This window comes from Pleurodeles waltl, chromosome 10 (assembly GCF_031143425.1).
Source record: "Pleurodeles waltl isolate 20211129_DDA chromosome 10, aPleWal1.hap1.20221129, whole genome shotgun sequence".
In the NCBI taxonomy this organism is placed as follows: domain Eukaryota; kingdom Metazoa; phylum Chordata; class Amphibia; order Caudata; family Salamandridae; genus Pleurodeles; species Pleurodeles waltl.
In genome coordinates, this window is record NC_090449.1 from 492,627,622 (window position 1) to 492,915,979 (window position 288,358).

The window sequence follows — 288,358 nt, forward strand, 5'->3', positions numbered from 1 at the left end:
CGCCAGCAGGCCAACGTAGTCCTGATCACTCCTATAAGGAGATCTCAAGTTTGGTTTTCAGTTCTTCTGGAACTTTCCTGGGATTTTCTAATCCAACTCCCCCTGTTTCCCTTGATCCTCACCAATCCGGATCATATGTCTCGCCAATTAGTTCTGCAGGGTTCTCTCTCTCTCCAAAGGCGTGGCGTCTTTCAGGGGACGATGGCTAATCCCCGGCCTTTCAGGCCAAGCTCAGGACCTCCTGTTCAAGGCGTGGGCTCCCAGCATTTCCAAACTATACAAATCGGCTTGGTCTTGCTGGTCTTGCTGGTGTTTGTGACGGAATCTTGATTCAATTGATGCTGATGTAGTACATATAGTACATTTTCTAGCCAGTCTGGCTTCAGAGGGCTTAGCCTATTGCTCTATTAATACTTTCAGATCCGCCATCTCGGGTGGACATTCTCATTTGAACGGGTCTCCATCGGGAGAACACCCTCTGGTGTTCTGCCTCCTTCGGGGCATTAGGCTTTCTCTTCCTCCTGAACCTCGTTATTTTTCCCTTTGGGATGTCAATCGTGTTTTGGACCTATTTTTTCTTGGAGCCATAACCGTTACTTATCCAGGAATGAGCTCACAGCGAAGCTGGCGATGCTCCTCTGTTTAAGTTCCTGTAGGCAGGTTTCTGATGTCCGTGGTTTGGATATATCTGTTAGAACGTTTTCTCTGTTGAGTGTTACTTTCATGGTAAGTAGAAGAACTAAATCTAATACAAGAGTGATTTCCATCCTTCGTTCCCAGATTCTCCTAAGCTTTGTGTTGTTAAATGTCTCAAAGCATATTTAGACATGTTTTCAGAACTTTGCCCTCCTGGTGAACGTCAGCTTCTCATTGCCCTTAGGAAACCTCATAAAGCTGTCTCTTCTACCATTGCACGTTGGGTTCAATGGATTATGCAGGAAGACGGAATTGATCTCTCTAGGTTTGGAGCACATTCCAATGGAGGAGCCATGGCCTCCAAAGCGTTCACTTTAGGTGCTCGCCTAGAGGATATCATGAATGCTACAGATTGGTCTTCAGACTATACTTTCAAAAGGTTTTATTTTAAACCAATTCTTGACATGGCTCACCTCGTAGTGGACAAGCTTTGAACTAGCATAATGCTCGCCTCCGGTCCTGATATAGAATGAAAAATTTCCTAGCTATCGTAACGGAAAGTTTCAATTCTATAAAGGACACGGAGGCGAGAAGTATCCCGCCCGATTTTACTTCTTTTTTTTTCACACATTCCCTTCCCTGTTGCTAGTAACATTATACTATTTTCATTTTTCAGTTTATATTATGGTTTGAATATCTTGTACCTGTTTCGTTATCTACAATCTTGTGTTTTCCTTTCAGGATATTGGTCTTTTCTACTCAATCACCTCTAACATGCCTTATTTTGCTATTCTCTTAGGATCAGACACAGTTAAACAAGATGTTTTAACGCCCTTCTCAGCCTTCTCGTGCTACGAAAGAGGATCTGCTAACACTGAAGACAGACTAACATTGGTACTCTCATGTGCCAATTGGTTGTTGCGGTGCTGTCCCTCATTATTGGACACTTTCGTTTTTTACTTCCTGATCCCTTCTGTTCTTGGGATCGTTAGTCTTGCTGAGTATATTCCTTGGCCTTTATTTAAATAAAGTAAAGAAAGTGTGGCATAATCCTTGCCTCTGTGTCCTTAATAGAATTGAAACTTTCCGTTACGATAGCTAGGAAATTCAGATGGTCGTTATTTTCATTTCCACATCTAAATTTATATTCTGTTCACTTATAGTAGACCACTAGAGACTCACACACCATACTGATAAAGTTTTGACCCTTTTTCCAATGCACATTCTACATACTCTCATATAGACTACCAATTATCTTTCTGAAATGTAACTAATTTAATTTCTAACTCCAAAACTGCACCTATCACTGTGTAAGAGCATAGCTTAATTTCCTTTTCTTTATTTTTAGATGACTGCTAGAAATTGGGTCCCTACCTGGCAGAGTTATACACCCTGTCCAAGTAGTGACCACAATCCTAGTCATGGCAAGTCAGATACATACCCTAAATTAACCCGCGCTCACCCTGTGGTACCTTGGCACAGAGCAGTCATGCTTAATTTAAGAGGCAATGTGTAAAGTATGTGCTCGACATTTAAATACAGCCAAAAATCTAATAAGTAGAAGTTGAGATAGAAATTGTTAAAGATTAAGGGCCTGATTTAGATCTTGGCAGAGGGGAATACTCCGTCACAAACATGACGGATATCCTCTCTACCTTATAATGATTCCATGATATCCTGTGGAGATTGTAATAGGGTGATGGGATATTCATCACGTCTGTGAGAGGAGTATTCCCTTCCCCAAGATCTAAATCAGGCCCTAAAATCAAAAACATTGCTTAGAAGTCAATAGCGGTCAAAAGGTCACTTGAGGCCACTAAGGACCAGCGCAAATCCAAAATCCAGGCTGACTGCAATGGAGGGTAGGCCGTCTACAGAACTCACACAGGGTCCACTGCAACAGCACCTTTGATAGAACAAAGCATCAATGTTGAGGTCTTGTTGTGTTGGTATTTCCCCAGGCAGTCGGGTCACTGTATTGCCATCAGGCTCCAATGAAGTGAATGCAATGTGTTGTCATCGAGCCGGTAGAACGTTGTCATTGGGCCATGCAGGCTGTGAATCTGCTGCATCAGTGTCAAAGGAGCAATGCAACTGAATTTCTTACATGCTTGAGGTGATGCATCACTTTGTGCAGGAATCAGATGCAGAACCTATCTCTGAGTCTCAGGACTGGAGAGGGACACCTCAGGCAAGGGTAGGACTCACAGATGGCAGATTCCAGCAGCACCAGGGGAGTTACAGGAGGCAAGCCAACAAGCCCTTGGAGAGTCTTGAGTGAAAGGATGTAGAGAACAGATCAAGTCCTTCTCACTTCAGGCAAGACGCAGCAGGCAGCAAGCCAACACAGCAGAGCAAGTAGCAAAGTGGTAGTCCCTCCTACAGCACAGTAAGCAGTAAGCCAACACAGCAATGCAGTTGCAGAATGGCAGTTCTTCCTGGCAGCACAGCAGTCCTTCTTCCTGGCAGAATGTCCTTGGTTATAGTAGAGTTGTGATTTGGTGGGGTTTGCGGTCTTGTACTTAACCCAAATGTGCCTTTGAAGTTGGGTAGACTCCACAGAGGCCTTTGAAGATCACAAGGTCCTTGCTTTTCCTTCCCTGGCACCAGACACTCTACAGGGGGTTATGTAGCCCTTTGTGTGAGGAGAGGCACAGCTCTATTCAGGTGTAAGTGTCAGCTCCTCCCTTCCATCTAGCCCAGGAAGACCCATCAACCTGGAGATAGGCCATCAGAATGCAAAAGTTACACCCCAGTTCCCTTAATGTGTGACTGCCTAGAGGGAATGCACAAAGCCCGGCTGTCATCCACCCCAGACGTGTATTCAGAGACAGGCAGCTTTCAGGTCTTGTATGAACTTGAAGGGGATAGCTAGTTCGGGTTGAATGTGTTCTGAGGAGTCTTCTATGTCAGAGAAACCCCGGGAGCCGCTAGGTCCCTTCAGAAAATTATTAAAGCTGTCCATCTTGGTCTGGGCCGGAGCGGGTGGCGGAACTCTGTCTTTTCCCATACTGAGTGGTAGAGGGTAAAGTTCAAGAGTCAGTACAGCTGAGAAGGCCAACTTATCGTTGGGTAGTACGAGCAGCCAGTGCGTGGTGTGCGGTGAGCCTGCGGGTAGGCGCAGCATGTAATCTGGGGTAGATAGATTATGAAGTCTCCTACTTACCGCAGCAGAGCAAGCAGCCAGGCTGCCTCCAGGAGTAGGGCAGTTTCAGGCCTGTCCAGTCATCTGAGACATCAGGTCAAGGAAAGCAGGATCCCAAGCTAGGAGGAGGACTCCACAATAGAGTGTAGGTTCTGGGGGAGCGAGGCACGCAACCACCCCTGTGCCCCCCACGAAAGCACAGAGAAGGCCACCTCTGAGTAGTGTGAGGCTGCTGAGTCCCAGTCCATCTGTGGGGTAGGTCTGTAGAAGTCACTGGCGTAACAGCACCCCAGAAGCACAAGTTGGTCCCGGCAGCTGCCTTGGGGGAGATTGCAACTGGTTGGCAGGAATAACATGCTGCCCAATTAGGCCCTAGGGCAGCAGCAAATTGAGCTCCCCATGGATCAGGGGAGCTCCAGCTGAGCTGGTCTTGTTACCAGGGGCTCATGGGCCGCATGCCCCAGTTTCCGGCCCCTGACTCATTGGTGCATCAGCAGCACATCCTTTGTTCGCGCTTTCAGCCACGACGTGCCAGTCATGGGCAGTATGGCACTCTTGCACTCTGGCGACCCTGGCTCTTCAGCACTGGTCGCAGGCTTGTTGAGGGTACGGGGGAGAGCTTCATGCCCTTGGTTGTGTCGTAAGACTGGTCAGGATCTCTGCGGATGGTGAAGGAGGTTGGGGGCAGCCTCAAGCTGCGAGCCCCATGTTGGCCACCGTGGCAATGCCCCTGAATATTTAATAGTATTAACAGATCAATAAAGTATACAGAAAAAAAGAAGCACAAAGTAAAATTAAAAACATTAAAACGCTCTCTAAATGTGAGGGAATTTGAAATTGGAGGCTAAACTTAAGTTAGTATGCTCTGATTGATTTGAGGGTGCAGTGGAAATGCATTGAACAGAATAAAGCATTGACAATGAGTGGCCTCAAGTGAATTTGGAATGGCTCTAACTTTCCTAATAAAGTAAAAAAAAGATTTTTTTTATGTCTGTGAATTAAATACATTATTTCAGCATTTTAGCATGTTTGATGAATGCTTATTTCTGTATTTTTATACATTGTTTTGCATTTCAAATAATCGAAAATGATCGGTAGGGTTCCTGCCTTCCAATAATGATTCAGTGGGGGGTCCTAGGAATCCAACAATTATTCAGTAGTGTTCCCCGGGTTCCAGTAATGATTAAATGGGGGTCCACAGAAGTAAAAAGGTAAATAACTACTTTTCTAGTGTTTTGAAGCCATGAAATGTCGATCCTAGCTCAAATACAGTTAATTGTGTCTCCAGATAAATAAAAAAATCAAGTACTGAAATGGAGTGATATACTGAGTTGCGGGAAATGTGTTAAACAACACAGATTTGGATAGTAGATGGAAATAATGCCCAGCCTGGGTAAAAAAAAAGGTAAACATTGTGGAAGATTGGGGCATTTTGGAAAGATGTTCATAATCAGTAGTATCATTTCACCTGATCAGGTTCTCCCTTCTTGACCATTAACCTACGTAGATCCATTGGTGTGCAGACCAGAACTGTGACTTAGTGTGGGCTGCAAATGAACATGAGTCTGCCCCTGAACTCTGGCTGCCTAGGGTTTTCTCATTGCCTTGTGTGGCCGACTTACATAGTTTGTTGAGAAACACAGGAGCAATGGCATATAGGTGGTCATTACAACCCTGGCGGTCGGTGTTAAAGCGTCAGTAAAACCGCCAACAGTCCGGCGGTAAAAAAAATGGAATCACGACCGTGGCGGAAACCGCCAACATAGACAGCCACTTTAACACTCCGACTGCCACAGCGGTACAAACAAACACTGCGGCGGTAACCGCCAACAGACAGGCGGAGGACAAAGTACCGCCCACAGTATTACAACAGTCCAATCCGCCACCTTTTATGGGGCAGATTCACTGCGAACAAAAACACAGCGGAAACAGGACTTGGAAGGGAAAACGCTCACCTCCACACACCCCATGAGGAACCAGAATGCCATGGAACCGGAACTCCACATACTCCCTGCCTTTGTCTTCGTGCTCCTCTAACAGGAGCACGAACGCCGGCAGCGAAGACCACGGTGAGTACTGCAACTACGACACAGGGGAGGGGAGAGGGAAAAGAGAGTGACACACACACACAACATGCAACACCCCCACCCTCACCCACGACAACACACACATTAATACATCACGATACATTACAGTTACACCCCCCAACCACCCCGGAAGAATGCAAAGACAAAAAGAAATGAGTTGAACGTTTGTAATCTATTAAAATTCAGTATTCAAAAATATATATACACTATTCACAAATATATACACCAATAATACAAGTCCAACGTATTCCACCATTAAAGTCCGTGGACCACTGGGCCCAAAATGCATGGGCGAGGCCCACACAAGATACCCGATCAAAACGGAGAGAACACTGCTGGGGCATCAGTTCAAAATACAACAGGCACCTCAGGGGGAAGGGAAGGGGGGACACATCAGCCGGATGAGTGCACAATGCCAGATCCACGAGGGGGCCATTGATGTATCCTGGGGAGTGCAAAGCCACAGTCTCTCAAGTCTTTCAAGTGGGTGGTTTGCCCACTGCTTTATCCTGGGGAGTGCAAAGCCACAGTCTCACAGGTCTCTCAAGTGGGTGGGTTGTCCACTGCTTTATCCTGGGGAGTGCAAAGCCACAGTGTCACAAGTCTCTAGAGTGGGTGGTTTGCCCACTGCTTTATCCTGGGGAGTGCAAAGCCACAGTGTCACAAGTCTTTACAGTGGGTGGTTTGCCCACTGCTTTATCCTGGGGACTGCTAAGCCACAGTCTCACAAGTCTCTCAAGTGGGTGGTTTGCCCACTGCTTTATCCTGGGGAGTGCAAAGGCACAGTCTCTCAAGTGGATAACAGTCTTCACTGGTTCTGGAGGGGGCTTTGTGCCCAGAGTGCTTCATCCTGCCAAGGACTGAGGTAGTGGATGCCTTTCTCCACTGGTTCTGGAGGGGGCTTTGTGCCCAGAGTGCTCCACTGGTTCTGGAGGGGGCTTGGTGCCCAGAGTGCTTCATCCTGCCAAGGACTGAGGTAGTGGATGCCTTTCTCCACTGGTTCTGGAGGGGGCTTTGTGCCCAGAGTGCTTCATCCTGCCAAGGACTGAGGTAGTGGATGGGATACTCCACTGGTTCTGGAGAGGGCCTGATGCCCAGAGTGCTTCATCCTGCCAAGGACTGAGGTAGTGGATGGAATACTCTACTGGTTCTGGAGGGGGATTGGTGCCCAGAGTGCTTTATCCTGCCAAGGACTGAAATAGTGGATGGGATACTCCACTGGTTCTGGAGGGGTCTTTGGGCCCAGAGTGCTTCATCCTGCCAAGGACTGAGGTAGTGGATACCTTTCTGTACTGGTTCTGGAGGGGGCTTTGTGCCCAGAGGGCTTCATCCTGCCAAGGACTGAGGTAGTGGATGGGATACTCCACTGGTTCTGGAGGGGGCTTCGTGCCCAGAGTGCTTCATCCTGCCAAGGACTGAGGTAGTGGATGGGATACTCCACTGGTTCTGGAGGGGGCTTTGTGCCCAGAGTGCATCATCCTGCCAAGGACTGAGGTAGTGGATTCCTTTCTCCACTGGTTCTGGAGGGGGCTTTGTGCCCAGAGTGCTTCATTCTGCCAAGGACTGAGGTAGTGAATAGGATACTCCACTGGTACTGGAGGGGGCTTTGTGCCCAGAGTGCTTCCTCCTGCCAAGGACTGAGGTAGTGGATGCCATACTCCACTGGTTCTGGAGGGGGCTTTGTGCCCAGAGGGCTTCATCCTGCCAAGGACTGAGGTAGTGGATGGGATACTCCACTGGTTCTGGAGGGGGCTTGGTGCCCAGAGTGCTTCATCCTGCCAAGGACTGAGGTAGTGGATGGGATACTCCACTGGTTCTGGAGGGGGCTTTGTGCCCAGAGTGCATCATCCTGCCAAGGACTGAGGTAGTGGATTCCTTTCTCCACTGGTTCTGGAGGGGGCTTTGTGCCCAGAGTGCTTCCTCCTGCCAAGGACTGAGGTAGTGGATGCCATACTCCACTGGTTCTGGAGGGGGCTTTGTGCCCAGAGTGCTTCATCCAGCCAAGGACTGAGGTAGTGGATGGGATACTCCACTGGTTCTGGAGGGGGCTTTGTGCCCAGAGTGCTTCCTCCTGCCAAGGACTGAGGTAGTAGATGCCATACTCCACTGGTTCTGAAGGGGGCTTTGTGCCCAGAGTGGTTCATCCAGCCAAGGACTGAGGTAGTGGATGGGATACTCCACTGGTTCTGGAGGGGGCTTGGTGCCCAGAGTGCTTCATCCTGCTTGTGGCGGCCCCAGTAGTGTTGGAGCTTTTGGCACTATTTGGCCTGCTGTGCTTGTGGCGGCAGGGTCCTTGGCAGCGGTGCTTGTGGCGGAGGAATCCATTGCAGCGGTGCTTGTGGTAGTGGTGTCCTCTGAAGTGGTGCTTGTGACGGCAGTGTCCTTGGCAGCGGTGCTGGTGGCGACGGTGTCCTTGGCAGCGGTGCTTGTGGCGGCGGTGTCCTTAGCAGCGGTGCTTGTGGTAGTGGTGTCTCTGAAGTGGTGCTTGTGGCGGCAGTGTCCTTGGCAGCGGTGCTGGTGGCGACGGTGTCCTTGGCAGCGGTGCTTGTGGCGGCGGTGTCCTTAGCAGCGGTGCTTGTGGCAGCGGTGTCGCTTGGCAGTGGTGCTTGTGACGGCGTGTCCTCTGAAGTGGTGCTTGTGGCCACGGTGTCCTTGGCAGCGGTGCTGTTGGCGGCAGTGTCCTCTGAAGTGGTGCTTGTGGCGGCGGTGTCCTCTGAAGTGGTGCTTCTGGCAGCGGTGTCCTTGACAGCGGTGCTGGTGGTGGTCTTGTCCGCCTTGCAGGTTTTCTGCCACTTGCCTGTCTTTCTGTGCCCCTTCCCCACCTTGGATGGTGGCGCAGCTGTCTTCCCACTCCCAACTGTAGTCCTGGGAGAGGCTTTGGTGGTAGATGTTTTGCCTTTCTCCTGCCGGGCACTGGCCAACTTTTTATGCTTTTGAGGTGGGGGACTGTCCGTGGTCTGGCTCCTTGGCACACTGAATGCCCTGCTGCTTGGCGCACTCCAGAAGCCGGTTACTGCTGGCACCACTGTGCCTGGTGATGTGGTGGCTGAGGTGCTGGGTTGGGACCTGGAAAGGTGGGCCCTAGGGGACTGAAGGGGTGGGGGAGGTGAGGGGAAGAGGTCAAGGTTGGACAGGAAACGTTTTTTGGACACACTGGGACGAGTAGATGGAGGGGGTTTGGGAGTGGAGGAAGAGGTGGTGGTTGTAGGAGGTGTACGTTTGCTGACTTTGGGTGAAGGTGCATGGGCTGGAGGCTTTTGTGAAGTGGATGACTGTTGGGTGGGTGTGTGGCTGTGCTTGTGTACCTTGGGAGGTGGGCTCACAGACACACTGGGAGAGGACACAGGGGATGTGTGAATGGTAGTGGGGGTGGTGAGTGCAAGTGAGCGGGGTGTGGTGGTGGGTGTGCTGGTGATGGAGGTAGTGGCTGAAGAGGTAGTGCATACAGGTGTGAGTGGAGACGAGACTGGGAGGGAGGAGGGAGACGTGGAGGAGGGGAACACAGTGGAGGCAGTGGATGTTGGTATGTATGCATGGGTATGATGCTTGTGTGAGTGCCTGTGGGATGTGTGGTGCTTATGTTTGCCAGAGCTTCCCTTATGTGTTGAGGTGGGTGCATGCTGGTCTGATGGTGTGCTTGGGATAGGCTGAGGTACAGGGGTTTGGGTCTGGGTAGAGGAAGTTGGAGGGGGGAGGCTGGACACAGGGACAATGGCTGCCATCAGTGCTGAGGCCAGAGTCTGAAAAGCTCGCTGTTGGGCTGCCTGCCCACAATGAATGCCCTCCAGGTATGCATTGGTCTGTTGCAACTGCCTCTCTACACCCTGGATGGCATTCAAAATGGTAGACTGCCCAACAGTGAGGGACCTGAGGAGGTCAATGGCCTCCTCACTGAGGGCAGCAGGGCTGACTGGGGCAGGGGCTGAGGTGCCTGGGGCGAAGGAGATGCCCACCCTCCTGGGTGAGCGGCCACGGGGCAGAGGCTGAGGGGCTGCTGGGAGGACGGGGCTGGTAGGGGGGGTGGCGGCTGTACCTGTAGATGCGGTGGGCACAGAGGGGCCCGCCACCGCAAGGGAGTTCCCATCAGGGGAGGAGTCTGTGTCGCTGGTCTCAGCTCCTGTCCCCGCCGTGGAGCTCCCCTCGCCCTCTGTCCCACTGGTGGCTTCAGACTCCGTTGTCTCGCCCTCCAGGGCCTTGTGGGATGCAGCTCCCTCCTGCTCCGGTGCCACTGCTCCCCGCCTGATGATGCTAATGCACACAAGAACAGGGAGACCACAAAAAGGGAGGGGAAGACAGAAGATAGACATGTTGAGTGCATGCAATACCACTACTGTTGGCGGACACTACAGACACAGAAGCCCCCTGCACTACGCTGCGCACTTTGAGTTCCCTAATTAATCACAGGGACATGGGTTACAAGGCCTATGCCTGATTGCTGCACACATTGAAGTCACAGGAGCCTGACTAGGTGTAGTTGGCTCTGAACACAGGTGGGGTGGGGTGCCACATGGCCTGCCTTACGACAGGACCTTGACTACTAAACTCGCCCTGGCCTAGGGGAACTCACTGCCTACCTCCCCCACCCAGACACCTCCGCTGCTAGCAGAATCAGCTGAATGTGACTGTACTTACCCCCTTTTGGCTGCTGTGATGCCCTCAAGCGCCTATCCAACTCCGGATACGCTACCACCAGGATCCGGAACATCACGGGGGTCATGGTGCGACGGGCACCCCTCCCACGTTGGGAGGCCACCCCCAGCTGGGCCTCTGCCGTCTTCTTGCTCTAGCGGCGAATGTCCTCCCATCTTTTACGGCAGCGGGTGATCCGTCTGTGGTGGACCCCCAGGGCCCGGACTTCCTTGGCGATGGCACACCAAATATCCTTCTGGTGTGTGCTGACCTAAAGCAATAATACAGGGGAAAAGGAGAAGATATAACCGTCCGCACCGTCACAGTCATTGGCGCGCATCCCTACCCTTGCCATGACGCACATGCACTCACCGTCGTTTCATGCACACCTCATTCTCCCACCCCTATTTTCCATCCACACCACTCCACATAGGCATTGCCCATTCAGCATGCTCACAGTGTACTTACCTGTTTGTCTGGAGGACTGTAGAGTAGCGTGTACTGGGGGAGGACCCCATCCACTCATTTCTCCAACTTCTCCGTGCTGAAGGCAGGGGCCCTTTCCTCAGACACATGAGCCATTATCTCTTCCAGACTGAGGTCACAGCAGCACTTGCAGTGTAGGTCCTCTCCTGTCGAAGATCAGGTATCAAGTGATTGAACAGAGAGAAAATGGCGGTCACGTCCGCGGCGGTGCGTACCGTCACCAGCGGCTTACATCGTCATTGGCTCCTCGGACCCATAGGGTCCAATGTTAACCAATGCAGGATTGCGCCGCGGTCTACGACCGCCTACTGCGACGGTGTACAATGCCAGCGGAGTTACCTCAAATCTTCTTGTCTCACATTACAGGTCAGGCAGCCGCCATTTCAGGGGGCCGCATGGCATTAATTTTAAATGCGTCACACATATCTAGGCCTTGCATACACACTAATACAGGCACATAGCGGTTTTAAAAAAATGAGGAATAAAGTTGTGTTAACATACCTCAATGTTGGTTGACTCTCTGCTCACTGTTCTCCTCCATAGATCACGTCCGCTGGGGCAGATGAGGAGGTGGCGGCATCCTCGGTGTACAGACCGCTGGTGGACCTGTTGACAATGGAGGAGCGACATGTAATTGTCACCTACAGACTTGATCGTGCCACAATCCTGGAACTGTGTGCCCAGTTGGAGCCAGACCTGATGTCAGCTATCCGCCATCCCACAGGAATCCCCCTTCTAGTGCAGGTCCTGTCAGTACTCCATTTCCTTGCAAGTGGGTCTTTTCAAACGGCAGTGGCCATAGCATCAGGGATGTCCCAGCCTATGTTTTCCAATGTGTTGTCCAGAGTGTTGTCTGCCCTGCTGAAACACATGCGCAGCTACATCGTTTTCCCTCAGGTGGAGGATTTGCCTACAGTGAAAGGTGACCTCTATGCCCTGGGACATATCCCCAACATCATAGGTGCCATTGATGGGACACATGTGGCCTTGGTCCCCCCGCAGGAGTGAACAGGTGTACAGAAACCGGAAGAGTTACCATTCAATGAATGTGCAGATAGTGTGTTTGGCCGACCAGTACATCTCCCATGTGAATGCCAAGTTTCCTGGATCAGTGCATGACGCTTACATTTTGAGGAATAGCAGCATCCCTTATGTGATGGGGCAACTCCAGAGAAACCGTATGTGGCTATTAGGTGAGGACATGGAGCCTATACAGTGTGACTAGGTGTCTGGGTCTGGGGATGTCCCTAAGAGTTAGTGTGTGTCTAACAGATTTCCCTTGACATTTGCAGGTGACTCTGGCTACCCCAACCTGTCATGGCTACTGACCCCAGTGAGGAATCCCAGGACAAGGGCAGAGGAACGTTACAATGAGGCCCATGGGCGAACTAGGAGGGTTATAGAGAGGACCTTCGGCCTCCTGAAGGCCAGGTTCAGGTGCCTCCATCTGACAGGTGGTTCCCTATTCTACTCACCAAAGAAGGTGTGCCAGATTATCGTGGCCTGCTGTATGCTTCACAACTTGTCTTTGTGACGACAGGTGCCTTTTCTGCAGGAGGATGGTCCAGATGGAGGTGTTGTGGCAGCTGTGGAGCCTATGGATAGTGAAGAAGAGGAAGCAGAAGAAGAGGACATGGACAACACAAACACGGTGATCCAACAATAATTCCAGTGAGACACAGGTAAGAAGACATCACTGCCTGCTACATCTGATATAATTGTTCGACCTTTCATTTGTCTGTCACCTTCACCCAGTGTATGGACCCTGAGTTGTCAATTTCCCTTTCAATTTCACAGATGTGGATCCCACTGTGTGACATCTGCTTTGTTTCCTCATGGACTAGAACTGTGTGACATAGGTATGTTGACAATACAATGGATATATCATTTTTACACAGTTATTGCAAATACACATTTTCGAAAGCACAGACTGACTCCAGATTGTTTTGTGCTTTAATGGTGTTTATTTAAGTGCTAAATATTGGAGGGGGTTGTAAAATGGTCAGGGGTGATGGTGGAGGAATGTCCATGGCAGAGTCCAGTCTATTAGTCTCACAGGTGCATTGTCCAAAGGGGCATAGGACGTGGAGCTAGGGCAGTTTAAGGATGGAGAGGGTGACAAAGTGGGACAGAAGGATGACAATCAGGGTGGTCTCATTTCTTGGCGGGGGTCTTGGCATTGTTCTCTGTCTTTGTCCTGGATCTCAGGGACCGCTTGTGGGGTGGTTTTCCATCTGCAGGGGGTGGGGTGCTGGTGTCGTGGTCCTGTGGCGGTGCCTCCTATCCACTAGCGCCAGCGGAGGTGATGGGCAGTTCATTGCCCAAGCTAGTGTCAGCGGCCCCTTGTTGTGCCACAGTGTCCCTCCTGGTGTTGACGAGTTCTTTCAGCACCCCTACAATGGTACCCAGGGTGGTGTTGATGGATTTGAGTTCCTCCCTGAACCCCAAATACTGTTCCTCCTGCAGCTGCTGGGTCTCCTGAAACTTGGCCAGTACCGTTGCCATGGTGTCTCCTGGGAATGGTGGTAGACTCCCATGATGTTGGAGAGGGCCTCGTGGAGAGTGGGTTCCCTGGGCCTGTCCTCCCCCTGTCGCACAGTAGCCCTCCCAGTTCCCCTGTGTTCCTGGGCCTCTGTCCCCTGAACCGTGTGCCCACTACCACTGCCCCCAGGTCCATGGTGTTGTTGGGGTTGTGGGTTAGCCTGGGTTCCATGTAGTGGTGGACACACTGCTGCTTGACTTGTCCTGGGGACAGAGGTATGGGCCCGCTGGGTGGGTGCTGTGCTGGTGTTTCCTGAGGGGGGAGGCTCTTTAGTGGCTTGTGCCAGTGTGAGGGGAACCGACTGTCCCGGGGTCCCAGATGGGCCGGGCTGGTCATCTAGATCCAGTTGGAGAGAGCTGCTGTCATCACTATGGGCCTTTTCTGTGGGTGGAGTGGACATGTCTGGACCCTCCTGTCCAGTGACGTTGGGTAGGGGTTCTGCAGGGGTGTAAAGGCATGATTATTGCATCTGTGTGTGGCATGGTGTGCAATGGGTGGGTGAACCTGTACCACAGTGCTTGCATTCTTGTGTGGGACCTTGTGTGATAATTGTTTAGGGGTGTGTGTGGGTATGTGCAGTGGCCATGCATTGGTGATGGGTGTCCATGCTTTGGTGTTGCATGCAGGGCTTGGTGTTGGGATGGGTGGTTTGTCATAGTGGGACATATGTGAGGAGTTCGAGTGATGGGGTAAGGGCGAGGGTGGGGGTATGTGATAGCATGCAGGTAGGGTGGGGGATGTAATAGTTAAGATTTGACTTACCAGAGACCATTCCTCCAGCTACTCCTGCGAGGCCCTCAGGATGCAGTATAGCCAAGACCTGCTCCTCCCATGTTGTTAGTTGTGGGGGAGGAGGTGGGGGTCCGCCGCCAGTCCTCTGAACTGCAATGTGGTGTCTGGATCCCACGGAACGTACCTTCCCCCATAGGTCGTTCCACCTCTTCCTGATGTCATCCCGTGTTCTTGGGTGCTGTCCCACTGCGTTGACCCTGTCCACGACTCTGCTCCATAGCTCCATCTTCCTAGCTATGGTGGTGTGCTGCACCTGTGATCCGAATAGCTGTGGCTCTACCCGGATAATTTCCTCCACCATGACCCTGAGCTCCTCCTCAGAGAACCTGGGGTGTCTTTGCGGTGCCATGGGGTGGTGTGGATGAAGAGTGGGGTGGTGTGTGTTGTGATGTGTGGGGTGATGTTTAGGGGTGTGTGGTGTTTTGTGCATGGATGTTGTGTGAGTGATGGTGTTGAGTGCCTGTGGATGCTAGTTTGTAGATGGTGGTGTCTCTATCTGGCCTTCAGTCGCAAATTGTGGTCGTAAGGGTTTGTGGGTGATGTGTGTGTGTGTTTTATATTGTATTGGATGTGTGGGAGTGGTGTGTGTATGTATATCAGGTGTGTGTATTTCGATTTCTCCAATGTGGTAGTGTTTTGTAAATGTGTGTGTATTTTGAGCATGGCGGTGTGTACCGCCAATGGGATAACGCGGTTGAAAGACCGCTGCGTGGATTCGTGGGTCGTGATAGTGTGGGCGTATTCCTGTTGGCGTGGCGGTGGAGGTTTTGATATCGCCAGTTTATCACTGACCTTTGGTGTGGCGGACTTGTGTGGGTGTCTGAATTTTGGCAGATTCCGAGCTATTGGTCATAATAGCTGTGGCGAAATTACGCGGCCGCGGCGGTGTGTTGGCGGTCTTCTGCATGGCGGTAAGCGGCATTTATCGCCAATGTTGTAATGACCCCATAATACCAAGATTTTTTTCTTGAATCTATTTTGGAGAGTTGAAGGAAGGTCGGCTGCACCCTAAAGCCTGATAATTCCAAAGCGAAAAATAGGTGATCATGGATCACAATAAACCTGCGAAGATCCCTACCCAGTCAAAAACAATATGTGATTTCAGCTGTACAATTTGAATATTTGAGATTCACCAGAATTAAGCCAGCAACACTGCACTGAAATAAGGGATGTCATCTGTATGGAGTCTGGGGGTATTGTGCTCTCCCCTCTAATTCTGAGTGGTAACTAAAGCCACTACTTTTCAGTTCAGTTGATCTCAGACACCAAATGGTGAAAGTAAAACTGAGCACCTTGACGACCCAATGTGTGCCAAAGAAACCACAAAGGTGCAAACAGATGCGGCAATGAAAGAAGAGCTCAATTACCAACCAATTTTAACACTCTGGTTAACTATACAAAGGTTTTGTGAAAAACCGAGGTTACTTCAGCCCTCTATGGAAGAATTGTTAGAATGCATGACTGACAGACACAGACACACCTCACCAAAAGTAGGGGGCCTCGGTTTCAGTAATCAATTCCTGGTCCCAGAGGGGTGTGAAGTGGTCGCACTGTAACCTAGGAGCCTGATTATGAAATCGTAAACCAAGCTCTGACTAGGAAAACCGGAAGATGAGCTGGTGAAGAGGACTGAATGGTTGAAACAGATGAACTGTGTCACTGACACTCCTTACATATGGTGCTCGTGATTATCTTATGCGTATTATTTACTAAGCGCACATGGGACCTACAATTACTCATAATGCAGTTTCCTTACTACAGGTAAAATAATGATTAAGGGAATTAGTTCTAAGTGTTCTGGAGCTCATTATTCTTTTACTAGCAACTTCTACAAGTATTTAAGAGCTCGTTTATGACCTGGGAGCCAACTTCCTATTATCATTTTGGCATAGGGATCACTTCGTGCTCGATTAATTTTGCTCCAAATAACACCCGAATGTGGACTCTTCTTTTGTAATTGTTCTCTCCAGGATGGCCACACGCTTTCACAATCTTTGCAAGTAGGCCATGTGTTTTGTTCCTCTTTTGGTGCTACACGAATTTAACAATTTATATGGGCTTTTGTTTTAAACAAATGAATAGTTTCCCTTTGTTTAGGGTGAGACTTATCAGGGTCTCATTACTGACTTATCTTGTGCTATCCGGACGTGTGTACTTGGAAGATGGTCCTTATGTAGGTGTTCTTAATTATGCACTTTAGCCTACTGGCTTCAATGCTTTTAAGATAGCTGAGTCTAATAAATAATAACATTGTTTTATGTATTACTTATATAGCTTGACCATCGTTCAACTTACTTAGACTATCCAATAACGCATGGAAACATCAATTATACAGACTAGGTCACAGACGATTTTGCCTTGACGAGTTTTACAAGTTTCCCTCCTAACTTCAGCTTGGTCCCACTAATGAGTTACTATTGACCTTCTTTTTCTTGCAGATTATTCATAATCTGTCACAACATTGATATGTCTTTTCTTCTCTTATAGACTTGGAACCTTTACTGTGAATCAACCTTTTGAAATCTGTTACTGCTATTTGCACTTTTGTATACTTCAAGGTCAGTACACAATGTATCTTTTAGTGACCCTCACACTTATGGGGCTTTCTGTAACTTTTGTGACTACAACACTTACGGGGTTTTCTTTGACTTTGGGCATTCTCACACACAACAATGACTTTTTTTCACTTTCTTATGTATACTTTTTTGTATTATGGTGTTTGGTTATCCAGCAACCCTTGTAACTGTTTGTTAAACATGGGTGTTGGAAATGCTCTGTGTGTTTCATTGTGCAATTTTTCCTTTTTGACAACCAAGGGTGGAGGCCCTATCCTCTTTCTTTTTCCTTTTTCTAAAAAATGTTGACCTTGTCGTTTTAAGACTTGAATTTACATTGGCATTATCCCTGTGTATGGTTTGTGATTATTATTTTATGTACATTTACAGCCTTGAATAAATCAAGAATGGTGACAAAACTCATGTCGGCTGTGGTTGTGATAACATATGCAATTTGGAGCACAGAATCTTCCAAGTTTAAATAAAACTCACTTGATTGGACTTATCATCTACAAATCCTTACTCTATGGACTTACTATGACTTTTGGAATGCAATTCGAGTGCTTGGGTATCTTTGTTTTTTCTAGTACACAGTGAACCTATTGAACCATTGTTGTTCATGCCTCAGTAGAAGGGTATGTGACACCTGTCAAGCATCACCCTAATCAGCTGTGTTCTTTGTTTCCATTATCCACATTTAAGTTTGGTCAGCAGGAGGTGTGATTTATAAACCACTACTAAGTTTCTGTATATGTATCTCAACAAGGATGTTTCAAATAATCTGAGAGTCATTATCTCCAGACAATCCATAGACAGCAAAGTAAGTATCTGTCCAGATATCGGTCCCAAGATGGTCAGGTTCATTTGTAAGTAAACAAAAACGATCTATTAATATAAGCATGTCAAAATAAATTGTTGGACTTAATAGGCTGTCTATTGAAAAATCTGGTGATGGCTTAGGTTGCTGGAGAGTCAGGAGTGAATTTGGAACCGGAGATCTCTCAACTTAGGACATAGAAACGGTTCAAGGTTTGTTATTTGAGAAGGACTTGGGGAAAGGATGTCAGTAATTCTAGCACTGTGGAAAACCCCCAGGCATCCATCAGGAATGTCTGCTCCTCAAAAGGTTTTGGAAAGACATTCCAAGGCTGGAGGCTCTTGACCAGTCATGCAGACAGCAGCATTTCTTAAAGCTCTGCCACAAGGGATGAATATGTCTTTTAATGCAATAGGAAGTCAAACCTGTTCTAACTAGATTGTGCTCATGTTCTGCCTTCCTACTTATCTCGTATCAGAGCTTACAGAACATCTCTGGAATGCACTTCTGAGTTCAAAGAAGACCTTTATTGTTGTTAATTCTTCCCCACCCACAATTTCTTGAGAGACGAATTAATAGCTTTCAAGCACACGTTCAAGTGAGTAAAAGTAGTTGCAGCAATGAAAACAAAATATATCACAGTACTTCTCAGTTGCAATGTACACAGCAGATTATTTATTTAATGCAAAGCGTATGAATCAAATACTTCACCGTTTGAGCAAGGCGGCAGGGCCTACATACCCAGCTTCATCTTTCTGGGGTCTGCAAGTTGATGACTCCGGTCAACTGCGAGAAAGAGATTATCTACCCAAACGGGAGACTGGCAACTGGCACCTAGTTCCAGCCTGAAGTCAAGCAGATTAGAATCTAAATCTCTGAAGCCCCGAGTCATCCTTACAAAAGCGTGCCCCCTCCTCTCAAACTCGGGAAAACTACGCAAGCCTTTGGAGACTGGCCAGATCTCCTAGACTTCTCCTCTTCCCAAGCCTGAGCAGAAAGGAAAACACCAAATGTACTCTCTCTTATCAGGTCTAGTCTGGTGTGAAGAAAACAGCTTGGTTCATCTTGTGGAAAAACATAGCTTGGAAAAATACAGCTTGGATTCTCAACTGCAATGTCTAACTCCACGTTAAAGGCAATAGGCAGCTAACCTAAATATCAAATGTAATGTCTAATGTCATGTCAAAGCCAATAGGCAGCTGAGCTGAATACAGAATGTAATGTCTAATATCATGTCAAAGCTAATAGGCAGCTGAACTGAATACAACATGTCAAAGCCAATAGTCAGAATACAGAATGTAATGGCTAATGCCATGTCAAAGCCAATAGGCAGCTAAACTGAATACAGCATGTCAAAGCCAATAGGCAGAATACAGAATGTAATGGCTAATGCAATGTCAAAGCCAATAGGCAGCTAAACTGAATAAAACATAAAGGGCCTCATTATGACCCTGGCGGGCGGCGGAGGCCGCCCGCCAGGATGCCGCCCTCCATAATACCGCTCCGCGGTCAGAAGACCGCGGAGGGTATTATGAGCTTTTCCCTGGGCTGGCGGGCGGTCTCCAAAAGACCGCCCGCCAGCCCAGGGAAAAACTCCCTTCCCACGAGGATGCCGGCTCGTAATCGAGCCGGCGGAGTGGGAAGGTGCGACGGGTGCTACTGCACCCGTCGCGTATTTCACTGTCTGCTACGCAGACAGTGAAATACTAGCGGGGCCCTCTTACGGGGGCCCCTGCAGTGCCCATGCCATTGGCATGGGCATTGCAGGGGCCCCCAGGGGCCCCATGACAATCCTTACTGCCATCCTGTTCCTGGCGGGCGAGCCGCCAGGAACAGGATGGCGGTAAGGATTGTCAGAATCCCCTCGGCGGCGCAGCGAGCTGCGCCGCCTTGGAGGATTCTTAGGGGCAGTGGAAAACCGGCGGGAGACCGCCGGTTTTCCCGTTCTGACCGCGGCCAAAGCGCCGCGGTCAGAATGCCCAAGGGAGCACCGCCGGCCTGTCGGCGGTGCTCCCGCCCCCATTGGCCCTGGCGGTTCTCTACCGCCAGGGTCATAATGAGGCCCATAATGTGCTACTGGTGAACATTGAGCAACTAATATGCGCAGTGATGAAACACAAAGTCATTGGTCAAACACAATTAATAGCATCACATTCCACCCTATGACCAATGAATGTTTGTTTCACATATCTCTTGTTTCAAACAAAAAAAAAAAAAAATATCAGCACAAAAAAAACAACATTATCGGCAAGTCAGATTTGAATGATCAAAGCAATCACTGTAAAGCAATGGAAGTGGATTAACATATAGATCTCATAACCTTTCACATCAGAAACATCTACACAGAAATGACTGAAACATTTATACTCTGAATGAGATGATAGTGTCTCTAAAATAGCAATTTGATGTAGCATGAGTTCTACTCATGTAGAGGTGCACGGTCCACCTGAAAGGTTTGCTGGAAGGTAAGTGAAAGTCAGAGTTCCACACGAAAAAACACAGACAGTTAACTGTTAAGGTTGCTTAGTTCCAGTGGAAGAATGCAATCAAACAAGTTGAACTTGAACTGAAGGTGCCATTTGCGCAAAATGGATCCATGATCCTTGCACTTTACTCAGTCAGGTTCAGGTTGGGGATTCGGTCCCTTCCCCGACCCCACACGCACACACCCGAAGGGGGACCACACAGCACACTCCGGGACAGTGGCGGATCGTGGTAGGATCTGCAAAAGAAAAAAGTATGACTTTTCTTGCAAATAACACTTGTCATCTGAAATGTACCCCTTCCTCTTCCTTTCCCTGTTTTATAATCAGCAGGACGTTTTTTGGGGCCCTTTGTTATAATTTCTGCAGGTTCTGGAGGGTCATTTGGGGATTCAACCCACACCTCAGCACTGAGGTTTTTATCTGCTGCACCACAGCTTCCCTTTTCTTGCACTGTCAGAAGGGCTGGGGCAGACTCCTTCTTTGCCAAACCTCCATTCACTGCACTTTTGACAAGTTGGGCCATTCTGTCTCCAATTTGTATGAATGAATCAGATTCTTTTCTATTTATCAGCATAATTTTGATTTCTCCTTGGTAATCTGCAGCAATCACTCCCCCTAAAACCTGATCAATTTGCCATATTTGTCCTGGTAACTTTCCTCTCCCCAACTGCTCTGTGACTGTTTGTGGGACAGATCTCTCTTGTGCGTGCTGCACAGTTGTTTTCGAATCTAGGGGAATGTGCATCTCTCTCATCTCTGCCCACCTGTAAGTGGCTTTTTCTCCCAGCGGTTCACATTTCTGGTGCACCCACTTAGCCAACCCCACTAAGTCAGAATTCTGGGTGAACACTTCTCTCTCTGAATTTTTCTCATTAACATCTGCAAGGGAATTGAACCAGTTAGGTACAAGCCATGTGGAAAACCAAACGGCTAAACCATTGGCAATGAACCAAGAGTCAGCGTAAAAATGACACATCTCAAGCAGCTCTTGCTTTAAAATCTGACACACATTGTACAACACTGTTCCTTCTCTTGTGCTAGAAAACAACATTTCAGTCAATGAATCATTAGTCAAACAAAAATGCTTTTTATCTTCAGTGGACACGAATTCAAATGGTGCACACAATTTCACTGGTGACTCTTTTATCTGTGGTACTCTTGCCCTGTCTTGCAGGTACCAGATCCAGTGTATGATCCTAGCTAGGGGCACTCTTTTCTTCCCCTGTTCCTGATTTACATGTAAATCAGTGTTTCCCTCTTGCACTGCGCAGAAACCTAAAGTCTGAATTATTTCATTTGCCAAATCACAAGCGCGCAGCTTCTTATATTTTTTCCTAGGGACCATATACCAAAGTGTTAGGATTTCACTCAGATTAGGGCTATTCTGTTTCCAAAAATCAAACAAGCTAATGAAACTCGGTGTCTCTTGCTTAGTGCAAACAGTAAGAAACTCTAAAATCTTTCGTTTTACTTCATTTTGCAAAGGTAACTCGTAAATCACATTCTGAGCTGTGTTATCAGTTAAGGAATGCACTTTGACTGCCAAAAAACCTGTCTCACACAGAGGCTCAGACTGGCCCACAGCTGTCTTAACCCCCTCATTACTGGAATGGGAAAAGGCAGATTCTTCTAAAACAGCATTTTTTATACATTTCAGCATTATCTTGCATTAATGTATTCTGGCTAATTTGCTCACGTAAATTCTTATTTTCATGTTCCAACTGCCTACATTTCTCCTGCATTTTTCTGTAAGCAGATAAAAGTATCCAAACCCTTCTGTCAAAAACAAAAGGATCATCATTGCTTCCAAAAGGCACATTTTCTAAATATGCTTTATAACAGAAAGAAAACATGTCTCTCACAGCACCATCAGGCAGTTTAACTACACATGCATTTTCAAACATGGTCTGCCCTGCTTCTGTAATTCTCCAAACAACAAAAAACAATTACACTTTTAAATTGTGCACATAGAAATCTATAATTCGGCCCTACCCCACTTCTGGTACCAAAATGTTCTGCCTTCCTACTTATCTCGTATCAGAGCTTACAGAACATCTCTGGAATGCACTTCTGAGTTCAAAGAAGACCTTTATTGTTAATTCTTCCCCACCCACAAGTTCTTGAGAGACAAATTAATAGCTTTCAAGCACACGTTCAAATGAGTAAAAGTAGTCGCAGCAATGAAAACAAAATATATCACAGTACTTCTCAGTTGCAATGTACACAGCAGATTATTTATTTAATGCAAAGCGTATGAATCAAATACTTCACCGTTTGAGCAAGGTGGCAGGGCCTACATACTCAGCTTCATCTTTCTGGGGTCTGCAAGTTGATGACTACGGTCAACTGCGAGAAAGAGATTATCTTCCCAAACAGGAGACTGGCAACTGGTGCCTAGTTCCAGCCTGAAGTCAAGCAGATTCGAATCTAAATCTCTGAAGCCCCGAGTCATCCTTACAAAAGCGTGCCCCCTCCTCTCAGACTCGGGAAAACTACGCAAGCCTTTGGAGACTGGCCAGATCTCCTAGACTTCTCGTCTTCCCAAGCCTGAGCAGAAAGGAAAACACCAAATGTACTCTCTCTTATCAGGTCCAGTCTGGTGTGAAGAAAACAGCTTGGTTCATCTTGTGGAAAAACATAGCTTGGAAAAATACAGCTTGGATTCTCAACTGCAATGTCTAACTCCACGTTAAAGGCAATAGGCAGCTAACCTAAATATCAAATGTAATGTCTAATGTCATGACAAAGCCAATAGGCAGCTGAGCTGAATATAGAATGTAATGTCTAATATCATGTCAAAGCTAATAGGCAGCTGAACTGAATACAACATGTCAAAGCCAATAGTCAGAATACAGAATGTAATGGCTAATGCCATGTCAAAGCCAATAGGCAGCTAAACTGAATACAGCATGTCAAAGCCAATAGGCAGAATACAGAATGTAATGGCTAATGCAATGTCAAAGCCAATAGGCAGCTAAACTGAATAAAACATATAGGCGGTCATTCCAACCCTGGCGGTCCGAGACCGCCAGGGTTGGGGACCGCGGGAGCACCGCCAACAGGCTGGCGGTGCTCCCATGGGCATTCTGACCGCGGCGGTACAGCCGCGGTCAGAAACGGAAAACCGGCGGTGTACCGCTAGTTTTCCGCTGCCCTGGGGAATCCTCCATGGCGGCGCAGCTTGCTGCGCCGCCATGGGGATTCCGACCCCCATACCGCCATCCTGTTCCTGGTGGTTTCGGCCGCCAGGAACAGGATGGCGGTATGGGGTGTCGTGGGGCCCCTGGGGGCCCCTGCAGTGCCCATGCTAATGGCATGGGCACTGCAGGGTCCCCCTAACAGGGCCCTACAAAGATTTTCAGTGTCTGCCATGCAGACACTGAAAATCGCGACGGGTGCAACTGCACCCGTCGCACCCCTTCCACTCCGCCGGCTCCATTCGGAGCCGGCATCCTCATGGAAGGGTGTTTCCCGCTGGGCTGGCGGGTGGCCTTCTGGCGGTCGCCCGCCAGCCCAGCGGGAAACCCAGAATAACCGCGGCGGTCTTCTGACCGCGCAGCGGTATTCTGGCGGCTCCCGCCGGCCCTGCGGTTACCGCGGCCGGCGGAGTCAGAATGACCCCCATAATGTGCTACTGGTGAACTTTGAGCAACTAATATGCGAAGTGGTGAAACACAAAGTCATTGGTCAAACACAATTAATAGCATCACAGCTCAATGGACAATTGTGCAATGAAAACTTCAATTGAAATGGCAAAACCAGCACATATAGACGGATTCCTTCCCTCAAAGCATAGTGGTGAGGATAACATACTTCATTCATAGTTGGGAACAAATGCTAAGATTTAAAAGCTGTACAAAGTTTGAAGGAAACGTTTTTCAAGAAAAAAGACATGGCTTAGGTTGAGAGGGAGACAGCACTGGAAAATTGCCCATTTTGTAGAGAAAATGCTTATTCTTCAGAAGAATATAATGGTTGAGGGACAGGTAGGTGAAAGAAATTCAGCCAATGTATTCTCTCAATTTAACATCTTTTCGAGAGATTAGTAGCTTTTCTATAATCAACAAACTCTTAAGCAGACCCTTGTGTCAGGTGGGACAGTGGAACTTGCTCAGAAGGGGTCTTTCTAAAAGTGAATCTTCATGTCACGCATTTTGCATACACTGTGATCTGGTTCAGAAAAAGGGAAAGGTCTGCGTAGTATTAAAACACAGTTGAACATCTAGCTGACTAAAGGCATTTTAGGATGGAGGGCATTCACCTTCTTTCAGAAGAAATCTGTTGACGAGACTGGACATCTAAGGTAGCTATCACTCTGTCTTCATCAAAGCACCCCACAGAAGGTTCCTTCAATTCCACAGGCAGGAGTAAATCTGGGAGCTCTCTAGCCTCCCATATGAATTAATATCAGCCCCTTGGTGTTACATCATGGTGCAGAAGCCAGTATTGTTTGTACGTTAGGTGCTGGAGGTAGGATGATAATCTACCTAGACGGAATGGTCAACATTTCAGAGGAAAAGCCAGTACTGGTAAGCCAGGTTCAAGTTGATACTATTATTTTGGTATGATTTGGGGTTGTCACCCATAAAGGCAAGTCGGGATATCATCCTGGAGTGGATAATGGATATCTTGGGACACATGATCAACAGAGAGGCAGTAACCATGAGTCTCCAATCAATATAGTTTGGGGCAATCAGTAAGGAAATCCATGGGTCCTTTCATAGAAAAACTCTCTCCTTGTTGGAATAAGCTAGCATTATGGCTTCATGAAGTGATGATTTCTGGGCTGCTCAATTACTGTCATCTCAGAAAAGGAATATAAAGCAAGACATCCCTTCCCAAAAACAAAAAAAGGAACTCCTGTTGTGACTGGATCATTCTGCTGCCCACAGTGGTAGGGCTGTTCTCTCCAAAGCCCTGTCATTGGTAATCAAATTTAATACACCCAAGTCTGTTCAAAGAACAAACATAAAATGCATTACAACTGCCTAAAACTCATAGATGGCTCCTTTGCATGCAAAGGTTAAGCTACGCAGAGAATGCAATACTGTGTCTTCTTCTGCATGGACAGTCTCCCAGTCGAAAACCACATCAATCAAATCAAGGGAACAAGGTCCAAGATGTTAGTTGATCTTTTGCAACATTTAGTTGCAAGAAGAGTACCTGCTTTGGCTCATTATTAAGTCATGAGTTGAATTCCAACTATCTCCAAGAAAGATGTGGCTAGATGTTGGACCACAAGGTTTCCTGGCCCAATAAGAGGGAAGAGAGTATGGCAGAGATAAGTGATGGGCTACAAGGTGGTGCAAAGCAGCTGTCATGAGATTTGCCACCCTCTAATAGATTTCAAAAGCCTTTAGGGGATAATGTGACCTCTGAAGTGAAAAAAGTTTTTTCTCAGCTCTTATGAGATAATTTCATGAATTAGATGGGTATTTGTAACCTGAAAGCCTGTTAGAAAATCTCTAGCAAGTGATGGATAGGGAAGCTCCACCCAAACCCACTCAATCAATGCACAAACAAACATTAGTCATTTAGAATGATTAGAATTGAATATGTGCCATTCTGCAAATCCTATGAATAACAATTATCATCATAATAAGGCGTACCTGTGCAATTGCAAAATGAGGTAATACAAAATATACCGTGAATATCTTTCATCACACATCCCTAATTTATTAACCTAAACTACCTAGATTTTTCGTGGCAGCATACAAGTAGTATCTATATCTAAAGGTCCTTCCAAGTGCATTGTGGTGGTGTTTGTACCCGCAATTCAAGGTGTTCACCATCTAATGTCAGTCCAGCAAGCACTGGATATCTGTGGACATGTTTCATGGTATCTGCCATTTACCTTTGGTTTGGAGGTGCTTAACATGTTGCTTTCAGTTCCTCATGTCAAGTGCAGCTGTAAGCCCTGGTGCATCCCAAATGGCTCATCAAGCAGCTCCCTCTGGGAGTTACTTAACAATTTCAGTTGGTGGGTTCACACTGCTGGTATGATAGCACCAGTCCTTCAAAGTGCAGTGAGGTATCTGCAGTTTACTGTAGCCTTTGTACTCACAACTCAAGGTGATCGACCATGCAATATCAGTACAACCACTGTTGAACATCCCTGTACACGTTTCACAGTATTTGACATTCACCTGCTAAGAGTATTCCTTTGTTTTGTGGATGCTTAATATGTTGCTTTCAGTTCATCTGGGCATCCTATACCAGCAGTGTTCTTCCATCCACTGAAGTAGTTAGGCTTGCCCCAGAGGTAGCTGTTTGTAGCTGATGAGCATTTAAAGTAACAATTCTAATCAACAAGGTCCACTGACCTGTGATAGAAAGCTCTCCACCCACTGTGTTGTTGGCTCATTACTTTGTGCGTAGACTTAGGCAGACAGTAGGTTTTTCAAGGAGAGTCGATGAAGACTATGATATATGTTTGCAGTCTATGGCCCTCATTATGACTTCGGCGGTCAAAGCAGTTGACCGCTGAAGTCACGCCCGCCAGGAGACCGCCAGTGGTGGCGGTCTTGAGACCACCATATTATGATTCCTGGCAGCTCTCCCCCATAAATTGGGCAGAGAGCTGCCAGTAGCCATACTGGCGGTCTAGTGGAGGTTGCTCCGCTGGCACCACCACGTTATCACAATACCGCCTGCAGTATTACAACTTTGTAATCGGTGTGGCGGTGTTGTGGTGACAGAACGGTGCCGACAGAGTAGACCACATGGACCCCGTTCCCTCCTGGATGACCACCAGGTAAGGTGATCAACCGACAGGGGAGGGTGGGTGTTGAGTGTTGTGTGCGTGAATGGGTGTGTGTATGTGAATGATGAGGGGTGGGGGTGTTGTGTGTGTTTGTGTGTGTGCAAGTGTCTGTGTGCTTCTGTGAATGCGCGTATGCAGGGGTGGGGGGAGTGTTGTGGCCGTGTGTGTATGTGTGTGTGAATGAGTGAGGGTGGATGTGTGCGTGTATGTATGTATGTGTGGATGTGTGCGTGTATATATGTGTGCGTGGATGTGTGTGTTTATGTCTGTATGTGTGGATGTGTGCGTGTATGTGTGGATGTGTGTGTGTGTCTGTATGTGTCGATGTGTGCATGTATGTGTGCGTGTAGGTCTGTATGTGTGGATGTGTATGTGTATGTCTGTATGTGTGGATGTGTGCTTGTATGTATGTGTGGATTTGTGCGTGTATGTCTGTAGGTGCATGTGTGGATCGGGGGTCGGTACGGGGATCGGGGGATGGGTTGGCTTCTGATGGGATCGGGGTGGGGGTGCTCCTACATAGAGGGGCGGGTGGGGAGTCTTGTAGTGGCGACAGGAATTAGTATTCTGTCGCCAGTATCCTTACCACCAGGGATTTCGTGGCTGGGCTGCCACCATAGAATCCCTGGCGGTAAGGATACTCAAATTGCAGGCGGTGTTAGGTGGACCGCCGGGCCTAAGACGGTCAACCTTCGGCCAGGCAGTCCTATCCCCCTGGCGGTACAGGTGGTGAACTGGCTGCAATGTAGCCAGTTCACTTCTCTTGTCATAATTTGGCTGTCCTGCACAGCCATGCTGTCGGCGGTCTGGCCGCCACCGCTGACGTGGCAGGGCAGGTCCGCCAGGGTCATTATGACCCCCTATATGTTTAAATTGTGTTAACAATAAAACAGAATACATTGGGAAGCCCAAAGTATAACTTGTGTTTATTACAAAATAACAATCAGCACAGCAAACAATCAAAAGAGAACTGTTATTTCAACTCAGCATATCTTTAGCTAGAAAAGGGTCACTAGGAGCATAATGTTAAAAGGCATACAATTTAACACAGCTTCTCTGGACACAAGCCTATGGAACCTAATTATGTGTCAGAAACAAGTTACTTTCAGCAAAAACATATCTAATGAGCAGGTGGCAGGATCTTCTTCAAAATCCAGGGGAAAGCATTCTTGAGCAGGTGTTATAATTCATGAATACAATATTGAGCTCATTATTATCTCAGAATCCTGTTTCCTGTTGCGTTGTCAGGGCTAAAAACGAGGTGATGCTCTGTCAAAATGTGCAAATGTACAACTTTGATTAACCTGGGAACCATGACATTTAGAAACCATATTTGGAGTTTAATTATACTCCAAACCAATAACAAACAATATCCATATTTGTCCATAAAATATATTGCTGCACTCTTATCATATATATATATATATATATAGTATGGGCAGCCAGAGCCAGCAGATAAGGAGAAAGGAAGGTCACAGAGCATAATTAAAACTGCACTTTAAAGAAACAAAAACAAAATGTGGCTTTTCGTTCGTTCGCTCTGTTTTCTAGATGTACAGTGATAAGCAGAAAGGAGATATTTGTGGCAACATGTTTATTTTTTTCATCTTAAGTTACTATAAGGCATACAGAATCTTTCTGCGTACTATTACACATTTGGAGCTACAGCGTTTTTCATAACCTGAATTGCATGATAGAGATTCTAATTTAATGTTGCAACATATATCTAACTGCTGTTTGGTGTGTTTAATTTTTCACTTGCAATTCTAATTTCATTTTTCAAGGTAACAAACATCCTATCTCTTTTGTATGAGAGAGCACCACACCAAGGATACTTTATCCCATATATAAAACTACACTAATGTAATATGTATATGTGTACCTGATTATGATTTCACAACTCTTTTTTTCTAAAAGGAAAAATTATTTACAGGAAGTCAATAAAAAGAGTCTCATCACCTCCTTCTTTACATCTTCTTTGTCACGATGGACGCTGCACAGTATTCATTTTATTGCTATGTAGACAACATCTACAATTACTATGATTGCAATAATTGATACAAATATTTTCATACCCCATGCCCCAAAACTTCCCATATCCACAACCAAATGTTATTGGGGCTTCGATCAGGCTCATTCTGTACTTTGTGTAGTTTTTTAATGTTCTCCTTAATGTTATCTATTGGCTCTTGAACACTAGGAGAAGTGCTGGGAAGAAGGGTGCAACATTTAGTACCTGCAATGGCACAGACCCCCTGTTTGGCTGCTAAAAGTTAGTTTAATGCCATCCTATTTGAATTCGCATCTTGGCTTGGCATCTAGGTGCTCTATTGCTAGTTTCAAAGCTATTGCAGTAGAATTAGCCAGTGGTTCTAACATCTCTGCATTGTTGTTATTTGATCTAAAGGAAACGTCATTGCATACATGAAAATTAAAGCAGAGCAGTACCTAATGGTAGGTGAAACAGCCAGCCTATTCCTTTTTTCAGGATGATCATCAAAGTGCAGGACGATGTATCCTGGACAACAAGTTCCAGCCTAATCTAAGGGCAACCAAAGGTAGACTGGTAACCCACAAATGAAAAATGCATGACCACTTGCGGATGGCTCTTATGAAATCTTACGAAATAACATTCCATGAGGAATACAGTACTCCAAAGGAGGGGATTTGAAAGGAATGTTGCCCATGCTTAAAGATTTACTATGACCAACAAAAACACGAGGTTATGGTTTGATTAATTTTCAAACATTTCAAGGCTTGGAAAGGAAGAAGAGAAGATGTCAGCACACTCTGGCAGTCTATGTCCGCAGTGAAAAAGATGAAGGCAAGTGTCATTATAAATGATAGGCACTCTGATCACAGAAATAGTCCGCCCCCTCACCATCACAGGCATGTGAGTGTAAATCTAGCAAGACAGAGAATTAATCATCTGTATGTATTTTTCCAACAGCACATAAGAGTTACCTTTCCATGCAGAGTTATTGCTCTGGGTAAGGGAAGGTTCAATACAGTTTTGTCTTGGTGTCAATCCCTCATTTCACTGCAAAAATGTATCCCACCATGAACCAGATGCTCAGAGCAGCATTGCAGATAGCAGGCCAGACCCACAAGGGATTCCAGTATCTAGAAGGAGGAGACCACTTACTTTAATAGAGGTAGTAGCGATGAGAGGCTGTAGGGGCAAAATCAGGTGGTGGTGAAACAAGCAAAGAAGAAGAACATGCAAAACTTGGCCTAGCAACAAACACTAGGGTCACAGCAGGAATGACTTTGTCAAAAGATCTGTGATGAGAGAGTTCTTAAAGCAGCAGCAAAAGCACTGTTGATGGAAAGAGGAGCCACTCGCTTACAATGGTATCTGTGTTTGTGATAAGAAGGATCTAATAGGGTTCACAACAGCAAGGCTGCTGCACAGTGTTCTGGGACACACATTTATGAATCCAATCATCAGGCTGGAGAGAATGACTGGCCTTAGTCTCACACTTTGGTAAGGTTGCTTGCATCTGAGAACAGAAACCGTTAAAACATTTTATATGTTTTCAGCAATACTATAAGACTGCACCATCACTTAACTGTAACTCCAACCTGACAATGGAAACCAGAGTATTTGAGGGGAGCACCATGGGTTGACCCATAGTAATTTCATGTAGGCCAAGTTTGTCTTCTGGTAAGAAATCTCTTCTCAGGGAACAAAATAACAATGGTAGAGCATGGGGCCATTGTAACTGTATTTATGGGCCATTTAAACAGTGTTTCTGAACATATCTTTGCTATCTTATTTTGTTCCTTTCTACTTTGCCTGAGGGCTCTGGGTGATAGGCCAAATGGAAATGCTGATCTACTACCGGGGACTTGCAAACTGCCTGCATTACTGGTGACACGAAATGTGTTCCACAAGCACTACTAATTTTGTTCAGTACCCTGAACCGAGGGTTAACGTCTATGAGTAACGCTGAACGGGTACAGGTGTCAGTTTCCACCCAACCTAAGAACAGGCACATGATGACAAGACAGAAAGGGCTGTTTTGCTGTAGCGGAAGCCGTCTTGATGGCTCCAGAGTCTTTTTGGGCAACATCTATGCTCCCAACACAGAACAAGAGGCCTTCTGGACCACTCTATCTCAAGTGCTTGCGCATAAAACAGGAACCCCATGGATTCTGGTGGGTGATTACACTAGCTTGCATTATTGATCCAGTAAATATATCTGAAAGGTCTCAGATCACTGAAACAGAATGCATTACAGTTCTGTCAGTTATTAAACATTGTAGCAAATTATATAGTGTAGAAAACATTCTCTTATTTAACTGGTATCCTACAGTTTCACCATTTTTTCCAGTTTTCCCATCTTAGCTCTGTCTGTGTTGTCCTTTTCTCCTGCTTTTTTACTTGATGGTCAGTAGACTGTTTGGTAATCTTCCGCTTTGGACATACTATTCATTTCTCATAAACAGGGTACTGGCCTAAATGAGGAGCGTATAGACTTCTTAACTGATTGTACTATCTTATAGAGCCTACATCAACACTAAATTTCTTCTCATCAAAGTCAATCAAAAATAAACCTGATAACGTTATAATTCATGACAATGATACATGTGAAATTCCTTCTTTGAATACAGAAGGTGCATCTACATTTAAAACTTGTGATTTATGGATGGTTACAGCACATGCTAAAGAGAGAGGAAATTGTTGCCATCGGATACATAAATCTTTCACAAGCAAAAACTGTACAATACATCGCTCAGTCTTCTTCACATCTGTCTAATCACATTTTATAACCAAATATTCTTGTCGCGTGGGCTCTCATTATCTTAAATGAGACTACTGGATTTCTAGGCAGCAGGATCGATAACGGTGTGGGGGACTGAGTCTGACCCACGTGTAAGGAACTCTGTCACCCTAAATCCGTTTTTTGCTCCGGCTAACTAGCAGCGCCTCATTTCTCCCACGGGGAAGAGATGATTGGGCAGCCGAGCGCATGACATCTTTGGAACTTCTCAGGGAAGTCGTGGTCACTCAGATCCAAACCAACTCTCTCATTTACAATATGATCTCATATACAAATGACAAAGACAGTATACGTTTTATATAATGATTTAATAAAACGACTGTATTTTAGATAATAAGGCATGAGCCGCAATAACCAGAACCATACAACACAGTAGGATTGAAATAGTTACCAGGAGAGTAAAACATAAGAACAAAGCGATCTTCGTGTATAATAGTTTCTACTCTCCCTCTGCTTGTTCTATTTCGAGCACAGTATGTTAAGCTTCTAGCTTGCCTGTCTGTATCACTGGGGAGACATCAGCCCTCATACCTGAGCAAAGGCCTGTGATCTTGGTTCAGCATCTGCAACGAGGCAGTCAGCGTCTAGTTGTGGTTCCCTGGTCGGAATCTCCCTCTTGCGTGTATTGGGACAAGGAAGTGATTTTATAAGTAACATGTCAGCGTGATCACAAAATGTCCCCACGCAGGAATGCCAAGTCTAAACTCCTACCACGTCTATCGGCAATGTACCAGACTGTATCCTTGACTGAAGCACAGAGTGAATGTGTTATGGAGAACTCCAGTGCTGAAGTAGGCAAAACAGTGTGATATGAATAAAAAACAAAACCGTAGAACTGGCTATTTGAAAAATAACAGTACGAAGCCTAATAAAAAGCATTTAGAGCAAAGTGCACAGAGGCTCTAAGCTGCCAGCAAAATGAATAAAATACATCCAGGGCAAAGTGCACAAAGGCCTAAAGCCTGAAGCTAACGCGCAAAGGATACGTAAAACCAACCACACTACACCCTCCCCTTGTCAGTAGCAAGTGGTTCCAATAATATAAAAATATGCCCCAGATATAAACAATACCTAAAATTATATACATATTTCGACAAGGTCAGAAGACAACAAAGTCATAAATTTAGAAAACATGTGACAATAAAGCCAAGTTCAATATAATGTCAATTTTGCAGGAGAGGAAAAAAATCCAATTGTTAAACAGAAGCAATAGAGAGTAGGAGCTCCTCCACTTCGATATATGTCAATATCGGAAGATCCACGCCACAAAGTACCATGGAGCAGGTGTGTTCCAAAGCCCCAAAACCATTCAGGGCGGCACCCCGTGCAGGGCCTATGAATGAGACAAAACCATCTTCCTCCAGGAAGGGAATCTCATAAACTGCCTCACAAAGCAAACGCAACCGTAGTGCACAAGTCTGGGAATGAGCCCTAATCGGGAACATCAACAGATCAGGATCGACCACTGGAGGGCACCGCAGTGAGAGACAGAGGGCTAGTGCATGTTCAAACGAGCACCAAAGGCACCAAAACACGGGTTGCACACAATCCAAAACCTGTCGGAATGACAGAGACCAGTCACACTCTAAATGGCCCAGGAGTGTTGCTCCAAAATGCTGCATCATGCGTTCACGACACAGCTGCGCTGACGGGAGCAGCAATATAGGATCTCGTCGTGGCGGGACAGCCATTGCGAAAAAATAGCAACAACAGCAAGACTCCAGCCAATAAAGCCAAAGTAATCGGGAAACCCCCAAAAATGCTTCCGAAAATAGAGTGTATAGCCGAAGGTATCAAACCGAATATGGAAGAGAAGGTGTGAGCAAAACCAACACCAACGGCTTTGAAAAAATGTGCAATACCAGCAGTGCTGGATGCATTAAATATACGTCCCACAAGTTCACCGAAGTGACTTGGAAAGTTAGTATTCAAAAGGGACTGTATTTCCGCCCATGACCTTGCCACCTGAAGTGCGTAGGTCTCGCTAGCAGATGTAAGGGCCACATGCTTTTGAAACAATAAAGCTTTTAGCTGACTCAACTTGTCGAAATTAACCTTGGAAGTAGCAATATGAGGCCAGATGTCCGCTACCTCCCTAATTTGAGTGGGGGGTAACAACACATTCCCGCAGCACATAACGGCCTTGTTGACAACGACAACGTAAACTATTCCGGCACGCATGCCACAGCAGCGTTCGCTGTTAAGAACAATGTAACTGCCGTTAGAAAGCACCTGGAAAGTGTTTTTAATAACCGGGACTGGAACTCCCTTCAGATAACAAGCTAAGTTAGCAATCGAAGCGTTACACGCTCGGTGCAAGGACAGCTGTTTACAAACCATAGAATGGCTGACAGAAGTTTCGCATTCACTACCGCTAAGAAAAACCTCCCTCAAACCATTAACACATCTGTATTGAAAGGGAAGCTCCCACACCTCGTGTATGTAACTGTCTCCCAATAGTTCATATCTACCCACCGGAATGTGCTTCAAACAAGAAGTAAATTGCAGAGTGGAGATAGGCAGATTAATAACCCCATGAATCAACCACTCAGCTGACGGAATCTCAGCCACCGTGAAAGGCAGTTTCTCCAATTTCTCAATATTCAACATAACATACGTCGCTTCCTTTTTAGCCATCAGCTGTTGTTGACGAGTCAAATTAAAGGAGACAAAGGGGGTGATTCTAACCCTGGCGGTCGGTGATAAAGCGGCGGCCAACCCGCCAACAGGCCGGCGGTCCAAAAAATGGAATTCTGACCCTGGCGGGAACCGCCAACACAGCCCGCCACATTAACACTCCGACCGCCACCGCGGTACAGACAAACAGCGTGGCGGTCACCGCCAACAGGCAGGCGGCAGACAATGTACCGCCCACAGTATCACAACTCACCAATCCGCCACCTTTTCCGGGTCGGGAGCCCCGCCGATAAAAACACGGCGGAAACAGACTACGGACGGGAAAACGCTCACCAAAACACACTCCACGAGTACGGAGGACAGCATGGAACCCGAATTAAACATCCTATCTGCACTCGTCTACCTGCTCATCTACCACGAGTACGAACTCCGGCGCAGACGACAACGGTGAGTACTGCACCTACGACACACGGGAGGGGGGAGGAGGAAAGGTTACGGGCACACACATATGCGACCCCCAGCCCCCCAAACTTTGTACACACCAATGCAGAGCAACAATGCACAGTGACACCACCCAAACCCCCCTGAAAAATGCAAAGACATAATTAAATTGTGAACCAAATTTTAATATAAAAAATAGACTCTGAGACGTATCGGCAACTATGCAAAATATCCATAACAAAATAATACTATACACACTGCCATGGCGAACCGAGGCAATTAGTCCGCTACATCCAAGTCAAATGGAACAGTCCGTGGGCTACAGTGTAGCGACACAAGGGCAAAGCCCACACAGGAGACCTGAGTCCTTTGGAGAGAACACTGCAGGGGCATCTGATGAAAATACTACAGGCACCTCAGGGGGAAGGGAAGGGGGGGGCACCACAGCCACATGAGTCCACGACGCAAGATCCACGAAGGGGCCACCATGCCCACTGTGCCATCCTGGGGAGTGCAAAGCCACAGTCTCTCAAGTCTCTACAGTGGGTGGCTTGCCCACTGTACCATCCTGGGGAGTGCAAAGCCACAGTCTCTCAAGTCTCTACAGTGGGTGGCTTGCCCACTCTGCCATCCTGGGGAGTGCAAAGCCACAGTCTCTCAAGTGGATAACAGTCTCCACTGGTCAAGGAGGAGGCATGGTGGGCACAGTGAACCATAAACAGTGCTTGAGATGAAGGGGCCCAGCGGAGCGGTGCTTGAGATGAAGGGGCCCAGCGGAGCGGTGCTTGAGATGGCGGGGCCCAGCGGAGCGGTGCTTGAGATGAAGGGGCCCAGCGGAGCGGTGCTTGAGACGGCGGGGCCCAGCGGAGCGGTGCTTGAGACGACGGGGCCCAGCGGAGCAGTGCTTGTGATGAAGGGGCCCAGCGGAGCGGTGCTTGAGACGGCGGGGCCCAGCGGAGCGGTGCTTGAGACGGCGGGGCCCAGCGGAGCGGTGCTTGAGATGAAGGGGCCCAGCGGAGCGGTGCTTGAGACGGCGGGGCCCAGCGGAGCGGTGCTTGAGATGAAGGGGCCCAGGGGAGCGGTGCTTGAGACGGTGGGGCCCAGCGGAGCGGTGCTTGAGACGGCGGGGCCCAGCGGAGCGGTGCTTGAGATGAAGGGGCCCAGCGGAGCGGTGCTTGAGACGGCGGGGCCCAGCGGAGCGGTGCTTGAGATGAAGGGGCCCAGCGGAGCGGTGCTTGAGACGGCGGGGCCCAGCGGAGCGGTGCTTGAGACGGCGGGGCCCAGCGGAGCGGTGCTTGAGATGAAGGGGCCCAGCGGAGCGGTGCTTGAGACGGCGGGGCCCAGCGGAGCGGTGCTTGAGATGAAGGGGCCCAGCGGAGCGGTGCTTGAGACGGCGGGGCCCAGCGGAGCGGTGCTTGAGATGAAGGGGCCCAGCGGAGCGGTGTTTGAGACGGCGGGGCCCAGCGGAGCGGTGCTTGAGACGGCGGGGCGGAGCGGTGCTTGAGACGGCGGGGCCCAGCGGAGCGGTGCTTGAGATGGCGGGGCCCAGCGGAGCGGTGCTTGAGATGAAGGGGCCCAGCGGAGCGGTGCTTGAGACGGCGGGGCCCAGCGGAGCGGTGCTTGAGACGGCGGGGCCCAGCGGAGCGGTGCTTGAGATGAAGGGGCCCAGCGGAGCGGTGCTTGAGACGGCGGGGCCCAGCGGAGCGGTGCTTGAGATGAAGGGGCCCAGCGGAGCGGTGCTTGAGACAGCGGGGCCCAGCGGAGCGGTGCTTGAGATGCAGGGGCCCAGCGGAGCGGTGCTTGAGACGGCGGGGCCCAGCAGAGCGGTGCTTGAGACGGCGGGGCCCAGCGGAGCGGTGCTTGAGATGAAGGGGCCCAGCGGAGCGGTGCTTGAGACGGCGGGGCCCAGCGGAGCGGTGCTTGAGACGGCAGGCCCTGTTCAGCGGTGCTCTTCTGCACGGCGGGCCCCTGTTCAGCAGTGCCTATCTTCACGGCGGGCCCTGTTCAGCGGTGCTCTTCTCCACGGCGGGCCCTGTTCAGCGGTGCTCTTCTGCACGGCGGGCCCCTGTTCAGCGGTGCCTATCTTCACGGCGGGCCCTGTTCAGCGGTGCTCTTCTCCACGGCGGGCCCTGTTCAGCGGTGCTCTTTTGCACGGCGGGCCCCTGTTCAGCGGTGCCTATCTTCACGGCGGGCCCTGTTCAGCGGTGCTCTTCTCCACGGCGGGCCCTGTTCAGCGGTGCTCTTCTCCACAGCGGGCCCTGTTCAGCGGTGCTCTTCTGCACGGCGGGCCCCTGTTCAGCGGTGCTCTTCTCCACGGCGGGCCCTGTTCAGCGGTGCTCTTCTCCACGGCGGGCCCTGTTCAGCGGTGCTCTTCTCCACGGCGGGCCCTGTTCAGCGGTGCACATCCAGTAGGTTCAAGGGAGCCAGACCTGGCCTGGACTCCGTGCTCAGACGCCCTCCGGCCGTGATGTTCCTGGGCCCTTCGGTGACGGGGTCCTGGGCCCTTTGGTGTCCTCCTTTCCAGCTGGGATGTGGCATGTGGGGCCCACCTGCTCCGCGCTCCTGCTGGCTGATGTCTCCGCCCTGCTGCCCTTACGCTCCTTAGATGGGGCTCTCGGGCCCTTGCCTTCCCTAGACGTTGTGGCTGGTGAAGTGGGCGAACTCTGCTCCTTGGGGGCAGCCGTGTCAGTCTTCGCACGGCGGCCCTTGTGTTTCCTGGTCCTCTTGCCGGGGGGGGGGCTGGATGTGTCCTTGCTGCTGATGGAGGTGTCACTGCTGGCAAAGGGTGGGCTCCAGAACCCATGCACAACAGTGACACCCGAAGTTGGGCTGGTGGTGGCTGTGGTGCTCTTGGGACTCTTTGCAGATGGAGGGGGTAGGTCATCGGAGGGGAAGAGGTCAAGATTAGCCAGGAAAAGTTTTTTAGGGCCAAGGTAAAAGGTAGGAGAAGTGGAGATGGAAGTGGAGGAAGAGGATGTGGTTGTAGGAGAGTCAGGTGTGCTGTCATTGGGTGAAGGTGCAGGTGCTGTAGGCTGTTGTGAGGTGGATGTCTGTTGGGTGGGTGTCTGCCTGCGTTTGTGTGTCTTGGAAGGGGTGGTGACAGACACAGTGGGAGAGGACACAGGGGACGTGTAAATGGCAGTGGGGGTGGTGCTGCACGCGTGCGGACTGTACAGGAGGGTGTGGTGGTGATGGAAGCACTGGCTGATGTTGGTGTGCATGCAGGTGTGAGTGGAGACGTCACAGGGAGGGAGGAGGGAGACGAGGAGGAGGGGGACACAGGGGTGGTAGTGACTGTTGGGATGTCTGCATCTGTGTGTTGCTTGGGTGAGTGTTTGTGGGATCTGTGGTGCTTGTGTCTGGATGAGCTGCCCTTGGGTGTTGAGGTGTGTGCAGGCTGGTCAGATGGTGTGGATGGGATAGGCTGAGGAACAGGAGACAGAGACAGGGTGGAGGCAGTCAGAAGAGGGAGGCTGGAAACAGGGACAATGGCTCTCGTCAGTGCTGAGGCCAGAGCATTGAACGATCGTTGATGGGCAGCCTGACCCGAATGAATGCCCTCCAGGTAGGCATTGCTCCGATGCACCTCCCTTTCTACCCCCTGGATGGCATTCAAAAGGGTAGTCTTCCCAACAATGAGTGTCCTGAGGAGATCAATGACCTCCTCACTGAGGGCAGCAGGGGTAACAGGGGCAGGGGCTGAGGTGCCTGGGGCGAAGGAGACGCCCGCCTTCCTGGGTGAGCGGGCACGGAGCGTAGGCTGAGGGGCTGCTGGGAGGGCGGGGCTGGTGCGCTGGGTGGCGGCTGTACCTGTAGAGGCGGGGGGCCCGGATGTTGCCGCCACCGCTAGGGAGCTCCCATCCGAGGACGTGTCGCTGTCGCTGCTCTCACCAGCGGTCCCCGTCGTGGTGCTCCCCTCGCCCTCCGGCTCACTTGGGCCCTCGGTGTCTGTTCCTGTGCCCACCGGGGCCTTGTGGCTTGCAGCTCCCTCGTGCTCCGATGCCAAATCTCCTCCGCCTGATGATGCTAATGCACACATGCACAAGAAGATGAAGAAGAAGGGTGGGGGGAGAAAGAGAAGACCTGGTTGAGTGCATGCAATGTCAACACCGTTGGCGGAGAGGACAGACACAGGAGCCGCATGCACTAAGCCGCGCATTTGGGGCACACTACTCAGTACTTCTGACTCGGACAACAGGTCAGGAGACGACAAGCGCGCACATGTGTGAGGCTGGACCATCAATAGCTGGACTTGTCACCCTACGGAGGTGGGGGCCGGGAGCACAGGGCCATGCCTAAGGGAGAGGACTACACTACAGAAAGCGCCCTGGCCTAATGTCACCCCCAACCCTCCTCCCCCACCCAGACGCCTCCACTGCGCAGAAAGATAGCTGAATGTGCTGATACTCACCCCCTTGTGTCTGCTGTGATGCTCTCAAGCGCCCATCCAACTCCGGGTAGGCCACCGCCAGGATCCGGGACATCAGGGGGGTCAGGGTACGACTGGCACCCCTCCTAGGTTGGGAGGCCATCCCCAGCAGTGACTCGGCGGTCTTCCTGGTTCCGCGGCGGATGTCCTCCCACCTCTTGCGGCAGTGGGTGCCCCGTCTGACGTGGACCCCCAGGGCCCGGACTTCCTTGGCGATGGCACGCCAAATCCCGACTTTCTGATGGGCGCTGACCTATGTGACATGTACAGGGTGGGAAGGAAACAATCATCAACTTACTGCATGTTAGATGTGATTGGCCCCCCCTCCCCAACCTTGCAATATAGCACATGCTCTCATCTGTCGTGCGTTGCACTCCTCATTCGCCCCCCACCAACTTACATCCACCCCACTCCACACAGGCATCGCCCATTCCATGTGCACCCGGTGTACTCACCTGTTGGTCTGGAGGACCGTAGAGTAACGCATACTGGGGGAGGACCCCATCCACGAGCTTCTCCAACTCTTCAGACGTGAAGGCAGGGGCCCTTTCCCCAGTCGCAGCAGCCATTGTCACTTCCAGACCGAGTTCACAGCAGCACTTGCAGTATAGGTCCTCTCCTGTGGATGATCAGGTCTCGAGTGATTAAGCAGATAGAAAATGGCGGTCACGCCCGCGGCGGTGTGTACCGCAGCGGTGCGTACCGCGACCGCCGGCGCACCTCGTCATTGGCTCCTGAAACCCATAGGCTTCAATGTTATCCAATGCGGCTCCGTATAGCGGTCTTCGACCGCCTACCGCCACGGTGTGCTCCGCCAGCGCAGTGACCTCACATCCCATTGTCCCACTTCACAGGTCAGGCAGCCGCCATTTCAAGGGCCCACATGGCATAATTTCTACTGCGACACACAGGCCTAGGCCTGGCATTGCCACACATACACGCCTTTCAATACCTAGATAACCGTGTGCCATACAAGCAGTGGTGAACGTACCAGTGATTATCTTGACTCTGTGCTCCATGTTGTCCTTCCTAGGCACCGTCCGCTGGGATTTGCGAGGAGAAGGATGAATCCTCGCGTGTACCGACTGCTGGTGGACCTGTCGACAATGGAAGAACGCCACATCATACTACGATACCGACTTGACCGTGCCACCATCCATGAACTGTGTGCCCAGCTGGAGCCAGCCCTGATGTCCCCCATCCGCCAACCCACAGGAATTCCCCCTCTGGTGCAGGTGCTGTCAGTCCTCCATTTTCTTGCAAGTGGCTCATTCCAGACAACAGTGGCCATGTCATCTGGAATGTCTCAGCCAATGTTTTCTAAGGTGTTGTCTAGAGTGTTGTCTGCCCTGACGAAACACATGCGGAGTTACATTATATTCCCAGAGGAGGTTGATTTGCCCTCTGTGAAGGGTGATTTTTATGCCCTTGGACATATTCCCAACATAATTGGTGCCATTGATGGGACCCATGTAGCCTTAGTCCCCCCAAAAGACGATGAGCAGGTGTACAGAAACAGGAAGAGTTACCATTCGATGAACGTCCAGGTGGTCTGTTTGGCTGACCAGTACATCTCCCATGTGAATGCCATGTTCCCTGGGTCAGTGCATGACGCGTATGTGATGCGTAATAGCAGCATCCCTTTTGTGATGGAACAGCTACAGAGACAACGTGTGTGGCTAATAGGTGACTCTGGTTACCCCAACCTGCCTTGGCTATTGACCCCAGTGAGGAATCCCCGGACCAGGGCTGAGGAACGGTACAATGAGGCCCATGGGCGAACTAGGAGGGTCATTGAAAGAACCTTTGGCCTCCTGAAGGCCAGGTTTAGGTGTCTGCATATGACAGGGGGATCCCTGATGTACTCACCAAAGAAGGTGTGCCAGATCATCGTGGCCTGCTGTATGCTTCACAATCTGGCATTGCGACGTCAGGTGCCTTTCCTGCAGGAGGATGGTCCAGATGGTGGTGTAGAAGCAGCTGTAGAGCCTGTGGAGAGTGAAGAGGAGGAAGACTCAGAGGACGACCCAGACAACAGGGACAGAGTTATCCAACAGTATTTTCAGTAGCACACAGGTAAGAATCACACACGCCATTTTAATTTTCCTGACTGCCTCGTTTTTCTCAACTTTGTCTATGACCCCCCAGTTATTTGAAACTGATGTTTGATTCTCCCTTCCCTTTTCAGTGCTGTATGACCCACTGCGTGACTTCTGCTTGGTTAGCCCATGGACTAATGCTTATTGATCTCGGTATGTGTTCAGCACAAAGTTTACAGAACATAATTGATCGGAATGTTTTTTACATTTGTAAATAATACAGCCTGACTCCAGCATGATTTCAGTGCATTGAGTGATTTATTTTTGGTGCTAGATTATGGTACATGATATAAACACGGTGATGGGTGGGGGTGGAGTAATGGCCATGGCAGAGTCCAGTTCTCAGTCTCACAGGTGCATTGTCCATATGCCTATGGAAGGATGGAGCAGGGGCAGTTCAAGGTTGGACAGAGTGGCAATGTGGGACAGTGGGATGACTTCAGGGGGTATCTCATGTTGGCGGGGGTCTTGACATCCTACTCTGTCGATTTTTTTGATCTCAGGCTCCTCTTGCGGGGTGGTTGTTCTTCAGCAGGAGGTGGGGTTCTGGTGGCCTGTCGTTGTGGTGGGGCCTCCTGTCCACTAGCGCCGGCGGAGGTGGTAGGCTGTTCCTGGTCCGGGCTAGTGACAGGGGCCCTGTGTGGTGCCACATGGTCCCGCAACGTGTCTTCTATCCGGTGGAGGGCCTGGACTAGGCTCCCCATGGCGGTAGAGATGGTGGTGAGATGATTGTTGAACCCCATGTAGCGTTCCTCCTGCTGTGCCTGGATCTCCTGGAACCTGGCCAGTACCGTCGCCATCGTCTCTTGTGAGCGGTGGTAGGCTGCCATGATGGTGGTGAGGGCCTCTTGGAGAGTCGGTTCCCTGGGCCTCTCCTCCCCCCCCTGTCGCACAGCAGCCCTCCGAGTTGCCCTGTTTCCCCCGGACTCTGTCCCCTGGACGGTGTGCCCACTACCACTGCCCCCAGGTCCCTGTTGTTGTTGGGGTGGTGGGTTAGCCTGGGGGCCCTGTAGTGGCAGACACACCGCTGATTGACCTGTCCTAGAGACAGAGCCATGGGCCCGCTGGGTGGGAGTTGTGCTGTTGTTCCCAGAGGGGGTTGGGTCTGCTGTGTCCTGTGTGTGGGGAACCGACTGTCCAGAGGTCCCCGATGGTCCGGGCTGGTCGTCAGGTTCCAGGTCGACAGAGCTGCTGTCATCACTGGGTGCCTCTTCCGGGGGGGGGATGGACATTTCTGGACCCTCCTGGCCGGTGTGTTGGCGTTCGGGTCCTGCATGGGGTAAGAGAGTATGGTTATTGTTTCTGTGTGTGCTATTGTGTGCGATTTATGGGTGCCCTTGTCCCCCAGTGCTGTCATTCCCTTGGGGGAGGTGTTGTGGGGGTTTTGGGGGGGGGTATGTGCAGTGGTCATGCTTAGGTGATGGGTGTCCATAGTTTGTGGTGGTATGCAGGGGTTGGTGTTGCCTGGGTTGTGCTGGGGAGACATTCTCAGGGAGGATGTGTGATGGGGGGTTGGGGGTGAGGGTGATGGTGGGGGTTGGCATGCTGGGGGGGGGTGAAGTAGTTGAGATTGTACTTACCAGAGTCCATTCCTCCGTGTACTCCAGCGAGGCCATCAGGATGCAGGATGTTTAGTACCTCTTGCTCCCATGCTGTGAATTCGGGTGGTGTGGGTGGGGGTCCCCCGCCAGTCTTCTGCACTGCGATGTTGTGTCGCGAGACCATCGAGCGCTCCTTTCCCCGTAAGTCGTTCCAACGTTTGCGGATGTCCTCTCGATTTCTGGGATGCGGTCCCACCGCGTTGACCCTGTCCACGATCCGCTGCCATAGCTCCGCCTTCCTGGCTATAGTGGTGTGCTGCACCTGTGAGCCGAAGAGCTGGGGTTCGACTCTTATGATCTCCTCCACCATGACCCGGAGTTCTTGGTCCGAAAAGCGTGGGTGCCTTTGGGGTGCCATGGGGTGGTGTGGATGAGGTGTGGGGTGGTGTATATGGTGAAGAGTGTGTTGGTGTGTGGTGCTTTGTGCTTCTATGTGGTGTGTGTGATGGTGTAGTGTGCCTCTGTGTGATGTAGCTCTCTATTCTGTGATGTGTCTCTCTCTCCTTCGTCTATGATCTTCGGTTGTAGGGGTTTGTGGGTGATGTGGGTGTGTGTTTTATAGTTGGTTGGATGTGTGGGAGTGTTGTTTGTATGTGTGTCAGGTGTGTGTATTTCGAATTGTCCAATGTGGCAGTGTTTTGGAGCTGTGTGTGTATTTTGACCGCGGCGGTGTGTCCCGCCAATGGAATACCGCGGTTGAAAGACCGCCGCGTGGATTCGTGGGTCAGAATGGCATGGGCGTGTTTGTGTTGTGGCGGTGGAGGTTTGGTCATCTCCAGTTTTCCGCGGCCCGCTGATGTGGCGGCCTTCCTTGGATGTCGGGATTTTGGAGGTTCCGCCGTTGTGGGTCAGAATGACCGTGGCGGTTTACCGCAGCCGCGGCGGTAGAATGGCGGACTTCTGACCGGCGGTAAGGGCCTTTTACCGCCGAGGTCAGAATGACCCCCAAAGATCTCTCTGGCACGAATGTGCTGCCATGGAACGCGACCTGCCTTCAAGGTCTGAAGAGTCCAACCCAGCTGCATGATGGACCGCGTCTGACTCTGCCCATGATATAAAGAAGACATGTCCGATTTAATAATGTCAATAGCAGAGGAAACAATGCTATCAATCGTGTAAACACGGTCAGAAAGGGTATGCATGCCATTATCAACAACAGACAAAGTCTGCATCAGGTTTTCCTGATCAATCTGCCTCAACCGGGCTGCAGCCTCCTGTTGTGAAAGCTTCCAAATCTCATTATAAACTTTGTATAAAAATCTTTTCTTCCGTGGTACCTTGGCAGTTGTTTAATTTGGAAGGGACACGTATACTAGGCAAATTCAACTCTCTAATTGTCGCCAAGCCCAAACAGCTAGTCTGTTGTACTGTGTCATTGAGGAAAATCATCTGCACAGGGATAATACATGCTCTAAATAATGTGTCCCTGCCTTGCATCTGCCAATTCTTCGTACCCCAATCACTTTTCAAGTCAACAGTCTTAAACCAGTATTCATACCCCTCGACCGAAAGTTTAGATACAAACAAATTGGAATACAGTAATTTAGTATCGGTCAATAACATTTGCTTATTAGAATACGGAGTAACTTTAAAATAGTAAGACTTAGCATATCGTTGATTATGCCCAGAAAAATATGCAAATTTATTATAATAAGTTTTCGAACTCCCTTGTGGAGGAGTCGAGCAATGTTCCCATTGCACATAATTAAATATGGACTTAGGGCTACTAGCTTTATGAATAAAGTGGTGTCCATAATAATTGTAGCAAAACATGTCACCATGATTATCTCTAAACTGGTAAGAATCTTCATCGTCATAGACAGTATAATATTGTAAATCTGTCAGCATAGAATCTACTGTCTTCACGTCCCAATCATCAGAAACAATGCCTGGTATAACAATATCATTCATTGATAACTTGAGGACATACGGTATTTGAATCAATTCAGTGGGACCATATATATCAAACATTACTTTATCCCACACAATCCCATCCGGAATCGGTATTGCAGAAATGTTTACATTTGACACGTCTCTCCGAACCATATGAGACGAAAAATGTGGTTTTAACACAGTCTCCACGTGCTCAATGTTAGATCGTTCAGGAAGAAAATGACCATGTATTACTAGAAAAAAAGTAACCACAAATCCCAACCACAAAAAAAGAGTCATTACAGCCATAAAAAGCCACAAATAGTTCCAAGGAAAAACAAAATATGTGCGTTTAAGCCAACACAGCAGCTTACGTGGACGTCGGACCGAAGACATCGAGGACGAGGAGCCGGACACTGCATCATCAGTGTCGTTGAAGCAGCCAGAGGCAGTTCTTGCAAAAGGTGCAACTGTGAACAAAGAAGCAGATGGAGGCTCTCGCCTAGGCACGCTATAAACCACATGTTCAGAAACATCAGTAGAACGTACAGCAATTTGATCAAAAGATTCCATATTAATCGTCGTCTGTGGAACAATCGCAAGATCATCATCCACCCTCCCCAAGCTCGGAGAGGAAACAGCGTCGGTGTAAATCACCTGCAGCGGGACTTCTTCCCCAGTAGTGAGAGGGATTCCGGAACTACTGGGTGTCCCTCTTGGTCTGCTGTGCAGAATCGGCCACATGTTGTAACTTGACATTATCAATGGAAACAAAGCGATTTCCTTTGGCCCCTTGCAGCGGCGGTAAAATCACAGTTCTTGTGCCGCTTACCCCTAACACAGGGACAGGTGCTCGATAAGAAGGACCAAATTCTTTCTTTTCTGCAACCTTTTCACGCACTAGATCCCCAATCCTGGGTATCCAACCAGTAGATGTTACTGGCTCATCCTTAATTCCTGAGGAGGCAGCACTTGCAGAAGAGTTATCTTCACGGAATTGTTGTAAAACCTGCAAAACAGTGACACAATCATTTATGTCAAAGGGCGTATCTGCCGCCTCCACACCAGGACCATCTAGATCAGGAACATACATTTGTGTTCCAAACAGGCACTCATATGAAGTACGACCCCCCAGTGACCGTCTAGGCAAGTTATTAAATGCTCTCTGTACTCCATATAGGTGGGCTAGCCAACTACGACCCGTACCTATAACCCTGGCCGTTAAGGATTGCTTTAAATCACAATTTAAACGCTCCACGACAGAATTTCCCTCGGGATGAAATGGAGACGAGATTTGGAGTTGGACCCCCAACGAAGCCATGGTGTCCCTGAATGCCCTAGAGGCAAAAGCAGGACCCTGGTCCCAATGAAAAGCCGCAACTGCAAATGTATCGACAAAGATGCGCAAATCTTTAATAACAGTCCGAGCGTCAGCCGAGCGTTGTGGCCAGACCCACACAAATCTTAGAGCACGAATCTACAGCAACCAAAATATATTTGTATGCACTATCTGGTGTCAGCGGACCACAATGATCCAAGTACACACACTGTAAAGGTTTATTTGAAATCAGAAGGGGCGTCTGCTACGGGCGTCTAGCCGACGAAGCTTTAATCTGTTGACAAACGTCACAACAAAGGACATATTGCTTTGTCTCTTTATAGAGACCAGGCCACCAGTAACGAGCCTGTAAAAGTGAAATCGTGGCAGCCACACCAGCATGTGCAGACGCCATCCCCTCATGTGCTGCAGAAATTAATCGAGGTCTCTCAATTTTATTGGGTAGTTCACGTACACCAATGCCTGGAATATTAACAACAGCACTTAGCGCACTCCTCAAGCAGTAACTATATTTAGAAGGAAATCCTTTAGGAAATGGCGTGCCATCAGCCGTAGCTTTTATGGCAGCGGAAATCTCTGTGTCTGGTTTGGAACTCGAACGAGTCACTGCGGCCACAGTGGCGACAGCCACTGCTGATTTCGCGGCTTCATCAGCCAAAGTATTCCCAGCAACGTGTATTCCAACGCACTGGTGTCCAAGTGTATGTACAACATGGACCTTAGGAAGCGTCTCCTTCAGATCCGCAACCTTACCCCACAACAATTTGTGTTTAATGGTGTTACCTTTAGAATCTCTGAACCCATTCATCTTCCAATAGTGTAGATATTCATTGAAAGACTGTACACAGTAGTAGGAGTCACAGACCAGCAAGGTTAAAATCGCCGGATCCATGTGCTCCAACGCTAACAATAGAGCTTTGAGCTCAGCCAGCTGCGCCGTGCAATCTCCCAAGGTTTTAGTATAAGTATGTCGGGGGCAGAACACTTCCCCCTCCATCGTGCCTCTCACCACCGCACATGCAGCAGAATACTGCTGTTTAGTCCCAACCGCTGGTTGCGCAGAGCCATCAGTATACATGACCACCTGATATTGGTCAATAGGCAATGTGCCAGCAGGGACTGGGTACTCTATTTCATATTGAAGAAATTCTTGAGTCTGCAGTTTAGGGTCAAATATGTAATCTACATCAGTGGCTGTCAAAACGTAGCCCATTGAATCCATTGCAGGTGTAAAGCTTTCGAATTAGGAACACTCGCTTTTGTAACAGCCTCTAAGGCCGGAATCGGGGAAACAACAACGATGCGTTGTCCCTGGGCAAGCGGTCTTTCTTTAATCACAGCCATCTGTACTGCAGTGAGTATTTTTTCAGCCTGTGCAAATCGTTGTTCTGCAGCAGAATACAAGTGGGACTTGTATGCAATCGGGACTGTCTCACCCTCATTAAAGGTGACATATGTAATCCCAACAGCCCCAGGTATCACCCTGATGACTAAATGTGTCTTATTGTCCCGTGTGTGTAAATGTTTAACTGCTAAGAGATCAGTTTGCAAATCTCGTAGTATATGTGTATGCTCAATCGTCCAAAATCTACTCCAATAATTCTGACGGATCAACTCGTATAAAGGTTTTATACGCGTAGCATAATCAGGAATGTAAGTTCTGCCAAAATTCAGAAACCCCAACAATGACTGGAGCTTCCTAACCGTACTAGGAGGCTGCAATAAAGCACATTTCTCCAAAAAATGTGGCGCTAAGCTCTTGCCCTCACTCAACAACTCATATCCCAGGAAAATGACGCTGAGGAAGGCAATCTTCGATTTCTTAAAATTAAACTTATAGCCAATATCAGCAAACCCCACAACAATGCGTGATACACGCCTTAGATGTTGCAGAATCTCATCGTCTGTCAGATATATGTCATCAACATATGATAACGCTTCAGGGTCCAACTCGTGCAGCATTTCAGTCACACAAGCCGAAAACAGTCCTGTGCTATTCTTATACCCCTGAGGCAAACGACAAAACTTTTTCTGAGAGCCAAACGCACTGAAACTGGTATAGTCCCAACTTTCGGGCGCTATATTTTGGCAGAAAAATCCATTCGAGATATCTAACGTTGTTTTGTATTTCTTACGCACTATATTATTCATATGCGCTATGTGAATTCTGTATTGCATATGTGCGTGTATGGCCATTTAAATGTCTGTAATCCACCACTATCCTATATGAATGGTCCGGTTTAGCAACTGGAAATAAGGGATTATTCATCGGCGAGACACAGGGCTCAATTACACCCTGGTACTCCAATTGTGTAAGAATCTTCCTAACCGATGCCCTTGCCTCAAATTTGATAGGATACTGCGGCTGTGGCTGAGGTTCGCCCTTTATTGGAATTACATGATAAGGTGATTGTCTATCCCACCCCACGTTATTTCTATATAGGGCGGGCGCCTGTGCTAGAGCCCATATTTTACTATAGGACTCCGAAAGTTCTCTCGGAACAAGTGGTGAGAAGGAAGGTGTAATAACCTCCTCCCCAACCGGACAGTCGCGAACAAAGTCAGGTGGCCAATCCTGTTCGGCCAGCAGAACATCATATGATTTTACCACATGGTCCCAAAATATGGTGTGTACAATGCGGTCAATGTCCCCTTCCAATCGCAGAGTCACTTTATATACTCTATCAGGATCAGAGACTCGCATGTCCGCTGTCTCGACTTGTATGAAGTCATCAGTTGCTTTCACCTCCAGATGCTCTTGAAGACTCCGGCGAACTATTGTGACCTCTGCCGCGCTGTCTAACAGTGCTAACGCCCATGTCTTGTTCATCAAGAGAACTCTCTTCTTGAGCGGCATGTCTAACTGAGACTGCTGCCACTTTCTTCTTTTTAAATTGCTGTTTTTGTTGCAGCGGTTTCTCTTCTTGTTTAATAGAAACCTCCGTTGAGCGTTGTGAATCCTGTCTTGGTTTCACGTACTCCGTTCTCCGCTCTGACCGCCCACCTCTCTCACTTCTCTTCTCTGAGGAGTCCTGAAAGGAACGAGATTGGCGTGTATCAGTATATTGATATCTATCAGGCATCTTCAAATTATCCCTATTCCTGAGATTATACCTATTCTGCGGGGTCTCCGGTTGCGGAGACTGTCCTCCATCTTTCTTAGGTGTTTGCTGTTTCTTTTCCCAGCGCTTCTTAGTACCCTCAGGTTGCTGTTGTTTAGCATTGTCTTTATTATTTTTACCCTGTAATTGGGGTTTTTGCGGTCTAGCCCCTAGGCTATCGCGACCAATACTGGAATATGTCTCTGCTATTATTCTCGGAAGTTCCCGCTCCTGATTAATCTGCGGAACGTCCCGAAGACGCATTCGCACTGCTAGTGCTACTGCCTCTCCCTTGAGATTACTCAAAATAATAGAAGAAACTGCGGCAAAATTGCCCATTAACTGCATGCCCAAATCTAAGGCAGGGGCAGCCCCATATTCATCTTGAATTTGTTTAAGCACTTCCGGTAAATAAGCTAATGTCGGTGTACCGTGTGCCGTAGTGTAGAGCGCGGCAAACACCGTGCCCCAGGTATTACAAAGGTCCACCGGAGGAACCATCCCATACGGCAAACACATCGTCAATATTCTATGTTTATCCTGAGGTCCCGTATGGGGAAATACTGCTTCCAGCGTATTAATTTTTTGCGCCAGCCAAAATGGAGTTTCCTCACGTTTAGCCGGTACCTTACCCATAACTGAGTGTACAGTGGCCGGATTGATACCTGGAACCACCGCCTGTGGGTGCGCCGGAGCAGCACGCGCTGCGTTTGTATTCAGTGTCTGCATCACAAACTGAACTAATCGTCTATATGTAGCCGTTAAGTCTGTATATAAACGACAAACTTCAACCACTGTCAATTGAGCAGCCGCAGGATGAGGTGTATATGTAGCCAATAACGGCCAGGTAGGACCATCATTACTCAGTGGACCAAACCTAACTTGTGCTACTGTGTGTGGGAGGGCGCCATCAAGCCAATTATGGTGTTCTTGATAAGATAAAGGTATCTCTAAGTATGCATAAGCCCTGTATTGTCCAGGGACATTCGCAACAGTGTATTCGTGAAAAGTGTTTGTACCCCCGTCAACTGCTGGAAATACGACCCAAGAATAAAAAAGTTCTGTTCTATAGGCTGCATGGGCGTCCACCACAAAAGTGACCGGACCCCCCTGGACCGTCAGTCCATGTGCTATCAGATGTCCTGTGAGCGGGTGTCGCATATGAACTGCTATATTCACTACAACAGGATTCGCCATTTGTAAAAACAGCACCAGGTCAGAGAAGGAACACCAATATCTGGGTTTTTCCCTTTCAAAGTTCAAGCTTGAACAACCAACCACTAAGTAACAGGATGTACCTATACCGTGGTGGCGGAAACCCTCAGTCCCACGGACATCTCCGCTTACGGAACCGAGGAGTCAAAATATATATGAGACTGAGAGAGTCAGTCGGACCTAAATATTAGAGCCAGACCAATCGTTGGCGGCGCCATGTCGCGTGGGCTCTCATTATCCTAAATGAGACTACTGGATTTCTAGGCAGCAGGATCGATAACGGTGTGGGGGACTGAGTCTGACCCACGTGTAAAGAACTCTGTCACCCTAAATCCGTTTTTTGCTCCGGCTAACTAGCAGTGCCTTATTTCTCCCACGGGGAAGAGATGATTGGGCAGCCGAGCGCATGACATCTTTGGAACTTCTCAGGGAAGTCGTGGTCACTCAGATCCAAACCAACTCTCTCTTTTACAATATGATCTCATATACAAATGACAAAGACAGTATAAGTTTTATATAATGATTTAATAAAACGACTGTATTTTAGATAATAAGGCATGAGCCGCAATAACCAGAACCATACAACACAGTAGGATTGAAATAGTCCAGCGAGTCATTGAAAGGCGAACTTTATCGAAGCAAAAGCCCTCACTCACCATCCGGTGACATGCTTCATCATAGGGCCAGCTCCTCGTCAGGCCGGCACTGCAATGCCTGACGGGCCCCACAGGGGGGCTCTTTGCCGGAGATCTTTTTTAGAAAACTCGTTTCTGGCCGGTTGAGAAAAGGAATAAAGTGAAGGATTGGTAAATAGGAAAAAAAAAAAATTAAAAATATCTAGAGGTAGAATCTAATAATTTTAATGCTCATGACTCAACCTCTGACAAGATTAAAATCAAATAAAGTTGGGAATTGGTGGAGTAATGACCACAATTACCATGAAAGCCAGGTAGGTATAAACCTCAAAAGACAGAGTACACAGGATCCCCTGTGTCACTCTATATGATTGGTCAACATGTTTCTCGCTTGTTATCAAGGAATTACCTTATGCGATTCGTCAGGACCCAATAATATACCTAATCCTTTGAATTGCGAAGTTTATCACATATAAAAGTCAAAAACCCTCCAAAAATTAATGGTAGGGCCACATCGGGGAAGTTCAGGCTAGAAAAGTCAATTCTGATTTTCAGTATGTATGGGCATTGCCAGTAAACCTGCGTCTGGATCTGCAACCCGGGATGTGATAAACTTCGCAATTCAAAGGATTAGGTATATTATTGGGTCCTGACGAATCGCATAAGGTAATTCCTTGATAACAAGCGAGAAACATGTTGACCAATCATATAGAGTGACACAGGGGATCCTGTGTACTCTGTCTTTTGAGGTTTATACCTACCTGGCTTTCATGGTAATTGTGGTCATTACTCCACCAATTCCCAACTTTATTTGATTTTAATCTTGTCAGAGGTTGAGTCATGAGCATTAAAATTATTAGATTCTACCTCTAGATATTTAAAAAATTTTTTTTTCCTATTTACCAATCCTTCACTTTATTCCTTTTCTCAACCGGCCAGAAACGAGTTTTCTAAAAAAGATCTCCGGCAAAGAGCCCCCCTGTGGGGCCCGTCAGGCATTGCAGTGCCAGCCTGACGAGGAGCTGGCCCTATGATGAAGCATGTCACCGGATGGTGAGTGAGGGCTTTTGCTTCGATAAAGTTCGCCTTTCAATGACTCGCTGAACTATTTCCTTGAAAGAAACCCTTTAGCATTAGGTGGAACCGTGTGTAACCTTTTTTGATTTCTTATCTATTGGGAACCTTACACACGGGACCAGGAGTTATTCTCCGAATATCCCATTTTTCTTGCCCCTCCTGTGTTGTTTTTTTTGAGGATTGAAATAGTCACCAGGAGAGTAAAACATAAGAACAAACGATCATCGTGTATAATAGTTTCTACTCTGCCTCTGCTTCTTCTATTTCGAGCACAGCATGTTAAGCTTCTAGCTTGCCTGTCTGTATCACTGGGGAGACATCAGCCCTCATACCTGAGCAAAGGCCTGTGATCTTGGTTCAGCATCTGCAACGAGGCAGTCAGCGTCTAGTTGTGGTTCCCAGGTCGGAATCTCCCTCTTTCGTGTATTGGGACAAGGAAGTGATTTTATAACTAACATGTCAGCGTGATCACAAAATGTCCCTACGTAGGAATGCCAAGTCTAAACTCCTACCACGTCTATCGGCAATGTACCTTGACTGTATCCTTGACTGAAGCACAGAGTGAATGTGTTATGGAGAACTCCAGTGCTGAAGTAGGCAAAACAGTGTGATATGAATAAAAAACAAAACCGTAGAACTGGCTATTTGTAAAATAACAGTACGAAGCCTAATAAAAAGCATTTAGAGCAAAGTGCACAGAGGCTCTAAGCTGCCAGCAAAATGAATAAAATACATCTAGGGCAAAGTGCACAAAGGCCTAAAGCCTGAAGCTAACGCGCAAAGGATACGTAAAACCAACCACACTACATTCTACTTCATCTCTGTTTGGAAAATTAATGAAATCAATAACTTTACACATTGCACCATTTACTAAGCCTTCTTCATAAGTTAAGTTACATTGCAAAGTAACTCAACATTTTTTGCAGATACGTAAACACATTTGTAACCCTTCTGTCTTGGATACTAATTTCTCCAATTAATCCAATTTTGCTTGTAGTTTATCTGTCAGTAGTATTGTTACTCCCTGATGTTCCATTTTATCAATAGCTGTTATACCCAAAATATCATTTTTCTCTAGTCATAGTAACTTTTCATTAAAGTTGGAGCATTCTTGAAGTGTTGGCATTAAACAAACTATAAACTTCTCTTCTTTAATTACATTGAAAATTATTTCTCGTGCTGTAATGCGAGATGAGAATGGACTGTTGATAATCAGAGTTTCCAAAATATGTTTCCCCTTTTTCGTCAGGACTCCCACTCTAATTGTCTCCATCTTCCACATCAGATGGTTGGCACATGTTTTTCACTAATTCCTTATATGCAAAGTTTAACCAAATGTTCACATTACCAATACTTCCCAGTGAATCTCTAGATTCTTCATGCAAAAGTGTTTTAAAAACAGGTTGTACTTTAAAGGAGTAATTTGGAGTAGGTCACCAAAGGCAATTAAATGCTTTCCTCCAAAGAGCACATCATAGTTGGTTCTTAAAATAAGCTGCATCCCTTGGTGCACGAAGGCAAACATTATATTTGATCCCATGCTCACTTCATCAATGATTAGTAGCTTCATTTTTTTCAATACTCTTGATACTTCATGGCAAGCATCACCAGATAATTTCTAATATTCTAATTTACTATCATGTTCAACAGGTGGCATTAGTAGTCGATGTAGAGTAATCCCTTTATTATTATGTGCAGCTAATCCTGTTGGTGCTGTGACTGCACATGACAAATTCAAATCTGTAGTCTTCTGTGGATAACTGGTGAGTACTTTAATTAGGAAGCTTTTCCCAGTACCAGCTTGTTCACTGATATATAGTAATAATGTTTTATAAGTAGAACATTTATATAGTTTATTCTTGTGGCGAAATCCATGCTCTATTTTACTTTTTACTTCATTAGAAATTTCTCTTTGTTCATTATTCAATTGTTCCACTAACTGTTGAAGTCCTCAGTTTCATATCTTGCATATTGCATTGCAATTTCTACCTCATTCATAGCTATTGCTGCTTCATTTTGAATTACTGCTTCTCCGAGAGGATCTTAACTTCCTGGTAGAGAACTTTGGCTGCTTTGTAAACTCTCCTAGGTTATCTCAGCAGCGATGGTTTCTTCCTATTCAATCTCTTCTTTCAACATTTGTAAGTACGTTGGCTACACAGAACACTGAATACTCATGACAATGATACTGTTAAATTAAATCTGATTCAGCACGTCAATGGTAGAAGTGTTATAAAAGTGCCAAATAGAAAAACTCTCTTCTCTCTGAAGATTGCAAGTAAGCTTTCCGTGGTTAATTTGATTTCCTTTGTTGTATCTCACCAAACAACCATAACATCCAATGACTGCAAGCTTTCCTTCTTCTATATTTTCAGTTGCATTACTTCTATATGTATAATGCTGAATTACTTCAGTGAGACACATGTTTTCAAGATTAGGACTCCTTCTTGGTAGTATATATCTAGCATATTAGATTTTAGAATGTCTGTGATCTCAGAAATAAATTTTGCAAGGTACTAAATTTCTGGGAAAGTCTTTAAAACTCTTTTACGACTGCTTACAAGTCCTAGGCTTACCCACACAATTCTTCAAGACTTGGAGAATAAACTTACCAAACTCAACCTATCTGCGCATTCATAAAATCCAATTTCTCTATGTGAAAGCATTTTCAAACCAAAACTGTACAATTTCTTGGTAAGACTCTTTTTTGCAGAAATGTCCTCCCAGACCTCTTTCATCTCTGTCTTCTCTGACTTTGTGATATAAGAAGTCACATAGGGGGTCATTCTGACCTCGGCGGTAAAAGGCTCTTACCGCCGGTCAGAAGTCCGCCATTCTACCGCCGTGACCGCGGCAAACCGCCACGGTCATTCTGACCCACAACTTCCAAACCGCCAAAAACCCGACATCCACGGAAGGCCGCCTCATCAGCGGTCAGCGATAAACTGGAGATGACCAAACCTCCACCGTCACGCCAACACGAACACGCCCATGCCATTACGACCCACGAATCCACGCAGCGGTCTTTCAACCGCGGTATTCCATTGGCGGTACACACCGCTGCGGTCAAAATACACACACCATTACAAAACACAGCCACATTGGGCAATTCCAAATACACACACCTGATACACATACACACACCACACCCACACATCCAATCAACTATAAAACACACACCCACATCACCCACAAACCCCCCACTACTAGAAATTCGGAGAGAAGGCGAGAGAGAGAGAGAGAGAGAGAGAGAGAGAGCACAGCTATCGCAAACCACAACACACAGAGGAACACAACATCATTACCCACACTACATCCACGCACAAAACACCACACACCACCACACACACCACACTCATCACCACAAACACCACCCCACACCACCCCATGGCACCCCAAAGACACCCCAGGTTCTCGGACCAAGAACTCAGGGTCATGGTGGAGGAAATAATCAGGGTAGAGCCCCAGCTATTCGGCACACAGGTGCAGCACACCACAATAGCCAGGAAGGCTGAGCTATGGCAAAGGATCTTCGACAGGGTCAACGCTGTGGGACAGCATCCCAGAAACCGGGAAGACATCCGAAAGCGCTGGAACGACCTACGGGGGAAGGTGCGGTCAATGGTGTCAAGACACAACATCGCTGTGCAGAAGACTGGCGGCGGACCCCCACCCACTCCACCCGAATTCACATCATGGGAGCAAGAGGTCTTGAACATCCTGCATCCTGCGGGCCTCGCTGGAGTAGGCGGAGGAATGGACTCTGGTAAGTCTAATCCCAAATACTTCACCCCCCCCAACCACCAGCATGCCAACCCGCACCCCCACCCTCACCCCCAACCCCCCAGCACACTTCCTCCCTGCCAATGTCTCACCAGCACAACCCACCCAACACAACACCAATCCCTGAATGCCAACACAAACCATGGACACCCATCACCCAAGCATGACCACTGCACAAACCCATACCCCCCCCCAAACCACCCTCACAACTCCTCCCACAAGGGAATGCCAGCACTGGGGGACAAGGGCACCCACAAATCGCACGCCATGGCATACACAGAAGCAATAACCATACTCTTTTACCCCTGCAGGGCCCGAACGCCAACACACCGGCCAGGAGGGTCCAGATTTGTCCATCCCGCCCCCAGAACAGGCCCACAGTGATGACAGCAGCTCTGTCGACCTGGAACCTGATGACCAGCCCGGACCATCGGGGACCTCTGGACAGTCGGTTCCCCACACACAGACATAGGCCGCAGCAGACCCAACCCCCTCTGGGAATACCAGCACAGCTCCCACCCAGCGGGCCCATGCTTCTGTCTCCAGGACAGGTCAAGCAGCGGTGTGTCCGCCACTACAGGGCACCCAGGCTGACCCACCACCCCAACAACAACAGGGACCTGGGGGCAGTGGTAGTGGGCACACCGTCCAGGGGACAGAGGCCCGGGGAAACAGGGCAACTGGGAGGGCTGCTGTGCGAGAGGGGGTTGACCGGCCCAGGGAACCCACTCTCCAAGAGGCCCTCACCACCATCATGGGAGCATACCACCGCTCCCAGGAGACGATGGCGACGGTACTGGCCAGGATCCAGGAGATCCAGGCACAGCAGGAGGAACGGTACATGGGGTTCAGAGACGAACTCCGACACATCGGTACCGCAATGGGGACCATCGTCCTTGCCCTCAACCAGATAGTCACCACATTGCGGGACCATGTGGCACCCCAAAGGGCCCCTGTCACCAGCCCGGACGACGAACAGCCTACCATCTCCGCCGGCGCAAGTGGACAGGAGGCCCCCACACCACGACAGGCCACCAGAACCCCACCTCCTGCTGAAGATCAACCGCCCCGCAAGCGGAACCTGAGATCACACAAGAAGACAGAGTAGGATGTCAAGACCCCCGCCAGCCTAAGATACCCCCTGATGTCATCCCACTGTCCCACATTGGCACCCTGTCCAACCTTGAACTGCCCCTGCTCCATCCTTCCACAGGCATATGGACATTGCACCTGTGCCACTGAGAACTGGACTCTGCCATGGACATTACTCCACCCCCTCCCATCACCGTTTTACTATCACGGACCTATACGCAGCACTTAAAATAAATCACCAATTGCACTTCAAATGTCAGGAGTCTGCTTGTATTCTTTACAAATGTATTACACATAACGGTGCAATAATGTTCATTTACATTATGATGACAACATACCAGTGTCAATAAGCATTAGTCCATGGGCAAACAAAGCAGAAGTCACGTTGTGGGTCATACAGCTCTGAAAAGGGAAGGGAAAGTCAAAAATCAGTGAAAAGGAACTGGGGGGAAACACAGAAAGTAGAGATGCAGGAGGCCAGAAGTAAATGTAAAATGGCGTGGGTGAATCTTACCTGGGTGCTACTGAAAATACTGTTGTATAACTGTGTCCCTGTTGTCCGTGTCGTCCCCGTCGTCTTCCTCCTCTTCACTCTCCACAGGCTCCACAGCTGCTACAACACCACCATCTGGACCATCCTCCTGCAGGAAAGGCACCTGGTGTCGCAAAGCCAGGTTGTGAAGCATACAGCAGGCCACGATGATATGACACACCTTCTTTGGTGAGTACATGAGGGATCCCCCTGTCATATGCAGGCACCTAAACCTGGCCTTCAGGACCCCGAGGGTCCGTTCTATAATCCTCCTGGTTCGCCCATGTGCCTCATTGTACCGTTCCTCTGCCCTGGTCTGGGGATTCCTCACTGGGGTCAATAGCCAAGGCAGGTTGGAGTAACCAGAGTCACCTATTAGCCACACACTGTGTCTCTGTAGCTGTTCCATCACATAAGGGATGCTGCTATTTCGCATGACATACGCGTCATGCACTGACCCAGGGAACTTGGCATTTAGATGGGAGATGTACTGGTCAGCCAAACAGACCACCTGGACATTCATCGAATGGTAACTTTTTCTATTTCTGTACACCTGCTCATTGTCTTTTGGGGGTACTAAAGCCACATGGGTCCCATCAATGGCACCAATGATGTTGGGGATATGTCCAAGGGCATAGAAATCACCCTTCACAGTGGCCAAATCATCCTCCTCAGGGAAAACAATGTATCTCTGCATGTATTTCATCAGGGCAGACAACACTCTGGACAAAACCTTAGAAAACATAGGCTGAGACATCCCTGATGACATGGCCACTGTTGTCTGAAAAGACCCACTTGCCAAAAAATGGAGTACTGACAGCACCTGCACCAGAGGGGGAATCCCTGTGGGTTGGCGGATGGGGGACATCAGGTCTGGCTCCAGCTGGGCACACAGTTCATGTATAGTGGCTCTGTCAAGTCGGTATCGAAGTATAATGTGTCGTTCTTCCATTGTCGACAGGTCCACCAGCGGTCGGTACACGGGAGGATTCATCCTTCTCCTCGCAAGTCCCAGCGGACGGTGCCTAGGAAGGACAACATAGAGCACAGAGTCAAGCAACCCTCAGGTTCGTTCCCACAGCTTGCACAGTACACGAATCGCTATGCATTGAAAGGCTTGTATGAGTGGCAATGCAAGGCCCAGGCCTGTGTGACGCAGTAGAAATCAGGCCATGTGGGCCCTTGAAATGGCGGCTGCCTGACCTGTGAAGTGTGACAGTGGGATGTGAGGTCACTGCGCTGGCGTGGCTCACCGTGGCGGTAGGCGGTTGAAGACCGCGGCGCAAAGCAGCATTGGTTAACATTGAACCTTATGGGTCTCAGGAGCCAATGACGATGTGCGCCGGCGGTCGCGGTACGCACCGCCGCGGTACGCACCGCCGCGGGCGTGACTGCCATTTTCTATCTGCTTAATCACTCGAGACCTGATCATCCACAGGAGAGGACCTATACTGCAAGTGCTGCTGTGACCTCGGTCTGGAAGAGACAATGGCTGCTGCAACTGGGGAAAGGGCCCCTGCCTTCACTTCAGAAGAGTTGGAGAAACTTGTGGATGGGGTCCTACCCCAGTATGCGCTACTCTACGGTCCTCCAGACCAACAGGTAAGTACACTGGGTGCACGTTGAATGGGCTATGCCTGGGTTGTGTATGGTGGAAGTAAGATGGTGGGGTGGGGAGCGAATGAGGAGTGCAAGGCACGACAGATGAGAGCATGTGCCACATGGCAGGGTTGGGGAGGGGGGGGCAATCACATCTAACATGCAGAAAAATGTTGAAATTTCCTTTCCCACCCTGTACATGTCAAATAGGTCAGCGCCCATCAGAAAGTCGACATTTGGCGTGCCATCGCCAAGGAAGTCCGGGCCCTGGGGGTCCACACAAGACGGGGCACCCACTGCCGAAAGAGGTGGGAGGACATCTGCTGCGGGACCAGGAAGACCGCCGAGTCACTGCTGGGGATGGCCTCCCAACGTAGGAGGGGTGCCAGTCGTACCTTGACCCCCCTGATGTCCCGGATCCTGGCGGTGGCCTACCCCGAATTGGATGGGCGCGTGAGGACATCACAGCAGACACAAGGGGGTGAGTACCAGCACATACTGCTATCTTTACGCGCAGTGGAGGGGCCTGGGTGGGGGAGGAGGGCTGTGGGTGACATTAGGCCAGGGCGCTTTCTGTAGTGTAGTCCCCTCCTTTAGGCATGGCCCTGTGCCCCCACCCCCCACCTCTGTAGGGTGCCAAGTACAGCAAGCCATGGCGCCAGCATCACCCATGTGCGCATATGTTGTCCATCGACCTGTTGGCCTAGTCACAAGTACTGAGTAGTGTACCCCGATTGCGCGGCGTAGTGCATGAGGCTCCTGTGTCTGTCCTCTCCGCCAACGGTGTTGACAATGCATGCACTCAACCTGTTTTTATTTCTCCCCCCACCCTTTTTCTTTGTCTTCTTGTGCATGTGTGCATTAGCATTATCAGGCGGAGGAGAATTGGCATCGGAGCACGAGGGAGCTGCAACTCACAAGGCCCCGGTGGGCCATGCTACAGACACCGAGGTCACCAGTGATACGGAGGGCGAGGGGAGCACCACAACGGGGACCCGTGGTGACACCAGCGACACCGACACGTCCTCGGAAGGGAGCTCCCTAGTGGTGGCGGCAACATCCGGGCCCCCCGCCTCTACAGGTACAGCCGCCACCCAGCGCACCAGCTCCGCCCTCCCAGCAGCCCCTCAGCCTTCGCTCCGTGCCCGCTCGCCCAAGAAGGCGGGCATCTCCTTCGCCCCAGGCACCTCAGGCCCTGGCCCTGTTACCCCTGCTGGCCTCAGTGCGGAGGTTATTGACCTCCTACAGACCATCATTGTTGGGCAGTCTACCCTTTTGAATGCCATCCAGGGGGTAGAGAGGGAGGTGCATCGGAGCAATGCATACCTGGAGGGCATTCATTCGGGTCAGGCTGCCCATCAACGATCGTTCAATGCTCTGGCCTCAGCACTGACGGCAGCCATTGTCCCTGTTTCCAGCCTCCCTCTTCTAACTGCCTCCACCCTGTCTCTGTCTCCTGTTCCTCAGCCTATCCCATCCACACCATCAGACCAGCCTGCACACACCTCAACACCCAAGGGCAGCTCATCCAGACATAAGCACCACAGATCACACAAGCATTCACCCAAGCAACACCCAGATGCAGACATGCCAACAGTCACTACCACCCCTGTGTCCCCCTCCTCCTCGTCTCCCTCCTCCCTCCCTGTGACGTCTCCACTCACACCTGCATGCACACCACCATCAGCCAGTACTTCCATCACCAGCACACCCTCCAGTACAGTCCGCACACGTGCAGTCACCACCCCCACTGCCATTTACACGTCCCCTGTGTCCTCTCCCACTGTGTCTGTCACCCCCTCTTCCAAGACACACAAACGCAGGCAGCCACCCACCCAACAGCCAACCACCTCACGACAGCCTACGTCACAAGCACCTGCACCCAAAGACAGCACACCTGACTCTCCTACAACCACATCCTCTTCCTCCACTCCCATACCCACTACACCTACCCTTTACATTGGTCCTAAAAAACTTTACCTCTCCAAACTTAACCTCTTTGCCCCACCTGACCCACCCCCTCCATCTGCTAAGAGTCCCAAGAGCACCTCAGCCACCACCAGCCCTGCTTCGAGTGTCAACATTGTGCAGGGGTTTTGGAGTCCACCCTTTCCCAGCACAGATACATCGGCCAGCAGCAAGGGAACAGCCAGCCCCCCCCCTGGGAAGAGGACCCGTAAAATCAGGGGCCGCCGCGAGAAGACTGACACGGCTGCCCCCAAGGAGCAAAGTCCTGGGCCCTCACCTGCCACAACATCCAGGGGAGGCAAGGGCCAGAGAGCCTCATTGAAGGAGGGCAAGGGCAGCAGGGCGGAGAAGTCAGCCAGCAGGGGCGCGGACCAGGAGGGCCGCACAAGCCCCATCCCGGGTGTGAGGGAGGACACCCACGGGCCCAGGACTCCGTCACAGAAGGGTCCAGCAACTGCACGGTCGGAGGGCGACTAAGCAGGGAGTCCTGGCCAGGTCTGGCTCCCTTGGATGACTGGACAAGCACTGCTGAAGAGGGCCCCGCCGTGCAGAAAGACACCGCTGAAGAGGGCCCTGCCGTGCAGAAAGACACCGCTGAAGAGGGCCCCGCCGTGCAGAAAGGCACCGCTGAAGAGGGCCCCGCCGTGCAGAAAGACACCGCTGAAGAGGGCCCCGCCGTGCAGAAAGACACCGCTGAAGAGGGCCCCGCCGTGCAGAAAGACACCGCTGAAGAGGGCCCCGCCGTGCAGAAAGGCACCACTGAAGAGGGCCCCGCCGTGCAGAAAGTCACAGCTGAAGAGGGCCCCGCCGTGCAGAAAGACACCGCTGAAGAGGGCCCCGCCGTGCAGAAAGACACCGCTGAAGAGGGCCCCGCCGTGCAGAAAGACACCGCTGAAGAGGGCCCCGCCGTGCAGAAAGACACCGCTGAAGAGGGCCCCGCCGTGCAGAAAGGCACCGCTGAAGAGGGCCCCGCCGTGCAGAAAGACACCGCTGAAGAGGGCCCCGCCGTGCAGAAAGACACCGCTGAAGAGGGCCCCGCCGTGCAGAAAGGCACCACTGAAGAGGGCCCCGCCGTGCAGAAAGTCACAGCTGAAGAGGGCCCGCCGTGCAGAAAGACACCGCTGAAGAGGGCCCCGCCGTGCAGAAAGGCACCGCTGAAGAGGGCCCCGCCGTGCAGAAAGACACCGCTGAAGAGGGCCCCGCCGTGCAGAAAGACACCGCTGAAGAGGGCCCCGCCGTGCAGAAAGACACCGCTGAAGAGGGCCCCGCCGTGCAGAAAGACACCGCTGAAGAGGGCCCCGCCGTGCAGAAAGACACCGCTGAAGAGGGCCCCGCCGTGCAGAAAGACACCGCTGAAGAGGGCCCCACCGTGCCGAAAGGCACCGCTGAAGAGGGCCCCGCCGTCTCAAGCACCACTCCGCTGGGCCCCGCCGTCTCAAGCACCGCTCCGCTGGGCCCCGCCGTCTCAAGCACCGCTCCGCTGGGCCCTTCCTGTCAAGCACCACTCCGCTGGGCCCCACCGTCTCAAGCACCGCTCCGCTGGGCCCTTCCTGTCAAGCACTGTGTGACCGGGCGTCCCCGGCAGCCGCGGCTCAACATGACGTATTGGACCAGGCCGATACGTCATGTCCGCGTCTCCCCGTTGCCGGGGCGACGCGATACGAGCGAGGCAGGGGGAGGGCCGTTGCCTGGGAAACCGGATGGGTTTCCCGGCGCGGCGTAAACAAAAGGGAAGACGGCACCGGAACAAGGGAGGAGGGGCAGGAGAGGAGAGCCGAGGAGAAGAGACAGGAGGAGCAGGAGAAGAGACCAGAGGAGCAGGAGAGGAGAGCCCAGGAGAAGGAGCAGGAGGGGAGAACCCAGGAGAAGGAGCAGGAGAGGAGAGCCCAGGAGAGGAGAGCCCAGGAGAAGGAGCAGGAGAGGAGAGCCCAGGAGAAGGAGCAAGAGAGGAGAGCCCAGGAGAAGGAGCAGGAGAGGAGAGCCCAGGAGAAGGAGCAGGAGAGGAGAGCCCAGGAGGGGAGACCGGAGGAGCAGGAGAGGAGAGCCCAGGAGAGGGAGACCTCAGAAAAGACCGCAGGAGAAGAAACCGCAGCAGAGGAACACCGCAACGCCAGCCACGACCCAGGAGGGTCGTGGCTCACCAAGGTACGGTCCTTGTGGACCAAAACAAAGGCCATATCAGACTAGGGAGGGGGGGGGAGGGAATATAGAGGAGGAAAGGGAGGGAACCGAAAGGGGCATGATAACGAGCACATATGAGCACCCCACAAATCTATAACTAGAGATTGAGAGCACTTATTCCCCAACTCCGCACAGACACCCACCCCTCCTTATCATTCCTACCCATACCCAGACAAGACTGCAGAGAAAGACTGAAATAACCTTGGTTAAACCCCATACTTACCCGGGTGTTGTTTTCCTTTGTTTTTCCGGTATCCGGGAATCCACCTGAGGGGACCCGCCAGAAGTCACCCTGAAAAAGAAACAAGAAACATTGAGACTAAATCCACAATACAGGAAACTGAACAACAACACCGAAAACCCTAAGGAAACCCCGCACGCCTGGTTATATACTTCAAGTTTTTTTTCTGTATTCGACCTTAATCTTAGAATAAATCCCACCATAAACTAAACGCATATCTCGTCATCATTTGTATATTGTTCGATCTGTCACAGTGGTGTCAGAAGTGGGATCAGATCCTCCTCGACAATCGAACAAGTATACACAATGAGTGACGCCCCCTCGCTGGAGGACATGATAAAACAGTTGGCCGAAGGCCAACGACACCTACAACTGGTGTGGGAGGCCCACCAGAGGGAGGCTAAGGAAGACCGGGAAGCCTTACAGTCGGCTTTGAAAAGTCAGGCAACCATACTGGCCAATAATCAACTGGTCCACGAGACGCCCATGAAGAAACTAACGGAGACTATTGCTACCACTAAGGTACACCCCAATGTCCCAAGTTCCGTCTTGCAAAAATATCAAGAAGGGGAGGATCCCGAATCCTTTTTTACTAATTTTGAAAGGGTGGCCTCAACCGCACAATGGCCGGAAGATAGATGGGGCCAGTATGTCGCCCCCCTGCTTACAGGAATCCTAAAAGCCGCATATCAAGCAGCGAACCCCGGGGGCACAACCCCATATTCCGAAATTAAGACCAGTATATTAGAGCGGGTGGGGCATGACACGGAATATTATAGAATCAAATTCAGGAAAATCAAATGGGGACCGAACGAGGATCCCCGAACCTTCTACTATCGGGTAAACGATTTGGCTTTAAAATGGTTGGGTCCATCAGGGAATAGCCGGGAAGACGTAATCCAAACAATTGTCCTCGAACAATATTTAGATGCCTTGCCTACGGCTACAAAACACTGGATCCGTCAACATCCCAAGGTGAATACGGAGATGGCAATTGACTTAGCATGTGCCTACCATCGTTCGGTGGATGTACGAAATATGCCAACCCGCCCCAGCATAAAACTGGGGCTCCCCAACCCGAAAAGCACTCCCAGAGTCCTTCCCGAAGACCCCATACCTCGCAGAACCTACGAGCATCCACCAGTACCAGGTCCTCAGTGTTATAACTGTGGGGAATGGGGGCACATTGCCCGTATGTGTCCAAGAAAACAAGACACTAGTGAACCCATGGAGGTTGGAGTTACCCGACGACGGGTGCTGTGTACAGGCCGGGGCAACCCCAAATTTAAACAGTCCTTAAACGTCAATGGTAGAGTGGTTTGCGCCCTTATAGATTCCGGATGCAGTCAATCCGTGATAAGAAAGGATCTCCTAGCCCTAGCAGACCAGGAAGTCGAACATTGGGTGACTATTTGCTGCATTCATGGGGATAAGGAGAGATACCCCTTACAGGCCCTGACAGTAGAGTGGAGGAATTACAGGGACATCCTTCCTATGGGTATAATGTCAGATCTGATAGAGGAATGTATTATTGGGACGGATTACGAACATTTTCAGGAGATCCTGGACCACGTTCGACAACCAACCCTGACCCATGATTGGTGGAGGGGTGCCCCTTTTTCTGACAGCGACCTAGAGCCCCCCTCTACCCGTAGGAAACTGTCACGTAGGGAGAAGCGTGTAGAAAAAGCAAACCACCGGGAGAAAGAGACACATAACACACCCTCAGGTCTGATTGCCGAGACACATGAGGTGCCTGTCGGGTTTCCCCAAAGACAGAGAGAAGATCCTTCTCTCGCCCAAGCTTGGAAGTCGGCAAAATCAGAAGAAACCGAAGAGGTGGGTCCCTACTTCTTAATTAGAAAAAACCTCTTATATTGCATAACCACTAATCGCTCCGGGGACCGTAAGCAACAGTTGTTAGTGCCCGAGCACTATAGAGAACATGTTCTAACCTTAGCCCACTGTCAACCCGGAGGAGGTCATTTCGGAAGGGAAAAAACAGAGGAGTATCTCCTCCGGCGGTTCTATTGGCCGGGGGTTTTCGCCCACATACGAAAATTTTGCTCCCAATGTTCCAGGTGCCAACTTACCGAACCCGGTAGACCTAGAAAAGCGCCTCTCATGCCATTACCCATCATAGACGTTCCATTTAGTAGGATGGGAATGGACTTGATAGGTCCCATAGTACCCTCCACGAAAGGACACACATATATCCTAGTCATGGTAGATTATGCCACCCGATACCCAGAGGCCATTCCTTTAAAAAGTATAACAACCAAAACAGTAGCCCAAGCAATGATTAATGTATTTTCTCGAGTAGGATTTCCCCATGAAATACTCACGGACCAGGGAACTCCTTTCATGTCTACACTCATGAAGCAGGTGTGCAAAACGGTAGGCATTTCCCAAATTCGCACCTCGGTGTACCATCCACAGACCGATGGACTGGTGGAACGGTACAACCGTACCATAAAAACCCTGCTAAGGAAAGTAGTAGAGGAGTCAGGTAGAGACTGGGATCAAAAATTACCCCTGATATTGTATGCTATACGTACACATGAACAGGCGTCCACCGGACACAGTCCTTTTGAACTCGTGTTCGGAAGACAGCCCCGATCCCTGCTGGACATGGCCATAGAAGCGTGGGAAGAGGAGGCGGAGGAAGGGGGGAATCCCCTGTTAGAATATGCCCACGACTTACGGTCTCAGTTGCAAGGGTTATGGGACACAGTCCGAGTAAATATGGAACATGCCCAACAGAACCAAAAACAGTATTACGATCGAGGGAGTAAATTAAGGGTTCTACTACCAGGAGATCAGGTACTTATAATGCGCCCCACGTCTGAACACAAATTGGTTGCAAAATGGCAGGGTCCACATAAAGTACTACGAGCCGTTTCCCCGGTCACTTACCTAATTGAAATCTCGACCACGCCGCAGAAAACCCAGATTTATCACATAAATCTCTTAAAGAAATGGGAAGAACCCGAGAGCTCTAACTCGACCGAAGCCATGGGCCGGTTCCTATGTCCCAATGGGAGGGTTCAAATTGAATTTTGCCCGACCGAGACCACTATCGAGGAGAGTCTGCCCACAGTGAACGCCTCCTTAACAAAATTAGAGAGGGAACAGGTATTCAGTTTACTGGAACATTTCACATCATTTTTTTCCATAGTGCCAGGCAAAACCTCTTTGATTGCCCATAAAATACGGACTGCACCAGGTACAATTGTCCGGTTACGACCATATCGTATCCCAGAAGCCAGGAAACAGATTATGGAGGACGAGGTCCAAAAGATGCTAGAATTAGGAGTAATAGAGCCTTCGACTAGTCCCTGGTGCTCCCCAGTTGTCCTGGTACCAAAACCTGATGGTACTATTAGGTTCTGCATCGACTTCAGGAAACTCAACGAACATTCCATGTTCGATACTTATCCGATACCCAGGGTGGATGATGTATTAGAAAAATTAGGAAAAGCAAAATACATGTCCACCCTAGATTTAACTAAAGGATATTGGCAGATTCCACTAGCCGCAGAAGATAAAGAGAAAACGGCCTTTGCCACGCAGTCCGGTCTGTACCACTTCACAGTGTTGCCGTTCGGACTGCATGGAGCCCCAGCGACATTTCAACGGTTAATGGACAGCCTCCTAAACCCCTTCCGACATTTTTCAGCTGCTTACTTAGATGACGTAGTTATTTTCAGTGAAACATGGAATGATCATCTATGGCATTTGCAACAGATATTCCATACTCTCAGACAGGCAGGGTTAACTGCCAATCCAAAAAAATGCGTTATCGGGCAGCCTGACATATTATACTTAGGATACAAAATCAGTCAAGGGAACCTCCAACCCCAATCTAAGAAGGTAGAAGCTATTCTCAATGCACCTAGACCTGCAACGAAGAAAGATTTGCGTTCCTTCCTAGGGTTTGTCGGCTACTATCGAAGATTCATTCCCAATTATTCCACCCTAGCTGCCCCCCTTACGGATCTCCTGGCTAAGTCTCGTCCTAATCAATTAGCCCCTTTTTCGGATCAACAGGAGACTAGTTTTGACCAGCTAAAATCCTTTCTGACTAGGGAGCCCATCCTACGGTGCCCAGATTTCTCGAAACCGTTCCACCTCTATACAGATGCCTCTGATGTCGGGCTAGGAGGGGTACTGACCCAGCCCGATGAGGACGGTAGGGATCACCCGATAGTGTATATTAGCAGGAAACTGTTTCCTCGGGAGCGCCATTATCCCACGATCGAAAAGGAATGTTTGGCCATCAAATGGGCTGTAGACACCTTGCAGTATTACCTTTTGGGTCGCCCTTTTATTCTCTATACAGATCATGCTCCCCTCACTTGGTTATCGGCTCATAAAGATACGAATTCACGGATCTTGAGGTGGTTCCTTGAACTCCAACCCTTTTCATTTCAGGTCCTTCACATCCCTGGTCCCCAGCAGGCCCCGGCTGATTATCTCTCCAGATACCCAGACTCTACCTCGGTCCTCGATCAGGACCTTTCTTGGGAAGGGGTGTGTGACCGGGCGTCCCCGGCAGCCGCGGCTCAACATGACGTATCGGACCAGGCCGATACGTCATGTCCGCGTCTCCCCATTGCCGGGGCGACGCGATACGAGCGAGGCAGGGGGAGGGCGGTTGCCTGGGAAACCGGATGGGTTTCCCGGCGCGGCGTAAACAAAAGGGAAGACTGCACCGGAACAAGGGAGGAGGGGCAGGAGAGGAGAGCCGAGGAGAAGAGACAAGAGGAGCAGGAGAAGAGACCAGAGGAGCAGGAGAGGAGAGCCCAGGAGAAGGAGCAGGAGGGGAGAACCCAGGAGAAGGAGCAGGAGAGGAGAGCCCAGGAGAGGAGAGCCCAGGAGAAGGAGCAGGAGAGGAGAGCCCAGGAGAAGGAGCAAGAGAGGAGAGCCCAGGAGAAGGAGCAGGAGAGGAGAGCCCAGGAGAAGGAGCAGGAGAGGAGAGCCCAGGAGGGGAGACCGGAGGAGCAGGAGAGGAGAGCCCAGGAGAGGGAGACCTCAGAAAAGACCGCAGGAGAAGAAACCGCAGCAGAGGAACGCCGCAACGCCAGCCACGACCCAGGAGGGTCGTGGCTCACCAAGGTACGGTCCTTGTGGACCAAAACAAAGGCCATATCAGACTAGGGGGGGGGGGGAGGGAATATAGAGGAGGAAAGGGAGGGAACCGAAAGGGGCATGATAACGAGCACATATGAGCACCCCACAAATCTATAACTAGAGATTGAGAGCACTTATTCCCCAACTCCGCACAGACACCCACCCCTCCTTATCATTCCTACCCATACCGAGACAAGACTGCAGAGAAAGACTGAAATAACCTTGGTTAAACCCCATACTTACCCGGGTGTTGTTTTCCTTTGTTTTTCCGGTATCCGGGAATCCACCTGAGGGGACCCGCCAGAAGTCACCCTGAAAAAGAAACAAGAAACATTGAGACTAAATCCACAATACAGGAAACTGAACAACAACACCGAAAACCCTAAGGAAACCCCGCACGCCTGGTTATATACTTCAAGTTTTTTTTCTGTATTCGACCTTAATCTTAGAATAAATCCCACCATAAACTAAACGCATATCTCGTCATCATTTGTATATTGTTCGATCTGTCACAGTGGTGTCAGAAGTGGGATCAGATCCTCCTCGACAATCGAACAAGTATACACAATGAGTGACGCCCCCTCGCTGGAGGACATGATAAAACAGTTGGCCGAAGGCCAACGACACCTACAACTGGTGTGGGAGGCCCACCAGAGGGAGGCTAAGGAAGACCGGGAAGCCTTACAGTCGGCTTTGAAAAGTCAGGCAACCATACTGGCCAATAATCAACTGGTCCACGAGACGGCCATGAAGAAACTAACGGAGACTATTGCTACCACTAAGGTACACCCCAATGTCCCAAGTTCCGTCTTGCAAAAATATCAAGAAGGGGAGGATCCCGAATCCTTTTTTACTAATTTTGAAAGGGTGGCCTCAACCGCACAATGGCCGGAAGATAGATGGGGCCAGTATGTCGCCCCCCTGCTTACAGGAATCCTACAAGCCGCATATCAAGCAGCGAACCCCGGGGGCACAACCCCATATTCCGAAATTAAGACCAATATATTAGAGCGGGTGGGGCATGACACGGAATATTATAGAATCAAATTCAGGAAAATCAAATGGGGACCGAACGAGGATCCCCGAACCTTCTACTATCGGGTAAACGATTTGGCTTTAAAATGGTTGGGTCCATCAGGGAATAGCCGGGAAGACGTAATCCAAACAATTGTCCTCGAACAATATTTAGATGCCTTGCCTACGGCTACAAAACACTGGATCCGTCAACATCCCAAGGTGAATACGGAGATGGCAATTGACTTAGCATGTGCCTACCATCGTTCGGTGGATGTACGAAATATGCCAACCCGCCCCAGCATAAAACCGGGGCTCCCCAACCCGAAAAGCACTCCCAGAGTCCTTCCCGAAGACCCCATACCTCGCAGAACCTACGAGCATCCACCAGTACCAGGTCCTCAGTGTTATAACTATGGGGAATGGGGGCACATTGCCCGTATGTGTCCAAGAAAACAAGACACTAGTGAACCCATGGAGGTTGGAGTTACCCAACGACGGGTGCTGTGTACAGGCCGGGGCAACCCCAAATTTAAACAGTCCTTAAACGTCAATGGTAGAGTGGTTTGCGCCCTTATAGATTCCGGATGCAGTCAATCCGTGATAAGAAAGGATCTCCTAGCCCTAGCAGACCAGGAAGTCGAACATTGGGTGACTATTTGCTGCATTCATGGGGATAAGGAGAGATACCCCTTACAGGCCCTGACAGTAGAGTGGAGGAATTACAGGGACATCCTTCCTATGGGTATAATGTCAGATCTCATAGAGGAATGTATTATTGGGACGGATTTCGAACATTTTCAGGAGATCCTGGACCACGTTCGACAACCAACCCTGACCCAGGATTGGTGGAGGGGTGCCCCTTTTTCTGACAGCGACCTAGAGCCCCCCTCTATCCGTAGGAAACTGTCACGTAGGGAGAAGCGTGTAGAAAAAGCAAACCACCGGGAGAAAGAGACACATAACACACCCTCAGGTCTGATTGCCGAGACACATGAGGTGCCTGTCGGGTTTCCCCAAAGACAGAGAGAAGATCCTTCTCTCGCCCAAGCTTGGAAGTTGGCAAAATCAGAAGAAACCGAAGAGGTGGGTCCCTACTTCTTAATTAGAAAAAACCTCTTATATCGCATAACCACTAATCGCTCCGGGGACCGTAAGCAACAGTTGTTAGTGCCCGAGCACTATAGAGAACATGTTCTAACCTTAGCCCACTGTCAACCCGGAGGAGGTCATTTTGGAAGGGAAAAAACAGAGGAGTATCTCCTCCGGCGGTTCTATTGGCCGGGGGTTTTCACCCACATATGAAAATTTTGCTCCCAATGTTCCAGGTGCCAACTTACCGAACCCGGTAGACCTAGAAAAGCGCCTCTCATGCCATTACCCATCATAGACGTTCCATTTAGTAGGATGGGAATGGACTTGATAGGTCCCATAGTACCCTCCACGAAAGGACACACATATATCCTAGTCATGGTAGATTATGCCACCCGATACCCAGAGGCCATTCCTTTAAAAAGTATAACAACCAAAACAGTAGCCCAAGCAATGATTAATGTATTTTCTCGAGTAGGATTTCCCCATGAAATACTCATGGACCAGGGAACTCCTTTCATGTCTACACTCATGAAGCAGGTGTGCAAAACGTTAGGCATTTCCCAAATTCGCACCTCGGTGTACCATCCACAGACCGATGGACTGGTGGAACGGTACAACCGTACCATAAAAACCCTGCTAAGGAAAGTAGTAGAGGAGTCAGGTAGAGACTGGGATCAAAAATTACCCCTGGCATTGTATGCTATACGTACACATGAACAGGCGTCCACCGGACACAGTCCTTTTGAACTCGTGTTCGGAAGACAGCCCCGATTCCTGCTGGACATGGCCATGGAAGCGTGGGAAGAGGAGGCGGAGGAAGGGGGGAAACCCCTGTTAGAATATGCCCATGACTTACGGTCTCAGTTGCAAGGGTTATGGGACACAGTCCGAGTAAATATGGAACATGCCCTACAGAACCAAAAACAGTATTACGATCGAGGGAGTAAATTAAGGGTTCTACTACCAGGAGATCAGGTACTTATAATGCGCCCCACGTCTGAACACAAATTGGTTGCAAAATGGCAGGGTCCACATAAAGTACTACGAGCCGTTTCCCCGGTCACTTACCTAATTGAAATCTCGACCACGCCGCAGAAAACCCAGATTTATCACATAAATCTCTTAAAGAAATGGGAAGAACCCGAGAGCTCTAACTCGACCGAAGCCATGGGCCGGTTCCTATGTCCCAATGGGAGGGTTCAAATTGAATTTTGCCTGACCGAGACCACTATCGAGGAGAGTCTGCCCACAGTGAACGCCTCCTTAACAAAATTAGAGAGGGAACAGGTATTCAGTTTACTGGAACATTTCAGATCATTTTTTTCCATAGTGCCAGGCAAAACCTCTTTGATTGCCCATAAAATACGGACTGCACCAGGTACAATTGTCCGGTTACGACCATATCGTATCCCAGAAGCCAGGAAACAGATTATGGAGGACGAGGTCCATAAGATGCTAGAATTAGGAGTAATAGAGCCTTCGACTAGTCCCTGGTGCTCCCCAGTTGTCCTGGTACCAAAACCTGATGGTACTATTAGGTTCTGCATCGACTTCAGGAAACTCAACGAACATTCCATGTTCGATACTTATCCGATACCCAGGATGGATGATGTATTAGAAAAATTAGGAAAAGCAAAATACATGTCCACCCTAGATTTAACTAAAGGATATTGGCAGATTCCACTAGCCGCAGAAGATAAAGAGAAAACGGCCTTTGCCACGCAGTCCGGTCTGTACCACTTCACAGTGTTGCCGTTCGGACTGCATGGAGCCCCAGCGACATTTCAACGGTTAATGGACAGCCTCCTAAACCCCTTCCGACATTTTTCAGCTGCTTACTTAGATGACGTAGTTATTTTCAGTGAAACATGGAATGATCATCTATGGCATTTGCAACAGATATTCCATACTCTCAGACAGGCAGGGTTAACTGCCAATCCAAAAAAATGAGTTATCGGGCAGCCTGACATATTATACTTAGGATACAAAATCAGTCAAGGGAACCTCCAACCCCAATCTAAGAAGGTAGAAGCTATTCTCAATGCACCTAGACCTGCAACGAAGAAAGATTTGCGTTCCTTCCTAGGGTTGGTCGGCTACTATCGAAGATTCATTCCCAATTATTCCACCCTAGCCGCCCCCCTTACAGATCTCCTGGCTAAGTCTCGTCCTAATCAATTAGCCCCTTTTTCGGATCAACAGGAGACTAGTTTTGACCAGCTAAAATCCTTTCTGACTAGGGAGCCCATCCTACGGTGCCCATATTTCTCGAAACCGTTCCACCTCTATACAGATGCCTCTGATGTCGGGCTAGGAGGGGTACTGACCCAGCCCGATGAGGACGGTAGGGATCACCCGATAGTGTATATTAGCAGGAAACTGTTTCCTCGGGAGCGCCATTATCCCACGATCGAAAAGGAATGTTTGGCCATCAAATGGGCTGTAGACACCTTGCAGTATTACCTTTTGGGTCGCCCTTTTATTCTCTATACAGATCATGCTCCCCTCACTTGGTTATCGGCTCATAAAGATACAAATTCACCGATCTTGAGGTGGTTCCTTGAACTCCAACCTTTTTCATTTCAGGTCCTTCACATCCCTGGTCCCCAGCAGGCCCCGGCTGATTATCTCTCCAGATACCCAGACTCTACCTCGGTCCTCGATCAGGACCGTTCTTGGGAAGGGGTGTGTGATCGGGCGTCCCCGGCAGCCGCGGCTCAACATGATGTATCGGACCAGGCCGATACGTCATGTCCGCGTCTCCCCATTGCCTGGGGCGACGCGATACGAGCGAGGCAGGGGGAGGGCCGTTGCCTAGGAAACCGGATGGGTTTCCCGGCGCGGCGTAAACAAAAGGGAAGACGGCACCGGAACAAGGGAGGAGGGGCAGGAGAGGAGAGCCGAGGAGAAGAGACAGGAGGAGCAGGAGAAGAGACCAGAGGAGCAGGAGAGGAGAGCCCAGGAGAAGGAGCAGGAGGGGAGAACCCAGGAGAAGGAGCAGGAGAGGAGAGCCCAGGAGAGGAGAGCCCAGGAGACGGAGCAGGAGAGGAGAGCCCAGGAGAAGGAGCAAGAGAGGAGAGCCCAGGAGAAGGAGCAGGAGAGGAGAGCCCAGGAGAAGGAGCAGGAGAGGAGAGCCCAGGAGGGGAGACCGGAGGAGCAGGAGAGGAGAGCCCAGGAGAGGGAGACCTCAGAAAAGACCGCAGGAGAAGAAACCGCAGCAGAGGAACGCCGCAACGCCAGCCACGACCCAGGAGGGTCGTGGCTCACCAAGGTACGGTCCTTGTGGACCAAAACAAAGGCCATATCAGACTAGGGAGGGGGGGAGGGAATATAGAGGAGGAAAGGGAGGGAACCGAAAGGGGCATGATAACAAGCACATATGAGCACCCCACAAATCTATAACTAGAGATTGAGAGCACTTATTCCCCAACTCCGCACAGACACCCACCCCTCCTTATCATTCCTACCCATACCCAGACAAGACTGCAGAGAAAGACTGAAATAACCTTGGTTAAACCCCATACTTACCCGGGTGTTGTTTTCCTTTGTTTTTCCGGTATTCGGGAATCCACCTGAGGGGACCCGCCAGAAGTCACCCTGAAAAAGAAACAAGAAACATTGAGACTAAATCCACAATACAGGAAACTGAACAACAACACCGAAAACCCTAAGGAAACCCTGCACGCCTGGTTATATACTTCAAGTTTTTTTTCTGTATTCGACCTTAATCTTAGAATAAATCCCACCATAAACTAAATGCATATCTCGTCATCATTTGTATATTGTTCGATCTGTCACACACTGCTCCGCTGGGCCCTTCATCTCAAGCACCGCTCCGCTGGGCCCTTCCTGTCAAGCACCGCTCTGCTGGGCCCCGCCGTCTCAAGCACCGCTCCGCTGGGCCCTTCCTGTCAAGCACCGCTCCGCTGGGCCCCGCCGTCTCAAGCACCGCTCCGCTGGGCCCCGCCGTCTCAAGCACCGCTCCGCTGGGCCCTTCATCTCAAGCACCGCTCCGCTGGGCCCTTCATCTCAAGCACCGCTCCGCTGGGCCCCGCCGTCTCAAGCACCGCTCCGCTGGCCACCGCCGTCTCAAGCACCGCTCCGCTGGGCCCTTCCTGTCAAGCACCGCTCCGCTGGGCCCTTCCTGTCAAGCACCGCTCCGCTGGGCCCTTCATCTCAAGCACCGCTCCGCTGGGCCCTTCCTGTCAAGCACCGCTCCGCTGGGCCCTTCCTGTCAAGCACCGCTGGCCCATTGGCAGTCCCGGTTCTGTGTCGGGCAGGCCTTCACGACGCACTCTGCCCACCATGCCTCCTCCATGACCAGTGGTCTCTGTAATCCACCTGATGGACTGTGGCTTTGCACTCCCCAGGATGTAACAGTGGGCAATCCAAACACTGTAGAGACTTGTGAGACTGTGGCTTTGCACTCCCCAGGATGGCACGGTGGGCAACCCTCCCACTGTAAAGACTTGCGAGACTGTGGCTTTGCACTCCCCAGGATGGTACGGTGGGCAAACCTCCCACTGTAAAGACTTGAGAGACTGTGGCTTTGCACTCCCCAGGATGGTACAGTGGGCAACCCACCCACTGTCGAGACTTGTGAGACTGTGGCTTTGCAATCCCCAGGATGGCACAGTGGGCATGGTGGACCCTTCGTGGATCTGGCGTCGTGGACTCATGTGGCTGAGGTGCCCCCCCTTCCCTTCCCCCTCAGGTGCCTGTAGTTTTGTCATCTGATGCCCCAGCAGTGTTCTCTCCAACGGACTCAGGTCTCCTGTGTGGGCTTTGCCCATGTGTTGATACACTTTGGCCCACGGACAGTGGAAATTTAGGTGACTGTGCAGGACTTATTGCCTATGTTTCTCGGTTTCGTAATTTTCTTACTTTATTTTTTATTATTCATATTTCTATTTTACCATGACGTCAAAGAACCTCTTATATACATAAATGTTGTTTCTCACTTTAATTATGTCTTTGCATTATTCCGGGGGGTTTGGGTGGTGTCACTGTGACTTGGTGCTCTGCATTGGTGTGTAGATAGTTGGTGGGGGGGTCGCATATGTGTGTGCCCGTAAGCTTTCCTCCTCCCCCCTCCCCTGTGTCGTAGGTGCAGTACTCACCGTTGTCGTCTGCGCCGGCGTTCGTACTCGTGGTAGATGAGCAGGTAGACAATAGCCGGTAGGATGTGTAATTCGGGCTCCATGCTGTCCTCCTTCCTCGTGGAGTGTGTCTAGGTGAGCGTTTTCCCGTTCGTAGTCTGTTTCCTCCGTTTTTTTATCGGCGGGGCTCCCGCCCCGGAAAAGGTGGCGGATTGGTGAGTTGTGATAGGGTGGGCGGTACATTGTCTGCCGCCTGGCTGTTGGCGGTGACCGCCGAGCTGTTTGTCTGTCCCGCCGTGGCGGTCGGAGTGTTAATGCGGCGGCCTGTGTTGGCGGTTCCCACCAGGGTCAGAATTCCATTTTTTGGACCGCCAGCCTGTTGGCGGATTGGCCGCCGCTTTAACACTGACCGCCAGGGTCAGAATGACCCCCATAATGAGCGACAGCATAAGGTAATCTGCTACAAATTGTAGATCTATATTTGGGTTCCACATCTTCAGAATAACAGGGTTGTAGTCATTTATATATTTTGAAACTTCAGGTCTTTTTAGATTGTAGGTATTCTGGGTGATTTCCATGTTACAGTGTGTCTCACAGCAGACAAAAAGCTGCTCACTCTCCCCTCTGAGATGACAGGTTGTGGGAATCCAAAACGGTATCTTGTGTAAAATGTTGCTTTTGGTCTATACTTTCAATGACAGTATTCACCACACCTATGATTTTGAAATTGTAGAACTTGTTGTCTCAATCCTTTGTCAGCAGTTTCTTTTGGTATGGTGCATGTTGCATACTGTTCTATGAAAGGCAAAACAGATTCATCAGTGTTTGTTCCAAACTTCGGGGCATCTTTTACCCATAACAGCATGTAAATATATGAAAGCACCTCTAGCTTGGTACTATTTTTGCGCCAAAAGAAATCAGTCATTTTCGCCAAGGGAAGGATTTGTTTTGATGCAGATGAAAGCCATCATTGCTTGAAACCTGTGGTTAAAATATCTGCAAACGTTTGCTGGATCCACTGAGCAGAGGTTTCCAGATGTCTTTAGACTGATGTCTTTTATATTTGAGTTTGCTTCTCTTTAGAAATCAAGGAGGTCATCCCACGCATACTAAGCACAACTGAGTGTCAGAAACCAAGTAGGTGTTCCTAGGTTTCTCAACATGCATTTAAGCTCTCCACGATAAGAATACCAATACTCATTGCTATTACGTTGACATGCCATCTAATTAATTAAGTTGTATTCTAGATTTTCATCTTTCCTGTTAACGGTTTCAACAAACTCCTTTGCTGACAGATTCTGCATATTTCCCCCTGTTTTCAAACTATGATTAACTGCATAAGATAAACCAGACAAGTCACTCTCAAATAGCTGATGAAATGTATAGGGAAGACACTGGTGAAATCTTGGGTCCTTTGAGTAAAGTCTGGTTGATCTGTACCCTGCTGCTGGTATTTGTATAGTCTGGTCATCATATCTACCACCTAGTCCAGTAGGAAACAGTTGTGTAAAAAAATGAGCTCCTAGGTTTTCTCCCACACACTTAAGGGAGCACATTTTGCTTTTTTCATATGAAAGAGATCAATAGCACCTCCAGTAATCTCTTTGGAATGTAGAGGGTGAATACTGTAGTGTTCATGAATTTCTTCTGATCGTATTCCATCTATCTTTTCAATTTGACCTCTTGGTGAACCTGTGGCATCCTCCATATGTGTAATATCTTGAAGATCATCTACATTTTAATAGTAAATATTATTTTGTACCAGATATGATGTGGCTTTCTTTACTTTACTGACATCTACTAACTCTTGCCATATCTTTTTACTCTTGGTTGGGACACCATTGATTAGAGTTACAAGTCCTTCTTCTGATTCGTTCTGCACCCCGACAGTTTCAATATTCTGCTTGAAATCTAACAGTAAGTTCACAATTCTACCTTCTCCTTTCTGGAGCTCAGTTTGAGGCAACTTTCCTGTCTTTGGCTCCATGCAGGCTAGAGCTTGACACAGATGTACACAATATAGAATCATAAACATTCAAATCTTGAAGCTCCTGTGGAATTGAAACCAGTTCTAAATTTTTATACACTGTGCTAGCTGGCATTTTATTGTCCTCTAACGTAGTATAACAATACTTACATGTAGTTTGATGTGTGAAATAATTAAGGCATTCTTCTGCAAACAAGCAACAAATTCTTGCCACTTATCTATATTCTTTTCTTCAGTTTCTGAAGACACAATGACATAACAACTTTGTTTCAAACTTCCTAATTTCTTCATTAAAGTTATCAGCAGTAATACCTGTCTCTTGTTCTGCTACACCTCGGGATTTCAAGTCCTCATTTTCGCTACACTCCCCTTCAGGACCAAAGAAATGAAACTGTACATCATCACGAACCCTTTCTACCTCTGCCACTGTACTTTTCAAAATAGCTCCATTCATTTGTTCTCAATATAATGCAGGAGTCTTCACATAGCAAAGCCATCAACTAAAGTTTGCATTTGAGACTGATGTACTACTAACATTCTAAAATGATGAAAGGTACTTTGGCACACTTTCTTTGATAGACATGCTAGTGAGTATCCCTGCAGGTTTGTATGTTTCCTTACTTTACAGGGATCAAAACCTTGAAAAATTGAAATCTTCTGTTTAAGACTTGTGCATGGAAAGATACGTTAACAATTCATTAGAATGACAATTGGTTGCTGTGGAACACTACTAATACTGCTACAGCTCCACTTATATACAGTGGCCTGTCTAGGCCTTCCCTGTATCTCTTCAGTTATAAGTTTCTCTACATGGCTAGGTCCCACTACCTCTTTTTCAATAGGAGAACCATCTTTTACCTCATTATATCATCCAGATTCATCAACTGCATGCACCAATGTGTTCTCTTGTATGTATCTCTCTTCATTAAAGAAAGGCTCAGTACTAGAAGTATGCCTCCATTCACCACTGAAAACATTGCAAAAGTTAGTTCTATTGACAAATTATTTTCTTTTGACTTTTTCTTCTCATACTCAAGACTATTTTATCTAGTGCTTTTATTCTGTATATAATCAGAATAAACAGCTTCATTTTCACAGTAAAGGCCTTATCAACCACACCCTCAACACGTTCCTTTTGAGCAACAGTGTCTCTCCTTCATGTATACTTCTTCATATTTCTCATTATGTTCTGAATTACTCTGCTATAAAACATTCTAACTCTAATTTCCTTGAACTGCCACTGCCTTCTTGTTGAAGTATGTGTTTCATTGTAGGACTTCTTACTTTTTTCTCCTTTCACGGTTGATGTCAAACTTTGTTTCTGATGTACTTCATTTTTCTGTCTTTCAAGTTGACCACATTCTATTTTAAGAATTGTCTTTGTTCTCTTACAGCAGTTCTTTTTTCCCTTACCTGATGTTTCTGCATTGTGTCTCTTTTGTTTCTCAGTTGTGAGGAGATAGTATTGTTGTCTCTCTTTCTTCACTCACTTTTTGACAGCATTATACCTCTGTACAGTTAAGGAGAAGATTCTATCTAAAAAGTAACAAAGTTGATTTATGTTTTAATTATTTAGTTTCACATCAAATATTTTAATTACTTATCGTGGTTTATAGAAAGGTCTCACAGTTATTTTGAATAAAACATGGATTTATGAGTTGACAAAGGGCTTTCAGAGACCAAATTGAGTGGGCAGATAGAGTAAACACAGCCTCTGCACTAGTAGGCCTCAGCCCTGACTAAAGCAGTACGTCTCTGCATCCATGACAAGATTGTGTTAGTACTTCCCTATATATATGAGTAAATGTAGGAGTCCACCTATAGAAGTGCCATTATAAGTTTTATTAAATGCACCAGCATGTGACTGTCTGTTTTTGTACCTCTGTGGCTCTCTAAATATGTATGTAAGTCACTAAAGAAATACATCAGTGTCTGCGCTAGGAAATAAAAAAGTATGTAGGTGTGTCTTGAACTGCCTTTGGTACTGCTGCATACATACCTACTTTCTGAGTATGCAAGTAAATGTAGTACTCTCTGTGTTACTCTCTGACTGGGTGAGACAGAGTATCTATGCTTTCTGAATATGTATGTCAGTTCATTTATAAGTGGTATACTCTATGTACTGATTGGTTTAGCAGCCTGCAAGTGCATCAGAAAGTTTCTAAAACTGAAAAGGGCATCTTAAGCACAAACCAGTATGCATGATGCTATACCTACAGCCTATGTCACAGGAGAGTTATTTCTGCTAAATCATGAGTTTAAGATTTCACAAAGGACTTTTAGAGTGCAACTTCAGTGGGTAGTGACAGTGCACATACATGCTCTGCAGTAGTAGGCCTCACCTGTGATTAAAGCAGTATTTGTCTGCATATATAACAAGATTTTTTGGGGAACCAAAACAACTGTTTGGGGGCACCAGAGTCTTCATGTCCCAGAAGCACTTGGGTCAGGAGGCGACCCCCAACACCAGCTGTCCTGCTTCCTACGCTCTTTAGCATGCTGAATGTCCCTGTGGTGAGAGGGCCAAAATAACTGTTTGGGGCCACCAGGGACTTTGTGTCCCAGAAGCACTTGGGCCAGGAGGTGGCCCCTACACCAGCTGTACTAGTGCCTGCGCTGTTTAGTGCACTGACTGTCCCCTTGGCGGGGGACACTCATGGCCCACACCCGGGTGAAGCCTGGGCAAAGGGTGGGCCTGTCCTTGCCCATCAGTGACCGGAAGAGGCCAGGCCGAACCACCTCTCTTGCCTCTGAGGTACCATTTTTTTCTTCTTCTCAAACTTGCGTTTTGCCCAAATTATTATCTGCCCAATCCACCTTTCAGTTCTGACTGGGTTGCCACTAATGTTTAGTATTCAAGGATGGGAAAGTGTAAAGCCCAAAGCTGCCCTGCGGGTGAGGCTGCACGATGCAAGATCTTAAAAGTCTCCCTCAAACCTACTCACAGGTCGTCAAATTGTGTTGCAAACGAAATTGACACTTCAATTGAGGAGGAGGAAACTACACTTAAAGGGAAAGAAATGGGCTTGTGGAAGATAAACAAGAGTGGTACCATGTCGGTCTTCTTTAAACCTAAGCTAACACACAAAGGGGCACTAGACAATGCTACTATTGTTCTTTTGCCCTGTGGGGCCCACACAAATGCTTGTGCAGTGGCAAGTGACCAGAGTTCTTCTCAGGATGTTGTTACTAGATCCTTTCCTGACAGTAATGTAGTTGTGCATGAGGTGCCCTGCTCCAACCGCTTTCATGTGCTAGAGAGCACCAAACTTCCAGTAACTAACGTTGCTGTTTCAGCTAGCTTCACAACTTCTAAATCCCAGGGTGTTAATGCCCTCTCCCTGAATGAAGGCTGTTGGCTTAATCATTGAGTTAAGAAATGAAGTCACTGTAATGAAAACTGTTATCAGAGGTGGTCTCTCTACTGCTGCATCGGCTAAGGCTTCATTTAAGAAAGATAACATAGCAAAATCTCCTGTTAGGGGAAACAGTCTTGTTTTGCGTAGCTCCCCAAAATTAATGCGCTTTCAGGTTGTGAGTTCACAACAATCTGCTAACGCTAAAACTGTGACATTGCAAAATCGGAGATTTGACACAAGGGAAGGTAGGCCCGGTGCTTACAGTAGCCATAGCGCTAACAACTGCCCTCTAGTGAATGTTCCAAATCGTTTGGAAGGATGGCAAACTGCTCCGGGGCATAGTAAAGGCCACTCAGTGTATATGTGTAAAGAGCCCAAATTACCTCCAAATTCCCTTGAAAGTAGTATGTCATTAAAGAACAAGGTCACACATTGGATAAGGCATGTAAGACAATGCCAGTCAATTGTCCATTCAGCTATACTATTTGTAAAATGCCACTCAGAGAGAGCTGGACATTGGGACAAGATAGAAATCAAGCCAGCTAGTCTGGATTTCGTGGAAGGTTTGTTATCTATGAATGTTCGTGGTCTTCCCCCAAATGGTTTGAACATTGTTTTTAAAAGACAATGGCCCAAATATTGGCTCTCAGATCAACGGGACAAAAGAATGACCAATTCAGGGAGGGATGGCACGGGAAGATGAGGGTAGAAGCTCATTACAGATGTCAAACACAAACAATAATAGGCTATTGGATGTAGATTGACTGTTTAAAGTGCCCATCCTACATAAGAGTGTGAATGTATCATTCCAATTTGTAAATGGTCGGGCTCAATCCACTAGGTTTCTATCAACTGTTTGTGATATTGAGTCTCACCATTTCATTGCTGTAGGTGATATAAAGAAAGCTGAATTAAGTAGGCCAGACATTCTATTTGATTCTGCATTTTCTAGTAATTGGGACGCCCCTGCATTGCTTATAGCAAAGCATTCTTTTCCTTATTCTTTAATCTCATGGAATATTGCAGGCATAAGGAGCAAGGATGATGATGTGGATTGGGGCTTGTACATTGATAACATTGATATATATTTATTCCAGGAGACTTGGGCCGCCACTAATGTGTTTAGGCAGGGTTTTAATACCTTCTGCAAAGAGGTTATTCCTTTTAAAGTGGGGAGGGTGGCGGGGGCCTTATATGGACAAAAATATATTTAGGCTGTATCATTAAGGAAGTATATTTTCACTCACCTGATATGTTGGCTCTTGGTATCAGGGTCCCCCGGTACTGCTTGTTCAAAAACTAAATACATGGTGTTTGGAGACATCAAACATAAAGTGAAAAAATCTAAATCTTTGGATGGAGAGGTCCTGGAAACAGTCCCTAAGTTTGATTCCTGGGGCATTCAAATAGAGGGCTCTCAAAGGTGGACAGGCCTATTAGTGAAGTACGCTATGTCCCTAAAACAGCGAGCAGGAGGCATTTTAAGGTTTGCTAGTAGTGCATGTACTTTTTCTATTTCTCCTGATTTGCAGATTTATGAAAGCCAAGCCCGTGGGGCAGCCCTTTATGGTGTAGAACTCTTGGGCACTGTAAACTAGATGCTGTGGAAGAAGCTGATAATTTATTTTTTTAAATGTTACTCAAGATTCCCCAGAGTTCACCAACTCTTCCCATTCGTTTAGATTTAAACATAATGTCCATAGCAGACATTGTTGCCCTTAGACCATTACAATATTGGATAAGGGTGTGGATCATAGATGAGCTAGAGTTCTATTAGTGTTGGCTTAGGGGCTTATGGGAAGGTCCATATGTTGATTAAATTCCCTAGTGCCTTTACGTAAATAACTACTTCTTGAAGCTAGGTTTGGGAACATATTGGTCAGATTCCCTAAATCTTCCCAGTGATGCGCTGCAGAAACTTAAAGATACCTAGTAGTTCAGTGTCCAAAGCGAGAAATTAGCAAATGTGGCCTCGAGCAGTTTGACTGACAGTTTTTTTGTCTTTCAAATGCTCTTTTGAATTCGAACATTATTCAGACACTGTTTTGCAGCCTTTCACACAAACACTTTGGGGGTTATTCCAACTTTGGAGGAGGTGTTAATCCGTCCTAAAAGTGACGGATATACCACCAGCCGTATTACGAGTTCCATAGGATATAATGGACTCGTAATACGGCTGGTGGTATATCCGTCACTTTACCGTCACTTTTAGGACGGATTAACACCTCCTCCAAAGTTGGAATAACCCCCTTTATGTTAGATTCAGGGTTAGAGTCTTGCGCACGTCTACCAGTAGATGGTAAGTGAATCCTGGAGTGTATGACACTTGTCCCATTGGATGTGCGACAAAAGAGAATCTTGAACATGTTTTGTTTTTCTGTGCAGCTTACAAGAAACAGCGGCAACGTTGGATTAGACCCCCTTCGCAAACTGATGGGTCTTAATGACCACAACTCTGCCCTGCGGATATGTAGAGTTAGTACCCATGGCCTTGTCGTGTGCGCTGTAGCTAGGTTTTTAACTGCCTCTTGGTTTACCAGGATGAATGAATTAATGTGGTCATTACAACCTTGGCGGTCTTTTTACAAGACCGCTAAGGGACCGCCGTGCGGAAGACCGCCAGTAGTGGCGGTTTGCCGCTCGGCGTATTATGACTGTTGGCTGCTCTCCATCCTTTTTCCGACGGAGAGCCGCCAGCAGCCATACTGGCGGGCGGCGGGGAAGTGGAGGTTGCTCCACCTCCACCGCCACGCCAACAGAACACCGCCCACCGAATCACATCCTGTGATTCAGCGTGGCAGTGTTCTGTTGGCGATGTGGTGTTGGCGGAGCAGCCCCCATGGCTCCTGTCCCCTCCCGGAGGATCGACGGAACAGGTAAGTCGATCGTCCGTTAGGGGAGGGGGGTGGGGGGTGTTGTGTGGGTGCATGGGGGTGTGCGTCTGTGTATGTAGAGGGGGTGTGTGAGTGCGTGTATGCTTGCGGGGGTGTTGCGTGTTTTGGGAATGAGTGCGTGTATGTCTGTGGGTATGTCTGCATGGATGTGTGCGTGTATATTTGTATGTGGGTGTGCGTGTCTGACTGTGTGTGTGGATGTAGGCATGTATGTCGGTGTGTGTGCGTGTGTGTGTTGATGGTGCCTGCGTGCGTGTCGTGTGTGTGTGAGTTCTGTGATGTTGGGGGTCGGGGTGGGGGGGGCCCTTCCACCTTTGGGGGGTGGCAGGGGTGGTGGGGGTTGTAGGGGAGGGAGTCGGGTGGGGGTGGGGGAGACCCCTATTAGTGCCAGGCAGCAAATCCACAGCGGTAAGCCAGGTCAAAATGCCGCCGGCATATATAGTGACGGCTACAGGGCTAGAGACCCAGGTCACCAGCCCGGCGGTCGTCTCCGCCCTGGCGGGCAGAACGGAGAACCGGCAGATTACCATGCCGGTAACCGCCGTGGTCATAATACAAAAATAAAGACCGCCAGCCTGTTGGCGGTCTTACCGCCGCATCTCCGCCTTCCGCCAGGGTAATAATGACCCCCTAAGTGTTACAAAGAATACCCTAATGAAGACTGTATTGATGTGAAAGCTTGAGTTTATATGCTTTAAAAAAAATTAAATGCTTTTTGAAAATCTACATAATCAACGTTTATTAGTTTTATTTGTTGATTAGTTTTGCATTTTTGTATTTGACTATGTGAAATGTTTATTTTTTATCCATCATGTTTGTATCTTTTATGATTCAAACAAATCAAATTAAGGAAATGATGATGAACAAGATCATGTCACTACTTGCCTATATTTCTCACTAAATGTAGGAGTCCACCGATAGAAGTGCCATGAGATTTTCCAGTATTTGGGCGGTATCTGACTCTCTCTTTTTTAGTACCTTTGTGGGTTTCTTAATGGGTATGTAAGTAGCTGAACGAATACCTCATTGCTTGTGTTAGGGAATCCAGAGATATTAGGCTGTTTCTCTATTTACATTTAATATTACCACGTAAATAAGTACAGACGAACTTCAGTGGGCAGTGACAGTGCACACACAGGCTCTGCATTAGTTGGGCTGACCTGTGATTAAAGCAGCATTTGTCTGCATATATAACAAGCTTATGGCCCTCATTACAACCCTGCAGTCGGTGTTAAAGCGGCGGTAATACCGCAAACAGGCCGGCAGAAAAGAAATGGGATTACGACCGTGGCGGAAACCGCCAACATAGACAGCCACTTTAACACTCAGACTGCCACTGCGGTAGAAACAAACACTGCGGCGGTAACCACCAACAGACAGGCGGAAGACAAAGTACCGCCCACTGTATTATGACAGGCCTATCCGCCACCTTTTCCGGGGCGGAACAAACGCTATCAGAAGCACAGCGTAAACAGTACACAGAAGGGAAAACACTCACCTCTCGACACCCAACGAGGAACCAGGACGCCATGGAGCCCGAACTTCAGGTGATACCTATGTTGCTTTACCTCCTCTTCTACCAGGAGTACGAACGGCAGCGGGCGCGACTATGGTGAGTACTGCACCTACAACACAGGGGAAGGGGGAGGAAAAGAGAGTGACACACACACGCAACACGCAACACACAACACCCCAACCCTCACCCTCACACACAACAACATACACACAAATACATGCATCAACATTACATATACACCCCCTCACTCCCTGGAAGAACGCAAGGACAAAAGGAAATGATTGTAACAATTGTAATCATGAAAAATCCATTAGTCAAAAGTCAAAATTCAGTATATACAAATATGTACACCAACTACACAAGTTCGGATAGTGTACCAATCATTGTCCATGGACCACTGGGCCCAAAATGCATGGGCGAAGCCCACACATGATACCTGACTCGAAACGGAGAGAACACTGCTGGGGCATCAGATCAAAAATACACAGGCACCTCAGGGGGAGGGGGGCACCTCAGCCTGATGAATGCACGAAGCCACTGCTGCACAAGGGGGCTCCATGCCCACTGCCGTATCCTGGGGAGTGCAAAGCCACAGTCTCTCAAGTCTCTCCAGTGGGTGGGTTGCACACTGCTTTATCCTGGGGAGTGCAAAGCCACAGTCTCTCAAGTCTCTCCAATGGGTGGTTTGCCCACTGATTTATCCTGGGGAGTGCAAAGCCACAGTCTCTCAAATCTCTCCAGTGGGTGGTTTGCCCACTGATTTATCCTGGGGCGTGCAAAGCCACAGTCTCTCAAGTCTCTCCAGTGGGTGGTTTGCCCACTGCTTTATCCTGGGGAGTACAAAGCCACAGTCTCTCAGGTCTCTCCAGTGGGTGGTTTGCCCACTGCTCTATCCTGGGGAGTGCAAGGCCACAGTCTCTCAAGTCTCTCAAGTAGGTGGGTTGCCCACTGCTCTATCCTGGGGAGTGCAAGGCCACAGTCTCTCTAGTGGATGTGATACTCCACTGGTTCTGGAGGGGGCCTGGTGCCCAGAGTGCTTCATCCTGCCAAGGACTGAGGTAGTGGTTGTGATACTCCACTGGTTCTGGAGGGAGACTGGTGCCCAGAGTGCTTCATCCTGTCAAGGACTGAGGTAGTGGATGTGATACTCCACTGGTTCTGGAGGGGGTCTGGTGCCCAGAGTGCTTCATCCTGCCAAGGACTGAGGTAGTGGATGTGATAATCCACTGGTTCTGGAGGGGGCCTGGTGCCCAGAGTGCTTCATCCTGCCAAGGACTGAGGTAGTGGATGTGATACTCTACTGGTTCTGGAGGGGGCCTGGTGCCCAGAGTGCTTCATCCTGCCAAGGACTGAGGTAGTGGATGTCATTCTCCACTGGTTCTGGAGGGGGCCTGGTGCCCAGAGTGCTTCATCCTGCCAAGGACTGAAGTAGTGGATGTGATACTCCACTGGTTCTGGAGGGAGAGTGGTGCCCAGAGTGCTTCATCCTGCAAAGGACTGAAGTAGTGGATGTGATACTCCACTGGTTCTGGAGGGAGAGTGGTGCCCAGAGTGCTTCATCCTGCAAGGACTGAGGTAGGGGATGTGATACTCCACTGGTTCTGGAGGGGGCCTGGTGCCCAGAGTGCTTCATCCTGCCAAGGACTGAGATAGTGGATGTATCTCTCCACTGGTTCTGGAGGGGGCATGGTGCCCAGAGTGCTCCACGTGCAGTGTGGCCGGTACAATTCCCTCACCTTAGTGTGCGTGCAACGAGATTGGCGAGGTTCAGGTAGCATGATACGCCATGGAGGCAGCGACATACCCCACACTGCTGCGGCTTCGCCTTCCACCTGCAGTTGCAAACAGTGATGGAAGTCATGCCTCATGGAAGCTGCCCAGGGTCCAGGAACTCTCCTCCAGCCTCAGACGACTGTCAGCGGTGGTGCCAGTGTCTGAGGACACTGTGGGGCCGGTGGCGGTGCTTGCAGCGGCGTCTGTGGTAGCGATGCTGGCGGCGGTGCATTGGTCAGCACCTGCTGAGGGACAAAGCAGGACGTCTCCTGCAGCCTCGGACGTCTGCCCACTGGGGAAGAGAATGGGGACTGTCGCTGAGGCTGTAGACACACCGGTGGCGGTGCAGGTGGCGGTTGTGGTGGGGGGGGCAGGTAGCGGTGTTTGCCACCGTACAGGTTTTTGTGGTCGTGGACAGAAGGTGTGACACTGGTCCCTCAGTCGGTGCCACCGTGCCCTCTCCTGACCTGCTCTTCTGCTTTTGTCCCTTCCCCACCTTTGATGGTGTCGCAGTTGTCTTGCCACTATCCCCTTTTGTTTTTGCTGAGCCCTTGGTGGCTGGTAGTTTCGGCTTCTCCCTCCGGGATGTGGGCACCTTTTTCACCTTGGCAGGTGGCGGAAAATCCTTGCCCCCACTACGTGGCACACTGGCAGCCCTGATGGGTGGCGCACTCGATGACCCCGCAGTTGCTGGCACCACTGTGCCTGGGCATTTGGTAGCTGAGGTGCTGGGCTGGGACCTGGAAAGCCTGGCCCTGGGGGAAGGACCGGGGGGAGGTGAAGGGAAGAGGTCAAGGGTTGCCAGGAAAAGTTTTTTAGACACACTGGGACAGGAAGATGGAGGGGGTTTGGGAGTGGAGGAAGAGGTAGTGGTTGTAGGAGGTGTACGTCTGCTGAATTTGGGTGAAGGTGCATGGGCCGGAGGCTGTTGTGAGGTGGATGGCTGTTGAGTGGGTGTGTGCCTGCGTTTGTGTACTTTGGGAGGAGGGCTCACAGACACACTGGGAGAGGACACAGGGGATGTGTGAATGGTAGTGGGGGTGGTGATTGCACGTGAGCGGTGTGGTGATGGGCATGCTGGTGATGGAGGTAGTGGCTGAGGATATAGTGCATGCAGGTGTGAGCTGAGACGAGACAGGAAGGGAAGAGGACGATGTAGAGGAGGGGGACACAGTGGAGGCAGTGGATGTTGTTGTGTCTGCATGGGGATGGTGCTTGTGTGAGTGCCTGTGGGATGTGTGGTGCCTATGTTTGCCATATCCACTCTTGTGTGTTGATGAGTGCGCATGCTGGTCTGATGGTGAGCTTAGGATAGGCTGAGGTACAGGGGATTGGGTCTGGGTGGAGGAAGTTGGAGGGGGAGGCTGGACACAGGGACAATGGCTGCCATCAGTGCTGAGGGCAGAGCCTGAAATGCTCTCTGTTGGGCTGCCTGCCCAGAATGAATGCCCTCCAGGTATCCATTTGTTTGTTGCAAATGCCTCTCTACACCCTGGATGGCATTCACAATGGTAGATTGCCCAACAGCGAGGGATCTCAGGAGGTCAATAGCCTCCTCACTGAGGGCAGCAGGGCTGACTGGGGCAGGGCCTGAGGCGCCTGGGGCGAAGAAGATGCCCACCCTCCTCGGTGAGGGGGCACGGGACACATGCTGAGGGGCCCCTGGGAAGGCGGTGCTGGTGGGGGGGTAGCGGCTGTACCTGTTGATGCAGTGGGCACAGAGGTGCCCGCCACCGCCAGGGAGCTCCTATCAGAGGAGGAGGTGCTGTCACTGCTGTCTGCTCCTGTCCCCGCCGCGGAACTCCCCTCACCCTCCATCCCACTGGTGTCTTCAGACTCCATAGCTTCACCCTCCAGGGCCAAGTGGTTTGCAGCTCCCTCTTGTTCCGGTTCCAATGCTCCTCCGCCTGATGATGCTATTGCACACAAGAACAGGGAGACCACAAAAATGGGGGGGAAGATAGAAGAAAGACATGTTCAGTGCATGCAACACCACCACAGTTGGCGGACACAACACAAATGGAGCAGCCCTCTGCACTACGCCATGCACTGACAGTTCCTAGAAATTTCAGCTGACCATGGTGTATGAGGCCTAAGCCCAATTGCTGCACACCTGGAAGTCACAGGAGCCTGACTAGGTGTAGATGGCTCTTACCACTGGTGGGGTTGGGGTGCCACATAGCCTGCCTCACAAGGGACCTTGCCTACCACGTTCGCCTTGGCCTAGGGGAACCCACTGCCCACCTCCCCAACCCAGACACCTCGTAATGCGCGCAAAGTCAGCTGAATGAGAGTGGACTCACCCCCTTGTGGCTGCTGTGATGCTCTCAAGGGCCCATCTAACTCCAGATAGGCCACCGCCAGGATCCGGAACATCAGGGGGGTCATGGTGCGAAGGGGCACCCCTCCCACGTTGGGAGGCCATCCCTAGCTGGGACTCCGTGGCACAGGTCCTCCCATCTTTTACGGCAGTGGATGCTCCGTCTGTGGTAGACCCCCAGGGTTCGGACGTCCTTGGCAATGGCACGCCAAATACCCTTCTTCTGGTGGGCGCTGACCTAGAGGAATGGTACAAGGGGAAAGGAAATTACTTACCCATTCGGACCGTCATACTCATTGCCCACCAGTTCCCACCCATACCCTGACGCACATACACTCACCATCCGCACATGCAGGCCTCAGCCCCCCCCATGTATCTTCCATTCACACCACTCAAAACAGGCATTGCCCATACAGCATGCTCACAGGTACTCACCTGTTTGTCTGGAGGACCGTACAGTTGCGTGTACTGGGGGAGGACCCCATCCACTAGTTTCTCCAACTCCTCCGAAGTGAAGGCAGGGGCCCTTTCCCCAGACACTGTAGCCATTGTTGCTTCCAGACACAGGTCACAACAGCACTTGCAGTGTAGGCCCTCTCCTGTTGAAGGTCAGGTATCAAGTGAGGGAACCGACAGAAAATGGTGGTCATGTCTGCGGCGGTGCGTACGGTCACCACCAGCGTACATCGTCATTGGCTCCTGGAACCCATAGGGCCCAATGTTAACCAATGCATAATTGCGCAGCGGTCTTCGACCGACCACCGCGACGGTGTACAACACCAGTGCAGTTACTTCATGTCCCCTTGTCCCACCTTAAGGTCAGGCAGCCGCCATTTCAGGAGGCCAAATGGGATGGATGTTAACTGCATCACACCTATCTAGGCCGTCAATATAGACAGATACTGGCACATTGTGGATTACTAACGTTTCTGAAAATAACATATTGTGATATCTCAGTGTTGGATGACTCTCTGCTCGCTGTTCTCCTCCATAGGGCACATCCGCTGGGGCAGATGATGAGATGGCTGCATCCCCCGGTGTACAGACCCCTGGTGGACCTGTCGACAATGGAAGAGAGACACATCCTAGTCACATACAGACTTGATCGTGCAACAATCCAGGAACGGTGTGCCCAGTTGGAGCCAGACCTGATGTCAGCTATCCGCCATCCCACAGGAATCCCCCCTCTAGTGCAGGATCTGTCTGTACTCCATTTCCTGGCCAGTGGGTCTTTTCAAACAACAGTGGCCATGGCATCATGGATGTCCCAGCCAATGTTCTCTAACGTGTTGTCCAGAGCGTTGTCTGCCCTGCTGAAACACATGCGCAGCTACATCGTGTTCCCTCAGGTGGAGGATTTGCCCACAGTGAAAGGTGATTTCTATGCCCTGGGACATATCCCCAACATCATTGGTGCCATTGATGGGACACATGTGGCATTAGTACCCCCCGCAGGAATGAACAGGTGTATAGAAACAATAAGAGCTACCATTCGATGAATGTGCAGATGGTGTGTTTGGCAGACCAGTACATCTCCCATGTCAATGCCAAGTATCCTGGCTCTGTGCATGACGCTTACATTTTGAGAAATAGCAGCATCCCTCATGTGATGGGGCAACTCCAGAGGCACTGTGTGTGGCTAATAGGTGAGGCCAAGGTCCAAATACAGTTGACATAGGTGTCTGGGTATGGGGCTGTCCCTAAGGGTTAGTGTGTGTCTAACAGTTGTCCCTCAACATTTGCAGGTGACTCTGGTTACCCCACCCTGTCATGGCTACTGACCCCAGTGAGGAATCCCAGGACAAGGGCAGAGGAATGCTACAATGTGGCACATGGGCGAACTAGGAGGGTGATCGAACGCACCTTTGGCCTCCTGAAGGCCAGATTCCGGTGCCTCCATCTGACAGGTGGCTCCCTATACTACTCACGAAGATGGTGTGCCAGATCATCGTGGCCTGCTGAATGCTGCACAACCTGGCTTTGCGACGCCAGGTGCCTTTTCTGCAGGAGGATGGGCCAGATGGTGGTCTTGTGGCAGCTGTGGAGCCTGTGGACAGTGAAGAAGAGGAGGCAGAAGAAGAGGCTTTCGACAACCGAAACAACATCATCATGGAATACTTCCAGTGAGACACAGGTAAGAAGATGTCACTGCTTCCCACATCTCATACTATTGTTTGAGCTAGCATAAGTCTGTCATTTTCATTCAGTGTTTGGACCCTGACATGTCACTTTGACTTTCCATTTCACAGATCTGGGCCCCACTTTGTGCCATCTGTTATGTTTACTGCTGGCCTACAGCTGTGTTACCTTGGTATGTGAACAAGTAAATTGACATTGCTATATTCCATAGGTATTGCAATTACACATTTGTGAAAGCACAGACTGACTCCAGATTGTTTTGTGACTTGAAGTGTGTTTATTCCTGTGGAAATAAGTGGAGGGGGTGGTAACATGGGCTGGGGTGATGGTGGAAGAATGACCATGTCAGAGTCCAGTCTATTTGTTTCACAGGTGCATTGTCCGAAGGGGCATAGGAAGTGAAGCAATGGCAGTTTAAGGATGGACAGGGTGACATAGTGGGACAGAAGGGTGACATTCGGGGGGGTCTCATATCCTGGCGGGGGTCTTGGCAATGTTCTCTGTCTTGTTCCTGGATCTCAGGGACCGTTTGTGGGGTGGTTCTCCATCTGCAGGGGGTGGGGTGCAGGTGTCCTGTTGTTCCTGTGGCGGTGCCTCCTGTCCACTAGCGCCAGCGGAGGTGGAGGGCTGTTCATTGTCCAGGCTAGAGTCAGTGGCCCCTTGTTGTGCCACTGTGTCCCTCCTGGTGTTGAGAAGGCCTGCCAGCACCCCTGAAGGGTGACTAGGGTGGTAGTTATGGACTTCATGTCCTCCCTGATCCCAAGGTAGTGTTCCTCCTGCAGCTGCTGGGTCTCCTGAAACTTGTCCAGTACCGTTGTCATGGTCTCCTGGGAATGATGGTAAGCTCCCATGATGTTGGACAGTGCCTCGTGGAGAGTGGGTTCCCTGGGACTGTCCTCCCCCTGTCACACAGCAGTCCTCCCAGCTTCCCTGTTATCCTGTGTCTCTGTCCCCTGAACCGTGTGCCCACTGCCCCCAGGTCTCTGATCCTCCTGTGTTAGTGGGGTTGCCTGGGTTCCCTGTAGTGATGGACACACTGCTGATTGACGTGTCCTGAGGACAGAGGGATGGGCCCGCTGTGTGGGTGCTGTGCTGGTGTTTCCTGAGGGAGGAGGCTCTGTAGTGACTTGTGACAGTGGCAGGAGAACCGACTGTCCCGAGGTCCCAGATGGGCCGGGCTGGTCATCTTGCTCCAGGCGTGCAGAGCTGCTGTCATCACTGTGTGCCTTTTCTGTGGGGGGACTGGATATGTCTGGCACCTCCTGTCCGGTGACGTTGGGTAGGGGTCCTGTTGGGGTGTAAATGCATAGTTATTGTATCTGTGTGTGCCATTGTATGCAATGGGTGAGTGACCCTCTACTTCAGTGCTTGCATTATTGGCTTGGTCCTTGTGCGATTGGTGATTTTGGGGCATGAGTGAGTCTCTGTACTGGACATGCTTGGGTGATGGGTGTCCATGCATTGGTGTTACATGCAGGGCTTGGTTTTGGGTGGTGTGGGTTGTGTTGGTGGGGTATCTGTGGGTTGTTGGGGTGATGGGTGTGAGGGTAAGGGTGGGAGTATGTGATGGCATGCAGGTGGGGTGGGGGGATAAAGTAGTAAATATTTGCCTTACCAGAGTCCAGTCCTCCTGCTACTCCTGTGAGGCCCTCAGGATGCAGTATTGCCAAGACCTGCTCCTCCCATGTTGTTAGTTGTGGGGGAGGAGGTGGGGGTCTACCGCCTGTCCTCTGTATGGCAATCTGGTGTCTGGATACCACGGAACGCACCTTTCCCCATAGGTCGTTCCACCTCTTCCTGATGTCATCCCGTGTTCTTGGATGCTGTCCCACTGCGTTGACCCCGTCGACAATTCTGCGCCATAGCTCCATCTTCCTTGCAATGGATGCCTGCTGCACCTGTGATCCGAATAGCTGTGGCTCTACCCGGACAATTTCCTCCACCATGGCCCTGAGCTCCTCCTCAGAGAACCTGGGGTGTCCTTGAGGAGCCATGATGTGGTGTGGGTGATGTGTGAGGTGGTGTCTGTTGTGATGTGTGAGGGGATGTGTTGGTGTGTGTTGTTTGAGGTGCATGGATGTTGTGTAAGTGACGGTGTTGTGTGTCTGTGGATGCTGGTGTTGTTTTAGGTAGTGTCTCTCTCTGGCCTGCTTTCAAATTTTGGTAGTAAGGGTTTGTGGGTAATGTGTGTGTGTGTGTGTGTCTTTTATATTGGATTGGGTGTGTGGGTGTGGTGTGTGTATGTGTATCAGGTGTGCGTATTTTGAATTGTCCAATGTGATTTTGAGCACGGCGGTGTGTACCGCCAATGGTTTACTGCGGTTGAAAGACCGCAGCGTAGATTCATGGGTCATGATAGTGTGGGCGTATTCTTGTTGGCGTGATGGTGTCGGTTTTGTTATCGCCAGTTTATCACTGACCTTTGGTGTGGCGGACTTGTGTGAGTGTCTGTATTATGGCAGATTCCGAGCTTTGGGTCATAATACCTGTAGCGGAATTCCGCGGCCGCAGCAGTATGTTGGCGGTCTTCTGCACGGCGGTAAGCAGGATTTTCCACCAGGGTTGTAATGAGGGCCTATGTCACTACTTGCCTATAGTTCTCACTAAATATAGGAGTCCACCAACAGATATGCCATGAGATGTTCCAGTGTATTTGCCGGTATGTGACTCTCTCTTTTAGTACCTCTATGGGTATGTAAGTAGCTGAACGAATACCTCACTGCCTGTGTTAGAGAATGCAGAGATATGTGGCTGTGTCTCTATTTGCATTTGATACTGCTCCATACACAAGTACAGACCGACTTCACTGGACAGTGACAGTGCACACACAGGCTCTACAGTAGTAGACCTCACCCGTGAATAAAGCAGTATTTGTCTGCATATATAACAAGTTTATGTCGCTACTTGCCTATATTTCTCATTAAATGTAGGGGTCCACTTGTAGAAGTGGCATGAGATGTTCCAGTATATGTGCCTTTATGCGACTCTCTCTTTTAGTGCCTTCATGGGTTTTTAAATGGGTATGTAACTAGCTGAATGAATACTTTACTGCCTGTGTTAGAGAATAGAAGGGTATGTGGCTGTGGCTGTAATTGCATGTGATACTGCTACATACACAAATACTTTCTGAGTATGTGAGTGAATGTAGAATTGTGTGTCTCGCTCTGTGACTGGGTGAGACAAAGGATGTATGCTTTGGAAACACGTATATCTGATCTGTTATAAGTGATATACACTATGTAGTGCTTAGCTTAGGGGTCCATAACTACATTAGGAAGTTATTCAATTGAAAAGGACCTCTTTCATGTTTTAAGCAGAAACCACTGTACTGTATAACCTACCTACACCATATCTCAGAGATGAGTAATGACTACTAAAACATGGGTTTGACACTTGAAAAAGAGCTTTACATGCCGTGAAAAGCTAGCAGTGTGAGAGCACAGACACAGTCTGCACTAGTAGACCTGACCCATGTTTAAACATTGCAAGTTTAACTATGCCTACCAGTCTCTTTCTACACATCTGACTCATTGTTAGGTTAAACAACATATCTTGTCATCTAAGCACATAAAACATGCCATATAATTAACCAACAACTAACCTAAATAGTAGCTAATACACAACTGTCAACTTTCGTAGATTCATGCTTTATAGACACCTACATTGCATGTTTTTCCCTTTCAATAATGACTCTTGCAGTCCTCTTTTAAAATGGAATAAATAGGAGTATAAGTCCCAGAATTCAAAGAAAAACATTCTTTTTTTTCGCAGTACATCTTGTATAGACATGTAAAACCTTTACATCTTCTAATTCTTCTAATACATTGCTAAGTAAGAGAGCATGCAGTAAAGCAACAGATGTGCAATATGTGGTTCCATGAAAACAGTGTGTGAACCAGATTCTTACATACCTAGTCTACCACTTACACAAACTGCATCTTAGTCATGTATTAATAAATATATAACAGAACTTACACTTCCAGTTATAGATTATCCCTGATACTTTCAATACTTTTCTATATATTTCATATTCTCTTTTAACAATGTCGCATAGAAATAAGCATTTTTAGTCAATTATTTTTCTCCGAAATAGATGAAACTAACATACCTGAAGATTGAGTTTGTTGGTAAAATAGTTTTTTTGCTCTTAATAGATACATTCAAAACTCTCAGGAATTGTGAAAAACAAGCATAAGAATGACACACCACTCTCATGCAAAGGAACCATGAATGGAAATCTTTTCAACTTTGCACTGTCTGATACTGTGGCAAATGGCGCATAAAAACATACCTGCCATATTTTACTTTTGTAAGTCCAGTTCTGAATGACTAGTATGTGTTAACCCTTTCATGCACTTTTATAAAGAAGACTAATGTAGTGGGCTTTTTCTCCATATTTGCGTCTTAATCACAATGATCGCAGTGAATTCGCAAAAATAAATGGTTGTCCAAAAATATATGTAGCTTCATATTCTTAAGAGTTTAGGAGTAAAGGACACATATTTAATAATCACCCACTAGGAAAGTAAAAACTTATTAAGTAATAATGTGTACAGACACCTTTAATTTTTACAAAGATAGAACTCACTCTTTAACACCCTTCCCCAATACACTCTTAACACACAGTCCATAGCAACCCACTACAACCAGTAGGTCACAAGCTCACAGAACATTTTAGAAGGGGCATAACGGGCATACTAGTTACAAAATGAGCTGCAGCAGGTGTGGTTTACTGTACTGATTGAAAAACATATCCAAGACTATATTAGATTTTTTTGTTTTTACCAGACCCAATCATAGACCAACTTAATATTTCTTTGAAGTCACAATCTAATTTTATTCACTAGCACATTCACAGCATCCAATCAATTTTGTTTTTAACTTGAAGAAGACATTCGTTTTAATTGTATTCCATTTTAAATATTACATTATTCACACCAGCCTTCTCCTCTATGCCACTGCTCCTTCACTTAAAAATGGTTAGAGTGTAGATTGTTGGACACTGCTATGTTTTTTGGGTTAGCGAGGCTGCTAGAAAGAGTGGCATTGACAGGGACATGGCTTTGGCTAATGTGTATATTGTTTAGATTGGCCAGAGAGGGTTAAAGTGGCATTAACTGCTGTCTTTGGTTAAAAGCATTAGAGATAGCCAACCCCCTCATGATTGTGTACTCCCGTGGTAATGACCTGGGCACTATGCTAGGGCTGGGAATCCGAATGAAGAATACCTTTGCAAAACTGATATCACGTTTCCCTCACACTGTCTTGGTGTGTTCTAACATATGCCAAAGGCAGAAATGGAAGTGGTCAAATCAGTTCTATTCACAGATTGACAAGGCCAGAAAACATGTGAGTAAAACTGTTTCTGCATTCCTCGGAGACCATAACATGGGATGTATCTACCACAACAACTTGTGCTCTACCATGGATGGTATCTATGGAAGTGAAGGTGTCCACTTCACAGAGGAGGACAACAGGGTGTTTCTTTCTAACCTGAAACTATGCATCCGGTCTTACAATTAGCAGTCGTATACTCACAATGAACACGGAGGCTCTTCTCAGGGCCACCTTATTGCCCAAAGATTTTGTGAATTTTGTTAATTAAAATAGAACTTTTTTTCAATTTTTAGAATATTCCTGACGACGTCGTGACTATGCAGAAAAAAGGCAGGCATTCAATAGACACCATCCCATTAAAAATTCATAACTATATCTATGACAATGTTTTTTACTTCACACTATCGACAATACTTTCTAAATACCTCTATAAACACATATATGACTCTCTGACTCTGTCTGTAACTGGGTATCGAAGAGTTGGCATGATTATAAGAGCAGGTGCATCAGTGTCTTACAGGGTCTGTGAGTGGGTTCAATAGTGTCTGATTTGGTCTGTCAGTGGGTGTATGAGTGTCTCTTTGGGTATGTCAGTGATTGCATCAGTGTTTGAGTGGGTCTGTGAGTGGGTGCCTGATGGTCTAAGTGGGTCTGTGAGTGGTTGCATGAGGGTCTGAATGGGTTTGTGACTTGGTGTATGAGGGCCTGAGTGGGTCTGTAACTTGGTGGCGTAGGATCTGAGTAGGTCTGTGAGAAGGTGTATATGTGTCTCATTGGGTCTTTGGGTGCATGAGGGTCTAAGTGAGTCTGTGAGTGTGTGCATCAGTGTCTGAGTGGGTCTGTGAGTGGGTGGATCATTGTCTGAGTGGGTTCGGTAGTATCTGAGTGGTTCTGTGAGTGGGTGTATGAGTGGTTCTGTGGGTTTGTGAGTGGGTACATCAGTGTCTTAGAGGGTCTGTAAGTCGATGCATCACTGTCTGAGTGGTTCTGTGAGTGGCTTTGACAATGTGTGACTGGGTGTGTGAGTAGGTGTGTGAGTGTCTCTATGAGTCTGTAAGTGGGTGAGTCAATGTCTGAGTGGGTCTGTGAGTGAGTTCAATAGTGTCTGAGTGGGTCTGTGAGTGGATGCATGAGGGTCTGAATGGGTCTGTGAGAGGATGCATTAGTGTCCTAGTGGGTTTGTGACTTGGTGCAGAAGGGTCTGACTGGGTCTGTGACTTGGTGTGTTTGGATCTAAGTGGGTCTGTGAAAAGGTGTATGAGTGTCTCTGGCTCTGTGACTGGGTGCATAACAGTCTGACAGGGTCTGTCACTTGGTGCATTAGGATCTGAGTAGGTCTGTGAGTAGGTGTATGAGTGTTTCAGTGGATCTGTGACTTGGTGTGTTAGGGTCTTAGTGGGTCTGTGAATGGATTCAGTAGAGTCTGAGTGGGTCTGTAAGTGGGTTTGTGAGTGTCTCTGTAGGTCTGTGAGTGCTTTCATCTGTGTCTGAGTGGATTTGTGAGTGGGTGAGTCAGTGTCTGAGTGGGTCTGTGAGTGGTTGCATCAGTGTCTGAGTGGGACTCTAACGGGGGCATAAGTGTGTGAGTGAGTGAAAGAATTAGTATGAATAACTCTGAATGTTTTTAGTTGTTGCTGATATTTGCGCATTTGTCGCAAAGTTACACAGGGGGCTACGATGAGCGTCGTGACGTAATCGTGAATATCACATGGCATGGAAAAGACATTTTAATGGCATAATTTGAGTCTTAAAGACCCCTATATCATATCCTTCGTGTCACAGTACCTCCACCCTGACCCCTTGAGCCACATCTCATTTTATTCTGCATCCCCTGGGACTGTGTCCCGTTACCTAAAATGGCAGACACAACTTTCTGGTCAGGTCGCAGCCAGCCAATTACAGCATTCCTGGTGGCGCGTGCATTTGTGAATATGCCACAATCCTCGTGATCTCACTATGTGACCTCACATATACAAATTGATTTCCCCTTTAATTTCTCCTAAACTACTGAATGGATTTACATCAAATATACAAAAGTGTCATCTGTGTACCATAACCTACTTATCTGCCACATTTTGTGTAATTCCGTCCAGCGGCTCAGGCTGCAGTCTTGTTTAAACATCCTATGGGAATTAACATGGGAAACACATGTTTTTTTATCCCCCACTTTTTTTCTTGACCCCTGCTTTACACAGAGTATCCCAAAACTTCCTGAGTGCAACAAGAATCACTGGCACAATTTCTATGGAAAATGTTGTGAAGATTCATCCTACGGTGCCAAAGATGTAGGCAAGTCAAAAAACGCTTTTTCTATGGAAGCATAGTCCTAACTGTAACTACCTGCCCCCTTTTATTTTTTTTATCTTTCTGTTTTGGACTCAGCTGAGTCCAAGTTCCAAAATGGTTCCTGTTTGAAGTGCTGGCAGCAACTCAGATCTCTGCACAAGACTGGGAGGATATGCGAAGAATTTTCACCACTAGATATATGTAGGAAGTTGGCTCTGTATGCACTATTTCAAAGTAAGGAATAGTATGCACAGAGTCCAAGGGTTCCCCTTAGAGGTAAGATAGTGGCAAAAAGAGATAATTCTAATGCTCTATTTTGTGGTAGGGTGGTCGAGCAGTAGGCTTATCAAAGGAGTAGTGTTAAGCATTTGTTGTACACACACAGGCAATAAATGAGGAACACACACTCAAAGACAATTCCAGGCCAATAGGTTTTTGTATAGAAAAATATATTTTCTTAGTTTATTTTAAGAACCACAGGTTCATAATTTACATGTAATACTTCAAATGAAAGGTATTGCATGTAAGTACTTTAGGAACTTTGAATTAGCAAAATAGCATATACAGTTTTCACATAAATCACATATAGCTATTTTAAAACTAGACACAGTGCAATTTTCAACAGTTCCTGGGGGGAGTAAGAGTTTGTTAGTTTTTGCAGGTAAGTAAACCACCTACAGGGTTCAAGTGTGGGTCCAAGGTAGCCCACCGTTGGGGGTTCAGAGCAACCCCAAAGTTACCACACCAGCAGCTCAGGGCCGGTCAGGTGCAGAGGTCAAAGTGGTGCCCAAAACGCCTAGGCTTCAATGGAGAAGGGGGTGCCCCGGTTCCAGTCTGCCAGCAGGTAAGTACACGCGCCTTCGGAGGGCAGACCAGGGGGGTTTTGTAGGGTACTGGGGGGGACACAAGTCCACACAGAAAGTACACCCTCAGCGGCACGGGGGCGGCCGGGTGCAGTGTGCAAACAAGCGTCGGGTTTTCAATTGAAATCAATGGGAGACCAAGGGGTCTCTTCAGCGATGCAGGCAGGCAAGGGGGGGGGCTCCTCGGGGTAGCCACCACCTGGGCAAGGGAGAAGGCCACCTGGGGGTCGCTCCTGCACTGGAGGTCGGATCCTTGAGGTCCTGGGGGCTGCGGGTGCAGAGTCTTTACCAGGTGTCTGGTCTTTGAAGCAGGCAGTCGCGGTCAGGGGGAGCCTCGGGATTCCCTCTGCAGGCGTGTCGCTGTGGGGGCTCAGGGGGGTCAACTCTGGCTACTCACGGTCTCGTAGTCGCCGGGGAGTCCTCCCTGAAGTGGTTGTTCTCCACAAGTCGAGCCGGGGGCGTCGGGTGCAGAGTGTCAAGTCTCACGCTTCCGGCGGGAAACGCAAGTTGTTTCAAAGTTGCTTCTTTGTTGCAAAGTTGCAGTCTTTGGTGAACAGAGCCGCTGTCCTCGGGAGTTCTTGGTCCTTCTAGATGCAGGGCAGTCCTCTGAGGCTTCAGAGGTCGCTGGTCCCTGCGGAAAGCGTCGCTGGAGCAGTGTCTTTAGAAGTGGGGAGACAGGCCGGTAGAGCTGGGGCCAAAGCAGTTGGTGTCTCCGTCTTCTCTGCAGGGTTTTTCAGCTCAGCAGTCCTCTTCTTCTTAGGTTGCAGGAATCTAGTTTCCTAGGTTCTGGGGAGCCCCTAAATACTGAATTTAGGGGTGTGTCTAGGTCTGGGAGGGCAGTAGCCAATGGCTACTGTCCTTGAGGGTGGCTACACCCTCTTTGTGCCTCCTCCCTGAGGGGAGGGGGGCACATCCCTAATCCTAATGGGGGAATCCTCCATCTGCAAGATGGAGGATTTCTAAAAGTCAGAGTCACCTCAGCTCAGGACATCTTAGGGGCTGTCCTGACTGGCCAGTGACTCCTCCTTGTTTTTCTCATTATCTCTCCTGGACTTGCCGCAAAAAGTGGGGCCGTGGCCGGAGGGGGCGGGCAACTCCACTAGCTGGAGGGCCCTGGGGTGGTGCAACAAAGGGGGTGAGCCTTTGAGGCTCATCGCCAGGTGTTACAGTTCCTGCAGGGGGAGGTGTGAAGCACCTCCACCCAGTACAGGCTTTGTTACTAGCCACAGAGTTACAAAGGCACTCTCCCCATGTGGCCAGCAACATGTCTGGAGTGTGGCAGGCTGCTAAAACCAGTCAGCCTACACGGGTAGTCGGTTAAGGTTTCAGGGGGCATCTCTAAGGTGCCCTCTGGGGTGTATGTTACAATAAAATGTACACTGGCATCAGTGTGCATTTATTGTGCTGAGAAGTTTGATACCAAACTTCCCAGTTTTCAGAGTAACCTTTATGGTGCTGTGGAGTTCGTGCATGACAGACTCCCAGACCATATACTCTTATGGCTACCCTGCACTTACAATGTCTAAGGTTTTGCTTAGACACTGTAGGGGCATAGTGCTCATGCACTTATGCCCTCACCTACGGTATAGTGCACACTGCCTTAGGGCTGTAAGGCCTGCTAGAGGGGTGACTTAGCTATACCTGTAGGCAGTGTGAGGTTGGCAATGCACCCTGAGGGGAGTGCCATGTCGACTTAGTCGTTTTATCCCCACTAGCACACACAAGCTGGCAAGCAGTGTGTCTGTGCTGAGTGAGGGGTCCCCAGGGTGGCATAAGATATGCTGCAACCCTTAGAGACCTTCCCTGGCATCAGGGCCCTTGGTACCAGGGGGTACCAGTTACAAGGGACTTACCTGGATGCCAGGGTGTGCCAATTGTGGAAACCAAAGTACAGGTTAGGGAAAGAACACTGGTGCTGGGGCCTGGTTAGCAGGCCTCAGCACACTTTCAAATCGAAACTCAGCAAAGGCAGAAAGTCAGGGGGTAACCATGCCAAGGAGGCATTTCCTTACAATATACAAATATGGTTTTCTTTTAATAACTCAATATCTACTGAACAGATTTACACCAAGTCAAAATAAAGGATGCTTTCTATGACCTAGAGCTATCATTCGGCCAAATTTGGTGTAATCAAACCCAGTTTGGCCAACCCTGCCGCACACATATATCTCCTGGGAGGGGGACCTCCTCCAAAGTTGTAATCAGGCCCACAGTATGGTTAGGAAATAGAATTAAAAAAAACATAGAAATTCACTTAAAAAAACAAAGACTACAGGGACGTTATAGTTAGGTTCACATTTTACTTGCACAAAACTATAGATATTCAGCAGTTACACTTATGGTTATCTCAAATAACTATAACCCTGGCCCTATGGTAGCTATAACTCATGCCCTCGCTATGCACTGCTAATTACCCCAGATATTACATCACTGATGACACCTTCTATGACATCATTGATTATATAATTGTAACATTTGCAGTAAAATTATTGAGGAGAAAACTGTGCATGGCAGGGGTGCGAGTTATACCTACCTTAAGACACAGAATTACTAATGAATGCAAACATTTATAACATGTTTAATACCTCTGCGCAGCTATGGTACATTAGAAGCACACACATTTTGTAAAAATTGACACCCATGAGCTACACCTAAACTGATCAAAATAATGTAGAATTAATATGCTAGTTACTTGCCACTATGTAAACTGTCAAACAAACTAGCCCACTCATTGGATGATGTCATCAGTGATGTCATCAATTATGTCATTTGAGATGTCATCAGCCATGTCATGAATGATGTCATAAAACATGTCATGGGTGATGTCATATGTTAGGTCATTAGCAGTGCATGGACAGGGGCGCAAGTTATGGCTAACGCTGCTAACTATAACTTGTGAAATTCTGTGTTTTTTTAAGTTCAAAAAGTTAACGTTGTCACTGATAAATTCATCAAACTATAACATTATTTTAACGTTGGATATTTTCAGCGAATTATATATATATATATGTATATATATACATGTATATATTCATTTAAAAAAACAAAGGTTACAGAGACATTATAGTTAGGCTCACATTTTAAACGTACAAAACCATATAAATTCAGCTCTTAGAGTTATTTGAAGTAACTATAACTCGCTCCCCCGCCATGCACATTTGTTTATGAATAATTTTACAATTAGTGTTAGAGTGATATTGTCCATGATGTTATAAAATATGTCATGAGTGCGGTAATATCCGGGGTAAATAGCAGTGCATGGGAAGGGCACGAGTTATGGTTATCTAACTACAACAGCTGAATTTCTATAGTTTTGTGTGTGTCAAATTTGAACCTAACTATAATATCTCCGTAGCCTTTGTTTCTTTCAGTGAGTTTCTAGTTTTTTAAATAATATTAAGTAAGATGCCCATGGCAATGCACGGTGGGTTGTTTGGATGCAGGGCCCGGCATGGCATTGTGCCCCCACCCAAGTTTGCTGCTCCTTCCTCCCCTCCTCCTTGCCATCCATTGTTCAAATCCATGCCCCTGCTCCCTCATCATAGCCCTGTGTGGCCGGTAGCCGCTGGTCTGCCACTGTCCTTCCCGGCTGCCCTGAAAAGTTAGCTCGCTGCCCCATCTACCTCCTCTCTACCCTCTGTTTTCTGAGTCCATGCACCAGTCCCCTCCCTCCTGACCTGCATAGTCCGATATACTGCCATTGCCCTCCATTTTCCACTCCAATTCTATGCCCCATCATTGCCCTCCTGCTTAGCATCTGTGATTAGCTTGCTGCTCCTGTTCTCCTTCCCCCTGCCCTCCAATCTCTATGTGCATTCCCCTGCTCACTCCATTTTGCCCACCATGTTCCATGGACCTGACACTGCCCATCCTATCTACTCTGAGTGTTCTGTTGAGCTGCCACTGCCCCTCCCACCTGCCCAGCATGGTCTGCCACCTCGACCTTGCCTGTCTGAGTTCTATGCCCCATCCCTTCCCTCCTGTCCTCTATGGTCCATTTTGCTGCCACGTCTTCTGCCCTCCATTCTCTGTTGTTCTGCAATTGCTCCTCCTGCCTGCCCTGTGTGGTCTGTTGTGAAGTGCCTTCATCAGCCCTCTCTTGCCTGTATTCCACCCTCACCCCTTCCTTCTGTCCTCCATTTCTGCCAATGGGCGGAAAATATGCAGCTTGTGCTGCAATTTTGTGCAGGCAGCGTGAGCAGTGCTGAAAACCAGGGCGAATGGCACCATGCTATGCACAATAGGGTACAGGTCGCCATTCAAGGTAATTTTGCTGCCGTTCAAGTAGAAAATCTACTAGAGTGGCAGCAAATCTAATGGAACAACAGCTGTCCTACTGCAACCGCTCGTGAACGCCGGTGAACGCCCACATTTTTTATGTATATTCTCTGTAACAGAGACCCTTAAGTGCCTGTTTCTATTTGTGCCCAATTTTCTCTATGTATTTCTTGTAGCATCAAGAGTAGGCCATCTGGTATTTCATAATTTCTCTGAGCTTTCCATTGTAGGCTACGGTCAACCATATAAAAAGCCAACTGAAAGTCAACAAAACAGCAATAAAGACCTTCTCTTTGCTTTATTGCTTTTTTAGTAATGGCCCACAAACTAAAGCAGTGATCTGCTGTAGAGTGCCCCTTCTTGAAAACACTTTGCTTTATAGGGATTATCGATTATGATTCTACCCACTTCTTAAGTATTCCCAGAAGAATTTTTGAAAAAACTTTCCCACCCATGTCTAACAAGTTTATTTGCTAGTACTTTTGAGGGGCTGAAGCATCTCATTTTACTTATATGGATTTAATCACTGCTCCCATCAAACTATGCGGGAAGATTCCCATCTTTAGAATTTTTGGCACAACAGATAAACCAAATTAGTCCACCAATAAATATTTGTTTTCACTATTACTGCCGGTAAATTATTTAGGCTGGCTACTCTTGTAGGTTTTAATGTGGATATTGTCCTCTTAATCATCCCTATGGAGGACTACACCCTTATGTTATTATTTATATTAAATTTGTAGCTCCCTTGTTATATAGTTTCTAGAAAAATAGGACCCATGCTTCTTCTCCTACCAAACATCTCAGCTTTTCCTCCTCCTTACCTAAACTATGTTGCACCAACTCCTACAATCCCTTAAAATGATTTGTCTCGATTACTTCAAGCGTGGTTTTTCATCATTTTTCTTGATAAAACCTTTTCTTACTACGTTTCAGCCCTTTGAACTGTCCTCTTAGTTTAAAAAGGCATCCTTTACCCTCCTTATTTTAGGAGAACCTTATATATTTTTCCAGATTTCTTGCCCGCTTTTTTAAACATTGACATTCATCATTAATATACTAATTCAATTTCGCTTGTCAAGCATTTTTCCATTAATGTTATTCTTTATTATCTTTATATTAACCTTTAAACATGCTCATACCTTCTTAGTTATGTCTTCATACCAACTGAAGAATTTTAAAGGTATCTGTTCTTCACAGGTAGCCTTAAACACTTGCTGAAGATTTTTTAACAGGTTTAAATGCTTGTTTGTGTACCTTCTTCTAAGGCATCTAGGGTAAACTATTTTTAGAGGGAGCACTTACTCTCTTTTTGGGTGAGTTCCCATATTTATCACTGTATGAAAGGGACAGTGATAACTACTTTTGATTTGTAGTACTTCAAACTGCTCAACATGATTATATGACCAGTCATGACAAAAACATAATCAATAGGACAATTCTGATATCCATAGGAAAAAAAGGTTTTCCTTGCTGGGATATCTGAGGGCACACTAATTAACTCATTTGAGAAAAGAACAGTTAAGTATCCCTCTGAGTCGCAGCACTTTCAGGATATATAGCAATGTGTACATTAAATGCAGACAACATTTCTTCATACATTAAATCAATCTTATGGGGGCTAGTGTATGGTTAAATTAAATTCACCTGACAATACAAGAAGGTGCTGCAGATACATTGAGGAGATTATAATCAGGTGATCCTTAAAGAGTCCCATTTACCTTTCGGTCTATCGACCTTGCTATGTCCATGGAGAGAGAGAGAGAGGGCGGATGTCTCTTAGCTGGAGATTTATACCCGGGAGTGGTCTTCCTCACTTTTCAGGAAGCACAAGACAGCTTTAATATAAAAGGAGGCCATTTCCTGCTGTTTGCCAAATTAGAAAGCACCACAAAGGAACTTTAGCGCACGTACCGGGCAGCCCTTTTCACCATCTCAGACACTGGGGGGTTGCTCAAATGAGGGGAAGGTAGACACCTTATCCCTCTGTTCTATAAAGCTCTCCAAAGGGACCTGATGGAAAACACGTACAAAACAAAAACCAGCATTGAAAAAAGTGCTGGGGGAAGCCATTGAGGACCCGAATTTGAGTTATGCATGCATCCTGATAAAGATGGTGTCCTGTAACAACCAATTTTAACTACTACACTTTAATTACTTACACTGCACATACATAACACAGGCCTGTATAAACAGTATTGGCCCTGAAAAGGTGACGAGGTGTGCACTTTGTAGGGAAGAGAGTGCAACATTCATATATCTGGCAAGTCAGTGCACAGGGGTACATAGCTTCTGTTAGGAGGCGGTGGGAATCCCTATCCCTATGACAGCCGGAGCATGCCTCTTGTGTATGGTGAAGCCCAAATGACACAGGGTCTCATATGAGCTTCTGTAGTTAGCTCTGGTTCATGCTAAGCGAAGAATAGCTTTTGGATTCAAGTGGGGCCTTATGGGTCACAGATGTTCTGGAGTGGAAAGCGCAAAGGTGCCACACCTGAGACTTTCTCGTACTGATGACATTGTCGCAGAGGAGTTGGCAGGCTGGGGGACAATGTTGGACTCTTTTAATGAGCATAGAGATTCAGATATTGATGTTATTCAGTCTGTGATGGTCCTGGCAATTAATCCATTATAACGCGTGATATGGTATTTGTACTTGTTAATATGAACTATGTATTGTGTTGGTTTCTAACATGTATTAAAATGGATAAATAAAGTTTTAAAAAAAAAATCCCATTCCAACTTCATAAACAGATAGGTGCCTCCTTTATAAATAAATAAATATTAACTATGATGATACGATATGGGCCCATCTTCACATTATACAGTTATACACCACATGCTAATATTCAGTAGCTCCTAGTACTAATTTCCCATATCTTAGAAGCAACGTTTGTGGAAATTAAATGTAGGATACCATTTGAGGGTCGGTCTGAGGTATTATTTATTTTTCTATGCAATACTTGAAAAAACAAAAATTCTGAAGGGGTTCTATGCACAGCAATGTTTCCTGGAAGCACAAGATCACATTCAAATCTGTTTTCTGTTTAAAGATCTGTTGTTTCATTAGATTTACAATTCCATGGATATTTCAAGATAACAAGGTAATTCTGTACTTTGAACCCCACCCCTAGTCTACCTCACTTAGGTCAAGTGTACACTCCTTATCAGTGATGTCATAAATTATGTCATTTAACATGTCATGAGTGATGTAACATGTGAGGTCATTTGCAGTTTATGACAGGGGCACAAGTTATAGCTATCTCAGTAAACTATCTCTGGTGAATTTCAGTGTGTTATTTTGTTTTTAAACATTAGTTTTTGTGTTAGTTCTGCACCTAGCTATAATGGCACTTTAACCTTTGATTTGTCAGTGAATTTGTAAGGTTTTTTTCAACATAAAATAACAATTTATATCAATACCTCTCACTTCACTTTAGCCTTTGATGTTTTCAGTGCATTTCTTTAGCTGTTTTGTTAAAAAATGGGAAGGCACTCTTCCTGTGTTGACTAATGCAGTACTAGCCAATCCCCTCTTTTCAGAGAATGCTTCGACCCAGATCCAGACCCATGACAGCAAAATGATTTAGAGGAAGCCCCACAACCTTTTGGGGAAACATTTTCTACAACACCAGAGAAAAGCCATCTGATAGAACACACTATCCTGACTAACCCAGGGGAAAATGTTAGGCTAAAGCCGTACAGAATTCCTGAAGCACATAGAACAGAAGTAGAACAAGAAATCCAAAATATGTTGCAAATGGGAGTAATAGAACCCTCCAGAGTGAACAGAATTCTCCTGTCGTATTGGTACCAAAACCTGATGGTTCCATCCATTTTTGTATTGATTTTAGAGAAATGAATAAACCATCGAAATTTGATACATATCACATCACATTCATAGATGAAATGATAGAGAAAAAGTGGGGGATGTTCAATATATTAGTACCTTAGATCTTTGTAAAGAATATTGGCAGGTCCCCCTCAAACACCAAGACAAAGAAAAAAATGCCTTCTCCACCCAGGGTCCTATACCACTTCACGGTCCTTTCCTTTGGCCTTCATGATGCTCCTGCTACCTTCCAACGCCTCATGAATATTATTTTACAACCTCACAAGACATACTCAGCTACATATATCGATGACATTGTGATATACACTCCTTCTTGGGAAGAACATTTCCTTCACTTAAAAGCAGTATTGACATCTCTGGATGCAGGCAAATTAAAAGTAAACCCAAAAAAGAGTCTGCTGGCGGCCCAAAAGGTTAAGTACCTGGGCTATGTATTAGGAAAAGGAATGATCCAACTGCAAAAATAGGAAATAGAGGCTATAATGCAAATACCCTTCCCTAAAACACGTAAATAACTCAGAGCCTTCTTGGGATTGGTTGGATACTATAGAAGATTAATTCCAAATTACTCCCATGTGGCAGCCCCCTCAACGCATTTGTTAATAGAAGGTAACGAGAAAGATCTAATGCTGAAACACCCGGAACCTAAGGTGCTTGATGTTTTCCAAACCTTACAATATAGCCTCACATCAGAACCTGTCCTCCACAGTCCAGACTTTTCACAACCCTATATACTCCAGACAGACGCTTCAGGAGTAGGTATAGGAGCTGTTCTTTCCCAGAAAGACCAATAAGGGGAAGAAAAACCCATATTATCTGAGTCAAAACTATATCCCCGAGAGTTGGGGTACCCGACTACACAAGAAAAGGAAGCTCTTGCTACCAAGTGGGCCATAAAAGCATTGTGATATTATCTGGTAGGTAAGGAGTTTGTGTTATATACGGATCTTTCCCCTCTAGAATGGATGACCAGAAACAAAGGTAATAATCTGAGAATACAGAGATGGTTCTTAGCTTTACAGCCATTCTGTTTCACTACCCTCCACAGAAAAGGAAAAGACCAAGGAAATGTTGACTGCCTATCCCGGTACTCCATGTTCTCTTTTCTTCCAAGGAAGAAAGTAGGGGAAGAGGTATGTGGTGTGACCCCAACCCATCCTGAACACTTACCTGAGACTTACGGGAGTGATCCATGGTGCCACATCTATAGAACAAAACGGACCAAAAATCAGAGAAAACATCAACCCTGACCCCGGATATTATTTCTCAGAACAAGGCCAGCTCTAAGAAAGATTGGGAAAAAGAAAAGAGAGGGTGAAAGAGAATAATAAATACAGGGTGGAGCGAAGGGGGTGGTGCCCAGAAGGTTTAGAAGAAGGAGAAGCCGAAGATGACATGAGAGAGGAGCAAGAAGAAAAAACTGGCAAGATTGAAGAAGGTAAAGGAGGAACCGGAAACCAAGGAAGGAAAGAGTGAGGATGAGAAGAAGTGAAGGAAGAGCAGAGTGAGGACAAGAAGCAGATGAGAGGAGAGTGACGCAGGGCAAGAAGCAGACAGTCAGGGCAGAGAGGAGAAAGAAGATGAGGAGCGAGAAGCGTGGTCCGAAGCAAAGTCCTGGGACTCCACCAGAGAAGCCAAGGTGCCCTCCACAGTTCTGGAGAACCATGGCACTCGTGGTGAGTGACCAGGCTGGAAAAGGGAAAAGGGGGGGGGGCATGAAAACAAGATAACACTATTTTGAAAAGGTCTTTTGTGCACAATACAGATAAAGAACAGGAAAAAAGAGATGCTGGCCTCAATTAAATTTGGTACATGTTTCCCTCCAAATGAGTGTGTAGACTGAAATCTCTCTAGTGAAGAGAAGCACTCTGCAAAGCTTACCCACTTTGAGAATATTTTGTTAAGGTGGACAGGTGAGGGAATTAATTTGTCAAGGTCTGAGGGATGTCACAAGCACCTCTTCTACTATGTGTTTTTTCCTACTCCCATCTGTTGTATGAGACTATAGGATCACTTCAACTCAATAAAGGTATTCACTTCTGGTGTCTTGGTGAAAGACGTGACGAGACTCCGGCGGTAGTCACCACTCCTGGCCTGCACCAGTAAGCCTAAAAGGGAAAAAGAAATAAGAGAAAGATTAGAAGTTCAAGGATCAAAACAACTCCAGAAGCTTACATCACTTTCACTACCAGAATCCCTGCAAAGACAATCCTGCAGTATACTTCTCCATTATTTTTGCACAACTTGAAAGAAATAAAAACAGCCAAAATTTCATACCATATCAAGCCTCCAAAACCTTATTTCTGGCCTGGTCTCCCACAGTCCCCCATGAGTGCTCTAGGGTCAAGGGATCCCTATCCTGTCCCCAGTAAGAATTTTTTTAGAACAATTTCAGGGCATAGGCCCCCATGTACTGTAATGGAGGCTGCAACATTTTGCTTCATGTTGCGGCCAGCCAATCAAGTTGCTTGGTACTGTAGGACCGGTAATGGTCCTGCATACTGAAAAGGCAAATAGGAAAGAAGCTCTCTTGGTGAATTAGATATCCTTGTTTATTAGATTTATGGAATCACAGTCTTTGTAAGTGTGTGTGTGTTTTGTGTGTGTGTATAGTTAGTTAGGTCTGCTTTTCCATAGAAAGAACATTTTTTGGTTTGCTAATAGTTTCGGCCTCATTTGATGCATCTTCACAAAACTTTCCCAAACAAAGTTCATTTATCTCACCTCCTTCCTGGAAAGATTTGGGGTGATCCATTAGACGGGGGCCAGAAAAAAGAGGGATCCCAAAACATAAAATCCCCATGCATTTAACATAGACTTCTTTAGACACATCTACAGCAAAAACTGCTGAACGAATTAAACCATATTCAGCAGGAAGCTAGATCTAGGTCCGCAGATTTTTTTGTGATTTGTTGTAAATCCATACAGTAGTTTTTGAGAAAATTAAGGTTGAAAAATAATTGTATATTTGGATGGTTGGGCTCATGAGAGAGCTCAAATTAAAAAATGGAATCATGGTGATTGAGAAGCCTGTTTTTCCTGTGAGTCTTCATGCTCTGGTGGGAGCTGTGAGTCCCAAAATTGCTTTAATTGGCTGGCTGTTGGAATGTTAGAAATGAAAGGGCTGCCATTGCTGCTTGCTGTGAAAAGTTGGCGGTGTGGAAATAAAATAAGAAAGCTATATCAGGAAGCAACAGAAAGGCATACTGCCCCCTATATTTAGAGAGCAGGTGTCTAAGGGATAACTACTGTGAAGAAAATAAATGTATATTGTTTTTAGATAATTTGTACGATCTTGCAGGGTCACAACTACTAAAAAGTAGATGAGTTCTCAGTACACTCCATTAGTAGGAATGCATATTGTGGTGCTTGTTTTTGAGAGAAAGTGTGTAGGAGATCAGTACTGTGATGAGTAAGTAGATGGTTATTTTTTATTGGGTTTGTTTAATCTCGAGATCATTCTGCCAGATTTGCAGGGGAAAGCCTGCTATGAGGTGTTTGCGATCCTTTGAGCCTCTTAGCAAGATATGCATGTAAATTACTAGACCTTCCACAGGGTATTTTACAATCTTCTGGGAGTCTAGCCAGATTGCATGGGGAGAGGTAAAATAAAGGGCCAAGGCTCCACCAATACAGTAGTTACCATTTGTATTACATGGTTGAGGAAATACTGTGATTGGGTGCAGAACCAGGGATAGCTCAGTTTGTCCTTGGTGCTTTGGAGAAGAAGGAAGCCTCTTTGAATTGTGCTCAGCAGAAGTTAATTTATCTGGAGTTGAAAGACACTGGTAAGATCATTTGCAATTAAGAAAGAAGTCCAAGTTCAGGTATTTAGTAATATCTTTCATAAACGTTGCTGTGAAGTGTCAGTAAGTGTACTAACGATGGTGACCTTATTCTACACTACGTTTACAGAGTGAAACCTTGTTTGGGGAGGCGCAGATGTGTTAATATAGCTTTTGGAAGGTGCAAATTAGAATGGAGAGAAATGTGAGCAAGGTGTGCAGATTTTGTTAAAAATAAAGTGTACAAACCTTGTGTAGTTGTAAGTCAAGGAAGCAGTGTTGTTCAAATATTAAACAAAGAATGTAACAAAACAAGGTGTACTGTTTTTATGAGTCTGATTGTCCATATACTTTAGCCCTGTGAAATGTTTGAGTGGTGATATTGATATTTGTAGAGTGAAAGGCTGTGGTGAGTGTTAGCAAAGGTGTCAAGAGAAATGTGTTACTTGAAAAGGTTTTATGAAATGAGGTTTGATGGCGTGAAAAAACTTATTGGTAAACCAGTGCACTGGGTAAGCCTGTGTGAAAATTTTAGGAGAAAATAATAACACATTACTGGTGCATTAGATGTCGATATGTGATTATGGGTGAAAAATATAGAAAGTTAAAAAAAATATACTGATGTATCACTGTGATCAATTATTGACCAGCATATAACTTTTATCTTTTTGTTTTTTTGTCTTCAGTAGGAGGAAAATGGAAACTGAGCAAATAATGATCTGCTTACATAAGCAGCAAGAAAGAGCCTTGTTAAGACCAGCAGGATTACTGTGCTGTTCAGCAGTAACTGCCTCTTCAGGTACAGTGTATTCAGGTTAGAGGGATGTGGAGGGGCTTGTACAGTTGAGTAGTTGAGGAGCACCAGCTAACTCTGCACGAACTAGGCTTTGTGACTTGTAATTTATCAATATGTTGCTTTGCTGAGACATTATTGTCACCTAAACTGACAGCACACACATTGAAATTGAAGACTCCTTGGAAGGCCAAGGTGGCTAAAAGACTGGAAAAGATGTGCTACCAAGATCAAAATCCAGTAGGCAAATAAAGCAAAAAAGGGGTGTGTCTATAGTAGTTGCTTATGAACTTAATAGAAAAATGCTTATTTTAATGATTTTGTTATCTTTGAATTATAGTTGCTCATATAGTTTGTTAGTAAAGTTGTTGTAGTTTGAATTGGTTTTAAATTGTTTTGTTGTATTTAAGAAAGTTTATAGTTACTTAGGATTACTTTCCTTAATACTTGTTCACCATTGCCAGCCGTGACAATACTTGTATGCATTAATTTCCGTACGGAAACTCCTTAGTGTGTCATCAGGCTAGAACTAAGTCTAAAATCATTATTATCACTTCATTACAGAAGCACAGTGAACTACTTCTGTAACTGTGCAAGATCTGATCCATCATCACTGAAATACATTTTTAATCGATCAGGAAACAAGGGAAACTACATACAAGGATTTAGAGTTGCATTCTCTATTCTCTATCCTCAGTTGTAGGAAGATACAATCTACCTGAATTAGAGTTGCTGGCACTGTCAAATTGAACATCCCAGAAATGTCTATTCAGTGGAACTTTTAATGTTAGCCAGAAGAACTCTTAGTCCATGCCCAACTATATAACCATGTTAACTTAGTCTTCAACATTTTTGTCTTGCCGAGCCAAGAGTATCTTGCATAAAACTTGCCTGGGTAAGTCAAAATGAAATTCCCAAGGTTCAGATTATTTTATATTCCGATCTATGAATTTGAGGGGAAATAGAACCCAGTATTTAAAGATAAAACTTTGTGGACTCACATTCAAATCCCTTCTTCACGTTTGATGCATTTGCTCCAAACTCCTATATTTCAGAAGGAAGTTCTTGCGACCCATGTTTAACAAGGCAAAAGAAAGATCTACTGCGGAGGCTGTTAGATACTGTTTTAGTCTAAAGAAACATAGTGCAATATTGATTCCAACAAAAGTTTTAGATCAAGCATATAATGCATTATCTTCTTGATTTTAGCACCTGATTCTATACTTTAATGCAATTTCTCACAGCATCTATATTTAAGTAAATTGCTTTCATAATTGATCTTAAATTAAGGGTTTTGCACACTTTGCGTTTTTTTCAATGAATTATTCTTGTGTTTATGAAAATAAGCTTCTATAGTTTCTTAGAATGTTAACTAAACAAGTTTCCAGAGAATGGGACAATGTTAGAGATATTCTGGTAGTAGTCAATTACTGGTTGTTTGATATTGTGATAGAGTCTGTGACATTAGTAATGAAACAATGCTAAAGAAGTTTTTAAACTAGGCTTATAAAGGACCAATTTTGTGACTCATATTTTTAATGAACTTATTTCTGAATATATCCAGGTCTACTGTTTTTTTTAATTTCGATTTTAATATGTTATGGTTCTATAACTTATTGTTGACACTTGATATTTGTGCTGATTAAGGTGTTTTATATTTGTCATTATTGTAATCTTTGATTAATACGCTAAATCTATTATTATTAATACTTATTATGAAAATGTAAATTCTTCCTCTCAAGTAATTTTACAATCTCTCAAGAATAGAACAGGATTGTATTAAAAAAACAAGCATTTGCAATGCAATAGGTCTCAAATTTGTGATAGTTAGAGCTATTGTTGTAAATGACAATGTATTTTGCTTGTGTATTTTGGTTTGAAGTGTAATGGATGTATTCCAGGTGCCACAGCAACTCTCCTTGGCCTGCCGCTGCAGGAGAGAGGACACAACAAGGCCGCCACCTTGGGAGTGTTTTTGCACCATTCGCACAGACTGGCTTTGATACCCTAGAGATGCAACCCTTTCTAGTGTGCTTACCTAAACTGTCGTAGTTTGACTCTTGCTCTAGGCAAGACTGCTGGTTTGAGGATGACAGTACTTATGTTTGTAGGCGACTATGCCAATCCTACAACAAGCCACAACTGTTGTCCCAACCCTCCCGGCTCACAAGCAGCACCTCACCAAAAACCCCAACAGTAAAAGGTGATTTGTGGCAGCTTTTACGCATCGACTCAAGAGTGTGACATCTCAGGGAGTGTTGTGGTTAAACAGAGATTACCCCTTTCTCACATGAACAACATGTCTCGTTCAAACAAAGGCAATGAAGAAGATGCAGTAAGGTTTCAATAGGTTTTATTTTAAAAGAACTGCAATCTGCAATAGGTTGCATTGTCTGCAATGATTAGGATAATGAATAATGCAAGAAACAGAATGGTAAAGGTAAGAGTCATTAATACAAAGACCCCCACCATCCTGCAATGACATGAAATGACATGAGATGTGAAATATGTCCTAATACCCCAATAATGTAAACATGGATCTCTAACCTAGAAGAGAGCTAGGTGTGTTAAACCTAATCTGCCGATACCATGTCCATGAGAAGAGCCCCACAACCCTCGTTAACTTGGAATGAGGTCTCTAGCTCAGACTCTGTAGGGACACGAAGGCTGGGTCAGTGTAAAGGCAACATGCAGCATCGATAGCAGCAATAGCATCTGGTCAGAATCCCTCTGACTATCTGTCCAAATGAGGTGTGTTTATATAAATCTGCCCGGACCCCTGATGTGGGTCTGTTCCCAAACTATAGATAACAAGACATGCTTGGGGCGGTAATTTGTTCCCTCGAACACTAGATGCCAGGGATTATTTTTTTCTTCCCTATTTTTGCTGTTTTTTGTTTGGGAGCGGCCCCTTGGGCAAGGGTCGCTCCAATTTGGGGGCCATGTTTATTGTGGCCTTTTCTGCCCCCCTTGGAATCAGATCGGCCTAATATTTTTAGGCTGATCTGCCCCCAAAGGGGCAGAAACCACTAGACGCCAGGGATTTTTTTATATGTTTATTTATGTGGGGGGCATTGAACTGTTGGCCATTTCTGACCCCATTGGGGGCAGATGGGCCTAGTTTTTTTAGGCCCATACTTAGACACTAGGGATAGTGTGTGTTAGTGGATGGGGGTGGCCCCTTGGGCAAGGGTCACCCCCTTTTGGGGGCACGTGTACCAAGGCCATTTCTGCCCCCCTTGGGGGCAGATGGGTCTATTTCTTTTAGGCCCATTGTCCCCAAGGGGGCAGAAGCCACGTAGGCACCAGGGATAGTGTGTGTGTGATTTTTTTTTGTTTGGGTGGTGGCCCCTTGGGCAAGGGTCGCTCCCTGTGGGGACACACTACTAAAGGTATTTTCTGCCCTCCTTGGGGCAGATAGGACTATTTTTTAGTAGGCCCATCTGCCCCTTTGGCAGAATCCACTTAGGCACCAACTTCTAAATGCTTGATGGTGGGATGTTTAGTCAACTGACAAAGTATTTGCATTTGTGATAATTTGTTTCCTCCTTTTTGTTCTAGTTCAAAGCTTTTGCTTTCTTTGCTGTGGCTCCTTGCAATTTTGGCGGTGGTTGACCGGCGGTTTGCATAGTTGCATGTTTTAGGTAAGTAAAATCAAATTATTCCAAAGGAGTATTGTTGAGATGTATGAATGACATGTTTGTAGGAGGTGTACTAAATGCAGGTTTGTGTGAAATTGCCCTTAGATTTTTGCACAATATTTGTGTTGTCTTATTTCTAATTTGCTTTTCTTTCTTTCTTTTTAGTGGGATATTATTGGTGATTGCTGTGTCTGTGCAGAGTAGTTGCTGGTGATTCAAGCTTTTTCAGGCAAGTGAGGGGTATAGTTTTTGAGTTTATAACTCTTACTAATAAAGCTACACTTTATTATTTATCTTACACAATGCTGGTTGTTGGTGGTGCATTTGTCCAGTTAATTTTTGTAGGAAAGATCATGGCTAGCCGCAGGATGACCGCTCAGCAGGTGGTTGGTATGCTTTTTGAGTCATTGTCAGATCATGATTATGAGACGGACTCTGCATCTGAGGCAGAGGAGGAAGTGAGAGATTCTGGCAGTGCAGTTTCTGTCGCAGAGGAATCTTCTGATGAGGAAGCCACACTCAGTGCAGATGAAGGGCCTGTTTTAGAGGAGGACAATGATGTGCCATTAGTGTAGCAACCTTGGGCTGAAAGGTTTCCCGTTAGAAGACCTGAACTCTGCGTTACCCCAAACATGGAGCAGCCAGAGTTGCCTACCTTTACTGGTCTCCCGGGGTGTAGAGTCAATACAGATAACTTTTTGCCTGTCAATTTATTTGAGTTGTTTGTGGATAATGTGTTTTTGGAAGAGATTGTTGAGCAGACTAATTTGTATGCGGAGCAGTATTTGAGGGACAACGCTGCTAGACTTAGGCCACACTCTAGAGCTACCCATTGAATTCCCACGAATTTGGAGGAGATGAAAAGGTTTTTGGGTTTGACTCTTTTGATGGGGTTGATACGGAAGCCGTCACTGGCTTCTTATTGGTCTACTAGTCCCTTGATGGCCACAGCTATATTTCCTGCAACCATGAGTCGTAATCGGTATTTGCTTCTTCTTAGGATGCTGCATTTTATTGACAATGCATTAGCCTTACCACAAGATCACCCTGATTCTGACCGTCTTTTTAAGATTAGGCCTCTCCTTGATCATTTTGTAGATCGGTTTTCAGAGGTCTATGTTCCAGGCAAAGAAATAGCTGTGGACGAGTCTTTGGTCCTCTTCAAGGGTCGTTTGGTTTTTAGGCAGTACATTCCTAGCAAGAGGGCATGATATGGAATTAAATTGTATATGCTGTCTGAAAGTAGTGCAGGATATGTGTATAATTTCCGTGTCTACACTGGTAGGGATTCCAGTATTGACCCCCCTGATTGTCTTCCCACTTTTGGAGTTACCGAGAAAATTGTGTGGGAACTTGGTGGACCACTGTTCAACAAAGGTCACCATTTGTATGTAGATAAACTTTACACTGGAGTGCAGTTGTTCAAGGAATTGTTCAGAGTGGACACTGTTGCTTGTGGCACAATTCATTGTAACCGGAAAGGCTATCCAAGGGAGCTTGTCTGTAAAAACATGAGAGGGGACAGTGCAGTGCCTTGTGGCATGATGAGGTTCTAGCTTTGAAATTTTCAGACAGGAGTGATGTCTACATGCTAAGTACCATCCTTGATGAGAGTACTTCCCCCGTGACTGTTTGGGGCCAGGTTGCTGAAGTGCGCAAACCTGTGTGCATTTTAGATTATAATAAGCACATGGGAGGTGTAGATAGAGTTGATCAAAGTTTGGAACCTTATGCTGCTATTCGTAAGTCTTACGTTTGGTATAAGAAGTTAGCAATTCACCTCTTCCACTTAGCAACTTTTAATGCTTTTATTGTGTTTAAGGATAGGTCTCCAGAGTCAAAGATGACATTTGTGAAATTTCAGGAGTCAGTGATAGAGAGCCTTATTGTTGTGGAACAGGCCAGAGGTCCTAGAGAAGCAGTGGTGGAGGATGTGGCTAGATTGAAAGATCGCCACTTTGCTGAGCACATTCCTCCCACACCCAGAAAAGACTTTTCAGCTAAGAAATGTAGAGTGTGTTTTCGAAGAGGTGTCTGGAGGGAGACTCAAATGTACTGCCCAGATTGTCCTTCAAAGCCTGGGCTGTGTGTGGGTGGTTGTTTTAAGAATTACCACACCCAGAAGAATTACTGGGAACAACCATGAGTGTAAACTGCCTGTTTTGTATTTTCATGTGTTCAGTTTCATGGTTGGCATTTCTGTCATGTACTTAGTTAGAGCTTTTGTGCTTGTAGTTTTGTAATTATTTCTAATTTGTTAGTGATTTCTTTGTTTAAAAAAAAAAAGTTATGCCATTGTATGTGGAGTGGCGCTTGTCTGAGGGTGTACATAGTGTACATATTGACTTGCTGTTGGCTACTGCAACACACTGCCAGCCAAACACCAGTCCACACACTCCCATCAGCTGGTCTGATTGCTGTATCAGGCATGTGGGCGTATGTAAGTGATGGGCCCTTGAGTGGCGCTGTCTGTCAATGCAAGTGTTGTAATGTGCTGGGCCCGTGGCTGGTGGCGTGAATGGTCTTGTGCATGTCATGTATGAAAGGTGTGTGAATGGACTGTAAATCGGTTGGTGCCTTGCCGTGGCTTTACAGGTCACGAGCTGTGAGTCATTGGTTCCGTTTTTTGGCCTTTCAGTTATTAACAGTGCTTTTCATTTTTTTGAAATCTCTTGTTAATAAAATTTGTGCCAAATCCAACCAGAATGTGTGGTAAAAATGACAAAACCTGCTCTGCTGTAATCAGGCGTCCCAGAACACCTGTGACACGCTAGGTGCCTCGGTGGGACCCCGATGATGAAGCATGCCACCAACTGAGTTGGTGGGTAAGGGGTCTTTTTAACATAACCTAAGGCCATTTCTTTTCACAATTTTAGTGTTTGGAACATCACATAAGTATGTGGACACACCAAAATGATCTATTGCAAAACTACCTGTGTTAGGGGGTGGGGGGGCACCTATGGTTTTGGTCCTGGGTGCGGCCTTCATCTAGGGAAACCTAACAAACCCAGACATGTTTTAAAAATAGACACCCGAAGGAGTCCAAGGAGGTGTGGCTTGCCTGGATCCCCCATCATTTTCTTACCCAGACTCCTCGGCAAACCTCAAAATTTGCATAAAAAGTCATATTTTCCTCACTTTTCTGTGTAGGATTACCGCTGCCGCACAGATTTCCTACCACCCAGCGTTCCCCTCAGTCCCCCAAGTAAAATGATACCTCACTTGCATGGGACCACAAAGCAGAGTCAGCCTAAAAGATGTATAAAAGAAAAATATGTGCTTATCAACTCGCTGTGCTATCCCCACAATCTCTACAAGTTTTTGGCCTTTTTCTCTTGCAGGCACCTGGCCCACCTCCACAAGTGAGGTACCATTTTTATCAGGAGACTTGGGGGAGTGCTGGGTAGAAGGAAATTTGTGGCTCCTCTCAGATTCCAGAACTTTCTGTCACCGAAATGAGAGGAAAAAGTGTTTTTTTTGGCAAATTTTGAGGTTTGCAAAGGATTCTGGGTAACAGAACCTGGTCAGAGCCCCACAAGTCACCCCATCTTGGATTCCCCTAGGTGTCTAGTTTTCAAAAATGTGCTGGTTTGCTAGGTTTCCCCAGGTGCCGGCTGAGCTAGAGGCCAAAATCCCAGGTAGGCACTTTGTAAAAAACACCTCTGTTTTCTGTGAAAAAATGTGATGTGTCCACGTTGTGTTTTGGACCATTTCCTTTCGAGGGCGCTAGGCCTACCCACACAAGTGAGGTACCATTTTTATCGGGAGGCTTGGGGGAACGCTGGGTGGAGGGAAATTTGTGGCTCCTCTCAGATTCCAGAACTTTCTGTCACCGAAATGTGAGGAGAAAGTGGTTTCTCTTCCAGGGGATCCTCATCAAAGTCATAAACATTGAATATTCCCGCCCTTGTGCGGGGACCCCGGAGCATATATAAAATATATACACATTATACATGTGTAACAAACAGTCATGCAGGCTATCATGTTAAAAGCAGGCTAAAATGCTTTATTTCTATGAAGTTTTTTTTTTTTTTTTTTTTTTTTTTTAAATACTACAATAGAGCATAAATAAGTACCCAAGCTCCTAAAACTAGGCTTGGGGAAGTAAGCAGTAGCAAACTCTAGTGAAAAAATAGAGAAAACTGCATTGAAAAAACAATGAAGCATTCTTAGCCAATAGGTTAGCATGTAGGTTAACACAGGAGAACCATAAAAACTTTGGCACTGTGCCTTTAAGACCCTGAGCACCTCCAGTATCCCACCATGCCTCAGGGGTGAAGGAAAGGTGACAGTTGGTTCACAGTTAGGTCAGTTCTTTTTTCCGGCTTCTTCTGAGAGGATCCTGGAGCATTGAGCTCTCAGTTTTTCTGAGTTTTCCTCAGAAAAATTCTTTAAAAAAGCGTTTTTTCACTTTTCACTCGACAAGTAACATCTTTGTCTGAGCTAGGAAGGTTTTTTTCTGACAGAAAAATGCCTTCTCTTTTTGTCAAATGCCCTGCTTGTGGGAAGAAGAAGGCCCAGTCAGATCCCCACTCTCTGTGCATAGTGTGCCTGCCTCAGAGTCACTGCCCTGACACTTGTAAGTACTGTAAGAACATGTCTAGGAGGACTCTGAAAGACAGAGAGAAGATCCGACTTCATGGGCTTCAGGAGAGGAAAAGAACATCGTCCTCCTCACTCCCCAGGCATCCAGAAGGCCATTCTCAGGAGAGAATGGCCCGGTCGACGTCGACAGGTAGGAAAATACCTGTTTGTTCACCGTCGACGTCGTCGCTACCACCGTCCCACCGGCATAGATCGCCGTCGACGGCGACACACCCGACGTCGAAGGGAACGGCGTCGAGGGAACATCAGAGCAGGGGCAGGTCTCCGTCGACGGCAGCCCGCCGATCGACGTCGAGCCACCGCCGGCATGCCCGGTCGCCGCCAAAGGCTGTGCGCCCCCCGACGTCAGGACACACGACGTCGAGATCTCCACGACGGCACGGGAAACATCCGCCGTCAACCTCCCATCGCTCCACGTCGAGGCACACGACGGCGAGCAGGTCGAGGTCCAAGGAACGCCGTTCGACGTCAAGGCACTCAACGTCGAGGCAATCAACGTCGAGGCAGGACCAACCGACTGGGCGTCCTTCGACGTCGAAACAGCCATCGACGTCGACGCAGGTTTTACCTGTCCAACAGGGAGCAGAACATCGCCCCTCGCCAGACAAGGCTCAGTCTCCAGTGGTCTCCATACCGAGCGACTCTTCTCAGTCAAGAGCATCTCCTGGGCATGTCTCGCCCATCAACCTATCTCCGAGATGGCTGGAGAGCCTCAACAGACCAGCGGCCTCCCCAGATTCGCAATATTCGCGAATGTATTCACCCACTGCCTCCCCGCCAAGAACGCCATCGCCGACAGCCGGGGCAGAACGGGCTCGTTCAGCTCCTCGACAGCCGACCGCGAGGCCTAGGCGCTCGGCTACAGCGTCCCGCAGCAGATCTCGCTCTCAACGGAGATCCAGGTCGCGCTCAAGAAGATCACCCTCTTGGTCTTCATCAGGTTCTTCTGTCGGGCGTTACTCACCTACTCTTACAGATTCACCACCTGCTAGAGTCTCACCAGTGGATGACATAACCACTTTCAACGAGGTGTTGCTAAGAGGAGCACAGAAACTCAATATAGAGGTTCCAGAACCATCTACCTCCTCATCAATCATCTTTGAGACACTACAACAGAGATCAGCGTCGAAAAAGTTGCTGCCTCTAGTGCCTGGTTTGTTGCAGCCGACCATGGACACTTTTCTGGCCCCAGCCTCGCTTAAGTCTGCCCCGGCTCGGATTCTTAAAAAGTACAAGGCTCCAGAGCAAGACCCTTTATTCCTTAGGAAGGATGCGCCACCAGACTCAGTGATCATAGCTGCCGCCCGAAAGACCCACTCGGTGGCATCTTCATCCACGGTACCCCCGGATAAAGAGAGCAGGCATTTAGACTCTCTGGGAAGAAAGATGTGCGGGACAGCGGCTTCAGCAATGAAGGTCTCTAGTGCGTCTGCGCTCCTGGGCAGGTACGATCGTTCTCTGTGGGATTCCCTCAGTAGATTTACAGAAAAACTGCCCAGAGAAGACAGGCAAGATTTCCAAGAGATTCTACAGGAAGGATGCCTGGTATCTAACCAAGTTATCAGCGCGGCAGCGGATGGGGCGGATTTGGCGGCTCATGGGTACGCACATGGTATCTGTGCGAGGAGATCTTCCTGGCTGAGGCTCACTGGCTTGAAACAGGAGGCACAACAACGTATCCTGAATCTCCCATTTGCCGGGAATTCTCTATTCGGTGCCCATGCGGACGAAGAGATGGCCCGCATGAAGACCGAGGTGGATACCATGAAGGCGGTAGGCCTCGAAAGAAGGAAAGATTTCAGGCGGAGGTACAGACCGTACGATAGACGCCCTTTCCAACAGAGGGTTCAAACCCCTCATTGGTCGCAAAGGTCTCAGCAACGACAGGGACGCCCTCTGTTTCAGCGAAGAAACACAAGGGAGCGAGGGTCAAGTAGACCTCAACAGTCCACTCCAAAAGCACCCACTAAGCAATGAAGTCTCGCTTCCCTCGACACTGTACACCACTCCGGTGGGGGGAAGTATTATTGCTCATCTTCACGAGTGGCACTCTATCACAAGAGACAAATGGGTGCTCAATATTGTCGAACATGGCTATTCTCTCCTTTTCAAGCAGCCTCCACCACACTTGCCACCAACCAAACACAATCCGGCTCATCTCACCTTGCTACGCAAGGAGGCTCTCGCCCTCCTAAGAAAGAATGCCATAGAAAGGGTTCCACCTGCCCACAGAGGAAAGGGGGTCTACTCCCGTTACTTTCTAGTAGCAAAGAAGGGTCAAGAGGGCGTTTTCAGGCCAATCCTGGATCTAAGACTGCTGAACAAATACATAAGAAAGCAGAAGTTCAGAATGCTAGCGCTTCACCAAATTTTCCCTCAACTGCATCAGGGAGACTGGATGTGCTCCATCGACCTGCAGGATGCGTATTTCCACATCCCAATAGCTCCAAAGCATCGAAAATTCCTGCGCTTTCGAGTAGCGTTACAGCATTACCAGTTCAGGGTTCTACCCTTTGGCCTGAAATCTGCTCCAAGAGTTTTCTCGAAATGTATGGCAGTGGTGGCGGCGCATCTACGAAGACAAAGGATATACATATATCCATACCTAGACGACTGGCTACTAAAGGCTTCTTCTCCGGAGCAGGCGAGAAGCCATCGGGACATTGTACTAGGAGTTTGCGAAGCTCTAGGTCTTCAGGTCAATTACCAGAAGTCAACCTTGACTCCAACGCAGAGTCTTCACTACCTAGGAGCTATCATAAACACAGAACTACAAAAAGTGTGTCCTTCGGAGGAACGACTGTCCTCAATAAACATGAAGTGCCAGGACCTGTTGAGAGCCAGCGCACCTACGGCACGTCAGGTGACATCACTTCTGGGCTCCATGGCATCGTGCATCTTTATTGTCCCAAATGCCAGACTCCACATGAGACCCCTCCAAGAGGCATTGGAGGCCAATTGGAGCCAAAGAACAGGTCGCTGGGAAGACACAATGCGGCTACCGGAGGTAGCACTGCAGTCATTGAGATGGTGGATGCACAGACCTCACCTGTCAGTGGGCGCTCCGTTTCACCAGGTACTTCCATCCGACACTCTGGTAACGGATGCGTCTCTTCAGGGATGGGGGGCTCATCTGGGTCCTTTTCAAGCGCAGGGTCTGTGGTCAGACAAGGAGAAGCAGTACCACATCAATCTGCTAGAACTCAGAGCGGTCCATCTGGCTCTCAAGTCTTTCACACCGCTAATTCAGGGGAAAACTCTATTGATACAGACGGACAATACAACCACGATGTATTACTTGAACAAACAAGGGGGAACGAGATCCCTACCCCTTTCACGAGAGTCCCAAGCGATATGGCATTGGCTCCTGGCCAGAGGAATGTCAATCACAGCAGTTCACCTGCCAGGTCAGCAGAACGTAGAAGCAGACTTTCTAAGCAGACACCTGGAGGACGTTCACGATTGGGTCCTGCACGACGAAGTCGCAGAATACATCTTCGCGCAATGGGGTCGGCCTCAACTGGACCTCTTCGCAGACGATGTAAACAGGAAATGCCCAGACTTCGCATCCAGGTTCTACCGTCCAGGATCTCGAGGGAATGCCCTGTTGATCGACTGGTCAGGGACATTTCTTTACGCTTTTCCTCCGATTCCCCTCATTCCGGCAGTGATCAGCAAACTTTACGGATCCAGGACCAGAATGATTCTTATAGCGCCACAATGGCCTCGACAATTCTGGTACACGGATCTCCTCAACCTGTCGGAAAAACCTCACAGGAGGCTGCCGTGCAGACCGGATCTTCTGAGCAGAATGGAGGGCAGGATTCTGCATCCCAACCTACCCTCTCTGAGCTTAACAGCATGGCTCCTGAATTCCTGCAGTATGGGCACCTAGGACTCTCGCAGGAGTGCATGAACATCTTGAAAGAGTCCAAACGGCCTTCCACGCGGCGTTCCTACGCTTTTAAGTGGAAGAGATTCTACATATGGTGCTGTCAGCAAGGCCATAATCCCATACGGGCGCAGGAGGACGTCATACTGTCCTATTTGCTTCACCTAGCGAAATCCGGTCTGCAGGTATCATCTATTAAGGTACATTTGTCTGCTATTACTGCCTATCGCAAGTCACCTTCTCAGGAATCCTTCTTTACGAAACCTGTAGTCAAGGATTTCTTAGAAGGTTTGAAGAAAGTTTTTCCGCCAATTCGGAGGCCTTCTCCTCTGTGGGAACTGAACATAGTCCTAGCAAAACTTATGGGCCCTCCTTTCGAGCCTATCCATAAGGCCTCCTTACAACACCTTACGTGGAAAACGGCTTTTCTGGTGGCCATTACTTCAGCGAGGAGGGTCAGTGAGATCCAGGCCTTGTCTGCAAAAGAACCGTACACGGTTTTTCATGACAATAGAGTAGTTCTGCGAACTCACCCATCTTTCCTTCCGAAGGTGGTGTCAGAATTCCATATTAATCAGACCATAACTTTACCGACGTTCTTTCCCAATCCGGAAACTCCGGCTGAGAAAGCATTGCACTCATTAGACTTGAAAAGAGTGCTGAAATTTTATCTGGACAAGACAAAATCGATTAGACACTCTAACCGCTTGTTTGTGAACTATGGTCATTTAAGGACAGGAGAAGCAGCATCTAAGCGAACAATATCAAGATGGATAGTCTCTTGTATTGTTAATACTTACCAGCTAGCTAATAGACAATTGCTAGCGCGGCCTAGAGCGCATTCCACAAGGGGAAAAGCGGCTACAGCTGCTCTCCTTAACAATGTTCCTATATCTGAGATTTGTAAGGCTGCTACATGGAAGTCTGTCCATACTTTTACAAGGCATTATTGTTTAGACTCAGATGCAAGAGCGGATGCCCAAGTGGGGCAGGCCTCTCTAAGGAATTTATTTGCGTAAGACATGTCTATTCCTGCACTTCTATCGGACAGTCCGCTGGGTTTAGGGATGGGCTTGCTAATCTATTCAATGTTTATGACTATTGATGAGGATCCCCTGGAAGAGAAGGATAAGTTACTTACCTGTAAATCCTAGTTCTCTTCCAGGGGTATCCTCATCAAAGTCATAAACAACCCACCCTCCTCCCCGGACACACGTCTACTGGAAGTGCAGGACAGACAGTATTTTGATTCAATTATACAAATTGTCACCGTAAAAAGAACTGACCTAACTGTGAACCAACTGTCACCTTTCCTTCACCCCTGAGGCATGGTGGGATACTGGAGGTGCTCAGGGTCTTAAAGGCACAGTGCCAAAGTTTTTATGGTTCTCCTGTGTTAACCTACATGCAGCCTATTGGCTAAGAATGCTTCATTGTTTTTTCAATGCAGTTTTCTCTATTTTTTCACTAGAGTTTGCTACTGCTTACTTCCCCAAGCCTAGTTTTAGGAGCTTGGGTACTTATTTATGCTCTATTGTAGTATTTAAAAAAAAAAAAAAAAAAAAAAAAAAACTTCATAGAAATAAAGCATTTTAGCCTGTTTTTAACATGATAGCCTGCATGACTGTTTGTTACACATGTATAATGTGTATATATTTTATATATGCTCCGGGGTCCCCGCACAAGGGCGGGAATATTCAATGTTTATGACTTTGATGAGGATACCCCTGGAAGAGAACTAGGATTTACAGGTAAGTAACTTATCCTTTTTTGCCATATTTTGAGGTTTGCAAATGATTCTGGGTAACAGAACGTGGTGAGAGTCCCACAAGTCACCCCATATTAGATTCCCCTAGATGTCTAGTTTTAGAAAATGCACAGGTCTGGTAGGTTTCTTTAGGTTCCGGCTGAGCTAGAGGCCAAAATCCACAGCTAGGCACTTTGCAAAAAACAGCACTGTTTTCTTTGGGAAAATGGGATCTGTCCATGTTGTGTTTTGGGGCATTTCATGTGTTGGGCACTAGGCCTACCCACACAGGTGAGGTACCATTTTTATTGGGAGATTTCGTGGAACACTGGTTGGAAGGAAATTTGTGGCTCCTCTCAGATTCCAGAACTTTCTGTCACCGAAATGAGAGGGAAAAGTGTTTTTTTGGCAAATTATGAGGTTTGCAAAGGATTCTGGGTAACAGAACCTGGTCAGAGCCCCACAAGTCACCCCATCTTGGATTCCCCTAGATGTCTAGTTTTAAAAAATGCTCTGGTTTGCTAGGTTTCCCCAGGTGCCGGCTGAGCTAGAGGCCAAAATCCACAGGTAGGCACTTTGTAAAAAACATCTCTGTGTTCTTTGGAAAAATGTGATGTGTCCACGTTGTGTTTTGAGCCATTTCCTTTAGTGGGCGCTAGGCCTATCCACACAAGTGAGGTACCATTTGTATTGGGAGACGTGGGGGAACACAGAATAGCAAAACAAGTGTTATTGCCCCTTGTCTTTCTCTAAATTTTTTCCTTCCAAATGTAAGGCAGTGTGTAAAAAAGACGTCTATTTGAGAAATGCCCTGTAATTCACATCCTAGTAGTGGCACCCCGAAATTCAGAGATGTGCAAAGAACCACTGCTTCTCAACACCTTATCTTGTGGCCATTTTGGAAATACAAAGGTTTTCTTGATACCTATTTTTCATTTTTATATTTCAGCAAATGAATTGCTGTATACCTGATATAGAATAAAAACCAATTGCAAGGTGCAGCTCATTTATTGGCTCTGGGTACCTAGGGTTCTTGATGAACCTACAAGCCCTATATATCCCCGCAACCAGAAGAGTCCAGCTGACGTAACGGTATATTGCTTTCAAAAATCTGACATTGCAGGAAAAAGTTACAGAGTAAAACATGGAGAAAAATGGCTGTTTTTTTTCACCTCAATTTCAATATCTTTTTTATTTCAGCTGTTATTTTCTGTAGGAAACACTTGTAGGATCTACACAAATGACCCCTTGCTGAATTCAGAATTTTGTCTACTTTTCAGAAATGTTTAGCTTTCTGTGATCCAGCATTGGTGTCTCACCCATTTTGTTCACTAACTGGAAGGAGGCTGAAAGCACAAAAAAGAGTAAGAATGGGGTATGTCCCAGTAAAATGTCAAAATTGTATTGAAAAATTGGGTTTTCCAATTCAAGTCTTCCTGTTCCTGAAAGCTGGGAAGATGGTGATCTTGCCACCGCAAACCCTTTGTTGATGCTATTTTCAGGGAAAAAACCACGAGCCGCCTTCTGCCGCCCTTTTTTCCCATTTAAAAAAGAAAAAAAAAAATCACTGTATTTTGGCTAATTTCTTGGTCTACTTCAGGGGAACCCACAAAGTCTGGGGACCTCTAGAATCCCTAGGATGTTGGAAAAAAAGGAAGTAAATTTGGCGTGGGTAGTTTATGTGACCAAAAAGTTATGATGGTCCAAGCGCAAACTGCCCCAAATAGCCAAAAAAAAGGCTCGCCAGAGGAGGGGAAAAGGCCTGGCAGCGAAGGAGTTAAAACAAACTAGGATTCACTACAAAACTTTTATAGCACCAAACAAGCCACAAAAAGGTACCTTCATGGCACTTAACTCAGAGGATGAGGCGGTCAAAAGAGTTAGGCACCAAGAAAAGGGGCAGCCATATATTTCTGTGCGTTACACTATTAAAGGAATTATTCCTCTACGTTGGCAATACCAGCCTAACTTTAAAAACATTGACTATATACAAAGAGAATAACAGAAGACACAGCTTAACTGAACAGGAGGCTTCAAATGTGTGCAGATTGGTGAAACAGAGCTCCAGGGGTAGATGGGCCAAAGGATAGGTTTCAGAGGTGCGACATCTGTGACCTTGGGTCAATGTTTTGAATACAAATACAGAAGGGCTTGTACTCTGTATTCATTTAAAGCACTGCCTTGGGTTAATAGTCTCACAACAGCCCCTTGGCTCAGGACTGGACTCAGTAGAACAGATACATGTACCTTAATCTCCTGGGCCTTTTCGGTGCATAATTTTGTACACTGGCTGATGGTTTTGAAGTGAGAATTATCTCTGTTGTGGTGACTACTCACAATTTGAAGTCTTGTCCTTGCCAACTGGTCCACTCAAAGTACAGCAGGAAGCCTGGGTTTGGAGGATAGAGTGTTTTTTCGCCTAGGACAGTGGTGCCCAGTGAGGCTCCTACAGGGCTGGTTCATTGGCATTTTTTCAGGCTATGAAAGGAATTCAAATGTATGTTTTCTTAGGAATCCAAGGTCGATCCAGAACCATGTCAGAGTGTCTTGATACCCACATCAGATAAATTATGTAAAAATAATTTAAATAGAACTTATTTTCATAGTGGTTACCCTGCAAGCCTGGCATAGATTCTGCCTTCCCAGTCCTTCAATGGGCATGCGTGATCTGTAACGACATGCAATAAAGTGTTCTAATAACCTCAACATATAACTATAACATGGATATAGCACATAAGAACCACAACATTAAAATGAAATAAAGCTGCTGTGCAGTGCACTGCTTCCTGTGTCACCTCATGTTCTATAAATAGGCCACTCACTCTATCAGCTCTATCAGCTCGTGATGTCACCGACGTATTTCTTCTCTGAGCGAGGAGAATGACGACAGATGCCCAAAGCAAGCATTCCCAGCAAGTAGAAAGATCCAGTGTTCAAAATATTTGAAAATAAAGTACTTTAGGCCCATATGAATTAGGAAGTGAAAAGTTCCCCAGCCCGACGATGCTATGAAGCAGCCTTGGCTTTGCAGCCCGTGCCGTAGATGACGGTTTCAGAATGCAAAGACATGCAACTAGCAAATTAGGCCAAGCATCTGTGTACAGAAGCAAAGACTGTCTGACCACAAATCACTGGCTTAGTTTGAAATGGCAAATTGGAATTCCAGAAGCAAAACAGTAACATAAATATTCACAAGGAGGAGGGGGCACTGGGTTGCCCTTGTTTGTGTGTTTTTTTCAGACACAAGGGGCCACATTCACTAAAAAAGCCTACAGTCTTAAATGTACTCCTACATGAAGGAGAGATTTTCGATTCTGATTTTGGAATTCTCTAATAATTCCAGAAGTAATCCTGGGAGCATGCTCACAACTTTTCGGAAGTACTCACAATTGTAAGCTGCTGCACATACATATCTACTGTTGGAAAACAATTTCATAAGAGAAAAAAATGATTACATTTACATTTTCTCACTTTTCCCCCATTTTCTACCTGGAGAAGCCTCATCTCCTACAACTACACAAATTTTAGGGATGTTTCCCACCATCCTGTTACTGAGAAATGATTTACTCCTTTCTGTAACAACAGTAAGGCCCTCATTATGAACTTGGTGGCAATCACCGCCGACCGCCATGGCAACAGAGAACAGAAGACCTCCAGTGGCGGAAGACTGGACACCGCCGAACTATGATGCCAAAAAGTCAAACCTCCAAAAATTCTGCAACTTCCACCCACCGCCAGGGCCCACGACTGAATGTTTGATTTGCTCTGCATTCCGTCCATCATTTGTTCTTTTTGCATACGACTGCAGAAAGGCAGTACACCCACCCCGCCATGCAGACAAATCCTCCGCCCATCAAATAATGAAGCACAAATCAGCGTGGCTAAGTGGAAGCCGAACGGCCATTGGCAGTACGGACCGCCACGGCCAGCAATGGGACCCACCAACAACAAATGTACACATTGGCAACTTTGAAACCCACACACCTGCCACACATCCACAACACTATAAAACACACATAACACACCCCACAATCCTTTGCATCGCCAATAGCACAACTGAGATTGACAACACCACACGCATACACTGAAAACAACATAACACAAATCACACGCACAAATACACCACGAAAACACATACAAACCCCAAACACCTATATAAGCCACACACATAACCACATGACAGCACCCTCACGAATACACCCACAAAACACCACCCACAACACACACCATGGCACCCCCTAAGCACCCCTGCTTCATAGATAGGGAGCTAAGGACCATGGTGGACGAAATACTCAGGGTTGAGCCACAACTAATCGGGGCACAGGTGCAGCAGACATCCGTGGCCAGGAAGATGGAGCTATGGCAGATGATTGTCAACAAGGTCAACGCAGTGAGAAACCATCCACACACAAGGGATGAGATCCAGAAGAGATGGAACAACCTGCACGGGAAGGATCGGTCAATGGCATCCAGGTACAACATCACCATACAAAAGACTGGTGGAGGTCCCCCACCTACACCCCCGGATTACACCGACTTGGACGAAAAGGTCCTGGCTTTCCCACACCCAGAGGGCCTCACTGGACTCACTGGAGGACTGGACTCGGTAAGTCAACTACAATACTTTAACAGTCACCCCACCTATAATGCATGTATCACCCCACCCCTCTCACTACCACCAGGACCCCATCCCCAGCCAGTCCACAACACCCACACCCAACTACCCTGCATGCCCACAATACCACAAAGAGACCTCCATCCTGCCCCCTGTGCACAGTGACCTACCCCTGCATGGATTCCCAGTGGCACTACAGCACCCACAATGCACCTCTAACCCCCACATAAAATGCAAACGAAGGGACCTTGCATGCCACGACAGCGGAATATAAGCACAAAATAGGGCAGAGCTGTGCATAAATTGCCAAAAAGGTACCTGACACCCACATGTCCATTCCCCCCCCCACAGGCACCACCACCCATGCCACCCGGACAGAAACGCCAAGGAGTGCCTGCGCCCTTCACGGAGACAGAGGCCCCACTCAGGAAAGTGGAGAGGGGTGTATGGAAATTCAGGAATACCTTGGCCCGTCACACAGACCTGGACTGTCACCCTCCAGCAGCACAGCCCAGGATACCACTGACAGCCCTACCACCCAGCCACAATCATCAGCTGTGGCCAAACGACCCAACACCAGTGTTTCCTGGCCACAGACTGGCAGCCAACATGTACAGAGGCCACAGTCTCCCTCCACCCACCAACAGGCAGGATGATGAAGGGCCCAGTGCAAGTGGGACTGCAGACCTGTGCAGGGGACACAGGAACAGGGGGCTAGGGCCAGTGGGAGGACATCAGTGGCCCAGGGGGATAGCCAAAGGATGGATGCAGCAGCCCAGGAGGTGATATCTGAGGTCCTGGGCGCATACTACCATACCCAGGACAGGATGGCCCAGATTCTGGCCACCTTGGAGCAGAATCAGAGGCTGCAGATAGCACACCACCAGTAGGCCATGGAGCAATGGAAACAGCTCAATGTCATCATGGCCACCATTGCAGCGGTACTGCAGCACCAGTACCACAGCCAGTCTGAGACCGCACCCACCTGCAAGCCCCTACCACTAGCCAGGACACTGCCCTGCATCTACATCTGCAGCATCTACTGGACTGGTGGCACTGCCAGAGGACACCCAGGAAACCAGCAACCCCTACCCCTGCATCCCAGCTCCAGTCATGCAAACGTGCCCTCAGACCCAGACATGACACTGAAACACCAGCCAAGACCAAGACCACCGCTAGGAAGCCACTCTGCCCTGAACTGTCTTCCTTGTGTGCAACTGTGCTCCATTGTTGACTTGCAACTGCCATCACACTATCTACCAATGGCCACATGGAACAAAACCCAGTACTACCAACAGCTGAGCATATGTACCTCAGTATATATTTGCACCATGTGCCTACTTCCTATCACTGTTCTACGAAATATGTATATTTTGTCACTTAATAAAAACACCTATGCACTCAAATCGTATGTTACTCGTCAATATGAGATATCAATTGTGAGTGTGTATGCATTAGCCAGTCAATTTCATAATCATACCTTTATTGCAGGAGGGGATCCAACAAACTGTAGTGTCTGAAGTATGTCACACTGTACCTACTATTGTGTTCCCTGGCACATGCCACTTCAGTCATCAGTTAACAGTGTCAATGACTATAGACACCGCATTACCAATTACATGAGCCAGATTGAAACTGTGCAGTGAAGACATCAGCATCAGTGAACAGTACCTCATAGTCACTGGAAATATAGGCGGATCAGCTGGTTCCTGGAGTTGAGATCTTCCCACTCTTCTTTCTCATCTTCACTCTCATCCCCTCTCTGAGGTTGCTGAGCTGGTTGGACAGCAAGGGGGATAGCTTTCCTCACAGCCAAGGTGTGCAGCATGCCACCACTATCTTACACACCTTGTCAGGGACATATTATAGGGATCCTCCAGAGAGATGGAGGCAACAAAATCTAACATATAGTGCACTCAATCACCCTCCAAGTACATCCATGGGCCTCATTATAATTCCTCTTGGCATCTGTCCGGGGATTCCTTACAGGTGTCAGAAGCCATTGCAAGTTGGGGTAGCCAGAATCACCTGCAAAAGTGGGTGAAACAGTACCTTAAGAATCTGACTTTACATGCATATTGGCTGGCTGGCAGATATGTACAGATCCAGTGTCATACACACTCACCTGTGAGCCAACCTCTGTCCCCTTGTATTTGTCCCATCAAGTGTGGTACATTGCTGTTTCTCAGAACAAATGAATCATGGACTGAGCCTGGGAACCTGGCATTGACATGAGAAATGTACTGGTCAGCAGTACACACCAATTGTATATTCATGGAGTAATAGTTCTTTTGATTCCTGTACACCTGTTCATTCACTCTTAGGGGTATGAGAGCTATGTGGGTTCCATCAATGGCACCAATCACATGTGGGATGTTGGCAAAGGCATAAAATCCAGATTTGATGGCAGGAAGTTCAGCCCTTTAGGGAAATTGGACATATGTTTGCAGGTGTTTGACGAAGGCATCCAGGAATTTTGACAGGATGAGGCTGAACATTGGCTGTGAAACCCCTGCACCCATGCCCACTGTCACTTGAAATGAGCCTGTAGCCAAATAATGGAGTACAGATAGCACTTGCACAGTTGTAGGGATGGCATGCTGGTTCCAATTAGCCGGTTTCAGTACAGGATCCATTAATGCACAGAGGTCATGGATTGTAGCTCTATTGAGTCTGTAGGTTACAATGATGTGACGTCCCTCCATAGTTTCCTAATCAACCAGAGGTTTGTAAACAGATGGGGCCCTCCCTCGCCACATGGGTCTGTAACTATGGGGGACGAAAGAACACATATTGGGCCATATGTACAAAAGCATTTTCCCATTGACACAGAATGGGTAAAACCCTTTGATACATCTGGCCCATTGAGTGTAAACACACACCTGCATCACATTATGTCACTGTATCTTTATAAGTGTGACACGTAGGTAACACACACCGTCAGGCATATGTATGCTGAGTCAACTCTGTTATAATGGCATCCCAGTGTGGACACAATTCCAAAGATGGGTGCATGTGAGGATCCTAAACTCATGTCAGCAAGCGACTAACGTCAGAGATTTGGAGGCCATGGATGAGGTCCCTGGCAAAGCTATGGTGACATGGTGGTAGCAAAATGGCAGCCTTCTACCATCCAGGTATGAGGGAGTAGAAGTGACTTCATTCCGCTGGCGTTATTCATCATGGTGGAAGGCGGTGTTCACCGGCGTACATACCATCATTGGATGACATGGTTGTCAATGGAGAACCTGGGCCAATCATGGTCACCACCGGCTGTGACGGAGCACACCGCTGCGGTACCTACGCCATGTCGTCATACCCTTGACACTTGACTCCTGATTCCCGTGCAGGGAAGAACTCCACTGCGTGTGCTGCTGTGTCCTGACTCTGGTCCCTGAGATGGCACGAGTCACAGGGGAACGGGCCCCGGCCTTCACCGCAGAGGAGCTGGAGAAGCTGGTGGATGGGGTCCTACCCCTGTATGCCAAGTTGTATGTGCGACCAGAGTTGCATGTGAGTTCTCGTCTGTCATCCTTAGATGTGTGTGATTGTGGCGGATGCCTATGTGCATATGGGTTCTATTTGTGACTGCCCAGCCATAGACTGTCTGGCATATACTGTATGTGAGTTGATAACATGGCTTTCAACAATGGCCGTTCCATAGGGAACGACATGTCATCTGTATTTGGTGCACACATACTGATGTTTTTTTCTTTGCTCTGTGTGTCCCATACAGGTCAGTGCCCATCAAAAGAAAGGCCTGGGGCAAGCTATCGCCAAGGAGGTGCGGACCCTGGGGGTCTACAACTGGCGGAGCACCCACTGCAGGAAGCGGTGGGAGGACCTGAGGCGCTGGGCCAGGAAGACTGGAGAGGCCCAGCTGTGAAAGGCCTCCCAACAAGGAAGGGGTGCCCGTCGGACCTTGACCCCCCCTAATGGCCCGCATTCTGGTGGTGGCCTATCTGGATTTAAATGGGCGCTTGAAGGCAGTACAGCAGCCACAAGGGGGTGACTACCAACACTGTTGTTATACTGCTTTGATAGGTGGATGTTGGTGCTGTGGTATGTATGCTTTCTAGTGCCAGGCACTTGGACAGTTGTGTTCCTGCATTCCTGCCCCCTCAAAGTCCCTGTAATGGTGTGAGGGCAAGTTTGGGCGGTCCCAATAGTCCCATGGTGGGGTCCCCTTTCTGTCATCTGGTATGCTTTGTGGCCTCATTCACTAGTAAGTGGATTGGCTGGGCATGGTCTCCCATGGCTGTACTCCAAACAGTTTATTAGGTCGGTGTTTCCTGTGGGTAATGTTGTGTATTCTGGGGTAATGGCCACTAGTCAGGGGCACAGTCATAACGTATGTTGTAGGTGGTGCGTGTAGGTGTGTGACCTGGACGGGAGTGTGTGTGAGCCAGAGATGTACATATAATTAGGTTTTTACAAAGTTTTCCCATGTTTTGTCTCTCTACCCCTGTGCTCTTGTGTCCTTTGTGTACATCAGGTTCATCTGGCGAGGGAGCAGTGGCACCGGCAAGTGGGGATGCAGCAGCCCACGGTTCCAAGGAGGTAGGGTCGACGGACACCAAGGGGACCAATGTGTTGGAGGGTGAGGGGAGGACCACGGGGAGGCAACTACCACTGGAGGTGGTGACTCTGATACCTCCTCATATGGGAGCTCCCTGGTGGTGGTGGACCCTACTGGGCACACCCATTCTATACCATCTTCCACCACCCCATGCCATCACTGCCCTCCCAGTTGCTCTCCACCCAGTTTAGAGCCCTTGTCTAAATTTTGTGACTTCTTCCTGCAACCCATTGTTCAGAGAACATCTACATTATTGAAGGACACAAAAGACACTTTGGTTTTATTGAATGACATCAATGAGTCAGGTGCTACAGATATACTGATATGTCTAGATGTAGAGGCGCTCTATGCTAATATTCCGCAAGAGGCTACACTCGCCGCTGTAGAGGAAATACTCCTAGCTGACACTTGGACTTACAACACCCCAGTGAGCTTTATTATGCAATGTGCAGGTGTGGCCCTTCAAGAGAACTTTTTTCAATTTGAGAAAAGTCTCTTTCATCAGATACAAGGTACATCTATGGGGAGCACTTTTGCGCCTAGCCTGGCTTGCCTGTATATGTTTACCTTTGAGCAACGCCACATCTTGACTCCTGACCAGCCATTCTTTTCTAACATTAAACTATGGCGCCGGTATGTAGATGACATCCTGGTAATTTGGAGGGGCGAGATGGATCGTGCCATAGCCTTTACCCAGTGGGTTAATACTTTGGATACCCATCTAAGTTTCAGCTCCACCATCTCTGACAAAGAAGTATCCTTTTTGGACCTACGAATCACACTTAGGGATGGACCTCTTAACTCATCTGTATACCACAAACCTACGGATCGTAACAGTCTTTTACTTTACAACAGTCACCACCCAAAAGCCCTACGAGACAATTTACCTTTTGGTCAATTCTTGAGGATACGACCTAACTGCTCAGATAAAAATGACTTCCACACACAAGCTATCACTCTATGTCGCTAACTTTGTGAACGTAACTATCCCTTACCTAATATTCGACAGGCAAAAAAGAGGGCTGGTAATATCCCTAGGGATATATTATTGACTAACAACACCCGCACCCAACAATCTAGATTAACCTGTGTTACTACGTTCACCCCCCTCAGTAACCGAATAAAAGGTATTGTCCGGAGGCTCTGGCCCATCCTTACTAGTGCAGGCGCTACATTAGAACGTCCTTTATTTGCCTTTAAAAGAACTCCTAACATTAAGGATCTAGTGGTTCACACAAGACCGACAACGAATCGGCCCCTTATCAATTCTGGCCCAGGCCAATGGCTTAAAGTGAAGGGACATTACCCTTGTGGCTGCTGTAATGTGTGCCCCCTGACTGATAGTATCCAAGAAGTGGAAATAGGTGAGTAAAAGACTTGGCAACTGAGATCCCATACCAATTGTCATACTAAGAACTGTATTTATATGATTACCTGTCCGTGCAACTTAAAATACATTGGTATGACGACTAGGATGGTGAAAATTCGAATTAACGAACACCGTAGTACCATCAGATGTAAGAGATCCTCTACCAAATTGACCAACCATTTTGTTGAGAAGCAGCACACCCCCAATGATATCAAATGGTTTGTTCTAGAAACTATGAGAGATAACACTGACAGTACTAATTAGCTCTTAGAAAAAGAACAACGGTGGGTTTTTAGACTTAAGACCCATTTAGTTGGTCTTAATGACGACATTCAATGGACCAGCTTTATTCATTAACAGTAATACTTTCATTGTGTTTACAGTTGCCAGCATTGATTTTTCATAACACGGTCCACACCTCTGTAGCCTTTCATAATGGCTACATGGTGATTACCTATTTCTGGATGTAGTAACCCCTTCACCCCTCTTCACTTATTCGTTTTTGTGAGAGGGTTTACCTTTGATGATTTTGTAATTAGACCATTTCAAAATGGCCGACACCTTTTTGGCTCCATTCCCCCTTTGCTTTGATAGTCCTTTCTTAGTTTTGGTTCCCCTTCCTCCATTTATAAACCTCTCGGTATCAGTGATTCCATCGATACCGGGTTGTTGGAACAGGCGTAGGTGATCCGGCAGTGGCCGTCTCTTATAAAAGTAAGTGCCCTTTTGCAATGCGCTGTCCAAATACTCCCGACCGGCACCCTCTCTACTCTGTCATCCCACGGACGAGTCTCGGAGGCTTGACGCTGTCTCCTTAGTGCCCTCATTTTTGTTGTGGTCTCCGGGCTTAATAAATTTGGGCACCGCGAAATGAGGAGACACGCGCTTCTATCGACGTGCGCGCTCTCCTCTTCTCTCCCCGCTAAACGAGGGAGTTGCATGGGATTTACCACGCGGTCTCCCCCTATTGAGTGATATCTTCTTTGTGATAACGCACGCGCTGACAACAGCGCTGATTCATAAGATTTACGTTACCTGCACGTGTGCAGTTGATAAAAAATTATTATTATTTTTTTTTTTACAACTGTTCTATTTTTATTGTTTCTTCGGGTTGTCTTTAATTATGACGCCCCAGTGAGCTCTTTTCCTTTTGATACTGTCTTCGGTTTTGTCTGATGCCACGTTAGATTTTCTTCTGTGTATTCTTTGCAGCTTGTCGCAAATGGGCTTTTTTCTTTTTTACATTGTCTATGCCTGTGTAATACCACATGGTGCGAGAGTTGATTTATTCTGACGTCACCAATAAGGGAGTTATTATCTTTATAATGTGATTTCCCCCTGTATGATTTACACGACCTGTCGTCTGTTGACCTGACATAATTTGAGGTCGTACTTTATGACTCTCCAGAAAATAGGAGCTTCGTATTGAATAACTCATTTCTCTATTAGAGTTATAATTAATGTGTTGTATAATCAGATTGGTTGATTACCAACTTTTAAAGAGTATTTCTTATGTCCCCTATTTGTGCATATTTAGATCAGAGTGGATTTTTTAGAGCCTGGACTACCCTGATGTGGCCCTCCCATTAGTTTTTGGAGGGTAAGCAATGTGGATGTTTCATTGCCTAATTGGCTTTCGCACATTTTCTTTCTCTAGAAACGGTCTTACATCACTTGGCACTTTAGGGATCCTGCACTTCCGTATGGGGTTTCACAACATAATTTACTGTGAATACATTGCCCTTACAAGCTATGTTATTTTAACCTTGGTTTCTTTCTTTCTAAATTCCCTTAGGTTTTTGATTTCCATATTTGTGGGAATATCCACGATTTAAAGGATTAGGTATGTAATTAGGTCCTGACGAATCGCATAAGGTAATTCTTCTGTAAAAAGCGAGAAACATGTTGACCAACTACATAGAGTGACACAGGGGACCCTGTGTGCACTGTCTCTTTTATACTATTCCCTATTAAGAGACACAACAACTATACCTACCTGTTTTTTCATGGGGTTTGTGGACATTATTCCACTTACTCCCCGCTTACTGGTTTTAATCATGTCAGAGGTATTAGCATGAGAATAAAAATCATTAGTCGCTACCTCTAGTCATTTTTTACATTTTCTATATACCAATCCTTCACTTCATTGTTTTTGACCGGCTATACTCGATTCTCAAAAAGATCTCCGGCAAAGAGCCCCCTTGCGGGGCCCGTCAGGCATTGCAGTGCCGGCCTGACGAGGAGCTGGGCCCTATGATGAAGCATGTCACCGGATGGTGAGTGAGGGCTCTTGCTTCGAAAAACTTCGGTTTCCATCTACTGATTGAACCATCTACTTGAAAGAAACCCACAGTATTGTTTGGAACCGTGTGTAATCTTTTTTGATTTACTGTCTATTGGGAACTTTACGCACGGGACCAGGAGTTGCACTCCGAATATCCTATTTTTCTGCCCCTCCTTTAGTTGTTTCTCCGACTCTGATACCTCCTCATATGGGAGCTCCCTGGTGGTGGTGGACCCTACTGGGCACACCCATTCTATACCATCTTCCACCACCCCATGCCATCACTGCCCTCCTAGTTGCTCTCCACCCAGTTTCCTGTGCCCGCTCACCCAGGGGGGTGGGCGTCTCCTTTGCCCCAGGCACCTCATCCCCTGCCCCAGTCAGCCCTGCTGCCCTCACAGAGGAGGCTATTGATCTCCTGAGAACCATCTCTGTAGGGCAAACAACCATCGTGAATGCCATACAGGGGCTCACATCCCAGATGCAGCAACGCAATGCATACCTGGAGGGCATTCAAGGTTCTATGTCTGGCCTACAGAGATCTTCTCTGGCTCTGGCCTCCTCTTTGACAGCAGCCAGTGTCCCTGGTCTTTCCGTCCCCCTCCCTCCATCTCTACCCCTTCCAGCACCCCACTCCCTTCACACACCCCAAGCACACGTACAGACAGCCATGCACACACGTCAACACATAAGAAGCACACAAACACAAGCACCACACTTCCCACCACAGGCTTTCACACACCCAACATACAAAAGCACACACAACCCATGCACACCCACATGCACTGCACCCTCAGTCACTGCTGATAGCCCCATTCATGTAGTCACCACAACATCTGACATCCAGACATGCACCCCAGACACCACACCTGCACTCACTACAACTACATTGACAGACACTTGCACCACACTCACCAGACCTGCAGACACCCAGACAACATCCATGTACACTGGCAGACTGTCCTGTCCAACTGTGTCCACCCCCCTCCTCTCAAAAGACTCAAACATTTGCAGACATCCACACAACACACATCCACCACACATCAGCATACTTTACAGCACCTGCATCCATGTCCAGCACATCTGCACCTGGTAAAAGCACTCTCTCAACCTCCACTCCCAGACTTGCCTCCAAATCCCCCCCAACTGCCCCTAAGAAGCTTTTCGTCTCCTGTATTGACCTGTTCGAACCCACTGGCTCACTCTGTCTCATCTCTAAACGTGTCCATCTCCTTGCCCAGTCCACTCCTTCCACAAACAAGTCCGCCCCAGTCCGCCCTTCCCATTTCCGTACCCCTTCCCCAAGGAGGAAGAAGCCCCTTGTTGGCCCAGGTCCCTCTGCCACCCCCGGTCCAAGCCCACTCCCCCTCCTTCCAAGGGTAAGCCCAAACCCCCTCCACCTCCCAAACCTAAGCCCAAGCTCCCCCTTCCAGATGTAAGTCCCCACCCCGTCACCCCCTGCCCCTGTTCCCTGAGGTGCCTGGCTGCTGCACTGACGCCCCCTTTCAAGAGGAGTACCCTTTGCACACGTGAGAGTCAAGTTCGGCCTATATTGGCCCTTCAAGGATTTTAAAATGGACTGGCTAATGGCCTCATTTGGACAATACTGTTTTTTGGGTCAAAATTAACTTTGAGTACCCAGTAGTGCTGTTGGCATAGTATAGTGAGGTTGTTCAGCGTTTCACTGTGAGGAAGTGCTGTGCACATGTGAGTACTTTGGTGAAGGTCTTAGTTGGCTTGTGTCTGGTAATTACATCTTGTTGTAGTATGTATGGCTTGGGATGGTGGGAGGGGTTGGGAGTGTGTTGCAGTGTGGGGGGGTGGGTGTGTAACTGTGCCCTTTCTTCCCATGTATACTAGGTTGCAGTACTTACTGTTGTCATCTTCGCCGGTTGTCACAGTCGTCCAGGTATATGGCAAGGAGCAGCACTGGCATTATTTCCAACTCTCTCTCTCTATGTCTGCATCGGCGTGTTGTGTGTGCCTCCAGTGAATGTTTCCTTTTATATTGTTCGTTTCTGCCACACTTTGCCTGGCGGTGGTTCCCACCCCGGAACTGCCGGCGGCCTTGTGTTCCATTATTTGGTGGGTGGGTACAACCTTTCCGCTGGCCTGTGGGAGGCCTCCTCCGGCCTCGTCGGGACTACAAAGATGACGGTGTGTGGATGGACTGCTACTTGTTTCTCATGTGCTTCATTATTTGGCGGTATGGATCACCAGCATGTTGGCGGTAGTTACCGCCGGCGGGCGGAGTTTACCGCCATATTCATTATGACCACCTAAGTCTCTAAACTTTTCCAGGTTGTTTCCAATTCATACATTTGTCAGTGTACACAAATCCTTAATGGCATCCCCACTGTAGAATCCACACTCCACACCCATGACAGCAGATTCACTCCAACCTAATGTTACATAATACAGATGTTATATTATGTCTGTGTAAATTGAGTTATAAGCTCAAATCCATATTCCACTTTTGTAAATAAAGTCATTTACACAAGTAAGTTGAACTTATACATTCAAATGACTGTGAATCAGACAATGAGTGCTATGTGGCACAGAAGCCCAATTTCCTGCTTCCCTGGAAATGATTTGACAATTAAACCTCATGGTGCCCAAGTAGGTCCAGGGAAAAGGTTTGCATTCAAAATATTCCACCAGACCAGGATGTAGACATTGATCCAGGCAAGGGTGTCCACATCACTGTTGCGGCATAGGATACTGTAGTGGGGGTGCCTTGTGCTATAATCTCACGGATGCCTGTCCCCATTCCGGTTTTGACACATTTTGGTTGTGTGGCACAGCCATAAATGAGAAATTACACAGACCTTTTCCAGCTGGCAAGCAGCTCTGTGTAAATTGTAATATTGAGTACAATATTTTGAGACATTGTGCAGCGCATTCAGCTCCATCATTTTTAGATTGTCTGTGCCATTTCAGGCTGGGACAAACCATGTAAGAACTAGTTTGGCCCAGCCATTTAATGAAAGTTCTGTTGGAACAGCTGGGCCAGGAAGCAGAGCAGTTAATTTTCAGCACCACAAGCAAAATGGCACTGTGCCATTGGGGCAGTTCCCATAAAGGTTTTTAAGGTAAATTGCCAATAATTTCACCTAACCACTAGGTGGCTCCTTGAGCCACCTTCCTTACACCACAAGGCTTGGTTAGACCATACACTCTCTGAAGGGAAACTTTGTCCATCCTCAAATGCAACAAATATAAAGCATACATCATTAGTGTACCTCTGGTGTGTAGTCGTAGAACACACAATGAGAATAAGCTAAGACGGTCATGTTCCTTTCAGGCATTGACTCAGGTCTGACATCTCTTAAAGTCAAATAAGATGTCCAGAAATAGTCTGGTCACGTGAGAGGAATATTTGTGTTTATTGAAGATGCTGTGAACCACTGCTCTGAAATAGATCTATGTTGTGGTGATGCTGAGAGCGGATGTGTCCAAGTCTCTGAAGTATAAATATATGTCGTGCCAGCTACAAATTCTCAGTGCCTCACAAGTCATAAATAGGAATCTTGTATTAGTTTAGAGAAAATATAAACTCCTGTGTTGGAAACCTAGACTGCACCATATATATGTAGTGTCATCATAAAGATGCATTCCTCCTCATAACCCCATCACACAACTTATTCAGCAACAATCATAATAAAATTATAACGGTCATTTATGTAGCCCACATTAAGCATGCAGTGTCTTCTCTTGTTGCATGTTAGTGCGAGGAAGGGTCACTGAAATTATGCAGTTCTGTGACTGGCATATTCTGCAGAGAGGCAGATCCTTTGCAGAGGTTATCTGGTCACTTTTTAGTTGCTGACTGTTGTGGTCGTGCTTTAAACTGGTACTAAGAAGGGGAAATATTTGCTCAGACTGTATTAGTGTGTTAAATGACAAAACAGTAACATAATGTTACCACTGAATATGCAGCATTAAGCAGCATATGTTGTACTTTCTGGCCCCATAATTCAGTCACCTCTGCCACATACTTTTGCCCGCCATTTGCTGCATAACTCAAGTGGCCCTGATAATAGGTGATCTGAAGAGAAGGCACAGATCCACAATACACGAGGCAGGCGAATACACATATTAAAGCCTTTATTACCATGTAAATCAGTACAGAAGGTAGGTGATCAGTCATGTATGTGCCATTATCCCAACAGCAGCACAATGTTATCACCTCATTCCCTGAGTAGCTTCCCCTGTTTCCAGCTGACATACAAAGTCTTGAGGAACTGTCACATAGGTTCTCATTATCCTAATGAGGCTACTGGATTTGGGCGGTAGGATCGCATGGATTGTTGGGTACTAAGTGCAGTTCCACACCATGTGACGCCTGACGGCCTAATATAGGTTTTCTGGCTAACTAACAGCGACTCATCCCCACCCAACAGCAGGGATGATTATGGCCACCGGGCGCATGACAAAAAAGACTCCTCAGGGGAATCGTGGTCGATCAGATCTTATCCCTTTCTCTCAGTTACGTTAGTTTCACACAGGCAAAGACAACCAGAGGCAGAATATAGTTCAATAAGGATTTATTGAAGTAACTGCATTTTAGATAAAATGGCATGTATTGTAAAAACTAGGACGATGTAACACAATAAAAGCAAAATTGTGACAAGGTGAGTGAAACACAAAAACAGTCCCACCATACTGTCACTGGGAGTGATATATAGTTATCCTACCTAAGCTATGTTAGAGCACAGCATAATAAGTCTCAATCTACCCTTCAGGTTTCCCCCCCTGGGAAGATATCATCCCTCATACCAGGGTAAGGAAGCCTGTAGTCTAGAGAGACACCATCCCCATGTAGGCAAGTGGTTTGGCAGTCTAGGCAAGCAGCTGTAGCGAGGCAATCACCAATCAGCATGCAGTCGTTGGTCATCTGGCTGGAATCTCTCTCTAACATGTATGGGACAAAGGAGTGTATTTATTATAAAACAGTTGACATTCTAGGAAAGGGTCCCCAGGTAGGAATATGTGTGTTTCTATGAATGTTGGAGACAGCCTAACACTCTTGCCGGCAATCCTATCTGACTGCAGCCTTGAGGAAAGCACAAAGTGAAATGAATGTCCTGCTGAGAACGTAATGCTTTCCTAGGTGAAAGAATAAACAACACAACAAATGTGGCTATTGCTAGAATAATAAAGTGATGCTGAATAAAATGTAACTGGGCTAAAGTGCACAATGGCAGGCCTAGTTTCCTAAAATAATGTGTCTAAATATGGCTAAAATAGCTATGCAACAGAACCACATGGCATCACACACAAAACTATGACAAGACATGACTCTAGGACAAGGAAATTACCAAGAGACAGATACAAGATAAAACATATATATTTTCTTTCCACACACTTTTGTCTTTTGTATGGCATCATCTGAAGCTGTGACACCCCTTCAGCTGGGTTCTGAAAGTTCTCACTAGCTGGGATAGTGATGGTTTGGGCTCAGTTTGTTACTTCAGTGACAGCCAGTCTCTTCCATGCAGTGATAGTATGATATATCATTCAAAGGCTCAGGTGGTATCACCGTGGATGATGAAAGGCGAAGCTAGCCCCTCTGGGAAGCAAACATTTAATCCTTGCTGTCACACAGATGTTTGCTGAGGACACATTAGGCCTGTGGCTACCTTAGCCCATATTCAGGCTACCTTCACTTAAATGCCAGAACCTCAAATTGAAAATATTTGTAATGTAACAAAATGTGTGATGTAATTGTGCAAAAAATCCACCTGATGTACACTATTTCAATTGTCTAGTATCTTTCCACCGTGGCCCTGTGCGTGCCTTATTACAATAACCTATCAATGTTGTGCCAGCGACAAATCTGAACTCGTCATAGTGTCTATTTGTAGTCTTTCTTTGTTGTCTTATACAAAAAAGACTTAAGTCACAACAACACATTTGGGTTACATAAGCACAAGCAGTGGCTGGTCCTGATAGCCACAGTTTGTGAAACAACAGTTCTGTTTAAAACATTTCCTGCCCATGGAGTCTTTACTGTTACTGTCCAGGATTGACTTTGAGATGTAGTCCTTGGGGTATGTACCAATATAAACAAACACATGTATATTCCTACAGATACAGGGAAGCGTGGTGAAGCACTAAAAGGAACACAAGTAGAAGCAGGAGTAAGAACAAGGCCACTTGATAGAGTCAGAAAGATATTTTCTTGACATTGATTTCCCATTTAACTGCTAACCACAGCAATCAGAAATAATGCATAGAGTTTACATCAAATGATGCATGGGAACTTAGTGGAGTGGTTATCTGAAGCCTGGGTTTGTAAGAGAGGACAGCAGGTTGAACGTTACTGGACTGTGACAGATGATGCATGGATCATTATACACAGGAATACAGAGGGTGATGGGGCAGTGCTCTGTGTCTGTGACAGCGACTGTAGGATGTATTCGAGGTGGGGCCTCTTCAAACAGGAAGTAGTGCTATTTGTGCACTGTTTTAGACAGCGCTTCCGGAAGTGGCATCTGCAAGATGGCAGTGGCCATGAGGGGACTGTCAAAGTCGGAACACCAATGAATTCTGAGAGGAGGAAGTGATGGAGTTTGCACCACTTTTTGTGCCCTATGAGATGCTGCTCCTCTCACTGTGGCACTTTTGTGTTAGCTTCTTTATACAGCAGGGTTAGGAAAATGGCTGCCTCTACTAACTGAACTTTATTTGAAGAGGCCCAATTTAGACCCAAAGGCTAGATGTTTTTTGCTATCAAGCTTGAGGCAGTGAAGTGCTTGGGTCTGGAGTCACGACTCCTTTTCCACCATTTCGGAGATATTACCTTTCACCATCTTCTTGCCTAGAACTAACCTATGTGCTTGGTTGGTGACCCTCCGGAGGTTATCAAGAGCACGCGATATCGCCTAGTGCTAAGCTCTACTCAAGTCAGTTGGCTAAGGCACCCACTGCACAGGTCTTGACAGAAAGAGAATGTCACAGATTACAATCCTGACATAGCTTTTTCACCTCTGCATTTCTGCAAGGTCGAAGCAAATGAATTATAGTAATTTTGTTAAGAACAGCACCTGCTTTTCGGTGCCGGCTCAACATCCTGTGGTCCTGAGCAAATACTGAATCTCCCCTTGCTACCTAAAATGAATTTGTAATATAACCAGTGCTCATATAAAGCGCTGAAATACCTTTGTATTGAGCTCGAAGTTCAAAGAAACAGCAAGATGCCCGAAAACAAATAAAAAGAAGAAACAACATACCCCCAGGAGCGCAAAACGGTGAGGCAAAAGTAAAAATAGTGTGACACACTAAGGTAGATGACCGATTGTGCAATAATCCATGTAACAGAGTCAGTCTCCAAGGCGAAAACAAAATAGCCTCAAGGTTGGACAAACGTAAAGCACTTAACAACAACATTAAGGGATTTTTTAAAGGTAGGCCCAGGAATGAATGAAAGTGGTGGGCAGGAGATGGTCATGGTTAAAGTCCACAGAATAGAATATAACATGTTGAGTGGCGTGTAGGAGGCTGGCCTGGCTTATAGTGGGTACCTTGTGGTACTTACACCTTGTGCCAGGTCCAGTTATCCCTTATTAGTAGATTAGAGGTGTTCTAGCAGCTTAGGCTGATAGAGGTAGCTATAGCAGAGCAGCTTAGGCTGAACTAGGAGACATGCAGAGCTCCTACTATACCACTTATATCACTTAGCACTATATCACAAGAAAACACAATACTCAGAGTTACTTAACATAAAGGTACTTTATTTTAGTGACAATATGTCAAAAGTATCTCAGAGGATATACTCCCTTAGGAGGTAAGTAATATACACAAAATATGCATACAAACCAAAATCAGGTAAGTAAACAGTTAGAAAAGTAGTGCAAACACTGTAGAACACAATAGAATGCAATAGGAGACAATAGGCCTAGGGGCAACACAAACCATATACTCCAAAAGTGGATTGCGAACCACAAATGGACCCCAGGCCTAGTGTAGTGTGTAGAGGGTCACTGGGATTATAAGAAAACACTAAGGGTGTCCAAGATACCCCACCCCAAGACCCTGAAAAGTAGGAGTAAAGTTACCTGACTACCCCAGAAAGACAGTAAAGTTGAGATAGGGGATTCTGCAAAGACAACAACTGGATGCAAAGCACTGAAGACAGATTCCTGGACCTGAGGACCTGCAAAGAAAGGGGACCAAGTCCAAGAGTCACGCAAGTGTCCAGGGGGGGCAGGAGCCCACTACCCCGGATGAAGGTGCAAAGGGGCAGCCTCCGGGTGGAAGAAGCCAAAGATTCTGCAACAACGGAAGGTTCCAGGAACTTCTCCTTTGGTCAGAAGATGTACCGTGGTGTGCTGGAGGATGCAGAGTTGTTTACACACAGAAAAACTGCAAACAAGCCTTGCTAGCTGCAAGAGTCATGGTTGAGGATTTTGGGTGCTGCCAGAGCCGAGGAAGGACCAGGAGGCCGCCCCTTGGAGGAGGAGACAGAGGGAGTGCTCAGCAACACAGGGAGCCCATGCAGAAGCAGGCATTACCCGCAGAAGCACCTCAACAGGCGTTCAGAAGATCTGAGCATGGCAGTCGTCTCAGCACAACAAAAGGGAGTCCCACAAAGTTGGAGACCAACTCAATGAGTTGGGCAATGCAGGACGGAGTGCTCTGGACCTGGGCTAGTTTGTGCATAAAGGAAGTCTTGCAAAAGTGCACAGAAGCCCTAGCAGCTGCAGTTCACTCAGTTCACAGGATTACTGTCTGGCATGGGGAGGCAAGGACTTACCTTCACCAAATTTGGACAGAAGGGCCACTGGACTGTCGGGGACACTTGGATCTAGCTCCTGTGTTCGAGGGACCACGCTTGTCAAGTTGAGAGGGGACCCAGAGGACCGGTAATGCAGATGTTTGGTGCCTGCGTTGGCAGGGGAAAGATTCCTTCTTGGCTTCCAGTGCAGGGTGAAGGCAGACAGCTCTCAGGGCATGCACCACCAGGAAACAGTTGAGAAAGCTGGTAGGATGAGGCGCTACAATGTTGCTGGTAGTCTTCTTGCTACTTTGTTGTGGTTTTGCAGGCATCCTGGAGAAGTCAGCGGTCGATCCTTGGCAGAAGTCGAAGAGGCAAGTGCAGAGGAACTCTGGTGAGCTCTTGCATTCGTTATCTGATGAGAAACCCACAGGAGAGACCCTAAATAGCCCTCCGAGGAGGATTGGCTACAGAGAAAGGTAAGCAATTATCAGGAGGGGTCTCTGACGTCACCTGCTGGCACTGGCCACTCAGAGGTGTCCATTGTGTCCTCACACTTCTGCATCCAAGATGGCAGAGGTCTGGGACATACTGGAGGAGTTCCGGGCACCTCTCCTTGGGAGGTGCTGGTCAGAGGAGTGGTCACTCCCCTTTCCTTTGTCCGTTTCATGCCAGAGCAGGGCTGGAGGGGTCCCTGAACCAGAGTAGACTGGCTTATGCAAGGAGGGCACTATCTGTGCCCTTCAAAGCATTTCCAGAGGCCAGGAGAGGCTACTCCTCTCAGGCCCCTAACACCTATTTCCAAAGGGAGAGGGTGTAACACCCTCGCTCAGAGGAAATCCTTTGTTCTGCCTTCCTGGGAAAGGGCTGCCCAGGCCCCAGGGGGACAGAAACCTGTCTGAGGGTTGGCAGCAGCGGTAGCTGCAGAGAAAACCCCAGAGAGTTAGTTTGACAGTACCCGGGCTCTATGCTGGAGCCCCGAGGATGCATGGAATTGTCCCCCCAATATCAGAATGGTATTGGGGTGACCATCCCATTATCCTAGACATGTTACATGGCCATGTTCGGAGTTACCATTGTGACGCTACATATAGGTATTGACCTATATGTAGTGCACGCGTGTAATGGTATCCCCGCACTCACAAAGTCTGGAAAATTTGCCCTGAACAATGTGGAGGCACCTTGGCTAGTGCCGGGGTGCCCTCACACTAAGTAACTTTACACCTAGCCTTCACTAAGTGAGGGTTAGACATATAGGGGACTTATAAGTTACTTAAGTGCAGTGTAAAATGGTTGTGAAATAACGTGGACGTTATTTCACTCAGGCTGCAGTGGCAGTCCTGTGTATGAATTGTCTGAGCTCCCTATTGGTGGCAAAAGAAATGCTGCAGCCCATAGGGATCTCCTGGAACCCCAATACCCTGGGTACCTAGGTATCATATACTAGGGAATTATATGGGTGTTCCAGTGTGCCAATCAGAATTGGTAAAATTAGTCACTAGCCTGCAGTGACAATTTTAAAAGCAGAGAGAGCATAAACACTGAGGTTCTGGTTAGCAGAGCCTCAGTGATACAGTTAGGCACGACACAGGGAACACATACAGGGCACACTTTATGAGCACTGGGGTCCTGGCTAGCAGGATCCCAGTGACACAGGCAAAAACAAACATACATACAAGTAAAAATGGGGGTAACATGCCAGGCAAGATGGTACTTTCCTACAAGGAGCAGCAGTTGTGCGCTACTATGCTTGACCTAAAAAGAGGGTACCTAAAAAGAGGGGTACAGAAAATCTGATGTATATGAATTATACATATTACAACAGTATTGATCAGTTCAAATGCAAATTCTATTTAAAAAGCACTCTCTCGTGAGACACTCATGAGTGTAAAGCAGCAAATAATCTCCCCCTTGCCGTGGACACAGAGGACTGTGCACCTGGCTCTTACCAGAGGCTTGCAAGAGTCAACCATGCTATATATGAGGGCATTGCGGCCCTCGAGAGCGTCTCTCGAGTGACATCAAAAAGGAAAAAAGAAAGAAAGTACAGGCTAGCTTTAAAAAGAGCTTTTTTAATTACTATTTTTGAAAAACTGTTTTTATGTGTTTTTCTTTTACATTTTTAAATTCTTATGTATTTTTTTTTTAAAGGGTACAGCAAAAACAAGAAACTGGGTGCAAACAGAACAACATCTCCTTCAAACAAAGAAAAGAAAAAACTATAAAATAAAAAGTGAAAAAAACTACTGCCTAGGTGGCCATTTATGATCTTGGAAAAGCTTGTCCTGTACAGCCCTACTTGTCTCAGAAGAAAAAATTATCTGCTCACATAAGTAGCAAAAAAGGGCTTTATTTAAAAAAGCAGGGTTGTTTTCTCCCTGATCATTGAGTACCTGTGCAGACACAGTGTAACAAGGTTCAAAAGACGTGGATGCCCCTGAGGTGGTATCAAGCTCTGCTGTATGGGCTGACTTAGCCTGAGCAAGGCATTTAGGGTGTATAGTTCTCAAATACCGCCACATCCCTATGGTACTCATGCTCTATTGCTTGTTCCAGCTGTTATTACTGAACTCCTTTTTCATTATTTGACATAATTCACAGATACATTTTTCCCACCTGGCCTCATTAACGAAAATTGCCACACCAAGGACTCCTTGGGTGGCTGAGGTGGCTAAATTGTAGAAACCGCACTAGGCTGTTCATCTGAGTCTGAGAAAGACATTCTGGTGACAAAAAAATAGCAATGCCAGAGAGCTAGTCAAAAAGGTCTAACCACCGCAAAACCCAACAGCCAAATGAAGCAACAAGGAAGAAACTTTTATTTTCTAAATAAAGACATCCATATGAACTGTGGTGTGGCCATTTTTATTGTAGCTTTATGCATGTGAACTCAACGTATTAGGCCTCTCTGCACTTTGCCCTAGATGCATTTTATTTTAGCCTCGCACTGTTATTTTACAATAACCAGTTTCACGGTCTTCTTTTATTTCCTTTTATCACATTGTTTAGCTTACTTCAGTGCTGTGTTTGCAAACAATACATTCTTGCTCACTCTGTGCTTCAGTCAAGGATACAGTCTGGTACATTGCCGATAGACGTGGTATAAGTTTAGTCTTTATGGTTCGTAGACAGTACACATTCCTACTCAGGAACATTGGGTGTTAGTTCACATCAATAGTATAAAAACACTTTCTAGTCCCAGTACACGTAAGAGGGAGATTCCGACCAGGAACCCACAACTAGATCCTGACTGCCCTGTTGCAGATGCTGATCCAGACCACAGGCCTTTGCTCAGGTATGAGGGTTGATGTCCTCCTGGGGAAACCAGAAAGGCAGGTTTAGAGCTTCACAGGCTGTGCTCGACATATAACTTAGAGAGAGCATAATTTAATTACAATATGATAGCCTTATTTTTATGTCTCACTCTCATCGTTACTATTTCCATCTTACTGTGTTGTATGGTTCTGGTTATTGCGGCCCACGCCTTGTTATCTAAAATGCAGTCATTTTATTAAACTAATCTTTAAAACTCAAACTGCCTTTGTCATTTATATATGAGACCACACGTTGTATGAGAGAACTGGCTGTAACCTGAGTGACCACGACTTCCCTGAGAAGTATTAAGATGTCATGCGCTCGGCTGCCCAATTGACTCTTCCCTTCGGGAGAGATGAGGCACTGCTAGTTAGCCAGAGCATAACCCGGATTTGGGGTGACAAGGGTCCTTCATAGTGGGTTAGACTTAGTCCCCCACACTGTGAACGATCTTGCTGCCCAAAAAATCCAGTAGTCTCATTAGGATAATGAGAGCCTATACAACATGGCGCCGCCAACGTTTGGTGTGGCTCTAATTTTCGGGTCCACCAGTTTCTCTTGGTCTCATATTATATAATGATCCCTCATTTCCTTTAGCGGAGATGTCCGTGGCACTGAGGATTTCCGCCTCCGCGGTATAGGTGATCCTATTTACAGCGGATGGTTGTTCAAGCTTGAACCTAAAAAGGAAAAACCCCGTCTTGGTGTGCCTTCTCTGAACTATTGCTGTTATAACAATGGCAAATCCCCAGGTAATTCAAATAGCTCTTAATATGAGACAACCGCTCACAGCACATTTGCTAGTTAATGGCCTTATGATCCAGGATGGTCAAGTCACGTTTGTGGTGGCCGCCCACGCAGAATATAGAACAGAACTCTTTTACTCTTGGGTCACTTTTCCAGCAGTTGATGGAAACACAAATACATTCCACACATATACAGTTGCGAACGCGCCTGCACCATACAGGGCGTAGGCATACTTGGAGGTACCTCTATCTTATCAAGAACATAATAATTGGCTTGATGGCACCCTACCACACACCATATTACCAGTAAGGTTAGGTCCACTTAGCAATGATGGTGCTACATGGCCTTTACTGGCCACATATACACCACATCCTGCGGTACCAAATATGGCGGTGGCTGAGGTTCCACGCTTGTATACAGACCTAACGGCTACATGTAGACGTTTAGTACAATTTGTGATGCAGATACTGAAAACAAACCCAGCGTGTGCTGCTCCAGCACAACCACATGCAGGAGTACCAGGTATAAACCCGGTGATTGTCCACTCTATTATGGGTAAAGTTCCAGCAAAACGGGAGGAGACTCCATTTTGGATGGCACAGAAAATCAATACGCTGGAGGCGGTATTTCCCCATACGGGACCGCAGGACAAACATAGGATATTGACTATGTGTTTACCGTTGGGATAGTTCCCACGGTGGAACATTGTAAGACATGGGGCACGGTGTTTGCTGCGCTCTATACCACGGCGCACGGTACACCGACATTAGCCAACCTACCGGAAGCGCTTAAACAAATACAGGATGAATACGGGGCAGCCCCGGCTTTAGATTTGGGAATGCAACTGATGGGAAGCTTTGCCACAGTCTCTTCTATAATACTTAGTAACCTTAAAGGAGAAGCAGTTGCACTTGCGGTGCGTATGCGTCTTCCTGACGTACCGCAACAAGATCAGGAGCGGGAACTGCCTAAAATTATAGCGGAAACATATTCCAGTATTGGTCGAGATAGCCTAGGGGCTAGACCGCAAAAAACCTCAATTTCAGGGGAAAATTAGTAAAGAAAATGCTAAACAGCAACCTGAGGGTAATAAGAAGCGCTGGGAGAAAAAACAACAAACGCCTAAAAATGAAAGGGGAGAATCTCCGCATGCGGAGACCCCACAGAATAGATATACGGGGTCATTACAACCCTGGCGGACGGTGTTAAAGCGGCGGTAATACTGCAAACAGGCCAGCGGAACAAAAAAGGAAATTATGACCGTGGCGGAAACCGCCAACATAGACAGCCACTTTAACACTCCGACCGCCACGGCGGTACAGACAAGCAGCACGGCGGTCACTGCCAACAGACAGGCGGGAGACAAAGTACCGCCCACAGTATTACAACAGGCCAATCCGCCATCTTTTCCGGGGCAGATTCTCCGTGGATAAAAACACGTCAGAAACAGCTTTTGCAATGGGAAAACGCTCACCTGAGCACACTCCACAAGGAAGGAGGATACCATGGAGCCGGAACTCCAAATACTCCCTGCGATTGTGTTCCTGCTCCACTACGAACATCAGCAACGGCGGCGCTGAAGACAACGGTGAGTACTGCACCTACGACATAGGGGAGGGGGTTGGCAAAAGTCAGGGACACACACACGCAACACCCCCACCCCCACCCCGACCCTCGCACACTACAACACACACACCAATGCATTACCAAACATCACAGGAACAACCCCCAACCCCCCCCCCCCCGGAAGAATGCAAAGACAAAAGGAAATGAGTACAACCATTTTAATGTATCAAAATACAGTAAGCACATATATCCATAAATATATACACATTCCAACTATATACATCACGATTAGTAGTGCAGGTATGCACATTGCAATGTCCGTGGACCACTGAGCCCAAAATGCATGGGCGAGGCCCACACACGATACCTGTCCAGAAACGGAGAGAACACTGCCGGGACATCAGATAGAAATACAACAGGCACCTCAGGGGGAAGGGAAGGGGGGGCACCTCAGCCGGATGACAGCACCACGCTAGATCCACGACGGGGCTCCATGCCCATTGATGTATCCTGGGGAGTGCAAAGCCACAGTCTCACAAGTCTTGCAGTGGGTGGGTTGCCCACTGTACCATCCTGGGGAGTGCAAAGCCACAGTCTCTCAAGTCTCTCAAGTCTCTACAGTGGGTGGTTTGCCCACTGTTTTATCCTGGGGAGTGCAAAGCCACAGTCTCACATGTCTTTGCAGTGGGTGGTTTGCCCACTGTTTTATCCTGGGGAGTGCAAAGCCACAGTCTTACAAGTCTCTGCCAGTGGGTGGTTTGCCCACTGTTTTATCCTGGGGAGTGCAAAGCCACAGTCTCACAAGTCTCTGCCAGTGGGTGGTTTGCCCACTGTTTTATCCTGGGGAGTACAAAGCCACAGTCTCACAAGTCTCTGCCAGTGGGTGGTTTGCCCACTGTTTTATCCTGGGGAGTGCAAAGCCACAGTCTCACAAGTCTCTGCCAGTGGGTGGTTTGCCCACCGTACCATCCTGGGGAGTGCAAAGCCACAGTCTTGCAAGTCTCTGCCAGTGGGTGGGTTGCCCACTGTACCATCCTGGGGATTGCAAAGCCACAGTCTCACAAGTGGATAACAGTCTCCATTGGTTTTGGAGGGGGACTGGTGCCCAGAGTGCTTCATTCTGTTAAGGACAGACGGAGTGGATGATGTTCTCCACTGGTTCTGGAGGGGGACTGGTGCCCACAGTGCATCATGCTCCCCATGACAGTCCCAGTTCTGTCACTGCCCCTGCCGCTCATGGGCTAACGATGCTTGAGTTGGCAGTGCTTGCCCTGTTCAGCGGTGCTTGCCCTGTTCAGCGGTGCATGCCATGGCTGTCTTTGCCCTGTTCAGCGGTGCTTGGCCTGTTCAGCGGTGCTTGCCCTGTTCAACGGTGCATGCCATGGCGGTCTTAGCCCTGTTCAGCGGTGCTTGCCCTGTTCAGCGGTGCTTGCCATGGCGGTCTTTGCCCTGTTCAGCGGTGCTTGGCCTGTTCAGCGGTGATTGCCCTGTTCAGCGGTGCATGCCATGGCGGTCTTTGCCCTGTTCAGCGGTGCTTGGACTGTACAGCGGTGCTTGACTTTGCTGTGTCTGACCTGTGCAGCGGTGTGTGCCATGGCGGTCCCTCATTGCCCAGCGGGGCTGTGGCTGCCGGGGCCCTCCAGGGCACTGACTCTGGCGGTGGTCTCCGGACCAGTGATGATTGTGCTGCCCTCCTGGGCACTGACTCTGGTGGTGGTCTCTTGACCAGTGACGATTGTGCTGCCCTCCTGGGCACTGACTCTGGCGGTGGTCTCCCGACCAGTGACGATTGTGCTGCCCTCCTGGGCACTGACACTGGTGGTGGACTCCACATACCTCTAACAGGCACCACTTGTAGCAGACTTTTTTTGGCTGAGGTGCTACTACGGGACCTGGGAATTGGGGGGGGTGATTGTAGGAGGTGTAACTTTTGATGCTTTGGGTGCAGGTGCATGTTCTGGAGGCTGTTGTGAGGTGGATGGATGTTGGGTGTGTGTGTGCCCGCGTTTGTGTACTTTGGGAGGGGGCGTCACAGACACACTGGGAGAGGACACAGGGGACATGTAAATGGTAGTGGGGTGGTGAGTGCAGGTGAGTGGGGTGTGGTGCTGGGTGTTCTGGTGTGAGTCCTAGTGGCTGTAGTGGTAGTGCATGCAGTTGAGAGTGTAGACGACACTGGGAGGGAGGAGTATGTGGGTGATGCTTGTGTGAGTGCCTGTGGGATGTGTGGTGCCTATATTTGCCTGAGCTGCCCTTGTGTGTTGACGTGTGTGCAGGGAGGTCAATGGCCTCCTCACTGAGGGCAGCAGGGGTGACAGGGCCAGGGGCTGAGGTGCCTAGGGCGAAGGTGATGCCCACCCTCCTGGGTGAGCGGGCATGGGGCGAACGCTGAGGGGCTGCTGGGAGGGCGGTGCTGGTAGGGGGGTGACGGCTGTCCCTGTAGAAGTGGGGGGCACAGATTTTGCCACCACCACAAGGGAGCTCCCATCGGAGGACGAGTCCGTGTCGCTGGTTGCTGATCCGGTGACCGCCGTAAAGCTCTCCTCGGCCTCCGTCACACTGGTGTATTCAGAGTCCATGGTGTGGCCCTCCATGGCCATGTGGGATGCAGCTCCCTCGTGCTTCGGTGCCCCTGTACCTCCGCCTGATGATGCTGATGCACAAGAGAACAGGGAGAGCACAAAAAGGGGTGGGGAAACAGAAGAAAGACAGGTTGAGTGCATGGATTACCGCTACCGTTGGCGGACAATACAACTACAGCAGCCCCCTGCACTACGCCGCGCTCTTGGGCTCTACAGACGCAGTTCCTGGGATATGGACTACATGGCTATGATAGACATCTGCACACATAGATGACACAGGGGCATGTATACATGTACTTGGCACTCTACAGAGGTGGGGTGGAGTGCCACATGGCCTGCATTACGGAGGGGCCTAGCCTACGGAACTCGCCCTGGCCTAGGGAAACCCACAGCCCTCCTCCCCCACCAAGACCCCTCCACTGCACGCAAAGTCATGAGAATGTGAGTGTACTCACCCCCTTGTGTCTGCTGTGATGCCCTCATGCGCCCATCCAACTCAGGGTAGGCCACCGCCAGGATCCTGAACATTAGGGGGGTCATGGTGCGACGGGCACCCCTCCCACGTTGGGATGCCATCTCCAGCTGAGCCTCCGCCGTCTTCTTGCTCCAGCGGCGAATGTCCTCCCTTCTTTCACGGCAGTGGGTGCTCCGTCTCTGGTGGACCCCCAGGGTCCGGACGTCCTTGGCGATGGCACGCCAAATATCCTTCTTCTGGTGGGCGCTGACCTACATGACATGTACAGGGGAAGAAGAGAAGTCATTACCAACTGCACCGTCGAGGTGAGTGGCCCACATCCCTGCCCTTGGCATGTGGCACATACATTCACACTCCTTTCTGCTCGCAGAACTCTGCCCCCTTCCTATTTACATCCAGCCCTCTCCACCCAGGCATAGCCCATACAACTTGCACCCTATGTACTCACCTGTTGGTCTGGAGGACCGTAGAGTAGCGTGTACTGGGGGAGGACCCCGTCCACGAGCTTCTCCAACTCCTGTGCAGTGAAGGCAGGGGCCCTTTCCCCAGACGCACGTGCCATTGTCTCTTCCAGACCGAGGTCACAGCAGCACTTGCAGTGTAGGTCCTCTACTGTCGAAGATCAGGTATCGAGTGATTGAACAGATAGAAAATGGCGGTGACGTCCGCGACGGTGCGTATCATCACCGCCGGCGCACTTTGTCATTGGCTCCTGGGACCCATAGGGTCCTATGTTAACCAATGCAGCATTGCGCTGCGGTCTACGACCGCCTACCGTGACGTTGTAGAACGCCAGCGCAGTTACCTCACATCCCATTGCCCCACTTTAGAGGTCAGGCATCCAACATTTCAGGGGCCCACATGGCTTCATTTTCAACTGCGTCACACATACCTAGGCCTGGAGTCAACACACATACAGAAAGCTTTTTGTATTTTGTGTTGTGTTCTGTGAATTGGTCGCTGTTGTCCTTCCTAGGCACCGTCAGCTGGGACATGTGAGGAGATGGCGGAATCCTCCGGTGTACCGACCGCTGGTGGACCTGTTGACAATGGAGGAGCGACATTTAATCATCACCTACAGGTTTGACCGTGCCACAATCCTGGAACTGTGTACCCAGTTGGAGCCAGACCTTATGTCGCCAATCCACCATCCCACAGGAATCCCCCCTCAAGTGCAGGAGCTATCAGTGCTCCATTTCCTAGCAAGTGGGTCATTTCAAACAACAGTGACCATGGCATCAAGGATGTCCCAGCCTATGTTTTCCAACGTGTTGTCCAGAGTGTTGTCTGCCCTGCTGAAACACATGAGGAGCTACATCGTTTTCCCTCAGGTGGAGGATTTAGCTACAGTTAAAGGTGACTTCTATGCCCTGGGACATATCCCTAACATCATAGGTGCCATTGATGGGACACATGTAGCTCTGGTCCCCCCCGCAGGAGTGAATATGTGTACAGGAACCGGAAGAGTTATTATTTGATGAATGTACAGATGGTATATTTGGCAGACCAGTACATCTCCCAGGTAAATGCTATGTTCCCTGGCTCAGTGCATGACGCCTACATCCTGCGGAATAGCAGCATCCCTTATGTGATGGGTCAACTCCAGAGGCATAGTGTGTGGCTATTAGGGGACTCTGGTTACCCCAACCTGTCATGGCTACTGACCCCAGTGAGGAATCCCAGGACCAGGGCAGAGGAACGCTACAATGAGGCCCATGGGCGGACTAGGAGGATGATTGAACGCACCTTCGGCCTCCTGAAGGCCAGGTTCAGGTGCCTGCATATGACAGGTGGTTCCCTATTCTACTCACCAAGGAAGGTATGCCAGATCATCATCGCCTGCTCTATGCTTCACAATCTTGCTTTGTGACGCCAGGTGCCTTTTCTGCAGGAGGATGGTCCAGATGACGATGTTGTGGCAGCTGTGGAGCCTGTGGACAGTGATGAAGAGGAAGCTGAGGAAGAAGACATTGACAACAGGGACTCTGTCATACAGCAATATTTCCAGTGACACACAGGTGAGAACAATTTCTTTACTAGTACATTTACTTTCACAGTTCTACCTCTATCCTGTCTGTCAATTTGAAGCAGCATTTGGTAACTGAGTTGTACATTTCCATTACGGTTTCACAGGTGTGGTTACCAATGTGTGTCATCTGCTTGCATCCTTCATGGACTTGTGATGTGTGACATAGGTATGTTTACATTACAATCTTTGAAAGGATTTTGTCATTGTCATAGATAATACAAATTTTAAAAAACACAGACTGACTCCAGATTGTTTTGTGGTTCAAGGGTGTTTATTGACGTGCTAATTATTGGAGTGGGTGGCAAAATGGTGATGGGTGACGGTGGAGGAATGTCCATGGCAGAGTCCATTCTATTAGTCTCACAGGTGCACTGCCCATATGGGCATAGGAAGTGGAGCTGGGGCAGTTCGAATATGGACAGGGTAACAAAGTGGGACAGTGGGATGACAATCAGGGTGGTCTAATTTCTTGGCGGGGGTCTTGCCATCGTGCTCTGTCCTGTTCCTGGATCTCAGCGACCGCTTGCGGGGTGGTTCTCCATCTGCAGGGGGTGGGGTGCTGGTGTGTTGGTCCTGTGGCGGGGTGTCCTGTCCACTAGCGCCGGCGGAGGTGGTGGGCAGTTCATCATCCATGCTAGTGTCAGGTGCCCCTTGGAGTGCCACAGTGTCCCTCATGGTGTTCTGTATGTCCTTCAACACCCCTACGATGGTGCCCAGGGTGGAGCTGATGGTTCTGAGCTCCTCCCTGAAGCCCAAATACTGTTCCTCCTGCATGCGCTGGGTCTCCTGAAACTTGGCCAGGACCATAGCCATCATCTCCTGGGAGTGGTGGTATGCTCCCATGATGGAGGAGAGGGCCTCGTGGAGAGGGGGTTCCCTTGGCCTGTCCGCCCCCTGTCGCACAGCAGCCCTCCCAGTTCCTCTGTGTTTCTGTGCCTCCGTCCCCTGGACCGTGTGCCCACTACCACTGTCCCCAGGTCCCTGTTGTTGTTGGGGTGGTGGGTTATCCTTGGCTCCCTGTAGTGGTGGACACACAGCTGATTGACGTGTCCTAGGGACGGAGGTATGGGCCCGCTGGGTGGGTGCTGTGCTGGTGTTACCAGAGAGTGGAAGGTCAGTGTTGGGCTGTGCCTGTGCGAGGGGAACCGACTGTCCCGAGGCCCACGATGGTCCGGGCTGGTCATCTGGATCCAGTTGGCCAGAGCTGCTGTCGTCACTGTGGGCCTCTTCTGTGGGTGGGGTAGAGATGTCTGGACCCTCCTGTCTGGTGACGTTAGGTAGTTGCCCTGCAGGGGTATAAAAGCATGATTATTGCATCTGTGTGTGTCATGATGTGCAATGGGTGGGTGAGCGTGTACCCCAGTGCTAGCATACCTGTGTGGGGGCTTGTGTGATGATGGTTAGGGGGTGTTATGAGTATTTGCAGTGGGCATGCTTTAGTGATGGGTGTCCATGCTTTGTTGTGTCATGCAGGGCTTGGTGTTGGGATGTGTGGTTTGTGTTATTAGTACATTAGTGAGGATTTGGCGTGATAGGGGAGGGGGTGAAGGTGGGGGTGTGTGATAGCATGCAGGTAGGGTAGGGGATATGATAGTTAAGATTTGACTTAGCAGTGTCCATTCCTCCACCGACTCCTCCGACGCCCTCAGGATGCATAATGGTCAAGACTTGCTCCTCCCATGTTGTTAGTTGTGGGGGAGGAGGTGGGGGTCCGCCGCCAGTCCGCTGAACTGCAATGTTGTGCCTGGAGACCACGGAACGCACCTTCCCCCGTAGGTCGTTCCACCTCTTGCTGATGTCCTCCCGATTTCTTGGGTGCTGTCCCACTGCGTTGACCCTGTCCACGATTCTTCGCCATAGCTCCATCTTCCTAGCTGTAGAGGTGTGCTGCACCTGTGATCCAAATAGCTGTGGCTCTACCCGTACGATTTCCTCCACCATAACCCTGAGCTCCTCCTCCGAAAACCTGGGATGTCTTTGCTGTGCCATGGGGTAGTGTAGGTGATGTGTGGGGTGGTGTATGTGGTGATGAGTGTGGTGATGTGTAGTGGTGTGGGGTGTTTTGTGCGTGGATGTTGTGTGGGTGATGGTGTTGGGTGCCTCTGTGTGGTGGGGTTGTCTATTGCTGTGCTCTCTGTCGCCTTCGTCTCTGATTTTTGGTTGCAGGGGTTTGTGGGTGATGTGGGTGTGTGTTTTATATTGTGTTGGGTGTGTGGGAGTGGTGTTTGTATGTGTATCAGGTGTGTGTATTTTGAATTGTCCAATGTGGCGGTGTTTTGGAGATGTGTGTGTATTTTGAGCGCTGTGGTGTGTCCTGCCAATGGAATACCGCGGTTGAAAGACCGCCGCGTGGATTCGTGGGTCGTGATAGCATGGGCGTGTTTCTGTTGGGGTGATGGTGAAGGTTTTGTTTTCGCCAGTTTATCACTGACCTTTGGTGTGGCTGAGTTGTGTGGGTGTCTGAATTTCGGCGGATTCCAATATGTGGGTCGTAATAGCTGTGGCGGAATTCCGCGGCCGAGGCGGTGTATTGGCGGTCTTCTGCACGGCGGTAAGCGGCTTTTACCGCAATGTTGTAATGACCCCCATAATCTCAGAAATAGAGATAATATAAACACGCCTGATAGATATCAATATACTGATACACGCCAATCTCGTTCCTTTCAGGACTCGTCGGAAAAGAGAAATGCAAGAGGTGGGCGGTCAGAGCGGAGAACAGAGTACGTGAAACCAAGACAGGACTCAGAACGCTCTTCTGAGGTTTCTGTCAAGAAGGAAGAGAAACCGGTGCAACAAAAACAACAGTTTAAAAATAAAAAGGTGGCGGCAGTCTCAGTTAGACATGCCACTCAGGAAGAGAGTTCTCTTGAAGAACAAGACATGGGCACTAGCACTGCTAGACAGCGCGGCAGAGGTCACAATAGTTCACCGGAATTTTCTAGAGCATCTGGAGGTGAAAGCATCTGATGACTTCATACAAGTAGAAACAGCAGACATGCGTGTCTCCGAACCCGATAGGGTGTATACAGTGACTTTACAATTGGAAGGAGACATTGAGCGTACTATACACGCAATCTTTTGGGATCGTGTTGTTAAGATATATGACATTTTGCTGGCTGAACAAGATTGGCCGCCTGACTTTGTCCGCACCTGCCCGGTAGGGGAGGAGGTTATTAGACCTTCCTTATCGCCCCTTGATCCAGGGGAACTCGCAGAGTCATATTGCATAAAAAGGGCTCTGGCACAAGCTCCTGCCTTATATAGAAATCATGTAGGGTAGGACAGGAATTCTCCATATCATGTAATTCCGATTAAAGGTGAAACTCAGCCACAACTGCAGTATCCCATAAAACATGAAGCAAGGGCACCGGTGAGAGAAATACTTACACAATTAGAATATCAGGGAGTAGTTGAACCCTGTGTCTCACCGATGAATAATCCCTTGTTCCCTGTAGCTAAGCCGGACCATTCATATAGAATAGTCTTAGACTGCAGACATTTGAACGGACATACACGTACATATGCTATACAGAATTCACATAGCGCTGCAATGATGAACAACATAGTGCGGAAAAAATATAAAACTACTTTGGATATCTCAAATGGATTCTTCTGCCAAAATATTACACCGGAAAGCGGGGATTTAACGAGCTTAAGCGCGTTAGGCTCCCAGAAAAAATTCTGTCGTTTGCCTCAGGGGTATAAGAACAGCCCAGGACTGTTTGCGGCTCGTGTGACTGAAATTCTACACGAGTTGGACCCTGAAGCGTTGTCATATGTGGATGACATATATCTCACGGATGATGAGTTACTACAACATTTAAGGCGGGTAGCCCTCATTGTTGTAGGGTTTGCCGAAGTTGGCTACAAATTTAACTTTAAAAAATAAAAAATTGCCTTTCTCAGCGTCATATTCCTGGGATATGAGCTGTCAAATGAAGGTAAGAGCCTAGCGCCACATTTCTTGGAAAAGTGTGCACAGCAGCAACCTCCTAATACAATTAAGAAACTCCAATCGATGTTGGGCTTTCTCAAGTTTGGCAGAACATACACTCCTGATTATGCTGCACACATCAAACCTTTATATGAATTAACACGTCCTGATTTTTCGAGCAAATACTGGACAATAGAACATACACATACTCTTCGGGAGTTGCAAGCAGAAATGCTGGCAGCGAAACATCTACATACACAGGACAATAAGACGCATTTGGTCATCTGGGTGATAGCTGGGGCCATTGGGTTTACATATGTTACATTTAATGAAGGTGAGACAGTTACGATTGGATACAAGTCACACTTGTATTCTGCTGCTGAACAACGATTTGCTCCCACTGAGAAAATACTAACTGCTGAACAGATGGCTGTTATTAAAGAAAGACCTCTTGCCCAGGGAAAACGCATTATTGTTGTTTCTCCTATTCCGGCCCTAGAGGCTGTTACAAAAGCTAGCGTCCCGAACGCAAAAGCACTACATCCGAGATGGATACAATGGGCTACGTCTTTGACAGCCACATTTTTGACCCAAAGTTACAAACTCAGGAATTTCTGCAATATGAAGTTGAATATCCAGTCCCCGCTGACACATTGCCTATTCATCAATATCGAGTAGTCATATATACTGATGGCTCTGCGCAACCGGCGATAGGGACGAAACACCAATATTCGGCTGCATGTGCAGTAGTGAGCGGCTATATGGAGGGGGAAAAGTTCTGCCCCCAACATACTTATACACAGACCTTACGGGATTGTACAGCACAGTTAGCTGAGCTAAAGGCTCTACTGCTGGCACTAGAACATACAGATCCGACGCAGTTCACACTGATAGTTTGTGATTCTTATTATTGCGTCCAGTCTTTTAATGAATATCTACATTACTGGCGCTTAAATGGGTTCAGAGATTCCAAAGGCAACACAATAAAACACAGACAACAGTGGGGGAAGGTAGCAGACTTGAAAGAGAAGCTACCGAAAGTCCATGTTGTACATACATTTGGACACCAGCGCGTTGGAATACATGTTGCTGGAAATACTTTGGCTGATGAAGCTGCAAAATCGGCAGTGGCCGTTGCCACTATAGCTGCAGTAACTCGTTCGAGTTCCAGACCAGACACCGAAATTATGGCTGCCATAAAAGCTACGGTTGATGGCACGCCTTATCCTAAAGGATTTCCTAATAAATATCAATACTTGATGGGTAGTATGCTGAACGCTGAAGTTAAAATTCCAGGTGTAGGCGTACGCGACATCCCCAATAAAGCTGTAAGACCACAATTGATTAAAGCAGCGCATGAGGGAGTGGCATCTGCACATGCTGGCGTGGCTGCTACGATTTCACTATGTTACAGGCCCGCTACTGGTGGCCTGGTCTCTATAAAGAGACTAAGCAGTATGTCCTTTGTTGTGACATCTGTCAACAAATTAAAGTTTCTACAGCTAAGCGCCTGCCGCAGACACCCCTCTTAATATCCAAAAGACAGTTACAATGTGTGTACTTGGATCATTGTGGTCCGCTAATACCAGATAATGCATATAAATATATACTGGTCGCTGTTGATTCTTGCTCCAGATTTGTGTGGGTGTGTCCACAGCGCTCGGCTGACGTTCGGACTGTTATTAAAGATTTGCGAGTCTTTGTCGGTAAATATGCAGTTGCGGTGTTCCATTCGGACCAGGGCCCTGCCTTTGCCTCAAGGGCATTCAGGGACGCCATGGCTTCGTTTGTTGTCCAGCTTCAGTACTCGTCTCCATTTCATCCCGAGGGAAATTCTGTCGTGGAGCAGTTGAACCGCGATTTAAAGCAATCCTTAACAGCCAGGGTCTTAGGTACGGGTCGTAGTTAGCTAAACCCCTTGTATGGAGTTCAGAGATCACTCAATAACCTGCCTAGAAGGTCCCTGGGGGGTCGTACTTCATATGAGTGCCTGTTCGGAACACAAATGTTTGTTCCAGATCTTGATGGTCCTGGTGTGGAGGCGGCAGAAACGCCTTTTGACATAAATGATCGTGTCACTGTTTTACAGGAATTGCAGCTGTTCCATGAAGATAACTCTTCTAACAGTGCCGCCTCCACAGGAATTAAAGATTTGCCAGTAACACCCACTGGCTGGATTCCCAGAGTTGGGGATCTTGTGCGTGAAAAGGTCACAGTGAAAAAATAATTTGGCCCTTCTTATCGAGCACCAGTCCCTGTCTTGGGAATACACAGAACGAGAACTGTTATTTTACCACAGTTGCAGGTGCCAAAGAAAGTTGCTTTGTTTCTATTGACACTGTCAAGTTACAACATGTGGCTGATTCTACACAGTAGACCAGGAGGAACGTCCAGTAGTTCCCGAATCCCTCTCACTACTGGAGAAGAAGTTCTGCTTCAAGTTGTTTTTACCAACACTGTTGCCCCTCCGAGCATGGGGAGAGTGGATGATGATCTTGCATTGGTTCCACTATCAACAAATAACTTAGACACCTTTGATCATGTCATCATGAATACTGATGTGACGGTTGGTGCGCTATCCGTTGGATGCGGCGATGCCTTTTACACGAGCTGCCTCTGGTGACTTGGCCGAAGACAATGAGCTATCAGACTCGTTTGCCTCATCGACTACTGACCTGTCAGGTCCATGTAAGCTGATATATTGGCTTCAAGATACATATTTTGTTTTTCCATGGAACTATCTGTGGCTCTTAATGACTGTGCTGACATTTTTTCTTTGGATTGGGTTTGTAATTACCTTTTTTTCTGTTGATACATGGTCATTTTCTTCCTGAGAGAACAGCGGTTGAACAGGTGGAGGAGGTGTTGACACCACATTTTTCATCACATAGGGTCCAAAGAGACTTATCTTCTGTGAACATTTCTGCGATACCAATTCCGGATGGGATTGTGTGGGATAAAGTGATGTTTGATATATATGGACCAACTGAGATAATTCAAATACTGTGGCCCTCATTCTGACCTTGGCGGGCGGCGGAGGCCGCCCGCCAAAGTCCCGCCGTCAGGTTACCGTTCCGCGGTCGAAAGACCGCGGCGGTAATTCTGACTTTCCCGCTGGGCTGGCGGGCGGTCTCCTTCAGACCGCCAGCCAGCCCAGCGGGAAAGAGGCTTCCACGATGAAGCCGGCTCGGAATCGAGCCGGCGGAGTGGAAGCTGTGCGACGGGTGCAGTTGCACCCGTCGCGTATTTCACTGTCTGCGCAGCAGACAGTGAAATACATTTAGGGGACCTATTACGGGGGCCCCTGCAATGCCCATGCCAGTGGCATGGGCACTGCAGGGGCCCCCAGGGGCCCCGCGACCCCCCCTACCGCCATCCGGATCTCGGCGGTCCGACCGCCGGGATCTGGATGGCGGTAGGGGGGGTCAGAATCCCCGCGGCGGTGCAGCAAGCTGCGCCGCCGCGGAGGATTCAATGGGGCCGCGGTACACTGGCGGGACCCCGCCAGTGGTGCCGGTCCGACCGCGGCTTTACCGCCGCGGTCGGAATCCCCATTGAAGCACCGCCGGCTTGTCGGCGGTGCTCCCGCGGTCCTCCGCCCTGGCGGTCAAAGACCGCCAGGGTCAGAATGAGGGCCTGTATGTCCTAAAGTTATCTATGAATGATATAGTAATACCAGGCATTGTTTCTGATGATTGGGATGTGAAAACAGTGGATTCAATGATGACAGAATTACAATATTATACTGTTTATGAAAATGAAGATGTTTACCAGTTTAAAGACAAATATGGTGACATGTTTTGCTATAATTATTATGGGCACCATTTCATCCACAAAGCAAGTAGTCCAAAATCAATATTTGACTATACACAATGGGAACATTGCCCGACTCCCCCTAAAGGTAGTTCCAAAACTTATTTTGATAAATTTACGTATTTTTCTGGGCATCATCAAACGAGTGCTTAGTCATATTATTTTCAACTATCGCCATCTAAAGATAAACAAATGTTGTTGACTAATACGAAATTCATATATTCGGATTCCTTTGTTTCCCGGCTGTCAATTGAAGGTTATGAATGTTGGTTAAAAAATGTTGATTTGAAAAGTGTTTGGGGAACAAAACATTGGCAGACTAGGGGTAGAGAAACATTGTTTAGAGCATGTCTCATTCCTGTCCAAATGATTTTTTTGAATGAAACAGTACAACAGACTGGCTGTTTGGGCTTAGCCACGATCAGAGAATTGAACTTGCCCGATATACCTGTCCCTGCAAAATTTAATAACTGGCAGAAATACGTCAATGCCACTTTTAGTGAACTTACAGAATGGTTCCAGAATGGTACATTTAACACTTCATTGGGTGGTTATTGTGGCCCATAGACACCAATGAGTGACATCAACGTTTTGTCACCTCCTCGGGGGGTTTCCGGTCGAGTAGGTCAGACCCTCGCTATATATCGGCAGAACATGCTGACATAATTATTACATATAGGGCCTGATTACAACTTTGGAGGAGGTGTTAATCCGTCCCAAAAGTGACGGTAAAGTGACGGATATACCACCAGCCGTATTACGAGTCCATTCTATCCTATGGAACTCGTAATACAGTTGGAGGTATATCCATCACATTTGCGACGGATTAACACCTCCTCCAAAGTTGTAATCAGGCCCATAGTGTGGGAAAATTGTGCCAACAATGGTTAAAATCATCCTCGCTAGATGCGGTTAAGGCACATCTCACTCTCCTGTCTAATAACACTGATTTACAGGATTTTTTGTCAGGCCCGAGGACACTACGTAGGAAGCGTTTATTGTATAAGGTATACAATGAAATATGGAAACTTTCCCAACAAGAGGCTGCAGCCCGGTTAAGGCAGATAGATCAGGAAAATCTGAGAGAGGCATTAGCTGTTGTAGATAATGGAATTCACACTTTATCTGACCGGATATATACGATTAACAACATTGTTTTTTCTGCTATAGACATTAAACGATCTGATATGTCTTTTTTATATCATGGACAGAGTCAGACCAGGTCCATTATGCAGTTGGGTTGGACACTTCAAACATTGAAGGCGGGTCGCATTCCGTGGCAGCACATCAGTGCCAGGAAAATATTAATTCAACGCGACAACAACAACTAATGGCTAAGAAGGAGGCGACTTATGTCATGCTCAATATGAGAAGTTGGGAGATAGTTACATCCATGAGGTGTGGGAGCTTCCCTTCTTATACAAATGTCTCAATGGTATGAGAGAAGTCTTCCTTAGCTGTAGTGAATGCAAGACTTCAGTCAGCCATTCGATGATTTGTAAGCAGCTGTCCTTGCATGGGGCGTGTAATGCCTCGGTTGCAAACTTGGCTTGCTATCTGAAGGGAGTTCCAGTTCCCTTGATTAAAAGCACATTCCAGGTGCTTTCCAATGGCAGCTACGTCCTCCTCAATAGTGAAGACTGTTGTGGCATGTGGGCCGGAATAGTTTACGTTGTTTCGGTCACTAAGGTCATTACTTGCTGCGGAAGTGTGTTGTTTCCCCCCACAAAAATTAGGGAGGTAGCGGAGATTTGGCCTCACATTGCTACTTCCAAGGTGAATTTCGACAAGTTAAGTAGACTGAAAGCTTTATTGTTTCAGAAGCATGTGGCCCTTACATCTGCACGCGAGACCTACGCACTTCAGGTGGCAAGGTCATCAGCGGAAATACAGTCCCTGTGAAATACCAACTTTCCGAGCCACTTTGGTGAACTCATGGGACGTATATTTAATGCGTCCAGCATGGCTGGATTAGCACAGTTTTTCAAAGCCGTTTGTGTTGGTTTTGTTCACACCTTCTATTCCATATTCGGTTTGATACCTTCGGCTATTCATTCAATTTTCGGAAGCATCTTTGGGGGATTTCCGATAACTTTGGCCTTATTAGCCGGCATTTTGCTGCTGCTGTTGTTTTTACGCAATGGCTGTCCCACCACAACAAGGAGGAATGTGGGCGCTCTCATCAGCGCAGCTGTGTCGTGAACGCATGATGCAGCACTTTGGAGCAACACTCCTGGAACATTTGGGGTGTGACTGGTCTCTGTCATTCAGACCGGTTTTGGAATGTGTGCAGCCCGTGTTTCGGTGCCTTTGGTGCTCTTTTGAACATGCACTGGACATGTCTCTCACAGCAATGCCCCCCAGTGGTTGATGCTGATCTGTTGATGTTCCCGATGAGGGCTCATTACCAGACATGCGCGCTGCGGCTGCGTTTGCTTCGAGAAGCTAATTACGAGATACCCTTCCTGGAGGAAGTTGATATTAACTCGTTTGCAGGCTGTGCACGGGATGCCGCCTTGGTTGACACTGGGGCTTTGGAACACACCTGCTCCCTAATAGTCTTTGGCATGGATTTTCCAGTTTTGTCATCTGCCGAAGTGGAGACTCTCCTGCTTTCTATGACAACTCTTTCGAATTGAACTTTTTTTAATTGACGTTGTGCTTTAAGATTTGGCATTTTTGCTGCATGCTTAAGTTTTAAATTTAGGATTAATATGCTTTGATGTAGACTTAACTTGTTGAAATGTGATAGGGTTTTAATTATATTTTGTCTTCGGCTTAAACCACTTTCTACCGACAAGGGGAGGGTGTGGTGTGGCCATTTTTATTGTAGCTTTATGCACGTTAGCTCAACGTATTAGGCTTCTGTGCACTTTACCCTAGATGCATTTTATTTTAGCCTCGCACTGTTATTTTACAATAACCAGTTTCACGGTCTTCTTTTATTTCCTCTTATCACACTGTTTAGCTTACATCAGTGCTGTGTTCGCAAACAATACATTCTTGCTCACTCTGTGCTTCAGTCAAGGATACAGTCTGGTACATTGCTGATAGACGTGGTATAAGTTTAGTCTTTATGGTTCGTAGACAGTACACATTCCTACGCAGGAACATCGGGTGTTAGTTCACATCAATAGTATAAAAAAACTTTCTAGTCCCAGTACACGTAAGAGGGAGATTCCGACCAGGAACCCACAACTAGATCCTGACTGCCCTGTTGCAGATGCTGATCCAGATCACAGGCCTTTGCTCAGGTATGAGGGTTGATGTTCTCCCAGGGAAACCAGAAAGGCAGGTTTAGAGCTTCACAGGCTGTGCTCGACATATAACTTAGAGAGAGCATAATTTAGTTACAATATGATAGCCTTATTTTTATGTTTCACTTTCATCGTTACTATTTCCATCTTACTGTGTTGTATGGTTCTGATTATTGCGGCTCACGTCTTGTTATCTAAAATGCAGTCGTTTTATTAAACTAATCTTTAAAACTCAAACTGCTTTTGTCATTTATATATGAGACCGCACGTTGTATGAGAGAACTGGTTGTAACCTGAGTGACCACGACTTCCCTGAGAAGTACTAAGATGTCATGTGCTCGGCTGCCCAATTGTCTCTTCCCTTCGGGAGAGATGAGGCACTGCTAGTTAGCCGGAGCATAACCCGGATTTGGGGTGACAAGGGTCCTTCATAGTGGGTTAGACTTAGTCCCCCACACTGTGAACGATCTTGCTGCCCAAAAAATCCAGTAGTCTCATTAGGATAATGAGAGCCTACGCAACAGAACCAATCACAATGCTTTCTTGGGCTGTTTTTCCTCTCCTGGGCGTATTGCGAGTGTCTTGCGAGAGGCTCGTAAGATTATTAAAAAAATTAATTTCTTTATAGCTTAAATGCAACAATACATCAACAGTTTTTATGCTTCTTTTGTCTTATTTCTCCTGCTGGATTAAACCCTGATCTGTGACTGGGGGTGAGAGTTTGAAAAGTTTCAGCACTCTTTTAATCATCCTTTTGTGTTGCTAAAGTTGCCTTACGTGGGATGGGTATACCCAGCTGTGGGTCCCGTTCTCACCGTGCCACTGGACTCAAGCTAGCCTTGCTGATGAAGGGTAATACCCTGAAACCAGTCCCAGAATGTTTTTTTCTGGTCCAGGGTGGACCTGGTCAGGTAGTTCGGGCTGGACTGTTCCCATGAGGAACAGGGTCATGACTGATTTGCATATGGCTGGGTCCAAACTGGGGTGGCATGGTGAGCAAAAGAACAATGGATGAAACCTTGATCTCTGACTGGGGGTGAGTGTTTGAAAAGTTTGACACTTTGTCCATGGTCTTTCTGTGTTGCTAAAGTTGAACTTAGTGGGAAGAATATGCCCAGAAGTGGGTCCCATGCTCACTGTGCCACTGGATTCAGCTAGCCTGGCTGATAAAGGGTGATACCCTGAAACCGGTCCCAGGATGCTTGTTTCCAGTCCAGGGAGGACCTAGCCTGGCAGTTTGGGCTGGACTGTCCCATGTGGAACAGGATCAAGATTGATTTGCATATGGCTGGGTCCAAACTGAGGTGGCATGGTGAGCAAAAGAACAATTGATTAAACCCAGATCTATGTGTTTGAAAAGTTTCAGCACTCCGTCCATCATCCTTTTGTGTTGCTAACATTACACGGAGTGCCAGGTGGTAGTCATTGGGCTGTCTGAACTTTAGGGTGACTACACCCTTTCTACGACCACTTTTGCTAGAAAGTGGACATAACCCTAACCCTAACCCTAGTGGCCTAATTCCTTCCAAACAAGATGCAAGAACTTAAAAAGTAGTGTCCTCTTCAGCTTGTCCACCTTAGGGGTGGGACTGGCATGGAGTGCGCATACCTCCTAATCTGCCTAATTTTCCTGCCTGTGCTGCCACCAAAAGTGGGGGCAGGACAGGCTGGGTTGGTCATCGCCACCATTTGGAAAGACTTGAGTTGCATTACAAAGGAGGCTAAGCCTTTTAAGCTCCCCTCCCTGAAATGTCCATCCTGCATGGGTGAGGCTGTAACACCTCTGCCCAGTGCAGGGTTTTGCCGATGCCCTCGAGAGTGCTGGCTCTCATGTGGGGGGGGGGGCAGAAATGCTTCTGTGGTGGCTGAACTGGTCAGATCAGTAAGCACACTAGTAGCTGGTAGGTTTTCAGGGGGCACCTCTAAGGTGCCCTCTATGTTCATTTAATAATAAATCCATCACAGGATTCAGTGAGGAGTTATAATTCTGAGATGTTTGATACCAAACATCCCAGGGTTCAGAGAAGCCTCATGTAGCTGGGAACTTGTAATGGCCAGTGTCCAGCACATGCATTTAAAATGGCTTCCCTGTTAACTTACTATGTCTCAGAATTTACACAGGCATATCAAGGGCATACCTGTTCATGCTTATATGTCCGCACCTGTGTCCTGAGGCACCCTGCCCTAGGGGTGACTCACACCTGGCACACAGGGTTGTGTGGTAGGCCATGTTTTGAATTTAGCCTATACCAACGCACGCAGTCTGTAATGGCAGCACTGTGTGGGTTTGGTGAGGGATCCCTGGGGGTGGCTCAACTGGTGCTTCAGCTTTCAGCGACCTTCCGTAGTACCCCAGTCCCTACGTACTAGGGGTACCATTTAATAGGGACTTACAGTGGTAGCTAAAGAGTTGGCCAATTGTGTAAAACAACAGTACAGTTTTGGGGAAAGAGATCAGGCACTGGTGACCAGGTTAACAGGGACCCAGTGCACTAACAGTCAAAGCCACATCAGAAACCAGGTGAAACATGGGGGCTAACCAGGCCAAAAAGAGTGCTTTCCTACATGACCCCACTCAAATGAGAGGATGAAACAATTTTTCTCTTAGAGAGTCTTCATCTTCTAAGTGGAAGAACCTGGAAATGTCATCTGCATTGGCATGGTCGGTCCCAAGTCTGTGTTCCACTGTGAGGTCTATCCCCTGTAGGGAGATGGACCACCTTAGCAGGTAGGGGTTTCACCTTTCAACTGCATCAGCCATCTGAGAGGCCTGTGGTCAGTTTGAACAAGGAATTGAGAGCCAAAAAATATGGCCACAACTTCTTCAGGGACAAAACCACAGCGAAGGCTTCCCTCTCAATGGCACTCCAACACTGCTCCTTAGAGGGTAACCTCCTGCTAATAAAAGCAACAGGTTAGTCATGGCCCTCACCATTGATTTGGGACAAGACTGCTCCTGTCCCATGTTCAGAGGCATCTGTCTGCACTATGACCTGCTTGGTGTAATCTGGAGCTTTGAGAACAGGTGCTGAGCACATTCTTTCTTTCAGGGTCTCAAATGCTTTTTGACAGCTTGCTGTTCGGTTTACCCTCTTTGGCATTTTCTTGGAGGTTAGTTCTGTGAGAGGGGCCAAAATGGTGCAATTTCCTTTCACAAACCTCCTGTAGTACCCAATCAAGCCAATGAATGCCTGACTTGAGTCTGGGTTGTTGGAGCTGCCCAGTTCAGAATTGTCTGGATCTTGGCTTGCGGTGGTTGAACTTGGCCTCCACCTACAAGGTTGCACAAGTATACAACCTGGCCCTGCCCAATATGGCACTTGCTTGCCTTGGTAGTGAGGACTGCCCTTTTCGGAGCCTCAAGGACCTTTCCTAGGTGGATCAGGTGATCCTGCCAGGAAGAGCTAAAGACAGAAATATCATTTAAATATGCTGCACTAAAGTCCTCTAACCCAGCCAGGACTTTGTTCACCAACCTTTGGAAGGTGGCAGGGGCATTCTTTAGTCCAAAGGGCATAACAAAGAACTGATAATGCCCTTCGGGAGTGGAGAATGCAGAATGTTGTTTTGCTCCAGGGGTAAGACCTATCTGCCAGTACCCTGATGTGAGATCAAAAGTACTGAGATATTTGGCTGTCCCTAACCTATCTCATCAGCCTTAGGAATGGGGTGAGCATTGTTTTTTGTCACAGCATTGAGACGCCTATAGTCCGCGCAAAATCTAATTTCTTTCTTTCCACCCCGGGAATGAGGCTTGGGGACTAAAAACACTGGGCTGGCCCAGGGACTTTCAGAGTGCTCAATGACTCCCAATTGCAGCATCTTGCTCACCTCCCCTTTGATACTCTCTTTGACATGGTCAGACTGTCTGTAAATTTTATTTTTGACAGGCAAGCAGCCCCCAGTGTCAACATCATGTGTGCACCAGATAGTCTGACCAGGGGTCAAGGAGAAGAGCTCAGCGTGCAGGTTTTTAGGGGCCCTTTGAAGACTCCTTGTTTTTGTCTTTGTTTAGGTTACCCTCTTTCCCCTGTGGGTCTTTTGGCCTCCTTTTTGTGGTCTCCCCCACCAGTGGAAGTGTTGGGCACCCTTGTTTGTACCCAGTGGTCTGCCTTCTACCCCAACTCTTGAGGAGAAAATTGACCTAGGTCTGCTGGTTACTGATGTAACTTTTCCTGCACACAATTACTCAACAGATGCTCTTTCATTAATACATTATAAAGCCCTTAATAATCATGTACATTGTTACCTTATAACCAGACACCTAGGGGGTCATTACGACCCTGGCGGTCAGAGACCGCCTGGGATAATGTGGCGTCCGTATCGCCAACAGGCTGGCGGTACGGAGACCCGTATTACGACTGCGGCGGTAGCGCCGCAGCAGCACTGCCGAGGTCGGCGGTTTCCCGGCGTTTTAGCCCCGGCGGTGATAATCTGCGAGGGCAGCGCTGCAAGCAGCACTGCCCTGGGGATTATGACCCCCCTACCGCCAGCCTGTTTCTGGCGGTTTGCACCACCAGGAAGAGGCTGGCGGTAAGGGGTGTCCTGGGGCCCCGGGCAGCCCCGGGCAGCTTTTCACTGTCTGCATATCAGACAGTGAAAAGCGCGTCGGGTGCTACTGCACCCGTCACACGGCCGCAACACCGCTGGCTCCATTAGGAGCCGGCTCCTATGTTGCGGCCTCATCCCCGCTGGGCCGGCGGGCGTAAACTTGGTTTGCGCCCGCCGGCCCAGCGGGGATGTCGTAATGGTGTCCGCGGGAGTGCGCCCACATTGGCGGCCGCACGGCGGTTACCGCTTGTAATGACCCCCCTAGTGTCTTCACTGAGAAGCCACAAATCTACCAAGGACTGACTCTGGGTTTTTCAAGTCTCCCTGAATTTAATTCTGCACTCCCCAGGAGTAAGCCCAAATCCCTACATCATGGTATCCTTCATGAGAACATAGGACCATGCTTATGCTTCATTCAGTGTCAGGAGTCTATCCCTGTACTTTCCTGAGAACAGTTCCCAAATGAGAGAGCCCCAGTTCTTTTTGTTAACCTCTATGGATACCCAAGCCCTCTCAAAGGCTGTGAACCACTTGGTGATATTATCACCATCCTCATATTTGGGGACAATCTCTTTGGGAATTTTAGAGTCAGAATGTCCTACTCTGTCCCCAGGTATTATGGTCCTCATTACAACCCTGGCGGTCAAAGATTGCTAGGGCTGTTTTGACGGAAGCACTGCCAACATGCTGGCGTTGCTTTCCTTGGAATTACGGCGCGGCGGAAGCGCCGCGGTCCCACCGCCGGTAATCCTCCAGGGCAGCGCTGCTTGCAGCGCTGCCCAGGGGATTACGAGTCCCTCTCCTGCCAGCCTTTTCATGGCGGTATGAAAAGGCTGGGGGAAAGGGGAGTTGCGGGGCCCCTGCACTGCCCATGCCTCTGGCATGGGCAGTGCATGGGCCTCCTGCCCCGGCCCCATGGAGCTTTTTACTGTCTGCATAGCATAGCAGAAAGTGAAAAGCGCAATGGGTGCAACTGCACCTGTTGCACCGCTTTGGAGCCGGCTCCCGTGTTGTGGCCGAGATCCCCGCTGGGCCGGCGGGGATCTCCAAATAGAGACCACTGGAGTGCAGCTGCATTGGCGGCCGCGCAGCGGTTTCAACTTGCCGCCCGTCAAAGTTGAAATGAGGGCCGAAGTTTCTGTCACCATTTATGGGACTAAACCCAATTCTGCTCTTTCCTTTCCTATTACCAGGATCCAGTCCTCCAGGGCAATTCTTGGAGTTATTCTCGCTAAATGAATCTCCTCTTCAGTCTTTCTCTGGACCTTGAGGAGCCTGAGCCATCCTCACTAGAGGGGCGTGTCCTAGATACCTGGGGTTGTTTGTGGTATTCAGGTTCCACTATTTCAAATGATAGAGGGTCCATCCAGTTCCTTCTCTTCACTTAAGTGGCCCTGATCTGCAGGGTCAGTGGCTCCATCAGTAGGATGGGCCTGCTCATTCTCTGCCAACAGCTTCTGGAGCTTTAGAGAGGTAGGGGTTGAGCCTGTTTTAATTTTGTACCCTTTACAGAGGGCTGTTGGTTGCTTATGAGAAAGCTGGAGGTAGAGGGTAAAGTCGGGCTCCTTATCCACACCCTCTGGGGTACTAATTTGTGTTCTAAAGTTGGGACCTTTTTAAGCCACAGAAAAAATAATACAGTTTTTGAAGTCCTAACTAAAGTAAGGTTTTAATATGTTTAAATTGTTCAGCTACAGGGACCTAACCAGGGCCCTAACAGTTACTTTTAAACATTTGGAAAAAAAATATCCAATTAAAAAAGTACAGTTTAACTAAAGGCAATTTTTGGATTTGAAGTGTAGTCACTTGTTGACCAATGGGTATTAGCAAATGCAAAGTCGCAGACCCCACCGCTGTTCCACCAGTGTAGGAAGCTGGCTCTTTATATAGTGTACTAAAATTAAGTTCACTGTGCGGAGAGTCCAGTGGATCCCTGATTTGTTTTGCAGAGGCAAAAGTAGATAGGACTAATGCTCTATTTGTGGCAGTGTGGGTGACCAGTTAGGCCTATAAGAGGGTAGTGCAAAACATTTGTTGTACTCACAGAAGGAAATATTAGACACACACTCAAGGAATAACTCTGAGACCAATAGAACAATAACAATTATTTGTATATGTTTCAAACCCAAGAACCTCCTAATCAGGTAAGTAGACTTTTAAGCATAGATACTTTGCAGTTTCAAAAATCAACACACTGCAAATTTGAGAGTTCTGTCAATGTTATCCTATGGAGAAAAACAATAGTCAGCAAACACAGGGTTAACACCGACTTACAAGGTCGAACTCAGGCAGCAAAGGTAAGTACTGGGCACTGATCAGAACCACACCAACAGGTCACACAAGGCAGCACTGTGGTGGCTAGGTGCAGGAATGCGGTAAGCAGTCGGGTACCCAATGGATCTCTAGGGGAGTTAGACCTCATGACAAACAGGCTGCAGGCTCTGGCTGGGAAGCCAGTCAGGGACAACAAACAGGTAGGTATTAGACTGTGCTCAGGGACGTAGGTGCACCTTTGGTCTAGGGCCCGGGAGCAATAGACACAGAGGTGTCCTTAGGTGTCAAGTATTTTCGTCTGGGAGCACTTGCAGTCAGGGGGTCCTGTGTTTTGAGGCTGCAGATGTCAGCGGGGAAATCGGCAGGGATGGACCCAGGCTGAACTCAAGCTCAAGAGAGCCGGGGGACATTGGTAGCACCAGTGAACCACCTCACATGGGATCAGGGGCGATGGGTGCAGTGGTTGCTGGAATTGTTGGGTTTCCTCTCACCACAAGGCTGCAGGAGAGGGGAGCCTGTGTACACAGGCTGCAGGCAACTTGGGGTAGTGCAAGAAGTGTGAAATCTAAGTGGACTCTAGACAGCTGGTGAACTGGGCTGGTGCCATTGGTGGGTGTCACCTTGTGTCATGGTCGTCAGGTGCAGAGGTTACATCGGGTGTCGTGTTCTTGTTGTTCCAGGGGCTGCAGAGTCCTTTCTTGAAACTTTGTTGCAGAGCAGCTCCACTGCTCACAGGAGTCTGAGTCTTTGTAGAAGGCAGGCAGTTCTCCTGGTTTTCTTTGAGGCTCAGCTGCAGGACGAGTCGTCTTTTGGGCAGAGTTCGTCAAGGTCAGCAGGCAGGCTGGAGGGGATGGTTCCAAGTCAGCTGCTTCTTCTTTTCCTCTTTTGCAGGTGCAACTCTTCTTTGTCCTTTGCTTAGTAGGTAGTTAGGATCTGAGTTCTAGGTTTCAGGGGGGCCACCATAATACTCAATTTAGGGGTGTTACAGGGAATGCAAGGTGGTAGCCAATGGTCTGCCCACCTTTAGGATGACTACACTCTTACTATGATCACTTCGGCTGGGAAATGGGCATAACTCTAACCCTAGTGGCCTAATTCCTTCCAAACAATATGGAGGAATTTAAAGTAGTGTCCACTTCAGCTCATCCACCTTAGGGGTGGGACTGGCATGAAGTGGGCACACCTCCTAAACTGCCTAATTTTTCCACCCGTGCTGCCGCCAAAAATAGCTTCAGGACAGGAGTGTCAGTCATCTCCACCATCTGGAGAAACCTTGGTCGCATTACAAAAGGCAGCTAGGCTTTTGAAGCATCCTGTCTTCGAATGTCCATCATACTTAGGTGAGGTGGTAAAATCTCTGCCCAGTACAGAGTTTTGTCTCAGGCCCTCCAGTATGGTGGCTTTCACCTTGGAGGATCAGAAACGCGTCTGTCATGGCTGAACTGCTCAGACCAGTCATTCAATACCCTAGTAGCTGGAAAGTTTTTAGGGGGCATCTCTAAGGTGCCCTCGGTGTGCACTTATTAATAAATCCATCACTGGATTCAGTGAGGGTTTACTATTCTGAGATGTTTGATACCAAACATCCCAGGGTTCAGAGAAGCCTCATGTAGCTGGGGAACTCATAATGATCAGTGTCCAGCACATGCATTCAAAATGGCTTCCCAGTTCACTTACTATGTGTCAGAAAAGATATAGCAAGGGCATATCTGCTCATCCATATATTCCTTCACGTGACCCAATGCACCCTGTCTTAGGGGTGACTTACACTGGGCACATGCAGTGATAGGGGACATGGCACATAGGGGTGTTTGACAGGTTGTGTTTTCAATTTAGCCTGTACCAATGCATGCAGTCTGTAATGGCAGCACTGTGTGGATTTCGTGAGAGATCCCTGAGTGTGGTGCAACTGCTGCAGCCCTTCCTTAGTACCCGAGGCCTTCCTAGTACCCAGCGATACCATTTACTAGGGACTTACATTGGTAGCTAAAGAGTTGGCCAATTTTGCAAAACAACTGTGTAGTTTTGGGGAAAGAGATCTGACACTGGTGGCATGGTTATCAGGGACCCAGTGCGCTAACAGTCGAAGCCACATCAGAAACCAGGCTAAAAGTGGGGGCCAACCATGTCAAAAAGTGTGCTTTCCTACATAACTTAGTTGATGATTTAAATATGTAACTTTGTAAGTGCCTTAAACACTTTTATGGTTTGAAACTTAACCACTCTGGCTTCCTTGTGGAGCTAAACGTGCTTTCTGTTATTGAACTGTATTGATTTTGAAATGTATTGATTTTGATGATTTGCTTCCGTTGGCATTTAAGATTCATCAAAGAACTCTTTTATGGGCCCTGAAATTGCATGAAGGAAAGCGCTCAAACAGGACCATGGACCTATCACATGACACACCAGGGGCTTTGCAGGTGCACAGGCAGATATGAGTTCTAGCACTAGCTCAGCAAACAGAGGATGAGTGCTGGAGGAACTTCCCAAGAGCAATGGAGTTTCCATTTCCATTTCCATTTCCTTCATCCTGTACTTTAATTGCCACCTCTAAGTGTCAAGAATATTGTTGTGTGTAAAACATCTGTATGAAGGAGACACCTGCAATTTCCATAGAGAAGTCTGTGGCCATAGAATTGTCTGGTTCCTCAGCCTGAGGTATGCTCCCAATTGCCTAAGCTTCATTAACGTATATAGGCAAGATGGGTTAGGGTTGAGTTATGAACAGATCAAAATATATTAAGAGAACATCAGGATCTTCAGTTTAAATAGCATTCTCATGTATATTTCATTTCCTCTGCTCATGATCTCATATTTGTTTATATCAGCATACAGTAGTGCATGTCAGCATAATTCTCAGTCAATGTTTCACAACAGGTTCCTCAGTAAATTTGTTGATTTTGACTGCTTCCCCCTTTGTAATTTTTCAGAAAGCAAGCTTCTTCCCGGTACTGCTGCACAAAACTTCTCCCGCTTGCAATACACCCCACTGCTGTCATGCAGCTTTCCTTCTTCTAAGAGAAGCTGACCCAACAATTCCAAATTATGTATCTTTGTTTTCTGCTCCCATGTGAAATGTTTTCTTTTATGTAATCTTTGTAGAATGTACTAACAAGTTGTTGCGATGCGCCTGGGGAGCACAACTTGTCTCATTATCTTGGGAATACCTGCAAGCATGAAGGATGTTGTGAGCTGCTCCAGTGTGTAGTAGCTCGTGTAAATAATGAGCGTATATTATCTGCCTGCCTTAACCTGACTGGTCCTTTGTCTGGGAACCAAGTGTATCGAGTGTATCAATTGCTAGAATCGTGTGATGTAAACGAAGAGATTGAGATGCCTTTTCGCGTTCCTTAAGAGCAGATGCTACTCAGGTGTCTTTACGACAAAGTTCTTAATTTCTGAATTCCAGAAACTTATTTACCTGACTCTTAGATAGATGCCCTTTTCCTTGGCTTCTTGGCAGAAACTTCTCTTACTTAGCAGAGAAGGGTGCTCTTTTTATGGGAGAAGAGATCTAGCTTAATTTTCATTTTGAGACAACTTTATAATAGGTTGTCTTTGTTTCTGATTCTTTGATTGATTTGAAACATGTTGAGTAATGCATTTGCGTATTGATTAATGAATTTACAACTAATTTGATGAACTGAGTTTGTAACTTTGCCAATCCTTTAATAAATCTTTAGGGTTGAGACGTAACCGCTTTCTTCCTCCTTGTGGAGTCTAATGCGCTTTATGTTATTAAAATGCATTGAATCTTGATGTTAGACTCACTCATTCATCGAAGAGCACTTTATGAACGTGACTTTGCACAAAGCAAAGCGCTGTGTTATAACCCAAAGGCTTCCAAGTTTACTGCACAATTTCTGAAGATTTGGGAAGGTGCTAGGAGTTCATTTTGTTTTTATTGCTTTCTTCTTGATATTAAAACATTTCTGCACAACGCAGCTCTTCGAAAGTGGTGAAGTTTCAAAGTTCTCAACGAATGTTTTGCATGTTCTAGATGCGTTAGGCACAGAGGGGCATATTTTTGATGCCCCTAACGCCACCTTGCACCATATTTGAGTCACTTTTTTTTACGCAAATGTGGCACTAAGGTTGCATTTCCAATGCATCGTATTTACACCCTTGCGCCACATTATGTCTGCACCAAGCATAAAGTATGCAAGGAGGGAGTTCCCACGTAGGGAGGCCATGAAAAATGGTGCAGTGAAATTTACTAGCCCCATTTTAGCATCATTATCAATGCCTGCCTTAAGGCAGGTCTTAAGATGACGCTCCGATTGAAAACAATGGACCTTCCTGTGCTTTGCTGCGTTAGCGCCATAATTTATGGCACTAATCCAGCAAAGCGGCACATTAGCTCCATAAATGTGGATACAACAGCCATAGTGCACTGTATTGTAAATACGGTGCACACATGGCGTAGTTAGGGGGACACAATGGGGAGCTAGAAGAGTGGTGCATCATGATTGATCCGCCACTTTTCCAAAATATGCCCCAGATTATTTGGTGAAACACAGGAATGTGAAAGTTCACTGCATTTTGTATTGCAGTTGGTTTTTAGAACATAGGGACAGATTTACTAAAAGTGGTGCAGCTCGGTGCTGTGCCAACATTTGCAGCTCTTCGCTGCTTCACCTTAGAAATGCAGGGATGCACCCACTTTGCTAACATATGGTGCATCCCTGTGTTTACCCCTGCGCTTGCTCTGAATTTAGCTGCAACACAGGAATCCCTGTGCAATAGTGCAAGGGTGTTTGCGTTGAGGGGATTGATTGCTTATGTGCAGGAAGGTGTCTCTTCCTGCACATAAACAATCTACAATGGTGATTTGACACTTATAATGCGGCAGACATAGAAGTACCAAATCATCATTTTTGAATGATTGTTTATGTGCAGGAAGACCTTCCTGCACATAAACAACCATTTGTGACCTTTTGCTCTTTCTATGCGTGCTGCAGAATGCAGCACACATGGATAAAGAAAGAAATGAGGAGAAATTAAAGTATTCCTCCTCGCTGCGCCATGCTAATGACATCCCTGGGGTGGCATTAGTTTTTGATGCTTCCACAGATTTACAACTTCTGGTAAATCTGGGGCAGCATCAAAAGCAATGGGTGTTGTGGTGGAACGCCCACAGCAACACCTATTGCATGCCCCTCTGGCGCAGAAAACTGCGTCAGAGGGGCCACAAATAGTGGCTTAGCGCCACCTTGTAAATGTGGCGCACTGCACAGCACCACCGGAGTGCCACAAAAAGTGATGGTCTGGTGGCACTAGGGCCTTGTAAATCTGGCCCTTATTTTTTTTAAATAAGTGCAACTATTAAAAGAACTGCAGAAAAACAATGCAAAAAAACTAATGCCAATGAAAACTGGCTGCAGAGGAGTGCATTGTCTGCCCCCATTATTGCGACTCCCTAACCAATCAGGGGTGATGGGGTTATTTTTGCCACCCCTTCAGTATCCTACGCCCATGCTTCTATTGATCATTACCCACCCATCTAGAGTGTAAATGCTCACTTAGATGAACACAAACAAAACTTTTTTACTGCATAACAGACACCAGCGATTTGTGAATAATAACAGCTATCAACTACATGATCTTACCTTCACAGATTGAAGCCATAAAAGGCAGCATCATTTCATCATAGTAGTTACAGGTGATGATTGTTTCTTACACAGTCACATTATTTCCTTACACTTCATTTAGAAGCTACCCTTTGTTGAACACAGAGGCCAAATAATGTTTCATATGCTACTGGGGGTGTCTTGTCAGTTCAGACTTAGCATAAAGCTTTGATTCCAGACACTTGGTGAACTGATCGAAAGGAGTACCAATCTTCCTTGCTGTCAGGTTTGATCTCAGAAGCCACTGCTCAACTCATAACATTATGATACCAAGGTGTACCTCCAAGTACCGGTGACAGGTATTTGTGCAGAGGGGTAGGGGTTAGGATAGAGAGGGGGAGTCTGCAGTACATAGTCAATAGCATAGCCAGTGTGTCATGAGCCCCTAATGCAAGGAAGGAAACGACCCTGCCTCCAGTTACTGTTTGAATAAGAATAAATAAATACAAATTAAATAGCATTACAGCTTGCTTGTTTGCCTAACTCTCCATGCGAAAATCAAAAAAGGTATTTATACCTGCCCACTGTTAGACTTCAATATCTACTCCTGTTTGAATGATAAAATGCAGAAATATTCAGGTTCAGTAGGGTCCTCAGGCTTCTGTGCACCAGAGCCGCTGCACCATTGGAATCTGTAAGTAAGAATCATAGTAAGTCGTATTCGTTGAACTTTTAGAATGGGAGGGGGCGATACTGAGGACAGGTATGAAGAGGAGTAGATATTGAAGTGCGACCTCTCTCTTTGCAGAGTGGCATTTTAGAATGGACTGATGTCTGAAGCAGGAAGAGACGCAGCGTAGGGATTTCAAAGAAACATAGCAAAATCTGGAGGAGCTGGTGGGATTACTATGGTTTAGGCTAGATAGCACTTGCCATGTTTTCTGAACTTGTATGTTGCCGCTGTATGAGCGTGGCCTTTGCTGTAACTCCCTATGTGCGCTGTTTTGTCTTGCTTTGTATATGGAAAAAAAAATATGTGGATTTTAAAAAAGTTTTTACATTTGTCAGTGCCACTTCACTCAAAATAGGCTAAAATATGTGGTTATTAGAGGTAAGTTTTAAAAAGCTGGGGATGATTCCAACCTTGGCCCAGATTTACCATTGCTTAATGTGGGCACTTGCCTGTTATTAAATGATGTGTTGTGGTGGAAAGCAGCATATATGGATTTGCGGATCTACTTTTACATCAGTTGTAGCTCGCGAAAACCAGAAGGGGCGGGACAGCGAGCGGGGGGAGTTAATAAAATTAAATAAAAAAAATAATAAAAACAAAAACACTTACCTCCTCCGCCGCGCCGCTCCTCTGTGCCTCGTAGCACAAGCTGCAGACACAGGCTCCCAGCCTGCCCTGCGGCCAGTCCCGACGTTGCTCAAAGCAGCGTCAGGATTGACTGAGAGGGCCCAGCCAGGGTGCTCATGGGCAGACTTGGGAGCATATGCAGGCTCTCTTCAGCCCGGCACTGTGTTGCTGGGCTGGAGAGAGCCTATTGTGCATGTGTGTTTGGCTGGCCTGAGACGGCCGGCCAAATACGCATGAGATCGGAGGGGAGTGCTCTGTGCATTCCCCTCAAGTGCTCGTCACCCCCAATGTCCCGCCCCTTTTCAAGAAAATGATAAGAAACACAGTTTATCATCATTTTCTTGAAAAGGTTTTGCAGCTGCCATTGCTGGTGGGGGCGACGCTCCTCTGCCCTAATGGAGGAGCTGCCCCTGTTTTACATGCAATAACTCTTTTGTACCAAAAGTCAACAGGAGTGCATCTCAAATGCTTCTGTGGCATGCAATGGAGCAGGAAAAGGGCTAACAATCCTAATCTTGATCCACCAAATGAGTGTGAATTGGCTTTGTGTGGAATTCTAGCAAAAAAATGAATTCACAGTAAACAATGGGTGAGATGAATATTGATATTTACAAGCATAATGTGTAATTTCTGATAACCTTGACATCATAGGTGAAATACCCTTTGGAACTGTCTGTATATACAAATTTGTTTTGGGGTATATGTAAAAACATTATTCAATTAATACTCTTAGGCAGGAGATTAATTCAAAAGGAAATGTTTATTTCAGCTGAAAGGACATCACAAGACAGCCCCTGCTGCCGCATGTCGAACAGTTTATCAGTAAGCATCAGCAGATATACTCTCCTCAAGCAATGGAAATTTCCATGCAGTGTATACAAAGAAATAATGAGCATTCATTAGTAATACCTGATAGCTCCTCCTGGCACAGTTGATAAGGCTAACAGGAACACTGCTCGCCCATGCACCATGGAGTAATGCTTTAGTGTCACATTGACCTCAGATTTTAAAGCAAGCATGAATGATAACATAATTGGTACATGACCAGTCGTAATGTCCCCTGTTTGCACAACAAAGCGCTGACCAATTTTTTAGTAAATCTGGGTCCTGGCTTAAAGTTAGCCTGTGGAGACTATCCACTGTCAGCACTAGTCAGCAAGAATTGGTATTAGGAGCACACAGGAGCGTGATTTACAATCTCTCATCTGATCTTTTTCAGTTGATTGGCATGCAAAGGGCGTTAACAATAATAAAACAATTCCATTTTTGTGAAGCCTGTTTGGCCACAAAACAAGGACCAGGAATCGGTAATTGAAGTTAAGTAATTTTTATTTTCAATCAATAATCAGTCTAAGATATATGCAAGTCAAGATGCAAGATTACAGCTGGCAAGCTGAAATATCGTAACTAGTTCAATCTCAATGTCAATCTTAATAGATTAAGATACAAAGCAATAACAGCCACTGCAATACAGAAACTGAGAATCAGAAATAGGTCTTCCAGAAATAAACTTCTGCTCTCTCTCTCCAAAACACGAAATGATTCTAAAATCATCTAATAAGAGTTCTAAATATGGAATGAGAATGGTCTGAATGAAGTTTTAGAGAAATATGGAAATGTGAGAGCTGAGACGTCTGTACCCCTCAAAAGCCACGGGAATCTGCGTTAACTAGTGTGAACATTAATCAAAAGAAATAAGACCTTCAGTAACAATTATATCTTTTCCCACCCCACCAGGAACCAATCATGCCTCCTCCCGTGGTGTGCATTTGCAACATCAGATGAAATTCTCAGCCCTTAGAAGTTGAGCAGTTACTGCAACCTTGAGCATTCCCCATTCCTGATAAGCGATAAATAGGAGACTTCAGCTGCTCATTAGGCCTTCACTTCTTCTGCCAAGATTTCTCTTGTTAGGCTTTACTATCAGCAATGCTAATACATATAACAATACTCTTTTTCTATAGCTAATGAAACCTTGAAACGTACCTGCAAAAGAAAGCACATGGTAACCAAGCAAAATATATTTCAAAATTAAGTCCTTAATTCAGGGTAACTTTAACTAAGCAGCACCACTTTCCCTGCACCCCTCAGCACTCTCCTACCACCACCATGTGTGCGCCATACTTAAAATACTGAAGCCCCCTTTTAATGCCTGCTCTGAGCAGGCGTTAAAAGTGCCATACAAAATGATGCAAGGAAATCTCTTAGATTTTCTTGCGCCATTTTCTCGGCCTCCCTAACGAGCATGCAGGTGCAGGCATAATGTAGTGCAAAGGGTTACAAAGTGGCGCAATGTATGCATTGTGTCACTTTGAAAATATGACGCTAGGAATTTGGCCTCGTTGAGCCACATTAGCGTTACAAAAATTACACTACTGTGGCGCAAGGTGGCACTAGGGAATTATAAATATGCCTCTAAATGTGCATTTTTAATACATCATATTTGCACACTTTCAAAATAAATACAAAACGTAAATAAAAGAGATGGAAAGCAGTACTTACTAAGGGATCTGGGGGAACCTGGAAATAAAGATAGTACCCAATCATTCAAATACAGCTCAAACCCCCTTCCTGCTTCCCCCTCAGGCTGTTTGTTTATCAACTTTGGACAGTACGACCCAGCCTCATTTAAAAGCCCTACGACTCCTTTCTTGGAAGGTGGCAGGACCTAGATCCAAAGTAACAAATCAGGAATGGTTGAGCTTTAATACCTCATTTGACATTGTGTGTTGCCAAGAGATATGGTTGTTTGATGTCCTTCTATTAATGAGTACAGATCTTTCTGTTCCCCTTCAGTGCCTTCTGTGGCTGGGAGGGGAAAGGGAGGACTTTGTTTCTGTAGCATCAGGGAATCCTACAATTAAGGACGTTTTTTTCAAACAAGCATTTTCAAATCCTGAAGTTGTCTTATCCTGTGGCACATAATAATGTTCTCATTAACTTTTATTTGAGAACTTTGCTGAATAAAATAGTGGAAAAAGACCCTAATGCCACCCTATTACGGGCAGGAGATCTGTCATAGTGGGAGTAGGGCTTGTGGGATTTCAAATGGGCAGGGGGACTATATCAGCCATTTGCAACAAACAGTGCATGCGAATGCATTAACTAAAATAGTGGTTGTTAATAATTAGCATTTTGCATCAGATCAAAGGGCCAGATGTATCAAAGCTTTTTGCATTCCCAAACGGTGCGAACTGCAAAATTCCACCGTTTGCAAATGCAAAAATGCCTTTCAGAATGTATGAATAGCATTTGCAGTGCAATTTCAAGGAATCGCTAAAATAGTGATTCCCTGAAATTGCGACTCCATTTAGGGAATCGCGAATAGGGAATACCTATTTGCGATTACCAGTGCATATGCATCATGCATTTCCTAAATGCGAATTTGGCATTTAGGAAATTAAATTACGACAAATTGAAGTTTGGTGGTAAGCCCGTGCAATTTTAAAAAATGCATGAAAAATGCATTTTTTAAAATGGCATGTAGCACACACATGCTCCTAGGGCATGAGTGCGCTTTACATGTCCACAAATATTTTTTGGGGATGCATCAAAGGGGGCTTTAGGCCCCCAGCACCCTGGGGATTTGCATTACCTAATTTTACCTAATTTTAGAATTCCTAGCAAGAATTCGCAAATTCAGAAATGCTAAACCATTTCGATCTATGGGCCTACAGGCCCATAGGGATGAATGGAGTCCCATTCCCTAATTGCGATTTGCTAATGGCGATTGCGATTTTTAAGAAATCGGTATTAACAAATCACAATTTTCATACATCCCATTTTGCATTTCCCAAACAGCGATTTCTTAAAATTCGCTATTTAAGAAATGCAAACCGGGAGCTTGATACATCTCGCGCATAGAGATGTAAATTTGCAGTTTGAACCACCTTTTGTAGGGAGAGGCAGGAGGAGTGTTATAGATCATATTCTTTTGTCAGAAGACCTATATCATTGGATGGGGAAGTACGAGGTGTGTCAATCCCCTTGGAGTGATCACTATCCAATTATGATTGAGCTAACTAATGTACTCAGAGCCCCGCAATTCAAGGGAAAAAGCCTTCATTAACCTTTGCCACAAACAAAGGGGTACATAGAAAATCGCAACATGTTAATAAAATAATGACAGAAACAGTTGGAAATAGAGTGAGGGAGGTGAAGTGTTGCCTAATGGATGCCCCTGAACTAGACATTTTTTATTTAAATTTTTCAAAAATGTGTATGTTCATTTCAGACTCATTGTTGGTAGAGAATCCTTGCAAGGAGAATCCTCCCCAGTCCTGGTTTGATTCAGACCGTACAAGTGCGCTGCAAGTTTTAAAACAAGCCACAAACATTGTACCGCGAGACCCAGTTGTAGTACTGTGGTGATATTTGTGCTTTGACCACTGACTCCACGTTGCACCTCGCCTAGCAGTACACCATCACATTAGTGACCACCAGCTTCATTAAGCCTATTGACCTATTTTAACATTAGCCAGCGCCACGTTAAAAGCTGCAAGTAGTTTTCCACATTGTCATGTTTTCATTCTATGTGTTTTCATGTTCTTTTCCCACCAAGGGCTTAGGATGATAAGAATGTACTACTACGGCAGGGAATGGTTTTGTTTTGATTCAGGGCACCTTGGGATTGTGGCCAAGTCCCAACATGTTCTTTTCAAAGCTTGCCAAAAGTAATCAGCATTTTTTGAATAATAAACTTCTGCAGTGAGAGGGAGCGTTTTGAATTTTCCTCTCTTGTTTGTTCAAAGTATAAGAGGCCGAGACCAGATGGACCAGGGACCGAAAGTGATTCAGATCTCAGACATGCCCAGGACACTGGGATGTATCATCTTTGCCATGAGGATAATTGATTTCTCTTTCTTCTAGATCGATTCTGGGATCTGGCGCTGATAGGAGGGAGATGAGGCAGATGTGCCCTTGCCTTAAGGTGATGCATATTTTTTAAATTCATTATTTGCTTTGCATTGTGATATAGATACATATATTTGTTGTGTATATTGCAGTGGAGAATCATTTGAACATGTTTTCATTTAATTGCTGTGACCATTTTTAAACGTGTGCCATCAGCATGCTAATCTCCTTTTCAGAACCTTGTAAAGTTAATTAATAAATGTCTTCTTTAGACTAAGAAGCGCATTCCAGAGGTTTTTGTCAGTGCTTGAGTGTTTCAGCTCGGTCATTATTGAAGCAAAACATTTTGGCATAGTTGGACAGTCTACAGGGAAGTTGGAAGTTGACAGTGTATGATTTAAAGGTGAAAATATGTTTTTATTCAGAGAGTTAAATGAAGCACCGCAAAACATGTCTGAAAATGCATGTGAAATTAAAAAATGCCTTATGATGTCTTGGCAAATGTGTTTTCTTGTTTATCAGGACTTTCTCATTTTTGGGATGGGCGCTTGGATAAAATATAATTAATATATGTTTACAAAAAGGTGTTTTTTTAACAGAATGATTACCCTTTTGTTCTTGACAGGAGGGTTTGGATACTTTTGTCTGCTTACATAAAAATGCATGAGAGATGTAAACAGCTGGAATATGAAAATCAGAAATTACAGAAACAGCTTGTTGACACACAAAACACTGTAACTATGCTGTTTTGCCAGAATACGTTATTACAAGATAAGGCTGATATCTACCAGACTATTGCAGGGAAAGCTGATTTCTCACATTCCAGTAATGTGGAGGTTAAAAAAAGGTTGGGGCCATTGTGAGCTACATGAGCAGAACGTAGTTCGTGCACAGCGAATATTTAGAAAAAATATAGAGAGTAGCCCACAGACTTTGGCAGGAGTTGAAATGCACTCTTTAGAAGATTACACCTAGCAAGAAGTTAAGGATGTTAAAGATATATTTATGGAGCTTTTGCAGAGTAAAATGTGTCCAGGACATTAAGAGAGATGTTGCTACAGGTAAAACAAAAGATTTTGGAGTTTGCTACTTCTCACACTAAGCAAGAGACACAGCAATTCATGGGATTGTTTGATTTTTGGAGACAGCATGACCCTCATCTGAGTAAAATCTTAACCCTTTGGTACAAAGTGACAAGAAAAAACATGAGTTTGAATAGAGTGAAGAGCAGCAGTGTGCTTTTGATTTGGCAAAATAAATAATTCAACAGGCTTTAGACTTGTGGACAGTGCAGGAAGGAGACATTGTGTTGCATGTAACTATCCAGGGACAATATGTAGATTGGAGCAGGTGGCAAAAGCAAAGAAGAACAGGAGCGTCCCTAGGGTTCTGGACTAAAACATCATCTGATGGGACTCTGAAAAACTGGAGAGAGCATTTAACTGAAGCACTCCAGATTCTGAATAACAGACCATTACAAAATGCTGAAACTCCCCTGATACAACCACATTTGGTCACCAACACCATTGTGTACTGGGAAATAAAACCTGGAGCTTCACCTCCTTACAGAGCCACACCAGAATCTGCATGCTTACAAAATTGCCCAGCTTGTCATAAGTCTAGTGTATGGAGGATTGGTAAGGAAGGGGACTGCCCCAGCCCTTCAGACAGTACACGGGAAGGGAGGTTTTGGTTCAACTGACAAAAACCCTGATGCTAAGGTGTGGGAGGAACCCCCAAATGGCCCTCCAGAACCTGCAGAAATTATAGCCAAGGGCCCTAATAATGTCCTGCTGATCATGAAGCTAGGAAAGGAAAATGGGAGCATATTTCAGCTGACAAATGTTATTTGCAAGAAAGATCATACTTGTTTTTTTTACAGATTATACTACCACTTGCCTCTGGCCATGAGTGTGCTGTGTGGTCTCCCTTTGGGCGTGTGCATGTGCAGTCGGGAGGGACAGCACCCCCAACCTGAACCTGATTGATAAATCATGTTGCGCAACACCTCTGATGCTTTTGAAGGGCAATACCTATGGATCCATTTGGCACTAATTGTGCTTCACAGATCAAAGTTCTGCCAGGGAATAATGCAGAGTACCATGGATATCCTACCAACGTGTTTTATTGCCATTCTATGCAATTCTAATGGAACAAACAACATGGCTTTTTATCACCTGATGACTGCTGCCAGTCTCATTAAGCATGTTCAAGTTGCCAGTTGGCTGACTATTCTCGTATGGGAACCTCACTTTTACTTACATTCCAGCAAACATTACAGGTGGACCGTGTACCTTTACATGATTAGGACTCATGATGTTGCCATCTAACTCTATACCAACTCGTTATCCTAGAGACACTATTCAATTAAGTGAAGACTGTGGTTCACTTATTATCCCAGTAAAAATATGTAAGCTTCAGTCTTTTTATTATAGCTGTGCCTGGTTTAACTTTTTAGAATATCAATAAATTAATCCCACTTCCATTGCTTTTTAGTGATTGCTCTTGTCATTTCATTATGTTGCTATGTACAATGCATACCTGATTTGCTTGTAATGGTTTAAAAGAAAAAAAAAGAAGTTGACTTTAGGACTATAGGGTATATGAGTCATTGGTCAAAAGGGTGGCGTGTGGTAATATTTGTGTTTTGACCACTGACTCCACGTTGCACTTAACCTAGCAGCACACCATCACATTAGTGACCAATAGATTCATCATGCCTATTGACTTATTTTGGCATTAGCCAACCGCCACATTAAAAGCTGCAAGTAGTTTTCAACGTTGTCCTGTTTTTATTCTACTTCTTTTCATGTTCTTGTCCCACCAAGGGCCTAGGCTGATAAGAATGTACTAGCACGGTGGTGAACGGTTTTGTTTTGATTCAGGGCACCTTGGGATTGTGGCCAAGTCCCGACATGTTCTTCTCAAAGCTGGCCTAAAGTAATCAGCATTTTTTGAATAATAAACTGCAGTGAGAGGGAGGTTCTAGAATAAGAGGCCGAGACCAGAAGGACCGGGGACCGAGAGTGATTCAAATCTCAGACATGGCCAGGACACTAGGGTGTGTCATCCTTCCCATGAGGATAATTGATCCCTCTCTCACCTCAATCGATTCTGGGATCTGGCGATCTGATGCTGATAGGAGGGAGATGAAGTAGATGTACCCTTGCCTTATGGTGATGCATATTTTTTAATTCATTATTTGCTTTGCATTGTAACATAGATACATATATTCGCTGTGTATATTGCAGTGGAGAATCATTTGTACATGTTTTCATTTCATTGCTGTGACTATTTTTAAACATGTGCTTTCAGCATGCTAATCTCCTTTTACAAACCTTGCAAAGTGAATCAATAAATCTCTTCTTTAGACTAAGAAGTGAATTCCAGAGATTTTTGTCAGTGCATGAGTGTTTCAGCTCAGTCATTAGTGAAGCAAAGCAAGTACCTGCAGCCATAAAAAATTACAGAGCAGCTATTGAAAACAGAAATTAAAATATTAGAGTAATTGCCTGGGAGGAACTAGAGCAAGCAGCTGCTCTGAAAGACAACAGATTATTCTGGGAGGTTGGTAATACACCTTTCTTTACAGAAAAAAACCCTCAGGAATAGACTGTCATATAACAGAACATGAATGGGTGGCTCATTTCTCTGAGATATTTAATTTAGAACGAATTGATAATGTTTCACCCCCCACAGAAAAGGCTGTTTAGCTAACAGAATTTAAAGAGTTTTATAATTCCATCTCAGTGGGGGAAATACAAGCAGCCATTTGACGCTCCATGAAGGGAAGGCACCAAGTCCTGACGGGGTCCCATGTGAATTCTTTAACCAAAATTTGATTTGGGGGCCCTATTGTTGACCAGCATATTTAGATCTTGTTAATTGGGGGGAATTTGGAGTCATAGAGACAGTCAATTATAGTCCCAATTTATAAGAAAGTAAATAAAAATGTCCCCTCTAAGTATCACCCTATCTCTTTGCTTGATTCTTCTATGAAGATCTTTGGCAGGGTTATTTTAGGAAGATTGGAAACTTAGGCAGAAGATAATCTGTTTTTTACAGGTGTGCAATATGGGTTTTGCCCAGGTAGGGGAGTGTCTGAACAAGCTCTGAACCTATCCCTGTTCCTAGGGAAATATGTCAGAGCCAGGGGAAGTACCATTTATCTGGCTTTAAGGACCTCTTCAGTTCCTTTGACTTAGTGGACAGGGGGAAACTTTGGGACATTGTGACTTTGTCAGGTATCGATTGCCCTCTCTTGGCTGTTCTGAAATATTTACATCAAGATAATTACATGAGAGTGCGGTACGCTCAACTGGGTGGTTTGACCCCTCCCATCCCAGTCACCCGTGGGGTGAGGCAGGGATGTATTTTGTCTCCTTTTTTATTACTGTTTTATATTAATGCATTAGATTCTTTTTAAAGCATGTACACTTTGATTGTCCCTAAAATTGGCTCACGACCAATTTTATTCCTGCTTTATGCAGATGATGCGGTCCTCTTAGCCCACACAGCTAACTGCCTGCAGGCTCTCTAAGACAGGTTTCAAAGTTTTATGCAAGGACTGAACCTTAAAGTTAATAATGATGAATCTTATATATTATCTTGTGGCCCAAAAGATACTCGCTCCAAACATTTCTTTCTGCGGGGTATACCTATAAAAAAGATCATGCATTTTAGTTACTTGGGTATATTATTTGATGCAAACCTATCTTGGGACTGATTACTTCTGAGTGGTCACAAGCAATGGAGGCGTGGTGTGAAATGCTGCTTTGGTTTGCAAAAAAGTGTGTCCATAGACCCTCAAAAGAAATGGTCCTGATACATAAAAGTAAATGCCTTTCAGTCAGCACATATGGTATGGGGGCATACGTCACCCAAATTGGTTTAAGTAATAGAAAATACATTTTTGAGTAAATTGTTGGGGCTCCCCAGATCCACCTTGAGTTTTATATCTCACTGTGAAGTAAGACTAGGGTTCCTGGAGGATTGGGTGGGCCTAGCACCCATTGTGTTATGGGTGAAGGTATGGTCCTCTTCACAATTGAATTTTACCCACAACATTTTAGGGGTCTGCCTTAAACAAAAGCAAACATTTCACTATCCCATGGATTTCCTATGTGAAGAGAGTACTGTAGGATATAGGTTTAAACCATCTTTTTGAAACCCCCAAAAATATAAGACTGAATTTTAAGTTGCATGTTAAGGAATTGTATTTGTCCCATATGGGTAGACTGAGAATGATAAAAGTGACTGACATGTCTTCAGTGCAATCTTACATACGAATTCCTACAGCAGTTGGCATGGAGCACTGTGTGACATGGGTAAAGGGGTTGAAACAAAGATTGTATCTAACACAGCTTAGAACTAACAAAATGCCCTATGTTTTTTAGAGAGAAATGCCCTATAACGCACTGGGAGGGTTTTATGATTGTACAGCATTTGGAATCCCCAAAAATATGCTTTGCTGTCCTGGATTTCGTTACCCAGGTCCTAAGAACAAGGAAGAAGAATGCCATATGATTTAGAATTGGGGGATTGGTGATTTTACTGTTGCTTTTATTATAAAAAGTTTTATATTTGTATTTCCTTTTAAACAATGTGCTTTTTTTATGGTCACCTATGAGACTGAATAAAGTTTGATGATTATGATGAAAGTATATATTTTACTGCAAATACAACCTAAAGTGTAAATATCCACACGAATAATGAGTACATGTAAGCATTTCAAATGAACATTAGTGAACATGTTTATAAAGCTTTCAGTTTCACAGTGGTTACATTTCATTAATGCATTTAAGTGCTCACACAATCAATCAGTCAAAGTTTGTAAAGTGCAACTACTCACCCATAAGGATCTCAAGGCGCTAAGGGGGGTTTGTCCTTTGAGCTTCAGTCAAAGAGCCAGGTTTTAAGGTCCTTCCTGAATTGAGGTAGAGATGGTGGCTGCCTGAGGTGCGGGCATGGTGTTGCTGCGAGGTAGGCAAACGATCTTCATCCAGCTGAGGTCTTACGTATGCGGGGAAGGTGGGTAGGGCTTGTTGAGTGGAGCAGAGAGGTCTGGTGGGGGAGTAGAAAGTGATGCAGTGGTTGAGGTGGCGGGTCCTAGGTCGTGGAGGGCCTTCTAAGCATGGACCAGGAGCTTGAAGGTAATTTTCTTCTCTATAGGGAGCCAGTGGACATCTCTTGGTGATTGGAGATATGTTCGCTGCAGGGAATGTCCAGGATGAGTCTGGCGGAGGCGTTTGGATGTGCTGTACTTTCTTGAGGTTCTTCTGGGTGGTACCGGCGGAGAGGGTGTTGCCATAGTTGAGTCTGCTGGTAACCGGGGCATGGGTTACGTTTTTGCAGCAGTCTTTTGGGATCCATTTGTAGAACACATGTAAATATTATTTAATGCACACAGTAGACGTAATGGCAAATATAAATGCGTATTTGCGCTATGCAGACGTGTAAATAGAGTCTAAATTGCGCTACTCCAATCTAATTGTTAAACTTTCAGCTTTAAAACACATTTAGCACACAAGAGCATTTAGAGTAGAACTTGTTTCTGCCCACTATGTTTTTGGTAATGTATCCTTTGTATGAAACATTTTTTCCAGGACCACTGAAAATATGTGATTCTGCGGCTGCTGTGTTTTTCCCACAATTAAAGGTTTGCTAAATTTGTCACATAAACTATATCTGCTGCATAATCTGCAGATTTCAGCAAACTTTTTTTTTGCTCAAACGGATCAAAAGTTACTAAAAATGTGGTGATGTGTTTGTGCACGTTGGCAGACCCTTCGCAAATGTTAACTGATCATCTTTCAGTTGCTTATTTATGTATATGATTCCTAAACTAATACTAATGGAGTGAACTCTTTGCCCAGACCTCCGAGAAATAATTTATTTATCAAATAAAAAGTTGAGGATTAGAATACGTTACACCAGTTAGGCCACACTTGGCACCTTCCCAAAGCAATATTGAAGCCCTCACAAGAAGCAGGGACCTGCACCTCAGTCCTGATCTGCAGCATCAACCATCAGCTGTTCTAGAAAAAGGACCCTTGAAAGCATGTCAACAAAATCGTCTAGCTGATGACATGCTCCCCCTTCTGCTGACATTACAATGTGAGACTCTTGCAAGCAGTTTTACTAATGCACCTTGATCTAGGCTTAAGAAAGGTTTTCAGTTGCCCCTGAACGTGTGTTGTCATCTTGAGACTGGAACTCTGCAACCAGTCCTCAGGGCTGCCTTTTCCATGATGAGGGATCACTGCTGCTTCTCTTCCAGTGCACAAGTTGCCCAAGGGTCCACTATAATCCTACGCTCGCCATCCTAGTATCACCTTATTACCGACTTTTCTCAGTCACCTCACCACAACAACCTTCATCTCACATCCTCACCTCCATTAAGAATCTTCTCTGCTCATCTTTCCACCTGCTCCCGACCTCTCTACATTCCACCACAACTCCAATCCTCAACCCGTCCTCCTACCAATTCTCCCCTCCTCTCTTAACCCACTCCCTCCAATATGATTCTTCGTTACCCACACCTGGGCCTCTTTGTTTTTTATTAGGTTATTACCAGGTTTTAGGGTACACCAATATTAAAATACATGCAAAGTATTTGAATCTAGCTTGCCTTGACACAAAGTGAATCCAAACATGACAAACCAATTTGAGAACATCGTTCTTGCTAGCTGGCATACCAAATAATTACTGGCAAACATAGGCGGTCATTCTGACCCTGGCGGTCAAAGACCGCCAGGGCGGAGGACCGCGGGAGCACCGCCGACAGGCCGGCGGTGCTCCAATGGGGATTCCGACCGCGGCGGTAAAGCCGCGGTCGGACCGGCACCACTGGCGGGCTCCCGCCAGTGTACCGCCGCCCCATTGAATCCTCCACGGCGGCGCAGCTTGCTGCACCGCCGCGGGGATTCCGACCCCCCCTACCGCCATCCAGATCCCGGTGGTCCGACCGCCGGGATCCGGATGGTGGTAGGGGGGGTCGCGGGGCCCCTGGGGGCCCCTGCAGTGCCCATGCCACTGGCATGGGCATTGCAGGGGCCCCCGTAAGAGGGCCCCTACATGTATTTCACTGTCTGCTGCGCAGACAGTGAAATACGCGACGGGTGCAACTGCACCCGTCGCACAGCTTCCACTCCGCCGGCTCGATTCCGAGCCGGCTTCATCGTGGAAGCCTCTTTCCCGCTGGGCTGGCGGGCGGTCTGAAGGCGACCGCCCGCCAGCCCAGCGGGAAAGTCAGAATTACCGCTGCGGTCTTTCGACCGCGGAACGGTAACCTGACGGCGGGACTTTGGCGGGCGGCCTCCGCCGCCCGCCAAGGTCAGAATGAGGGCCATAATCTCTACTTGAAGTCCTCCTTGGAAAATATTTCTACATTTCAATAAATTTATTTTTTCTATTCATGATTTGTCATCTTTGCCATCTTATGACATCAAAGTCCATAAGTTGGAGGATGAGAATTTCTAGACCTGTATGATTACAGTTTAAGCCACTAACTAACATTTTTATTAAAATACATTTCTTGCTTATATTCTCAAACTTGCTATGTTTGCTCCAATGCCTGCTAAACTAACAACTGGATAAGGTTTGAGCTGGAGATCTTTGCAATGTCGACAGAAGACAACGCACACACAGGAATGTGTGGAAAGCAAGTATGTTTATTCCAGAACCCTGCAATGGGCCTTCCCTTTCCAGCGTCAAGCATCAACTGTTTTGTCGTATACAAATTCCTCCTAAGATTCTGAACTACACATTATGACCAAAGACTAATGACGTATACAGAATTCGTACCAGTAGACATTACATCGATCGTTTTCTCCTCAGACAAAATAAAATGGAAATTAACATGAGTCAAAAAATAAAATAAAATACAATAGGCTGGTGTATACAAATAAAATGTGTAACTACCTAGGTTTCAGTCAAAGACCGGTAACACTAAAAATCTTGCAGGGCCTGATGGGCCATGCCCGTTCCCTGGATACTAAAGTTGTATTCCTGGGAATAATAGAAGTGTGGGATGGTGGCTGAAGCTCCTGGACCCTTGAAGAGCTTAGTTTGTAACTTGCCAAACGTGGCTTTTCAATGTAATGGAGGAGTGCAGACCCATCTACTGTTAGTGAGTGCGGTAGGGGAATAGACTGGTGTGCATTGGTAGATGAATACATCTTCAAAGCAAAAGGTTGCCCCTCAAAACATCCAAAAATATGGTAAAAATGGAACGAATCTGAGAGAGGAGATGGTCCTATGTGATAGGGCCTTCAAGGATGGTGGAGACCTTGGCCAAACCTTTTGGGTTGATGCTGGGGCCTGTTCTGCTTAGCTTCAAACAAAGAGGAAACACGGCTAGAGAATTCAAAGAATGCAGTACTGTTAGTCTGTGTAATGAATTTATTAAGGCACTTCCCAGGTTTCAAGCAAGGGTATACAAAAATATTAACGTGAGCATTTAACTTGACTGCAGCAAAATATGTGCAGATACTAAATTAAACACAGCAGTTGAATAATAATAAACAGAAAAAGTGCAATATATTAACAATGAAAATGTATGCAGTGAATATACATATTTATGCATGCATACAGCAAAGCTAGATAATTAAGAATTAAGAATGCATCACCATGGGGATTGAACCTATTCGGCCTTGCCAGCATCATTAAGCCGAAGAACCCTGCATGGCTGAGGCAGGAGGTTTTCCCAATATGGGGTGTATCCTGAACCGTGCGTCCACATTCAATAGAGCTCCTTTTACATCAGTGCCACGTTTCCACACCTTATATACCTTAAACAATCCCAAGAAGAAGGTTCTGGTAACTTTCCCCTCCCTTCAAGTAAGTTGTGAAATTCAAGCACTGACTGTACTTGTTCTGTGTTAAAAACAGACAAAGGAATTGGCCAGATCCCAATGTGCATTTCCAAGACAGAGCCATACCCATCTCTGCTATAAACATTCTCATCCTGAAACATGCTTACTTGTTAATAACTAGAGTATTATAACAGTCTTTGCTTAATTGAACTATTTTCCTTGGATAGCGAGTATGTACAGAGTGAAATAGAAACATTGAGTCCTAACTGCGTAAAAGCACACGCTCCACCTGTCATATTGGCAGGAATGCATTATAAGTGGTAATTCCACAAGAGAACAACCACCCCACTGGTAGTTTGACATGCTTGATGTGGCTAGCGGCAGTCACAATATGTTGTCAAAACATGCCATTGTTTATATAGTTACAAGTTTTACCGTTTCCATGATGACATTACTCGTTCTCACAGGATCTCTTGATGGGACCACATTGTTGTCTCCAGGTGTATTTGAGCACATTTTCCGATTTTGTGAGAATCATAAGTTAAGTTGTAGCAGACATCACCGTAGCAATACTGTTAGTAATCACATGGGTTAGGTTATCCCATTTCTCATCCTTTACCTCTTGGCAAAACCTGCAGTATTCATACAAGAAGAAGTGTGACAACACGTCACTTTCTTAAACTGCTCCATCTTTGTTGGTGGCATTAATGATTTGCGGCAAACCACTGGCAGGAGTTGATATGGCGATCAAGCACGTTGATATGACATCAACAGTACTTTTCATGTTGGACATACAGAAATCCGATCTGTTGAGCACAGCTCGTGTCAGATGGTTCAAAACATTTTCAGTCAGGTGCAGTAAAGGTGCCGATTGGTGTGGTCGGTCAATCATTTCGGAGCTGGGGGCTTTCCGTCCCTCCCGACCCCACACACACACTCCCGGAGGGAGACCACATAGTACAGCTAGCACAAAGACACCTCATAGTATGATCTGTAAAAGAGACAAGTATGATCATTCTCGCAAATAAAATTTATCAGCTGGTAGATGTTTCCACTTTTTCTGTCCAGGTTTCATGACTAATAAGATATTGTCCCTGCCCTTCACTATAACTTCTGCTGGTTCAGGAGGACGATTTGGGGATTCTACTCACACTTTAGCACCAGGGTTTTTGTCAGTTGAGCCAAAACCTCCCTCCCCACGGACTGTAAGAAGGGCTGGGCCAGTCCCCCTTTTCACTATTCTTCCACATAATGGGATAATTACAGTCTGTTCAACTCTGTCTCCCGGTTGTAGTTTCAAGTCAGTGTCTCCACTATTCAAAAGAATAGTTCCTAATTCTCCTTGGTAGTCTGCATCAATCACTCTCTACAAGACCTGAATACCTTTGAGTGACAACCCAGATCTGGGAGTAATCAATTCAAAATGCCTGGGGGGGGGATCTGTATTCCAACATCTGTTTCAAAAAGTACCCTGTCTCTTGGTTTCAATCGGTAGGTGCATAAGGCATGTAGATCAAGACTTGCAGATTCTAGTGTGGCTCAGTAAGGAGCTAAGGCTCCTAGTTTTATTTTCCGAGACATTATGGTGTTGGTCGCTACATGCGGTTGTATCTGTAATTCTGGGGTCAACATTCACATTAAAGGGGTCTCTGCATTTGTCAATGGTCTGTTATTCAAAATTTGGAGGGCTTCATTTAAATAGTCTCTCCAGTTTCTTAAAGTTCCATCTGATAATTTTTGTAATTGGGCTTTCAGCAAGCCGTCCTGCAGCTTGTGGATAATATGAAATATGATAAATCCATTCAATATTGTGTTGAGAGAATTTATCTTGCACCAATTTTCCTTTGAAATATGACCCGCTGTCACTATGGACCTGGAGTGGTACTCCGTACTACAACATTAACAAGTCCAGAGTTTTGATGGTATTAAGCTGAGTAGCACGTTTGCAAGGGACGGCAATCACGTAACCAGAATAAGTGTTCACTACTGTGCAAGCATATTGATACCCGCGACTAGTCGGTAGTAGCCCAATGTAATCAATCTGCCATATCTGCTCCGGCAACTTTCCTCTCCCCAACTGACCTTTGACAGTTCTCTGTTGTGTGTGTTGACGAATAGGACACTGCTTGATCACTGTTTTTATCAAAGCTAGTAGAAAATGTGGCCAGATGTCCACATTTTTGGAGCGCCAACTTAGCCAACCCCATCAAGTCAGAATCCTGTGTCACCCCTTCTGCTTCGGAGATTTTGGCTTTGTCGTCTGCAAGGGAATTAAACCATCGTTCTAGTGAGTTGGTGGGACAGTAGGCATCTACATGATACATAGTAATGGTACTTTGCTCTCGCATTTCCCAAATTTCTTGCCACAATTCTTTTCCCTACACCTCCTTGGAATGTATTTGCCAGTTATGTGCATGCCATGTGGGAAGCCAAGTGGCTAACTCATTGGCAGTAGACCAAAAATCAGTATAAATATGACAGGTCCCAGGCAACTCTTGTTTCAGGGCCTGATATACAGCATGCAGTTCTGCATATTGACTACTCTTAGTGGATAGTAACTTCTTAGTGACTGGGTTATATGACACTGCCTTCCAATGTCTTTTGGACCCCACATACTTGGTTGAACCATCGGTAAACCATACATGAGTCCTATCCTCAGGGCACAAGGGTTCAAATGGCTCACCCGACCTCACTGGTGACTCTTTTATGTCTGGTACCTCCTACACCCTCTCATCATCCTGCATGGGGGCCTGTGCCACCTGTTCATGCAGGGCTGCTGTATCTGCTGGTCCCACTCGGGCTCTGTCCTGTATGCACCACTTCCACCAAATTATACTGGCCTCTTGTACATATCCTATTCTGTGAGTTTTAGGTGAAGTCATCACCGGCTGTATTATGGGAGTCTCAAGTCTCAGAATCACATCATGGCCTAGAGTAATTTGTTCAGTATCCACTAGAGCCCAGTAACAAGCAAGTAACTGTTTCTCAAAGGGAGTATATTGCTCTCCAGCATCTGATAGCATTTTGGTCCAGAAACCCAGGGGCACCCTCTTTCTTTCCTGTTTTTGCCACATGCTCCAATTTGCATTTTGCCTCTGAACGGTTACATGTAACTCAATGTCTACTTCCTGTATTGGCCATAAGTCTAAAGCCTGTTGAATCACCTCCTTTGCCAAGTCAAACACACACTGCTGCTGCTCTCCCCATTCAAACTCATGTTTCTTTTGTGTCACTTTGTACAAAGGGGCCAAAATCAGACTCAATTGAGGGATATGCTGTCTCCAAAAAACAAAAAGTTCAATGAATCGCTGAGTCTCCTGCTTATTACGGAGAGTGGCAAATTCTAAGATTTTTTTGTCTTGCCTGCAGCAGCACCTCTCTGTGTACCTCATTCCACTGGATTCCAAGAAACTTCACATCTTTAGAGGATCCTTGTGTCTTATCTAGATTATTCATCCACCCTTTGCTCTGCAAGTTTTCCACAACCCTGTTCAACTGAGTCTGCACCTGTTCTTGTGTCTGTTCCTCAATCATCACATCATTGATATAATGAGACAATGGCACCCCTGGAATAACAGATACTCCATCCAGGTGTTCTACCACCAGTCAGTGACTGATGGTGGGGCTATGTACATACCATTGAGGGAGTCTTAGCAATCAGAATTGTCTGCCATTCCACGAGAAATTTAATTGCTCTTGACTCTCAGGGGTCAGTGGTATAGAAAAAAAAGCATTGGCAATACCAATAGTTGCATACCAGGTCCATATATGTTTTTGCATTCTCTCAATCAAAGTGATGGTGTTGGGGACTGCAGAAGTCAAAGGGGGTGTATATTTGTTCAATTTGCAGTAATCAATAGTCATTCTATAGTGTCAATCCGGTCGGAGCATGGGGTGCAGAGAATTGTTCCATTCAGTGGTGACTGGAGCCACCACACCTGCCCCTATCAACTCCTGTATAGTCTCACTTATTTCCTCATGCCCTCCTGTAATTCACTATTGTTTCAAATGAACCACCAGCGGGCACCTTCACTGGTGGTATCTTCAGATGACCCACCCTCGCTGCTGCCACTGAAATGTATTGCTTTGATCCAAACTGATAACAACCATCATCCAAGAACAAAGTCATCCCCTTCAGAATGTCAATTCCCAGTATATACTCTAAGAGGGGTGCAATCATAACAGTATATTCTCTTTTTTATGTTCTCCCTATTTTCATTTGAACAGTAGTCTGCCCTGCCGGGTTTGCTTTCCACCTAATCCTGTGATGGTATAGTACTGACCTGTAAACTTTTTGGGATTTCCATAAATTAAAGAGGACTTTGCTCTGGTGTCAACTCAGGCCCGGACCCATTAAACATTTTTATGCTTCTAGTGAATTTCTAAATCAATATGGGGTCTGTTATCTTTATGAGCCCATCCCTGTACCGGAGCTTGGCCTGTTTCCTAATCTGATTTAAACTTGTCAACTTTTGCCCAAGTCAGGTCTGGATAGATGCTCTCATATCTGGGAGGAGATTCCTCTCCTTCCCTGTTTTTAGCAGTTAACCAATTGTGGTCCAACTTTTCCTCATCTTTCCCTCTTGGAAAAACATTTTTCTCCCTCTCTTTTCTTTCCTCCTGCACTCGTGGCTAGCCTCGATTTACTCATTTATTATCCTCCTTATTTACTTTCCTGCTGCACTCCTTTCTGTCCAGCCCTTGCGTACGGTACTTCTCCCACAAACTTTTGGTATCTTTCCCATCAATCTGCTCCTTGTTGACACCATCCTTCAGTAATGTAATAAACATGTCTCTCCTAGATACTCTGTTATTATCTGTGCCACCCTGAGACCTCAAGGCTTTCTCAGATTTTATCCAGTCTCCAAGTTCTCCTAACTCGCAAACTGCCTCCAGTACATCTTTCAATGCCTGCTCTGGCTTAGGAGAGTACTTATTACCTGCTCGTAACCTGGAAGACCAAGATGAATCATTTTATTTTGCACTGGCACAGAGAGAGGTCCAGCTAACAGACTGTGAGCATTACCCAGTAAAATAGCAGTTTTCATTCCCCCCACCGTAATTCTCTGCATTGCATCTCTTAAGGTGTACCAGGGCTTGTCATTTTGTTGCCAGTCTGATTCAGTAGGATACTTATGGTTACATCCCATGACTGCTAGCTGCAGTGGGGTGATCTGTTGGTTACCCCGATAACCCCTAAATTGCTCCGGTATTATAGGGTCAGTGCTAAGAGTACAAAACCTAGGAGCATCTCCTATATCTAACATAACTCCAGAGGCTCCTGTGACAAATAATCACACCATCCATGTAAGTAATGTTTCCTCAGATCTCTGCCTGATTTTGTCTATGGTATCATTGACTTCCTGTTGTGTATAATATTATAGGGAGTGCAGCTCAACCCCCGTGTACTTTCTGTCTAAATAGAGGCTGTGCAGGAACCGCTTTCTGTCAATTGGCTCAAGCTAGCCCCCACCTTTAACTGACTCATCAATAGAATCGGAAAAATCTGTGGTGTCCCAGATATTAGCGTCCCTGATTTTTGGATCCCAATTTAACCCTGCTTTAGCAATAGCTAAATGAACTTTCTTTTGATTGACTCTACCCCTGCGTTTCCAATATCTGTACTGGGCAACGCGAACAGTTGCACTTTCCGCAACAGATTGATATGAATCCGCTTTATCTTGCAATAACTTATTCTGACAAGACAGCATGGTTATATTATTTTTAGCTTCAACTAGCTGCCTCTGTAATTGCTGGTTTTCTTGTTCTAACTGTACATACTTTTCATGTATTTTTCGATAAGAAGATAACAGGATCCAGCACCGTCTGCCTAGAATAGATAAATCACATCCCTGTTCTACTGGCACTTTCTGTAAACAGAGTAAAACTGTTTTTAGCTCAGCATTGATAAGACATTTGTCACAGTTTTCACATAATCCTGCTCCACAAGACCATTCATTCACAAGAGCATCATAGGGTGCTTTTTCCCACCCTGGTATGTCATTTGGAACCTGAGAAACAGCCTTTGACTTCTTGCCAAACATTTTTCACTTTTAAATCTTTTGCTTCGTATCCTGCAAACAATTGCGCCAAATTATTCTGCTTAGCTTCAAACTAACAGGGAACGAGGCTAAAAAATGCAGCACTCTTAGTCTGAATTATGAATTAAATATGGCACTTCCTAGGTCTCAAACAAAGGTATACAAAAATATTAATGTGAGCATTTAACTTGAATGCAGCAAGAGACATCCTGATACTAAAATAATCACAGCAGTTGAATAATAATAGGCAGAAAAGGTGAAATACAGTATATCAACAATAAATATGAATTAAAAATGCATCACCATGGAGATCGAACTCTTCATCCTTGCCAGCATCATCAAGCCGATAAACCCTGGACGGCTGAGGCAAGAGGATTTTCCCAACATGGGGTGTTTCCTGAACTGTACATCCACGTTCAAGAGAGCTCCTTCTACCTCAGTACCGAGCTTCCCCACCTTATCTACCTTAAACAATCCCAAGAGGGAGGTTCTGGTAACCTTCCCCCTCCCTTCGAGTAAGTTGTGAAATTCAAGCACTGGCTGTTCTTGGTCTGTGTTGAAAACACACAATAGAATTGGCCAGATCCCAATGTGCATTTTCAAGACAGAATTGTATCCTTCTCTGTTATAAACATTCTCATTCTGGTACACTCTTATCACCATTGCATCCCCCATGATATGTTTCCTTCTCTGGTGAGAAGAGAGAAATCACGTTCAATGTAGAAAACAAGCTGTGCATTTCTAAGACAGAGCTGTACCCATCTCTGCTATAAACATTCTCATTCTGGTACACTCTTATCACCGTTGCAACCCCCATGATTTTTCCTTCTCTGGTGAGAAGAGAGAAATCACGTTCAATGTAGAAAACAAGCTGTGCATGGAAAAATATCTGCGCCACCGATGTGATGGCATTTCAAGCTAAGCTGAGCACAAAACGGAATCAGTGGTCAAGATGGAATCAGTGATTAAATACAGGTAGCACAACAGGGCCTTATGTTAATAATAAAGAAGGGTAAGCGAGGGCATTTGTGAACGCACATGTGACATGATGTATACTTTTCAGAATCAAGAGCTGATGTTGTTTGTTGTAGAAAATTATTAATATAATAATGGAGATCTTTATGAAAAAATCTTGTTCTGATACGTAGGAAGGATTATTGGGCATCCAAACCAGCTTGTCAGGCATTGACTGTCATTTCCCACACATCTTCCAAGGTAATTTCTATCAAAAGAAATTCCTTCTTCAAAAAATACTTGTTGAATCACCATTTCCTCTTCAATTTCACAATACACTTGATTCAATCCGTCTTGTCATCCTGTTGTACATGTGAAGATGCTCCACTATCATCACCTTCCCACAGCTAACTTGAATAATTATTAGTTTGACTTGAAATGCATTTGTGGCATCCTTTTGAACATCTGCATCTAGTCGAGTGACTCAAATGCAATATCTTTCCATCACTCAATCTTGCACAAATCTTTAGACATTCAAACACACGTAAAGGTTCTGAATATGTACACTCATTTTTTCAAACCCTTCTAGTTCTCTTCACTCTCACCCATTCCCCTACCTTGAAATTAGGCTCAAAAGCGCCATGCTTTTGATGTAGTGTGCATGGACGTGGAGGTCGGTCTTCATCCGATGGGTCTTTTTAATTGACTAGGCAGCAAGGGAGTTAACAACAAATTTACAATGAGGGCCAGGAATTGATATGTAAAGTTTAGTAGGTTTATTACAAATTAGTAATCAGTCCAATGTAGGTACCTATCAAGATCATATAATAAAGATACAGAATCAGAACCGGCAAGCTAAAGCGCTGGAAGAGGTTCAGTCTCAGTAGTATAAGGCATACAAAGAATACAGTCACAGTAATACAGATACTAAGAAACAGAAATTGGTGTTCCTTAAAGAAATTCAGATCTCTTTTTCTAATAGTCACATATTTAAGGTTATCTAATCCAGACTCTAAGCTGGAATGGGAATGTTTAAAATAGAGATCTCAAAGGATTCAGAAATAAGGTAAGGAAGGTGTTAGCATATAAACTTGTAAGGGCAAAAAGAAGAAAAGAGGTCTGTACCTCTCAAAGTCAAAGGAATCTGACGTGTGTCTAACAGTGTAAACACTATTTCAAAACCAAAAAGTTCCAGGAGCTTCCATATCTCTTAACACGTCACCAAAAACCCAATTACTTCTCTTTCTCACAATGTTCCATCCCACATAGCTCGAACAACCACATTAACCTTGAGCACCCTCGTCCCTGATATGAGATGCATAGAAGGCTTCTTCTGTTCATTAAATCGTTCTGTTCTCTTCTCAGGTCTCACTTCCCCTAATGCACAGTACTCCTTTCTCTAACTTTGAAATCACGTAAGTGCACCTGCAAAATTTAGTTAATTATTTTCAATGTGCACCTTGAATACACGATTATATGTGGACGCATAATGTCAGAATAAATGCAAAGCTTAAATAAATGAATTCATGATTACATATGCAATATACTTTCAAGAAATGCAGTGTATCTTGAAAATCAAATGTAAATGAGAACCACAAATCTTCAGGTGAAGCTAAACATTAAAACACATGTATGTCCCTCAGTAACCATAGACATGCTGGGCCTCTCTCCTCCTTGACAGTCTATCCTCCTGCAGGGCCTGAAAGACTCCTTCCCTATTGCAGCAGGCAAGCAGGCTTCTACAGGCAGATCCTTAGATCCTCCAGCAGAAAGTACAGAATTCAGGCGATGGTCGCTCACCTCTGAGAAACTAGATTTCAGGCGGACACCGACTCTAGTTGCACAGGAGTCCTTTGAGTCTTCTGTCGAGCACTCCCTTCCCTGGTCATGAAGGACTTGCACCTGGAACAACGTGGAGTGGACCTGTTCCTACTTTTATGAAACTTCCAGATAGGGGAGGTGGGTCTACTGTCTCAAACCTTTGAACTGGTTTGGGGTGGTTCTCCTTTCTAGTGTCCGCATCAGGATGCTCTCCAGAGACAAACTTTGTGTAGAAAGATTCTTCACACAGCTGATAGCACTGTGGCTGTTTCCAAATGGAGCAACAAACAGGCACAGGGAGGTGTGGTTGTAATCAGCCCAGCTGAAGAGGTAATCAGGGATAGATAAAATGGCAGACCTGATGTAGAAACTTCAGGCGTCAAACATCAAAGTACCTCACACCCACCATCAACCAAATGAATGTGCTCAGATATACTAATCAGCAACCATTTGCTAACAAAAGGCCTCATGAAATTTCTAACAGTAGCTCTATCTCCACCATCCTCATTTCAGTGTTTCGGTCTCCTCCCTCCAACCACAGGAATGTAGGCAATGCACTTCTACTATTTGGTAGAATAGCTCTAACCCTCCATGTTGTGATATGCCAGGACACACTACACAAGTGCATGAGGTCAACATATACACTGGATTTCAGTGCAGGCCTCATTTCCAGTGACATATATAGAAATGCGTAGTCACACTATTGATCCTTCCAGGATATGGTATGCTGCCACCATTACTTTTTATGCTACACTCAGGACAATGATAGTAGTCTTCTGCCCACAATGAGTGTACTCTGCCCTTTCAGGCCACAAAACAGATCCAGGATGTCACATAGTCAGAGAAAGGCCTTGCACTCTGCACACACTCTTAGATTAGTGTTAAGACAGATCTAAAATAAACCTACTAGATAGACATGCAAGGGGCCACTCAGTCCAGGGGAATACACCCATTTACCATACAGGGGACACTCCTATCCATCAACATTTGCAATTATATTTACAGACTTCAGAGCACATGTCCTTTCTTATTCAAATTCCTATCTCCTTTTACCATTTTACAGGCACGTCATTGACAAAATAGTTGTCAGCAGACTGGCATAAGAAACCACATTAACAATCTATGCCCAATAACAGAGCCCAGCTGAGGACAACATATTGGGCAAATCAAAGAAATTATCTGACTCACTTATTGGAAGAGAACTACATACACTTATAATTTGATTATAAGAAATACAAAAGCATCCCTAAGTCTCAGTAGCCTTAAACTCAATCTAATTCCATGATAGCATTGGGTTCTTGCCCTGAAGTCTAATACATAGAATACACGAATATTATCTCCCCTTCGAATTGTCTGTAGTGTTTTACAGTCTTCCAGTTTGGTTTTAGCATGAACTAAGGATTTTTTTATTTGCCCACAAACTAACTCAAGCCATCAAGCTACTTAAAAAATGTAGTGGTAAGATACATGTTAGTCAAGAGAACAGAAACGTAAAAGGGAGAAGGACTGACATGTTGACCAGGCCCTCTCTTCTGAATATAGAGTGGAAGGAATTTTAATCTGCAGACACCTGATCTTTTTTAGAAGAGGATCGTTCATTTAAGTCGTAGAGATTATGGCAGTCATTATGAACACAGCGGTAAACACTGCTGACCGCCGTGGCAACGGTGAACAGAAACCCGCCATATAATGAACCAAAAACCAGAATCTGTCAAAAATCACCAGTCCACAAGTCTCCGCCAGGACCCTGTTGTCGGAAATGCTGGACCTCCCACTCCACCACCGCCGAGCACACCCACATCCTGCCCTCCAAATAATGATGCACAAATCACCTTGGCGGTCAGTGGAAGCTGAATGACCATTGGCGGTGCAGACCGCCACAGGCGGCAAGTAGACACAATAGTAATAAGTGCACACATTGGACAATTTAGAAACCCACACACCTGACATACATCCACAACACCATAAAACACTCACAGACACACCCCACAATCCTTTGCAACAAAAGTAGGCCAACGAAGACAGAGAACACTAGAAGCAGACACCGAATGCCACAATCCACAAGACTCACACCGAAGCACAGAAGAGCACCCTCACCGCGATTCCACCCCAAAATCATTCACCACACTCACCATGTCACCCCCCAAACATCCACGCTTCACAGAAAGGGAGCTAAGGACCATGGTGGACGAGATCCTGAAGGTGGAGCCACAACTATTTGGGGCTCAGGTGCAGCACACACCCATCGCCAGGGAGATGGAGCTATGGCAGACCACTGTCAACAGGGTCAATGCAGTGGGACTCCATCCACGCACCAGGGACGACATCCGCAAGAGATGGAACGACCTGCAGTGCAAGGTCAGGGCCATGGCATCCAGGCACCACATTGCAGTGCAGAACACTGGGAGAGGACCTCCACCAACACCACCCGACTACACTGACTGGGAGGAAAAGGTAATGGCCATCCTACACCCTGAGGGACTCACTGGAGGAATGGAATTGGGTAAGTCGTCTACATTTACCCCATATCCATCACACCTAGAATGCATGCACCACCCCACCCCTCCAACACCCACCAGGACCAACACCCCACCAAGCCCACAGGCACTGAATCTACCACCCCTGCATGCTCACAAACCCACTAACAGGCCCACATCCCTCCCTCTGTGCACAGCCACCCAACCTTGCAAGGAAACACAATGGCCTGTAACACCCACAATCCACCTCCACATCCTAAGTTTAAAGCAATGTTAACCTCACTAAAGCATCCTGCATGGTCCCAAAGTGTGTAAGCTGGACAATCCCGCCCAGGCCTCTGCACTTCATCCAACTATGCGAATGCAACAGACATGTCCATTGCCCCCAACAGGCAACAGCACCCATGCCACCCTGACGGACAGGACAAGGAGTGCCAGTGCCCCCCAGGGAGACAGAGGCACCTCACAAGACCCTGGGGATGGAACCCTGGACACTGATGAGGAGACAGGCCCCTCACACAGTCTTGGACTGTCACCATCCAGCAGCCCCACCCAGGATACCACTGACACCCCTACCACCCAGGCAAGAACATCCGCGCAGGGCAACTGTCCACATACCTGTGTATCCAGGCCTCAGACTGGTGGAACACAAGTACAGAGGCCACAGTCTCCCCCTACCAACAGGCAGGAAAACAATGGTCCTAGTACAAGTGGCACCGCTAGACCTGTGCAGGAAACACAGGCACAGGGGGCTAGGCCCAATTGGAGGGCATCAGTGGGCCAGGGGGAGGCCACAGGATGGATGCTGCAGCCTAGGACATGATCTTTGAGGTCCTGGGGGCCTACCAGCATACCCATGACAGATTGGCCCAGATAGTATCCACCCTGGGGCAGAGTCAGAGGATGCAGCAGGAACACCACCAAGAAGTCATGGAGCAGTGGAAAATGCACAACGCCACAATGGCCAGCATAGCAGGTGCACTGCTGCAGCTTGTACAAACCCAGCCTGAGACCCACACAGTGCAGGAAGCCCCAACTACAGCACAGGAGACAGACCGGACAATGACAGCATCAGCAGCAACCTCCACAAACTACCCTCAGAGGAAACACAAGGAACAACCATTTCATCCCCTATAGTTCAACAACAGGCACCCAAACGGACTCTCTGGCCAAGATATGGGACTGGAAAACCTGCCAAAAACAAGGCCCCCTCAAAGAAGTGACTCTGCAACAACAATCTGTCCACCAACTATCCCACACAATCAACCACCAAACATTGCTAATAATAAATAAGAACTCATGTAAGCATTGATGGACCTGCCAATACTTACAACAAGGCTGCCACCATGTTGGCATTTCGGATAACCACCCATGACCAACTGCCATCACTGTAATTTGCACGATTCATTCCCTGCACCAAATAAAACACTTATCTCACCTGTAACACTATCACCTGTCATAATGTGTGAACAGAGTGAAGTATGGATGCAACTGGCTGAGAACTACATTATTTGCCCATGCATAGCATTAAAGTACCCACTCGCCTTACACATTGTTGTGCCTAAATATGTTGAAAAAAAGAACCACTAAAATGTATTCTGTCCTATGCAGACATGGACACAGTTGCAATTAGTACATTCAAACCCCCTCCTAGATGACAAGGCACACTGACAGTATGTTTCACAAACACCAATCTCAGCCCTTAGTCCCACATAGTTACTGGAAGTAGAGTTGTATCAGTTGGGTCCTGGAATTGAAATCTTCCCCTTCCTCATCATCACCATCACTCTTGTCCCTTCTCTGAGGAAGCTGGTCTGGATATACAGCACCCTCCAGCTCCAAGAGGGGGATAGAATTTCTCACTGCCACTTTGTGCAGCATGCAGCAGGCCACCACTATTCTACACACCTTTTCAGGCCCATAGGCCAGGGAACCCCCACAGATATATAGACTATTAAATCTAGCCTTCAGGAGACCTATTGTGCGCTCTATCACCCTCCTAGTACATCCATGGGCCTCATTGTAATTCCTCTCTGTATCTGTCCCAGGATTCCTCACTGGTGTCAGGAACCAACGCAAGTTGGGATAGCCAGAAGCACCTAGAAAAAGGTGCAAAACAGAACTATCATTGACAAGCCTCAGATGGCAGTTAGTGACAGAAACATCTACCTATGATCCACCCTCTGTCCTCTTGTAGTTTTTCCATCTTGTGTGGTACACTACTGTTCCTCAGCACAAAGGAATCATGGACTGAACCAGGGAACATGGCATTCACAAGTGAGATGTACTGGTCTGCAGTACATACCAATTGAATGTTCATGGAATGAAAGCTCTTACTGTTTCTGTACATCTGTTCACTGACTCTTGGGGGGATTATAGGTATGTGGGTGCCATCGATGGCACCTATCACATGGGGTATGTTGGCAAAGGCATAGAAGTCCGACTTGATGGCAGGGAGGTCAGTAATTTGGGGAAACCTCACATAGGACTGCAGGTGTCATACAAATGCATTCAGAAATCTTGTCAGTATCATGCTGAACATTGGCTGTGAACATCCAGCACCCATGCCCACTGTCACTTGAAAAGAACCCGTGGCCAGGAAATGGAGTGCAGAGAGCACCTGCACTTCAGTAGGACTGGTATGCTGATTACAATTTGCCAGAGTCAGTACAGGATCCAGTAATGCACAAAGTTTGAGAATAGTTGCACAGGTGGGTCTGTAATTGATTATGATGTGATGCTCCACCATGGTCCGCATATCCACAAGTGGTCTGTACACTAATGGGGCCCTTCCTTGCCACAAGGGTCTGTACCTAGGAGGAATTTGAAACACGTGTGAGGAAGACACATAAATAGGCACACATTGTCAGTCATTGAACACTGCTGACTTGATTGCAGGGACTCAAATGGTAAATGTGTTTGACATAACATCAACTAGACCATAATTATTGAGGAGGGTTTGTCAGGTGTGGTATTGTTAATGGTGACATGCATAGGTGTGTTAGGTGAACATTAGGGCCTGTATAGTGCAGATAGCAGTATTATAAATGTGTAGTTATTGGCAAAATGTCTGCCCCCTGTAATCCAGAACTGTTGTGGTGGAAGTGATCTCATATCGCTAACGGTTGACATAACAGTATAAGGCAGTGTTTACCGCCGTGCACACAGTCATTGGATAACATTGATGTCAATGGGGAATCCTAGTGTATCATGATCGCCGTTGGCAGTGACGGTGCACACCGCAGCGGTACGTACGTGAAGTCGTCACCCCAACTTCACTTGACTCCCTGATCTCGTGCAAGCAGGTACTCCACTGAGTTTACTGCTGTGTCCTAGCTCTGGTCATGGAAGTGGCTCGTGTTACAGGGGAAAGGGCCCCGGCCTTCACCCAAGAGGAATTGGAGAGGCTAGTGGACGGGAACCTGCCCCTGTAGGCCAAGCTCTACGGACGGCCAGAGGTACAAGTGAGTCGGGGGAATGTGGGCAATGGTTGTGTGTAATGGATGGTGTTGGCAGTATATATGTGTGCACCTCAGACCCTGGATGGGCCATGGTTCCTAACATGCTGCGTGCGTATGTGCTGTTAGTCTGTTTGTACTGTCCATCCCATAGTGGACGTATAGCCAGCTGTATATGTTTACCAAGTGCCTGACCTCTCTGTTACATTTCTGTGTGTCCCTTGTAGGTCAGAGCCCACCAGAAGGGGGCGCTTTGGCATGCCATCGCCACGGAGGGGCGGACCCTGGGGATCTACAACCGGTGGAGCACCCACTGCAGAAAGAGGTGGGAGGACCTGCAGAGCTGTGCGTGTAAAAATCTGCGAGGCCCAGCTCGGGAAGTCCTCCCAACGGGCAAGGGGTGCCCCTCGGGCACTGACCCCCCTTATGCTACGCATCCTGGCAGTGGCGTACCCAAACCTGGATGGGCGCTTGAAGGCTGCACAGCAGTCACAAGGGGGTGAGTACACATACCACATTTTTGACCCTTGGTGGATGTCTGTGTGTGCATTCGGCTTTATGCTGCTTAGTTGCCAGGACTCTGACTGATGTCCATCTACATGATGGCCCCCGTAGGGAGTAGGGGTGTGTCGGTCAGGTCTCCTACACGTCGGGTCCTTAGGTTGTTTAGGGAATGGGTGTAGAGCAGGGTTCTGGTCACTAGTCAGGGGCATGCCCATGGGTATAGTGGAAGGTGATGCCTGTTGGAGGGTCTTCTGGGTGGGTGTGTGTATGAACCACTAGGTTCACTCCTTTCAGCTATTTACAAGTGTCTCTCCCGTTTTGTCTCCCCATTCCTGTTCTTTTGTGTTTGTGTAAATCAGCATCATCTGGCAAGGGAGCTGAGGTACCGGCGAGTGGGGATGCAGCGGCCCACGGATCCTCAGAGGCAGAGTCATCCGATGCCAAGGGGACCAGTGGGTTGGAGGGCGAGGGTAGTGCCACGGGGGAGGCAACTACCACTGGAGGTAGTGACTCCGATACCTCCTCCGATGTGGGCTTCCTGGCGGTGGCGGACCCTAGTGGGCCCACCCCTACTGTATAATCTTCCGCCACCCCATGCCATCATCGCCCTCCCATTTGCTCCCCACTGACTTGCCCGTGCCCGCTCACCCAGAAGGGTGGGTGGCTCCTTAGCCCCAGGCACCTCCTCCCCTGCCCCAGTCGGCCATGCTGCCTTCACGGAGGAGGCTATTGACCTCCTGGGAACCATCTCTGTAGGGCAGACAACCATCTTCAATGCCATCCAGGGGCTAGCATCAGAGATGCAGCAGACCAATGCCTGTCTGGATGGCATTCACTGTGCCGTGTCTGACCTACAGATATCTTTTCAGGCTCTGGCCTCTTGTTTGACGGCAGCCAGATTCCCTGGTCATTCCGTTCCCCCCTCCAACCTCCTCGACCCCTTCCAGCACCCCACTCCCTTCACCCATCCAAAGCACATGTTCTGACACGCAGTCACACACCTCAAAACACAAGAAGCACACTTCTAAACACAAGCACTACACCTCCCACCACAATCATTCACACAGCCAACATACACATGCACACATCAGCATCTACTTCCCCCAGTGTGCCCACCTCTTTCGCCTCCCTGTCTGTCCCCTCTACATGCACACCCCCAGGCACTGCACCTTCATTCACTGTTGCTGAGCCTATTCCTGCACTCACCACAATAGCACACATCCACATATACACCCCAGACACCACACCTGCACTCACCACAACTACTTTAGTTGACACATGCAGCACACTCACCAGACTTGCAGACACCCACACAACATACATTCACACTGGCAGCCTGTCTTCTCCCACTGTGTCCACACCCCCTCCTCCAAAAACACACAAACGCACCAAAACACCCACCCATCACACATCCACCACACCTCAGCATACTGTCCAGTCACCCGCACCCACAACACGCACCCCTACACCACTTATGTCCACACCCTCCTCCAGGTCCAACCCAATTGCTCTCAAAAAATGTTTCCTCTCCTGTGCTGACCTCTTCCAACACACTGGCCCACCCCGTCTTGTCCCTAAACGTGCACACCTCCTTGCCATTTCCACTCCTTCCACTTCACAGCCCACCCCTGTCCGCCCTTCACATTCCCATGCCCCTTCCCCAGAGAGGAAGAAGCCCTGTGCTGAGGCAATTCCATCTGGCTCAACCCGGTCCAAGCACACCCCCCCACCTTCCAAGGCCAAACCCAAACCCCCTCCACCTTCCGAGTGCAAATCCAAGGCCCACCCCCGTCGTAAATCCCCACCCCTACCACCACCTGCCCCTGTTCCCTGAGGTGCCTGGATGCCCCATTGTTGCCCCTATAAGCTGGAGTACTGTAGCACTTTAGGGAGTCAGGTTGGGGCCATTGTAGCCCATGGAACTCTAGCACTACGGACTGGCCATTGGCCTTACTTGACAATCGTTTGCTCAGAGAGCTGCATTAAACGTTTATGTGTGGCCTGTGTTTTGGCGACACACTCTTGATCCCTGGTCTTTCGTTTCATTGTTTGTGGGTGTGGGGCATTTGTATGTACTATGGTCAGGTTGGATTTGCCCTGTGTCGGGTAAGTACCTATTGCTGTGGGGTGTATGGCTTGTGCTACTGTGAAGGGTTGTGGAAGCGTTGCAGGGTGGGTGGAGTGGGTGGGTATGTAACTGTGCCCTTTCTTCACTTGTTTTGTAGGTTGCGGTACTTACTGTCGTTGTCTTCGTCGGTGGTCTCGGTCGTGGAGGTATATGGCAAGGAGAAGGGCTGGCATGATCTGCAGCTCTCTAGCCAAGTCTGCTTCGGCATGTTGTGTGAGACTCCGGTGAGTGTTTCCTCATATTTGGTTTGTTTCCGCCTGGCTTTCCATGGCGGTGGTTCCCGCCCCGGAACTCACGGCGGTCTAGTGGTTCATTATTTGATGGGTGGGTTGGGCCATTCTGTTGGCCTGTGGGCGGCCTCTGCCGTCGTTGTCAGTACTCCTCTACTGGCGGTGAGTGGTTTTGAGGATGCCTATGTTTCAGTTGGTTCATTATTTGGTGGTCCGGTCTGGTCCTCTGTTGGCGGATTTTACGGTCCCCGGGGATGCGGTGTTTCCCACCTTGTTCATAATGAGGGCTTATATTTGTTTCTGTCACGAAAATACCAATATATCATTTGGGCCCATTCAACAGCAAGACATCTCAAGTCGTGTGTTACTAAAGGAAACTTTAGTTTATGCCATGTTTATTTTATAACCCCCATTGCAGTAATTTTGATTTGTTCTGAAGTATGCTCAACAGTTACTTTGTCAGCTTTAAGTTAGTAAATCACATCATATGCACATAGAGTTAATTTAACTATTGGAGCCATTGGGGGATGCTCCTGGAGAAACTGTAAGCGGCTTAATGAATAAGACAAAATAAGCAGCACTGATCATCAGTGAGTTAATCCTTTGTAATATTAGGATTACCCACAGTAGCCACATTAATTATGGAAGCTGTGAAAAGCAAAGTTTCACCAAGAGTCCATGAAATGAGCCAGGAATTCAAATCTTCCCAAGATGATAAATAAGCAGTCCCAGCTAACAAGGTCAGAGGCTTTTAAAGCATGAAACATTCATAGGAATCGATTCGCCAAAATGCCAGGTGTAGCGGAAGTGACATCATACACCCTTTGACCTTAATGATGTCAAAGGAAGTGATGTCACATGACCTCATGAGATCACAATAATTGCACTCAATTTGACCCTAACTCAGTCTCACTCTCTTGCTAACTCTTACTCTGACCCACCTATACATTCTCACCCACTCACCTTCACACACACGCACTATTCCACATATTAACATACATGCTAGCACATACCCACTCTCTCACTTGAAATCTCTCTCACCCACATGCACGCATATAAAATATACTGAAAAGTATTTGAATTCACTTACGTAAGATGCCAGTGGAGGTTCCATTCCAGATTCTGCTGTTCCACTTTTTTATTACATTAATAGTGAATGACAGATTAATAATCACTATTAATGTAATAAAAAAAAAGAGCAGTAAAGGAGGCTGGAGCCTAACCTGGTAGTGCGAGCTACCTCTGTGTTCTTGTCACAAATTTTGCCACCTCTTAGGTGACAGGGGTAGCAAAGGGCAAGCCAGGGGTCACAGGTGCGAGGTCTGGTAACCCCTAAATGATGGGCATACAAGTGTTATAGCTACATCTGGGCTATGAGTTTTATAGAGCAAATCTCTGACTGGTTCCTAATCCTCGCCACTTCCTCCCACCTGCCCTTCTCCATACTTATCTCATGGCCTACATTATGGTCTTTATCCCTCACTATCCCTCTCCAGCTACTCTTGACGATTCTCCTGTTATTTCCATGTTGCATTTTAAATGTATTTAAGCACAGAAGCTGGTGACCGGAGACAAGAGAGTAGTGACAGCGTAAACCAATCCTGGGTGAAGAGAACATCATTTAAGCATGGAAGCTGGTGGCCGGGGTTGAGAGAGGAGTGACAACGTAAACCAATCCTGGATGAAAAGAACGTAAAGAGATATATCTGAAGTGCAGATGATATTTTATTGGCTGCACACTAAACCACCTCATAATCATGTCCAATAGAGGCTTAGCTAGTAACTTTTTGGGTTTTAATATAGCAAAGCTTTAGGTGATGTAAGCCAGTTTCCTATTTTCTGAGCTTCTTGTTAGTTCTGTTCCAGTTTTCTGCTGAGTTAGATGTGTTTCTGTCTTTGCCTATGATTCTAACAGTTCAGTTATATTAGGCCCAACTTTACTGAACTGTTTCCCATTCATGTCCTGATGCTGACTAATGAAGACCTGATGTTCCTGCACTCTGCTGATGAAGATTCTACTAATTGCTGATCCATTTAAGGGAGGTATAACCGATGTGCATTTGTCTTTCTTGCAGGTTTTTCTTCCTTAGAAAATCCAACCACATGTTTTGCTTAGTACCATAGTTAATGTTTTCCAAATACATTTTTGCCTTATTTTATTTTTGCACGAAGCCCAGAAATGCTTTCAATTAGAATAATAGTTAGAGATGTCTGAACCAACGTCCAAATGTGACTGGTGATTAAACAATTGTGATTTATTCAATTGCACAAGCTAAAAGTATGATGTTTCTATGTTTCACTTGATTCTGTTTTTATTTTGCTTTGTTCTTTTGGAGAGTCTAATGATAAATGCTTTAGCCAGATTGAGATTCTTTAGGTGTTTTGGACAGCCTGTTATGTTTCTTTCTTTCTATCATTTGGTCTTGAGCATAATTTAGGTGATCTTAGCATTGTTAATTTGAGGGCAATAAATGTTTGAATTTTACTAAACTAGTGTGGTGATTCATGGCCAAATAGGTCATGGTATATTTAAATCATTGACTCTAAATTCAATGTTTTGATTATTGAATGATTTTTTTAAATGTTTATTGGTTCACATTATATGATTGAATGATTTCACACTCATGTCTGAGACAAAAGATCTGAGTCGACCTCTGAGGGTAATAGATGTTTTACCCTTTACGTGTCACCATATCTTTGTTTTTTTAAACAAAATTTTATTCTTTTTCAGTTTCAACTGTTCCATTATATAGTGTAATAATCAAGTAGCACTGTGTACAGATCTTAGATGAATATGCATTCCGTATAGTAGAACTATAGGTGTGTTCTGTCAATCATGTAGTATCTAACATTGATGTTGAGCAACAATCCCTCATCCCATCCACCCCGCACCCTACCCAGCTTCCGTCTATTAATTATATGAGTTAAGACACACGATTCACATTTAATATTGAGCTTCTCTGGAGTACCACTCCCTGTATGGGAAGCCGACATATATAATCACCTTAAGAAACACATCAGTCACAGCCAGTCATCAGTGAGGGAGATGGCATATATGAACCCTATCGTACAAAATATGTGAAAGCCACAGGTGTGTAACTCAGACTCACCTCCAGCATCTCAAAAGATACCCCACTTGCTGAACCACAGTCAGCCCTATGACTCAATCTGTGCCCTAAGCACTTCCACCAGTAAGTCCCACTCCAGAGATATGGGTTTTCTCCTCAGTCCTCTATACTCTTCTCTTCTGAGGGCTAAACTTTCAGCCTGGCTCCTGCATAATACCTCCTCCTTTCACGAGAGGAGAGATGGGACATGGGGGGACTTCCAGCACTTTGTCAGCTGGCGCTTTGTCAAAGCATAGCCAAGTCCATGAAGTGCATGAGTACCTTAGAGGCACGCTTCCTAGGGTACAGTCACAGAAGTAACCAGGTGCAATTCTACTGGTTCATCCGCAATCTCTGCCAGAGTGGCTCCTATTGCAGTCCAGTACTGTGAGAGGGACGGGCATGCCCAAATCATATGGAGAAGGTCAGCATCAGTGGTGTGGCACCGAGGACAGTGCGCCGTTGTATTGTGGTAGGTCCTATTGAGCCTTTGTGGAGTGAGGTAAAACTGAATCAGCTTAAACTGAGTGTAGCAAGACACTTTCCTAGCATATAGTAATAGGAAAGACCATTCTTTGACAGTAATGTCTCTACCTATATCAGTTGCCCACACAGCCTTCAACATGTCCAATGATGTGTGGAACTGTGTCCGGAACCTACGATATATCCATCTAACAAAATGTCTACCGTGTCCCATTGTATGAAGAGCCTGGAGGGTTTCATGTGTTACCGGTACAGTACCCTGTGGAAACTAATATGGACGTACATATGATAGTATTTTAGCATGTGTCAAAAAGAGAGTTTCCGATAAACAAGGCAGTTGCACATAGTCTGAATGTGGAAGTAGCATCCCATCTTTGAACAAGTCCCCTAAAGTGAGTGGACCCCGCTGTTTCCAAATCCTGAGCATAGCTGCTGTGACAGTTTCTGAGGGTAAAGGGAGCCCCCATAGTGGTATATTAGGCGCATAGGGAGTTGCTGTAGTTGTGTAACGTTTAGTTAGTTTCTAATAGGCCAATGCTGTGCGTAATTGCAAAGTAGCCCGAGGGGCAATTTAGGTGACCCAGGACAAAGCAGCTGGTGAATAAAGCCCCTCCTCCACATCGCTTCTGTACAATTTATCTCGTCCAAATTATGGTCGGCTAGCCAGTGCGATAGCCATCGCAATTGGCCCGCAATACAGTAGGCCTTGAAATCTGGAGCGCCCACGCCCCTTAGGTCTGGGGGTAAATGTGGTTTTGTCAGGCCGACTCGGTGGGGACCTTTCCCCCATATTAGGTCTATCAGTAAAGAATTCAATGTCTAAAATACACATGGTGGTACTATTAGCGGCAGGTTCGCAAAATGGTATAACACCCATGGTAGCATTACTATCTTCGCCAGGGTCACCCTCCCAGCCACTGAAAGGGGTAGCGTGATCCAAAAGTTGACTTGGGATCGGAGCGATGTAATTGCCTGGTTTAGATTCCGTCTAGCAAATCCGCTTGGTTCCTGTAAACGGGAATACCAAGACAGTGGAAGGAGACAGAGGCTGTTACAATGGTCATGGGCCCAAATGGAATCGTCGGCTCCGACCAGGTATCCTGAAAGGAATATTCATATGACTTATCAGGATTAATTTGGAGCCCAGAGAGGAGTGCAAATCAGGAAAAAAATCTGCGCCGCCTTCTCCGTGCCCTGACGCAGGTCCCTGTAGTAAAGTATCATATCGTCTTCCTATAAGGAGCAAGCATGCATAGTGGGGTTAAGCACAAGTCTCCAATCTGCCGCACTTTGGTGAAGGTGCTGTGCCAGGGGCTCCAATGCCAGTACAAACAAGAGTGGGAACAGAGGACAACCCTGTCTGGTTCTGCAGTCTATGGGGTAAGAAGCAGATATATGCACTCCTGTCTTGGCCCCAGCGGTCGGGCCGTGTACAGGAGCCTCACCCACCGGATAAATTATGGAGGTATTCCATAGGCTTCCAGAGATGCCCATAGATATTGCCAGCTGAGAGTATCAAATGCCTGCCACATATCTAAGCAGATGCAGTCAGCATATGGGTATTTGTTCTTCAACACTCATCCACTTACTGAAATAGCCGACGGATATTAATTGATGTATCATGGCATAGAACAAAGTCACATTGGTCTGTGTGGAGCAGCAGCGGGAGTAATAGGAGTAGTCTACGTGCCAACACTTTACTGAGGAGCTTATATTCCATATGTAATATAGACAGAGGCCTATTGGATGACATCTGTGTGGGAGGTCTATCCGGTTTTAGAAGCAAGGTCACTACTGCTTCACGAGTTGTAGCTGGGAGCATTCCCTCTTTGAGGGACCTCTCATAATTTCTCTAGGTGGTGAAGCAAGTGTTTAGGGTATGTGGCATAAAATTCCACAAGCAATCTGTTGGAGCCAGGGGTTTTATTACACACCATCTCTTTTAATGCCTCACCAATCTCGGTAGTTGTGATTGAGGTTCACAGCACCTCCGTTTCTAGTGTTGTCACCTGTGGTAGCGGATGGCAGTACAGAAACTTACGTAGGGAGTGTTGGTCTACAGGTGGGGTGGCAGCTCTGCGTACAAATCCACATAGTATAGCCGGAAGGCCTCATTAATGCTAGTTTAGCTAGTTAGTGAACCCAGCTGAGGGCATTGTATCATTGATATAGGTGTGGGAGACTGTTGTGGTCTGATTAGCTTAGCAAGCAGGGCACCTGGTTTGTCTGCCTCCACATGCATCTTCTGGGTGTATGATCTGTAATCTACTACAGGCAAGTGCTCTAGGAGTTCCGCATGCCGGATCCATGCCTCTTGTAATCGCTCTGTTTTGTTGTCGGCCAGTGTCACCTCATGTTCTAGCCACCCCCAACTCATCCTCGAGTTGTGTGAGGTCAGACACTATTTCAGCCCTAGCTCCCACCCTCATAGAAATGGAGGTCCCACATAAAATTACTTTGAAGGCCTCCCATTCAATCAGTGGGGATGTGGCTTTGTCCGTATTTTCTGACAAATATGTGCCTTTGGTAGTAGCTAATGTGTCTCTAAAGACCTGGCCTTCCAAGAGTGTAGGCTGCAGATGCCACGTTGGCATTGCGTAGGGTACCCTTCCCCAGGTCAATTGGATCTCAAGCAGATTGTGGTCAGACAGTGTCTTGCCTAAGTATGTAGCATGAGTTATGTGGGGTTGCAAGCTAGTAGTACATAAGAATTAGTCTAAGCGAGAATGGAGCACATGTTGGAAGGAGTAGAAAGAGTTTTCCCTCGCATTCGCATTACAGTGCCGCCAGTCATCCACCAGGTTCCACCCCTCAACCCACTGTCACAATATTCTGGCCTGTCAGACCGGTGTGGCACTAGGGAGGGGTGGGTGCGAGCGGTTGAGGTGCGCATCTAGTACAGCATTCGAGTCACCGCTGAATACCCAAGGAAGATAAACCCATTCTGCTAACACCTTAGACAAGCGTACATAAAAAGCATCTTGTTCCTGGTGTGGGGCATAAAAACAGCCCAGTACTATCTGCTCCCCATCCAGGAGACCCTTGAGTAGGACATATCTACCTTGTGAGTCAATTTTAGTATCTTCAGCTGAAAACTAAATTCCCCCCCTTATTCAGATGGCTGCTCCTCTAGCATACGCTGAGAAGGAGGGGTGGAACAATTGACCCCGCCACCTGCGCTGTAATTTCAGGGCTTCTGGTGTAGTGAGGTAGGTTTCTTGCAGGAAGGCAAGATGAGAGTGCCACCTATGCAATTGTGCTAACACCCTGTGCCGTTTATAAAGTGTCCCCAGGCCTGCAATATTCCAAGTGATTATATTGTATGATTTAGCAACCAAGGTCATTCTCCTGGATGTAGAAGGTGTAACTGCCAGCCCAAGGGACCTACTGCATTCCCCCTGTGTAACAGTGATGACGGAAGCATACGAAGAACAAATAACCACCCTGCCCAATGCGCAGTCCAGCGGAGACAACTGTGCTTGACCAATTTAACTAACATAACCAACTGTAGAAACAGAGAAATAGTGAGGCTTATCTAGGGCACTGATGGACTGGTCACACAGAGCCCGGCCTGGGCTCTCTGAGGCAGGTTAGTCTTGTGGCTGCCAGCTACTAACGCCTGCCGCCAGTCGCCTGCACGATCTGTGCCTCCTCACAAGGATTAAACCAATGTCATCCTCCAGGACAGTCTGCCATTACACCCCCTGTCACCTCCTCTGTTCTCCACTACAGGTCCCACCAAGTAGCAGCTTAGGCCCCATGGTTTAGGATTGGCACAACAAGGGTGATCTCAGAAGCTGCAGCACCTTCCACCCAGTGCGCTCAAGTAGTGCTTCACCTGGGGGCAATTCCAGGATCTATGCGTTATCTGGGCCCTTCCTCTTCCACTGTATCAGATGCAGGGCCCACGGGGTCCACCCCACTGCTGAGGGGTCACGCCACTTATTATGCCCAGGCAGTTCCCAACAGTCAGTCCTGCCAGGCTTTCATCTGGTACCTGGTCTCCTCACTTGGTCGCCGGCAGAGGGGCAGGCCTTACCTGCCCCTCCTGAGAACACAGGCAGATTTCAGGCCTAGGGGGAACTCGCGCCTCCAACGTTGTCCCACTCCCACGAGCTCACTGTTAGGTGCCCCCATGCCAGCGCAGCTATCGGGAGCCACCCCCAGCACAGTCCAGTCTTCACCCTGCCCAGCCAAACCGGCCCCCACCCTGCACGCTCACCTTCTACGCAGCAGGGCCAGGCCTCACGGTGGGCGGGAGCAGGGGATATCAGGCAGGAAGGAGGGCTTGTCCCAGGCTGTCTCTGTCTCCACACAGCTAGGTGCACCCCCGGCGACGGCACGGCTGCCAGACACAGCCCCCAGCACATTCCAGTCCTCGCTGATCCAGCCGGATCAGCCCACACCCAGAGCATTTCCGCTGTCCGCATAGCCGCGCTGGGCCTTACCGCGGGCGGGAGCAGGAGATGTCAAGCGGGAAGGAGGCCTCACCGCCGGCCGCCTCCGTCACTCTCCTTCTCTAAACATGTGCTGCCGCCTCAATCCCCAGCCGCATAGCATCCCAGCCCCTCTCCGATCCTGCACAGTGAACTTTGTGGGTTTGCTACAAAGTTGGGGGCAGATCACGGGGAGATGGTTCGACCCAGGTCCGGAGTTGTCAATTCATGTGTCTGCCATGTTGGGTGCCTGGCCACCCACCCCCACATGTCACCTTGTCATAATAATACTAATTATATCAAATAAAATAAGGTCTGACAAGCCCACAGTATTTGGTAGCAAAAGAGGATGGTTTGTCTCAATAGGATGGAACACCCTAGTTTCTATGGTTCTATCTCAATAGGAGAGAATTGAGAGATTGCTATGCTTGTTGAAATTTTGATTTTTGGAAATTTAGTTTTGCCAATGCTTGTGTGTGTTCCCAGTGATTGTTTGAGTTCTGAGTAGGGTTTGCACTTGCTTTGGCAAATCGCAGCTCAATTGTGATGTATGAGAGATATAGGGTGTTTGCGTACTCCAATTTAGTTGATTATGGAGTTTACACACTCTAAAGGATAATTGTAGGGAAGTCATCATACTTCAAGTGAATGTGGTGCTTTGTGCTCAGAAATTGCCCACTTGGTTGTTGATGTACAGATCCTGCATTGGTCTAAAACTCCGGAATATTGTACAAGTGTATGAGACACTTAGTTTTTGTTTTAACGTGTTTCCTGTGTTTGGTCAATCGGGCGTGGTTGGCTAATAGTATTTCCTAGTGTGCGTGCTTAAAGAGTAGTAGTTTGACAGTTACCTGGTGATTCATGAGCATGCAGAGAAGATCTGGTATTAGTCAAGTGTAAAATTTGCAGGTTGAATTTTACCTGCGCATGAGAGAAAGCCATAAGTCGAAATAGTAGCTTTCAGAGCTAAAAGCCACAGTCGATAATTCCGTAAGGCTTCCAAAGTGATTGCGCCCCTACCTGTAGTAAGCAGACAGGTTGGTTTGCTGATTTTTCTTCAGTGCTCACAATTTTGCATTTAGTTTTTGTGTGAATTGAGTTTGGAGGTCGAGTCACAAGGCTCTGTCAGCTCTGTGTGTGAGTGTGACATCATTGGGTCCGCACTGTGATAGGTCGGTTGGTGAAAAGAAGCCACAAACGGATTGGTAGAAAACCGTGAAGCGCCAATGTTCGAGAGTAGAAAGTGAAAAGGATTTTGGGATTGAATTGCTTCCTGTTTTGAATTTAATTCATCGTTTTGAGTTAATTAAAAGTGAAAATGAAATTTTTCAAAGCGTTAAAGAATGTGATTAGAGGAGATGCTTTCATTCCAGTCAGAATAGGAGAAATGACCCCGCCAGAAGGTACACCCGCATACGTTGTAACTGAAAACCAAGGTCCATCAGCATGTATTTGTTTAAAACAATGGTACAAAATTACAGAGAAGAAAGAGAGCTTAGCGTTTCCTGCTCATGGAAGTTTTAATATGAGAATTTTAGAGAATGTATTTGAAAAGAGTACTTTATGAATTAAAGCCCCCTCCGAGACAAGCACAGCTTGAAGCTCTAGCTATTTGAAAGTTAGTTGCCAGACAAGAGAAATTTAAATTTGAGATACAAATGAGAAAAGCTGAGAAAACATTGCTAGAAGCAAGATGGGACAATGAGAAGAAATTTTGGAGAATATAAACTTTACAGGGTATTGGAATGTCTCCTGCAATCACTCAAGAGAAAGAGGACGGTGTTAGACCAAAGAAAAAGAATAAGGATCTTGAGGATATTGAGTCGAAGTCAGATGAAACAAAGAGATCACTGATTTATGATAGTAACTCAGATTATAATGAAATTAAAACACAGTTATTGAGAAATTGTCCTCCTCCATATGCAGCACAAGAGGCAAGTCTAGGTACTAGTATTAGTCCAAATGCACCACATCCAGTTGTGGTAACACAGTCAAGTACAGGTCGCAACGCATGTTCCTACTATTACAGCTACTCAAACTTGTGTGATTTAGACTGTAGTTCAGTCTGTAGTTTGTTCTAAAATTCCTATTGTGCGTTCTGCACCGAGTATTACAGTACCGATGGCACCACAGATTTATCAGAAACCAATGATTGTTCAGGTGCAGTCTACACCTAATTCAACCACTCCTGTGCAAGTTGTTAGTCAACCTCAGACAATACCAAGGTATACTCCAGTAACAGTAACACAAACTAATTCTTCAGTATTTATAGGTCAGAATTCTGGAGTAATTTACTCAAGAAATCAGAATGTTATATCAAGCCCAGAAGCATTAACAGTTCCTCTTACAATTGGTCCAGTTGTTCCATTGTAAGCCCAGGGAAATAATGAGATGCAGAACTGGAGAGAGGCAATGCTACTGCGAGAGTTATGACTTTAATTAATCTTTTGACAAAACACATCCACCTATAGATTTAACTTATTCCAGGATTTCTCAAAATTTGGAGAAATCAAATTTAAATCCAACTTCATTTTGATGACACCTGAGAGAGTAATGGGCCTGCCATGTAATACACCACATTGCGTGCCCGATGTGAATAATAATGATTCTTTGCAAGCTTTGACAGCTCAACCGTTAACAAATTGGTTGGAGAAATTGAGTGGAGTATCAATAAAGAAAACAGTTTCTGAAGGTGAAAGAACATTGAACCTAACAAGATTAAAATTAGAATTAAATCAAATGATTGAGGCAATACTTGAATTAAATAGAATGTATTTGTATAATGGAGATGAGTTAGGATTCAGGTGTAAATATGTCACAAACAGAGCAGAATTGGCACATTAGAAATTATCAGAACGTTCAGAAAAATATGAAGTGGATATTGAAAAATCAAAGCCATGGAAGAGAAGTTATAAATCAGAATTTGATTCAAAAGACATTGAGGACATGAGATCGCCTAGAATGAAAATTCACATTAGAGAATTAATCCAAAGTATTCAAACAAGGGGAGCATTAGATTAATGGGAAGGGAAGGTAGATGGGTAAAGAAAAGAAATTGAAAGAAAAGAGTCTGCTAACTTGAACTCTACGGTTACACAGCAGTCTGATAGTCCACTAAAGATATTACCAATGCGAGAAATTCCTGACGGGAATTATGTTCATGTCTCTTGGAGCAGGAGTGATATTTTGGAATTTACAAATGATTACCCAAGATGGAGAGAGAAACCAGTGGAAAGGTACCAACAGACAGATAGGTTTGTTAAACTCGCAAAATGCCTTTGGGAGGATTTAAATACCTTGTTAGAAATAGTGGTCCCAGCTTATTTATGGATTCAATGTAAAAGGAGCCTTGAATGGTCGACAAGAGAGCCTGCACGAGATCCAGTTACAGGTGCACCATCTTCTGAAGTAATAAAAACCTATTACAAAGTGAATTTCTGAAAATGAGAATTTCTCCTAAAAATATTGATTGGCAGACAATTGATAGGACAGCTCAGGAAGCAAATGAGTCAATACATGCATATTATGAAAGGTTGTTGCAGGCACTCAAGCATTACAGTGGCACAGAAACAGTTGAGCCCAAAGACATGATTCATTTTGTGTCCAGATTTGTTGAAGGATTGAAACTTGTCATTGGCCACATGATTCCACAAGATTAAGAGTCATTTGATTTGCTGGCAAGCAAAACCAATTGATGAAGTGTTACAGTTTGCTAAATATTGCAGTGATGAGACTGAAATGAAACAGAAGATATTGAAAGAAGAGGCAATGATGATGCAGATTAGAGCAGCACATTCAGGGATGCAGGGAATTTCACAACAACAAGGAAACATGAAGATGATTCAGAGGCAGATGACCTGGAGGTTTTCGAAATGGAAATGGAAATCATGTAGGTGTTGATTCGCATACTAATGTTAATTCAGGTGATATGCAGACAATGAAGAAGATGTTACCTTTTCATGCTTGAGCGGGTCGAGGACATTGGAAATGGGAGTGTCCAATGATGGCAGCAGCGGATGGTGGTTCCTCAGCAGAATATGGGTCAAAAGTTTAGTCAAAACAGTCAATCATGCATACAGCAGTATTCCCTACACAGTGAGGATGAATTGAGTGATGAAATTGTGAGTGAAGAAGAATGTGTGATAGCAGCTTCATTAGAAGTGGATCAGAATGGTCCTTATGCAAATCAAACAGTAATGGGTCATGATGTCTCATTCTTGGTTGACACAGGAGCTACACGCTCTACTGTCAGAACTGTAGACGTTCCTAATGTGCCACTTTCTGGGAAAACAGTACAAGTTGTAGAAGTAGCGAATCACCACTTGACAAATCTGATTTCTGAGCTGATTCCTGTTAAAAATATTACTTTTGAAGGCATGCACAGATTCGTGGACTGTGGCTCAAGTCCATTATGCCTATTAAGAAGAGATTTGCTGTGCAAAACAAGATGTTCAATTACTTGCACAAATGATGGACTCACCATCCAAATAGTGTTTTTTTTCATATTTTTTTTATTAAACATATTTAGGTTCTATAAAACAATCAGCCACAGAGTGGTCGGGCATGTACATACATATATATTTACGTATATGTAAAGATGATAAAATAAACATGGAAATAGAGACGGCCATTACAACATTGGCGGTAAAAGCCGCTTACTGCCGTGCAGAAGACCGCCAACACACCGCCGCGGCTGTGGAAATCCGCCACAGCTATTATGACCCACAGCACAGAATCTGCCAAAATTCAGACAACCACGCAAGTCCGCCACACCAAAGGTCAGTGATAAACTGGCGATAACAAAACCTCCACCGTCACGGCAACAGAAATACGCCTATCACGACCCACGAATCCACGTGGCGGTCTTTCAACCGCGGTATTCCATTGGCGGTACACACCGCCGCGCTCAAAATACACACACATACAAAACACAGCCACATTGGACAATTTGAAATACACACACCTGATACACATACACACACCACTCCCACACACCCAAAACAATATAAAACACACACCCACATCACCCACAAACCCCTACGACCACAATTACTGAAAGAAGGCCAGAGAGAGACACCACCATCAACAATACTAGCATCCACAGACACACAACACCATTACCCACATAACTCCTACGCACCTCACACTACACACCACTACATATCAGCACACTTATCACTCCACACACCACCCCACATATCACCTACACCACCCCATGGCACAGCAAAGACACCCCAGGTTCTCAGAGGAGGAGCTCAGGGTCATGGTGGAGGAAATTGTCCGGGTAGAGCCACAGCTATTCAGAGCACAGGTGCAGCACACCCCCATTGCAAAGAAGATGGAGCTATGGCGAAGAATAGTGAACAGGGTCAATGCAGTGGGACAGCACCCAAGAAATTGGGGGGACATCAGGAAGAGGTGGAACGACCTACGGGGGAAGGTGCGTTCCGTGGTCTCAAGACACCACCTTGAGGTTCAGTGGACTGGCGGAGGACCCCCACAACTAACAACATGAGAGGAGCAGGTCTTGGCGATTTTGGAGTTTGAGTGCCTCGCAGGAGTAGGTAGAGGAATGGACTCTGGTAAGTTACATCTTAACTATTACATCCCCCACCCTACCTGCATGCCAGCACATACCCCCACCCTCACCCTCACCCCCATCACTCTAACTCCTCACAAATGTCCCAACATCACAAACCACACATCCTAACACCAAGCCCTGCATGCAACAACAAAGCATGGGCACCCATCACTAAGGCATGCCCACTGCACATACCCATACACCCCCCCAAACCATCATCACACAAGGTCCCACACAGGAATGCAAGCACTGGGGTACACGGTCACCCACCCATTGCACACCATGCCACACACAGATGCAATAAACATCCTTTTATACCCCTGCAGGACTCCTACCCAACGTCACCGGACAGGAGGGTCCACACATGTCCACACCACCAACAGAAGAGGCCCACAGTGATGACCACTCCTCTGTCCAACTGGATCCAGATGACCAGCTTGGCCCATCGGGGACCTCAGGACAGTCGGTTCCCCTCACACAGTCACAGGCCACCACAGAGCTTCCCCTCTCTAGAAACACCAGCACAGCACCCACCCAGCGGGCCCATACCTCCTTCCCCAGGACACGTCAATCAGCAGTGTGTCCACCACTACAGGGAACCCAGGCTAAACCACCACCCCAACAAAAACAGGGACCTGGGGGCAGTGGTAGTGGGCACACGGTCCAGGGGACTGAGGCCCAGGAACACAGGGGAACTGGGAGGGCTGCTGTGCGACAGGGGGCAGACAGGCCCAGGGAACCCACTCTCCACGATGCCCCCTCCAACATCATGGGAGCCTACCACCACTCCCAGGAGACGATGGCAACGGTACTTCCCAAGTTTCAGGAGACCCAGCCCCTGCAGGAGGAACAGTATTTGGGCTTCAGGGAGGAACTCAGAGCCATCAATTCCACCCTGGGTACCATTGTAGGGGTGCTGAAGGAAGTACTCAACACCAGGAGCAACACTGTGGCACTACAAGGGGCCCCTGACACTAGCCTGGACGATGAACTGCCCACCACCTCCGCCGGCGCTAGTGGACAGGAGGCACTGCCACAGGACCACCACACCAGCACCCCACCCCCTGCAGAGAGAGAACCACCTCGCAAACGGTCCCTGAGATCCAGGACAAAGACAGAGAACGATGCCAAGACTCCCGCCAAGAAATGAGACTACCCTGAATGTCATCCTTTTGTCCCACTTTTTTACCCTGTCCATCCTTAAACTGCCCCAGCTCCACTTCCTATGCCCATTTGGGCAATGCACCTGTGAGACTAATAGACTGGACTCTGCCATGGACATTCCTCCGCCATCACCCCTCACCATTTTGCTACCCCTCCAATATTGAGCACTAAAATAAACACCCTTAAAGCACAAAACAATCTGGAGTCAGTCTGTGATTTTGGAACACTGTATTAGCAATTACTGTGGCAAAAAGCTCTTTCATTTGTAATGTCAACATACCTATGTCACACAGCTCTAGTCCATGAGGAATCAAAGCAGATGTCACACATTGGGACCCACATCTGTGAAATCGTAAGGGAAAGTGACAACTCAGTGACCATACACTGGGTGAAAACGACAGACAGTAGAGAGGTAGTAGTGTTTAAGTACATGTAGTGGGCAGGTTAGTATTCTTACCTGGGTTTCACTGGAAATATTGCTGGATCAATGAGTCCCTGTTGTCCATGTCTTCTTCTTCTAATTCCTCGTCTTCACTGTCCACAGGCTCCACAGCTGCAACAACACCGCCATCTGGACCATCCTCCTGCAGAAAAGGCACCTGTTGTCGCAAAGCCAAGTTGTGAAGCATACAGCAGGCCACGATGATCTGGCACACATTCTTTGGTGAGTAGAATAGGGACCCACCTGTCATATGGAGGCACCTGAACCTGGCCTTCAGGAGGCCGAAGGTACGTTCGATCACCCTCCTAGTTCACCCATGGGCCTCTGCCCTGTCCTGGGATTCCTCACTGGGGTCAGTAGCCATGACAGGTTGGGGTAACCAGAGTCACCTGCAAATGGCGAGGGACAACTGTTAGACACACACTAACCTGTAGGGATATCCCCAGACAACCATTCCCACTGTCTTGCTTTCAGGTGCTCACCTAATAGCCACACACGGTGGCTCTGGAGTTGACCCATCACATAAGATATGCTGCTATTACGCAGGATGTAAGCGTCATGCACTGAGCCAGGGAACTTGGCATTCACATGGGAGATGTACTGGTCGGCCAAACATACCATCTGTACATTCATCGAATGATAACTTCCAGTTTCTGTACACCTGTTCACTCCTGTGGGGGAGGACCAAAGCCACATGTGTCCCATCAATGGCACCTATGATGTTGGGGATATGTCTTAGGGCATAGAAATCACCTTTCACTGTAGGCAAATCCTCCACCTAAGGGAAAATTATGTAGCTCCGCATGTGTCTCAACAGGGCAGACAACACTCTGGACAACATGTTGGAAAACATAGGCTGGGACATCCCTGATGCTATGGCCACCGTTGTTTGAAATTACCCAATTGCAAGGAAATGGAGCACTGACAGCACCTGCACTTGAGGGGGGGATTCCTGTGGGATGGCGGATAGCTGACATCAGGTCTGGCTCCAGCTGGGTACACAGTTCCTGTATTGTGGCACGGTGAAGCCTGTAGGTGATGATCACATGTCTTTCCTCCATTGTCGACAGGTCCACCAACGGTCGGTACACCGGAGGATGCCACCATCTCCTCACATGTCCCAGCGGATGGTGCCTATGAAGGACAACAGCGAGCACAGAGTCAAACAACTCAGAGGTAAATACCCACAGCTTACACAGAACACGATTCCTAATCCAAAAAGTGGCCTCTATGTGTGTTGAGTCTAGGCCTAGGTATGTGTGACGCAGTTAAAAATGAAGCTATGTGGGCCCCTGAAATGGCGGCTGCCTGACCTCTGAAGTGGGACAATTGCATGTGAGGTAACTGCGCTGGCGTTGTACACCGTCGCGGTAGGCGGTCGAAGATCACGGTGCAATGCTGCATTGGTTAACATTGGACCCTATGGGTCCCAGGAGCCAATGACGATGTACGCCGGCGGTGACGGTACACACCGCGGCGGCCGTGACCGCCATTTTCTATCTGTTCAATCACTCGATACCTGATCTTTGACAGGAGAGGACCTACACTGCAAGTGCTGCTGTGACCTCGGTCTGGAAGAGACAATGGCTCGAGTGTATGGGGAAAGGGCCCCTGCCTTCACATCGGAGGAGTTGGAGAAACTCGTGGATGGGGTCCTCCCCCAGTACACGCTACTCTACGGTCCTCCAGACAAAAAGGTAAGTACACTGGGAGCATGCTGTATGGGCTATGCCTGTGTGGAGAGGGGTGGATGTAAGAAGGAAGGGGGGAGAGTGCGGCGTGCATGACACGACGGTGAGTGCACGTGCCACATGGCAAGGGTAGGGATGGGGCCAATGACTGTGACGGTGAAGTTGGTAATAAGTTTCTCTTCCCCCTATTCAAATCATGTAGGTCAGCGCCCACCAGAAAAAATATATTTGGCGTGACATCCGGACCCTGGGGGTCTACCACAGACGGAGCACCCACTGCCGGAAAAGATGGGAGGACATTCGCCGCTGGAGCAAGAAGATGGCGGAGGCTCAGCTGGGGATGGCCTCCCTACATGACCCCCCTGATGTTCAGGATCCTGGCGGTGGCATACCCAGAGTTGGATGGGCGCTTGAGGGCATCACAGCAGCCACAAGGGTGTGGGTACACTCTCATCCTGCTGATTTTGCATGCAGTGGAGGGGTCTGGGTGGGGGAATTGGGCTGTGGGTTTCCCTAGGCCAGGGCGATTTTAGTAGGCAAGGTCCCTCCGTAAGGCAGGCCATGTGGCACCCCACCCCAACTCTGTAGAGTGCCAAGTACACCTAGTCATGCCCCTGTGTCATCCATGTGTGCAGTTGTTGTCCGTAGCCTAGTAGGCCATTTCCCAGGAACTGAACAGTGAAGCCCAAGAGTGCGGCGTAGTGCAGGGGGCTTCTGTGTCTGTCGTGTCCGCCAACGGTAGCGGTAATGCATGCACTCAACATGTCTTTCTTCTGCTGTCCCCCCCCCCTTTTTGTGGTCTCCCTGTTCTTGTGTGCATTAGCATCATCAGGCGACCCGTGCCCGCTCACCGAGGAGGGTGGGCATCACCTTCGCCGCAGGCACCTCAGGCCCTTCCCCAGTCACCACTGCTGCCCTCAGTGAGGAGGCCATTGACCTCCTCAGGTCCCTCACTATTGGGCAGTCTACCATTTTGAATGCCATCCAGGGTGTAGAAAGGCAGTTGCAACAAACTAATGCATTCCTGGAGGGCAATCATTCTGGTTAGGTGGCCCTTCAGCGAGCTTTTCAGACTCTGACCTCAGCACTGATGGCAGCCATTGTCCCCGTCTCTAGCCTCCCCCCTCCAACTTCTTCCACCCAGACCCAATCCCCTGTACCCCAGCCTATCCCAAGCACACCTTCAGACCAGCATGCACACACGTCAACACACAAGGGAAGCTCTGGCAAACATAAGCACCACACATCCCACAGGCACTCACACAAGCATCACACACATGCAGACACACAAACATCCACTGCCTCCACTGTGTGCCCCTCCTCCTCGTCTCCCTCCTCCCTCCCAGTCTCGTCTCCAGTCACACCTGCATGCACTACATCTACAGCCACTACTGCCATCACCAGCACACCCACCACCACACCCCGCTCACGTGCAGTCACCACCCGCACTACCATTCACACATCCCCTGTGTCCTCTCCCAGTGTGTCTGTGACGCCACATCCCTAGATACACAAATGCAGGCACACACCCACCCAACAGCCATCCACCTCACGAAAGCCTCCAGCGCATGCACCTTCACCCAAAGTCACCAAACGAACACCTCCTACAACCACAACCTCTTCCTCCACTCCCAAACCCCCTCAAGCTACCCGTCCCAGTGTCTCCCAAAAACTTTTCCTGTCCAACCTTGACCTCTTTCCCACACCTCCCCCACCCTGTCCGTCTCCTAGGTCCCGAACTAGCACCTCAGCCACAACATCTCCGGGACCAGTGGTGCCTGTAGTCACCGGAATCTGGAGTGCACCGGCCACCAGGGCAGCCAGTGTGGCACGGAGACACAGCACAGACAGTCCCCCACCTGTGAAGCATCAGAAGTTGGCCAGTGCCCGGCGGGAGAGGGGGAAGACTCCAGCCACCAAAGCTGCTCCCAGCGGGCCCGGTGGGAGTGTGGAGTCAGCTGCAACACCTTCCAAGTTGGGGAAGGGCCACAAGAAAGCAGGAAGGTCTGGGAAGAGCAGCACGGCGGAGGAGACCGCCATCATCCCTGCTGCCCAGGAGTCCACAGCCATCATCCCCGCTGGGCTAGAGAGGACCGCCAGCACAAGCCCCGTTGGGCCAGAGAGGACCACCAGCACAAACCCCGCTGGGCTAGAGAGGACCCCCAGCACAAGCCCCGCTGGGCCAGAGAGGACCTCCAGCACAAGCCCCGCTGGGCTAGAGAGGACCGCCAGCACAAGCCCCACTGGGCCAGAGAGGACCACCAGCACAAGCCTCGCTGGGCTAGAGAGGACCACCAGCACAAGCCCCGCTGGGCTAGAGAGGACCGCCAGCACAAGCCCCGCTGGGCCAGAGAGGACCGAGGACCGCAAACACAAGCCCCGCTGGGCCAGAGAGGACCGCCAGCACAAGCCCTGCTGGGCTAGAGAGGCCAGCAGCTGAGTCACTGCAAAGGAGCCAGCCGCTCCAAGCACCGCTGAACAGGGCACTGCCGTCTCAAGCACCGCTGAACAGGGCACCGCTGTCTCAAGCACCGCTGAACAGGGCACCGCCGTCTCAATCACCACTGGCCCATGAGCACCAAGGGTACTGACGCTACTGAGTCCTTCACGGGCAGAATGAAGCACTCTGGGCACAAAGACCCCTCCAGAACCAGTGGAAAGATACATCCACTACCTCTGTCCTTAGCAGGATGAAGCACTCTGGGCACAATGCCCCCTTCAGAACCAGTGGAGAGATACATCCACTACCTCTGTCCTTAGCAGGATGAAGCACTTTGGGCACAAGGCCCCCTCCAGAACCAGTGGAGAGATACATCCACTAGCCCTCTCCAGAACCAGTGGAGAGATACATCCACTACCTCTGTCCTTAGCAGGATGAAGCACTCTGGGCACAATGCCTCCTCCAGAACCAGTGGAGACTGTTATCCACTTGAGAGACTGTGGCTTTGCACTCCGCAGGATATGGCAGTGGGCAACCCACACACTGTAGAGACTTGAGAGACTGTGGTTTGCACTCCCCAGGATAAAGCAGTGGGCAACCCACCCACTGTATAGACTTGAGAGACTGTGGCTTTGCACTTCCCAGGATAAAGCAGTGGGCAACCCACCCACTGTATAGACTTGAGAGACTGTGGCTTTGCACTCCCCAGGATTGAATAGTGGGCAACCCACCCACTGTAGAGACTTGAGAGACTGTGGCTTTGCACTCCCCAGGATGGAACAGTGGGCAACCCACCCACTGTAAAGACTTGAGAGACTGTGGCTTTGCACTCCCCAGGATGGAACAGTGGGCAACCCATCCACTGTATAGACTTGAGAGACTGTGGCTTTGCACTCCCCAGGATTGAACAGTGGGCATGTGGCCCTCTCTTGGATTTGGCGTCGTGCACTCAACCGGCTGAGGTGCCCCTCCTTTCCCTCCCCCTAAGGTGCCTGTTTTCTTGCTCTCTGATGCCCCTGCAGTGTTCTCTCCGTCATGGTCAGGGATCTTGTGTGGGCCTCGCCCATACCGTGTGGGCCCAGTGTTCCACGGACTTAATTGGAGCACTACCTGGACTACTATGCTTGGTGCATATTTTGTTAATGGTGTATATATATATTTTTGTATAATTGATTTTAATATATTTTTATGGTTACACTCATTTCCTTTTGTCTTTGCATTCTTCCGGGGGCGTAGGGGGGTGTAACTATCATGTATAAATATGTATTAGTGTGTGTATTATAGTGGGTGAGGGTGGGGGTGGGAGTGTTGCGTGTTGCGTGTGTGTGTGTCACTGTTTTTTCCCTCCCCCTCCCCTGTGTCGTAGGTGCCATACTCACAGTGGTCTTCGCCGCCAGCGTTCGTGCTTCTGCTAGAGGAGCAGGAAGACTATCTCAGGGAGAATTTGAAGTTCTGGCTCCATGGTGTCCTAGTTTCTTGTGGGGTGTGTAAAGGTGAGCGTTTTCCCTTCAGAATCCTGTTTCCGCTGTGTTTTTATCCGTGGTGAATCCACCCCGGAAAAGATGGCGGATTGGCCTGTTGTGATACTGTGGGCGGTACTTTGTCCTCCGCCTGTCTGTTAGCGGTGTCCGCCGCGCTGTTTGTTTGTACCGCCGTGGCGGTCGGAGTGTTAAAGTGGCTGTCTTTGTTGGCGGTTTCCGCCACGGTCGTAATTGCAAATTTTTTACTGCCGGCATGTTGGCGGTATTATCACCGCTTTAACACCGACCGCCAGGGTTGTAATGACCACCATAGTGTAGTATTGTATCGTAAGAATTGTGCCACATCGATAGCAAACGTTTTAGTTATATTTCGTATGGGGTGTTAACATTTAACCCTTTTTTGGTTACGGACCATGTAAATGTGTTTATGCGTATGTCCACCTATCTTCATACATTGGGTATTCATTGGTGCCTCATTACGCATCTCTTAACCCATGCTGTGGAAATGTGACAGTCGGGATATGTCCCTTTCTTGGCCTGGTCTGTGTCTCTTACCCGGGAACCCTTGTATAAATAGTGATCCACACACATGGTAGCCTACCACGCCCTTAACGGCGTAGCAAGTAAGATATGTGGGTAAGTTCTGTCAGGGTACAGATAACCTGTGAGTAGGAAGAAGTCCTTTGACTGCCCAATAAAATGTGGTGTTTACACAATTCAAGGTGGGTGAGTATCATTTTGGCCTCCATGGTGACAATAAAGGCGTCCTATATTTCAGACCCTCCCTGGGCCAAACCCCGGTGTTGGAGCTGATGTAGTGTGTACGCGGCTGCATACGAGTTTTGTATCAGGTCGCGCATCCAGTTATTGTATCCCAGAGTATGTGGAGCTTTCCAGTGAGTCGCTATTAAGTGTTTAAACACCATTAAGGCCAAATCAATAAACCTATGTACTTGCTTATCGCCTTTGGTGTGCCGGCGCAGACCAAGCAAGCATGATTCTGGTTCCATAGGTAGCGTATAATCTGTAATATCGGCTAAGGTATCCATAATGCGTTGCCATGCTATAAACAGAGGTTGACATGCCCATACCATGTGATAGAAATCTGCTGATGGTTGTGCACACCTAGGGCACACTGGGTCCGAACCTGGATATATTCATTTTTATGGGGCCCGGGGATAGATAGGAGTGATGTATATAGTTGAACTGAGTGTATCAAAGTCTGGCATTGCAAGAAACACTTTTGACAGCGTATAGCGCCGCCGTCCAGGCATTTTGGGACAAGGGAGAGGGAAGTACCTCATCCTATCTGGCTTTGGCGCGCGTCAGTTCGGGGCATACCTGATTTAACAATGAAGAGTATGGTCTGGAAATTGTGCCCCTTGTGTTTCCAATCGATAGAATCAGTGTAAGCAATTGTGATTCTTGAGTTCAGCGCTACCACGTTCCTACGTGGCTCCCAACAAGTGTTTGATCATGCAGTATGTGTTGAAGGCGCCGGCTTGAATCCCCGCTGTCATCATGAGTTTGTCGAAGGACCGTAGTATAGAGTCCTCATAAAGCTCACTTGAAGTTGCTAGGCCTGCTTCGCGCCACAGGGATGTGTCGTGATGCCTTATTAGAATTTGGGCCTTAGGCAGCTGAGTCCATGGGAGCATGGGGGCATGGGGGAGTATGGCACTGGGGCGCCGTGGACATAACGCTGCCCACACGCCTTTGCAGCTACTAGTAAGACGGAGCCATGTGGTGGACGGTGCAAACCGTCTAGCAGCCAAGTGAGCACCGGGATCGGTGCCAGCATCTCTATTATCGCCGTACGCTCCGCCGAAGGGGTTTCCCAGAGCCATAAGGCCGGCCATTGTAATTGGGCAGCTGCATAATACAATTCAAAGTTGGGCATGCCCAGTCCTCCCTTCAACTGTGGGTATTGCGTTATGGACAGCGCCACTCTGCCCCACAGTAAATCGGTCATAATGGAGTGTAATGTCTTGAAAAAAGAGCAAGGGAGGATAATTGGGAGCGCTGTAAAATCATATAAAATCTCAGAGGATGAAATTTTTTTGCGATAGCTCTCCGCCCCATAGGCGACAGAGGGAGAGCCATCCAGAATGGTAAAGAACCTCGTACTGAGCGAAGAACCCTATCTACGTTGCCCTCCCTGAGGTCATCCACAGAGTGATAGATCTGTATGCCCAAATACTTAAAAGTGGTATAGCACCATGGTAATTGATAATTTGGAAGAGCCGAGCCGAGCTCCGATGGTACAGGGAAGAGAGGAAAAATGCAAGATTTAGACCAGTTGACCCGTAGGCCAGATATGGTTGCAAAGGTGCTGAGTGTTTCCATAACACCGACTATGGAAATAGTATGATCACGCAAGTATGTCAAGGTGTCATCCGCATACAGAGAAATTTTATGATGTGTATTAAGTTCCGGGATGCCCCATATAGACACGTGCGTGTGCAGCTTGGCCTCCAGCGGCTCCATGGCGATTGCAAAGATAAGGGGATACAGAGGACACCCCTGTCTGGTAACTCTGCATATTGGAAAGGAATCAGCAATAACTTGCCCCGTTTTCACATGGGCCATGGGCTTAGCATACAACGTCTTAATCCATTGAACGTATCCAGCCCCAAATCCCATTGTTTCCAACGTGGCAATAAGAAAGTCCCAACTCAATGTATCAAACGCCTTTTCTATATCCAGGGATAGTGCCACCGCACTGGTAGGGGATTCAGATTTGGCACTGTGTATTATACAAAGTAATCTTCTGATATTGAGGAAGGTGCTTCTGCCAGTTATAAAACCCGATTGATCCTCATGGAACAGATGCAACAGAAATGGAAGGAGTCTATTGGCAAAAACAAATCCCAGCAACTTACAATCAGTATTAAGCAAGGAAAGGGGGCAATATGATTGAATGTCCAGGGGGTCGCGTCCAGGCTTTGGGAGTACAACTATAAGAGCCTCATTCATCAAGTCAGGTAATTGCACCCTATCATATGCCTCATTAAACACCCGTAGCAGTGGTTGCAGAAGATGAGTAGTTTGAGATGTTAGATATTCCACTGGCAGGCCGTCTCAACCCGGTGCCTTGTTGCAGGCCATTTGTGATAGCGCTAGGCGGATTTCTTCTATGCTAATTGGGCCATCTAATGCGTCAGGCTGCTCAGGCTGTAAGCGTCTCTGAGGAGAGGACACCAAAAAATCAGCCATTTGCGTTGCAGGTGGAGAGGGATTGGACGAGTACAGGGACCGATAGTACTTGTAAAAGGCCTCATTAATTTCTACCTGTGAATTTACCATCCGCCCTGAACCCAACCTGATTGCTCCTACATGTGAGGGTTGGGAGGGTTGTCGAACTAGCCAGGCCAGTAGATGACCTGCTCTATCTCCCTCCGCATATTTACGTGTCATATAATGTCTATAATCATGTTTGCTTAGTCTGGTGTCCGCTTCCCTGTAACTCGCCCTCAGTAATTGGAGCTCCTCTATTGTCATCTCATTGCCCGCTACTGTGGTCGCCGTCTCACGCAGCCGGGACTCCAGATCTGAAATCTCCCTTATCAACACCCACCTTACCCCCAACAATGCAGCCATACAGTGGCCCCGCACCACCACCTTATGCGTGTCCCACTCAATTGCTCGGCTAGACGCAGTGCTATCATTTATAGAGAAGTAAGTGGATTAACACCGGGCAAGTTCAGCGCAAAAGGGGGGGTCTGACAGTGCTTCTACCTGCAGGCGCCATGTAGGGATTTGTGTGCGCGGCTTTCCCCAACCCAATGTCACATGAAGAGGGCTATGGTCTGATAAAGTGCGAGCCAGGTGATCTGCTGCATGGATTTTATGTATTACAGCCCGCGATGAGAGAATCATGTCTATCCTGGTATGTACAGCGTGGACGGGGGAGTAAAAGGAATATTTGCGCTGTGCCGGATGTCACAGTCGCCACACATCACACAGCCCATTTGTCGACTTCCAAGTAGTCAGCTTGCGCGAAATGCGACCGCTTGGGGCAGTTGGAAGTCGCGGGAAGGACCTATTTATGTGAACATCCATAACACAGTTAAAGTCCCCGCCCCAGATGCTATCTAGTGTTGGATCACGAAAAAGGCCTGTTGATAATGTGTGTAGAAAACCAGGCTGATTAATGTTGGGAGCATAAAGCGCAACCAGTGCCAGTGGTGTACCATCCAGACTTCCCTCCACTACTACATATCTGCCATGAGGATCAATCCGTGTGTAGGCAACCACATATGGTACCCCGAAGCGATCCAAATCTCGCTACCCCGCAGGCAAAGGATGAGGACCCCGTGCCCAACAGTTGTCCCCTCTAATTCGTCCGAGTTTTACCCAGGGTGGTCTCTGACAAGTGTGTTTCCTGGAGCAGATCAAAATGTATCTGGCGACGTTTCAAGTAGGCAGGTATACGCTGCCGCCTGCGTGGGTTCGCCATTCCCCTTACATTCCATGTAAGCATGTTATATCTTGGTGTATGCGATTGACCTTGTATAGTCATGGGAATGTGGGAAAGTGGAACGGTGGGGAGGTGCATAGGTCCCGCCCCATGACGGCAATGAGGAGTATCCGGATCATCCTATCCCAGACACGCCTGCCCCTAAAAGCCTGCAATGCACTCATCACCCTCCAGGATAAGTGTATTGTGTGGCAGTGATATAATAGTCCCATGTAAAAACAAAGAGAGAACCCCATTGAGGAAAAACAAAAGCAACAACAACACTGATAAACTATAGCACTAAGGGGGTCATTACAACATTGGCGGTAAAAGCCGCTTACCGCCGTGCAGAAGACCGCCAACATACCGCCGAGGCTGCAGAATTACGCCACAGCTATTATGACCCATATCTCGAAATCCGACAAAATTCAGACACCCACACAAGTCCGCCACACCAAAGGTCAGTGATAAACTGGCGAAAACAAAACCTCCACCGTCACGCCAACAGAAATACGCCCACACTATCACGACCCACGAATCCACGCGGTGGTCTTTCAACCGCGGTATTCCATTGGCGGTACACACCACTGCGCTCAAAATACACACACACATACAAAACACCGCCACATTGGACAATTCAAAATACACACACCTGAAACACATACACACACCACTCCCACACACCCAATACAATATAAAACACACACCCACATCACCCACAAACCCCTACGACCACTATTACAGAGACAAGGCCAGAGAGAGACACCACCATCCACAAACTAGCAGCCACAGGCACTCAACACCATCACCCACACAACTTCCACGCACAAAACACCACACACCACTACATATCACCACACCTATCACCACACACACCACCCCACACATCACCTACACCACCCCTTGGCACGGCAAAGACACCCCAGGTTCTCGGAGGAGGAGCTCAGGGTCATGGTGGAGGAAATCATCCGGGTAGAGCCACAGCTATTTGGAGCACAGGTGCAGCACACCTCAATTACACGGAAGATGGAGCTATGGAGAAGAATAGTCGACAGGGTAAACGCAGTGGGACAACACCCAAGGAATCGGGACGACATCAGGAAGAGGTGGAACGACCTACGGGGGAAGGTGCGTTCCGTGGTCTCAAGACACCACCTGGCGGTTCAGCGGACTGGCGGTGGACCCCCACCTCCTCCCCCACAACTAACAACATGGGAGGAGCAGGTCTTGACGATTCTGCATCCTGAGGGCCTCACAGGAGTCGGTGGAGGAATGGACGTTGGTAAGTCAAAGCTTTACTAATATAGCCCCCACCCTTCCTGCATGCCATCACACACTCCTACCCGTACCCTCACCCTCAGCACTCCACCAACTCACATATACCCCACTATCACAAACCACCCATCCCAACACCAAGCCCTGCATGCAACCCCAACGCATGGACACCCATCACTAAAGCATGCCCACTGCACATACCCATACAACCCTCTAAACCATCATCACACAAGTCCCCACATAGGAATGCAAGCACTGGGGTACACCGGTCACCCACCCATTGCCCACCATGACACACACAGATGCAATAATTAAGCTTTTGCACCCCTGCAGGACCACTACCCAACGTCACCAGACAGGAGGGTCCAGACATCTCCACCCCACCCACAGAAGAGGCCTACAGTGATGACAGCAGCTCTGTCCAACTGGATCTAGATGACCAGCCAGGACCATTGTGGGCCTCGGGACAGTCGGTTCCCCTCGCACAGGCACAGGCCACCACAGACCTTCCACCCTCTGGTAACACCAGCACAGCACCAACCCAGCGGGCCCATACCTCCGTACCCAGGACACGTCAATCAGCAGTGTGTCCACCACTACAGGGAACCCAGGATAACCCACCACCCCAACAACAAGAGGGACCTGGGGGCAGTGGCAGTGGGCACACGGTCCAGGGGACGGAGGCCCAGGAACAAAGGGGAACTCTGAGGGCTGCTGTGTGACAGGGGGCGGACAGGCCAGGGGAACCCACTCTCCACGAGGCCCTCTCCTCCATCATGGGAGCATACTACCACTCCCAGGAGACGATGGCAACGGTCATGGCCAAGTTTCAGGAGACCCAGCGCATGCAGGAGGAACAGTATCTGGGGTTCAGGGAGGAACTCAGAACCATCAGCTCCGCCCTGGGCACCATCGTAGGGGTTCTGAAGGAAATACTAAACACCAGGAAGAACACTGTGGCACTCCAAGGGGCCCTTGACACTAGCATGGACGATGAACTGCCCACCACCTCCGCCGGCGCTCGTGGACAGGAGGCCCCGCCACAGGACCACAACACCAGCACCCCACCCCCTGCAGATGGAGAACCACCCCGCAAGCGGTCCCTGAGATCCAGGAACAAGACAGAGCACGATGGGTGGGGTAGGAGGGCTGTGGGTTCCCCTAGGCCAGGGCGAGTTCCGTAGGCTAGGCCCATTCATAAGGCATGGCCCTGTGGCCCCCCACCCCACCTCTGTAGAGTGCCAAGTACTGCAATTCATGCCCCAGGGTCATCTATGTGTGTGCAGATGTCGTCCATAGCCTTGTATGCCATTTCCCAGGAATTGCACTGTAGAGGCCAACAGCGCGACGTAGTGCAGGGGGCTGCTGTGTCTGTATTGTCCGCCAACAGTAGCGGTAAGCCATGCACTCAACCTGTCTTTCTACTGTCCCCCCCCCTTTTTTTGCAGTCCCCCTGTTCTTGTGTGCATTAGCATCATCAGGCGGAGGTAGAGTGGCACCGGAGCACGAGGGAGCTGCATCCCACATGGGCACGGAGGCCAACACTACGGACTCAGAATACACCAGTGGGACGGAGAGCGAGGGGAGCACCACAGCGGTCACAGGATCTGCAACCAGCAACACGGACCCGTCCTCCGATGGGAGCTCCCTTGTGGTGGAGGCATCATCTGTTCTCCCCACTACTACAGGTACAGCCGCCACCCCCCCTACCAGCACCGCCCTCCCAGCAGCCCCTCAGCCTTCACCCCGTGCCCGCTCACCCAGGAGGGTGGGCATCACCTTCGCCCCAGGCACCTCAGCCCCTGCCCCTGTCACCTCTGCTGCCCTCAGTGAGGAGGCCATTGACCTCCTCAGGTCCATCACTGTTGGGCAGTCTACCATTTTGAATGCCATCCAGGGTGTAGAAAGGGAGTTGCAACACACAAATGCAGGAGGGCATTAATTCTGGTCAGGCTGCCCTTCATCGAACCCTTCAAACTCTGTCCTCAGCACTGATGGCAGCCATTGTCCCTGTGTCTAGCCTCCCCCCTCCAACTTCCTCCACCCAGACCCAATCCCCTGTACCTCTGCCTATCCCAAGCACACCATCAGACCAGCCTGCACACACCTCACCACACAAGGGAATCTCAGGCAAACATAAGCACCACACATCCCACAGGCACTCACGCAAGCATCACACACATACAGACACACCAACATCCACTGCCTCCACTGTGTCCCCCTCCTCCTCGTCTCCCTCCTCCCTCCCAGTCTCGTCTACACTCACACCTGCATGCACTACCACTATAGCCACTACGTCCCGCACCAGCACACCCCACTCACGTGCACTCACCACCCCCACTACCATTTACACGTCCCCTGTGTCCTCTCCCAGTGTGTCTGTTACGCCCCCTCCCAAGATACACAAACGCAGGCACATACCCACCCAACAGCCATCCACCTCACGACAGCCTCCAGCGCATGCACCTGCACCCAAATCCACAAAACGTACACCTCCTACAACCACAACCTCTTCCTCCACTCCCAAACCCCCTCCAGCTACCTGTCCCAGTGTGTCCCAAAAACTTTTCCTGACTACCCTTAACCTATTTCCCACCACCCCCCCTCCAACTCAGAGGTCCCGTACTAGCACCTCAGCCAAAAAATCTCCAGGACCAGTGGTGCCTGTTGTTACAGGTATGGAGTGCACCGGCCACCAGGGCAGCCAGTGTGGCACAAAGCCACAGCACAGCCAGTCCCCCCCGTGAAGCACCAGAAGTTGGACAGTGCCCAGCGGGAGAGGGGGACGTTTCCAGCCAGCCGAGCCGCTCACCAGGGTCCCGGGGGGAGTGTGGACTCAGCTGTGACTCCTCCCAAGGTGGGAAAGGGGCAGAGGAAACCTGCAAAGTCTCGGAGGAGCAGCACGGCGGAGAAGACCACCATCATCCCCGCCGGCCAGGAGGCCACCGCCAGCCCCATCGTCAGTGCCCAGGAGGAGGCCACCGCCAGCCCCGTCGTCACTGCCCAGGAAGAGGCCACCGCAAACCCCATCGTCACTGCCCAGTAGGAGGCCACCGCCAGCTTCATCGTAACTGCCCAGGAAGAGGCCACCGCCAGCCCCATCGTCACTGCCCAGGAAGAGGCCACCGCCAGTCCCATCGTCACTGCCCAGGAGTGCCCCGCAAGCCACAGGCCAGCTGGGCAATGACAGACCGCCATGACAAGCACCGCTGAACAGGGGAAGACCGCTGAACAGGGCAAAGACCCCCATGGCAAGCACCGCTGAACAGGGCAAAGACCACCATGGCAAGCACCGCAGAATAGGGCAAAGACCGCTGAACAGGGCAAAGACCGCTGAACAAGGCAAAGACCGCCATGGCAAGCACCGCTGAACAGGGCAAAGACCGCCATGGCAAGTACCGCTTGTAGGAAGTTGGCTCTGTATGTGCTATTTCAAAGTAAGGAATAGCATGCACAGAGTCCAAGGGTTCCCCTTAGAGGTAAAATAGTGGTAAAAATAGATAATACTAATGCTCTATTTTGTGGTAGTGTGGTCGAGCAGTAGGCTTATCCAAGGAGTAGTGTTAAGCATTTGTTGTACATACACAAGACAATAAATGAGGTACACACACTCAGAGACAAATCCAGCCAATAGGTTTTTATATAGAAAAATATCTTTTCTTAGTTTATTTTAAGAACCACAGGTTCAAATTCTACATGTAATATCTCATTCGAAAGGTATTGCAGGTAAGTACTTTAGGAACTTCAAATCATCAAAATTGCATGTATACTTTTCAAGTTATTGACAAATAGCTGTTTTAAAAGTGGACACTTAGTGCAATTTTCACAGTTCCTGGGGGAGGTAAGTTTTTGTTAGTTTTACCAGGTAAGTAGGACACTTACAGGGTTCAGTTCTTGGTCCAAGGTAGCCCACCGTTGGGGGTTCAGAGCAACCCCAAAGTCACCACACCAGCAGCTCAGGGCCGGTCAGGTGCAGAGTTCAAAGTGGTGCCCAAAACACATAGGCTAGAATGGAGAGAAGGGGGTGCCCCGGTTCCGGTCTGCTTGCAGGTAAGTACCCGCGTCTTCGGAGGGTAGACCAGGGGGGTTTTGTAGGGCACCGGGGGGGACACAAGTCCACACAGAAATTTCACCCTCAGCAGCGCGGGGGCGGCCGGGTGCAGTGTAGGAACAGGCGTCGGGTTCGCAATGTTAGTCTACGAGAGATCTCGGGATCTCTTCAGCGCGGCAGGCAGGCAAGGGGGGGGTTCCTTGGGGAAACCTCCACTTGGGCGAGGGAGAGGGACTCCTGGGGGTCACTCCTCCAGTGAAAGTCCGGTCCTTCAGGTCCTGGGGGCTGCGGGTGCAGGGTCTCTCCCAGGCGTCGGGACTTTAGGTTCAAAGAGTCGCGGTCAGGGGAAGCCTCGGGATTCCCTCTGCAGGCGGCGCTGTGGGGGCTCAGGGGGGACAGGTTTTGGTACTCACAGTATCAGAGTAGTCCTGGGGTCCCTCCTGAGGTGTTGGATCGCCACCAGCCGAGTCGGGGTCGCCGGGTGCAGTGTTGCAAGTCTCACGCTTCTTGCGGGGAGCTTGCAGGGTTCTTTAAAGCTGCTGGAAACAAAGTTGCAGCTTTTCTTGGAGCAGGTCCGCTGTCCTCGGGAGTTTCTTGTTTTTTCGAAGCAGGGGCAGTCCTCAGAGGATGTCGAGGTCGCTGGTCCCTTTGGAAGGCGTCGCTGGAGCAGGATCTTTGGAAGGCAGGAGACAGGCCGGTGAGTTTCTGGAGCCAAGGCAGTTGTCGTCTTCTGGTCTTCCGCTGCAGGGGTTTTCAGCTGGGCAGTCCTTCTTCTTGTAGTTGCAGGAATCTAATTTTCTAGGGTTCAGGGTAGCCCTTAAATACTAAATTTAAGGGCGTGTTTAGGTCTGGGGGGTTAGTAGCCAATGGCTACTAGCCCTGAGGGTGGGTACACCCTCTTTGTGCCTCCTCCCAAGGGGAGGGGGTCACAATCCTAACCCTATTGGGGGAATCCTCCATCTGCAAGATGGAGGATTTCTAAAAGTTAGAGTCACCTCAGCTCAGGACACCTTAGGGGCTGTCCTGACTGGCCAGTGACTCCTCCTTGTTATTCTCATTATCTTCTCCGGCCTTGCCGCCAAAAGTGGGGCCTGGCCGGAGGGGGCGGGCAACTCCACTAGCTGGAGTGTCCTGCTGGGTTGGCACAAAGGAGGTGAGCCTTTGAGGCTCACCGCCAGGTGTGACAATTCCTGCCTGGGAGAGGTGTTAGCATCTCCACCCAGTGCAGGCTTTGTTACTGGCCTCAGAGTGACAAAGGCACTCTCCCCATGGGGCCAGCAACATGTCTCGGTTTGTGGCAGGCTGCTAAAACTAGTCAGCCTACACAGATAGTCGGTTAAGTTTCAGGGGGCACCTCTAAGGTGCCCTCTGTGGTGTATTTTACAATAAAATGTACACTGGCATCAGTGTGCATTTATTGTGCTGAGAAGTTTGATACCAAACTTCCCAGTTTTCAGTGTAGCCATTATGGTGCTGTGGAGTTCGTGTTTGACAGACTCCCAGACCATATACTCTTATGGCTACCCTGCACTTACAATGTCTAAGGTTTTATTTAGACACTGTAGGGGTACCATGCTCATGCACTGGTACCCTCACCTATGGTATAGTGCACCCTGCCTTAGGGCTGTAAGGCCTGCTAGAGGGGTGTCTTACCTATACTGCATAGGCAGTGAGAGGCTGGCATGGCACCCTGAGGGGAGTGCCATGTCGACTTACTCGTTTTGTCCTCACTAGCACACACAAGCTGGCAAGCAGTGTGTCTGTGCTGAGTGAGAGGTCTCCAGGGTGGCATAAGACATGCTGCAGCCCTTAGAGACCTTCCTTGGCATCAGGGCCCTTGGTACTAGAAGTACCAGTTACAAGGGACTTATCTGGATGCCAGGGTCTGCCAATTGTGGATACAAAAGTACAGGTTAGGGAAAGAACACTGGTGCTGGGGCCTGGTTAGCAGGCCTCAGCACACTTTCAATTGTAAACATAGCATCAGCAAAGGCAAAAAGTCAGGGGGCAACCATGCCAAGGAGGCATTTCCTTACACAACCCCCCCCCCAAACGAAAGAGGATGAGACTAACCTTTCCCAAGAGAGTCTTCATTTTCTAAGTGGAAGAACCTGGAAAGGCCATCTGCATTGGCATGGGCAGTCCCAGGTCTGTGTTCCACTATAAAGTCCATTCCCTGTAGGGAGATGGACCACCTCAACAGTTTAGGATTTTCACCTTTCATTTGCATCAGCCATTTGAGAGGTCTGTGGTCAGTTTGAACTAGGAAGTGAGTCCCAAAGAGGTATGGTCTCAGCTTCTTCAGGGACCAAACCACAGCAAAGGCCTCCCTCTCAATGGCACTCCAACGCTGCTCCCTGGGGAGTAACCTCCTGCTAATGAAAGCAACAGGCTGGTCAAGGCCATCATCATTTGTTTGGGACAAAACTGCCCCTATCCCATGTTCAGAGGCATCAGTCTGCACAATGAACTGCTTAGAATAATCTGGAGCTTTGAGAACTGGTGCTGAGCACATTGCCTGTTTCAGGGTGTCAAAGGCCTGTTGGCATTCCACAGTCCAGTTTACTTTCTTGGGCATTTTCTTGGAGGTGAGTTCAGTGAGGGCTGTCACAATGGTTCCATATCCCTTCACAAACCTCCTGTAATACCCAGTCAAGCCAAGGAATGCCCTGACTTGAGTCTGGGTTTTTGGAGCTACCCAGTCCAGAATAGTCTGGATCTTGGGTTGGAGTGGCTGAACTTGGCCTCCACCTACAAGGTGTCCCAAATAAACCACAGTTCCCTGCCCTATCTGGCATTTGGATGCCTTGATAGAGAGGCCTGCAGATTGCAGAGCCTTCAAAACCTTCCTCAGGTGGACCAGGTGATCCTGCCAGGTGGAGCTAAAGACAGCAATATCATCAAGATAAGCTGTGCTAAAGGACTCCAAGCCAGCAAGGACTTGATTCACCAACCTTTGGAAGGTGGCAGGGGCATTCTTTAAACCAAAGGGCATAACAGTAAACTGATAATGCCCATCAGGTGTGGAGAATGCTGTCTTTTCTTTTGCTCCAGGTGCCATTTTTATTTGCCAGTACCCTGCTGTCAAGTCAAAGGTACTTAGAAATTTGGCAGCACCTAATTTATCAATGAGCTCATCAGCTCTTGGAATTGGATGGGCATCTGTCTTGGTGACAGAATTGAGCCCTCTGTAGTCCACACAAAACCTCATCTCTTTCTTTCCATCTTTGGTGTGAGGTTTGGGGACTAAGACCACTGGGCTAGCCCAGGGGCTGTCAGAGCGCTCAATTACTCCCAATTCCAGCATCTTGTGGACTTCCACCTTGATGCTTTCCTTAACATGGTCAGACTGTCTAAAGATTTTGTTCTTGACAGGCATGCTGTCTCCTGTGTCCACATCATGGGTACACAGGTGTGTCTGACCAGGGGTTAAGGAGAAGAGTTCAGGAAACTGTTGTAGGACTCTCCTACAATCAGCTTGCTGTTGGCCAGAGAGGGTGTCTGAGTAGATCACTCCATCTACTGTACCATCTTTTGGGTCTGATGACAGAAGATCAGGGAGAGGTTCACTCTCTGCCTCCTGATCCTCATCTGTTACCATCAACAGATTGACATCAGCCCTGTCGTGGAAGAGCTTAAGGCGGTTTACATGGATCACCCTCTTGGGGCTCCTGCTTGTGCCCAGGTCCACCAAGTAGGTGACCTGACTCTTCCTCTCTAGTACTGGGTAAGGGCCACTCCATTTGTCCTGGAGTGCCCTGGGAGCCACAGGCTCCAGAACCCAGACTTTCTGCCCTGGTTGGAACTCAACCAGTGCAGCCTTTTGGTCATACCAAAACTTCTGGAGCTGTTGGCTGGCCTCAAGGTTTTTGGTTGCCTTTTCCATGTACTCTGCCATTCTAGAGCGAAGGCCAAGTACATAGTCCACTATGTCCTGTTTAGGCTCATGGAGAGGTCTCTCCCAGCCTTCTTTAACAAGGGCAAGTGGTCCCCTTACAGGATGACCAAACAGAAGTTCAAAGGGTGAGAATCCTACTCCCTTCTGTGGCACCTCTCTGTAAGCGAAAAGCAGACATGGCAAGAGGACATCCCATCTCCTTTTGAGCTTTTCTGGGAGCCCCATGATCATGCCTTTTAATGTCTTGTTGAATCTCTCAACCAAGCCATTAGTTTGTGGATGGTATGGTGTAGTGAATTTATAAGTCACTCCACACTCATTCCACATGTGCTTTAGGTATGCTGACATGAAGTTGGTACCTCTGTCAGACACCACCTCCTTAGGGAAACCCACTCTGGTAAAGATACCAATGAGGGCCTTGGCTACTGCAGGGGCAGTAGTCGACCTAAGGGGAATAGCTTCAGGATACCTGGTAGCATGATCCACTACTACCAGGATATACATATTTCCTGAGGCTGTGGGAGGTTCCAGTGGACCAACTATGTCCACACCCACTCTTTCAAAGGGAACCCCCACCACTGGAAGTGGAATGAGGGGGGCCTTTGGATGTCCACCTGTCTTACCACTGGCTTGACAGGTGGGGCAGGAGAGGCAAAACTCCTTAACCATGTTGGACATATTGGGCCAGTAGAAGTGGTTGACTAACCTCTCCCACGTCTTGGTTTGTCCCAAATGTCCAGCAAGGGGAATGTCATGGGCCAATGTTAGGATGAACTCTCTGAACAGCTGAGGCACTACCACTCTCCTAGTGGCACCAGGTTTGGGGTCTCTGGCCTCAGTGTACAGGAGTCCATCTTCCCAATAGACCCTATGCGTTCCATTTTTCTTGCCTTTGGACTCTTCAGCAGCTTGCTGCCTAAGGCCTTCAAGAGAGGGACAGGTTTCTTGTCCCTTACACAGCTCCTCCCTGGAGGGTCCCCCGGGGCCTAAGAGCTCAACCTGGTAAGGTTCAAGCTCCAAAGGCTCAGTTCCCTCAGAGGGCAGAACTTCTTCCTGAGAAGAGAGGTTCCCTTTCTTTTGCTGTGTTGCAGTTGGTTTCCCAACTGACTTTCCTGTTCTCTTGGTAGGCTGGGCCATTTTTCCAGACTCCAGCTCTACTTTTTCACCCTGTGCCTTGCATTGTGCTCTTGTTTTCACACACACCAGTTCAGGGATACCCAGCATTGCTGCATGGGTTTTTAGTTCTACCTCAGCCCATGCTGAGGACTCCAGGTCATTTCCAAGCAGACAGTCCACTGGGATATTTGAGGAGACCACCACCTGTTTCAGGCCATTGACCCCTCCCCATTCTAAAGTAACCATCGCCATGGGATGTACTTTTCTCTGATTGTCAGCGTTGGTGACTGTGTAAGTTTTTCCAGTCAGGTATTGGCCAGGGGAAACCAGTTTCTCTGTCACCATGGTGACACTGGCACCTGTATCCCTCAGGCCCTCTATTCTAGTCCCATTAATTAAGAGTTGCTGTCTGTATTTTTGCATGTTAGGCGGCCAGACAGCTAGTGTGGCTAAATCCACCCCACCCTCAGAAACTAGAGTAGCTTCAGTGTGGACCCTGATTTGCTCTGGGCACACTGTTGATCCCACTTGGAGACTAGCCATACCAGTGTTACCTGGATGGGAGTTTGGAGTGGAACCTTTCTTGGGACAGGCCTTGTCTCCAGTTTGGTGTCCATGCTGTTTACAGCTATGACACCAGGCCTTTTTGGGATCAAAGTTTTTACCCTTGTACCCATTGTTTTGTGAAGAGGCTCTGGGCCCACCCTCCTGTGCAGGTTTTTGGGGGCCTGTAGAAGACTCTTTACTATTTTTAGTTTTGGTTGTCTCATCACCCTTCTGCTGGGGAGTCTTTGTGACCCCTTTCTTTTGGTCACCCCCTGTTGAAGTCTTGGACACCCTTGTCTTGACCCAATGGTCCGCCTTCTTTCCCAATTCTTGGGGAGAAATTGGTCCTAGGTCTACCAGATGCTGATGCAGTTTATCATTGAAACAATTACTTAACAGGTGTTCTTTCACAAATAAATTGTACAGCCCATCATAATTACTTACACCACTGCCTTGAATCCAACCATCTAGTGTTTTCACTGAGTAGTCAACAAAGTCAACCCAGGTCTGGCTCGAGGATTTTTGCGCCCCCCTGAACCTAATCCTGTACTCCTCAGTGGAGAATCCAAAGCCCTCAATCAGGGTACCCTTCATGAGGTCATAAGATTCTGCATCTTGTCCAGAGAGTGTGAGGAGTCTATCCCTACACTTTCCTGTGAACATTTCCCAAAGGAGAGCACCCCAGTGAGATCTGTTCACTTTTCTGGTTACACAAGCCCTCTCAAAAGCTGTGAACCATTTGGTGATGTCATCACCATCTTCATATTTAGTTACAATCCCTTTGGGGATTTTCAACATGTCAGGAGAATCTCTGACCCTATTTATGTTGCTGCCACCATTGATGGGTCCTAGGCCCATCTCTTGTCTTTCCCTCTCTATGGCTAGGATCTGTCTTTCCAAAGCCAATCTTTTGGCCATCCTGGCTAACTGGATGTCCTCTTCACTGGAGTTATCCTCAGTGATTTCAGAGTTGTTGGTCCCTCCTGTGAGGGAACCAGCATCTCTGACTATTATTTGTGGAGTCAGGGCTTGAGAAGCCCTGCTCTCCCTAAGTAGGACTGGAGGGGGGGAATTTCCCTCCAAGTCACTATCTTCATCCTCTGAGTTGCCATCCTCAGAGGGGTTGGCCTTTTCAAACTCTGCCAAAAGCTCCTGGAGCTGTACTTTGGTAGGTTTGGGGCCCATTGCTATTTTCTTTAGTTTACAGAGTGACCTTAGCTCTCTCATCTGTAGATGGAGGTAAGGTGTGGTGTCGAGTTCCACCACATTCACATCTGTGCTAGACATTATGCTTCTAAAAGTTGGAATACTTTTTAAGAAACTAAAACTGGTTCTAGAATCTAATTCAAACTTTTACCAAACTTTTAAACTTTAAAAGAAATGCTAAACAGGATCTAACACAAGGCCCTAGCAGGTCTTTTAAGAATTTAGAAAACTTTTCAAATTGCAAAAATCAATTTCTAATGACAATTTTGGAATTTGTCGTGTGATCAGGTATTGGCTGAGTAGTCCAGCAAATGCAAAGTCTTGTACCCCACCGCTGATCCACCAATGTAGGAAGTTGGCTCTGTATGTGCTATTTCAAAGTAAGGAATAGCATGCACAGAGTCCAAGGGTTCCCCTTAGAGGTAAAATAGTGGTAAAAATAGATAATACTAATGCTCTATTTTGTGGTAGTGTGGTCGAGCAGTAGGCTTATCCAAGGAGTAGTGTTAAGCATTTGTTGTACATACACAAGACAATAAATGAGGTACACACACTCAGAGACAAATCCAGCCAATAGGTTTTTATATAGAAAAATATCTTTTCTTAGTTTATTTTAAGAACCACAGGTTCAAATTCTACATGTAATATCTCATTCGAAAGGTATTGCAGGTAAGTACTTTAGGAACTTCAAATCATCAAAATTGCATGTATACTTTTCAAGTTATTGACAAATAGCTGTTTTAAAAGTGGACACTTAGTGCAATTTTCACAGTTCCTGGGGGAGGTAAGTTTTTGTTAGTTTTACCAGGTAAGTAGGACACTTACAGGGTTCAGTTCTTGGTCCAAGGTAGCCCACCGTTGGGGGTTCAGAGCAACCCCAAAGTCACCACACCAGCAGCTCAGGGCCGGTCAGGTGCAGAGTTCAAAGTGGTGCCCAAAACACATAGGCTAGAATGGAGAGAAGGGGGTGCCCCGGTTCCGGTCTGCTTGCAGGTAAGTACCCGCGTCTTCGGAGGGTAGACCAGGGGGGTTTTGTAGGGCACCGGGGGGGACACAAGTCCACACAGAAATTTCACCCTCAGCAGCGCGGGGGCGGCCGGGTGCAGTGTAGGAACAGGCGTCGGGTTCGCAATGTTAGTCTACGAGAGATCTCGGGATCTCTTCAGCGCGGCAGGCAGGCAAGGGGGGGGTTCCTTGGGGAAACCTCCACTTGGGCGAGGGAGAGGGACTCCTGGGGGTCACTCCTCCAGTGAAAGTCCGGTCCTTCAGGTCCTGGGGGCTGCGGGTGCAGGGTCTCTCCCAGGCGTCGGGACTTTAGGTTCAAAGAGTCGCGGTCAGGGGAAGCCTCGGGATTCCCTCTGCAGGCGGCGCTGTGGGGGCTCAGGGGGGACAGGTTTTGGTACTCACAGTATCAGAGTAGTCCTGGGGTCCCTCCTGAGGTGTTGGATCGCCACCAGCCGAGTCGGGGTCGCCGGGTGCAGTGTTGCAAGTCTCACGCTTCTTGCGGGGAGCTTGCAGGGTTCTTTAAAGCTGCTGGAAACAAAGTTGCAGCTTTTCTTGGAGCAGGTCCGCTGTCCTCGGGAGTTTCTTGTTTTTTCGAAGCAGGGGCAGTCCTCAGAGGATGTCGAGGTCGCTGGTCCCTTTGGAAGGCGTCGCTGGAGCAGGATCTTTGGAAGGCAGGAGACAGGCCGGTGAGTTTCTGGAGCCAAGGCAGTTGTCGTCTTCTGGTCTTCCGCTGCAGGGGTTTTCAGCTGGGCAGTCCTTCTTCTTGTAGTTGCAGGAATCTAATTTTCTAGGGTTCAGGGTAGCCCTTAAATACTAAATTTAAGGGCGTGTTTAGGTCTGGGGGGTTAGTAGCCAATGGCTACTAGCCCTGAGGGTGGGTACACCCTCTTTGTGCCTCCTCCCAAGGGGAGGGGGTCACAATCCTAACCCTATTGGGGGAATCCTCCATCTGCAAGATGGAGGATTTCTAAAAGTTAGAGTCACCTCAGCTCAGGACACCTTAGGGGCTGTCCTGACTGGCCAGTGACTCCTCCTTGTTATTCTCATTATCTTCTCCGGCCTTGCCGCCAAAAGTGGGGCCTGGCCGGAGGGGGCGGGCAACTCCACTAGCTGGAGTGTCCTGCTGGGTTGGCACAAAGGAGGTGAGCCTTTGAGGCTCACCGCCAGGTGTGACAATTCCTGCCTGGGAGAGGTGTTAGCATCTCCACCCAGTGCAGGCTTTGTTACTGGCCTCAGAGTGACAAAGGCACTCTCCCCATGGGGCCAGCAACATGTCTCGGTTTGTGGCAGGCTGCTAAAACTAGTCAGCCTACACAGATAGTCGGTTAAGTTTCAGGGGGCACCTCTAAGGTGCCCTCTGTGGTGTATTTTACAATAAAATGTACACTGGCATCAGTGTGCATTTATTGTGCTGAGAAGTTTGATACCAAACTTCCCAGTTTTCAGTGTAGCCATTATGGTGCTGTGGAGTTCGTGTTTGACAGACTCCCAGACCATATACTCTTATGGCTACCCTGCACTTACAATGTCTAAGGTTTTATTTAGACACTGTAGGGGTACCATGCTCATGCACTGGTACCCTCACCTATGGTATAGTGCACCCTGCCTTAGGGCTGTAAGGCCTGCTAGAGGGGTGTCTTACCTATACTGCATAGGCAGTGAGAGGCTGGCATGGCACCCTGAGGGGAGTGCCATGTCGACTTACTCGTTTTGTCCTCACTAGCACACACAAGCTGGCAAGCAGTGTGTCTGTGCTGAGTGAGAGGTCTCCAGGGTGGCATAAGACATGCTGCAGCCCTTAGAGACCTTCCTTGGCATCAGGGCCCTTGGTACTAGAAGTACCAGTTACAAGGGACTTATCTGGATGCCAGGGTCTGCCAATTGTGGATACAAAAGTACAGGTTAGGGAAAGAACACTGGTGCTGGGGCCTGGTTAGCAGGCCTCAGCACACTTTCAATTGTAAACATAGCATCAGCAAAGGCAAAAAGTCAGGGGGCAACCATGCCAAGGAGGCATTTCCTTACACCGCTGAACAGGGCAAAGACTGCCATGGCAAGCACCGCTGAACAGGGCAAGGACCGCTGAACAGGGCAAAGACCGCCATGGCAAGCACCGCTGAACAGGGCAAAGACCGCCATGGCAAGCACCGCTGAACAGGGCAAAGACCGCCATGGAAAACACCGCTAGCCCATTTGCGGCAGGGGCAGTGACGCAACTGGGACCGTCACGCGTGAATGCTGCACTTTGGGCGCCAGTCCCCCTCCAGAACCAGTGGAGACATGCATCCACTCCGTCTGTCCTGCACAGGATGAAGCACTCTGGGCACCAGTCCCCGTCAGAACCAGTGGAGACATGCATCCACTCCGTCTGTCCTGCACAGGATGAAGCACTCTGGGCACCAGTCCCCCTCCAGAACCAGTGGAGACATGCATCCATTTGAGAGACTGTGGCTTTGCACTCCCCAGGATGGTACAGTGGGCAAACCAACCACTGTAGAGACTTGAGAGACTGTGGCTTTGCACTCCCCAGGATGGAACAGTGGGCAAACCACCCACTGTAGAGACTTGAGAGGCTGTGGCTTTGCACTCCCCAGGATGGAACAGTGGGCAAACCAACCACTGTAGAGACTTGCGAGACTGTGGCTTTGCACTCCCCAGGATGGAACAGTGGGCAAACCACCCACTGTAGAGACTTGTGAGACTGTGGCTTTGCACTCCCCAGGATGGTACAGTGGGCAATCCACCCACTGTAGAGACTTGTGAGACTGTGGCTTTGCACTCCCCAGGATTGATCAATGGGCATGAAGCCCCCTCGTGGATCTGGCGTCGTGCACTCATCCGGCTGAGGTGCCCCCCCTTCCCTTCCCCCTGAGGTGCCTGTTGTATTTCTATCTGATGCCACAGCAGTGTTCTCTCCGTCATGTTCGGGTATCTTGTGTGGGCCTCACCAATGCATTTTGGGCCCAGTGGTCCACGGACTATGAATGATGCAAAACCTGCAATAATAATCGTGGTGTATATTTTGTTTATAGTGTATATATATATATATATATATATGTATGTTTTTGCTTTCTGATTTTTGATATATTACAATAGTTACACTCATTTCCTTTTGTCTTTGCATTCTTCGGGGGGGGTTGGGGGGTGTTACTGTAATGTATAGATAAGCATTGGTGTGTGTGTTGTAGTGGGTGAGGGTCGGGGTGGGGGTTGGGGTGTTGAGTATGTGTGTCCCTGTTTTTTGCCTCCCCCCTCCCCTATGTCGTAGGTGCAGTACTCACCGTGCTCCTCGTAGAAGAGCAGGAAGACTAGCGCTGGAAGAATTTTAAGTTCCGGCTCCATGCTGTCCTCCTTCCTCGTGGAGTGTGTAGAGGTTAGCGTTTTTCATTCGAAATGCCTGTTTCCGCTGTGTTTTTACCTGCGTTGTATCCGCCCCGGAAAAGGTGGCGGATTGGCCTGTCATAATAGTGTGGGCGGTACATTGTGTCCCGTCTGTCTGTTGGCGGTGACCGCCAAGCTGTTGGTCTGTACCACCGTGGTGGTCTGAGTGTTAAAGTGGCTGTCTTTGTTGGCGGTTTCTGCCACGGTCGTAATTGCAAAGATTTTACCGCCGGCCTGTTGGCGGTCTTACTGCCACTTTAACACCGTCCGCCAGGGTTGTAATGACCCCCTAAGTGTGCAAAAAACAGAACAGTTCCTGCAAGCAGGTATATGGTCGAACCGGTCCATATGGAACGGGGCGTGGGTGATGTAGATCAGTTTTAAAGGTGTCCATTCCTAGCCCAATGGATGGACTTGCTCAACCCGCCTTGTAGCACGCTGTTGAGGAAGGCCCCACATCGTGTGCCACTCCCTGCACTCTGCATCTCGGGGCGATCTCCGATGGCAGCTTGGCAAATCGCGCAGAGGCTGAAAATGCTTAGTACCTAGACAGTCAGCCACATTCAACTACAAATCAAATGTCGTCTGGTGACCGCGGGGTGAAGAGTAGACCTGGGAGGGAGTCTGCAGAATCAGAATGGGTTTCATAATCCGGGTCAGTGTTACCCTGTTCCAATGTCTCCACTAGAGGGTCCGCCACAAATCGCGTCGTCTCTCGTAGTAGTCGAGAGCGCTCCTCCGCCACCTGTTCCACAGTTGGTTTGATCCTTGAGCGCGGTCGGTGTTTGCGTTTCTCCTTGGGGGATGACGATCCCTCCTTCGAGTTTTCCGGGCGCACAGATTGGGCAAGACCCTTGGCGTGGAGCCAGGCCCATGCATCATCTGGGGAGGTGAAGATATGCACTTTGGGCCCGTCTTGAACACCCAGTTTGGTGGGGAACAAGAGCGCATATTTAAAGTTATGTTCACGAAGGCGCTCTTTTATCTGGTAGAAGGAGCTACTTTTTTCTGGACTTCTGCAGTGAAGTCTGGATAAGCCGTTATTGATGCATTCTCAAAGTGCTGCGGCCCATCTTGCAAAACATTTGAAGTATGAGGTCTCTGCCCCGATAATTAAGTAACCTGGCTATTATGGGATGAGGATGCGCTCCCGGTGGTGGTGATCTGCCCGGGACTCTGTGAGCGTGTTCAATTGAAAAGAATTTAGGGATTTTGTCCTGCAGTACAATTTCTGTTAGCCATTTTTCTATAAATAGTTCAGCACAGGGGCCCTCGGCTCTCTCCTGAAACCCCACCAGGTGGATATTATTAGATTTACCTTTGGCATCATTAGCTCTGCACTTCAGTCCGTCCACCTCTGATGACAGGCATAGTACCTTTTCTTGTAGCGCTTGGACCGTTGGGGCTAGTCCAACCAGGTCTTTCTCAGTCTCTGAGACCCGGTCTGCCAGCACGCGTTGGTCGGCCCTGAGCAGCCCGACATCCGCTACCACTTCACCAATCTTTGTTTCCAGGGTAGTTTTGGTTTCAACAATAGCCTGCAACACCTTCTCAAACTGCGAAGTATGGTTGCGCAAAGTGGGTTCCATCTGCCGCAACACCTGGACAGTCGTTTCCTGCTCCGTAGCTGGGGCTTCTGGAGCATCCCTAGCCCCAGAAGGTGCTTTCGGCATTTTTGGTTTGCCCATTTGATCCCTACAGCAGCGAAAGAGGCCCAGAAATGGCAACCTTCTGATTAAAACCACCCAGATTGCATCCCTGTAGGTCAATGATGCAGGAAAGAGATCATTTGATGCTCAGAGTTCCTTGCCTGCTTACTCACAATTGCAGCAGGTTTCCGCTGTCATATATCTACACATACTCCTACCCGGTAATGGCTCGACATATGGCAAGCGCAGACCTCAGGATGTAAAGTTCAGCCTTCTCCACAGGGCATCTCCTTTTGGCCGCACGCCGCCCGCTCAGCTCCGTCCGTCCCCCAGAACGGAGCGCAGGGCTTCTGTAGACAGCCCGAGCGGCATAGGGTAACCGAAGGCCGTTCTCGATCTCTGCTCCCACAGGTAGGCGCCTCTGTGCACGACAGCCTGCGGCCACACCTCAGGCCCCACCTCCGATCAGCCTGACTCGGGCCTCATACCCCTCCGCTGGCCCAACAGAGCATCCGTGCAGGCAATCACTGTCGGGGCACCCCGAGAGGCGCCAGGTCAGCAGGGAGACATGCGATCCACCGATATAAATCGGTGATCGCTTATTTAACAGGAGATTTTGTACGGCCGCAATCAGAGCTGCAGATTATGCTGCGGCTCCAGTCGCCATCTTGGCCACGCCCCCACCATCCAAATAGTGATGATGAAGAATCCTGTTTACCAGTTGGAAATTGTTATTTGATTAATGAAGAGTTTCCATTGATTACTCTTTATCCTGCATTTACAGTATTGGGCCTGCCAATTGATTTTCGAAATACGGTTATTTAAACAAATTGGGATCTTTCTGGAAAAGACAGTGGTCCGATCAAAATAGTATAGCTAGTCAAAGTCACAGTAAAACCTAATGCAGTTTTGCCTAAAACTTGTCAAAATCAAATGGCACCAGATGTAATTAGAGTTACTCCTGTGATTGCAGATTTTGTTAAGCAAGGAGTTTTGAAAGAAGTGCTGAGCAGCCCATGTAATTCACCTACTATGAGTTTGCGAAAACCAAGTGGAAAATTTCATATTGTTCAGGATTTTAGAAAGATTAGTGATATAGTGGTCAAATGTTGTTCAGTTATACCCAATCCAGCAGTGATTTTGTTCCAAATTCCTTGTGATGCAGAATGGTTCACGGTAGTGCAATTTTCTCAGTGCCTCCACAGGAGGATAGCCAGTTTCTTTTCTGTTTTAAATTCTGCAATTGTGTGTATTGTTGGTGTAGGATCCCACAAGGCTTTTCAGAATCCCCATCCATATTTAATCAGGTGTTGAAAAAGAATTTGGAATTATTGGAAATGCCTTTCCAATCAACATTGGTTCAATACAGTGATGGTTTATTGGTTGCTTCAAAGACACAGGAAGCGTGCAAACAAGATACTATTGCCTTATTTGAATAATTTGTGTGCAAATGCATAAAGGCCCTCATTATGACATTATGTAAATTCTGAATACCGCTGTGGTGACTGCCGCCATCATACCTCTATGCAAGCGGACATTCATCTGCCAGATTATGACACATACGTACAAAACCGACAGAAACCAGCTACAACCAAAATTCTGGCAGACCCAATGTACATGATAAACTGTCAGAACTACCACCCATACCGTTACACCACCAATACTACGCACTCCAAATAATGCCCCTTGAATCACCACAGCAGACATTCAGCGGCGGTAAACTACTGGCGGTGAACTCTGCCGCGGCAGATATGGCCACCCAAATCCAAAACAAGACAACATTGGCCAGAACAAAAAATCCACACCTGACACAAATACACACACCCTACACACCCACCAACAGCACTATAAAACACTGTTGGAAAATGGGTTATCGGTAAGGGCAGGTAGGTACCTACACTTAGCAATAGGCCACTAACCTCCACATAGGTCCAGCTAGGTCTCAGTAAATTGAACCCAGCTCAACCCTTGGTAGCTTGGCAACGAGCGACAAGGCTTAACTTAGGAGACAGAGTGTAAAGCATTCAAATATCACAAAACAGTAATAAATAAAACACAGGAAACAGTTTAAAAATCCAAAACCAATTTATAAAAATAGATTATATTTTTATATTTAAAATGACACAAAAACGAATAAAATCGGATAAGGGGAACTGGAGATATGAATTTTTAAAGAATTATTGTTTTTTAGCACCAAGAAACAAAAAGCGCCAATCGGGTCATCTAGTTGCACCTCGACCTCAAAGTTTAAGGCCGACCGTGATGGAGCCTGGCTCGGCTACAGGCCACAGGTGGCCTCGATCAAAAGTTTACCTTCACACTTAATCATTTTTCTGAAGATTTTCTTCAGCGGGACGAACCTGCCAGTCCAATCCGACCTCCTGGAACTCTGCTCCGGATACGCGTCGCGGGAATCCTCTGTGGAGATTTTTACATTCGGACTTAGTCGTTCTTTTGTGGTGAAAATCCTTCGACCGGGGTAAACCTGGATCTTGATCCGACGTCCTTGGAGCCCTCCTCTGATACGCTGGATGGAAGGTCCCGGTGAACTTTTTACCTTCGGACTTAGTCTCTTTTTCTGAGATTTTCTTTACCTGGACAAACCAGCAAATCAGGCCGGGTCGCAGTTGAGGCAAGCCTGCTAGAGTTGCCGCGGCGGGTCGGTCCCTCTATGAAGCTTTTTTTCAAAAGTTCTCCAAACTTCTGGGGCTTCTCCCAGATGTCCTGTTAAAGTTCTTTTGAGGTCCACAGTTCACCCCAAGGGTCCAGAAGTTCTGAGATGGTCCTTGGGGGTGCGGACTACAATTCCCAGAACGCACCTGGCGCAAACTCCTTTTTCAGCTGGTTGATTTCTTCAGGAGTTGGTCCAGGGGACTCTGGTTAGCAATTTTTCACCTGTAGCAAACAGGGAGTCCCTCCTTGAACCAGTTGAAGCCAGGCAAAGCCCTTCTTGTGGTGAAGCCCAAGTGTGCAGCTGGTGCAGTCCTTCTGAGTTCAGGTTCCAGGTGCAGGCCAGGGGTCCAGCAGGGCAGTCCTTCTTCTCCTTTGATTCTTCCTTGTTGGAATCTGATGGGGATCTGAGGTGTGGGTGCAGGTCTGCCAGTTTTATCCTTGCTCCTGGGTGAAAAGCAGGGGGGTCCTGGTTCTCCAATCAGGTGCAGGGTCCTTCCCCCTGTGATGACCACTTCCTGGGAAGTGTGGCAAAAATCAATCCCAGGAGGCAACATTCTCCACAAATCCATCATGGCTGAATCTGATTTTTGGAGGTTACATCTGGCTGAGCCCACCCACTGGTGTGGCTAAAAATCATAAACACACCCCTCTCCAGACCTCTCCTAATCTAATCAAGGGGGCACCTAGTTGTCTGGGGTTGCAAGATGTGGGGGTGTTGCTGGTTGCTCCAAATGTCCTTCTCTGCCTTTGAAGACCAGTTTGGCAGCCCTCCCCCTTCCTGCCTCACCATCTGCTGAGGGGAGATTCCCTCCCACGGGCACATTCCGTTGTGTGAAGCCAGGCCACTTCACACCTCATCAAGGCAGCATGGCCAGGCTGCCAGAGGCTGGCCAATCAGAGCACAGCAGCAAAAACAATGCAGGACTGAAATTGGCAACTTTTCAGGTAATGTTTAAAACTCTTTACCTGAACAAGTTATAATAAATCCCACAACAGTTTGGATTTAGGCCCAGATCTCTGTACTGGGGGTGAATGTTTGACATTGTTCAGCATTCCGTCCATCACTTGTTCTTTTTGCATTGGTCGCCCTAATTGGGAAGGGTATGCCCAGACGTGGGTCCTGTGCTTCCCATGCCACTGGATTCAAGCTAGCCTGGCTGTTGAGGGGTGAAACCCCGAAAACGGTTCCAGGATGCTTGTTTCCAGTCCAGGGAACACCTGGCCTGGCAGTTCGGGCTGGACTGTTCCCATGGGGAACAGGGTCAAGACTGATTTGCATACGGCTGGGTCCAAACTGGAATAGCATGGGCAGTAAAAAATGATGGATTTAGGCCCAGATCTCTGTACTGGGGGTGAATGTTTGACATTGTTCAGCATTCCGTCCATCACTTGTTCTTTTTGCATTTGAAGTGCCCTAGGAGCCATGGGCTCCAAAACCCACACAAGCTGTCCTGGGTGATACTCAGGCATGGTAGCCTTCTGATCATGCCAGAGCTTCATGAGCTCTTGGCTGGCCTCCAGGTTTCTGCTTGCCTTCTTCATGTACTCAGCCATGCGTGACTGCAGGCCCAGCACATAATCTAGCACATTCTTCTTAGACTCCTTGAGAGGCTTCTCCCAAGACTCTCTCACCAAACACAATGGGCCTCTCACAGGGTGCCCAAACAGTAACTCAAAGGGCTGAATCCAACCCCCTTCTGTGGCACCTCCCTGTAGGCAAACCGCAGGCATGGGAGGAGAACATCCCATCTCCTGCTGAGTTTGTCAGACAAACCCATGATCATGCCCTTCAGGGTCTTGTTAAATCTTTCCACCAGACCACTGGTCTGTGGATGATAGGGGTGGTGAACTTATAAGTAACACCACACTCATCCCACATGGCTTTCAGATAGGCAGACATAAAATTTGTGCCCCTACCTGAGACCACCTCCTTTGGGAACCCCACTCTGGTGAACACACCAAGTAGGGCCCTAGCGACTGTGGGAGCAGTGACTGTCCGGAGGGGTATTGCCTCAGGGTACCTGGTGGCATGGTCCACAACCACCAAAATGTACCTGTTACCTGAGGCAGTTGGTGGGTCAAGGGGACCAACAATGTCAATCCCCACCCTCTCAAAGGGAGTCCCAACCACTGGCAGTGGTATCAAGGGAGCCTTTGGCTTGCCCCCTGCCTTGCCACTGGCTTGGCAGGTAACACAGGAGCTGCAAAACTCCTTGACTTTTTCTGACATTTGGGGCCAATAAAAATGGTTGACCAGCCTGTTCCAGGTCTTGGTCTGTCCCAAATGTCCAGCTAAGGGAATATCGTGGCTTAGAGTAAGGAGTAATTCCCTATACTTCTGGGGGACCACTACTTTCCTGGTTGCCCCTGGTTTGGGGTCCCTTGCCTCGGTGTAGAGAACTCCATCCTCCCTATAAACCTTGTGGGTCCCACTGGCATCCCCTTGTTCTTGCCTGGCAGCAGTCTACCTTAGGCCCTCAAGAGTGGGACACTCTCTTTGTCCCTGGCACAACTCTTCTCTGGTGGGCCCACCTGCCCCTTGTAGTTCTGCCAAGTCAGGCAGAGCTTGCAGGGGAAGTGGCCCTCCCTCAGAGGTCAGATCCTCCCTCTCAGGTTTGGATTCCTTCTGATCCTCTGTACTTGTAGCGGCTGGCAAGCCAGACCCAGTGCCCTTTCTCTTCTTCTTGAACGCTTGGCCCATTGTTCCAGGGTCCACGTGTCCAGCACTTCCCTGTTGTGCTGCCTGTGACCTGGTCACAGCACACACCCATTCAGGGAGGTCCAGCATCTGTGCATGGACCCTTCTCTCCACCTCTGACCATTCAGATGATTCAAGATCATTTCCCAGGGAGGGCAGGAGCTACAGCTACCTTCTTAGGGCAAGTCACACCTCCCCATTCAAGGCTCACCATGGACATGGGATGGAGTTGGGTTCTGCTATCTGCATATGTTACTTGGTGGAAGACACCAGGTAAGACCTGTTCTGGAGAAACTAGCTTCTCTGTGACCATTGTCAAACTGGCTCCTGTATCTCTCAGAGCTTCTACCTCAGTCCCATTGACTTTAAGCCTCTGCCTATACCTCTCCATGCTGGGAGGTAAGGTGGCCATTGTTGCAATGTCCACCCCACCCACGGATACTAAGGTGACCTATGTGTACCCTGATCCCAGCCCTGGGCCAACTTCCACCCCCAACCCTACACTAGCAATCCCCTGGGATTGCCCACCAGTGGGGGGTTCTTAGAGCGGATAGCATCTCCTCTTTTGTGTCCAGGTTGATGATACTCAAAACAGTTGACGGCCTTAGCAAGCTCCTGAAACTTTCCTGCTTTAACAGGATCATAATTCTTCCCCTGATACCCTTTTCCCTTAGAAGTGGAATAGCTCGGGGCTCCCCCGCCCTGAGAAGTTTTTGGGGACTCTTGTGAGGATTCCTTGGGCTTTTTGTCATCTTTCCCTTGGTTCTTCCCCTGAGAAGAACCATGTCCTCCCTTTTTCTGATCACCCCCTGGGGGTTTCTGGTTAACCCTAGTTCTTAACCAGTCATCTGCTGCCTCCCCCAGCTCTCAGGGGTTGGTCAACTTAGAGTCAACTAGATACTGGTGGAGCTTCTCTTGGACACAATTGGTTAGAAGGTGCTCCCTCATAATCAAATTTTACAGCCCCTCAAAGGTACTTACCTTGTTGCCCTGTATCCAGCCCTCTAGTGCTTTAACTGAGATGTCCACAAAGTCCACCCAGGACTGGGTGCTTGTCTTTTGGGTGTCCCTAAACTGGAGCCTATACTGGTCTGGGGTCAGACCAATCTTTTTAGCCAAGCATCATTTCATACTGGGGTATGAATCTGCCTCCTCCCCCCTCAAGGTTAGGAGCCTATCCCTCCCAGAGTTCGGGACCAACTCCCAAAGAAGTGAACCCCAGTACTGAGGCTTAACTCTCCTCTTCTGGATGGCCCTCTCAAAGGCCTCCAGCCACTTGTCTATGTCACCCCCCTCTACATAGGCAGGAACTACCCCCTTGGGTAATCTGGGGCAAAACCCTCCACCCATGGACACCTCAGCTTCTCTGTTGCTGCCACCATCTCTTTTCTCTTCCCTTGCCCACTTTTTCTCTTCTAGGGCCAGCTTCTTGGCTTCCAAAGCTATAAATGCTAGCTGGGCCTCCAGCTCTCTTTCCCTGAGGGACATGTTCTCTCCTCCTGAAGGGACCCCCTTCCCCCAACTAGCTTTGGGTATGACCCTAGTAACTGTGTGCAGTGAGGACCTGTCTTCCTCCTCCTCACTTAGGCTCAGATGCCCTCCCTCCCCTGAGTGGTTGGAGCTAGCATCCTCCCCTACTTCTTCCTCCTCTGGAGCTTCCTCTGAGTCTACCTCTTAGGCCTCAGCCCATGCTGTCAGGGATTTGATCAGGACATGCTTTCTGAGGTCAGTGGTTGGAGGCAACCCTCTTTCAGTACACAACCCCCTAAGCTGGACTACTGTCGGTGTGGGTAGGCTAGCCAGATCAAGCTCCATGGTTCCCAGTTTTGTATCAACAAAAACTTTTTGAAAAGATTGGAAACAAGAATTTAGAAAAATCACAAAAATTTAATAATTGAAATTAATCCAAATTAAAAATTAAAAACAATGCTGCACTAGGACAATTTAAAGGATTTTTAATTTGTTTTACTCAAAACTATAATGTGATACTGAACTCTGCGCACCAAAAATGTTGTAAAATGGGTTATTGGTAAGGGCAGTTAGGTACCTACACTTAGCAATAGGCCACTAACCTCCACTTAGGTCTCAGTAATTAAACCCAGCTCAACCCTTGGCAGCTTGGCAACGAGCGACAAGGCTTAACTTAGGAGACAGAGTGTAAAGCATTCAAATATCACAAAACAGTAATTAAATAAAACACAGGAAACAGTTAAAAAATCCAAAACCAATTTATAAAAATAGATTATATTTATATCTTTAAAATGACACAAAAACAAATAAAATTGGATAAGGGGAAACGGGTATATAATTTTTTTAAGAATTATTGTTTTTTAGCACCTAGAAACAAAAAGCGCCAATCGGGTCATCTGGTTGCACCTCGACCGGGGCAAAGTCAAAGTTTAAGGCCGACCGTGATGGAGCCCGGCTCGACTACAGGCCGTGGGAGGTCTCGGTCAAAAGTTTACCTTAACCCTTAGTCGTTTTTCTGAGGATTTTCTTCAGCGGGACAAACCTGCCAGTCCAATCCGACCTCCTGGAACTCTGCTCCGGATACGCGTCACCGGGAATCCTCTGTGGAAATTTTTACCTTCGGACTTAGTCGTTTTTTCGAGGTGAAAATCCTTCGACCGTGGTAAACCTGGATCTTGATCCAACGTCCTTGGAGCCCTCCTCGGATACGCTGGCTGGAAGATCCGGGTCAACTTTTTACCTTCGGACTTAGTCTCTTTTTTGGAGATTTTCTTCACCGGGATGAACCTGCAAATCAGGCCGGGTCGCGGTTGAGGCAAGCCGGCTAGAGTTGGTCCCTCTATGGAGCTTTTTTTCAAAAGTTCTCCAAACTTCTGGGTCTTCTCCCAGATGTTCTTTTAAGGTTCTTTGGGGGTCCACAGCTCACCCCAAGGGTCCAGAAGTTCTTAGATGCTCCTTGGGGGTGCGGACTACAACTCCCAGAATGCACCTGGCACCAACTCCTTTTTGGCCACTGGGCAGTGGTCAGCTGGTTGATTTCTTCAGGAGTTGGTGCAGGGGACCCTGGTTAGCAATTTTTTACCTGTAGCAAACAGGGAGTCCCTCCTTGAACCAGTTGAAGCCAGGCAAAGTCCTTCCTGTGGTGAAGCCCAAGTGTATAGCTGGTGCAGTCCTTCTGAGTGCAGGTTCCAATTACAGGCCAGGGGTCCAGCAGGGCAGTCCTTCTCCTCCTTTGGTTCTTCCTTGTTGGAATCTGTTGGGGATCTGAGGGGTGGGTGCTGGTCTGGCAGTTGTATCCTTGCTCCTGGGTGAAAAACAGGGGGGTCCTGATTCTCCAATCAGGTGCAGGTTCATTCCCTCTGTGATGACCACTTCCTGGGAAGTGTGGCAAAAATCAATCCCAAGAGGCAACATTCTTCAAAAATCCATCATGGCTGAATCTGATTTTTGGAGGCTACATCTGGCTGAGCCCACCCACTGGTGTGGCTAAAAATCATGAACACACCCCTCTCCTGCCCTCTCCTAATCTAATCAAGGGGGCACCTAGTTGTCTGGGGTTGCAGGATGTGGGGGTGTTGCTGGGTTGCTCCAAATGTCCCTCTCTGCCTTTGAAGACCAGTATGGCAGCCCTCCCCCTTCCTGCCTCACCATCTGCTGGGGGGAAATTCCCTCCCACCGGCACATCTCTTTGTGTGAAGCCAGGCCACTTCACAACTCATCAAGGCAACCTGGCCAGGCTGCCAGAGGCTGGCCAATCAGGTCACAGCAGCACAAACAATGCAGGGATGAAATTGGCAACTTTCCAGGTAAAGTTTAAATCTCTTTACCTGAACAAGTTCATCATCAATCTTTCTTTATTCGATTGTATCTCACAATCATAAAAGCAGGTAATACATACAAATAACACCAATCAGCAATCACATAAAAAGAGAAAAAGAGTGTAAAATAGATCAAACCATACAACAATTGGTTCCATATGATAAGTTCACTGCAAAAATCTAAATTCATATATTATTCTTGAAGACAATATAAAATCGACGAAACTGTGTAATTAAAAAGAAGTCTGACTAAAAAGTTATAGAAATGGAAGACCTCCCTGGTTTACCTAATAATAAGATCTGGCCTTAATTATTGCACATAAATATAAAGCTAATCCATTGCAAATCGTAATTGATGGAAGGGATAGCAAGTATTTAAAAGCTGGGCGACATTGTTTAAAGTGCATGGAATATAATAGAGGAATCACAAGCACTTTCCTCAACTCAGAATAAAATTAGCAAAAAAAAACTATGTGCATAGTACTTTGATCAGACACTGAATCACAAGGGCATTTTTCCAGAGCTAAAGTCCAGTCATTGGTGTGCGGAAAACTGACGAGGCGATGGGAATTCTCTAGTCTTAGGCGTGTGAGGACATATCGATGTCTCGAGTTCAATACATATTTTAGATATGGTTCCATGCCATTCACTTGCTGCAGCAGAAGATTCCTCCTTCAACTAGATTTCTTTACCTCAGTGGCCCACCTCAGATCGGCCAGATGAGTAAGGCAGTTGGTTTTCAAGTTTTTCCTAGAAATTGTTTCCATTTTCTCTGGAGTATAATATAACTCAGGGTGGTCCAGATCAGTGAGAAAGTTCTTTATATAGTTCAACCTTGGGATTTTCAACGAATAGGTTAATAGTTGAGCATCTTCTATGATAGCCCTATTCAGCCTAGCAGAGTCAGAAGTCCAAACTTTGTGCCAAAATAAAACTGGGCAGTGGTCAGCTGGTTGATTTCTTCAGGAGTTGGTGCAGGGGACCCTGGTTAGCAATTTTTTACCTGTAGCAAACAGGGAGTCCCTCCTTGAACCAGTTGAAGCCAGGCAAAGTCCTTCCTGTGGTGAAGCCCAAGTGTATAGCTGGTGCAGTCCTTCTGAGTGCAGGTTCCAATTACAGGCCAGGGGTCCAGCAGGGCAGTCCTTCTCCTCCTTTGGTTCTTCCTTGTTGGAATCTGATGGGGATCTGAGGTGTGGGTGCAGTTCTGGCAGTTGTATCCTTGCTCCTGGGTGAAAAACAGGGGGGTCCTGATTCTCCAATCAGGTGCAGGTTCATTCCCCCTGTGATGACCACTTCCTGGGAAGTGTGGCAAAAATCAATCCCAAGAGGCAACATTCTTCAAAAATCCATCATGGCTGAATCTGATTTTTTGAGGCTACATCTGGCTGAGCCCACCCACTGGTGTGGCTAAAAATCATGAACACACCCCTCTCCTGCCCTCTCCTAATCTAATCAAGGGGGCACCTAGTTGTCTGGGGTTGCAGGATGTGGGGGTGTTGCTGGGTTGCTCCAAATGTCCCTCTCTGCCTTTGAAGACCAGTATGGCAGCCCTCCCCCTTCCTGCCTCACCATCTGCTGGGGGGAAATTCCCTCCCACCGGCACATCTCTTTGTGTGAAGCCAGGCCACTTCACAACTCATCAAGGCAGCCTGGCCAGGCTGCCAGAGGCTGGCCAATCAGAGCACAGCAGCACAAACAATGCAGGGATGAAATTGGCAACTTTCCAGGTAAAGTTTAAAGCTCTTTACCTGAACAAGTTCATCATCAATCTTTCTTTATTCGATTGTATCTCACAATCATAAAAGCAGGTAATACATACAAATAACACCAATCAGCAATCACATAAAAAGAGAAAAAGAGTGTAAAATAGATCAAACCATACAACAATTGGTTCCATATGATAAGTTCATTGCAAAAATCTAAATTCATATATTATTCTTCAAGACAATATAAAATTGACGAAACTGTGTAATTAAAAAGAAGTCTGACTAAAAAGTTATAAAAATGGAAGACCTCCCTGGTTTACCTAATAATAAGATCTGGCCTTAATTATTGCACATAAATATAAAGCTAATCCATTGCAAATCGTAATTGATGGAAGGGACAGCAAGTATTTAAAAGCTGGGCGACATTGTTTAAAGTGCATGGAATATAATAGAGGAATCACAAGCACTTTCCTCAACTCAGAATAAAATTAGCAAAAAAAAACTATGTGCATAGTACTTTGATCAGACACTGAATCACAAGGGCATTTTTCCAGAGCTAAAGTCCAGTCATTGGTGTGCGGAAAACTGACGAGGCGATGGGAATTCTCTAGTCTTAGGCGTGTGAGGACATATCGATGTCTCGAGTTCAATACATATTTTAGATATGGTTCCATGCCATTCACTTGCTGCAGCAGAAGATTCCTCCTTCAACTAGATTTCTTTACCTCAGTGGCCCACCTCAGATCGGCCAGATGAGTAAGGCAGTTGGTTTTCAAGTTTTTCCTAGAAATTGTTTCCATTTTCTCTGGAGTATAATATAGCTCAGGGTGGCCCAGATCAGTGAGAAAGTTCTTTATATAGTTCAACCTTGGGATTTTCAACGAATAGGTTAATAGTTGAGCATCTTCTATGATAGCCCTATTCAGCCTAGCAGAGTCAATAGTCCAAACTTTGTGCCAAAGTAAAATTGGTTGCATATTTATTATATCTGTAATGTATACTGCCCCCATTTCTGTATGGCACACCAAGGTTGAGGTAGATTTTGGAACACTTAGGATACACTTTAAAAAATAATTTTCAACTAGCTGTAGGGCGCTGCATTTCCTATATCCCCAGAGACCTGCCCCATACAGTGCAACAGAAACACATTTTGCATTATAGATTGCCATCATGTCTTTAGGGATAACCCTACCAACCTTTTTAGACATTTTTTTAACAGCCATAATAGTTTTCATGAATAGTAATTTTCTAGACTTCATAGCTTGCAACCAAGTACCTTTGTTGTCAAACATAACGCCTAGATATGAAAAGGTTTCTGTATCATCTAGTTTCACACCTTTTAACATGAGTTGTTTTTTTTTTTTGCAGTTTTTATACCACATGTCATTGAAAAGGTTTTAGAATAATTAATTCTGAGGCCTAAGTCTTCCATGTAATTATCAAAGGTTGTTAGTAATCGCTGCAAAGCTACTGGGGTACGTGCCATCAAAACAGCATCATCCGCGTACAAGAGTGCTGGGATCTTTCGAGGACCAACTTGTGGGAGGTCTCTACAAACAGTAGATAGTACCTCCTCTAATTTATTAATATATAAAGCAAACAATAGAGGAGCTCAAACACAGCCTTGACGTACCCCCCATTTTATAGAAAAGACTGAGGTACATTCCCCCTGAGACCCATAATGTACCCTAGCATTAGCTCCAGCATATACGTAGTTCCCTAATGAAATGAACTATAGTAATATCTACCCACATATCCAATAAGATAGACCAAAGTTTGCTATGGATCACACAGTCAAAAGCTGAGGTCAGGTCCTCAAATACAAGATATAAGGCTCCTGACTTAGCCTTCGTATATTTCCTGATTATAAAATCTAAATTCAGGGCCTGTTCCATAGTACCTATCCCGGCCCTGAAGCCATATTGTAGGTCCGAAAGAATATTATTAACTTCTGTCCATTCCCGCAAACTATTTAAGACAATGCGTCCGGCAATCTTTGCAAGGGTATCAAGCAGTGAAATTGGGTGATAACATTCAGGATTTTGGCGATCTCCTTTTTTAAATATTCGGACAATAATGGACTCTGCCCAGGTTGGGATAAAGGCTGTGGCACAACAGGCTTGCAAGACCTGTGTCAATAGTGGGCCCCATAGCGAAACATTGGACTTATAGATGTCAATTGGAACTCCATCTGGGCCTGGTGCTTTCCCACTCTTACTAGCATTGATAGCATCAGTAGCCTCATTTAAACTAAATGGTGGAGTAATAGGGTAAAAATCCAATCTGTGGACGTTTAAGTCCAAGGCTAAGTTTTTTGAGGAGTATATTCCGGAAAAATAGGTAACCCACTCCTCTTCTGTGATGGCTATTTCAATAGTTGGTGACGTTCCATCATACAGGAGGAGGGAGTTCACTATCCTCCAGAATTTGACATTATCCTTCTGGAGACTTGCTTCGTGAAGAGAATGCCAGGCCTCGTTTTTTAGGGTCTGTTTCCTATTTTTTATGGCCTTGTTATACTCTTTCCTGAGGAAAGTAATTCCATGTTTATCAGGGTTTGGGCTATGTAGATATTGTTTAAGTCTCCTGTGGGCTTGTGTACATTCACTATCAAACCATCCTTTATCTCCCCGAGATTGAGATTTACCCCAACTTGCTGTGCAAGACTGTTTAATTCCAGTAGTGATTGCAGTGAATGTTTTAATACAAACCTGTGGTCTTATGTTATGTGATAGACAAGTTTCAAACTCATTTACTCAACAGCTGTGTCATAAAGCCTATAGGTTCAATCTGTGACCACCAAATAGTATAATCATTTCTTGCACCCAGTTCGATGTTCACTACCTTCTCTACTGGACCCTCATGTTTTTTGTAACTTGAGGCAACACAAGGCTTAAGCTTGGTGACGTGGTCACTGAAGACGAAATCCTGAATTTTATACTCAGATATACAAAAAACAAAGTTATTAGACACTAGTATGAAATCAATTATTGTATTAGCACATCTTCCGTTAACGGTAGGTTTTAACTGTAAATTACTGTCATTTAGGCTATTACATAGAAGGAGGTCAAATTTAAATAATGCGTCGTTCAGCAAATTACCATAATGATTATGTATAAAAAGAAATGAATCTTCATTTCCGCCTGTGCCAGAAGAACAGGATTTCACATCAATTTGAGGACACAGGTGTACGTTAAAGTCTCTTTATATGAGGAATCACATACACGATCCGGGTCATCCTGCAATAGCCTAAGTATAGATAAAAATCTTAGTTGGGGGGCGTTATTATAAAAGTTAATGATCACCAATTGTGCTTTATTTTTTAATTCGCATTTGATCAGTTGATAAAACGTGTTAGAAATTAAACTAATGTGCTTTATTAAGTCAAACTTATTGGAGATAAAAGTACACAATCCACCTTTCGCCCTACCCCATAAACCAGGAACTGCAGGGGTGTGAAATGTCCTGAACCCGTTTATGTGGATGGGATCCACTAACCAAGTCTCTTGTAAGCACACACAGGAGAAAGGTCCAATGAAATCTGGCCAATCCTTATTCTAAATTTTAGTGCGCAAGCCCGCCACGTTCTAAAATAAAATATAATCTCTCAATGTGTTTATACCCTGTCCCACAAGTGCATGTTGTATTGCATTACTTGTTGGTGAGGAGATAGTACTCTCTATGTGAGGTGAGGAAGTTGATGTAAGAGAGGTCATTTGAATAGGCACTCCACATATTAAAGTTTCACCGCTAACATTCTGTCTTAGTGATTTTTCCATAACCATCTTTTCAACTCCCATACTCCCCGCCAGGCCATCACCACCCTTCAATAAATCAAGTGAGGAGCTCATAGAAATACGCCTAGTCCTGCCCGCTCCTTGATCTATTGACAGTCAATCGACTTCTTCTAAGGAAAGGGCGTGAAATCTATTCTTAGTGGGGACCGTGTAATTTCTCTTGAATCAATTAGTTGTTTAGCAGAATTCAGGGTATATCGATCATGCCTCACATTACAATTATAAAAGAAACCTAAAGGAAGCAGTGAAATACCATGATCGGGAATCTGTCGCGTACTTCAGTTTCTCAGAATGTCTTCGACCAAATTTGGAGTTTTGAACGAGAGCACCACGCAATCACCTCCAAATATTTTGTGATTTCTGCCCACCCCTTTTACCCTTCTGACCATTTTAATATCCTCAAAAAGTGATTCTGTCCTACCAGGTTTCATGCGAGTCGCTATCCAATTCAGGGATTTATTTCTCAAAGCTGACCATGTTTCCCTATTATCCATGGAAAGGGTAGGGACATTTGCGAAAACTACCACATAGGGAGCTGCCGCAGGAGGAAGATCTAATGTGTCTCTTAGTGTTGGAAAAATATCCTGGAGAGGTTTCAGACTGTTCTGTGGTCCCAAACCAATAGTGTTCACTTTTAAATGTTGGAAACTTCTAATACTGGTTGATGGAAAACAAGAGTCTACATGCCGTTGGGAGATCTGAGGGATAATAGGTGGGTGTTGACACTCTTTACGGGAGGTTGGATTTCGAGTTGAATCAATGTCTCCACTATGTTGAGTAATTACAGGTGTTGAGCCTAAAGGCTGAGCCTTCATTAGATTGAGCATTAACTCTACATTTTCCTCCACTTGGGTCAGACGTTTTATATTTATTTCAAAGGATGACCTGTCTAGATGTTCCAAGGCATTAATAGTGTCTAAGGTGTTAGTTTTTACTTTTGCTGTGGGCTGTTTAGGCTTCTGACCAGTTTTAGTGTTCTCGCGATCAGTTTGAGCTTGTTCAGTAGGTTGAACGCCGAACTTGCCATGTCTGTTTGTGTCAGGTAACTCTTGACTAGAAACTCTACCCTTCCTAACTGACTTAGGTTTTCTTATGCGTTTGGGTGAGGGTGAATGCTCATCTGCATCTGAGATGGACTCATTTAGGAATTGAATGCATCCATTTAACCCTTTGGTTTGAATCCCGCATTCCAACGACTTAGTCAGTTTTGGAGAGGTTGATACTGGCGAAGGTGAATTATTAGAAGGTCCAATCGGGCCCTTCTGAATTAGTATCTTTTCCTCAACGTTAGTAATCTGTTTGTCAATAGTACCCATTGCTCCTTAGATAAATTTTTGTATTGAAGAATGGTCTTTCTGGGAAGTAATATCTTTTGCACTAAGTTGCTTCCTCTTACCCATTTTTAGCTGATTTTTGTGCTAAACAATTCGACCAATATTGCTCTGAAGCACTCCTGGGTAAGAACTAGGGTTGAAGGAGCTAACACAGATAGAACAATCTTATATAATCTTATAGCGATACAAAAATATAAATATAAATATAAATAACCTGCTCAGAAAGAAAAAAGAGGTGTCTGTTTGGGAGACTAGTTGTGATAATACAGAATTAGTTACCCAACAGCAGAGAATAATAGTTAAAAGTACCTGTCTAAAATCCTAATACCCACGCATCTCCAAGTCCACAGTCACAGAGAAAATGTCAGACGGGGGGTCCAGCCCAGCCTCTTCCTGGCGAAGACGGGCGAAGGATGGGCCTGCCCTTCGCCCGGGCTTTGCCCGGTCGCCGCCTGCGAGCATCCCGCAAGGCGGGAGCGCGAGCGTGTCTTTATGGGGGCTCCTGGCCCTGCCCCCTTCCCCCGGCAAATGAAAAGGCACTACGCGTAAGGCGGGAGCGCGAGCGTGTCTTTATGGGGTCTCCTGGCCCTGCCCCCTTCCTCCGGCAAATGAAAACGCGCTACCCCTGAAACTGGAAGTTGTAGGATTTATTATAACAATTAATTTGATACCAAACTCTTTGTATCTGTCATCTAAGGGGACTTTAAAAATTAAAATAAAGTCTCCCCATTCTAGCCTATGAAGGCCATTCACTACAATGAGGAAAATCGAATTTGGCTGTTTTTACCTCACCAGGGCTTATAAAGATACTTTTATAAGGTCCCTGCTTACAGTTACATGGCACCCAGCCCTAGGGACACATAGGGCACACCTTAGGGGTGACTTATATGTAAAACTAACGTAGTTTAAGACTTTGGAACTACTTTTAATTCCAAAGTCGAATTTGCATATAACTTTAATTTAAAAGCAGCCAGCTAGGCAGGCCTGCCTTTAAAATGACACTGTGCACCTCAGCAGTGCACCTATGGGTGCACTACCTATGCTGTGGTCCCTAAACCTACATGCTCTACCATATACTAGGGACTTATAGGTAGGTTAACTTAGCCAATTATAATTAGCCTAATTTGCATATCCACTTTACACAGAGCACTGGCCCTGGGACTGGTAAGCAGTACCCAGGGCACAGCCAAGAGTCAGTAACCACCAGTACCTGTCCAAAAAGTGTGGGGGTGACCAGGGCAAAAAGGAGAACTTTCCTACAAACACACACCCACAAACATGACAAGATGGCTACACTTTGCGACACTAATCCAAAAGAGAATTGCACACACATATCACAACTACCAATTCATCCGACATGCTCCATACACCACACACCCCACCACATCGCACATCACCCTCTGCACAACCTACACACACGACACAACACTCATGTCCCCACAAAGACACCCCCTTTCACTGATGAGGAGTTGCGGGTCATGGTTGAAGACATACTCAGGGTAGAGCCACAGCTGTTTGGAGCACAGGTCCAGCAGATATTCATTGCAAGGAAGATGGAGCTATGGCCGAGGATCGTGGACAGGGTGAACGCCGTGGGACTACATCCATGCACAAGTGATGACATAAGGAAGAGAAGGAACGATCTACGGGGGAAGGTGCGTCCCATTGCAGCAAGGCACCAGCTCACCTTCCAGAGGACTGGCGGTGGACCCCCACCTCCTCCCCCACAGCTTGGAGCATGGGAGGAGCAAGTCTTGGCAATCCTGCATCCTGAGGGACTCACTGGAGTAGCCGGAGGATTGGACACTGGTGAGTCAACATTTACTACCTATCACCCCCCCCCCCCACGCCTATATGCCATCTCGACCCCTCACCCTGACTCCCATCACCCCACTCCATCACACACAGTTCACAACCCCAATTAACAAACTTAAATGCCAATCCCTGCATGCCATACCCACTGCAGGCACATCCCTTCCAGCCCTGCATGTACACCCACCACCAATGCATGCACAGCATGGAGAACTAACAATCCCACAATCCATCACCTTACACAACCAAAGGTGGTAGGGCAACAGCAATGATATAGGGGAAGCTAGTGATGCAGAATATGTCACAGACATGTAGCATAATACACAACTTACATCCCCACAGGGGCCCCAGCCAATCTCAGCGGTGAGGAGGTGCCACAGCTACCCAGTCCCCAACCAGAAGATGCCCCCATTGATGACAGCAACTCTGGAGTTCTGGATCTGGATGAACTCCCTCGCCCATCAGGGACCACTGGTCAGTTGGCTACCCCAGCCCACACCCAGTCCACTACAGAGCTTTCCCCCTCAGAATCCACCACCACAGCAGCCACTCAACGTCCCCAGACCTCTGTCCCCAGGACACGTTAATCAGTAGTGTGCCCACCTGTACAGGGAACCCAGTCCACACCTCACAGGCAAGACTATGAGTGTCCTGGGGTCATTAGGAGTGGGCACACTGTTCAGGGAGCACAGGCACAGGGGGCCAGGGAACGTCGGAGGACAGCTGTGCTCCGGGGGGGTGGGTAGGCCCAGGGAACTGACTGCCCAGGAGGCACTCACTAATGTCCTGGAGGCTTACCAACAATCCTAGGACAAGATGGGTCAGGTGATAAACATCATACAGGAGAACCAGGGGCTGCAGAGGGAATACCACCAGGAGATCAAGCAAGAATTGCAGGCCCTGGACACCACTATGGTCTCCACTACAGGGGTACTGGGTGATACGGGCAACATCATGAGGGGCTACACAGCACACCAGGGGGGGCCTTCCACTAGCCAGTGTAATGACCAGCCCCCCACATCTGATGCAGCTAGTGGACAGGAGGCCCTGTCACAGGACACACAGGCCACCAGCACCCCTCCCCCTGCAGAAGGTGAACCACCCCGCAAACGGTCCCTGCAACCCAGACAGACACCAGAGACAGTTGCAAGACCATCAACAGGAAATGAGCTCCTCCTGAATGCCCCTCTTGTGTTCCACTGTGTCACCTTGTCCACTTTGAACTGCCATTGATCCCCTTCCTATAGCCCCTTGGACACTGGACCTGTACTACAAACAGACTGGCCCACTACACTGGACTATTCCCAACTGTCACCCCACTCTATTGCACTTTGCATTGTATACACATTTTTAATAAACACCCTTGGACACAACTTGAGTGAGGTGGGATGCATAGCTAATGACTGGCATTATGCTACAGCCACACAGCACAACACTGAAATGGAGAAATATTTAGTTCAACAGTCTTACTTGAGTGTCATTGGAGGTACTGCTGGATCATATGTGTCCTGTTGTACACATCCTCTTTCTCTTCCTCCTCCTCACTGTCCGCAGTGTCCAAGGGGTCTGTACACAGGTTCTTCCTTCTTCGTCCTATTCCTCCGCAGTGGTTGGTACCTAAGGGACCCAAAAGTAAGAAGGGAGTGACAACAGGAACCATGAACACACTACAGCAGTGTGCACACAGCATGCTTGTATGTTGGATACTGAAATTGTCTAGGTGTGTACATTCAACTACAATGACGCACTTACTAATCTGTACATGTGTACTAGCATTAGAAATGGTTACTTCCGCCTCTCCTGTATGCAGGGACAAGTGGAAGTAACCTCGCTTTGCCAGCGTTCAAGTCATGGCTGGAGGTGATCTGCACCGCCGTGCACTTCCTTATTGGCTAACATGGCCCTCTGTGGAGTATGGGAACCAATGATAATCAATGCCGGTGGTGACTGTGTTCACCGCTGCAAACGTGACCGCCATTGTATTTCTACCACTTCACTTAATTCCTGACTTTCCACAGGACGACATCTCCATTGCGTGTGCTGCTGTGACCTGTGTGTGGAACCTTCCCTGGCACACGCAACAGGGGAAAGGGCCCCAGCCTTCATGTCGGAGAGGCTTGTGGATGAGGTCCTACCCCTGTATAGGCAGTTGTATGGGCCTCCAGACCAACAGGTGAGTACACCAGGGGTATGTTGCATGCAACATGGCTGCACGGAGATGTTTATGTGTGCTGGCAGTGTGTTATTTGGGGGTATGGCTGGTGGAAGTGTTAATGCAGGGGTACAGGTCCTGAGTGTGCCTGATGAGAGGGAAATGCAGTGTGAAGGCCATATGTGTGACAGGCTGGATTGTCTGGTTCATACAGAAGAATAGCCAGTGGTGTCCCACTGTTTGTGTTTCCTCTGCAGGTCAGCACCCATCAGAAGAAGGGATTGTGGCATGCCATCGCCAAGGACATGTGGACCCTTGGGGTCTATAGCAGGAGGAGCACCCACTGTAGGAAACGGTGGGAGCACCTGAGACGCTAGATCCGGAAGACCGCGGAGGCCGAGCTGGGGACGGCCTCCCAACAAGGGTGGGGTGCTTGTCAGAACCTGATCCCCCTGATGGCCTGCATACTGGTGGTGGCCTACCCAGAATTGGATGGGTGCTTGAGAACATCGCAGCAGCCACAAGGGGGTGAGTACAGTGTGTTTGACAATCATCTCTGTTGCCTGGCATGGGATTTGGGTGCAGGGTACTAGTCAGTGGATGCCCCAATATGCCAGTTTAGACATTGCTGCGTGGTCCAGCTTAGGTAATAGGGTGAAATGCATGTTTTTGATATCTAGGTAGCTGGCTTTCCATGGCAGACAGGGCTTTGTTGGTCTTAGTTAGTGTGTAGCTGGCAGTGATTGGCTTCTACCTGCTGTGGTCCTTAGCCAATGGTATGCCAATGTGGTCCATACTGCCCATTCTGAGTCTCAGTGTGTGGCAGTGATGTGTACGCCATCTGTACTGTTGGTGCTGTGATTGACCCTGTGCTTCCTTTTGTTCTCCCCCTCTCTCTCCAATTGTCATCCTGTCCATGTGAGCATTAGCATCATCTGGCGTAGGAGCAGGGGCACCAGCGAGTGAGGGAGCTGCAGCCCACGGGACCCAGAAGGCAGAGTCCACCGATGTCGAGGGGACCAGTGGGATGGAGGGCGAGGGGAGCACCACAGCGGGGACAGGTGCTGATACCACTGAATCTGATTCCGCCTCCGATGAGAGCTCCCTGGTGTTGGTGGACCCCTCTGGGACCACCCGAGCTACAGGTTTTACCGCCACCCCCGTAACAGCACTGCCCTCCCAGTAGCCCCCCACTGAGTTGCCCATGCCCGCTCACCCAGGAGGGTGGGCACCTCCTTCACCCCAGGTACCTCAGGCCCGGACCCAGTTAGCCCTGCTGCCCTCAGTGAGGAGGCTATTGATCTCCTGATATCCATCTCTGTAGGGCAGTCAACCACAGTGAATGCCACCCAGGAGCTGGCATCCCAGATGCAGAAATGCAATGCCCTCCTGGAGGGCATTCACTGTGGTTTGGTGGCCCTACAGACATCGTTTCAGGCTCTAGCCTCTTCACTGACGGCAGCCAGTGTCCCTGTTTCTTCCATCCCCCCTCCAGCTACCACTTCCCAGTCTCCTCACCCCCAACCCATCCAACGCACACATTCAGACAAGAATGCACAAAAAACATCACACAGACAAACACAGGCAGCACACTTCAGTCCACAAGCACTCACACAGTCAACACACAGATGCACACACAACATCATCCACTGCCTCCACTGTCTCCCCTCCTCCTCCTCCCTCACAGCCACATCTGCACTCACACCTGCATGCACTGCATCAACAGTCCCTGAATCTGCCACCTGCACAGCCTAGCCCACGGTCACCACAACAGCAGACCCTCAGACATCCACCCCACAAACCACATGCAGAGTCACCACCACCACCATCACCACATCATGCAGCACACCCACCTCACTTGCAGACATCACATCAACATCCATTCACGCGTCCTGTTTGACCTCCCCACCCTGTCGGCCCCCCTCCAAAGACACACAAATGATCGCACTCAGACCCCCAATAGCCATCCACCTCACAAATGCACACTGTCCATGCACCTGCACTTAAGTCCAGCACACCTCTTCCTCCTACAACCACTCCCTCTCCCTCCACTCCCATCCCTCCTCCCACATCCTGCCCCATTGGCCCTAAGAAGCTTTCCATTTCCTGCCTTGACCTCTTCCCTCTCTCTCTCTCCCCATCCTGCCGGTAAGAGGAAGGTCCCACGCCCCCCAGTACCTCAGGCACCCAGTCTGACACTGTTCCACCCCAAAGTCTCCAGCTGACACTAAGGGGCACATGAGTGCGAAACTGGCCCCCCCATCCCAAGGACACTCCCCTGTCCCCACAATGGAGGGCTAAAGTGTCACCCCCTCCCAAACAGACAACCAAGACCATGGAGCCACCTCCAAAACCTAGGGCCAAGGAGACCCCTCTCAAGACAAAGGCCAAGGAGACCCCTCCCAAGACAAAAGCCAAGGAGACCCCTCCCAAGACAAAGGCCAAGGAGACCCCTCGCAAAACTAAGGCCAAGGAGGCCCCTCTCAAAACGGAGGCCAAGGAGCACCCTCCAGAACCAGTGTGCAAGGAGCCCCCTCTAGAACCAGTGGGGAAGGAGCCCCCTCCAGAACCAGTGGGCAAGGAGCCCCCCTCGAGAACCAGTGGGCAAAGAGCCACCTCCAGAACCAGCAGGCAAGAAGCAACCTCCAGAACCAGTGGACAAGGAGCCCCCTCCAGAACCAGTGGGCAAGGAGCCCCCTCCAGAAGCAGAGGGCGAGGAGCCCCCACCAGAACCAGTGGACAAGGAGCCCCTGCATCACCAGAAGGCAAGGAGACCCCTCCGGAAGCAGAGAGGAAGCACACCCCCCTCAGAACCAGTGGGCAAGGATCCCCCTCAATAACCAGTGGGCAGGGAGCCCCCTCCGGAACCAGTGGGCAAGGAGCCCCCTCCCAATGAGAAGCCCCAAACCACCCACCCCACCCCCCTGAGGTGCCTACCCATTTCCAACATGATGCCCCTGAACAGTGGAGTCCCGAAGTTGTCGGGAGTCAAGTTGGGGCTTGGACTTTGCCCTGTGGACATTAGAGACGTTGAACTGGCCTTTGGGCCTGCATGTAAATATGCAGTTGTGTATGTTTTTGGATTTGGGATTTTCATGCAACATGATTACAGTGGTTGGAACAGAGGTATGTGTCCTGGCTTTCTTTGCTCCTGGGTACTGCTACCGTCTATTTACTCTGCAGCTGGTTCTGGGTGTGTGGTGTTTGTGTATGGTGTGTGTTTTGCGTGTGTCAAGAAGTCTTGCAGTTCAGGTTCCATGGCAGCCGCAAACTCCTCTGTGTCCCTGGAGATGAGTGTCTCCTTTTATATGATGTGTTTCTGTCAGGCTTTTGGTGTTGTTGCTACCGCCCCGGAAATCCTGGCGGTGTGCTATGTCATAATATGGTGGGTGGATCCTTGTCTTCCACCTGCCTGTAGGTGTCGTGTTCAGTGGTCATACCGCGCTGGCAGTTGGTGTGGTACATTGGCTGTCTATGGGAGGGATCATCTCCAGGTCATTATTTGGTAGTCATTACCGCCAGTCTGGCGACAGTACTACTGTCATCTCCGGCATGGCAGTCACCAGTCCGCCAAGATCATAATGACCACCAAAGTGTCCCCAGAGTACTGTCAAAAAAAGTGAAATACTTGGGACATCAGATAGAGAAAGGTACAAGAAAGATGTCCAAATCAAATCAAATCATTAACATTTATAAAGCGCGCTACTCACCCGTGCGGGTCTCAAGGCGCTAGGGGAAAGAGGGGGTTACTGCTGCTCGAAAAGCCAGGTTTTTAGGAGTCTCCGGAAAGCGGAGTGGTGCTGGGTGGTCCTGAGGCTGGTGGGGAGGGAGTTCCAGGTCTTGGCCGCCAGGAAGGAGAAAGATCTCCCACCCGCCGTTGAGCGGCGGATGCGAGGGATGGCAGCGAGTGCGAGTGCGAGGCCAGAGGAACGGAGGAGGCGGGTGGGGACGTAGAAGCTGAGGCGTCGGTTGAGGTATTCCGGTCCCTTGCTGTGGAGGGCTTTGTGTGCGTGGGTGAGGAGTCGAAAGGTGATCCTTTTGCTGACTGGGAGCCAATGCAGGTGTCTCAGGTGTGCAGAGATGTGGCTGTTGCGGGGTACGTCGAGGATGAGGCGGGCCAAGGCGTTTTGAATGCGTTGCAGGCGATTTTGGAGTTTGGCTGTGGTCCCAGCGTAGAGGGTGTTGCTGTAGTCCAGGCGGCTCGTGACGAGGGTGTGGGTCACGGTTTTTCTAGTGTCCGCGGGGATCCAGCGGAAGATCTTGCGGAGCATGCGGAGGGTGAGGAAGCAGGCGGAGGACACGGTGTTGACTTGCTTGGTCATGGTGAGAAGAGGGTCCAAGATGAAGCCGAGGTTGCGGGCGTGGTCTGTGGGGGTCGGTGCGGTGCCGAGGGCCGTGGGCCACCAGGAGTCGTCCCAGGCGGACGGGGTGTTGCCGAGGAGGAGGACTTCCGTTTTTTCAGAGTTCAGCTTTAGGCGGCTGAGCCTCATCCAATCTGCGATGTCCTTCATACCCTCTTGTAGGTTGGTCTTGGCGCTGGCGGGGTCCTTGGTGAGGGAGAGTATAAGTTGGGTGTCGTCGGCGTAGGAGGTGATGATGATGTCGTGCTTGCGTACGATGTTGGCGAGGGGGCTCATGTAGACATTGAAGAGTGTTGGGCTGAGAGATGAGCCTTGAGGTACGCCGCAGATGATCTTGGTGGGTTCTGAGCGAAACGGAGGGAGGTAAACTCTTTGGGAATGGTTTGAGAGGAAGGAGGTGATCCAGTCCAGGGCCTGGCCTTGGATCCCGGTGGAGCGGAGGCGGGTGATTAGGTGCGGTGACAGACGGTGTCGAAGGCAGCCGAGAGGTCGAGGAGAATGAGGGCGACTGTTTCACCGTTGTCCATCAGGGTTCTGATGTCATCTGTGACTGAGATGAGGGCGGTTTCCGTGCTGTGGTTGGTTCGGAATCCGGTTTGTGAAGGGTCGAGCAGGTTGTTGTTTTCCAGGAAGGTGGTCAGCTGTTTGTTGACGGTCTTCTCTATTACCTTGGCTGGGAAAGGCAGGAGAGAGATGGGGCGGACGTTTTTCAGGTCGCTCGGGTCAGCCGTAGGTTTCTTTAGTAGGGCGTTGACTTCGGCGTGTTTCCAGCATTCCGGGAAGGTAGGAGAAGAAAAAGAAGAGTTGATGACGGCCTGGAGGTGCGGGCGATGATGTTGTCGGCTTTGTTAAAGATGAAGTGAGGGCAGGGTTCCGAAGGGGCGCCGGAGTGGATAGAGTTCATGGTGGATTTGGTTTCTTCAGTGTTGATGTGGGTCCAGTTGTTGAGGGTGATGGCAGGGGGTGCGGGTTCGGTGGTGTTTGGTTGGGTCTGGTGTCCGAAGCTGTCGTGGAGGTCGCTGATCTTGCGATGGAAGAAGGTGGCGAGGGATTCGCACAAATCCTGTGAGGGCGTGACGGCATTTGGCGTTGGCGTTGGGGTTGGAGAACTCCTTGACGATGCTGAAGAGTTCTCTGCTGTTGTGGCTGTTTTTGTCCAGTCTGTCGGTGAAAAAGTTCCTTTTAGCAGCGTGGATCAGGTGGTGGTGTCTTGAGGGCGGTCATGTTGTCAGCGGTGTGGTCCTTGCGCCAGGCCTTCTCGAGGGCACGACAAGTTTTCTTTGATTCTTTGAGGGTGTCAGAGAACCAGAGAGGTTTTTTGGTGTTGGTCTGTCGATGCGTGCGTTTGAGGGGAGCAAGGTTGTCTGCGCAGTTGGAGATCCAGTTTGTGAGGCTGAGGGCTGCGTCATTGGGGTCGGTGGTGAGGGTGGGTTGGTTGGCGGCGAGTGCGGAGAAGAGTTGCTCTTCGGGGATCTTGTTCCACTGTCGACGAGGGATGGGTTGAGTGCGGAGGTGGCGGGTCTTGCGTCGGAATGTGAAGTGGACACAGCTGTGGTCTGTCCAGTGTAGAGCGGAGGTGTGGCTGAAGAAGATGTGTTTGCTGGCGGAGAAGATAGGGTCGAGCGTGTGTCCGGCGATGTGGGTGGCGGTGTTCACCAGTTGTTTGAGGCCGAGGTAGGCGAGATTGTCGAGCAGGATGGTGGTGTTGGGGTCGTTGTTTTGTTCCAGATGAAAGTTGAGGTCGCCTAGGAGGATGTAGTCCGGTGAGGCGAGGGCGTGCGGGGAGATGAAGTCGGTGATGGCATCGCTGAAAGGGGTGCGCGGTCCGGGAGGACGGTAGACGAGGGATCCTCTGAGGGTGGTCCTCGGGTCGGTGCGAATCTGAAAATGCAGATGTTCAGCGGCGAGAGGGGTGTCTTTGGTGGAGGTGGTGACGCTGATGGAGTCTTTGAAGACGATGGCGATACCTCCTCCTACTTGGTTGGTGCGGTCTTTTCTCCGTGATGAAGGTGACGTCCGGTGCTGTGGAGTCCAGGAGGTCCCAGAGTTCAACGGCGTGCTTGTGGACGGAACGAGCGTTGACCAGGATGCACTTGAGGTGGTTGATGGCGCGTGGGCTTGTGGTCGTGGTAGTTGCATGGTGGAAGATGCGTTTGCAGGAGTTGCAGGCGAAGGGTCCATGGGTGCGTTTGGGGTGAGCTTTGAAGCAGGTGTTGGAGCGCCCTGGGTTGAGGGCGTGGAGGGTGGTGGGGTCGTAGCGGATCAATGGGGCTTGGGAGAGCTGGGGACCAGGGGTCGTGGCGCTGGGCGCAGGCCAGGTGCAGACGGGTGCAGACGGGCTTGCCTCTGGCGCGCCTCCGGCGCGCCCACTGCGCGGTTGCGCAGCGGCCACCATATGAGGTAGGGGGGGAGGGGTCAGCTGGGGGCGAATGGGAGCTGGGGGGCGGGGGCGTGCAGGAGGTCACGGCGGGAAAGCGCGAGGGGGGGACAGGTAGAGTGAGAAGAGCTGGGGGAGGGGGGTTTAAGGGTGGAGGGGGGTTGTGTGTTAGGAGGTTTAGGAGATTAGGGAGAGAGATAGGAGTAGGGTTGTGAAGATAGGGGAGGGGGGGTTGTAAAGGTGGGTGAGGGTGAGAGGTAGAGTGAGAGGAAAGGAAGATAGGTAATAGAGGGGGGTGGCGGGAAGGGGGGGAGAGATAGAGAAATAGATAGAGAAAATAGATAGATAGAGAAATCGATAGATAGAGAAATAGATAGATAGAGAGATAGGTAGATAGGAGGAGGTGGAGAGTGAGGGAGTTAGATAGTGGGATAGAGAGATAGGTAGATAGGAGGAGTGAGGGAGGTAGATAGCGAACGGGTTAGATAGGGGTGATAGAGAGGGGGAGGCGAGTGAGGGAGGGGGATGAGGCAGGAGCAGGAGGGCAGGCGCAGGGAGAAGAAGACGGAGGAGGCAGAAGAGCCGAAGGCAGAAGATAGAAGACAGAAGACAGAAGAGCAGAAGACCGGAAGAACAGAAGAACAGAAGACCGGAAGAACAGAAGAATAGGAGAACAGAGGACCAGAAGAACAGAAGAGCAGGAGACCAGAAGAACAGAAGAACAGGAGACCAGAAGATCACAGAAGAGCAGAAGATCACAGAAGAGCAGAAGATCACAGATGAAGATACGGAAGACGAGGAACAGAAGGCAGAAGACAGGCAGAAGACCTCAGAAGAAGATGAAGAAGAACAGAGGCGACAGGAGAGGCAGAGAAGCACACAGAAGAAGAGAGAAGACGGGGAGAAGAAGAGTACAGAAGAAGATTACAGACGAGGAGCGAGGAGGAAGAACAGAGAAGAAGAAAAGAAGAAAAGAAGCAGGAGCAGGAGAGAGGGTGAGTAGCGCGGGGCAGGGCGAGAGGCTGGGAGGTGGGGGGTACTTACTGTGAGGTGGGTCTCAGGAACTCAGGAACCTGGGGGAGCTGGAGGAGCTGCAGCGGCAGGGGGAGCGACCTACCCTTGGGTCAAGGGTCGCTACCACTGTCGCGCAGCGGCCGTCATATGAGGTAGGAGGGGTGGGGGAGGGGTCAGCTGGGGGCGAATGGGAGCTGGGGGTGGGGGCGTGCAGGAGGTCGCGGCGGGAAAGCGCGAGGGAGGGGGGGACAGGTAGAGTGAGAAGAGCTGGGGGAGGGGGGTTTAAGGGTGGAGGGGGGTGAGTGTTGGAAGGTTTAGGAGATTAGGGAGAGAGATAGGAGTAGGGTTGTGAAGATAGGGGAGGGGGGGTTGTAGAGGTGGGTGAGAGTGAGAGGTAGAGTGAGAGGATAGGAAGATAGGTAATAGAGGGGGTGGCGGGAAGGGGGGAGAGATAGAGAAATAGATAGAGAAAATAGATAGATAGAGAAATCGATAGATAGAGAAATAGATAGATAGAGAGATAGGTAGATAGGAGGAGGTGGAGAGTGAGGGAGTTAGATAGTGGGATAGAGAGATAGAGAGATAAGTAGATAGGAGGAGTGAGGGAGGTAGATAGCGAACGGGTTAGATAGGGGTGATAGAGAGGGGGAGGCAAGTGAGGGAGGGGGATGAGGCAGGAGCAGGAGGGCAGGCGCGGGGAGAAGAAGACGGAGGAGGCAGAAGAGCCGAAGGCAGAAGACAGAAGACAGAAGAGCAGAAGACCGGAAGAACAGAAGAACAGGAGAACAGAGGACCGGAAGAACAGAAGAGCAGGAGACCAGAAGAACAGAAGAACAGGAGACCAGAAGATCACAGAAGAGCAGAAGATCACAGAAGAGCAGAAGATCACAGATGAAGATACGGAAGACGAGGAACAGAAGGCAGAAGACAGGCAGAAG

General features: G+C 47.7%; 1 long non-coding RNA gene across 1 annotated transcript; it reads left to right on the plus strand.

The window, feature by feature from the left end:
- Positions 1 to 14,396: 14,396 nt before the first annotated feature.
- On the plus strand, positions 14,397 to 191,330 carry LOC138260783 (uncharacterized). Its single transcript, XR_011198985.1, has 4 exons — positions 14,397 to 16,875; positions 112,985 to 113,097; positions 188,885 to 188,945; positions 190,752 to 191,330. It is a non-coding gene; the product is annotated as an uncharacterized lncRNA (long non-coding RNA).
- The last annotated feature ends 97,028 nt before the right edge of the window (positions 191,331 to 288,358 follow it).